General features: G+C 44.7%; 10 protein-coding genes across 14 annotated transcripts in view; 6 read left to right on the forward strand and 4 right to left on the reverse strand.

Moving 5' to 3' along the window:
- The window catches only part of LOC149466090 (uncharacterized), a 124,545-nt gene extending 105,413 nt beyond the window's left edge, over positions 1-19,132 (forward strand). Inside the window, exons 6-9 of the mRNA XM_089672750.1 lie at positions 680-755; positions 7,074-7,171; positions 7,505-7,601; positions 16,489-19,132. Of these exons, the coding sequence (XP_089528876.1) occupies positions 680-755; positions 7,074-7,171; positions 7,505-7,601; positions 16,489-17,090 (873 nt within the window). The 3' untranslated portion in view covers positions 17,091-19,132. The remainder of the gene's footprint in view (positions 1-679; positions 756-7,073; positions 7,172-7,504; positions 7,602-16,488) is intronic.
- A 22,939-nt stretch (positions 19,133-42,071) lies between these two features.
- On the forward strand, positions 42,072-52,150 carry LOC149466093 (oocyte zinc finger protein XlCOF7.1-like). Its single transcript, XM_089672835.1, has 5 exons — positions 42,072-42,207; positions 46,576-46,676; positions 46,950-47,138; positions 47,225-47,348; positions 50,971-52,150. The coding sequence occupies exons 2-5, from the start codon at positions 46,599-46,601 to the stop codon at positions 52,035-52,037; spliced, it is 1,458 nt and encodes a 485-aa protein (XP_089528961.1). The 5' UTR covers positions 42,072-42,207; positions 46,576-46,598; the 3' UTR covers positions 52,038-52,150.
- A 4,583-nt stretch (positions 52,151-56,733) lies between these two features.
- Positions 56,734-60,997, forward strand: LOC149466094 (uncharacterized). Of its 3 annotated transcripts, none has more exons than XM_089672791.1 (2): positions 56,734-56,880; positions 58,817-60,997. In XM_089672791.1, the coding sequence occupies exon 2, from the start codon at positions 58,981-58,983 to the stop codon at positions 60,748-60,750; it is 1,770 nt and encodes a 589-aa protein (XP_089528917.1). In that variant the 5' UTR covers positions 56,734-56,880; positions 58,817-58,980; the 3' UTR covers positions 60,751-60,997. The 3 variants fall into 3 exon arrangements, with proteins under 3 accessions (XP_089528917.1, XP_089528916.1, XP_089528915.1); XM_089672790.1 differs by lacking the exon at positions 56,734-56,880 and adding an exon at positions 56,899-56,984; XM_089672789.1 differs by lacking the exon at positions 56,734-56,880 and adding an exon at positions 56,911-57,052.
- An 18,188-nt stretch (positions 60,998-79,185) lies between these two features.
- Positions 79,186-209,000, forward strand: LOC149466095 (uncharacterized). The gene is made up of 23 exons (XM_089672696.1): positions 79,186-79,263; positions 79,877-80,003; positions 80,867-81,052; positions 81,139-81,259; positions 81,366-81,463; positions 81,662-81,761; positions 82,813-83,593; positions 85,226-85,391; positions 112,854-114,380; positions 114,657-114,682; positions 123,859-123,994; positions 124,136-124,303; positions 124,390-124,513; positions 126,452-127,161; positions 127,299-127,386; positions 129,020-130,078; positions 133,149-133,200; positions 186,605-186,746; positions 187,894-188,034; positions 188,166-188,247; positions 188,365-188,462; positions 188,551-188,644; positions 207,093-209,000. Exons 2-23 carry the CDS (start codon positions 79,917-79,919, stop codon positions 207,923-207,925), a joined length of 6,819 nt encoding a protein of 2,272 aa, XP_089528822.1. The 5' UTR covers positions 79,186-79,263; positions 79,877-79,916; the 3' UTR covers positions 207,926-209,000.
- Positions 147,434-161,489, reverse strand: LOC149466096 (uncharacterized). The gene is made up of 10 exons (XM_089672784.1): positions 161,407-161,489; positions 158,843-158,907; positions 158,621-158,718; positions 158,385-158,487; positions 156,271-156,368; positions 156,000-156,111; positions 154,772-154,869; positions 152,084-152,195; positions 150,913-151,028; positions 147,434-149,381 (listed from the first exon to the last, which is right to left on the reverse strand). The coding sequence occupies exons 2-10, from the start codon at positions 158,874-158,876 to the stop codon at positions 148,350-148,352; spliced, it is 1,803 nt and encodes a 600-aa protein (XP_089528910.1). The 5' UTR covers positions 158,877-158,907; positions 161,407-161,489; the 3' UTR covers positions 147,434-148,349.
- Positions 161,759-169,620, forward strand: LOC149466097 (uncharacterized). Its single transcript, XM_089672751.1, has 2 exons — positions 161,759-161,843; positions 163,942-169,620. Exon 2 carries the CDS (start codon positions 164,028-164,030, stop codon positions 166,395-166,397), a length of 2,370 nt encoding a protein of 789 aa, XP_089528877.1. The 5' UTR covers positions 161,759-161,843; positions 163,942-164,027; the 3' UTR covers positions 166,398-169,620.
- Positions 178,732-185,908, reverse strand: LOC149466098 (uncharacterized). Of its 2 annotated transcripts, none has more exons than XM_089672785.1 (8): positions 185,785-185,908; positions 185,539-185,629; positions 183,603-183,767; positions 181,157-181,288; positions 180,947-181,070; positions 180,631-180,830; positions 180,428-180,545; positions 178,732-179,932 (listed from the first exon to the last, which is right to left on the reverse strand). In XM_089672785.1, the coding sequence occupies exons 3-8, from the start codon at positions 183,675-183,677 to the stop codon at positions 178,782-178,784; spliced, it is 1,800 nt and encodes a 599-aa protein (XP_089528911.1). In that variant the 5' UTR covers positions 183,678-183,767; positions 185,539-185,629; positions 185,785-185,908; the 3' UTR covers positions 178,732-178,781. The 2 variants fall into 2 exon arrangements, with proteins under 2 accessions (XP_089528911.1, XP_089528912.1); XM_089672786.1 differs by having other exon boundaries at positions 185,714-185,799.
- Positions 209,001-213,351: 4,351 nt separating the features above from the next.
- LOC149466099 (gastrula zinc finger protein XlCGF66.1-like) lies at positions 213,352-221,479 on the reverse strand. Its single transcript, XM_089672838.1, has 4 exons — positions 221,032-221,479; positions 219,892-220,068; positions 219,682-219,805; positions 213,352-219,044 (listed from the first exon to the last, which is right to left on the reverse strand). The coding sequence occupies exons 1-4, from the start codon at positions 221,107-221,109 to the stop codon at positions 217,978-217,980; spliced, it is 1,446 nt and encodes a 481-aa protein (XP_089528964.1). The 5' UTR covers positions 221,110-221,479; the 3' UTR covers positions 213,352-217,977.
- A 10,430-nt stretch (positions 221,480-231,909) lies between these two features.
- LOC149466100 (uncharacterized) lies at positions 231,910-241,958 on the forward strand. Of its 2 annotated transcripts, none has more exons than XM_089672787.1 (7): positions 231,910-231,997; positions 234,140-234,257; positions 234,967-235,158; positions 235,245-235,365; positions 235,475-235,572; positions 235,677-235,779; positions 240,509-241,958. In XM_089672787.1, the coding sequence occupies exons 1-7, from the start codon at positions 231,969-231,971 to the stop codon at positions 241,624-241,626; spliced, it is 1,779 nt and encodes a 592-aa protein (XP_089528913.1). In that variant the 5' UTR covers positions 231,910-231,968; the 3' UTR covers positions 241,627-241,958. The 2 variants fall into 2 exon arrangements, with proteins under 2 accessions (XP_089528913.1, XP_089528914.1); XM_089672788.1 differs by lacking the exon at positions 231,910-231,997 and adding an exon at positions 232,048-232,327.
- A 6,137-nt stretch (positions 241,959-248,095) lies between these two features.
- LOC149466101 (uncharacterized) overlaps positions 248,096-252,500 on the reverse strand; it is a 57,422-nt gene continuing 53,017 nt past the window's right edge. Inside the window, exon 13 of the mRNA XM_089672697.1 lies at positions 248,096-249,656. Within this exon, the coding sequence (XP_089528823.1) occupies positions 248,167-249,656 (1,490 nt within the window). The 3' untranslated portion in view covers positions 248,096-248,166. The remainder of the gene's footprint in view (positions 249,657-252,500) is intronic.

The raw sequence follows: 252,500 nt of genomic DNA on the forward strand, positions 1-252,500 counted from the left end.
TGAAAGAAGGAGCAGCCGCGCTTCCTGGACCGGATCGTCGTGGGACCGAGACCGGAGCCAGGTAAGGTACAGCAGCCCCTCTGCCCACCCCTGTACTTGGTGTCCGTTGGAGGAGGAGGGGGGGGCGGCGCCGCCCCTCAAAAAAGTGCCGCCCTGACACCGGCTCGCCGTATACCGGCGTATAAGACGACCCCCGACTTTTCAAAAGATTTTCACGGGTTGAAAAGTCGTCTTATACGCCGACAAATACGGTATATTTCAAATATATTTTTCTTCCATGTGGGGAGGTAAAGCCATATTGGCTGTAATCTATAACAGGGAGAGGGAGGGACAGCACTGCCAGACAATCAGCTTTTGTCGGTCCAATTTCGCACGATTTCAAAGTTGGTTGGAATTCCGAGTTGGGTTGCGACTTGCAAGACACAGAGGCCTGTGCAAGTCGCACCCGAAGTAGTGCATGTGACTGCTTTAGAAATCGATGCGGCTCCGACCAAGTGGGAATCGCACTGATAGGATCGCTTGATAGGTCACATGACATTGAGCAGCAGACAGGTGGCAGTTGGGGGGGAGGGGGGTTAGTGGCAGATTAAGCTTCTTTGCATTGATATGGTGTTCCCAGAGTTCCACGTTAATTTTTTTTTTTTCTTTCTTTCTCTCTGACCTTTGTATTGTATGCCAGAAAAGCCTGAATGTAGTCATGGTGGAGTCACACTTCAAGGAGGAAGAGGAGGAAGTTCCCATAGATACCCGTGAAGGTGCGCATAGAGGGGCTACATATTCCACATCTGTCTGTCCATCTCTGTCATATCTGTCCACTACAGCCATCTGTCTATATCTACCATTGGGTTTGGGTCTGGCCACAGATTCTCCATTGGGTTTGGGTCTGGCCACAGATTCTCCATTGGGTTTGGGTCTGGCCACAGATTCTCCATTGGGTTTGGGTCTGGCCACAGATTCTCCATTGGGTTTGGGTCTGGCCACAGATTCTCCATTGGGTTTGGGTCTGGCCACAGATTCTCCATTGGGTTTGGGTCTGGCCACAGATTCTCCATTGGGTTTCGGTCGGGCCACAGATTCTCCATTGGCTTTGGGTCTGGCCACAGATTCTCCATTGGGTTTCTGTCTGGCCACAGATTTTCCATTGGGTTTCTGTCTGGCCACAGATTCTCCATTGGGTTTCGGTCTGGCCACAGATTCTCCATTGGGTTTCTGTCTGGCCACAGATTCTCCATTGGGTTTCTGTCTGGCCACAGATTCTCCATTGGGTTTCTGTCTGGCCACAGATTCTCCATTGGGTTTCTGTCTGGCCACAGATTCTCCATTGGGTTTCTGTCTGGCCACAGATTCTCCATTGGGTTTCTGTCTGGCCACAGATTCTCCATTGGGTTTCGGTCTGGCACAGATTCTCCATTGGGTTTCTGTCTGGCCACAGATTCTCCATTGGGTTTCTGTCTGGCCACAGATTCTCCATTGGGTTTCTGTCTGGCCACAGATTCTCCATTGGGTTTCTGTCTGGCCACAGATTCTCCATTGGGTTTCTGTCTGGCCACAGATTCTCCATTGGGTTTCTGTCTGGCCACAGATTCTCCATTGGGTTTCTGTCTGGCCACAGATTCTCCATTGGGTTTCTGTCTGGCCACAGATTCTCCATTGGGTTTCTGTCTGGCCACAGATTCTCCATTGGGTTTCTGTCTGGCCACAGATTCTCCATTGGGTTTCTGTCTGGCCACAGATTCTCCATTGGGTTTCTGTCTGGCCACAGATTCTCCATTGGGTTTCTGTCTGGCCACAGATTCTCCATTGGGTTTCTGTCTGGCCACAGATTCTCCATTGGGTTTCTGTCTGGCCACAGATTCTCCATTGGGTTTCGGTCTGGCACAGATTCTCCATTGGGTTTCTGTATGGCCACAGATTCTCCATTGGGTTTCTGTCTGGCCACAGATTCTCCATTGGGTTTCGGTCTGGCACAGATTCTCCATTGGGTTTCTGTATGGCCACAGATTCTCCATTGGGTTTCGGTTTGGCCACAGATTCTCCATTGGGTTTCGGCCTGGCCACAGATTCTCTATTGGGTTTCGGCCTGGCCACAGATTCTCCATTGGGTTTGGGTCTGGCCACAGATTCTCCATTGGGTTTGGGTCTGGCCACAGATTCTCCATTGGGTTTGGGTCTGGCCACAGATTCTCCATTGGGTTTGGGTCTGGCCACAGATTCTCCATTGGGTTTGGGTCTGGCCACAGATTCTCCATTGGGTTTGGGTCTGGCCACAGATTCTCTATTGGGTTTGGGTCTGGCCACAGATTCTCCATTGGGTTTGGGTCTGGCCACAGATTCTTCATTGGGTTTGGGTCTGGCCACAGATTCTCCATTGGGTTTGGGTCTGGCCACAGATTCTCCATTGGGTTTGGGTCTGGCCACAGATTCTCCATTGGGTTTGGGTCTGGCCACAGATTCTCCATTGGGTTTGGGTCTGGCCACAGATTCTCCATTGGGTTTGGGTCTGGCCACAGATTCTCCATTGGGTTTGGGTCTGGCCACAGATTCTCCATTGGGTTTGGGTCTGGCCACAGATTCTCCATTGGGTTTCGGTCTGGCCACAGATTCTCCATTGGGTTTCGGTCTGGCCACAGATTCTCCATTGGGTTTCGGTCTGGCCACAGATTCTCCATTGGGTTTCGGTCTGGCCACAGATTCTCCATTGGGTTTCGGTCTGGCCACAGATTCTCCATTGGGTTTCGGTCTGGCCACAGATTCTCCATTGGGTTTCGGTCTGGCCACAGATTCTCCATTGGGTTTCTGTATGGCCACAGATTCTCCATTGGGTTTCGGTCTGGCCACAGATTCTCCATTGGGTTTGGGTCTGGCCACAGATTCTCCATTGGGTTTGGGTCTGGCCACAGATTCTCCATTGGGTTTGGGTCTGGCCACAGATTCTCCATTGGGTTTGGGTCTGGCCACAGATTCTCCATTGGGTTTGGGTCTGGCCACAGATTCTCCATTGGGTTTGGGTCTGGCCACAGATTCTCCATTGGGTTTGGGTCTGGCCACAGATTCTCCATTGGGTTTGGGTCTGGCCACAGATTCTCCATTGGGTTTGGGTCTGGCCACAGATTCTCCATTGGGTTTGGGTCTGGCCACAGATTCTCCATTGGGTTTCTGTCTGGCCACAGATTCTCCATTGGGTTTCTGTCTGGCCACAGATTCTCCATTGGGTTTCTGTCTGGCCACAGATTCTCCATTGGGTTTCTGTCTGGCCACAGATTCTCCATTGGGTTTCGGTCTGGCACAGATTCTCCATTGGGTTTCTGTATGGCCACAGATTCTCCATTGGGTTTCGGTTTGGCCACAGATTCTCCATTGGGTTTCGGCCTGGCCACAGATTCTCCATTGGGTTTGGGTCTGGCCACAGATTCTCCATTGGGTTTGGGTCTGGCCACAGATTCTCCATTGGGTTTGGGTCTGGCCACAGATTCTCCATTGGGTTTCTGTCTGGCCACAGATTCTCCATTGGGTTTCTGTCTGGCCACAGATTCTCCATTGGGTTTCTGTCTGGCCACAGATTCTCCATTGGGTTTCTGTCTGGCCACAGATTCTCCATTGGGTTTCGGTCTGGCACAGATTCTCCATTGGGTTTCTGTATGGCCACAGATTCTCCATTGGGTTTCGGTTTGGCCACAGATTCTCCATTGGGTTTCGGCCTGGCCACAGATTCTCTATTGGGTTTCGGCCTGGCCACAGATTCTCCATTGGGTTTGGGTCTGGCCACAGATTCTCCATTGGGTTTGGGTCTGGCCACAGATTCTCCATTGGGTTTGGGTCTGGCCACAGATTCTCCATTGGGTTTGGGTCTGGCCACAGATTCTTCATTGGGTTTGGGTCTGGCCACAGATTCTCCATTGGGTTTGGGTCTGGCCACAGATTCTCCATTGGGTTTGGGTCTGGCCACAGATTCTCCATTGGGTTTGGGTCTGGCCACAGATTCTCTATTGGGTTTGGGTCTGGCCACAGATTCTCCATTGGGTTTGGGTCTGGCCACAGATTCTTCATTGGGTTTGGGTCTGGCCACAGATTCTCCATTGGGTTTGGGTCTGGCCACAGATTCTCCATTGGGTTTGGGTCTGGCCACAGATTCTCCATTGGGTTTGGGTCTGGCCACAGATTCTCCATTGGGTTTGGGTCTGGCCACAGATTCTCCATTGGGTTTGGGTCTGGCCACAGATTCTCCATTGGGTTTCTGTCTGGCCACAGATTCTCCATTGGGTTTCTGTCTGGCCACAGATTCTCCATTGGGTTTCGGTCTGGCACAGATTCTCCATTGGGTTTCTGTATGGCCACAGATTCTCCATTGGGTTTCGGCCTGGCCACAGATTCTCTATTGGGTTTCGGCCTGGCCACAGATTCTCCATTGGGTTTGGGTCTGGCCACAGATTCTCCATTGGGTTTGGGTCTGGCCACAGATTCTCCATTGGGTTTGGGTCTGGCCACAGATTCTCCATTGGGTTTGGGTCTGGCCACAGATTCTTCATTGGGTTTGGGTCTGGCCACAGATTCTCCATTGGGTTTGGGTCTGGCCACAGATTCTCCATTGGGTTTGGGTCTGGCCACAGATTCTCCATTGGGTTTGGGTCTGGCCACAGATTCTCTATTGGGTTTGGGTCTGGCCACAGATTCTCCATTGGGTTTGGGTCTGGCCACAGATTCTTCATTGGGTTTGGGTCTGGCCACAGATTCTCCATTGGGTTTGGGTCTGGCCACAGATTCTCCATTGGGTTTGGGTCTGGCCACAGATTCTCCATTGGGTTTGGGTCTGGCCACAGATTCTCCATTGGGTTTGGGTCTGGCCACAGATTCTCCATTGGGTTTGGGTCTGGCCACAGATTCTCCATTGGGTTTGGGTCTGGCCACAGATTCTCCATTGGGTTTGGGTCTGGCCACAGATTCTCCATTGGGTTTGGGTCTGGCCACAGATTCTCCATTGGGTTTGGGTCTGGCCACAGATTCTCCATTGGGTTTGGGTCTGGCCACAGATTCTCCATTGGGTTTCGGTCTGGCCACAGATTCTCCATTGGGTTTCGGTCTGGCCACAGATTCTCCATTGGGTTTCTGTCTGGCCACAGATTCTCCATTGGGTTTCTGTCTGGCCACAGATTCTCCATTGGGTTTCGGTCTGGCCACAGATTCTCCATTGGGTTTCGGTCTGGCACAGATTCTCCATTGGGTTTCTGTATGGCCACAGATTCTCCATTGGGTTTCGGTCTGGCACAGATTCTCCATTGGGTTTCTGTATGGCCACAGATTCTCCATTGGGTTTGGGTCTGGCCACAGATTCTCCATTGGGTTTGGGTCTGGCCACAGATTCTCCATTGGGTTTGGGTCTGGCCACAGATTCTCCATTGGGTTTGGGTCTGGCCACAGATTCTCCATTGGGTTTGGGTCTGGCCACAGATTCTCCATTGGGTTTGGGTCTGGCCACAGATTCTCCATTGGGTTTGGGTCTGGCCACAGATTCTCCATTGGGTTTGGGTCTGGCCACAGATTCTCCATTGGGTTTGGGTCTGGCCACAGATTCTCCATTGGGTTTGGGTCTGGCCACAGATTCTCCATTGGGTTTGGGTCTGGCCACAGATTCTCCATTGGGTTTTGGTCTGACCACAGATTCTCCATTGGGTTTCTGTCTGGCCACAGATTCTCCATTGGGTTTTGGTCTGGACTGTGACTGGGCCATTCTAACACACAAAGATGCTTTGATCGGAACCATTCCATTGTAGCTCTGGCTGGATTTTTCGGGTCGTTGTCCTGCTGGAAAGGGAACCTCCACCCCGGTCTCAAGTCTTTTGCAGACTCTAACAGGTTTTCTTCTAAGATTGCACTGTATTTGGATCCATCCATCTTTCACATCAACTCTGACCAGCTTCCCTATCCCTGCTAAAGAAAAGCATCCCCACCACATGATGCTGCCAACACCATGTTTCACGGTTGGTGTGTTCAGGGTGATAGGCAGTGTTAGTTTTCCCCCACACATAGCGCTTTGCTTTTAGGCCAAAAAGTTCAATTTTGGTCTCATCTGACCAGAGCCCCTTCTTCCAGATATTTGCTGTGTCCCCCACATGGCTTCCCAAAACTGCACACAGGACTTCTTATGGCTTTCCTCCAACAATGGCTTTCTTCTTGTCACTCCTCCATAAAGGCCAGATTTGTGGAGTGCACGACTAATAGTTGTCCTGTGGACAGATTCTCCCCCCCCTGAGCTGTGGATCTCTGCAGCTCCTCCAGAGTTCCCATGGGCCTCTTGGCTGCTTCTCTGATGAATGCTCTCCTTGCCCGGCCTGTCAGTTTAGGTGGACGGCAATGTCTCGGTAGGTTGGCAGTTGTGCCGTACTCCTTCCATTTCTGGATAATGGATTGAGCAGTGCTCCGTGAGATGGTCAAAGCTTGGGATATTCTTTTATACCCTAACCCCGCTTTATACTTCTCCACAACTTTATCACTGATCTGTCTGGTGTGTTCCTTGGCCTTCATGATGCTGTTTGTTCACTAATGTTCTCTAACAAACCTCTGAGGGCTTCACAGAAAAGCTGGATTTATACTGAGATCACATGACACACAGGGGGACTCTATCTACTAATCAAGTGACTTCTGAAGGCAATTGGTTCCACTAGATTTTAGTTAGGAGAATGAGTAAAGGCGGCTGAATACAAATGCCGCCACACTTTTCAGATATTTACTTGTCAAAAATGTTGAAAACCATTTCTCATTTTCCTTCCACTTCACAATTATGGGTCACTTTATGTCGGTCCATCACATCCAATCCCAATAAATACATTGACGTCACATGACAACACGGGGAACATGTTAAAGGATATGAATACTTTTTCAAGGCACTCTATCTATCTATCTATCTATCTATCTATCTATCTATCTATCTATCTATCTATCTATCCATCTGTTCATTATCTATCTATCTCATATCTATCATATCTTCCCACTATAACTATCTATATCTATCTATTGATCGATCGATCTGTCTATATCCAACTCTCCATTTTTTTTTTTTTTTTTTTTTTTTTTTTTAGATGAACTTGATGGAAATGCTTTGCGGAAATATCCCAAACCTTGGCACTCCATGGAGGTCTGTACGGAGGAGGAGGGGACAGGAACGGAGGATGATGAGGTAGATATCAGAGGAGCTGTCAGTCATGTCCTACTCTGCTCTGTACTCCACCCCTGTTGTTCTATATGACTGCATAGTATGAGCAGGGTGGCCCTAGTAGTCCTTCAGATTCCCTGGCACTGCCCGGCCTCCTGCCTGCTCTGGGAGGAGGAGGGAAGGTCACAGAGCTGGTGATGCCAATCCTGTTATTCCTTCCGCTCATCCCTTTATGGAGAAACCCCTCCCACTGCGAGGCTCATTTCATCTTCCAGATGTTGTGTCTGGTAAGCCAACGGTGGGTTTGTTTTTTGGTTGATCCATCCCTGGAAATACTGACCGGTTTCTGTTGTCTAGGGTGGCATCCTCGGGGGTCTTAATGTCATCATCAAATCAGAGGAGGAGGAAGAGGTGGTGATCAAAGACGAAGAGGAAGCTACGGACATTGTCCCAGGTGAACGAGGGTGGAGCTGGGCATACACAATCATGTTCTGATTGGTCAGATGGATAATAATAATGTGCGAGGACCCACCTGTGAGGACCACCAGTACAACATTTCTGATTCAGTCTTAGAGGAGCAACTACACATAGGAGGGAGGAGCAAACTGCACATAGGAGGGAGGAGCAAACTGCACATAGGAGGGAGGAGCAAACTACATGTAGGAGGGAGGAGCAAACTGCACATAGGAGGAAGGAGAAAACTACACATAGGAGGGAGGAGCAAACTACACATAGGAGGGAGGAGCAAACTACACATAGGAGGGAGGAGCAAACTACACATAGGAGGGAGGAGCAAACTACACATAGGAGGGAGGAGCAAACTACACATAGGAGGGAGGAGCAAACTACACATAGGAGGGAGGAGCAAACTGCACATAGGAGGGAGGAGCAAACTGCACATAGGAGGAAGGAGCAAACTGCACATAGGAGGGAGGAGCAAACTGCACATAGGAGGGAGGAACAAACTGCACATAGGGAGGAGCAAACTGCACATAGGAGGGAGGAGCAAACTACACACGGGGGGAGGAGAAAACTGCACATAGGAGGAAGGAGAAAACTGCACATAGGAGGTAGGAGCAAGCTGCACATAGGAAGGAGGAGCAAGCTGCACATATGAGGGAGGATCAAACTGCACATAGGAGGAAAGAGCAAACTGCACATAGGAGGAAGGAGCAAACTACACATAGGAGGGAGGAGCAAACTACACATAGGAGGGAGGAGCAAACTGCATATAGGAGGGAGGAGCAAACTGCACATAGGAGGGAGGAGCAAACTGCACATAGGAGGGAGGAGCAAACTGCACATAGGAGGGAGGAGCAAACTGCACATAGGAGGGAGGAGCAAACTGCACATAGGAGGAATGATATTTCCTTCAATACTCCTTTTTTTTTAATTAAAAATGAAGATCCCAGTAGTGATCAAATACCACCAAACAAAAAGCTCTGTTTGAGGGGAAAAAAAAGATATAAATTTCTTTTGGGTACAGCGTTGCATGACTGCGCAACTACCAGTTAAAGTAGCGCAGTGTCAAATAACAAAAAGTATCAGTATTCACTTACTGGGATTTAATTTTTTACCAAAGACCGTATATATTTTGGCCTAAATATATAAAGAAATGTGTTTTGGTTTTTTTTGGAGTTTTTTTTTTAATTGGATATATTTTGTAACAAAAAGTAAAAAATATTGTTTCTCTCACAATTTTATGTCTTTTATATATATATATATATATAATTTATTTTTATTTTTTTAATTGAAAATTAAAATCCCAGTAGTGATCAAATACCACCAAACAAAAAGCTCTGTTTGAGAGGGAAAAAAACAAAAAAAGTACAGCGTTGCATGACTGCGCAATTACCAGTTAAAGTAGCGCAGTGCCAAATAACAAAAAGTATCAGTATTCACTTACTGGGATTTAATTTTTTACCAAAGACAGTATACATTTTGGCCTAAATATATAAAGAAATTTGTTTTTTGTTTTTTTTTTAATTGGATATGTTTTGTAACAGAAAGTAAAAAATATTATATATATGCATATATATATATTTCTAATTAAAAAACATTTTTTTTTATTAGAAATTAAAATCCCAGTAGTGATCAAAAAGCTCTGTTTGAGGGGGAAAAAAATGATATAAATTTCTTTTGGGTACAGCGTTGCATGACTACTCAATTACCAGTTAAAGTAGCGCAGTGCTAAACAACAAAAAGTATCAGTATTCACTTACTGGGATTTTATTTTTACCAAAAACAGAATACATTTTGGCTTAAATATATGAAGAAATTTGTTTTTTGTTGTTTTTCTTTTAATTGGATATATTTTGTAACAGAAAGTAAAAAATACTGTTTTTCTCACAATTTTATGTCTTTATATATATATATATATATATATATATATATATATACACAGTTGCAAGAAAAAGTATGTGAACCCCTTGGGATTATGTGGAGTTTTACATGAATTGAGCATAAAATGTGCTCTGAACGTCATCTACGTCACAACAATAGAAGAACACAGTCTGCTGAACATAATACTACACAAACATTAGATGTTGCCATGGTTTAATTGCACATAACATGTAAACATTCACAGTGCAGGGAGGAAAAAGTATGTGAACCTTTGGACTTAATAACTGGTTGACCCTCCTTTGGCAGCAATAACCTCAACCAAACGTTTCCTGTAGTTGCAGATCAGACCTGCACAACGATCTGGAGTAATTTTGAACCACTCCTCTTCACAAAACTGTTTCAGTGTAGCAATATTCTTGGGATGTCTGGTGTGAATCGCTCTCTTAAGGTCATGCCACAGCATTTCAATCGGGTTGAGGTCAGGACTCTGACTGGGCCACTCCAGAAGGCGTATTCTGTGCTGTTGCAGCCATTGTTTTGTTGAATTACTTGTATGCTTTGGGTCATTGTCCTGTTGCATCACCCATCCTCTGCGGAGCTTCAGTTGGCGGACAGATGGTCGTACGTTTTCCTGCAAAATGTCTTGATGTCTGGAATTCATTTTCCCATCAATGACAACAATCCGTCCAGGCCCTGAGGCAGCAAAGCAGCCCCAAACCATGATGCTCCCTCCACCATGTTTTACAGTGGGGATGAGGTTTTGATGTTGGTGTGCTGTGCCTTTTTTTCTCCACACATAGTGTTGTGTGTTCTTCTCAAACAACTCAATCTTGGTTTCATCTGTCCACAGTATATTTTGCCAGTAGTGCTGTGGAACATCCAGGTTCTCTTTTGCAAACTTCAAACGTGCTGCAATATTCTTTTTGGGCAGCAATGGCTTCCTCCGTGGTGTCCTCCCATGTACTCCATTCTTGTTTAATGTTTTCCTTATTGTAGATGTGTCAACAAAAATGTTAGCATGTGCCAGAGATTTCTGTAGGTCTTTAGCTGACACTCTGGGATTCTTCTTTACCTCATGCAGCATTCTGCGCTGTGCTCTTGCAGTCATTTTTACAGGATGACCACGCCTAGGGAGAGTAGCAACAGTGCTAAACTTTCTCTATTTGTAGACAGTCTGTCTTACCGTGGACACATGAACATCAAGGCTTTTGAAGATACTTTTGTAACCCTTTCCAGCTTCATGCGAGTCAACAATTCTTGATCGTAGGACTTGTGAGAGCTCTTTTCTGCAAGGCATGGTTCACATCAGACAGTGCTTCTTGAAACCAGTAAACCCAAAACATGTGTGTGTTTTTTAAGGGCAGGACAGCTGTCGGCAACACATCCAATATCATCACACTGATTGGAGTCAAGGTTGGCTCACTCCTGGCTCCAATTAGCTCTGGGAGAAGTCATTAAGCTAGGGCCTCACATACTTTTTCCTCCCTGCACTGTGAATGTTTACATGTTATGTGCAATTAAACCATGGCAACATCTAATGTTTGTGTAGTATTATGTTCAGCAGACTGTGTTCTTCTATTGTTGTGACTTAGATGACGTTCAGAGCACATTTTATGCCCAATTCATGCAAAACTCCACGTAATCCCAAGGGGTTCACATACTTTTTCTTGCAACTATATATATATATTGTGGGAACTCGCTTCAAAGTGGTAGAGCTTTTAAACGCACACAGCTACTCGCTTTCTTTAAGGGCCTTTTTAGCCCACTTTTATTTAAATGAAACAGTTCAATAACATAAGAGGTTCCCACGCAGGGGTATCCACCATCACACAAAACAAAACTCAGCCTCCTGGCTTATACTCCGCTTGATGTCTGCCTCCTGCAGACTTCTTCAAGACACAGCTCTTGCACACCGCTGGCCACTAGCACACAGCTAGTCTCTATCAGCCCCTTGCTGCTTTTGGCTTCCACCTCCCCTAGGTGAAGCCCACCTGACTCCTAGCTGCCGGGGTGGAGCCCTGCTGACTCCTAGCTGCCGGGGTGGAGCCCTGCTGACTCCTAGCTGCTGGGGTGGAGCCCAGAACCCTGGTCCTGACTCTCTCTAAAGGCCTGCACACACCTGTGCAATCAGTCTCCTGGCCTATCCCAAAACCTGGTCCCAGGATTGGAGATTTCATCCCTCCCAGATCTCTTTGAAATCTCCAGGCTCCAGATCCCAAAACAGACCTTACAAACACAGGAGGAAAGTGAAAAGCCACTTTCCTCCATATCAAACACTTACCCTGGAGCCCCTCAACCTGCCTTGTTGAGAATCCAGGGTTACAGATCGCCACACTGTCACATATCCCCCCCCTTTGTTTTGATCCCGTAGGGGGCAGTACACACAACTTATATCTTCTGGCACCTCTGTGCCAGCTCTCACTTACAGGGGTCCAATCTGGTCTGACCTTACCTTTCCTAAAGGGGAACTCTACCCAATGACTCCTTTGGTGTCTCTCCCCAAGCCTCATTGTCACTCTGCTATGGGCTCTACTCAGACCTTCCCTATTCTTTTTCCGGGTGCATTTCCATAAACACTTTCTCTCCTGAGATCTTAACAGGGTCCCCCTGGCCTTTCTATCGACCTTTCTGCCCCTTTGCTTCAGGTGATCAGGTTTCCTAATACCTTTCTCAGTATTCCTGTCCCAAGGCTGTAGGGGAACTATTTCTACTGTATTTGTACCAGGACCACCCCCCTGATTTCTTGTACCTTTAGCTATCAAACCTGCATGACTCATTACCACAGTATTCAGTTTACCATGAACAGTTATATTCCAGTCAATATTACACCTTTCAATACATTTTCCAGCATTAGTTAGGACAGTGTCTGTAGATGGCACACACACCATAGGGCAGCCATCACCCACGTGAACCTCACAAAATGCCACTTCACCTGGCGTCATGCAATCTGCAGGCGGCTGTCCAACCATTTTAACTTTTTCTACACCACTTGTATCTGTATACAAATCCTGTACAGATGAGCTCTCTTCTGATCCATTTTGCCAGTTTTCAGATACCATTTGTCCCTGTATGTCAGATGTCTCATCAGACCTGCTACCTAAACCTCTTTTTGGCCCAATGACCCTGATTTCTTTATGCATATCCGTTTGAGCCCTGGTCAGGATCTCTGCTGTTCTCTGGTCCATGCTCGGCCCTTCCATCTCATGTGGTTTGTCCACTGGTGCAGTCAACACACCCTTCACTGACAACTGACCAGCACCATCCTGGACCATAGCAGCAGAAATGCTTCCCACCTGGCTGTTAGGAGGTAAAACCTTTTTTGACTCTTTTTCCATTTCTCCAAAACATTTCTCATATATCACATTTACAGGTAATCCAGTGGCGTACCCTGATACAACTTTTAACACCATCAACAAATTCCGAAACAAACAACTTTCTTGTTCCCATTTGATCTGTACAGCCAGCCATTTGGTGCTCCACCTAGTGGTACTCCGCAGTACCAGACCATCTGACTGTGGAGGAGACACCCCAGTATACATTGGTTGTACATTCCAAAGTTCAAGCATCTCCTTTAATACTTTGGATACAACCCAACCACTTGACTCTAAACCTAAGACCTTCCTGACCATATTTAGGGCACTGGGAACGCTGAGAGACTCACCTGCTGAGACTTGAGAAGTTGAAATTTTTAAAGGGACCTTCTCCAAGCTGGAGACAACCACAGCCTGGTGCTCCACCAGAGCGCTGCCATGTGCTGGGCTCACTCTCAACATTTCAGACTCAGTATCCACAAGCTGCCCCTGATCATTCCCAGTGACAACATCATTTTGACACTCCATGCCAACATCACTTTTGTGGGTCACAGACAAATTCTCTGCTGTATACACGCCCTTATCCATAGGCTGTTCTATAGATCCTCCTGCTGGCACAGCAGAAACAGTGTCCACCTTATTTTTTTGCATAAAAGCCTCATCTATCAACGAGATTAGCCTTTTACCCCAACTATCCCAATCCATTGTATATGTGCTCAATTCACCAGTGCTCCTCAGCACCGATCCATCCGCCCAAGGAGACACACAAGAATAGACGGGCTTAGTTGCAGATCCATTGCACAAATCACTCTGGATCACGTCTGACTTGGGTAACACCTGTTTTCCCACTGCAGGTTGCAATACCTCACATCCACCACTTTGCTCTGGGGATACTTCCTGAATTACACACACACTTGCATTTTTCCCAGGCTGCATTAACCCGCTGTTCACCTGAACACTTTCAGTATTGTTAGACTGCACCAACACACTCCTATTACAAGGTGCAGTTCCACTCTGCTCCACCAGAGTGACATCGCAGTTGTCCAGGGCAACCTCCGGCTCCAATACACGGAGACCCCTGGAGATGTCTAAGGACACCTGTGCTGTCTTACCACCAGTTGCTATGGGAAACGACCCATCTTTATAGCTTTTGCACTGCAAGAGCTCAGGGTTTTCCCAACAGCAGAACATTTCACATCAACATCAGCATTTTTAGCTCTTGTGGGCTGTTCTATCCCACTACCAACCTGTGACTGGCACACATTAGTGACATCACTTGCTTTTTGAGAACCAGGCACAGGTTTAACTTTAACCCCTAACTCCCCACTGTACAAGGCACTGCACAGGGAAAAGTCACTCTCAAAAGCACATTCAGTGGCCCAACTAACTGGGGTCACTCCTACATCAGAATGGACAGTCTCATAACCAGTCCTTCTCAACATGACAGTCCCAGCCATGGTTTTATCACACACAGTCTTACCCACCACAGTAGTAGGTATCACCATCTTCATTTGAGTGCGTTGTCTCATAAACGCATCCTCAACTGCACTTTCCTTGGCAACTTTTCCCTTGCCCCAAGTTGAAGTAACAGATGCCTCCATAGGCTCCATGGACTCTCTGGCACCCCCTGCAGGCCCAACAGGAACTTCCTCCCTGTTGCCAGAGGTGGCTGCTGACATTTTAAAACAAGACTCTGGGCTTGAAGTTGTAGATATTTGCCCAATATCAGCGGTATTCCAGAGTCTGGGACAGGAAAAGATCCCATGCCCCCACTGACCACATTCCAGGCATGGTACATTTCCACTCTTATCTTTGTTGGGACACTGAGCCACATCTTCAATGCAGCTCCTCCTTCCAGGCACTACTTTTTCTCCGGTCACCATGGGAGATTGCACTCTCCAAGCAGAACTTTGCTGGCTCTTTCCAACACGCTGTATTGGCTCCTCTTGATGCCACTTGCCATGATCCTTATATGACATAGCCCCCCGTACACAGACAGCCCGACTGGCCTCCTCTGTGTTGCTATGGGCCTTCACTCTTGATCCTGGCCTCTGGTCAGCCCCTCTCCTTGCACATAGCATAGGCTTCTCTCTGCTGGACCAACTCTCAAGCCGTGACACATTCACATTTTTCACAACAGCTACTGGTTTAACTGCAGCAGCGTTGCCAGGGGCAACAACACCCCTCTCCCAGGTACAGACATCCTGCAGCTCTCTCCTTGCACTGAAGGTTGGCTTGCTTTCCTCTTTAGGTTGGTTCAATGCTGCCAGGTGCTGCTTGCACCAGTCCACAGCAGACTCACCCACATCTAAATTTCCGGGCTTGGCTGGGGCATGCGGTATATAACCCCCTAGCCACAGGGCTCTATCTCTCGCTTCAGCAAACATTGCCTCCTTTTTCTGGTTTGACCGCCCCATCTTTGCAGTCATGCACACAGCAGTGTGTTACACAGTTCAGCAACACCATGGAACACTGTCTCTTTAAGGCAAAGTCCTTTTCACTAGCAGGTTCTCCTCACCTGCACACACAGATAGTGCTGTCCATTGCACAGAAACTCAGTTCATATAACTGATGAACTTACTTTTGCAGGGATCTCCAATTCTGCCCGCATCCTCCACCATATGTGGGAACTCGCTTCAAAGTGGTAGAGCTTTTAAACGCACACAGCTACTCGCTTTCTTTAAGGGCCTTTTTAGCACACTTTTATTTAAATGAAACAGTTCAATAACATAAGAGGTTCCCACGCAGGGGTATCCACCATCACACAAAACAAAACTCAGCCTCCTGGCTTATACTCCGCTTGATGTCTGCCTCCTGCAGACTTCTTCAAGACACAGCTCTTGCACACCGCTGGCCACTAGCACACAGCTAGTCTCTAGCAGCCCCTTGCTGCTTTTGGCTTCCACCTCCCCTAGGTGAAGCCCACCTGACTCCTAGCTGCCGGGGTGGAGCCCTGCTGACTCCTAGCTGCCGGGGTGGAGCCCTGCTGACTCCTAGCTGCCGGGGTGGAGCCCAGAACCCTGGTCCTGACTCTCTCTAAAGGCCTGCACACACCTGTGCAATCAGTCTCCTGGCCTATCCCAAAACCTGGTCCCAGGATTGGAGATTTCATCCCTCCCAGATCTCTTTGAAATCTCCAGGCTCCAGATCCCAAAACAGACCTTACAAACACAGGAGGAAAGTGAAAAGCCACTTTCCTCCATATCAAACACTTACCCTGGAGCCCCTCAACCTGCCTTGTTGAGAATCCAGGGTTACAGATCGCCACACTGTCACAATATATATATATATATATATATATATATATATATATATATATATATATATATATAAAATTTTATTTATTTTTATAAAAAATTAAAATCCCAGTAGTGATCAAATACCACCAAACATAAGCTCTGTTTGAGTGAAAAAAAATATGATATAAATTTCTTTTGGGTACAGCATTGCATGACTGCGCAATTACCAGTTCAAATAGCGCAGTGCTAAATAGCAAAAAGCGGCCTGGTCATGAAGGGGGCTGAAGTTGTTATAGATAATTGTCCATTGTCTAAAAAATCTCCTTAAAACTGAAAATGGTGTAAAACAATTGGGAAAGTTTTTTTTTTTTTTCATTGGGACTTCCTGGACTCTTATCTTGTGTATTAAAGCTTTACATGTGAATTTATCTGAGCTTCTGTATTCCAGTTGACCTTCAGAAGAAGACTTCTCAAGACTACAGGACAGCAAATGACAACAAATCCAAAGACTACCTGTCTATGTGGAAATCAGATGATGTCTCGGAGTGGGGTGCCAAATCTATGGCAGGTCCAAATATCCTGACCATCAACCACCGAACTATGACGGGTGAGAAGCCATTTTCATGCTCTGAGTGTGGTGGGTTCTTCAAACACAAGTCCAGCCTTGTCCTCCACCGGCGTATCCATTCGGGGGAGAAGCCGTATTCTTGCTCCGAGTGCGGCAAACAGTTTATCCAGAAGGCAAACTATCTGCGACACCAGCGGCTCCACACGGGCGAGAAGCCATACAAATGCACCGAGTGCGGCAAAGAGTACGCTCAGAAGCAGAGCCTGGTGATGCACCAGAAGTTCCACGCGGAAAATGAGCCTTTTTCTTGCCCTGAATGCGGCGCCAATTTTATCAGACAGTCGCACCTTGTTAACCACAGGAAGACTCACAAAGGCTTGCGGCGCTACACGTGCCCGGATTGTGGGGACTTTTTTATGCTGCGGTCCAGTCTGGTCATCCATCAAAGGGTCCATAGTGCTGAGAAGCCTTTTTCTAGCTGAGCAGAACCAGACTGGAACAGCTGGAATAGACTTGGATGGTCTTGACCCTATTCAGCCTCCATAATGCTGAAAGAGGACGGGAAGGGTTGACAAGGGTTGTTTAGAGGATCTATAAAAGTTAAGTCTCACCCATCTTGTATACTTGTCACTATGGAAGCAGTGGGTGATAACTCTGAGATACTAGTGTTCTGATGAACCCATGGAGAAAGATGGCACTTCTGGGAGAAATCATGCCCTACTCTAAGAGAAAAGTTGGCACTGGTGTTCTGAGGAACCCATGAGAGGAGATAACTTATGGTAGAAAGTCAGAGGAAACCTCAAGAAAGGGAATGTGGACACTGCATTTTTTAAATGATGCCCCACCCTATAACCTGTATGCCATGGCAGCGCTAGGAAAGGAAAAGTTGCCATTGGTGTGCCGAAGAAGCCATGGGTAGATATGGAGCTCCTGAGAGGGACTTAGGATGAAAAAAGTCACAGAAAACCTTGAGAAAGAGAAGGGTTGGCACTCCTTTTTATTGATGCCAAACCCCTGACCTGTATGCTTGTTCTTGTGGCCGAAGTAAAAGAAGAGAAGTTGGCACTGGTGTTCTGAGGAATGTAAGGGACAAGATGGAGCTTGGGAAGGGTTGATACATCTAGCTAGGTGACACTAGGGTTCTGTTGAACCCATGGGGAAAGATGGCGCTCCTTGGGGGAATGATGCCCTACTCTTTATGATTATTATATTAAAATTAGGAGAAAAGTTGGCATTGGTGTTCTGAGGAACCCATTGGAAGAGATTAAACTCTTCGGAGAAAGACCCAGGAGACCATGAGAGAGGGAATGGTAGGCACTGCTTTTTTTTAAATGATGCTCCACCCCATAACCAGTATATTAGGTACTGTGACAGCGCTAGGAAAGGAAAAGTTGCCATTGGTGTTCCAAGGAACCCATGGGTAGATATGGAGCTCCTGAGAGGGACGTAGAAGTAAAAAGGTCACACAGGAGACCTTGAGAAAGAGAAGGGTGGGCACTCCCCTTTTTAATAATGTCAAACCCCAAACATGTATGCTTGATACTATGGCAGAACTAAGAGAAGAGAGGTTGGCACTGGTGTTCTGAAGAACCCATGGGAAGAGATGGAGCTCCTCAGAGAAAGTCACAGGAGACAGTGGGAAAGGGAAGAGTTTGCACTGATAGCTAGCTGACACTAACGTTCTGGGGAACCCATGGGGAAAGATGGAACTTCTGGAAGAAATTATGCTCTACTCTTAACCTTTGTGCTATATACTATATTAAAATTAAGAGAAAAGTTGGCTTTGGTGTTCTGAGAAACCCATGGGTAGATATGGAGCTCCTGGGAGAAAGTCACAGGAGCCCATGGGAAAGAGAATGGTGGGCTCTGTTTTTTTAAATGATTCCCCACCCCGTAACCTGTATACTAGTTACTGTGGCAGTGCTAGGAAAGGAAAATTTGCCATTGGTGTGCCGAGGAACCCATGGTTAGATATGGAGCTCCTGAGCAAGACTTAAGATGGAGCTCCTTAGAGGGAGCTGGAGGGAAATAGTCACAGGGAACCATCAGAAAGGGAAGGGTGGGCTCTCCTTGTTTAAATAAGCCCCATCCCTGACCTGTGTGCTTATTACTGTGGCACATCTAGTGGACAAAGAGATGTCACTGGTGCTCTGAGGAATCTCTGGGAGATGATGGAGCTCCTAGGAGAAAATCACAGAAGACCATAGGAACCAGAAGGGTTGACATTGGCACTTATTTGGAATTATGCCCCACCCTGAATATTGTATGTGTATTGCCATGTCAGAGCCAGGAAGGAGAAGTTGGAATTGGTGTTCTGAGGAGCCCATGGGAAGAGATGGAGCTCCTTAAAGGCAAGTGAGAAAGTCACATGGGACCACTGAGATTTTGTTCCTGTGCAGACCCATCTTCTTACCCATCAGCTCCTCAGGAAACTAGTACAATTAAACCCATTTTTACCCACACACATCACAATGTGCTCTAATGAGCTAATGTCTTTTCTTTTATAAAGCTGATTGTTCAACGATGTACAGTGTCTTTGGTGGTATTTTGGTCACATAACGTGAACATTTTATCCATGTGTATGAGGCAGCGGCTGGACCATCTCAAAATCAGTGGGAAATACCTTCACGGCTATAGAGGACTTGTTTAGAAGATCTAACACCAAGGGAGAATAGGTAGGATAAAGGTAGGGTTTTGGTAAATGATATCCAACGGTGGTATGTTTGTTTTTGTGGAACTAAGAGCTACATTGATGTTGGTGTTCTGAGGAACTCATGGGCAAAGATGGAGCTGCTGATAGGAAGCTGGAGGAAGATTTTGATGATTGGTAGCTTCCTCCCTCTTCTATCCAGCTTCTCGGGACTACATAGCAGATGACGCCTTAGAGTTCCTACACATGGTAAAAATTCATCTTGTGATTTGAGTGTATGTAAATTGTCTCGTGACTTAATGCTCTGGGACAGACCCTGTGTTTGCTTCTCTTTTAAAGACCCACCTCTATTGTGTATCCTTGTCATCATAAGATTACATAAATCAGGATTTCTAAACCTTTTCAAGAGAGGAACCCTAGAAATAACTTTCCGGTCTCAGGGAACCCTACCTAAGAATGACTATGTCTACAACTCATGATACACTAGTGCGATGGTCAGTGGGATGAATTCTCCTTACATGTGTAGTCATTGGGGACAATTACCCCCTTGTAGATAGCTAAAAAGATCAATGGTGTCAGTGGGAACTTATCTGATAAGTAGAATTTTCTCATTGCTCAAGAAACACCTTGCAACCTCTGGAGGAACCCTGGTTGAGAAACCCTGACCTATCATGGTAATTTTGAGGCTTGGGCGTGAAGAACCAGACAGGACAGTAGAGAGGAAACCGGATGAACATAGTCACATAGACCTTTTTCTTTTCTTGATGTGTTTCTCTCTTGCCATCTGCTTCCCAGTCAGTAGAGCCCATACATTAAAAGTCTGTTTCAAAGATGGGGCCATGTGCTTGGCCTCCCCGATGAGCCACTGATGAGTTAAAACCAATTAGCTCCAATGAAAGCCTATTGGTATCATTTACTGTGAGAAACAGTAAAGCACAATCACTGCACAACACTGCTAACAAAGTAACAGTCTGCATTTGTATAATATACTGTGCCTAAAAAGTCTTCCTCCCCCTTGAAAATTTCCCCATGTTGTCATGTTACAACCACAAACGTAAATGTATTCTATCGGGATTGGATGTGATACACCAACACAAAGTGGCACATAATTGTGAAGTGGAAGGAAAATGAGAAATGGCTTTCAAAAGTTTTGACAAATACCTGAAAAGTGTGGCAACATTTGTATTCATGCCCCCCGGAGTCAGTACTTTGTAGGACCCCCTTGTGCTGCAATTCCAGCTGCAAGTCTTTTTGGGGATGTCTCTTTGCAGAGGGACATTTCTGCCCATTCTTCTTTGCAGAATCGCTCAAGCTCTGTCAGATTGGATGGAGAGCGTCTGGGAACAGCAATTTTCAGGTCTGGCCACAGATTCTCCATTGGATTTGGGTCTGGACTGTGACTGGGCCATTCTAACACATGAAGATGCTTTGATCTGAACCGTTTCATTGTAGCTCTGGCTGGATGTTTCAGGTCGTTGTCCTGCTGGAAGATGAACCTCTGCCCCGGTCCCAAGTCTTCTGCAGACTCTAACAGGTTTTCTTCTAAGATTGCCCTGTATTTGGCTCCATCCATCTTCACATCAACTCTGACCAGCTTCCCTGCTGAAGAAAAGCATCCCCACCACATGATGCTGCCACCACCATGCTTCACGGTGGGGATGGTGTGTTCAGGGTGATGTACAGTGTTAGTTTTCCGCCACACGTAGAATTTTGATTTTAGGCCAAAAAGTTCAATTTTGATCTTATCTGGCCAAATCAAAACCGCCCCCCTTACATTACTGGTCAGTTGAGAAATGCCCCATTACCTTGGTAGTCGGTGGAGAAGAGTTCCCTTACTTCATGGTCAGTGTAGAAGTGCTCCCCTACATTGGTGGTCAATGAGAAATCGCCCCCTACACTGGTTAGTGGAAAAGGATCCCTCCAGCAGAGAACTGCTCCCTTACATTGGTGGTCAGTCAGAAGCTGCCCCTTAACATTGGTGGTCAGTGTAGACTAACCCCCCCCCCCCAAGTTGATGGTCAATGGAGAAATTGCTTCCTTAGATTGGTGGTCAGTGTAGAAGGACCCCCTTCAATCGGTGATCAGTGGAGGAGTGCTTCCTTACATTGGTGGTTAATAAGAATTTGCCTCTTACATTGGTTGTCAGTGGAGAAATGGAGAAGAACCCCTCCAGTGGAGAAGTGCACACTTACATTGGTGGTCAGTGTAGAAGGACCCCCTTCAATCAATGGTCAGTGAAGTGCTCCCTTACATTAGTGGTCAATGAGAATTTGCCTTTTACATTAGTTGTCCGTGAAGAAATGGAGAAGACCCCCTCCAGTGGAGAAGTGCACACTTACATTGGTGGTCAGTGGAAAATTGCTTCCTACATTGGTGGTCAGTGTAGAAGGACCCCCTTCAATCCATGGTAAATAGAGAAGTGCTCCCTTACATTGGTGGTCAATAAGAATTTGCCTCTTACATTGGTTGGCAGTGGAGAAATGGAGAAGAACCCCTTCAGTGGAGAAGTGCACACTTACATTGGTGGTCAGTGGGAAATTGCCTCTTACATTGGTGGTCAGTGTAGAAGGACCCCCTTTAATCAATGGTCAATGGAGAAGTGCTCCCTTACATAGGTGGTCAATAAGAATTTGCCTCTTACATTGGTTGTCAGTGGAGAAATGGAGAAGAACCCCTCCAGTAGAGAAGCACTCTCTTACATTGGTGGTCATCTTAGAAGGACCCTTTTAAATTGGTGGTGAGTAGTAAAGTGGTCTTTTACAATGGTGATTATTTGAGAAATGCCTACTTAAATCTCGGTAAATGAGAATTTGCCTCCTTACATTGGTGGTCAGTGTAGAAAACCGCCTTCAATCAGTGGTCAATGGAGAAGTGCTCCCTTACATTAGTGGTCAGTGTGGAAGGACCCCCTTAAATTGGTGGTCCGTGCAGAAGTAAACCCTTACAATTGTGGTCAGTGGTGAAGAGCCCCCATTACACACGTTGTGCCCCCCTAATATTGCTCAAGGAAGCCCCAACAACCTCTGAAGGAACTCTGTGATCCCTCTCTTAGCCTATACCAGCGCAACCAGGTTATCAAATATCGAACCTGCATCGCTGTTGGACGGTGTGTTGACCCGGGGAGGGGCCAACAATGGGGATGTGTGATGGCAGGTTAGAGCTGTCAGTCATTGGGAGTTGGTCTGTATGTGCCTAATAAAGCAGCACAAATGTTGTTGTAAGGCAGTAAGTAAGGTAAGGAGGTAATGTAAGGCAGTAGGTAAGGTAGGGAGGCAAGGTAAGGTAAAGCAGAAGGTAAGGAGGTAATTAGTGCAGGAGGTAAAGTAAGAAGATAAGGTAAGGAGGCAAGGTAAGGCAAGGAGGTGAAATAAGGCAGGAGGTGAGGCAGAAGGTAAGATAGGGAGGCAAGGTAAGGCAGGAGGTAAGGAAGGAGGTGAGGTAAAGCAGGAGGTAAGTCGGGAGGTGAGGTAAGGCAGGTAAGAGCAGAATATGGTCAGAAAGGATCTAAAATGTCTATCTAGAAAAATAATTTTGGTGACAGACTGCCGGCGGGGCCCCTTGATTGCTGCTTTGAGAATGCTGCAGCTTTGACCTGCTGAGCATTCGGTCTTTGGTTTGATATTCCAGGGTGGGTGGCCGGTTGTCTCTTTACCTGCAGCTTCCCCTACACACCCACCATCTCTTGGACCACAGGATGTCCCCTTTCCTTGACTGTGTTGCTTCTGGAAAGGTTCTCCTCACTGCAGGCCATCGGGGCCCCGGGATATCAGAAACCAGAAAGGGGTTCTTATCCTCCCCCACCCCATCCAACACTAGAGGATTATGAATCGACTTACAATATAAGTACCCATGGGTGATATTTAACCTTGGCTTAGTCTGAAGAGCAATGGCTGGGGAGAGCTCAGGCTCTCTCAGTGGTGGGCTGAACACAGGATTCGGCACCTTCTCTCTGTGCCCATTATGAGGGGTTCCCACCATCCCTGTGCTGAGTTCCTGGGTCTGTACGCCCACTGTGCCCATTATAAGGGGTTCCCACCATCCCTGTGCTGAGTTCTCAGGTCTGTACTCCTGCTGTGCCCGTTATTAGAGGTTCCCACCATCCCTGCACTGAGGTCCCAGGTCTATACACCCACTGCGCCCATTATAAGGGGTTCCCACCATCCCTGTGCTGAGTTCCCGGGTCTGTACTCCTGCTGTGCCCGTTTATTAGAGGTTCCCACCATCCCTGCGCTGAGGTCCTGGGTCTATACACCTGCTGTGCCCAATATGAGGTAGATTTTTGGAATGCCAAAGCGCACCGTACGCTGTTCCCTCGGTGAGGGCGGGGACTCCTTAGCCATCCTAATAAAACGCTGTTAAGTCGTTGTAATTAATGGAATTAAAGTCATTTGTCACCTGAATTTATCCCAAGTAACTCAAGCCGTCCCAACCAGATTCAGCAGGAGTTTAACAGTGCTTCTGGGCAGAGCTGCAGCCAATCCAGGCAACACAACAGTCTTTATACTCACTGGATCGGAACCATGGCCATTCCAAGAACTCGGATGTCGCCATAGTGACAAGAGAGAAATATAATTATATATTGTATCCAGTATCTATCTATGGATCGTAAATACTGAAATCTTCAACATATACATTGAATGATGCCAGATATTTTATATATAAATAGAGCAAAATATATACATATCTGATCTCATTAGTATAACTATTATTTTATTTTTTGTATATAACATTTTTTTATTGAATTATTACACAGGTCTGCGACTAAAAAGCTGTTTGATTATTTTCATCTAATTTCCATGTATTTTGGTGTGCTGAAAACAAATAAAATATTGAAAAGACTCCTAGACGTCATGATTTGCCACAAAATGCTAAATTGTCTTCAAATTTATCAAGTTTTTTTAATTTGTGGTATTTTTTTTATATTATGGGTTTTTAACCAAATTTAAAGTCCAAATTAGTATTAATTAATTCATTCACATAAGTGCATTTAAGATATAAAATGCCAAAAAAACCTTAAAAGGTTGTCTGAGTTATGTAAAAAAAAAATATAGCACTGTAAATCTGATGGTCAGCAATATATACATAAGCTAAGCAAGTTTTAGGGGAAAAAAATTCTATTTCCTCATTTCCCTAGTTCTCTTCTGGTCCTTTGTTGTTATTTGCAGGTAAACAATCTATGCCCCTCCCCCCCTGCAAAGGGGGTGAATACAAGTGCTGCTTTGAGTGACATGTCTGACTACTGGGATACTCAGCAGCATGATGTATGTGTAAGCCTCAGTCCTGAGTCTGTGCTTCTAATGGTAGAAGGGGGTTAATCTTTCCTGAAGAATCCAGTGGGAGGGAGACACAGGGCAGATAGCAGCAGCTCCGGTCAGTGAAGGGGGGCGTGGCCAGCACTATGACGTCTTCTGTACAGACACAGAGCTGCTCTCTCCTGCAGTCCACACTTGTGCACGATTCATCATCAGGTTCTTGGTTCTAGGCTGTTCACACTTTTTCATCGCAATTCGTGTTAGCTCCTCATTCTTCAACCGTTATGTTATGGCTCCGCGCTGGTGTATTAATTCGCCAGTTTCTGTTTCATCTGTGGTGAATATACAGTGTTGAAGCAACAGCAGAATATTAAAGACTTTGTGAAGAAAGTATACTTTGCATACTTTGGACTAAAAATTGGAGATCAAGATAAAGTTTGGGCGCCTCGTAAAGTGTGCAAACGGTGTGTTGAGGACCTCCGAAACTGGTTCAAGGGTAAGAAAAAATCTTTCCGTTATGGGATTCCTATGGTATGGCGAGAGCAAAAGAACCATAGTGACGACTGTTACTTTTGTTCATGCGATGTGAAAGGGTTTAATTCCAAATGGAAGCATTCTATTTCATACCCCAATCTTCACTCAGCAAGTCGTCCCATCCCCCATGGCACAGATATACCAGTACCCAAGCCCCCTGCTACCTTGGAAGAGATACCTAGCTCCGATGAAGGTGAAGTCATACCTGAACCAGATGACGAATCAAGTTCTGACTTTGAAGATGATACAAGACCAAAATTGTTTTCTCAGGAGGAAATGAATGATTTGGTAAGAGACTTGAATCTTCCCAAAGATGCCGCTAAGTTACTCGGATCAAGGCTGAAAAGCAGGAATTTATTGTTGCCAGGAGTGTCATCTTCATGGTACAGACATCGTGAAAAGGAGTTCGTTCCTTACTTCGCCCAGGAAGACAAGTTGGTTTATTGCATCGACGTCGAAGGTCTGATGGGTCAATTTAAAATCCAATATGATTCAGTGCAATGGCGTCTTTTTATAGATTCTTCAAAAAGAAGTCTCAAAGCAGTTTTACTCCACAACGGTGGTTTTTACGCTTCTATACCTTGAGGTCATTCCGTACACTTGAAGGAAACCTACAAGAACTTGGAATTGGTTCTTCGTAAACTTAAATATGAAGATCATGGTTGGCAAGTGTGTGGGGACTTGAAGGTCTTGTGCATGCTGCTCGGGCAACAAGCTGGGTATACCAAATACCCTTGTTTTGTGTGTCTATGGGACAGTTGAGACCGACAAAATCACTGGACCAAGAAGAGTTGGCAGCCGAAGGTGCTAACAGTCGGTGAAAAAAATGTCCTCCGAGAAACTTTGGTACCTTCCCATAAAGTTCTTCTACCACCTATCCACATAAAATTGGGATTGATGAAGCAATTTGTAAAATCACTTCCAAGAGATGGAGAATGCTTCAAATACTTGGTCACCAAGTTTCCAGGTCTGTCGGAGGCAAAATTGAAGGAAGGTGTGTTCGTCGGACCAGATATTAGAAGGCTTATACTTAATCAAGAATTTGTCAATCCCATGACGGATCCTCAAAAAGAAGGGTGGATTACATTTAAAGAAGTCGTACAGAAATTTTTAGGCAATAATAAAGATCCTCACTATAAAAAGATCGTCGGATGACTGCTGAAAGCATTTCAAGCTTTAGGTTGCCTGATGAGTTTGAAAGTGCATTTCCTCCAGTCCCACCTTGACTACTTTCCTGAAAATTTGGGAGCTGTGAGTGAGGAACAAGGTGAATGATTCCACCAAGACATAAAAGAGATGGAAAGGAGATACCAGGGAAAATGGAGCATTACAATGATGGCAGACTACTGTTGGATGCTTCAGGGAGACATTCCAGATGCTACTCACAAGCGTAAATGCACCAAGAGGAGCCTCACAGGGAAGAAGAATCGAGTTTAGTGTGTGTAGGTCAGCTCATTTCAGTTCAAAAAAGGATTTTCATGAAAAAATTGTAATAAAACTTTAATTTTATAAGTCTATTTCCATTTATTTTGAGGTACTGCCTTATTTAACATAGTTACCTAAATTGTCAGGAAACGTGATGTCCTATGACAAAATGGAGGTCATTTTCGGATTCAGCGCACCAAAAAACATAAAGATTACGTGGAATAACCAAAACAGCTCTTGAAAAAAAATTTTTCGCAGACCTGTGTAATTATTATTATTATATAAATAATAATAATAATATTTCATTACATTACGCATGATCGTCTTTGTGCTTGTACGAAGCTCATACACATTTATCATCATTGTTTTTTCATATTATTATTTTTTTTATTATGTGACTTATGATTCAGTATGTATGCTTCAGGTTTGGTTTATTTATCCATATATCTGATCTCATTAAAATTATTTTTTTTTTGTCTATACATTTTTTTCTTTGTTGAATAAATATTTTATTATTAATAATAATACTAATAATATTAATAATAATAATATTTCATTACATTACACATGATCGTCATTCTGGTTGTGACGGAGCTCATATACATTTATCATCATTGTTTTTTCATATTATTATTTTTTTTATTATTATGTGACTTGTGATTCAGTATGTACTGCATGCTTCAGGTTTGGTGTATTTATCCATATATCTGATCTCATTAAAATTCTTTTTTTTTTTTTTTTTTGTATATTTATTTTTTTCTTTGTTGAATAAATATTTTATTATTATTAATAATAATAATAATAATAATAATAATAATAATAATAATATTTCATTACATTACGCATGATCGTCTTTCTGGTTGTGACAGAGCTCATACACATTTATCATCATTTGTTTTTTCATATTACTTTTTTTTTATTATTATGTGACTTATGATTCAGTATGTATGCTTCAGGTTTGGTGTATTTATCTATATATCTGATCTCATTAAAATTTCATTTTTTTTTTGTATATACAATTTTTTCTTTGTTGAATAAATATTTTATTATTAATAATAATAATATTAATAATAAATAATAATATTTCATTACATTATGCATGGTCGTCTTTCTGGTTGTATGGAGCTCATACACATTTATCATCATTGTTTTTTCATATTATTATTTTTTTTATTATTATGTGACTTATTATTATTATTGAACTATTATTATTATGTGACTTATGATTCAGTATGTATGCTTCAGGTTTGGTGTATTTATCCATATATCTGATCTCATTGAAATTATATACATTTTTTTTTTTTTTTGTATATGCATTTTTTTTTTGTTGAATAAATATTTTATTATTAATAATAATAATAATAATAATAATAATAATATTTAATTACATTATGCATGATCGTCTTTCTGGTTGTATGGAGCTCATACACATACGGAGCTCATACACATTTATCCATATTATTTTTTTTATTATTATGTGACTTATGATTCAGTATGTATGCTTCAGGTTTGGTGTATTTATCCATATATCTGATCTCATTAAAATTTCATATTTTTTTTTGTATATACAATTTTTTTCTTTGTTGAATAAATATTTTATTATTAATAATACTACTACTAATAATAATAAATAATAATAATAATATGTCATTACATTACGCATGATCGTCTTTCTGGTTGTATGGAGCTCATACACATTTATCATCATTGTTTTTTCATATTATTATTTTTTTTACTATTATGTGACTTATTATTATTATTGAATTATTATTATTATTATGTGACTTATGATTCAGTATGTAAGCTTCAGGTTTGGTGTATTTATCCATATATCTGATCTCATTAAAATTATATACCTATTTTTTTTTTTTAATATACATTTTTTTGTTAAATAAATATTTTATTAATAATAATAATAATAATAATAATATTTAATTACATTATGCATGATCGTCTTTCTGGTTGTACGGAGCTCATACACATACGGAGCTCATACACATTTATCATCGTTTTTTCATATTATTTTTTTATTATTATTATTATGTGACTTATGATTCAGTATGTATGCTTCAGGTTTGGTTTATTTATCCATATATCTGATCTCATTAAAATTCCTATTTTTTTTAATTTTTTGAATATACATTTTTTTCTTTGTTTAATAAAATTTTTTATTATTAATAATAATACTAATAATATTAATAATAATAATATTTCATTACATTACGCATGATCGTCTTTCTGGTTGTACGGAGCTCATACACATTTATCATCATTCTTTTTTCATATTATTTTTTTTTTTTATTATTATGCGACCTATGATTCAGTATGTATACTTCAGATTTGGTGTATTTATCCATATATCTGATCTCATTAAAATTCTTATTTTTTTTTTCTTTTTTGTATATACATTTTTTTCTTTGTTGAATAAATATTTTATTATTATTATTATTAATAATAATAATAATAATAATAATAATAATAATATTTCATTACATTATGCATGATCGTCTTTCTGGTTGTACGGAGCTCATACACATTTATCATCATTGTTTTTTCATATTATTATTTTTTTTATTATTATGTGACTTATGATTCAGTATCTATGCTTCAGGTTTGGTCTATTTATTCATATATCTGATCTCTTTAAAATGCTTATTTTTTTTTATTTTTGGTATATACAATTTTTTTTCTTTGCTGAATAAATATTTTATTATTATTATTAATAATAATAATAATAATAATTATTATAATAAAAATAAAATTATTTCATTACATTATGCATGATCGTCTTTCTGGTTGTATCGGAGCTCATACACATTGATCATCGTTGTTGAGTGATGGTGGTATATGATGATGGGTGATGGTGGTATATGATGATGATGGGTGATGGTGATATATGATGATGATGATGGGTGATGGTGGTTTATGATGATGGGTGATGGTGGTATATGATGATGATGATGGGTGATAGTGGTATATGATGATGATGGGTAATAGTGGTATATGATGATGATGGGTGATGGTGGTATATGATGATAATGATGGGTGATGGTGGTATATGATGATGGGTGATGGTGGTATATGATGTTGATAGGTGATGGTGGTATATGGTGATGATGATGGGTGATGGTGGTATATGGTGATGATGATGGGTGATGGTGGTATATGATGATGATGATGGGTGATGGTGGTATATAATGATGATGGGTGATGGTGGTATATGATGATGATGGGTGATGGTGGTATATGATGATGATGGGTGATGGTGGCATATGATGATGATAATGGGTGATGGTGGCATATGATGATAATGGGTGATGGTGGTATATGTTGATGATGGGTGATGGTGGCATATGATGATGGATGATGGTGGCATATGATGATGGATGATGGTGGTATATGATGATGGGTGATGGTGGTATATGATGATGATGATGGTTGATAGTATTATATGATGATGGGTGATGGTGGTATATAATGATGATGATAATGGGTGATGGTGGTATATAATGATGATGATGATGGTGGTATATGATGATGATGGGTGATGGTGGTATATGATGATGGGTGATGGTGGTATATGATGATGATGATGGATGATGGTGGTATATGATGATGGGTGCTGGTGGTATATGATGGTGGTAAATGATGATGATGATGGGTGATGGTGGTAAATGATGATGGTGATGGGTGATGGTGGTATATGATGATGATGATGGGTGATGGTGCCATATGATGATGATGGTGGTATATGATGATGATGGGTGATGGTGGTATATGATGATGATGGATGATGGTGGTATATGATGATGGGTGATGGTGGTATATAAGGATGATGAGTGATGGTGGTATATGATGATGATGATGGATGATGGTGGTGTATGATGATGGGTGCTGGTGGTATATGATGATGATGATGGGTGATGGTGGTATATGATGATGGGTGATGGTGGTATATGAGGATGATGATGATGAAGGGTGATTGTGGTATATGATGATGATGGGTGATGGTGGTATATGATAATAGGTGATGGTGGTATATGATGATGGATGATGGTGGTTTATGATGATGGTGGTATATGATGGTGATGGTGGTATATGATGATGGGTGATGGTGGTATATGATGATGATGATGAGTGATGGTGGTAGATGATGATGATGATGGGTGATGGTTGTATATGATAATGATGATGATGGGTGATGGTGGTATATGATGATGATGGGTGATGGTGGTATATGATGATGATGATGATGTTGGTTGATGGAGGTATATGATAATGGGTGATGGTGGCATATGATGATGATGATGGGTGATGGTATTATATGATGATGATGGTGGTATATGATGATGTTGATGATGGGTGATGGTGGTATATGATGATGGGTGATGGTGGTATATTATGATGATGATGGGTAATGGTGGTATATTATGATGATGGGTGATGGTAGTATATGATGTTGATGGTGGTATATGATGATGATGGGTGATGGTGGTATATAATGATGATGATGGGTGATGGTGGTATATTATGATGGTGATGGTGGTATATGATAATGATGATGTGTTATGGTGGTATGTGATGATGGGTGATGGTGGTATATGATGATGATGGATGATGGTGGTATATAATGATCAGTGATGGTGGTATATGATGATGGGTGTATATGATGATGATGATGGGTGATGGTGGTATATGATGATGGGTGATGGTGGTATATGATGATGATGAGTGATGGTGTAATATGATGATGATGGGTGATGGTGGTATATGATGATGGGTGATGGTGGTATATGATGATGATGGGTGATGGTGGTATGTAATGATGATGATGGGTGATGGTGGTATATGATGATGATGATGATGGGTGATGGTGGTATATGATGGTGATGGTGGTATATGATGATGTTGGGTGATGGTGGTATATGATGATGATGGGTGATGGTGGTATATGATGATGATGGTGCTATATGATGATGATGATGGGTGATGGTGGTATATGATGATGGGTGATGGTGGTATATGATGATGATGATGGGTAATGGTGGTATATTATGATGATGATGGATGATGGTAGTATATGATGATGATGGGTGATGGTGGTATATGATGATGGGTGATGCTGGTATATGATGATGGGTAATGGTGGTATATTATGATGATGATGGGTGATGGATGATAGTGGTATATGATGATGATGGGTGATGGGGGTATATGATGATGATGGATGATGGTGGTATATGATGATGGGTGCTGGTGGTATATGATGATGGATGATGGTGGTAAATGATGATGATGGGTGATGGTGGTATATGATGATGGGTGATGGTGCCATATGATGATAGATGCTGGTGGTATATGATGATGATGATGATGGTATATGATGATGGGTGATATAGGATGATGGATGATGGTGGTATATGATGATGGGTGATGGTGGTATATAAGGATGATGGGTGATGGTGGTATATGATGATGATGATGGGGGTATATGATGATGATGGATGATGGTGGTATATGATGATGGGTGCTGGTGGTAATTGATGATGATGATGGGTGATGCTGGTATATGATGATGGGTAATGGTGGTATATTATGATGATGATGGGTGATGCTGGTATATGATGATGGGTAATGGTGGTATATTATGATGATGATGGGTGATGGTGGTATATGATGATGATGGATGATAGTGGTATATGATGATGATGGGTGCTGGTGGTATATGATGATGGATGATGGTGGTAAATGATGATGGGTGATGGTGGTATATGATGATGGATGATGGTGGTATATGATGATGGGTGATGGTGCCATATGATGATGATAGATGCTGGTGGTATATGATGATGATGATGGTATATGATGATGGGTGATATATGATGATGGTGGTATATGATGATGGGTGATGCTGGTATATAAGGATGATGGGTGATGGTGGTATATGATGATGATGGATGATGGTGGTATATGATGATGGGTGCTGGTGGTAATTGATGATGATGATGGGTGATGGTGGTATATGATGATGATGGGTGATGGTGGTATATGATGATGGGTGATGGTGGTATATGATGATGGGTGATGGTGGTATATGAGGATGATGATGGGTGATGGTGGTATATGAGGATGATGATGATGAAGGGTGATGGTGGTATATGATAATGGGTGATGGTGGTATATGATGATGATGATGGGGTGATGGTGCTATATGATGATGATGGATGAGGGTGGAATATGATAATGATGGATGATGGTGGTATATGATTATGATGGTGATGATGATAATGATGTGTTATGGTGGTATGTGATGATGATGGATGATGGTGGTATATGATGATGATGGGTGATGGTGGTATATGATGATGGGTGATGGTGCCATATGATGATGGTGGTGTATGATGATGATGGGTGATTGTGGTATATAATGATGATGATGGGTGATGGTGGTATATTATGATGATGATGGGTGATGGTGGTATATGATGATGGGTGATGGTGGTGTATGATTATGATGATGATGTGTTATGGTGGTATGTGATAATGATGATGGGTGATGGTGGTATATGATGATGATGATGATGGGTGATGGTGGTATATGATGGATGATGGTGGTATATAATGATGGGTGATGGTGGTATATGATGATGGGTGATGGGTATATATGATGATGGGTGATGGTGGTATTTGATGATGGGTGATGGTGGTATATGATAATGATGAGTGATGGTGTTGTATGATGATGATGGGTGATGGTGGTATATGATGATGGGTGATGGTGGTATATGATGATGATGGGTGATGGTGGTATATGATGATGATGATGGGTGATGGTGGTATATGATGGTGATGGTGGTATATGATGATGATGTTGGGTGATGGTGGTATATGATAATGATGATGATGGGTGATGGTGGTATATGATGATGATAATGGGTGATGGTGGTATATGATGATGATGATAATGGGTGATGGAGGCATATGATGATGGATGATGGTGGTATATGATGATGATGATGGGTGATAGTGGTATATGATGATGGGTGATGGTGGTATATGATGATGATGATGGGTAATGGTGGTATATTATGATGATGATTGATGATGGTAGTATATGATGATGTATATGATGATAGTATATGATGATGATGGGTGATGGTGGTATATGATGATGATGATGGATGATAGTGGTATATGATGATGGGTGATGGTGGTATATGAAGATGATGGGTGATGATGGTGTACGATGATGGCATATGATGATGGATGATGGTGGCATATGATGATGATGATGATGTTGATGATGATGGATGGTGGTGGTATATGATGATGGATTATGGTGATATATGGTGATGGTGGTATATGATGATGTTGATGATGGTGGCTTATGATGATGATGAAGGGTGATGGTGGTATATGATGATGGGTGATGGTGGTATATGATAATGGGTGATGGTGGTATATGATGATGGTTGATTGTGGTTTATGATGATGGTGGTATATGATGATCATGGGTGATGGTGGTATATGATAATGATGATGATGAGTGATGGTGGTAGATGATGATGATGATGGTGGTATATGATGATGATGGGTGATGGTGGTATATGATGATGATGGGTGATGATGGTATATGATAATGATGATGATGGGTGATGGTAGTATATGATGATGATGATGGGTGATGGTGGTATATGATGATGATAGGTGATATATCATGATGGGTGATGGTGGTATATGATGATGATGATGGGTGATGGTGGTATGTGATGATGATGATGGGTGATGGTGGTATGTGATGATGATGATGGGTGATGATGGTATATGATGATGATGATGTGTGATGGTGGTATATGATGGGTGCTGGTGGTATATGATGATGATAATGGGTGATGGTGGTATATGATGATGTTGGTTGATGGAGATATATGATGATGATGATGGGTGATGGTGGCATATGATGATGATGGGTGATGGTAGTATATGATGATGATGGTGGTATATGATGATGTTGATGGGTGATGGTAGTATATGATGATGATGATGGGGTGATGGTGCTATATGATGATGATGGATGAGGGTGGAATATGATAATGATGGATGATGGTGGTATAGGATTATGATGGATGACATAAAAATGGGGTGTGCAGCGCTATACAAATAAAACACACTGTCATAAGTATGACAAAATATGACAAAAAAGTCCTATAAACTGGATAATATACAGTCCAAGGTAATGTGATATCAGTCCAAAAAGGTATATTCCAGTGGTGGAGTGTAAATGACTTCAATCCAAATGGGTATATTCCAACATCATGACATGAAGGTGTAGAAAAATTGCCCACTCACCGGAAGTGCAATTTAATGTGCACATAGAAATTCCATGAAGCCGGAAGTCCCGTGAAGGTACAGCCTGATGGTGAAGGTGCCCTCTGGTGGTAAATGGGGTAACGGCTGCCAGAGATGATGACCTGGACCTATATCCCAACTTCTCCTGCCTGGGTGGACTCCTGGAATGCTGGGCTGAGATGTGAGGGCTCAGTGCCAGGTAATAGAGATGGAAATACTCATGGTGTAGTATTATGAAGTATATTTATTAAGTAAAGATCATCATGATAAAATAAAATAGAACACGTACAGGGTTAAAGTACCTATATAGATATAATGTGAAATGAGCTCTTTGAATACACTGACCAGTGGGTAAAAAGTGATGGCCACCGGACCTCCTGATCCGGTGGCGTAACGTCAAGGCGTGCAGAGGATGGATGATGGTGTTATATGATGATGATGGGTGATGGTGGTATATGATGACGGGTGATGGTGGTATATGAAGATGATGGGTGATGGTGGCATATGATGATGATGATGATGATGGGTGATGGTAGTATACGATGATGATGGATGATTGTGGTATATGATGATGATGGGTGATGGTGGTATATGATGATGATGAAGATGATGGGTGATGGTGGTATATGATGATGATGATGGGTGATGGTGGTATATGATGGTGATGGTGGTATATGATGATGATGGGTGATGGATGATGGTGGTATATGATGATGGGTGATGGTGGTATATGATGATTATGATGATAATGGGTGATGGTAGTATATGATGATGATGGTGGTATATGATGATAATGATGGGTGATGGTGGTATATGATGATGATGGGTGATGGTGGTATATGATGATGATGGGTGATGGTGGTATATGATGATGTGTGATGGTGGTATATGATGATGATGGGAGATGGTAGTATATGATGATGGTGGTATATGATGATGATTGATGATGGGTGATGGTGGTATATGATGATGATGATGGGTGATGGGAGTATATAATGGTGATGGGTAATGGTGGTATATGATGATGATGGGTGATGGTGGTATATGATGATGATGGGTGATGGATAATGGTGGTATATGATGATTAGAGATGAGCGAATTTCTCAAAAATTCGATTCGGCTGATTCGGCGAATTCCAGTGTGAAATTCGATTCGATGCGAATTTCTTCGCTACGAAGATGACTTATAAAAAGGGCTTCTAGGCTTCAGAGAGCCTTTAAATTAGTGCAGAACACTGTACCTTTAATTTAAATGCCCTTGGAGATGAGGAAAGAGAAGGAGAAGGAGAAGGAGAAGGATGAGAAGAAGGAGAAGGATGAGAAGAAGGAGAAGGAGAAGGATGAGAAGAAGGAGAAGGAGAAGGATGAGAAGAAGGAGAAGGAGAAGGATGAGAAGAAGGAGAAGGATGAGGAGAAGAAGGATGAGAAGAAGGAGAAGGAGAAGGATGAGAAGAAGGAGAAGGATGAGAAGAAAGAGAAGGATGAGAAGGAGAAGGATGAGAAGAAGGAGAAGGAGAAGGATGAGAAGAAGGAGAAGGATGAGAAGAAGGATGAGAAGAAGGAGAAGGATGAGAAGAAGGATGAGAAGAAGGAGAAGGAGAAGGATGAGAAGAAGGAGAAGGATGAGAAGAAAGAGAAGGATGAGAAGAAGGAGAAGGAGAAGGATGAGAAGAAGGAGAAGGATGAGAAGAAGGATGAGAAGAAGGAGAAGGATGAGAAGAAGGATGAGAAGAAGGAGAAGGATGAGAAGAAGGAGAAGGAGAAGGATGAGAAGAAGGAGAAGGATGAGAAGAAGGAGAAGGATGAGAAGAAGGAGAAGGATGAGAAGAAGGAGAAGGAGAAGGATGAGAAGAAGGAGAAGGATGAGAAGAAGGAGAAGGATGAGAAGAAGGATGAGAAGAAGGAGAAGGATGAGAAGAAGGAGAAGGAGAAGGATGAGAAGAAGGAGAAGGATGAGAAGAAGGAGAAGGAGAAGGATGAGAAGATGGATAAGGAGAAGGATGAGAAGAAGGAGAAGGAGAAGGATGAGAAGAAGGAGAAGGAGAAGGATGAGAAGAAGGAGAAGGATGAGGAGAAGGAGAAGGATGAGAAGAAGGAGAAGGATGAGAAGAAGGAGAAGGATGAGAAGAAGGAGAAGGATGAGAAGAAGGAGAAGGATGAGAAGAAGGAGAAGGAGAAGCAGAAGGAGAAGGATGAGAAGAAGGAAAAGGAGAAGGATGAGAAGAAGGAAAAGGAGAAGGATGAGAAGATGGAGAAGGAGAAGGATGAGAAGAAGGAGAAGGAGAAGGATGAGAAGAAGGAGAAGGATGAGAAGATGGAGAAGGAGAAGGATGAGAAGAAGGAGAAGGAGAAGGATGAGAAGAAGGAGAAGGAGAAGGATGAGAAGAAGGAGAAGGATGAGAAGAAGGAGAAGGAGAAGGATGAGAAGAAGGAGAAGGATGAGAAGAAGGAGAAGGATGAGAAGAAGGAGAAGGATGAGAAGAAGGATGAGAAGAAGGATGAGAAGAAGGAGAAGGATGAGAAGAAGGACAGTTCTGTGACAGTTTCTGTCTATTTCTGACAGTTCTGGGACATTCACTCCATACAGCTGTTTCAACCGCTGTATGGAGGGAATGTCATGGAACTGTCAGAAATAGACTATTAATGACAGTTCTGGGACTGTCCTTCCATGCAGCGGTTGAAACATTGTATGTATTTGTTTCCATAAATGGATCCATTTATGGAAACAAATACATACAATGTTTCAACCGCTGTATGGAAGGACAGTCCCAGAACTGTCATTAATAGTCTATTTCTGACAGTTCTATGACATTCCCTCCATACAGCGGTTGAAACAGCTGTATGGAGTGAATGTCCCAGAACTGTCAGAAATAGACTATTTATGACAGTTCTGGGACTGTCCTTCCATACAGCGGTTGAAACATTGTATGTATTTGTTTCCATAAATGGATCCATTTATGGAAACAAATACATACAATGTTTCAACCGCTGTATGGAAGGACAGTCCCAGAACTGTCATTAATAGTCTATTTCTGACAGTTCCATGACATTCCCTCCATACAGCGGTTGAAACAGCTGTATGGAGTGATTGTCCCAGAACTGTCAGAAATAGTCTATTTCTGACAGTTCTGGGACATTCACTCCATACAGCTGTTTCAACCGCTGTATGGAGGGAATGTCATGGAACTGTCAGAGTCCCAGAACTGTCATTAATAGTCTATTTCTGACAGTTCCATGACATTCCCTCCATACAGCGGTTGAAACAGCTGTATGGAGTGAATGTCCCAGAACTGTCAGAAATAGACTATTTATGACAGTTCTGGGACATTCACTCCATACAGCGGTTGAAACATTGTATCTATTTTTTTCCATAAATGACATTCTGCAGATACACTTAGAGGAGCGCTGCAGATACACTTTTTGCCGGCTTGGAATTATTCTTATTTTCATCCTACTTCTTCTTTTTCTTCTTATGAGGATGAGGATGAAGAAGAAGAAGTAGGATGAAAATAAGATTAATTCCAAGCCGGCAAAAAGTGTATCTGCAGCGCTCCTCTAAGTGTATTTGCAGAATGTCATTTATGGAAAAAAATAGATACAATGTTTCAACCGCTGTATGGAGTGAATGTCCCAGAACTGCCATAAATAGTCTATTTCTGACAGTTCTGGGACATTCACTCCATACAGCTGTTTCAACCGCTGTATGGAGGGAATGTCATAGAACTGTCAGAAATAGACTATTAATGACAGTTCTGGGACTGTCCTTCCATACAGCGGTTGAAACATTGTATCTATTTGTTTCCATAAATGGATCCATTTATGGAAACAAATAGATACAATGTTTCAACCGCTGTATGGAAGGACAGTCCCAGAACTGTCATTAATAGTCTATTTCTGACAGTTCTATGACATTCCCTCCATACAGCGGTTGAAACAGCTGTATGGAGTGAATGTCCCAGAACTGTCAGAAATAGACTATTTATGACAGTTCTGGGACAATCACTCCATACAGCTGTTTCAACCGCTGTATGGAGGGAATGTCATGGAACTGTCAGAAATAGACTATTAATGACAGTTCTGGGACTGTCCTTCCATACAGCGGTTGAAACATTGTATGTATTTGTTTCCATAAATGGATCCATTTATGGAAACAAATACATACAATGTTTCAACCGCTGTATGGAAGGACAGTCCCAGAACTGTCATTAATAGTCTATTTCTGACAGTTCTATGACATTCCCTCCATACAGCGGTTGAAACAGCTGTATGGAGTGAATGTCCCAGAACTGTCAGAAATAGACTATTTCTGACAGTTCTGGGACTGTCCTTCCATACAGCGGTTGAAACATTGTATGTATTTGTTTCCATAAATGGATCCATTTATGGAAACAAATACATACAATGTTTCAACCGCTGTATGGAAGGACAGTCCCAGAACTGTCATTAATAGTCTATTTCTGACAGTTCCATGACATTCCCTCCATACAGCGGTTGAAACAGCTGTATGGAGTGATTGTCCCAGAACTGTCATAAATAGTCTATTTCTGACAGTTCTGGGACATTCACTCCATACAGCTGTTTCAACCGCTGTATGGAGGGAATGTCATGGAACTGTCAGAAATAGACTATTAATGACAGTTCTGGGACTGTCCTTCCATACAGCGGTTGAAACATTGTATGTATTTGTTTCCATAAATGGATCCATTTATGGAAACAAATAGATACAATGTTTCAACCGCTGTATGGAAGGACAGTCCCAGAACTGTCATTAATAGTCTATTTCTGACAGTTCTATGACATTCCCTCCATACAGCGGTTGAAACAGCTGTATGGAGTGAATGTCCCAGAACTGTCAGAAATAGACTATTTATGACAGTTCTGGGACATTCCCTCCATACAGCGGTTTCCGGCAAAAAGTGTATGTGCAGAGTTCCTCTATTCTGCAGATACACTTAGAGGAGCTCTGCAGATACACTTAGAGGAGCTCTGCACATACACTTTTTGCCGGCTTGGAATTATTCTTATTTTCATCCTACTTCTTCTTCTTCTTCATCCTCATCCTCTTCTTCTTCTTCTGAGGATGAGGATGAAGAAGAAGAAGAAGAAGAAGAAGAAGTAGGATGAAAATAAGATTAATTCCAAGCCGGCAAAAAGTGTATGTGCAGAGCTCCTCTAAGTGTATCTGCAGAGCTCCTCTAAGTGTATCTGCAGAATAGAGGAACTCTGCACATACACTTTTTGCCGGCTTGCAATTATTCTTATTTTCATCCTACTTCTTCTTCTTCTTCTTCTTCTTCTTCATCCTCTTCTTCTTCTTCTGAGGATGAGGATAAAGAAGAAGAAGAAGAAGAAGAAGAAGTAGGATGAAAATAAGATTAATTCCAAACAGGCAAAAAGTGTATGTGCAGAGCTCCTCTAAGTGTATCTGCAGAATAGAGGAACTCTGCACATACACTTTTTGCCGGCTTGGAATTATTCTTATTTTCATCCTACTGCTTCTTCTTCTTCTTCATCCTCATCCTCAGAAGAAGAGGATGAGGATGAAGAAGAAGAAGAAGAAGAAGAAGAAGTAGGATGAAAAGAAGAATAATTCCAAGCCGGCAAAAAGTGTATGTGCAGAGTTCCTCTATTTCTGACAGTTCTCTCACAGCTTCTTCACATGTACAGCGGTTGAAACATCTGTATCCTAAATGGAAACTAATAGATACAAATTGTATCTATTAGTTTCCATTTAGGATACAGATGTTTCAACCGCTGTACATGTGAAGAAGCTGTGAGAGAACTGTCAGAAATAGAGGAACTCTGCACATACACTTTTTGCCGGCTTGGAATTATTCTTCTTTTCATCCTACTTCTTCTTCTTCTTCTTCTTCATCATCCTCATCCTCTTCTTCTGAGGATGAAGATGAAGAAGAAGAAGAAGTAGGATGAAAAGAAGAATAATTCCAAGCCGGCAAAAAGTGTATGTGCAGAGTTCCTCTATTTCTGACAGTTCTCTCACAGCTTCTTCACATGAACAGTGGTTGAAACATCTGTATCCTAAATGTAAACTAATAGATACAATGTTTCAACCGCTAAACATGTGTTCCTTCTGTCAGAGAACTGTCAGAAATAGCGGAGCTCACTGCAGGGACACTTTTGCCGGCTGATCGGGAAATGTTCGATTCGCGCACCCGAAGTAGGCAAAATTTCGGTTTCGCCGCGAATCGAATATTTCCTGAAATTCGACTCGAATTCCGGTTCGCCTGGTTCGATTCGCTCATCTCTAATGATGATGATAGGTGATGGTGGTATATGATGGTGATGATAATGGGTGATGGTAGTATATGATGATGATGGTGGTATATGATGATGATAATGATGGGTGATGGTGGTATATGATGATGATGGGTGATGGTGGTATATGATGATGTGTGATGGTGGTATATGATGATGGGTGATGGTAGTATATGATGGATGATGGTGGTATATGATGATGATTGATGATGGGTGATGGTGGTATATGATGCTGATGATGGGTGATGGTGGTATATGATGATGATGGGTGATGGTGGTATTTGATGTGTGATGGTGGTATATGATGGTGATGGGTTATGGTGGCATATGATGGTGATATAGGATGATGATGATGGGTGATGGTGGCATATGATGATGGATGATGGTAGTATATGATGATGGATGATGGTGGCATACGATGATGATGATAGATAATGGGTGATGGTGGTATATGATGATGATGGCATATGATGATGATGGATGATGGTGGCATATGATGATGATGATGATTGATGATGGTGGCATATGATGATGGATGATGGTGGTATATGATGATGATTAAGGATGGTGGTATATGATGATGATGTGTGATGGTGGTATATGGTGATGATAGGTGACGGTGGCTTATGATAATGGGCGATGTTGGTATATTATGATGATGATTATGGGTGATGGTGGTATATGATGATGATGCGGCGTGATGGTGGTATATTATGATTATGGGAAGGGGGGGTTGATAGTATAATGATGATGAGGGGTGGTAGTATAATGAAGATTGGGGGGATGTTAGTATAATAGTGATGGGGGGGTGGTATAATGGTGACGTTACAGGAAGTCAGACCCCCTCCATCTCCTCTCCTGTCTGGCTACGCGCTTGGCGGCCATATTGTCGGTGACAATCTCAGGTCGGGCATGCCAGCGGCTCCGATATCATGGTTCCTGCACCGTGGACACGTCTGGAAAATAGCAGCTGCGCTCCACCGTTTGCAGGGGCAGCCCGGTGACATAATAAAGAGCCGACATGTTCTTGGGAGTTTACATTTTAGTGATTGCAAACTGGAGGCAGATGTGTCTCCTATAGTGCGGCCAATCCGGCTGTGACCTGGCCAGACAGGTGAGCCATCAGCCTTCCAGCGGACAGGAGGGGGGCGGGGCGGCATGGAGGGGGGAGGAGCCACCCAGCACCTGTACCCAGAGCAGCCCAGGAGTGGACAGACAGGGCAGCCAGGCAATGTGCAGAGCAGGGAGACATCAGATAGAAACCTGAGCCCAGGACCTCACACCCATCCACACACACACACCGTGCTCCATACACACTGACAGCAGCACTGATGTTATGTCACAATAAACTATATATACAGTCCATGTCACATCTATTATATACAATACATTCCCTACATCATTCATATATATTCTGCACCACAGGAGCTGACACTCCAACTTCTACCAACAGTCATTAATACATGAAAGCTCATCATATTCATATCTGTTTATCTAGCTCTGACGTATACTGCAGCGCTGTACAGAGAACACTGAGCCAATCACATCAGTCTCTGTACCAGAGGAACTTACACTCTAATGTCCCCTCCCCCACAGTCACATCGGTCTCTGTACCAGAGGAACTTACACTCTAATGTGTCCTCCCCTACAGTCACATCTGTCTCTGTACAGAGGAGCTTACACTCTAATGTCCCCTCCCCCACAGTCACATTCTCTGTACCAGTAGAGCTGACACTCTAATGTCCCCTCCCCCACAGTCCCATCATTATCTGAGCCAGAGGAGCTAACACTCTAATGTCCCCTCCCCACAGTCACATCAGTCTCTGTACAGAGGAGCTTACACTCTAATGTCCCCTCCCCCACAGTCCCATCAGTCTCTATACCAGAGGAGATTACACTCTACTGTCCCCTCCCCCACAGTCACATCATTCTCTGCGCCAGAGGAGCTTACACTCTGATGTCCCCTCCCCCCACAGTCACATCATTCTCTGTACCAGAGGAGCTTACACTCTAATGCCCTCTCCCCCACAGTCACATCAGTCTCTGTACCAGAGGAGCTTACACTCTAATGTCCCCTCCCCCACAGTCACATCAGTCTCTGTACCCTAGGAGCTTACACTCTAATATCCCCTCCCCCACAGTCACGCACTATTATTATGCATTTTTGCAGCTCTGACATACACCATAGCGCTGTCCAAAGAATTCATTGGCTACAGAGTGGGGGCTGAATTAGCATTACCGAACATTCGTTGGGTATGAAGAATATACCGGAAGTCCTGAACACCCTCTATATTTTTTGTTTTTCCATCCTTGCCTCAGCTCCCCCCACCGGTGAGATAAGTTAGATCGGTAATTTTACGGAACTACCCTCCAGCTGTAGCTGCAACGTTACATTCGGGTGGACTTTCCCGTTAGGTTTTCCTCGCATCCCATTGGCTGATTCTAGTTGAAATAGACAAAGCATATGGGGGGGGGGGGAGGGAGGAGGAGGATGTAAAATATTTCTTAGCCCACCACAATGCCGGGGTCTTCTCCCTAGCCAAAGCACATGCGTGGGGTCAGCTGCACCTGGTAGAACCCTGTGGGGCCCACAATTACAGGATCGAGGAGCCAGCACCAGTACCTGGGACAGAGCACACTATCAAAGGGTCTTCTCTAGCCAAAGCACATTTGTGGGGTCACCGCCACCTGAAAGAACCCTATGGGGCCCACTATTACAGGATCGAGGAGCCAGCACCAGTACCTGGGACAGGGCACACTATCAAAGGGTCTTCTCTAGCTAAAGCACATTTGTGGGGTCACCAGCACCTGGTAGGACCCTATATGAGCCCACAATTACAGGATCAAGGAGCTAGCGTCAGTACCTTGGACAAGGCACACCATCCGGGTCTTCTCTCAAGCTGAAACACATTTGTGGGGTCACCAGCACTTGGGAGAACCCTATGAGGCCCACAATTACAGGATCGAGGAGCCAGCACCAGTACCTGGGACAGGGTACACTATCAAAGTGTCTTCTCTAGCCAAAGCACATTTGTGGGGGTCACCTGAAAGAACCCTATGGGGCCCACAATTACAGGATTGAGGAGCTAGCGTCAGTACCTTGGACAAGGCACACCTTCTGGGGTCTTCTCTCAAGCTGAAGCACATTTGTGGGGTCACCAGCACTTGGGAGGACCCTATAGGGTCCCGCCATTACAGGATCAAGGAACCAGCATCAGTACTCAGGACAGGACACACCATCCACGGTCTTCTCTCTAGCCAAAGCCCATGTTTGGGGTCATCTGCACCTGGTAGAACCCTATGGGGCCCACAATTACAGGACTGAGGAGCCAGCATCAGTACCTTGGACAGGGTACACCAGCCAGGGTCTTCTCTCAAGTCGAAGCACATTTGTGGGGTCACCAGCACTTGGTAGGACTCTATAGGGTCCCACCATTACAGGATCAAGGAGGCAGCATCAGTATTTGGGACAGGACACACCATCCACGGCTTCTCTCTAGCCAAAGCCCATGTTTGGGGTCACCGCCACCTAGTAGAACCCTATAGGGGTCCACTATTACAGGATTGAGGAGCCAGCATCTGTTCCTGACACAGGGTACAGGGTCTTCTTTCAAGCTGAAGCACACACCATCCGGGGTCTTCTCTCAAGCTGAAGCACATTTGTGGGGTCACCAGCACTTGGGAGGACCCTATAGGGTCCCACCATTACAGGATCGAGGAACCAGCATCAGTACTTGGGACAGGACACACCATCTACGGTCTTCTCTCTAGCCAAAGCCCATGTTTGTGGTCACCAGCACCTGGTAGAACCCTATAGGGGTCCACTATTACAGGATCGAGGAGCCAGCATCTGTTCCTGACACAGGGTACACCATCTGGGGACTTCTTTCAAGCTTAAGCACATTTGTGGGGTCACCAGCACTTGGGAGGACCATATAGGGTCCCATCATTACAGGATCTAGGAGTCGGCATCAGTACTTGGGACAGGACACACCATCCACGGTCTTTTCTCTAGCCAAAGCACATTTGTGGGGTCAGCGGCACCTGAAAGAACCCCATAGGGGCCCACAATTACAGGATCAAGGAACTAGCATCAGTACCTGGGACAGGGCACACCATCCGGTGTCTTCTCTTTAGCAAAAGTACATGTGTAGGGTCACCTGCACCTGGTAGAACCCTATAGGGGCCCACTATTACAGGACTGAGTAGCCAGCATCAGTACCAGGGACAGGGCACACCATCCAGGGTCCTCTCTCTAGCCAGAGCCCATGTTTGGGGTCACCAGCACTTGATAGGACCTGATAGGGTTTCACTATTATAGCATTGAGGAACCAGCATCAGACCCGGAACAGGGCACACCATCCGTGGTCTTCTCTTTACCCAAAGCACATGTGTGGGGGTCATTGGCACTTAGTAGAACCCTATGGGGCCTACTATTACAGGATCAAGAAGCCAGCATCAGTACTGGGGACAGGGTACACCAGCCGGGGTCTACTCTCTAGCCAAAGCCCATGTGTAGTGTCACTGACACCTGGTAGAACCTTATAGGGGTCCACCATTACAGGATCGAGGAGCCAGCATAAATACCTGCGACAGGACACTCCAGCTGGGGTCCTCTCTAGCCAAAGCCTATGTGTGGGTTCACCTGCACCTGGTAGAACCCTATTGGGCCCACTATTAGATGATGAGGAGCTAGCATCAGTACCTGGGACAGGGCACTCTAGCCAGGGTCTTCTCTTTATCCAAAGCACATGTGTAGGGTCACCGACACATGCTAGAACCCTCTAGGGTCCACTATTACAGGATAGAGGAACCAGCATCAGTACCTGAAACAGGGTACGTCATAGCACTTTGAAAGTTCTGTTTCGTAAAGCTTAAAAAAAGTGGAGGATGCCTAAATATTGGCGTTCTGATAGCTGTATTGGTAGTTCTGGGTCTGCTGGTGGTTGAGACTGCTCTATGCCTGTAGTGCTCCATGGGTCATTCTTTGGCATTACCAGTAGTTCCAAGTTGCCGGCTTTAGTGGAGGTCGCTGGGGATGAGCTTTGGGTCCAAACCTAGAAGCCAGCTGTTATTCCTGGGCTGAGGAACTTCGATAGGGGAATTCTCCATCCTGCAGATGGTCCTTTGCAAAGGGGTGGGGATGCTCATGCCATCATTGACCTGAAATGGCCACATGGCCATGTGTTGTCAATGCTTATGGGTTCATTGGCCTCGGAATGACAGCTGGCTCCCTGGTTCAGACCCAAACCCATTTTGGAACAAGCACAAGCTCATTCCTAGTGCCCACCTCCTGTGTCTAATGGTCACTTTGCTCAGCTCCAGTGTCTCACTTAGCTCTGTCCAGGAGCGTGACTATCAGAAGGAGTACGACAATGCTGGAGCAAACGGCAAATAAGTGATTACTGTGCCCTATGAGTGACCTGACACCACCTAACCCAACGCAAACTCCATAGGAACTATTTTTGTTATATTGTTTCAGAACGGTTATATGACTCCGTGAAGATGGAGAAAGACAGGAACCAGATGACTGACAGGATACTGAATATCACCTTGGAGATCATCTACCTGCTGACCGGAGAGGTGAGGAGGATTCTGGGAGGTCACATGACATCACTCATCTCTATTAATAAAACACAGACCTGACCGGAGAGGTGAGGAAGATTCTGGGAGGTCACATGACATCACTCTTATCTCTATTAATAAAACAGACCTGACCAGAGAGGTGAGGAGGATTCTGGGAGGTCACATGACGTCACTCTCATCTCTATTAATAAAACACAGACCTGACCGGAGAGGTGAGGGGCATGCTGGGAGGTTGCATGACACTACTCCTCTCCCTTTGTTGTTACCTAGGATTATGTACCTTCAAAGAAGACTGCTGATGATGCGATGCCCAGCAGTAGTCCCCCTCCTGTCTCTGAGGGTTCAAGCAGGAGCCAGAGCCCCATCACAGAGCCTTCAGCTCCCTTTCTGACACCTGAGAGAGATGACAAGAAGATTCTACAACTGACCAACAAGATCATTGAGCTGCTGACAGAAGAGGTGAGCGGTCCCGGGGATTATAGGACATTATATAGTAACAGACAAGGGATGGGCCTGGGTAGTGACACTCTCATTGTGTATATCAGGTTCCCGTAAGGTGTGAGGATGTCGCTGTCTACTTATCCATGGAGGAGTGGGCGTATTTCGAAGGAAACAAGGATTTCTACACTGAAGCCATGATGAAGGGTCGCCAACCTCGGGGTTCACAGGGTGAGATAATATGAAAAGACTGGCATTTGTAGGTCTTAGAAAATAAACTGGGCGCAAGTTCCTAATATTGTGTCCTATCCTTTAATTCTTGAGAATAACCTGATCAATATTCATTACGTTTCTTGCCTATCTTTTGACCTGTACAGTCTCCACTGCTGCAGATATCTTTAGTTGCCTTGTAATGGATCTCCACTTAGTCTTCTCCATCTCATCCTGTAGATCAGATTGAGCATTACAATCTGTTTGTGGCACTGTTAATATAAAGTGTTATGTTCTTCAGATGATTCCAAGGAAATTTTAGGTTGGTCATAGACCCAAGATGGTCTTGAAGAATAAATATCCGATTATTGTTTAATAGGTAGCCAGACATAGATACTCCATTTGTCAAGATGGTCCTGAAGATTAACGATCCAACTATTGCTCAATAGGTAGCCATTTATCAATACTCCTTCTGTAAACCTAAGATGGTCTTGAAGATTAATTATCCAGCTATTGCTCGATAGGTAGCCATTTATCAATACTCCTTCTGTAGACCCAAGATGGTCTTGAAGATTAACCACTTCCAGACCGGACACTTTTACCCCCTTCCTGACCAGGGCAATTTTGAATGACAATTGCGCAGTCATGCAACACTGTACCCAAATGAATTTTTTACCATTTTTTTTAGATAGATAAAGCTTTATTTTGGTGGTATTTATTCACCACTGGGATTTGTATTTTTTTTGCTATGTAAATGAAATGTCCAAAAATTTTTTAAAAAAGTGTTTTTTTTTTTAAAAATTTTGCAAATAAATAATATTTCATCATAAATCTTAGCCAAAATTTATTCCGTTATCTTTTTAGTAACAAAAAAAAAATCCAAATTAGTTTATAAGCAAAAATTATAATTTTTAAACATTTTTTTTTACATTTTTATTTTATTTTTTTATATTATTATTTTTTATTTTTATTTTTTTTTTTTTTACATACTGTCACCCTAGCAGTACAGTGTCACCATGGTCACACTGTACTACTTGTGAGGGGTGATAAAGATTTTTTTTTTTTTTTTTACACTGATTGCTTTTACACCGATATAGGATGTAAAAGCAATCATTTCTCTTTCTCTCTGTGTGCATTCCTGCACTCATTGAAAAATACAGAGTGAGCTGTGATTGGTCACAGCTTGTCACATGGTACAAGGCTTTTGTGAATAGCCTTGTACCATGTGACCTCTGTGATCATTCACAGATTTCACACATAGTAAGCAATGATGTCAGAAGTGACATCTTGCTTACTACTTTGCATGTGATCACTGATTGGCCAATCAGTGAACACATGATCGGGACCTCGTACAGAGGTCCCGTCCGACAATCGGTGTTTCACTGTGTCCGGAGGACACAGCGGGCACCGGATCGCGGTGCTGCGCGCTCCCAGGGAGCGCACACAAGCAGGGTGCGGGGAGGCCGTTTATAGACGGCCACCCGACCCTGCACTGCCACCGTCCGGCCGTTTATATACAACGGCCGGTCGGGAAGTGGTTAATTATCCAACTATTTTTCGATAGGCAGCCAGGCATAGATACTGCTTTTGTAGACCAAAGAGGGTCTTGAAAATTAACTATTTAACTAGTGTTTGATAGACAACCAACATAGATGGTCATTTTGTAGACACAAGATGGTCTTGAAGAATAACAATCCAACTATTGCTCAATAGGCAACCAGACATAGATACTCATTTTGTAGACCCAACATAGTCTTGAAAAATGATGATCCAACTATTGCTTGATAGATAGCCAGACATATACCCAAGATGGTCTTAAAGATTAACGATCCAACTATTGCTCGATAGGCAACCAACATAGATGGTCATTTTGTAGACATAAGATGGTCTTGAAGATCAATGATCCAGCTATTGCTCGATAGGTAGCCATTTATCAATACTCCTTCTGTAGACCCAAGATGGTCTTGAAGATTAATAATCCAACTATTGTTCGATAGGCAGCCAGGCATAGATACTGCTTTTGTAGACCCAAGATGGTCTTGAAAATTAACAGTCCAACTATTGCCTGATTAGTAGCCAGACATAGATATTCCTTTTCCATAGGCAGCCAGACATAAATACTCCTTTTGTAAATCTAAGATGGTCTTGAAGAATAACGATCCAACTATTGCTCAATAGGCAACCAGGCAAGCAGACATAGATACTCATTTTGTAGACCCAACATAGTCTTGAAGAATGATGATGCAACTGTTGCTTGATAGATAGCCAGACATAGACCCACGATGATCTTGAAGATTAACGATCCAACTAGTGTTCGATAGGCAACCAACATAGATGGTCATTTTGTAGACACAAGATGGTCTTGAAGATTAATGATCCAACTATTGTTCAATAGGCAGCCAGACATAGATTCTCCTTTTGTAGACCCAAAATGGTCATGAAGAATAATTATCCAACTATTTTTTGATAGGCAGCCAGACATAGATACTCCTTTTGTAGACCCAAGATGTTCATGAAGTATAGTGATCCAACTATTGCTCGATAGGTAACCAGACCTAGATACTCCTTTTGTAGACCCAATATGGTCTTGAAGATTACCTGTCCAACTATTTTTCAATAGGCAGCCAGACATAGATACTCCTTTTGTAGACCCAAGATGTTCTTGAAGAATAACTATCAAACTATTGTTTGATAGGCAGCCAGACATAGATTCTCCTTTTGTAGACCCAAGATGGTCATGAAGAATAACGATCAAACTATTGTTTGATAGGCAGCCAGACATAGATTCTCCTTTTGTAGACCCAAGATGGTCATGAAGAATAATGATCCAACTATTGTTCGATAGGCAGTCAGACATAGATACTCCTTTTGTAGACCCAAGATGTTCATGAAGTATAATGATCCAACTATTGCTCGATAGGTAACCAGACCTAGATACTCCTTTTGTAGACCCAATATGGTCTTGAAGATTACCTTTCCAACTATTTTTCAATAGGCAGCCAGAGGTAGATACTCCTTTTGTAGACCCAAGATGGTCTTGAACTTTTGATTGATAGGTAGCCAGACATAGATACTTCTTTAGTTGTCAAAAGACAGGACATTAATTTTGAAGCGGAACTAAACCCACTTATCCTTTACAGTCAAGGAAGCTGCCATCTTGGTCTCTGTTTGATCTGCAGTTGCCATGGTGCTGCACATGTGATCAGTTATGACACCAGCCAGTTGATGGCATGTTGGGTTGAGAGCAGAATGAGCTATGACAGTTATCATTCACAGCATGCCTTAAATATACCGTTTTGAGACTCCGTTAAATTGATGGGTTTAGTTCCACTTTAAAGCAGAACTAAATCCATCAATTCAACAGTTTCAAAAACCAGTCACATTCCCGGCACGTGTCAGGAATCTAACTCATGTTTGCTTGTGCTCTCCACCAAACTGTCAAAACATCAAATATCTGGTGTCATAACGGATCACATGTGCAGCATCATGGCAGTTGTAGGCCAAACAGAGGCCAAGATGGCAGCTTCCATGTCTGAAAATGATAGGAGGGCAGTTCCACTTGAACATAGAGGCTTTAGATGAATTACAATGTTGTAAGCTCTTTGGACAATTTTCTAATCCTAAATAAATCTTCTGTTAACAGATGACTTAAAGCCTAAAAGTTCTGCAGTTTTTCATCCTACATTTCAGTCCGCCAAGGGCATAAGAGGAATTATTCCTAGGCCCATCCCACGGACAGAATACCTGACAATATATAACCCGAGTGAGAAGCCAGGCAGATCTGTGAGCACTGAGTCAGATGATTCCTCCTCGAGTGATGATGACGATGATGAAGATCTCCACAATGCTGAGCTCTACATACAGGCTCAGTACACGTCTTCTAATGCCCAAGTTCCAGAGTCTGACTCAAGTGATGAGGATGTCATCTACATATCCACCCAACACACTCAAACCAAACGTCCGATGTTCTATAGAAGAGAAGAACCAGTCTCTCGCCAAGAAATGAACCTTCAACACCTCTACATCCCTCGCGCCCTTGCCTACAGGCCAAGCCCAGTCCGCCAACCTCCCAAAGCCAACAACACTCCAAAAATGAGTGCCATGCTAATGAGGCACAACGAGCTCAACCGGGCCATTCACATGAAGCCAGCTCCAACTCCAACACTCCAGGCCATGCCGATGCCACGAAGGCTCTACAACTGTTCTGAATGTTCCAAGCTCTTCCCTACCAATGCAGACCTGATGAGACACCAGAGGCTTCATAAGAAGAAAAAGCTGACGTGCAACCAGTGTGGCAAAATCTTCCCGTACAAGTCGCACCTGATTCGCCACCAGAGCGTCCACACTGGGGAGCGGGCCTTTGTCTGCTCGGAGTGCGGTGAGAACTTCCTATGTAAGTCGCACCTGGTCACCCACCTGAGGATCCACACACGGGAAAAGCCGCTCGTCTGCCAAGACTGCGGCAAGCACTTCTCCTGCAATTCAGCACTCATAACCCATCGCAGAATCCACACTGGCGAGAAGCCATTCGTCTGCCCCATATGCGGAAAGGCCTTTGCCCAGAGCTCCAACCTTCTTTCCCACCAGAGAGGCCACACCGGCGTCAAGAAATTCATCTGCAGAGAGTGCGGCAAGAGCTTCGCACAGAAAAACGACTTGAATAGACATTTGAAAATTCATAGAGGACAAATCGCATTTCCACAGATGTAGACGGAGTAGCTTTTCTTTTTTTTTTTTTTTTTTGTTTATGTTTTCTTTCAAAAATAAAAGCTTGTTAACCTTTCCAAGTGCCTCTTGCTATTAAACCCAGAGTTTAAAGCGTGCATCTGTACACTGTCATTGATGGATATATTCATGTGAGGGTCCTGCTCAAATTGTGGTCTCAATTTTGAAAACCCGTTAAGAGGTTTGGCCATCTGAAATTAGTATTTTTCTTTTGGCTAAGTGCCACTGGATTGAAACACCGGTCTGGCATCCAAATGGCACAGTTTGGTGTGCTGCCCTGTCTAGACCAGTTGTAGGCAACCTTCGAGAGGAGGAGATCTTCCGAAACAACATGATAGCGATCAAAGGTCACCAGGGTTTGGGCACCTTTTTGGGTTTTTTTAAGAAATTAATTAGCAAGGCCTAATTACATAGTAAGGGAAATATCATAGTAAGGAACCTTCTTTTTTCATTGTTGTTTTGTAGTAAGTCTGCCACGGATTGTGGGTTGCCTCTCTTCGTATCCTGTCATGGTGCCCGCACAGGAAATGAGTGGACACACATGGCAATAAAACCCAACAGATAACGCTTTATCACTTTGTCCAAAACTGAGACAAAAGGATTTGGCTGTAGTTGGGTTAACCTCCACAGGACCAAGCTATCAGTAGCGATACTCGAACCTCTTCCATCGCTTGCAAGAACTGGGATTTATATGACCCCATGAGTATTAGTATCTAATGGTGTCCTCCTGAGAGTACTAGCCCTAGCAGTGTAATACAAAAATGTGAGGTGGCTATGCAGTCATGAAGAATCATTATGCTCCTCACCTGTGGATTATTGTCTCATGGCCTGGTTGCCAAAGACTTGGCAGATAATTCCGTGGATGTGCAGCACAACTGTATGGGCTCTCCACAATATTGGTATCCAGTGCTCTTCCCGAAAGACCCTCTCTGTCAAGTTTGGCCAGTAACCCGTTTGAAAAGCATTGGGCTTTGCAGTCTACACGGACAAGGCTAATTTAGCCATTAGATATTGAGCCAGATTGGCAGATGTCATCTTCAGGGATTCAGGTTACCAGCCAAAACATTGAAGAAGCCATATGTAGACCTTCATCTCTGTTGGCCTGTGCTGGCCGTGTGATGTACATATCTTCATGTAATAGTTAAACCAAAATGTGAGCTTTAGATGAAATTTTCGATACCTAAAGATTAAAAAAAATCCACAGTAAAGGAACTTATAACAGTTTCAACTGAGGTTGTATCTCCTCCTGTATCCCATGTATTCACATACTTTGGATAAAGAGAGATAGACATTCAGATAGATTAATAGCAATTAAACTTGATAAAAAAAAATGTTTGAACAAAATAAAATGTAAAAAAAATGTTTTGAATGCACCCACGCGGTGCCACGTGCATATGTAAACGCCGATCACACCACACATGTGAGGTATCGTCGCAAACGTCACAGAAAGAGCGATAATCCCAGTACCAGACCTCCTGTGTAACTGGTAACCCGCCAAGGCGTTTAAACCATCGCCTATGGAGACTTTTAGGTACCGTAGTTCGGCGTCATTCCACAGGCGTAGGCAAGGGCAACATGTTTGGTATCTATTTACTCGGCGTAACATCATCTTTTATATTTTACCAAACAGCTGGGTATTATTTTGTGTTTTAAAATGTATTTTTGTAAAAAAGTTTACGTGTGAAAAATGACTGCACAAATATCACGTGACATAAAAATATGCAACGCCCACCATTTTATTCTCTTGGGCCTCTGCTTAACTGCTTCCTGTCTGCCCTATTGCAGTAATACTGATACAGGGCGGCAGGGGGGGGCACAAAATCACATATATATGAGCGACTTTGCATTTCCCGGTAGGGGGCGCACGGGAGCCTCATGTGCGCCCTACCTGCGCCGCTATTCGTGGCCTCAGCTGTCAATCACCGGGTCCCGGCCGGTGATTTAGGAGCATTATCGATGGAGGGAGAGAACTGTAAATAAACAATACAGATCTCTCCCATCAGCTCCTGCACACTGCTACACATGGCAGAGCCATGCATAGCAGCATGCTCACAGTGAAACACACACAGCACACAGTTAACCCTTTGATCGTCCCACATGTTAACCCCTTCCTGCCCAGTGCCATTAGTACAGTGTCAGTGCTTTTTAGCACTGATCACTGTATTGGTGTCACTGGGGATGTCAGTGACACCAAATCAGAATGCCCGCCGCAGTCCCACTAAACGCTATAACTTTCACGTAAACCAATTAATTTAGAACAAAAAATGGTGAAGCGCTATGCAAATGCAACAAATCAGTGTATATACACACAAATATAGGTGAATAAATATACATTAATAAGCAATAATTAAACCGTGAGACTCCAATCTTTTAAATAATATAGAGTGACGTGCTTAAAACAGCAACACACTGTGCAAAAACAAGTGCCTGGTCTGCCAATAAAAATATAAACGCACCAGGTTAAATGAAATATATATCCAAAATAGATATATACACATAAATAATATTAACATGAGACTCCAATCCTTGAAATAATACAAAGTGACCCGTGCTTAAAAACAGCAACGCACTGTAAAAAATGCCTGGTCTGCTAAACAGGACCCTGAGGAAGCCACATGTCCTATCATGGTGTAACGCGTAGAGAGCATGTGCAGTGACACATATCTAATTTTTGGTATATATTTCACTCTACCTGGTGTGTATACATATTGTTTAGCAGACCAGGCATTTTTTACACAGTTTGTTGCTGTTTTTAAGCACGGGTCACTTTGTATTATTTCAAGGATTAGAGTCTCACGTTAATATTATTTATGTGTATATATCTATTTTGGGTATATATTTCATTTAACCTGGTGTGTTTATATTTTTATTGGCAGACCAGGCACTTGTTTTTGCACAGTGTTGCTGTTTTAAGCACATGTCACTCTATATTATTTAAAAGCTTGGAGTCTCACGTTTTAATTATTGCTTATTAATGTATATTTATTCACCTATATTTGTGTGTATATACACTGATTTGTTGCATTTGCATAGCACTTCACCATTTTTTTTTTATAATTTACACATCCTGAGGTATAGGGAATAGGTGATAGCAGCTGGCTATTTATTAGGTAATTTCATAGTTGAGTGCAGGAGGATATTTTAATTAATTTACACGTATTGGGATTTTTTTTTAGCAAAGACATGGAGCAGAATACATTTCGGCCTAAATTTATTACGAAATTTGATTTTTAAAATTTTTTTGCTGGACGTGTTTAACCACTTGCCAACAGCAGATAGCCAAATGATGGCTTCACTGCGGCCGGCCAGTTCTGGGAGGGCATCATATGACGTCCTCCCAGAACGCGCCCTCCCGCGCGCACCCAGTGTTCACAGCTGATCACGTGATGTGGTAAAAGGCCAATCGCAGCGGCCTTTTACCACGTGATCAGCCGTGTCCAATGACACAGCAGATCACCGGTAAATCGGTAAATGCAGTTGCCAGTTATCAGCTGCACTTTCCTCACGCTGTGACAGTGCCCTGATGATCAGTGCTACCCATCTGTGCCCATCAGTGCTGCCCCCCACCTGTGCCCATCAATGCCACCCACCTGTGCCCAGCAGTGCCACCCATCAGTGCTTCTAGTCAGTGCCCAGCAATGCCGCCAGTGCCGCCTATCAGTGCCCATCATTGTTGCATGTCAATGCCAGCTCATCAGTGCAGCCTATCAGTGCCCATCATTGTTGCATGTCAGTGCCAGCTCATCAGTGCCGCCTATCAGTGCCCATGATTGTTGCATATCAGTGCCAGCTCATCAGTGCTGCCTATCAGTGCCCATCATTGTTGCATATCAGTGCCACCTATCAGTGCCCATCATTGCTGCATATCAGTTCCAGCTCATCAGTGCCACCTATCAGTGCCTATCATTGTTGCATGTCAGTGCCCATCAGTGCAGCCTCATTAACGCACATCAGTGAAGGAGAAAAATTACCTGTTTGCAAAATTTTATAATAGAAACAAAGAAAAACTTTTTTTTTTTGCTCTTTTTTTGTTTATAACGCAAAAAATACAACCCCCAGCGGCGAGTACATACCACCAAAAGAAAGCACTATTTATGTGAAAAATTATAAAAATTTCATATGGGTACAGTGTTGCATGACCGCGCAATTGTCAAAGTGCAGCAACACTGAAAGCTGAAAATTGGCCTTGACAGGAAGGGGGTAGAAGGACCCGGTAGGCGAGGGGTTAATAGCAAAAAGTCAAAAATATTGTTTTTTCTCAAAATTGTAGTTTTTTATTTTATAGTGCAAAAAATAAAAACCACACAGGAGATCAAATACCACCAAAAGAAAGCTGTATTGGTGGGAAAAAAGGACAGAAATTTCATTTGGGTGCAGCGTTGCATGATGGCGCAATTGTCAAAGTAACGCAGCGCTGTAATGCAAAAAATGGCCTGGTCATGAAGGGGGGGGGGAATCCTTAGGAGGGCGAGGGAGGGGGAATCCTCTGGAGGGCGAGGGGTTAAAAATACACAATGTTTGGGGGTTCTAAGAAGTTGTCTAGGAAAAAAAAAATGACATCTAGGAAAGGTCAGAATTGGCCGGACTGGCAGCCTGCAGTTTTGGGGGTGACCTCTAGATGGCGGTGTACAGAACATTCGCTCCTGTTTCCGAACTGACTCCTCCACGGCACCGTAGGTCCATCCCACAGCCCCGCTCCCGCCGCTGCTCTCTTCCTCTCCGTGGATGAACACGGCGCGGGGTTCGTCGTCTTTGCGGAGACCGAGTGGTGCTCTGCAGCCACCGGGCGGACCCACAGTGCTCCCAGACTCGAACAGACGTGCCTGCGGTGAGCTGCCCTCACCAAACATGGCCGGGATCGGCCTCCTGACGGTTTTCTAGGCCATGCGGAAGGACGCAGTGCGCACGCACGCACGCACAGAAGTTTATCAGGTTACGCATGCGCAATGCTGTTTAAAGTTAGTCCTTTAGCCTGGCTGTCATGGAGGGCAGAGCCTGGGGTGAGTGCATGATGGGGGTTCATATATATATATATATATATATATATATATATATATATACAAATATCTGGAGTGGGGTCACTGACCTCTGCTCTGTTGGTCCCTAGCGGTTTCCTGTAACATGTCCCCGGTCTCCTCCCACTCCATAACATTTCCCAGGTCTCCTCCCACTTTGTAACATGTCCCCCAGACTCCTCCCACTCTGTAACATGTCGCCGGATTCCTCCCACTCCATACCTCATCCTCGGTCTTCTTTCACTCTATGTCCTCAGACTCACCCCACTTCATAACATTTCCCCTGTCTCCTCCCACTCCATCCCTTGTCCCCGATCTCCTCCCACTTTGTAACATGTCCTCAGACTCCTCCCACTCCATACCTTTTCCCCAGTCTCCTCCCACTCCATAATATGTCCCAAGACTCCTCCCACTCCATACCTTATCCTGGTCTCCTCTCACTCTGTAAAATGTCCCAAGACTCCTCCCACTCCATACCTTATCCTCGGTCTTCTTCCACTCTGTCCCCAGACTCCCCCCACTTCATAACATTTCCCCAGTCTCCTCCCACTCCATACCTTGTCCCTGATCTCCTCCCACTTTGTAACATGTCCCCAGTCTCCTCCCACTCCATAATATGTCCCAAGACTCTTCCCACTCTTACATTATCCCCGGTCTCCTCACTCTGTAACATGTCCCCAGACTCCTCCCACTCCATACCTTGTCCCCAATCTCCTCCCACGCAGTAATATGTCCCAAGACTCCTCCCACTTCATATCTTATCCCCGGTCTCCTCCCACTCTGTAACATGTGGCAGGACTCTTCCCACTCCATAATATGTCCCAAGACTCCTCCCACTCCATACCTTATCCCCGGTCTCCTCCCGCTCTGTAACATGTCCCCAGTCTCCTCCCACTCCATAATATGTTCCAAGACTCCTCCCACTCCATACCTTATCCCCGGTCTCCACTCCATAACCTGCCCCCAGTCTCCTCCCACTCTGTAACATATCCCACAGACTCCTCCCAGTCTATACCTTGTCCCTGGTCTCCACCCACTCTTTAACATGCCCTCAGTCACCTCCTACTCTGTAACATGTCCCCCAGGCTCCTCCCAGTTCATACCTTGTCCCTGGTCTCCACCCACTCTGTAACATGCCCCCAGTCTCCTCCCACTCTGTAACATGTCCCCCAGACTCCTCCCAGTCCATACCTTGTCCCTACTCTCCACCCACTCTGTAACATGTCCCCAGTCTCCTTCCACTTCAGTAACAAATCCCTAGTCTCCTCCCACTCCTGCAACATTTCCCTAATCTCCCACTGTAATGTCTCCAGGCTCTTCCAACTATGTAACCTGTCTCCAGTCTTCTCCCACCATGTAATATGTTCCCAGTCTCCTCCCACTCTAACATGTTCCCAGACTCCTCCCACTCTAACCTGTCCCCAGACTCCTCCCATTCTGTAACCTGTCCCCAGACTCCTCCCACTCTGTAACCTGTCCCCAGACTCCTCCCACTGTAACCTGTCTTTAGTCTCCTCCCACTCTGTAACCTGTCCCCAGTCTCCTCCCATTCTGTAACCTGTTCCCAGTCGCCTCCCATTCTGTAACCTGTCCTTAGTTTCCTCCCACTCTGTAACATGTTTCCAGTCTCCTCCCACTCTGTAACATGTCTCCAGTCTCCTCCCACTTTGTAACATGTTCCCATGTCAATAGTGGGAGTATTAACTTGTCCTGGGGGTGATCTATATCTAATAATTTCCCTTCCAATAGGTTCACCACCAGGATCGGGGTGCAGAGAAACCATCCAGTTTGATGGGAAGATCCCAGTAGTTGGCTCCATACAAAATGTGCCATTGAAGAGCTAGCCATCTCCCAGAATCCCTTGTGGTAGGCCTTATAAAGAGTTGAAGGGGCGTATACCAGTAGCTCCGGCCATGGAGGACAGCGATAGGGCAGAGTCTGAATGCATCTCTACTGGTGGTGAGGAGGACTCCTTCTCTGAGACGGACTTTGAAGAAGATGGAAAGACAACAAGCCAACGGAAGGCCAAGTTTTCCTGCCCTGAATGTGGGAGGAGCTTCCTTTCCAACTCTCTGCTCACCATCCACCAGAGGACCCATACAGGAGAGCGACCTTATGAGTGTTCAGAGTGCGGCAAACGCTTCACTCAAAAACAGCACCTGCAGGTCCATCAGCGCACCCACACCGGGGTGAAGCCGTACCGGTGCGACGAGTGCGGGAAAAGATTCGCTACAACAACAAGCCTTTCGATGCACGAGAAGGGCCACACGGGAGAAAGGCCGTTCCAGTGCTCTGAATGCGGCAAAGGTTTCACCATGAAGCACTTGCTCCATCGGCACGAGATGAACCACACAGGCGCCAAGCCGTTTCCTTGTTCCGAATGTGGCAAAAGCTTCCCGACCATGCCTCGCCTACGAAGCCACCAGCTGACCCACACTGGAGAAAAGCCCTACGAATGTCCAGAGTGCGGGAGACATTTCTCTACCAACTCGCACCTCTACAGCCACAAAGCCACCCACACCGGAGAAAAGCCCTTCAAATGCTCTGAGTGCGGAAGAGGGTTTGCCCGCAGGAGCCACCTACGTGGCCACCAAACTGTCCACACCGGAGAGAGGCCGTTCGCATGCAGTGAATGCGACAAGAGGTTCGCTGTAAAAAATGGACTCCTTAAGCACGAAAAAATGCACACGGGTGAAGCCAAGAGCAAGCGCTCCAAGAATGACGAGGAGAACGGCATCCTCGAGAAAGTTCTTGATGGCAAGAGAGCCTTTGAGTGCTCCGAATGCGACAAGCACTTCTTTCGGAAGAGTCACCTGAAACAGCACAAGAAGATACACACCGGTGAGAAGGCCTTCCAGTGCCAAGAATGTGGGAAGCAGTTCACGCAGAAGGTGGCCATGGTCAACCACGTGCTGAGGATGCACGGCAAAGAGAAGACATTCCATTGCTCAGAATGCAGCAAGTCCTTCTTCCTGAAGGAAGAGCTTAGAAAGCACGAAAAGACTCACACCGGAGAGAAACCATTCACCTGCTCCGAGTGCGGGAAAGGATTCCGAGACAAAGCCCGCTTGGTGGTCCACCAACGGGGCCACACCGGTGAAAAGCCATTCACTTGCCCTGATTGCGGGAAAGGCTTCAGCGACAACGGAAACCTCGCCCGACATCGGAAAACCCACGCTGGTCATAAACCATTCTCATGTTCTGAGTGTGGGAAATCTTTCCTTCGCAACGCTCAACTTCTCTCCCACCGGAGGTCCCACACAGGCGAGAAACCCTACGCGTGCTCAGAATGCGGCGAAGGCTACAAAGATAGGGGCAGCCTTGCCAAGCACCAGAAAAACCACACTGGGAACAAACCGTTTGCCTGCTCCGAATGCGGGAAATGCTTCTCTATCAACTCCGAGCTGACGAGACATAAAATGACCCACAGCGACGAGAGGCCGTTTTCTTGCTCAGAGTGCGGAAAATGTTTTAGAGACAAGAAGAGCCTAGTCTTGCACCATCGGAGCCACACCGGGGAAAAGCCTTACGAGTGCCGGGAATGCGGGAAATGTTTCAGCTGCAACGGGAACCTTAGGGCCCACGAGCGGATACACACGGGTGAGAAGCCCTACGCTTGTCAGGACTGCGAGCTGTCCTTTACCTCTGGCTCTGGGTTGGTTGCTCATCGGAAAGTCCACTAGTCAAGTGTGGAAGATGAATTGTAGAGGGAGATGCCAATAACTCAGTCCCTGATTGGAGGTTATAATTTATATCATGCCCAAAAGTCTCTTCCAACACAGCTCCCCTCTTCCCACCCAAAAATCGATAATGTTGAGTCCTACGTCAAAGTACAACTTGATTTGCTCTTCTTGGGACTCATGTGTAGATGAAAGTAGACATCACCTTTAAGCTTTTGATACATGATTAAAAGTTATATTTCCACATAAATCCAGAGTTGTTTTGTCTCTAGATTTGGGTGAGCTGAGATGGGCTTTAGACTTCGGGTACCTGCTTGCTCTCTGTCCTGAAATCTTGCAGTCCCAGCACTCCACCATCTACACAGATGACCACATTTGTTGGCCTCATAGAAGTCTAGGGGGATCCCTTTGGTGGAGGAAGGAGTAGAGGTTTGGGATCTGAACTTTTTACCTGCAGATGTGTTGGTGGGCTTAGAGGTATAAGGGTCCCTGTCTTGGTATGTTGCCATCATGCGGTTCCTCGTTGACTTGTACAGTTTAAACAATTAAAATTGCCCACCAGCTATATGTAGATTTAAAGGCTGATGGCCAGACAGGGGCTTCTCATAGCTCCTCAGATGTTCTCTTGGGTTCCAGACACACTCAGTTGATGGCAGACTTCAAAGAGTAGATCGTGGAAATGGACTTTAAATGGGTGCACCCAAGGACATCTAGCTGGATAACAAAGATCTGGAACCCTTAATCATCTAGTCCAGTGGTTTCCAAACTGTAGTCCGGGGGCCAGATGCGGCCCTTTGCTTGTCTGTATCTGGCCTTTGGGGCACTATTCCTCCCACTGACAACAACAATGGGGAACTATTGCTCCACCTCACACCAGTAATGGAGCACCATTCCTCCAACTCACACCAGTAACGGAGCACCATTCCTCCAACTCACACCAATAATGGAACACCATTCCTCCCACTGACACCAATAATGGAGCACCATTCCTCCCACTGACACCAATAATGGAGCACCATTCCTCCCACTATTACCATCAATGGGACACTATTCCTCCCACTGACACCAGTGATTGGGCACTATTTCTTCTTCTGATACCAATAATGGGGCACCATTCCTCCCACTGACAATGTTGGGACACTATTCCTTCCACTGATACTATCAATTTGGCACTATTCCCTCCAATTACACCAATAATGGGGCACCATTCCTCCGACTGACACCAACGTTAGGACACTATTCCTTCCATTGGTACCAATGGTGGAGCACTATTCCTCCTACTGACACCAATAATGGGGCACTATTCCTCCCACTGATACCATCAATGGAGCAATATGCCTTTCAATTACACCAATGATGGGGCACTATTCCTTCCACTGACATCGATGATGGGGCACTATTCCTTCCACTGACACCGATGATGGGGCACTATTCCTTCCACTGACACCAATGATGGGGCACTATTCCTTCCACTGACACCAATGATGGGGCACTATTCCTTCCACTGACACCAGTGATCGGGCACTATTTCTTCCACTGACACCAACGATTGGGCACTATTTCTTCCTCTGACACCAATAATGGGGCACTATTCCTCCCACTGACCAATGATGGGGCACAATTCCTCCCACTGACAACAATGTTGTGACACTATTTCTTCCACCGATACCATTAATGGGGCACTGTTCCACCCGCTGACACCAATAATGGGGCACCATTCCTTCCACTGACACCAATGTTGGGACACTATTCCTCCCACTGATACCAATGATGGGGCTTTTTTCCTTCCACTGATATCAATGATGGGGAACTATTCCTCCCACTGACACTAAGGATGGGGCACTATTCCTCCCTCTGACACCAAGGATGGGGCACTATTCCTCCCACTGACACTAAGGATGGGGCACTATTCCTCCCACTGACACCAAGGATGGGGCACTATTCCTCCCACTGACACCAAGGATGGGTGTCAGGAATGGACTCGCCAATGGTGGTGGGACTCACCTGCCTTGTGGGCTGCAGTCCCAAGGCTGGCCAGCGGGTGCTCTCAGCAGCCAGAATCTCACTCCTGCAATCAGGCCATCACCTGAGGGTTATTGCAGGAGGTGTATTTAAGCAGGACCAGGCCTGTGATCAGTGCCTTGGTGTATGTTTCCCATGAGCCCCTGTACCTGCATCCTGTCTGCTTCCTGCCTTATCCTGCTCTGAACCTGACTCTGAACGAACTCTGCCTGTCCTGACTTCGGCTATTCCACTCCTCCGCTCGCTCCTGGTACCCTGTTTGCCCGTTAGCTACCGACCCGGCCCGCCTGACTACTTTGTGCTCTATATACATATATATATATATCAGTTTAGGTTTGGGTTTGTTTCACCTTGTTGTATGTATTTGTGTTAGTTTTGGGTTTGGTTTGTTCCACTGCGTTTGTGTTGTCCTTAATAAATTGTCTTGTTTACACGCTATACCTGAAGTCTGTGTTTCCCTGTGTCGGTCCACACACCTCTGGTCATTCCCGGAGCCCTGACATTACCCCAAGGCCAGTCCTTACCAGAAGTGGCTGCACAGGGAAGCCATCTTGGTATATTGTTGTGAAGGATGCACCCTGAGGATGTTGTGTATTTGTCTCTGCTGTCTTAGATGACAGAGATTATGCCTATCAGACTCTGCAGGAGTATACCAGGGATCAGCTGCTAGAATGCATACGGATCGCTCATTTCCTAGTAGATCAGGGCATGGAGTTCTGAGGTGCAACCATTGATTCAGGTTTGTGCAGAGTTGGCTTCATCTGGTACCCCTGAAAGCAGGGATGACTTTTTGCCGCTATTTAGTACAGACCAAGTAGAGTCACTGGTATGATTATTGGAGGATGATCCGGATTGCTTCTTGGAGCATTATTCAGCATGTTCACAACAGGTGCTAATGGATTGTATAAACGCAGTGCAGTCTTTGGTCAGACAGGCTATGTGTAAGCTGAGCTTTGTTCAACCAATAGTACAGTCCTGGTCAGACTTGTTACACCTAGCCTCAGGCAGCTTGCAACAAACCCGTCCTGCTTCTAATCATTCCTCTGCTCAAAGCTCTACTCCTGCATTCCCGACAGCACCCCGAGTGACAGCCCAATATACCCTGTTATCTACCATATGTCAGTACCCTGTTCCCACTTGCTGCACCTATCCTGCCTTTAACCCTGTAAAAAAAGCCGCTGTAGCAACTATTCCCTCCTCTGTTCCATCCTCCAGCTCTTCTCTTTCTCCAGCTACTGCCTCCATTTACAGACCTGCATTTACTTGCAGTACCCCAGTAACTAAACCCAAGAAGAAGTGAAAATTCTTTCCAACCAGTACCATCCTACCAGTATCCAAACCGGTTAGCCTGCCGTCTGTGAACCCAGCTTCTGTTGTTCAGCCTGATGACCCAGTGTACGCTACCCAGCCTGATGATCCTATCCAGCTTCATGATCTGGTGCCTGCTACCCAGCCTGATGGCCCGATCCGGCCAGATGACTCGGTGCCCGCTGTTCTGTCAGATGACTCGGTGCCCGCTGTTCTGTCAGATGACTCGGTGCCCGCTGTCGAGCTTGGTGACTCGGTGCCCACTGTCGTGCCAGATGACTCGGTACCCGCTGTCGTGCCAGCTGACTCGGTGCCCGCTGTCAAGCTTGGTGACTTGGTGCCCGCTGTTCTGCCAGATGACTCTGTGCCCGCTGTCGTGCCAGATATCTCGGTGCCCGTTGTCGTGCCAGATGTCTCGTGCCCGCTGTCGTGCCAGATGACTCGGTGCCCGCTGTTGAGCTTGGTGACTCGGTGCTTGCTGTCGAGCTTGGTGACTCGGTGCCCACTGTCGTGCCAGATGACTCGGTGCCCGCTGTCGAGCCAGGTGACTCGGTGCCCGCTGTCGAGCTTGATGGCCCGCTGCCTCGTCTGATGGCCCGGTGCCCGCTGCCCAGCCTGATGTGCCTCTATCCGCTGCCCAGCCTGATGTGCCTCTGTCCGCTGCCCAGCCTGATGTGCCTCTGTCCGCTGCCCAGCCTGATGTGCCTCTGTCCGCTGCCCAGCCTGATGTGCCTCTGTCCGCTGCCCAGCCTGATGTGCTTCTGCCCGCTGCCCAGCCTGATGTGCCAGCTCCTGATATCCAGCCAGTTACCTGACCCAGGCGGTGGAATATTTTGCCCACTAAGGACTGTTTGGATCATCCTGAAACCGCTCCTTGAGGGGGGGGTACTGTCAGGAATGGACTCGCCCGTGGTGGTGGGACTCACCTGCCTTGTGGGCTGCAGTCCCAAGGCTGGCCAGCGGGTGCTCTCAGCAGCCAGAATCTCACTCCTGCAATCAGGCCATCACCTGAGGCTGATTGCAGGAGGTGTATTTAAGCAGGACCAGGCCTGTGATCAATGCCTTGGTGTATGTTTCCCATGAGCCCCTGTACCTGCATCCTGTCTGCTTCCTGCCTGATCCTGCTTTGATCCTGACTCTGAACGAACCCCGCCTGTCCTGACTTCGGCTATTCCTGACCACTCTTCCGCTCGCTCCAGGTATCCTGTTTGCCCATTAGCTACTGACCCAGCCCACCTGACTACGTTGTGCTCTATATATATATATATATATATATATATATATATATATATATATATATATATATATCAGTTTAGGTTTGGGTTTGTTTCACCTTGTTGTATGTATTTGTGTTAGTTTTGGGTTTGGTTTGTTGCACTGCGTTTGTGTTGTCCTTGATAAATTATCTTTTTTACACGCTATACCTGAAGTCTGTGTTTCCCTGTGTCGGTCCACACACCTCTGGTCATGTCCAGAGCCCTAACATTGGGGCACTATTCCTCCCACTGACACAATTGATGGAGCACTATTCTTCCCACTGACACCATCAATTGGGAACTATTCTTCCCATCAAACCAATGATGGGGCATTGATGCTGGGACATTCTACTCCCACTGACCACAGCCCGGCCCCCTTAAAGCCTGAAGGACAGTAAGTAGCCCTTTGTTTGGAAAGTTTGGAGACCCCTGATCTTCTCTATCGGCTCCTATAGTGTTCATAGGGGCTACCGTGTTTAGAATCTTGAACTAGTAAAAATCTAACTTACCTAAATTATGGAGCAGGGGTGTCAAACTCAATTTCATGGCGGGTCGCATCAGCAGTACGGTTGCCCTCAAATGGCCAGTTGTATCTGTAACACTAGGTGTCCAGAGCACCCCCACCCTCTCTTACATCCCAGTGCCACCCTCCTTACCTTGTGCCGCTGCCAGGAAGAAGCTGGAGGCAGAAAGTGCAGGGTCTGGAGGAGGACCAAAGGAGGGCTGAAGTTTGCAGGGGAGGTGGAGACAAGAGGGTGCTGTAGCTGCACAGAGACATACAGGATCTGGAGGAGGAGTTCTGTCCTCTCTGCTGCCAATTGCTGAGACCAAGGGTGGGGGGTTGCAGAAATGAGCCTCTCTGTGGCTGCATGGAGAACAGCAGGATCTGGCAGAGGAGATCTGTCCTCTTCTCTTCTGGTAGAGACGAGGGAGTGCCACAGGTCTGAGGGCCATATGAAATGGCCCAGAGGGCTGGATTTGGCCCTCGGGCCTTGTGTTAAAAATCCTTTAAAAGGTTGTGATCAAGCAAGGCCATGAAATCGGTAATAAAAAAAGGCTTTATCTGCTACCTTGGTTCACTTGTATGACCACTTAACCAGCCATACTTGAAGAGTAGGAAGGGGGTATGTGTGCTCCTTGCCTCGGGCAAGTCCATACAATGTTCCAACAAGTCAACAAGCCACAACAGTCCATACAATGTTCCAACAAGTCACAACAGTCCATACAATGTTCCAACAAGTCAACAATCCACAACAGTCCATACAATGTTCCAACAAGCCACAACAGTCCATACAATGTGTCAACAAGCCACAACAGTCCATACAATGTGTCAACAAGCCACAACAGTCCATACAATGTTCCAACAAGCCACAACAGTCCATACACTGTTCCAACAAGCCAACTGATCCACCCACAGCAAGAAAAAACAACTTCATCCTTTGAAGAAGACCTTATCTGAGAAGATCTGTAGGCCAACATCTGTGAGTCTTCTTCTACCAGAAATGGCAGCTTCCATATTTGTCCCAGGACAGGTTTCCTTTACGATCTTGGATTCTTTAGGATGCTGTACTTGCAGATGGAAGTTAGGTAGAAAATACCGCTTAACGAAAAAAAATGTGTATAGCAATCGGTCAATCGGTGGCCCCGTTGCCTATTAACCACTTCCAGTCCGGACACTTTCACCCCCTTCCAGCCCAGGCCAATTTTTCAGCTTTTAGCGCTATCACACGTTTTGAATGACAATTGCACGGTCATGCAACCCTGTACCCATATGAATTTGTTTGCATTTTTTTGAGACACATAAAACTTTAGTTTGGTGGTATTTATTCACCACTGGGATTTTTATTTGTTTGCTATATAAATGCTATATAAATGAAGAAAAAAAAAAATGATATGGGTCCAGAAGAAGGACAGTTGGGGATGAAAAAGGGATGCTGGGATTTTGGTCCAGAAAAAGGACAGTTGTGGATGAAGAAGGGATGCTGGGACTTGGGTCCAGAAGGACAGTTGTGGATGAAAAAGGGATTCTGGGACTTGGGTCCAGAAGAAGGACAGTTGTGGATGAAAAAGGGATGCTGGAATTTGGGTCCAAAAGAAGGACAGTTGTGGATGAAGAAGGGATGCTGGGATTTGGGTCCAGAAGGACAGCTGTGGATGAAGAAGGGATGCTGGGACTTGGGTCCAGAAGAAGGACAGTTGTGGATGAAGAAGGGATGCTGGGATTTGGGTCCAGAAGAAGGACAGTTGTGGATGAAAAAGGGATTCTGGGATTTGGGTCCAGAAGAAGGACAGTTGTGGATGAAGAAGGGATGCTGGGACTTGGGTCCAGAATGACAGTTGTGGATGAAAAAGGGATGCTGGGATTTGGGTCCAAAAGAAGGACAGTTGTGGATGAAGAAGGGATGCTGGGATTTGGGTCCAGAAGTAGGACAGTTGTGGATGAAAAAGGGATGCTGGGTCCAGAAGAAGGACAGTTGTGGATGAAAAAGGGATGCTAGGATTTGGGTCCAAAAGAAGGACAGTTGTGGATGAAGGAGGGATGCTGGGATTTGGGTCCAGAAGAAGGACAGCTGTGGATGAAGAAGGGATGCTGGGACTTGAGTCCAGAAGAAGGACAGTTGTGGATGAAAAAGGGATGCTGGGATTGGGGTCCAGAAGGACAGTTGTGGATGAAGAAGGGATGCTGGGACTTGGGTCCAGAAGGACAGTTGTGGATGAAAAAGGGATGCTGGGACTTGGGTCCAGAAGAAAGACAGTTGTGGATGAAAAATGGATGCTGGGTCCAGAAGAAGGACAGTTGTGAAAGAAACGAACGGTTCACGTCCAAGAGTTAAAAGGAAAGGTGGTGAGATTTGAGGGCAGTAGAAGGACAGTTGTAGATGAAAAAGGGATGCTGGGATTTGGGTCCAGAAGTAGGACAGTTTTTTATTAAAAAGGGATGCTGGGGTTTGTGTCCAGAAGAAGGACAGTTGTGCATGAAAAAGGGATGCTGGGACTTGGGTCCAGAAGAAGGACAGTTGTGGAAGAAAGGAAGGGTTCATGTCCAAGAGTTAAAAGGAAAGGTGGTGAGATTTGAGGGCAGTAGAAGGACAGCTGTGGATGAAAAAGGGATGCTGGGATTTGGGTCCAAAAGAAGGACAGTTGTGGATGAAGAAGGGATGCTGGGATTTGGGTCCAGAAGTAAGACAGTTGTTCATGAAAAAGGGATGCTGGGATTTGGGTCCAGAAAAAGGACAGTTGTGGATAAAAAAGGGATGCTGGGACTTGGGTCCAGAAGAAGGACAGTTGTGGATGAAAAAGGGATGCTGGGATTTGGGTCTAGAAGAAGGACAGTTGTGGAAGAAACAAAGGGTTCATGTCCAAGAGTTAAAAGGAAAGGTGGTGAGATTTGAGGGCAGTAGAAGGACAGTTGTGGATGAAAAAGGGATTCTGGGATTTGGGTCCAGAAGAAGGACAGTTTTTTATGAAAAAGGGATGCTGGGGTTTGTGTCCAGAAGAAGGACAGTTGTGCATGAAAAAGGGATGCTGGGACTTGGGTCCAGAAGAAGGACAGTTGTGGATGAAAAAGGGAAATATTAAGGGAAAAAAGCTGCCCCCCCGCTAAACCATATTCGAACTGTGACTAAAAACATTTTTTGGAAAGCTGAGCTAAATTTCACTTGCCGCACCCAGTCCTGATTACTGCCAGACCTGTTGAATCAAGAAATTGCTTAAATAGAAGCTGTCTGACAAAGTGAAGCACGCTAAAAGATCTCAAAAAGCAACGCATCATGCCGCGATCTAAAGAAATTCAATTGCAGAAACAAAGTGATTGATAGGTATCAGTCTGGAAAGGGTTGCAAAGCCGTTTCTAAAGCTTTGGGACTCCAGCGAACCACGATGAGAGACATTGTCCACAATGTGGCAGACAAGTGGCTAAATGGTTAGCACTTCCGTCTGGCAGTACTAAGTTCGTTGGTTCAAATCCCAACCACGGCACCACCTGCCTGGAGTTTGCATGTTCTCCCTGTGCATGCGTGGGTTTCCTCCAGGTACTCCGGTTTCCTCCCACACTCCAAAGACATGCTGGTAGGTTAATTGGATCCTATCTAAATTGGCCCTATTATGTGTATGTATGAATGTGATTTAGGGACCTTAGATTGTCCACCCCTTGAGGGCTAGGGACTGATGTGAATATACAATATATATGTGAAGAGCTGCATAAATTGACAGTGCTATATAAGTAGCTGAAATAAATAAATAAAATGGAGAAAACTTGGAACAGTGGTGAACCTTCCCAGGAGTGACCGGCTGACCACAATTACTCCATATGCACAATGACGACTCATCAAGGAGGTCATAAAAGAACCCAGAAAAACATCTAAAGAAATGCAGGCCTCACTTGTCCCAGGTAAGGCTAATGTTCATAACTCAACAATAAAAAGAAAGAGACCCAGCAAAGATGGCTTCTGTGGGAGAGTTCCAAGATGAAAGCCATTGCTGACCAAAATGAACACAAAGGTTCCTCTTACATTTGCCAAAAAAAATCTTGATTATCCCCAAGACTTTTGGGGATAATATTCTGTGGACTGATGGAACACAAATTTAAGTTTTTAGAATGTGTGCATCTCGTTACATCTGGCATAAAACTGATACAGCATTTCATAAAAAGAACATCATACCAACAGTTAAACATAGTGGTGGTAGAGTGATGGTTTGGGGCTGCTTTAAGACCTAGAGGACTTGCCATAATTGATGGAACCATAAATTCTGTGCTCTACCAGAAAACCCTGAAGGAAAGTGTCCAGCCATCAGTTCCTGACCTCAAGCTCAAGCACACTTGGGTTATGCAGCAGGACAATGATCCGAAACACACCAGCAAGTCCACCACTGAATAGCTCAAAAAAAAAAACCAAAATGAAGGTTTTGGAGTGGCCTAGTCAAAGTCTTAAAGACTTAGTCAGGTCCATAAATATTGGGACATCGACACAATTCTAACATTTTTGGCTCTATACACCACCACAATGGATTTGAAATGAAACGAAAAAGATGTGCTTTAACTGCAGACTGTCAGATTTAATTTGAGGGTATTTACATCCAAATCAGGTGAACGGTGTAGGAATTACAACAGTTTGCATATGTGCCTCCCACTTGTTAAGGGACCAAAAGTAATGGGACATTTGGCTTCTCAGCTGTTCCATGGCCAGGTGTGTGTTATTCCCTCATTATCCCAATTACAATGAGCAGATAAAAGGTCCAGAGTTCATTTCAAGTGTGCTATTTGCATTTGGAATCTGCTGCTGTCAACTCTCAAGATGAGATCCAAAGAGCTGTCACTATCAGTGAAGCAAGCCATCATTAGGCTGAAAAAAACAAAACAAACCCATCAGAGAGATAGCAAAAACATTAGCGTGGCCAAAACTGTTTGGAACATTGTTAAAAAGAAGGATTGCACCGGTGAGCTCAGCAACACCAAAAGACCCGGAAGACCACGGAAAACAACTGTGGTGGATGACCAAAGAATTCTTTCCCTGGTGAAGAAAACACCCTTCACAACAGTTGGCCAGATCAAGAACACTCTCCAGGAGGTAGGTGTATGTGTGTCAAAGTCAACAATCAAGAGAAGACTTCACCAGAGTGAATACAGAGTGTTCACCACACGATGTAAACCATTGGTGAGCCTCAAAAACAGAAAGGCCAGATTAGAGTTTGCCAAACAACATCTAAAAAAGCCTTCACATTTCTGGAACAACATCCTATGGACAGATGAGACCAAGATCAACTTGTACCAGAGTGATGGGAAGAGAGAGTATGGAGAAGGAAAGGAACTGCTCATGATCCTAAGCATACCACCTCATCAGTGAAGCATGGTGGTGGTAGTGTCATGGCGTGGGCATGTATGGCTGCCAATGGAACTGGTTCTCTTGTATTTATTGATGATGTGACTGCTGACAAAAGCAGCCGGATGAATTCTGAAGTGTTTCGGGCAATATTATCTGCTCATATTCAGCCAAATGCTTCAGAACTCATTGGACGCTGCTTCACAGTGCAGGTGGACAATGACCCAAAGCATACTGCAAAAGCAACCAAAGAGTTTTTTAAGGGAAAGAAGTGGAATGTTATGCAATGGCCAAGTCAATCACCTGACCTGAATCCGATTGAGCATGCATTTCACTTGCTGAAGACAAAACTGAAGGGAAAGTGCCCCAAGAACAAGCAGGAACTGAAGACAGTTGCAGTAGAGGCCTTGCAGAGCATCACCAGGGATGAATCCCAGCGTCTGGTGATGTCTATGCGTTCCAGACTTCAGGCTGTAATTGACTGCAAAGGATTTGCAACCAAGTATTAAAAAGTGAAAGTTTGATTTATGATTATTATTCTGTCCCATTACTTTTGGTCCCTTAACAAGTGGGAGGTACATATGCAAACTGTTGTAATTCCTACACCGTTCACCTGATTTGGATGTAAATACCCTCAAATGAAAGCTGACAGTCTGCAGTTAAAGCACATCTTGTTCATTTCATTTCAAATCCATTGTGGTGGTGTATAGAGTCAAAAATGTTAGAATTGTGTTGATGTCCCAATATTTAATGACCTGACTGTAAATCCAACTGAGATGCTGAGCCGTGACCTTCAACGGGTCCTTCAACAGGTCCTTCATGCTGGAAAACCCTCCAATGTGGCTAAGTTACAGAAGAGCGGGCCGAAATTCCTCCACAGCAATGTGGAAGACTTATTGCCAGTTATCGCAAATGCTTTATTGCAGTTGTTGCCGCCAAAGGGTGGTACCACCAGTTATTAGGTTTAGGGGGCAATTACTTTTTCACATAGGATCAGGCAGGCTTGGAAAGCTTTTTTTTCCCCTTAATAAATTAAAACATCATTTTAAAACTGTATTTTGTATTTACTCGGTTTATCTTTGCGTAATAATGTTTGATGATCTGAATCATTTACAAGTGTGACAAATAAGGGGAAAAATAAAAAATCAGGAAGGGGAGAAAATACATTTTGACAGCACTGTATATACATGAATGTGAGTAGACTGTCAGCTACTTGAGGGCAGGGACTGATGGAAATGTGCAATAAACACTGGCCTCTTTATTGGGTACACCTGTTCCATTGCTTGGTAACACAAATTGCTAATCAGCCAATCACAGGGCTGCAACTCAATGTATTTAGGCATCTAGACGTAGTGAAGAAGATTTGCTGAAGTTCAAACCGAGCATCAGAATGAGGAAGAAAGGGGATTTAAGTGACTTTAAACGTTGCATGGTTGTTGGTGGCAGATGGGCTGGTCTGACTGTTTCAAAAACTGCTGATCTCCTGGGATTTTCACGCACAACAATCTCTAGGATTTACAGAGAATGGTCCAAAAAAGAGAAAATATCCAGTGGGCAGTGCAGGAAAATGCCTTGTTGATGTCATATGTCAGAAAAGAATGGGCAGACTGGTTCGAGACGATAGATAGGCAACAGTAACTCATGTCAATATGGACCAAAATCTCTGAGGAATGTTTCCAACACCTCGTTGAATCTATGGCATGAAGAATGTAGGCAGTTCTGAAAGCAAAAGGAGGTCCAACCCAGGACTAGCAAGGTGGACCTAATAAAGTGGCCACTCGATGCAACACAAATAATTCTCTGGCGGCATCATTCTGCTTTCAATAGTTTCGGAAGCGATTGTTTTGTAAAACATGTGATTGGCTCAGAAGTGACAGGAATTTGTTCTGCTGTACGATTGCTTTCATCTTGAAACCTATGACATTGGTCAAAATGATGAAATTTGGAGCAAAACAAAGTATATACTGATCAAAGATTTCTAAATTTGATCAAACTATCAAGATGGTTGTCCCATCAAACAGATGGACTGATGTGCATGTCCATGTTTGGCCACAAAGCACAGGGTCTTTCTCTCCTTGTCTACTGCAACTGAAGTTTTGTTTATCAAAGGATAAATATGGTTTCCATCTGCCAGCCCAGTTCCCAAAATCCTACAAAGATGGACATGAATGTGGCATGGTTGTCGGTGCCAGACGGGCTGGTCTGAGTATTTAAAAAACTGCTGATCTACTGGGATTTTCATGCATGACCATCTCTAGGTTTTACAGAGAATGGTCCGAAAAAGAGAAAATATCCAGTGAGCGGCAGTTGTGTGTAGGAAAATGCCTTGTTGATGTCAGAGGAGAATGGGCAGACTGGTTCAAGATGATAGAAAGGCAACAATAACTCATGTGAGTATGGACCAAAATCTCTGAGGAATGTTTCCAACACCTTGAATCTATGCCAAGAAAAATGAAGGCAGTTCTGAAGGCAAAAGGGGGTCCAACCCGGGACTAGCAAGGTGGACCTAATAAAGTGGCCGGTGAGTGTACAACCACTTGATGCAACACTCCTAAAAAAGAGAAAATATCCAGTGAGCAGCAGTTGTGTGGAGGAAAATGCCTTGTTGAGGTCAGAGGAGAATGGGCAGACTGGTTGGAAATGATAGAGAGCCAACAGTAACTCAAATAACCACTCACCACACCCAAGGTATGCAGAATACTATCTCTGAACACACAACACATCCAACCATGTAGCAGATGGGCTACAGCAGCAGAAGACCACACCGGGTGCCACTCCTGTCCGCTAAGAACAGGAAATGGAGGCTACAATTTGCACAGGCTCACCAAAATTGGACAACGGAAGATTGGAAAAACGTTGCCTAGTCTGATGAGTCTCCATTTCAGCTGCAACATTCAGATGGTAGGGTCAGATTTTGAGGTACACAACATGAAAGCATGGATCCATCCTGCCTTGTATCAACGGTTCGGGCTGGTGGTGGTGGTGGTGTCATGGTGTGGTGGATCCATCCTGCCTTGTATCAACGATTCAGGCTGGTGGTGGTGGTGTCATGGTGTGGGGGATCCATCCTGCCTTGTATCAACGGTTCAGGCTGGTGGTGGTGGAGTCATGGTGTGGTGGATCCATCCTGCCTTGTATCAATGGTTCAGGCTGGTGGTGTCATGGTGTGGGGGATCCATCCTGCCTTGTATCAACGGTTCAGGCTGGTGGTGGTGTCATGGTGTGGTGGATCCATCCTGACTTGTATCAATGGTTCAGGCTGGTGGTGTCATGGTGTGGGGGATCCATCCTGCCTTGTATCAACGGTTCAGACTGGTGGTGGTGGTGTCATGGTGTGGGGGATCCATCCTGTCTTGTATCAACGGTTCATGGATGTGCCGCCGACAAATCTGCAGGAACTGCGTGATGCTATCATGTCAATATTGGCCAAAATCTCTGAGGAATGTTTCCAACACCTTGTTGGATCTACGCCACGAAGAATGAAGGCAGTTTTGAAGGCAAAAGGAGGTCCAACCCGGGACTAACAAGGTGAACCTAATAAAGTGGCTGGTGGGTGTGTGTAAAGCATTGCATCAATCGTTAGCACTATATAAGTACCTGTAATAAATTATAACAAAATATTTGTAGAGTCTAAAGCTGGGTAGCAGTGAAAATATGTATGTTCTGAGCAGATCTTTATTTCGTCCTGGATGAGGGTCCTAAAGACCATCTTTGCCTGTCCAACAACATCTAAATTCTATGACACCTGAACCTCTGCCACATTTACCTTCTCCAACTGCCATAGTTGCCAATAATGGCCCCCTCACAATTCCTGCCCATTAATGATTAAACCTCTCCTTGCCTATTGTCCACAATTACATCCAGGATGCACCTGTATCCCATTTTTTTTTACGCTGCTATATGTAGCAGAACATCTCAGCTTCTGTAGACAACTGGGTGGATGGGCCCATGGGCTAGTATACAGATGCATACAAAACTATATGCTGTATTTAGACTGTATTACATTTGTGTGAATGAGATCTCAGAATACTGTGCCCAGTTCTGGAGACTCCACCATTCATGAGTCCAGAAATGGGCAACGAACATGATGGCAGCTCCAAGGGATAAACCCTATCAGGAGAGACTGTTCTTCAGCCTTTTTTAAAAAATAAAAGCTACCAATACTGTAGCTGCTGACTTTTAATAAAAGGACACCTACCTGTCCAGAGGTCCAACACCAAGCTCACCCGTACCGAATCTTCACTGGTGTTTGGGTCCCCGGCACTGGCATGGGGCTTCACAGCCGGGTGCCCACTGCACGTGTGTGTGCTTTGTAAATGGTCCCATAGCCTTCTGAGACCTGTGACGTGTCCCAGGAGGTTGAGGGAGAACCTCCATCCAGAAGTGGGAAGAGGTATCTGTCAAAACCAAGCACCCACCAAAAAAGTGCCAAAAACAGAAGAAGGGGGGGAAGGAGGAGGGCATAAAGAAGACCTTCCCCCCCGTAGGAAGACGCTCAATGTGAACAGAAGCAAAAAGGAGAGACGTGGCCAGAACCTTTAAATACGTATAGGCTTGTTGGGACGGGTGGCAGCTCCTGACGCCCTTCTGAAATGCGATCTGCTATGGGTCACTTTTCAGAGGATGGTTGACAGGCAGCTGGGAGGTGATATGTCAATTCCTTGAAGCCTTTTTTAACCCTGAAAAGGACAAACCACCGTGCCGCAACCACACACATTGAAGGCATTTGCAAGACAGTCCCGGTGTGGCCACATTCACTTGAACGGGTCACATTCAGTGGCGGTACTGCCCACAGCATGCATACTATTCTGAGCATGTTGTTCTTGAGGTGGGCAGTAAAACCACAACTCAACTACCTGTTTTTATTGCCCGTGCCACCCGTGTAAATGAGGGCAAAGGGTGTGAATAGGGCTCAGGAGAGCAGTGTTTTCAATCTGAAGTTCAAGGACACGGGGACATGACCTAGCAGGAGGAAAGTTCAACCCTAACCTTAGAAAGTATTATTTACCAAAGGAGTAGTTGATGCTTGGAACAGACTTCCAGCCGAGGTAGTGAGTTCCTTCAACAGTAAGGCCCCTTCAAGCTTGGGACAAACATAGACAAAAGGTTACAAATAGGACAAAAAAAAAATGGACCAAATATGTCCGGTCGCTCTTCTGTTTCTAAAGTATTCAAAGTAAGAAACTGAGGAAGCCCTTAGGGTGGCTGAAGCAGTTCGTGAGCTAATGTGTGCCAAAAATTCCAGGAGTCGGGAGCACCCTGGGCATGAAGGAGTTAAGGCTTCCTGGGATAGACTGTCCTGTAGGCAGTTCCTCCCCCCTCTTCCGGCTCAGGGTCAGTGTGGTTGTCCTGCTGGTGTACATCCATTCATTGTCACTTCCAGGCTGAGCACTTGGAGCTATACTGAGGTAAGCTTCATGATCTCTTAGGGCATACACATTGGAAGGTGGTTTAATGAGGTCTTGGGGTGGTCCTCTGGTCCGTCACGGTCCATTCATCAGGTTAGAGAACCCCATTGATTGTTCTTCCATTGATGAGTCATCAGGACCCCTCTCCAAGTAGAAAGCTTGGTCAGTCATTACCATCAACCACCGTGTAGGGTTCACAGCCAGCTTAGGAAGATCTTCATAAGGGCTTCCAACATTCTTCCACCACCTTTGACACTTCTATGGAGGGATGTCACCATGAGGCACATCAGGACCTAGTGAAGGTCCAATAGAGATTCTCCATGTGACGATAGTTTTTGATCATGCTGGTTCACCTTGCCGCACTGGTTTCCATAAGATGAGTTCAAGTTTGTCGGAGTTTTGGGGTGAGGGGTTCAATGTAATGGCAGCAATTTTTGGGGCGATTCCAATTGGCTTTTGATTGTCAATTATTGTGCGGCTGGAGGTGACCGACCATCGACAGTTGGGATTATGGATTCATGTTTAGCATCAGGTTAGGAAAGTTCTGGGTTCATCTTTGGGGTTGGGGGTCAGTTCCATTCCCGTCTTCCAATCAAAAAAGTCAGTATGATTGACATGTCTGACGGCTTCTTCCGAAACCGTGAGACGATCAGCCACCAGTGAAGTCAGAAGTCAACCTACAGCTTCATGGTCAGTGAGTTGGAAGGTATGAAAGGCATTGAATCAGCATGACATCGGGAAAAGTAGCACAGAAGAAGAAGTCAGCAACTTAGAGCCAATATCATCTACATCTGTGATAGGGTCCCCATACACCCTACAACTTGACCGTACAATCTTTGTACAATCAACTTTATATTTTACCAAAATGATGAAATATGAGGACCTACCTAAACTATCCAATCAGGCAACAATCAAAATGTCAAAACCAAGTGAGAAGGGCTCACCTAGCCCCAAGCAATGGCATGACAGAGAAGGTGTAAGCAGAGCCAGACCTTTCATTAGCATCCCCCCTCCCCCATCACTGCTTTCACCTCTCCCCCTGACAGTGTCACCTATTGCTGTATGAGGGGGAAGGGGGTCTGCAAGAACATTCTCAAGGTGCCCACACACCTTTCAAGTCGATCAAAGCCACGAAAAATCTTTGCTGACCAACTAACTATTTTTAATTGTAAATTTTGGAAAATATTGCAACAGTCCGAAATGTTTCACTTTTGTTGTGCGAAGAACTATCTGATTGGATATCAATTGAATGGATGGTTTAAGAAGGCCCTCGAATTATATAGTGCTTGGTAAAGCTATGGAGATTGTACAATCAGATGTAACGTATATGACTGGCACTTAGTGGCCAGCTGACTTTCAGAACGCTCTGTCCGAGATTCATTGAACTTGGCATCACTGATGGCAAATACATTGGGTGGGATGATTTTCCAGCGTGTTGACAATTTTTTTTTTTTTTTCAAATAAATCAGTCCCAACCTTTAGTGCATACAGGACAATCACAGTCCAAAGCTTGCTTTATATATATATATATATATATATATATATATATATATATATATATATATATATATAATTAATTATTATTATTAATAATATATATAATATTATAAAATTAGGATAACATTATAATAATACATATATAAATGTATAATTATTAATAATAGTAATAATAATAAATATATATCTATATGTGTGTGTGTGTGTGTGTATGTATGTATATATATATATATATATATATATATATATTTTGTATTATAAAATCATAATAATACATATAAAAATGTATAATTAATCATAATAAAAAATAAATAAATATATATATATATTTAATATTATACAATTATAATAATAATAATAATACATATAAAAATGTATAATTAATAATAGTAATAATAAATATATATATTTATATATGTGTGTGTATGTGTATATATATATATATTTAATATTATAAAATTATGATAACATTATAATAATACATATATAAATGTATAATTATTATTAATAATAATAATAATAATAATAATAATAGTTATACATTTTGTATTCATATTATTATTATTATAATTTTATCATTTTATAATAGTAAATATAAATGTGTATATGTATATATATATATATATACATACATATACATTTATAAAAAAATATACATATATATTTATAATAATTATTATCAAATATATATATATATATTTATGTTATAATATATATATTTAATATTATTATAACATTACAATATATAATAATAATACATATGAAGTATGCAGGCCCAGGAGCTACATAGTTATGCATAAATCTAAAGGAGATTTGTATAGCAACTGTCCAATCAGATTGCGCCAGCCGACTAAACAGTTTTAGGCAATTTGATAATTGTTCAAATTGCCTAAAATGTTTAAAAATACACGTTCTTATCAAGCGTTCACATTGGATTGCTTCAATAAATACTATTTAGTGAATTTTCCCATATTATTGACCCCCCCAATAAGTAAACCAATGTCAGCAAGCGAAACCCAGTTTGAGCTTGGGGCTCCAGAAAAATGGCTCCTGCAGATGGGACAGGAAGTCATCTCTGGTGTTTGAAGGTCACGTGTGCCTGATGGTCAGCTGACCCAGCCAGCATGTTTGTGAGGCTTGGCAGGAGGTGCGGTTGAGCAGCAAGGGATCAGCAGAGTTTGCAGTGTGCTTTATAGGACGTTAGAGGTCTGATGGCTTTTTTGTGACGATTTTGTTTCTTATTTCCTCTTTGGGGGGGCAGATTTGGTTTCCTCTGCTGTTTTATTATTGATGGGAATCCAATAAGGGGTTTCTGGCATCTTTGGGACACCGTCATGCCAGTGGTGATACATTTTTGCATGCGCCGAGCTCTGCTTGGAAAGGATTGAACAGACTTGACTTGGATGGACAAGGCATCGAAAGTAGGGAGGAGCGGCTTTTTTTGTGTGTCAGTGTCACCGGATCCCATGGGTCTTTAAATGTAGAACCACCTGGTGACCGGGGATGGGGCCTTGACTTTTATGGGTACTGGTAACTTAATTGTCAATGGTCCTGATCTCCGAGGCAGGAACAATTTGTCCCTAGTGACTTATTTGACAAAAGTCATGGTGGGTCACTGGTGTCTTGAGTTGTATAAAGTATAATCCCGATTTTTCAGCTATTTAAAGTACAGATGGGCAGGTAACTGGTTGGGAACCGGCATTGTATGGTGGAAGCTTCCACCTTGCACCAAACTGGACCCTGTACACCCAACGCTATGTTGGCTTGGAGCTGGAACCCTTCAGTCTACTCCAACCTTCTATCTCTCTTTATCTTTCAGGGTACAACTTGAAGTTGAAGAACATTTCCAAGGTGACCCCATGAAGATGGACAAAGTCACCGAAATTCCCGTAACTGACAGGGTACTGGACCTCACCCTGGAGATCATCTACCTACTGACCGGAGAGGTGAGGAGGATTCTGGGAGGTCACATGACATCACTCTTATCTCTATTAATAAAACACAGACCTGACTGGAGAGGTGAGGAGGATTCTGGGAGGTCACATGACATCACTCGCATCTCTATTTATAAAACCCAGACCTGACCAGAGAGGTGAGAAGGATTCTGGGAGGTCACATGAGATCACTCTCATCCCTATTAATAAAACAAAGACATGACTGGAGAGGTGAGGAGGATTCTGGGAGGTCACATGACGTCACTCCTATCTCTATTAATAAAATACAGACCTGATTGGAGAGGTGAAGGGGATTCTGGGAGGTCACATGACATCACTCGCATCTCTATTTATAAAACCCAGACCTGACCGGAGAGGTGAGGAGGATTCTGGGAGGTTACATGACGTCACTCTTATTTCTTTTAATAAAACAGACCTGACTGGAGAGGTGAGGTGGGTTCTGGGAGGTCACATGACATCACTCATCTCTATTAATAAAACACAGACCTGACTGGAGAGGTGAGGGGGATTCTGGGAGGTCACATGACATCACTGATCTCTATTAATAAAACACAGACCTGACCGGAGAGGTGGGAGGATTCTGGGAGGTCACATGGCGTCACTCTTATCTCTATTAATAAAACACGGACCTGACCGGAGAGGTGAGGGGGATTCTGGGAGGTCACATGACATCACTCTGATCTCTATTAATAAAACACAGACCTGACCGGAGAGGTGAGGAGGATTCTGGGAGGTCACATGACATCACTCTGATCTCTATTAATAAAATGCAGAACTGGATTCACAGTCTCATTTAAAAATGAAAGAGAACCCAGTATCATAATATTCCACATTCATTTTCCTTTGGTACACAGGAATATACAGTCGTGAAAAAGACCTCTAGCTATCAGAAGAACTCCTGCAGGTGCCCTCATGGGCCCCAAGGATGGAACGGGAACCGGACCTCTTCCAGGAAGCCTCCACCTCGCACCCCAGTACTTGAGAGAAACAAGATGATCCTAGACATCACCAATGAGATCATTGAGCTGCTGACGGGAGAGGTGAGCGGTGCCAGGAATTCTGGGACATTCTCCAGTAACAGACAAGGGATGTGTCTGGATGGTGACTGTATCATTGTGTGTGTCAGGTTCCTATAAGGTGTCAGGATGTCACTGTCTATTTCTCCAAGGAGGAGTGGAAGTATTTAGAAGGCCATTGGGACATCTACAAGAACATCATGGAGAACCGGGCACCCCTCACATCACCGGGTAAGAGGAGACTTTAATTTCTTGTATTGAGGCTCCACCTAGATCCCCCATCATCTGATAAACACATAGAAACAATGTATCCAGTCAGTGTGTGTGTCTTCTACAGATGGATCCAGTGATGAGGACCCACCAGAGAGCTCTACCAAACCTGTGATTTCCCAGAATTCCACACAGGAACTTCCCACGATCCCAAAAAACTATCCTGTAAGTGAAGTCCATGAGCGTTCTAAAATTATTCCTAAACAGAATCTATCCTACTATACACTTTTAGACGTTTGACACCTGACCATCACACCTTGACTTTGACCTGTATGACCTGGACTTTGCTAGCCAATACTTTTCTATCTACTTGAAGGGTACACGCCACACACTACTTAAAAATTACTATTGTGTGTTACTCAGGATGAAAGCTTGATTGTTGTTAAAGTAGAAGTTGAAGAGGAAGCAGAAGAACCCTATATTCAATGTAAGGAAGAGGAAATTCCTGCTGAGATCAGCCCAGGTGAGGAACAAACACTAAATCCAGAGAAGAGTCCCAGATCCTCCTTGTTCAGTCACTACAACCATCTCTTCTTCTCCCCCCTCCTCTGTCAGTAGACAGTAATGGGGGGACAGTATGTGCCCAGTGGGGGAGTTAGGAGCCATCAGCCTCTATTTGACTCCGGCTATGGGCCATGTAAGGAGGAGGAGATCCCTCCAGAGATCAGCCCAGGTGAGGAATAAACACTAAATCCAGAGAACGGTCCCGGATCCTCCTTGTTCAGTCACTACAACCATCACCAGTGAGGGGGGTCAGGAGCCATCAGACTCTATTGTGTGTGCAGTGATCACCGACTTATAGTGTGAATGTGATAGTGTGGTGGGCAATCTGGCAATGACAGTGGCGCCGCTAGCGACACTAATACAGTGATCGGTCACGCTGTAGTATTGGGACAGGGGTGATCAGGAGGGCAAAAAAAGGGGTTAGCTGTGTGCCTAAAAAAGTGTAAGTGTGCTACTTTGGCTCACTGATTTGGCTGGGTTTATCTCCTCGCTTTCATTTCTTAACAACGGGGAGATTTCCAACCAGCACCTGTGTTTAAAAACACACAGATCTGTGCTGTGATTGGCCACAGCCTATCCGCAGGTATACAGCCAAAATGATTGGTTGTAACCTGCTAACAAATTCGTGCTGTGACCAAGTATAGCCTAAGTCAGCAGGGGGCCCCTCTGAAAGGACTTCTGTTGAAGGGATGATGTTTGACCAGTGGCAGCCTTTGATCAGTGTGCCGGTTGGGGTGGTGGGGAATGCACCATCTATAACAGGGGTGTCAAAAAGGCGGCCCTCCAGCTGTTGCAAAACTACAAGTCCCATAATGCCTCTGCCTTTGGGAGTCATACTTGTAACTGTCAATCTTGCAGTGCCTCATGGGACTTGTAGTTTGGCAACAGCTCGAAGGTCGCCATTTTGACACCCGTGATCTATAACATTTATGGTTAGCTTAACTCCTCCCCAAGAAGAAAAAAAAGAAGTTGTGCTGTATCTGATTAATGTTGGTTTTCTCATCCAACAGGTGAGGTATCTGCCAACAGAACCTTCAAGAAAGAAGAAGATCTCCTAGAATCCCAGAATATGGAGGACGATAGTCTGATGAAGCCAAGCGAAGAAACGGTTGGAACAAAGTCTGAGTACAGCTCCGGAAGCGGTGAGGAGGACTTTGAGTCGGATATGGAAGAAGACACAAAGCCAGTGCAAGATGGAGAGGGCAGGTTCTCTTGCGGGGACTGCGGCAAACACTTCCAGTACAAAGCTCATCTAACTGTCCACCGAAGAATTCACACGGGAGAGCGCCCTTACGAATGTCCTGAGTGCGGAAAATGTTTTGCCACCAGCTCCCAGCTCACCAGCCACAAGACCTCCCACAGCGAGGAGAAACGTTACGAGTGCTCCGAGTGCGGCAAGCGCTTCCGGTGGAAAAGTCTTCTAGTCGTTCACGAGAGGCGCCATAGAGGAGAGAAGCCCTTCGAGTGTCGTCAGTGCGGGAAAGCCTTTGCCGGGAAGTCTAATCTTCTCACTCATGAGAGGAGCCACATTGGAGAGAGACCGTTCACCTGCTCCGAGTGTGGGAAATGCTTTGTAGCCAAGCACACCCTGTCCCGCCATATGGTCATCCACACGGGCGAGAAGCCTTTCACCTGTCCGGAATGTGGCAGGCAGTTCAAGCTTAAGCAAACCCTGTGTAGCCATCTACGCACTCACACACGAACCCAGCCCTCTGGAGGAACAGACTTTAAAAGTCCGAGGGTCAGTCCTGATTGGGGAACGTCCCTTGAAGAACCTCAGGTCTGGCCCAAGTAGCCATAAAAGAAAAAAGAAAAAAATTGAGTGTTTGCAATGCACAAATCATTGGCCAATCTGAATCACCTTGGGTGGCTCTTGATAACACAGTGGTGGAAAACTATTGGAGCACACAGAGAGTGGGAAGTAATTTAACCAAGTAAGGACAAATTATTTCACATCAGCTGAAAAAGAGAAGGCAGCGTCCTCTGAACATGGCAAATGCTTCGTTTCAAAGCTCCACCATAATATACAGTTATAGAAGACCCTTCATCAGAACAAGTCTCCCATCATGTCTACTGCTATAGAAGACCCTTCAGAACAAGACTCCCATCATGTCTCCCGCTATAGAAGACCCTTCAGAACAAGACTCCCATCATGTCTCCCACTATAGAAGATCCTTCAGAACAAGGCTCATATCATGTCTACAGCTATAGAAGACCCTTCAGAACAAGACTCCCATCATGTCTCCCGCTATAGAAGATCCTTCAGAACAAGGCTCCCATCATGTCTACCACTATAGAAGATTCTTCAGAACAAGGCTCCCATCATGTCTACGGCTATAGAAGACCCTTCAGAACAAGACTCCCATCATGTCTCCCGCTATAGAAGATCCTTCAGAACAAGGCTCCCATCATGTCTACGCTATAGAAGATCCTTCAGAACAAGACTCTACCATGTCTACCGCTGTAGAAGACCCTTCAGAACAAGACTCTACCATGTCTACTGCTATAGAAGACCCTTCAGAACAAGGCTCCACCACTTGTACCACTATAGAATTCCTTTCAGTACAAGACTCTACCATGTCTACTGCTATAGAAGACCCTTCAGAACAAGACTCTGCTATGTCTACTGCTATAGAAGACCCTTCAGAACAAGACTCTACCATGTGTACCACTATAGAAGACCCTTCCGAACAAGACTCCACCACATGTACCGCTATAGAAGACCCTTCAGAGCAAGACTCCACCACATGTACCGCTATAGAAGACCCTTCAGATCAAGACTCCATCATGTTCTGAAGGGTCTTCTATAGCTGTACACCTAATGGAATCTTTTTCTGAAGGGTGTTCTATAGTGGTACACATGGTGAGGTCTTGTTCTGATGGGTGTTCTATAGCAGTACACACAGTGGAGTCTGGTTCTGAAGGGTCTTTTATAGTGGTACACATGATGGATTCCTGCAGGTTCTTCTATGGCGATACACAAGACTTCATCATGTGTACCGCTATAGAAGAACTTTCAGAACAAGACTACACCACATGTACTGCTATAGAAGACCCTTCAGAACAATACTCCATCATATGAACCGCTATAGAAGACCCTTCAGAACAAGATTCCACCACATGTACCGCTATAGAAGACCCTTCAGAACAAGACTTCAGCACATGTACCGCAATAGAAGACCCTTCAGAACAAGACTCCACCACATGTACCGCTATAAAAGACCCTTCAAAACAAGACTCCACCACATGTACCGCTATAAAAGACCCTTCAAAACAAGACTCCACCACATGTACCGCTATAAAAGACCCTTCAGAACAAGACTCCACCACATGTACCGCTATAAAAGACCCTTCAGAACAAGACTCCATCATGTTCTGAAGGGTCTTCTATAGCAGTACACATAATGGATTCTTTTTCTGAAGGGTGTTCTATAGCATGGTGAAGTCTTGTTCTGAACGGTGTTCTATAGTGGTACGCACGGTGGAGGCTGGTTCTGAAGGGTCTTTTATAGTGGTACACATGGTGGATTCTTGTTCTGAAGGCTCTTCTCTAGTGATACAGTCTTTTTCTGAAGGGTCTTCTATGGCGGTACACAAGACTCCATCATGTGTATCGCTATACGAGACCCTTCAGAATAAGACTCTACATGTTAAGTGCATACAAGTTTTTAGGATACAATCTTCATGGTGCAGAAACAGAACTTGCAAAGTGTAGTCAAGCCACATACTTTCCTTGGGGTCAGCAAACCTTTGGCCTAGGCCTGTTATCTTTTAAAACTCAAGAGAACCACACGTAAAGAGAACGCTTTGTGAGATCTCCAAAAGACATGCTCCAGACATGGCAAATGTTTTGCTCGGAAATCTGATCTCAGGAGAGAAGAATGAAACTCTTATTTGTCCAGAGAATGAGAAAAGTTAGGGAAAAACTTTTTGCATTAGTCCACCAGAGAACCCCAAAAAGCCATCTTCTACCCCTGAATGCAGCCATGTTTTTTGTTGCATATCACACTCTTCCTGAAAGCCTTACCGGTGTCCAAGGGGAAAACTTTAACTGAAGCCTTTGAACTCACCAGAGAAGAAGTACATGCCATAGATTTGCATTTTTTTTTGTAGAGCGTTGCAGGGCTTTTGTGTGTCCTTCATGATAGACCACTCATCATAAGGACAGAGGCCAAGAGCCATGGTGACCAGACAATGTAATTGGTTCTTTTGCAAGAATAAAAGATTTTGTATTTTTTTGCGCAGATGTATGAGATTTGGGGTATATGCTAGTCCTGCTATTGTGCTTCCATCTTGCATTCATGGTAAGACTAGGGGGTTAGGTTGCAGATATGACACAGGAGTTAGTTACCCTGCGAAGGGGAGACGGATATAGTGAATGCGGGGTTCGGGAAGAGCGGATATGGTGAATGCAGGGTCCGAGGAGAGCGGATATAGTGAATGCAGGGTCCGGGGAGAGCGGATATAGTAAATGCGGGGTCCGGGGAGAGCGGAAATAGTGAATGCGGGGTCCGGGGAGAGCGGAAATAGTGAATGCGGGGTCCGGGGAGAGCGGATATAGTGAATGTATGGTCTGGAGAGAGTGGATATAGTGAATGTATGGTCTGTGGAGAGCGGATATAGTGAATGTGGGGTCCGGGGAGAGCGGATATAGTGAATGCGGGGTCCGAGGAGAGCGGATATGGTGAATGCGGGGTCCGGGGAGAGTGGATATAGTGAATGTATGGTCTGGGGAGAGCGGGTATAGTGAATGCGGGGTCCGGGGAGAGCGGGTATAGTGAATGCAGGGTCCGAGGAGAGCGGGTATAGTGAATGCTGGGTCCGGGGAGAGCGGGTATAGTGAATGCGGGGTCCGGGGAGAGCGGATATAGTGAATGCGGGGTCCGGGGAGAGCGGATATAGTGAATGCGGGGTCCGGGGAGAGCGGATATAGTGAATGCGGGGTCCAGGGAGATCGAATATAGTGAATGCGGGGTCCAAGGAGAGTGGATATAGTGATGGCGGGGTCCGGGGAGACCGGATATAGTGAATGCAGAGTCCGGGGAGACCGGATATAGTGAATGCAGAGTCCGGGGAGAGCGGATATAGTGAATGCGGGGTCTGGGGAGAGCGGATATAGTGAATGCGGGGTCCGGGGGAGAGCGGATATAGTGAATGCGGAGTCCGGGGAGAGCGGATATAGTCAATGCGGGGTCCGGGGAGAGCGGATATAGTGAATGCGGGGTCCGGGGAGAGTGGATATAGTGAATGCAGGGTCCAGGGAGAGCGGCTATAGTGAATGCGGGGTCCGGGGGAGAGCGGATATAGTGAATGCGGGGTCCGGGGAGAGCGGCTATAGTGATTGCGGGGTTCGGGGAGAGCGGCTATAGTGAATGCGGGGTCCGGGGGAGAGCGGATATAGTGAATGCGGGGTCTGGGGAAAGCGGATATAGTGAATGCGGGGTTTGGGGAGAGTGGATATAGTGAATGCGGGGTCCGGGGAGAGCAGATATAGTGAATGCAGGGTTTGGGGAGAGCGGATATAGTGAATGCGGGGTCCTGGGTTTAGTAACACTTTAAGAAGGTTGAATGGCTGATTTTCTAAAAATGATCAAAAATATGAGATTATAAAATTACAATTCTTACAATACTGACATGTATGAAATATACGAGTTTTGTGATTGGAGCCTGTACTGGGCAGCTACCTTTTACATCCTTTAGAACTCTCATACTAGCAGTGGACATGCTTACGCTTTGATGAAGGAGGTCAAGGACTCGTCCCCGAATCACTGGCCCGTGACCACAAAGGAATGTGTTATGATCCGCCAGGGGGTGCCTCAGGCTGCCAACTGACAGACCTACTCAGAGCGTGGGGTCTAAGCCCGGGCTGTGCTTTCACCAGAGCCCCTGATGGTGGGGATGGACTTGAAACAGTCCCGGGCCAGGTCACGACCTCCGAGCAGGCCCGCCAGTGGCTGAGGAGACCTTTGGGGACAGGTACCGGGAGAGCCAGATATGAAGAGGATGGCGGCCCCAGCAGGGTAGTAACGGATTGTGGGCCCGTGAGGGTAAGCGGGGTACAGAATCGGTAGGCGAGAGTAGTCGGGTCACACGCAGGGTCAGCAGGGAAGTCAATCCGTAGAATGGTCAGGGCAATCCGGGTCAAACGCAGGAGCAGGCAGAATAGTCAGGACAATCCGGGTCAAACGCAGGAGCAGGCAGAATAGTCAGGACAATCCGGGTCAAACGCAGGAGCAGGCAGAATAGTCAGGGTCACAAGATAGGTGCAGGAACTCAGGATCACAGGAAGACCTTGCGGCAATCTGTGACAGTGCAGGGCATCTTTAAATAGTGCGCCCTGCACTGTCATTGGCCGGCTAGGACGCGCCCCCGGCTGTCATTGGACGCCTGAGGCGCGCCCGCGGCTCCTACTGCGCATGCGCGGCGTCCTGTCAGCCGCGGCTCGCCGGGACCTAGTGCCTGTGTCCCGGCGTGATCTGCCGCCAATGCTCATGCGCGAGGGACGGAGCCGCGATCGCGGACCATGGAGCCGCGATCCCTGACATTGCCCCCCCCCAATGGGCACCCTCCGGGAGCCCCACAGATCTCTCCACCGCGGGTGAGCACGAAAAAACTCCTGGATGAGCCTGGGCGCGTGGACGTTCTGGGCGGGTTCCCATGAGTTCTCCTCAGGGCCATACCCCTTCCATTTTATCAGGAACTGTGTCTGGCCCCCCCTCCTTCGGCAACTGAGGATAGTCTCCACTTCATATTCCTCCTGGTCACCTATAGTGACTGCCTCGGGAGGTCTGGATTCACGGTCCGGGAAGGGATCCGGTCTGGATGGCTTCAGGAGAGATACAGTTGTGTCCAAAATTATTCAACCCCCACTGAAATTGAGTGTTTTGGCCAGTTTGACATTGCTTTTGATCATTCAGTCATCTTGCTTACATTTACATTAAAGAGGCACTTGTAGGTCAGACAAATATAACATAACAGTTATAATGAAATAACCACAAATGTCTTTTCTGTGCTCACAGCATTATCAGTTTTATTCAACCCCCAAGTGACATTCAATCTTAGTACTTAGTACAGCATCCTTTTACAGTTATAACAGCTTTTAAACGTGAAGCATAGCTTGACACAAGTGTCTTGCAGCGATCTACGGGTATCTTCGCCCATTCTTCATGGGCAAAGGCCTCCAGTTCAGTCACATTCTTAGGCTTGCGCACTGCAACTGCTTTCTTTAAGTCCCACCAGAGGTTCTCAATCGGATTTAAGTCTGGTGACTGCGATGGCCACTCCAAAATGTTCCAGCCTTTCCTCTGCAACCATGCTCTAGTGGACTTGGAGGTATGCTTGGGATCATTGTCCTGTTGAAAGGTCCAACGTCTCCCAAGCCTCAGGTGTGTGACGGACTGCATCACGTTTCCATCCAATATCTCCTGGTACTGAAGAGAATTCATGGTACCTTGCACACGCTGAAGCTTCCCTGTACCTGCAGAAGCAAAACAGCCCCAAAGCATGATTGACCCTCCACCATGCTTCACAGTAGGCAAGGTGTTCTTTTCATCATAGGCCTTGTTCTTCCTCCTCCAAACATAGCGTTGATCCATGGGCCCAAACAGTTCTAATTTTGTTTCATCAGTCCACAGAACACTATCCCACAACTTTTGTGGTTTGTCCACATGGCTTTTGGCATACTGCAGTCGACTCTTCTTATTCTTTGGAGACAGCAAGGGGGTACGCCTGGGAGTTCTGGCACGGAGGCCTTCATTACGCAGTGTGCGTCTTATTGTCTGGGCTGAAACTTCTGTACCCACATCTGACAAATCTTTTCTCAGTTCCTCAGCAGTCACACGGGGACTTCTCTCCACTCTACGCTTCAGGTAGCGCACAGCAGTCGAAGTCAGCATCTTCTTTCTGCCACGACCAGGTAGCGTTTCAACAGTGCCCTTTGCCTTGAATTTGCGAATGATGCTTCCTAAGGTGTCTCTTGGTATGTTTAACATCTTTGCAATCTTCTTATAGCCATTGCCCTTCCTGTGAAGAGAAATCACCTCTTCTCTTGTCTTCCTGGACCATTCTCTTGCCTTCACCATGTTTGTAACCACACCAGTAAATGTCTAGAAGGAGCTGAGTATCACAGTCATTTTAAAGCTGCCTAATTGGTGCTTATTATGCTTGATTGCTGCTCGGTGACATCCACAGGTGTTTTCAATACCTGATGGAAAGCACCTGTATGAACCTCTGTTCTTCAGAGTGGTAGTCTTTAAGGGGTTGAATAATTGTGGCAATGAAGAAACCACATAAGAACCATTTACTACTGTATTACATAAACAATTGATGTCATTTTAGTTGCATTTGGGTAGTTACAACGTCCTTGTAGGATTTGATTCTGAATACAATTCCAAATGTACACTATAGTCCCTAAACCCCTTTACAGCATTGGGGGTTGAATAATTTTGGACACAACTGTACATGGAAGACAGGATGTATCTTGAAGGTCTGCGGAAGCTCGAGTTCGTAGGCCACCTCGTTAACTACTCGCTTTACCGGAAAGGGGCCGATGTACTTGGGTCCCAGCTTCCTTGAAGGACATAGCATTTTCAAGTTGGTTGTTGCTAGCCAAACCTGATCCCCTGGATGAAGCAGTAATTCTCCTCTTCTCTTTCGGTCGAATGCCCTTTTACCGTCCTCTTGCGCTTTAGCGATGGCTTCCTGAATCGTCATGTTATTGACAGAAAAGAAGTTCAAGATGTCTTGAGATGCTGGTACCGGATTCTCAGGCATCAGATCAGGGAGGAATGTGGGATGATACCCATAATTGGAAAAGAACGGGGATTGACCCGTGGCTGAGTGACTCGAGTTGTACGCGAATTCTGCGGAAGGCAGCAACGACAGCCAGTCGTCCTGAAGGTAGGATGTGTAGCACCGTAAGTACTGTTCCAGCGTCTGGTTTGTCCTCTCAGTTTGGCCGTTGGTCTGTGGATGGTAGGCGGATGAAAGCGACAGCTTGATTCCCAGCGATTTACATAAGGCGTTCCAGAACCTGGAGGTGAATTGGACCCCCCGATCTGATACTATATCTTCGGGAACACCATGAAGCCTAACCACTTCCTTGATGAAGATCCGTGCCATTTCCGGTGCTGATGGGGTCTTCTCCAGGGGCACGAAATGTGCCATCTTTGAGAAGCGGTCGACGATCACCATTATTGCAGTGTAGCCCTGGGATGGTGGAAGTTCGACCACGAAATCCATGGCTATCATTTGCCAGGCCCGCTTGGGTATGGGTAATGGACGTAACAATCCCCATGCCCTGCTCCTGGAGGGCTTGTTCCTTTGACAGGTGGAACACGTTCGGACGTACTGCTCACAATCCTTGATCATGTCTGGCCACCAGAACGAGCGCCGTAGCAGATCCAGAGTCTTCGTTACCCCGAAGTGGCCCGCCATAGGATGGTCGTGGCAGTGCCCTAGGACCAAGGTTCGCACTTCTTCTGGGACCATGATCCGGTCTTCCTTCCAAAATAGCCCACCGTGGCTCTGGAGGGGTGATTCAGACGGAACTGGTAGTCCTACAGAAGCATCGAGAAGCCGGGAGCGAAGTTCCGTTTGTAGAGCGAGGAAACTCCCAGAAGGTAAGATGGTGTCAGGTACCACAGCGTCGTCGGGGTCCTCAAACATGCGGGACAGAGCGTCTGGTTTAGTGTTCTTAGTACCGGGTCGGTACGTTATATGGAATGAGAATCGAGAGAAGAAAAGCACCCATCTCGGTTGGCGAGATCTCAGTCGTTTTGCCGTTCTCAAATATTCAAGGTTTTTGTGATCTGTGAATATTAGGATTGGGTGTGTGGCTCCTTCCAGTAAATACCTCCATTCTTCAAGAGCAGTTTTAATGGCCAGGAGCTCCCGATCTCCAATGTCGTAGTTACGTTCCGCTGGAGTCAACTTCCTGGAGAAGAACGCCACAGGGTGCAGAAGTTCCTTGGTACCATTCCTTTGGGACAAAACCGCCCCTACCGCATTTTCGGAGGCGTCCACTTCCAACACATATGGGAGAGAAGCATCTGGATGGCAGAGAATGGGAGCAGAGGTGAACAATTCTTTGAGCTTTTCGAAGGCTGTCTGCGCTTCGGGAGTCCACTTAAAGCGGACCCCTTGTTTCGTCAGTTGCGTGATCGGGGAGACCAGACCGGAGAAGTTCCTAATAAACTTCCTGTAAAAGTTGGAAAAACCGATGAAACGCTGTACCCCCTTTTTGTCGGCGGGTATTGGCCAATCTAAGATCGCCGTGACTTTCTGGGGATCCATCGCGACCCCCGCGGAAGAGAGAACCAGTCCCAAGAATGTGGTTTCGTGCTGTTCGAAACAGCACTTTTCTGCCTTTGCGTATAGCCCGTGTTGACGCAACCGTTCTAATACCCGTATCACGTGACCCCGATGTACCTCCAGTGAAGGGGAAAAAATTAAGATGTCATCCAAATAAACCACCACAAAAATATCAAGAAGGTCACGAAAAACATCGTTGATAAAGTGCTGAAAGGTCGCCGGTGCATTACAGAGCCCGAACGGCATCACCAAGTACTCGTAGTGACCGAATCTCGTACGGAACGCCGTCTTCCACTCATCCCCCTCCCTGATACGGACAAGGTTATAGGCCCCCCGCAGGTCTAATTTAGTGAATATCGTTGCCGATCTCAATCTCTGGAGGAGCTCGGGGACTAGGGGTAAAGGATAACGATTCTTTACCGTTATTTTGTTCAGGTCACGGTAGTCTATGCAGGGCCGTAACGATTTGTCCTTCTTCTCTACGAAGAATAACCCGGCCCCGGCTGGGGATGTGGATGGACGAATAAATCCCTTCCGAAGGTTCTCATCAATGTATTCCCTCAGTACTCCTGATTCTGCTTCGGACAAGGGAAAGATACGGCCGAATGAGATTTCAGATCCGGGTAGGAGGTCTATGGGGCAGTCGTAGGAACGGTGCGGAGGGAGAACGTCAGCTCCTCGCTTACTAAAGACGTCTAAGAAGTCATGGTAGGCCGGGGGAATAACCTGGGATAGATCGGTGTCGCCATCCAAGCACAGGAGGAACCGGGGAACCACGGATCCTGTGACGTGGCAGTGACTCAAACAATAGGGTGAGCAAAATTGAACTGTTCCCTTTTCCCAGTCAATCTGGGGGTTATGGGCCCTCAGCCAAGGGAGGCCCAGAATGACTGGAAAAAGGGGGGATGCGATGGCATCCAAACGGAGGAACTCCTGGTGATGGTCTGCCATTGTGGTGAAAATGGGTGGTGTCTCTTGGTCCACCACCCCTGATTTTATACGGGACCCATCTGCCAAGAAGATGTTGAACCCCCTTTCTTTGGTCTGGAGAGGGATTTTTTGCCGGTGGGCAAAAGTCAGATCGATGAAGCAACTACAGGCTCCTGAGTCAACGATTGCGGTCACCGACAATGTTCCTCCGGGGAGCTGTAAAGACACAGGAATGGCCAGGTAACTCGACTGATCATCCCTTCCTGCGGGTAGAGTAAAAGAAACGGGTGTGGACTTACTCATTTTAGCAGGACAGGAGCGCACCTGATGACCAGCTTCCCCGCAGTACAGACATAGGTTCTGTGATAGTCTCCTTTGACGTTCCTCGACCGATAAGTGGGAACGGGCCAATCCCAGCTGCATGGGTTCCGGGTTGTCCCCTGTTTCCGTGCTTCGCGGATGGTTCCCTGGGGTTGGAGCTGTATCTCTGGAAGGAATCCATGCCACCCTTTGACCCTGACTGCTCCTTTCCAGCCGACGTTCCCTTAGTCTACGGTCAATTTGAATGGCCAACTCAATCAGTTTTTCCAGGGAGTCAGGTAGGCCTACTCGCGCTAGTTCGTCCTTGAGAGACTCAGACAGCCCGATGCGGAACTGGTGACATAAGGCCGCATCGTTCCATCTGGTGTCTCCCATGCAACGCCTAAAATCGGACGCGTATTCTTCGGCTGTCCGGCGGCCCTGCCGCAGGGAGTATAGAGTCGCTTCTGCGGAAGCAGCTCGCTGAGGGTCGTCATACAAGACGGCCATGGCCCGAAAGAACTCGGTCACGGAGTCAAGATGGGGGTCGTGCTTCTCCATCAGACGGTGAGCCCAATCCTAGGGCTCATCCTGAAGGAGGGAGACTATAAACCCCACCTTGACGGTCTCAGTGGTGAACGTGCGGGGTTGTAAGTCAAAGTATAGGGTGCAGGCGTTCCGGAAGGCTCGGAAGCGGCTCCGGTCACCACGGAATCGTTCCGGCAGAGGAACGCGGGGTTCAGGAGCTAGGGATGTGGCAACCGCTCCGGATACCGGGTTAGCGGGAGGTCCTGCAGGTGGAGGACTCTGAGCAGGGGGAGTCAGGGGGGCTAATGACTCCATGCGGTCCTCCAGTCGGGCGCAGCGACTGTGGAAGTTCTGAAAAGCCTGGGTCAAGGTGGCCAGGTGCTGACAAATATCCTCTAGGGACGCCGGTCCACTTCCTGGCTCTGTCATGGCCGCAAGGTACTGTTATGATCCGCCAGGGGGTTCCTCAGGCTGCCAACTGACAGACCTACTCAGAGCGTGGGGTCTAAGCCCGGGCTGTGCTTTCACCAGAGCCCCTGATGGTGGGGATGGACTTGAAACAGTCCCGGCCAGGTCACGACCTCCGAGCAGGCCCGCCAGTGGCTGAGGAGACCTTTGGGGACAGGTACCGGGAGAGCCAGATATGAAGAGGATGGCGGCCCCAGCAGGGTAGTAACGGATCGTGGGCCCGTAGGGTAAGCGGGGTACAGAATCGGTAGGCGAGAGTAGTCGGGTCACACGCAGGGTCAGCAGGGAAGTCAATCCGTAGAATGGTCAGGGCAATCCGGGTCAAACGCAGGAGCAGGCAGAATAGTCAGGACAATCCGGGTCAAACGCAGGAGCAGGCAGAATAGTCAGGACAATCCGGGTCAAACGCAGGAGCAGGCAGAATAGTCAGGGTCAATCAGGGTCACAAGATAGGTGCAGGAACTCAGGATCACAGGAAGACCTTGCGGCAATCTGTGACAGTGCAGGGCATCTTTAAATAGTGCGCCCTGCACTGTCATTGGCCGGCTAGGACGCGCCCCCGGCTGTCATTGGACGCCTGAGGCGCGCCCGCGGCTCCTACTGCGCATGCGCGGCGTCCTGTCAGCCGCGGCTCGCCGGGACCTAGTGCCTGTGTCCCGGCGCGATCTGCCGCCAATGCGCATGCGCGAGGGACGGATGGACAGCTCTAAAGGGATGGGAAGATTTAGGTCCAGAAGTAGGACAACTGTAGAAGAACAGAGAGATTTGGCTCAAATAGATGGACAGTTTGGAATAAAGAGAGCGAAAGGAATTTGGTTACATTTTGAAGATGATAGAGTTGTGCAGGGATGAAGGGATTCAGGTACAGAAGAGGGACAGTTGTGGAAGGAAGGAAAGATTTGGCTCCAGTAGAGGGACACTTGTGGAGGCAAGAGGGACAAAGGTGTTTAGGTCCAGATGTAGGACAGTTGTGGAGGGACATTTGTCTCCAATAGAAAGGACAGTTTGGAGGAAAGAGAGATATAAAGGGAATTGGGAACTGAAGATGGACAGTTATGGAGGGATTCCAGGGTCCAGAAGAGGGACAGTTGTGGAAGAAAGGAGAGATTTGGCTCCAGTAGAGGGACACTTGTGGAGGCAAGAGGGACAAAGGTGCTTAGGTCCAGATGTAGGACAGTTGTGGAGAGACATTTGTCTCCAATAGAAAGCACAGTTTGGAGGAAAGAGAGATATAAAGGGAGTTGGGAACTGAAGATGGACAATTATGGAGGGATTCCGGGGGCCAGATGAGGGGCAGTTTTGGAAAGAAGGAAAGATTTGGCTCCAGTAGAGGGACACTTGTGGAGGCAAGAGGGACAAAGGTGTTTAGGTCCAGATGTAGGACTGTTGTGGAGGGACATTTGGCTACAATAGAAAGGACAGTTTGGAGGAAAGAGAGATATAAAGGGAGTTGGGAACTGAAGATGATAGAGTTGTGTAGGGTTGAAGGGATTCAGGTCCAGAAGAGGGACAGTTCTGGAAGGAAGGAGAGATTTGGCTCCAGTAGAGGGACACTTGTGGAGGCAAGAGGGACAAAGGTGTTTAGGTCCAGATGTAGGACAGTTGTGGAGGGACATTTGGCTCCAATAGAAAGGACAGTTTGGAGGAAAGAGAGATATAAAGGGAATTGGGAACTGAAGATGGACAGTTATGGAGGGATTCCAGGGTCCAGAAGAGGGACAGTTGTGGAAGAAAGGAGAGATTTGGCTCCAGTAGAGGGACACTTGTGGAGGCAAGAGGGACAAAGGTGCTTAGGTCCAGATGTAGGACAGTTGTGGAGAGACATTTGTCTCCAATAGAAAGCACAGTTTGGAGGAAAGAGAGATATAAAGGGAGTTGGGAACTGAAGATGGACAATTATGGAGGGATTCCGGGGGCCAGATGAGGGGCAGTTTTGGAAAGAAGGAAAGATTTGGCTCCAGTAGAGGGACACTTGTGGAGGCAAGAGGGACAAAGGTGTTTAGGTCCAGATGTAGGACTGTTGTGGAGGGACATTTGGCTACAATAGAAAGGACAGTTTGGAGGAAAGAGAGATATAAAGGGAGTTGGGAACTGAAGATGATAGAGTTGTGTAGGGTTGAAGGGATTCAGGTCCAGAAGAGGGACAGTTCTGGAAGGAAGGAGAGATTTGGCTCCAGTAGAGGGACACTTGTGGAGGCAAGAGGGACAAAGGTGTTTAGGTCCAGATGTAGGACAGTTGTGGAGGGACATTTGGCTCCAATAGAAAGGACAGTTTGGAGGAAAGAGATATAAAGGGAGTTGGGAACTGAAGATGGACAGTTATGGAGGGATTCCAGGGTCCAGAAGAGGGACAGTTGTGGAAGAAAGAGGGATGAAGGAATTTAGGTACAGAAGTGGGACAGTTGTGAAGAGATTTGGCTCGAGTAGATGGACAGGGATGGAGGGATTTAGATCCAGAAGGACGACAATTGTGGAGGAAAGAGGGACAAAAGGTATTTGCATCCAGAAGAGGGTTGTGGAGAGATGGAGGGATTCAGGTCAAGAAGAGTGGCCGTTCGGAAGGGAAGAGTGAAGAATTCTGGTCAAGTAAAGTGACAGTTGTGAAGGAAAAAGGAACAAAGAGATTTGGGTCCAGAAGAGGGACAGTTATGCAGGAGAGGAATGAAGGAATGTGGGTATTTAAAAGGGACATTTCCCTCTTTCCTCCACAACTGTCCCTCTTCTAGACCCAAATCCCTCTGTCCTCCACAACTGGAAGGTCTATATAGATTACATTTTGCATCTCAAAATTGAGACTCATCAGACCAAGCAACGTTTTCCCAATCTTCTGTTGTCCAATTTTGGTGATCCTGTGAGAATTGTAGCCTCTGTTTCCTGTTCTTAGCTGACAGGAGTGGCACCCGGTGTGGTCTTCTGCTGTAGCCCATCTGCTTCAAGGTTGGACGTGTTGTGCGTTCAGAGATGGTATACCTTGGTTGTAACACGTGCTTGAGTTACTGTTGCCTTTCTATCATCTCAAACCAGTCTGCCCATTCTACTCTGACATCAACCAGGCATTTTCGTCCACACAACTGCCGCTCACTGGATTTTTTCGACCATTCTCTGTAAACCCCAGAGAGATGGTTCCCAGTAGATCAGCAGTTTTTAAAATACTCAGACTGGCCCGTCTGGTACCAACAACCATGCCACGTTTAAAGTCAATAAAATCCCCTTTCTTCCCCATTCTGGTGCTCAGTTTGAACTTCAGCAAGTTGTCTTCACCACGTCTAGATGGCGTTGCTGCCATGCGGTTGCCTGATTTCTGTTACCAAGCAATTGAACAGGTGGACCTGATAAAGCGTATTTTAGCGATTGGTTGGCCTCTGACTTCTCATACGTATATCTTGGAAACTCCTCGAACAACTGCTTTCCAAAATTTTCCTATGCAAATAGTACCCAAGTATGCAGGTTCATCGAGCAGATGTCTTTTGGCACGAGGCCCTGCATGGTGGAAAGGAGCTTCCATAACCCTCAGGCATCATTTTAAAGCCCGTTGCATCCTTAAAAGCCACCAACCACCTTAATTTCAGTTTCCCCATTGAACCCAAAAGGGTCAAAACATTGGCCAACCTCCATTTTTTTTGCTGGAAATTTTGGTGAAATGAAAACGGTTAATTTTTCTCATCAGTGAAGTTAAAGAAATATGTTTAACGGGGCTTAGAAAATCGGGGGGGGGGGGGGCATTTAATTCCTGAGGAAGAAAAATGATAGGAAGGTGTAGAAGAGTGTTTTTCGTGCCTATGGACGTGTCCGAAGAGGTCAACTGAAAAGTGCCCAAATCTTCCTGTTGTCATTTAGTGATCTGTGAGACTTCTTTGTTTGTCCAGAGAGGGGGAAGGGAAGGTGTTTTGCAGGGCCCTGGGGAGGGGGGTTAATGAAGCTGATATCTGCAGTATGGATACATGAACTAGCCATAAGGATCACATAATACTCAAGATGTACACGGCTCAAAAAAATGAAAGGAAGACTTTGAAAACCCATCAGACCTCAAAGGGGAGGAATCTCCTGCTGGATCTCTACTGATCTGGACGGGTTAATGTGTGAGGAACATAAGGATGCCCCATCGTTTGATGGAAATGAAAATGATCGACCTACAGAGGACTGAATTCAAAGTCACCCCGAAAATCAAAGTGAAGAAATGATGCAGCAGGCGAGTCCATTTTGGTGCAATGTCATTGCAGCAACTCAGAATGGTCCTCAGTAGTTTGTATGGCCCCCACGTGCTTGTATGCATGCCTGACAATGTCAGGAGAGGGTCCTAATGAGACCACGGGTGGTGTCCTGGGGGATTTCCTTCCAGATCTGGACCAGGGCATCACTGAGCTCCTGGACAGTCTGAGGTGCAACCAGGCGGCATCGGATGGACCAAAACATGACATCCCAGAGGTGTTCTATTGGATTTAGGTCAGGCGAGCGTGGGGGCCATTCAATGGTATCAATTCCTTCATGCTCCAGGAACTGCCTGCATACTCTCCCCACATGAGGCCGGGCATCATCGTGCACCAGGAGGAACCCAGGACCCACTGCACCAGGAGGAACCCAGGGCCCAACGCACCAGGAGGAACCCAGGTTCCACTGCACCAGGAGGAACCCAGGATCCACTGCACCAGGAAGAACCCAGGACCCACTGCACCAGGAGGAACCCAGTACCCACTGCACCAGGAGGAACCCAGGACCCACTGCACCAGTGTAGGGTCTGACAATGGGTCCAAGGATTTCTTCCCCATACCTAATGGCAGTCAGGGTGCCATTGTCTAGCCTGTAGAGGTCTGTGCGTCCCTCCATGATTATGCCTCCCCAGACCATCACTGACCCACCACCAAAATGGTGATGCTGAACCATGTTACAGGCAGCAGAATGTTCTCCATGGCTTCTCCAGACCCTTTCACGTCTGTCACATGTGCTCAGGGTGAACCTGCTCTCATCTGTGAAAAGCACAGGGCGCCAGTGGTGGACCTGCCAATTTTGGTGTTCAATGGCAAATGCCAATCCAGCTCTATGGTGCCGGGTAGTGAGCACAGGGCCCACTAGAGGACATCGGGCCCTCAGGCCACCCGTATGAAGTCTGTTTCTGATTGATCAGAGACATTCACACCAGTGGCCTGCTGGAGGTCATTTTGTAGGGCTCTGGCAGTGTTCATCCTATTTCTCCTTGCACAAAGGAGCAGATACCGGTCCTGCTGATGGGTTAAGGACCTTCTACGGCCTTGTCCAGCTCTCCTAGAGTAACTGCCTGTCTCCTGGAATCTCCTCCATGCTCTTGAGACTGTGCTGGGAGATACAGCAAACCTGGCAATGGCATGTATTGATATGCCATCCTGGAGGAGTTGGACTGCCTATGCAACCTCTGTATGGTACAGGTATGGTTTCATGCTACCAGTAGTGACACTGACCCTAGCCAAATGCAAACCTAGTGAAAAACAGTCAGAAAAGATGAGTAGGGAATAAAATGTCAGTGGCCTCCACCTGTAAAACCATTCTTGTTTTGGGGGTTGTTTCATTGTTGCCCATCTAGTGCACCTGTTGTTAATTTCATGAATACCAAAGCAGCTGAAACTGATTACCATCCCCCTCTGCTACTTACCTGACCAGATCAATATCCCAGAAGTTTCATGGACTTGATGCTAGACTCTGATTAAGAAGTGTTAATGTCATTTTTTGAGCCATGTATTATAAAAAAAAAAGAAAGATACGTAAGTACAGTACATACACCAATCAGCCATAATGTTGACTACGCGACTAAAATAGGGTTGGTCCCCCTTTTGCCACCAAAACAGCCCTGACCCACCAAGACATGGACTCCACTAGACCTCTGAAGGTATGTTGTGGTATCCTGCACCAAGCTCTCAGCAGCAGATTCTTCAAGTCTTGTATGTTGGGAGGTGGAACCTCCATGGATTGGACTTGTTTTTACAGAACATCCCACAGATGCTGGATTGGATTGAGATCTGGAGAATCCGGAGGCCACGCCAACACCTCAAACTTGTGTTCCTCAAACCATTCTTGAACCATTTTTGCAATGTAGCAGGGAACGTTATCCTGCTGAAAGAGGCCACTGCCATCGGGGAATACCATTTCCATGAAGGAGTGTACTAGACAATGTTTTGGTAGGTGGAACGTGTCAAAGGAACATCTACACAAATGGCAGGACCCAAGGTCTCCCAGCAGATCATGGCCCATTGCATGACACTGCGTCCACCGGCTTGCCTTCTTCCCATACTGCATCCTGGTGCCTTCTCTTCTTCAGGTAAGTGAAGCACATGCACCTGACCATCCACATGATGCAAAAGAAACCTAGGCCACCTTCTTCCATGTCTCCGTGGTCCAGTTCTGAGGCTCACGTGCCCGTTGTAGGCCCTTTTGGCTGTGGACACAGGTCAGCATGGGCACCTTAACCAGTCTCCGGCTACGCAGCCCCATAACAATGAACCTCGATGCCCATATTTTCTGTTTCAAATATCGGTGTGTGCATTGGCATACCTCCTTAGACCCAGTCTGTCCGGAAAGTATGGTCACCTGTTGACTTGACACCATCCACAGGCAGCTCAAGGCTAAGTTCACACTGGCATTGAAAGTAGGCAGTTGAGGGGCATTTTTAATGCTCTTGAAACACGTATGCAAATGATACCATGGACAGCAAGAAAAACCTCAAAAATACTACGGGACTTCACTGGTAGAGTATAGGACAGACCAGGGGTGGACTGACCATTCGGGAACTTGGGCACTGCCCAAGGGCCTGGGGTCAGTAGGGGGCCCCATGAGATGCCCCTGGTACCTTTCATAGGCTTTTTTGGGTGTGGTTTGAGTGTGGGTGAGGACACAGGAGCCCCATGACCCCTATTGCCCGGGGGCCCCATGAGTTGTCAGTCCGCCCCTGGGACAGACTCATATTTATCAAAAATACACATTTTATTGGGTAATACATAAAAATATTTTTTAAAACCAATACATGGCTAAACAGCCCTAATAGGACATCAATGTTCTCTATAGTGGGGGTCTCCAAACTTTCTAAGGGCTGGTTTAGTTCTTCAGACTTTAGGAGGGCCGGAGTGGTCATTGGGAGTAGAAAAAAAAATTACTTAGTGCTTGTAATCAGTGGAAGGAGGAACAGTGCCCCATCATTGGTGTCAGCCGGAGGAACAGTGCCCCATCATTGGTGTCAGCTGGAGGAGCAGTGCCCCATCATTGGTGCCAGTTGGAGGAAACGTGCCCCATCCTTGGTGTTAGCCTTAGAAATAGGCCCCATAAGTAGTGTCAGTGCGATGAATAGTGCTTCTTCATTGGTGTCATTGTGATGAATAGTGCTCCATCATTGGTGTCAGTGGTATGAATAGTGCCCCATCATTGGTATCAGTGGGAGGAATAGTGTCCCATCATTGGTATTAGTAGGAGGAATAGTGCCCCATCATTGGTATTAGTGGGAATAATAGTGCTCCATCATTGGTGTCAGTGGGATGAATAGTGCCCCATCATTGGTGTCAGTGGGATGAAAAATGCCCCATCATTGGTGTCAGTGAAATGAACAGTGCCCCATCATTGGTGCCAGTTGGAGGAAACGTGCCCCATCCTTGGTGTCAGCCTTAGAAAAAGGCCCCATAAGTAGTGTCATTGCGATGAATAGTGCTTCTTTATTGGTGTCAGTGGGAGGAATAGTGTCCCATCATTGGTGTCAGAGGAAGGAATAGTGCCCCATCATTGGTATCAGTGGGATGAATAGTGCCCCATCATTGGTGTCAGATAAAGGAATAGTGTCCCATCATTGATATCAGTGGGAGGAATAGTGCTCCATCATTGGTATCAGTGGGAGGAATGGTGCCCCATCATTGGTGTCAGTGGAAGGAATAGTGCCCCATCATTGGTGTCAGTGGGAGGAATCGTGCCCCATCATTGATGTCAGTGGGAGGAATAGTGACCCATCATTGGTGTCAGTGGGAGGAATAGTGTCACATCATTGGTGTCAATGGGAGGAATAGTACCCCATCATTGGTGTCAGTGGGAGGAATAGTACCCCATCATTGGTGTCAGTGGAAGGAATAGTGCCCCATCATTGGTGTCAGTGGAAGGAATAGTGCCCCATCATTGGTGTCAGTGGAAGGAATAGTGCCCCATCATTGGTGTCAGTGGAAGGAATAGTGCCCCATCATTGGTGTCAGTGGGATGAATAGTGCCCCATCATTGGTGTCAGTGGGAGGAATAGTGCCCCATCATTGGTGTCAGTGGAAGGAATAGTGCCCCATCATTTGTGTCAGTGGGAGAAATAGTGCCCCATCATTGGTGTCAGTGGGAGGAATAGTGCCCCATCATTGGTGTCAGTGGGAGGAATAGTGCCCCATCATTTATGTCAGTGGGAGGAATAGTGCCCCATCATTGGTGTCAGTGGGAGGAATAGTGCCCCATCATTGGTGTCAGTGGGAGGAATAGTGCCCCATCATTGGTGTCAGTGGGAGGAATAGTGCCCCATCATTGGTGTCAGTGGGAGGAATAGTGCCCCATCATTTGTATCAGTGGGAGAAATAGTGCCCCATCATTGGTATCAGTGGGATGAATAGTGCCCCATCATTGGTATCAGTGGGATGAATAGTGCCCCATCATTGGTGTCAGAGAAAGGAATAGTGTCCCATCATTGATATCAGTGGGAGGAATAGTGCTCCATCATTGGTATCAGTGGTCGGAATGGTGCCCCATCATTGGTGTCAGTGGAAGGAATAGTGCCCCATCATTGGTGTCAGTGGGAGGAATCGTGCCCCATCATTGATGTCAGTGGGAGGAATAGTGACCCATCATTGGTGTCAGTGGGAGGAATAGTGTCACATCATTGGTGTCAGTGGGAGGAATAGTACCCCATCATTGGTGTCAGTGGGAGGAATAGTACCCCATCATTGGTGTCAGTGGAAGGAATAGTGCCCCATCATTGGTGTCAGTGGAAGGAATAGTGCCCCATCATTGGTGTCAGTGGAAGGAATAGTGCCCCATCATTGGTGTCAGTGGAAGGAATAGTGCCCCATCATTGGTGTCAGTGGGATGAATAGTGCCCCATCATTGGTGTCAGTGGGAGGAATAGTGCCCCATCATTGGTGTCAGTGGAAGGAATAGTGCCCCATCATTTGTGTCAGTGGGAGAAATAGTGCCCCATCATTGGTGTCAGTGGGAGGAATAGTGCCCCATCATTGGTGTCAGTGGGAGGAATAGTGCCCCATCATTTATGTCAGTGGGAGGAATAGTGCCCCATCATTGGTGTCAGTGGGAGGAATAGTGCCCCATCATTGGTGTCAGTGGGAGGAATAGTGCCCCATCATTGGTGTCAGTGGGAGGAATAGTGCCCCATCATTTGTATCAGTGGGAGAAATAGTGCCCCATCATTGGTGTCAGTGGGAGGAATAGTGACCCATCATTGGTGTCAGTGTGAGGAATAGTGTCCCATCATTGGTGTCAGTGTGAGGAATAGTGCCCCATCATTGGTGTCAGTGTGAGGAATAGATAGTGCCCCATCATTGGTGTCAGTGGGAGGAATAGTGCCCCATCATTGATGTCAGTGGGAGGAATAGTGCCCCATCATTGGTATCAGTGGAAGGAATCGTGTCCCATCATTGGTATCAGTGGAAGGAATAGTGCCCCATCATTGGTGTCAGTGGGAGGAATAGTGCCCCATCATTGGTATCAGTGGAAGGAATAGTGTCCCATCATTGGTATCAGTGGGAGGAATAGTGTCCCATCATTGGTATCAGTGGGAGGAATAGTGCCCCATCATTGGTGTCAGTGGGTGGAATAGTGCCCCATCATTGGTATCAGTGGGAGGAATAGTGCCCCATCATTGGTGTCAGTGGGATGAATAGTGCCCCATCATTGGTGTCAGTGGGAGGAATAGTGTCCCATTGTTGGTATCAGTGGGAGGAATAGTGTCCCATCATTGGTATCAGTGGGAGGAATAGTACCCCATCATTGGTGTCAGTGGGAGGAATAGTGCCCCATCATTGGTATCAGTGGAAGGAATAGTGTCCCATCATTGGTATCAGTGGGAGGAATAGTGCCCCATCATTGGTGTCAGTGGGAGGAATAGTGCCCCATCATTGGTGTCAGTGGGAGGAATAGTGCCCCATCATTGGTGTCAGTGGGAGGAATAGTGCCCCATAATTGGTGTCAGTGGGAGGAATAGTGCCCCATCATTGGTGTCAGTGGGAGGAATAGTGCCCCATCATTGGTATCAGTGGGAGGAATAGTGCCCCATCATTGGTGTCAGTGGGAGGAATAGTGCCCCATCATTGGTGTCAGTGGGAGGAATAGTGCCCCATCATTGGTGTCAGCGGGAGGAATAGTGCCCCATCATTGGTGTCATTGGGAGGAATAGTGCCCCATCATTGGTATCAGCGGGAGGAATAGTGTCCCATCATTGGTGTCAGCGGGAGGAATAGTGCCCCATCATTGGTGTCAGCGGGAGGAATAGTGCCCCATCATTGGTGTCAGCGGGAGGAATAGTGCCCCATCATTGGTGTCAGTGGGAGGAATAGTGCCCCATCATTGATATCAGCGGGAGGAATAGTGCCCCATCATTGGTGTCAGTGGGAGGAATCGTGACCCATCATTGGTGTCAGTGGGAGGAATAGTGTCACATCATTGGTGTCAGTGGGAGGAATAGTACCCCATCATTGGTGTCAGTGGGAGGAATAGTACCCCATCATTGGTGTCAGTGGAAGGAATAGTGCCCCATCATTGGTGTCAGTGGAAGGAATAGTGCCCCATCATTGGTGTCAGTGGAAGGAATAGTGCCCCATCATTGGTGTCAGTGGGAGGAATAGTGCCCCATCATTGGTGTCAGTGGAAGGAATAGTGCCCCATCATTTGTGTCAGTGGGAGAAATAGTGCCCCATCATTGGTGTCAGTGGGAGGAATAGTGCCCCATCATTGGTGTCAGTGGGAGGAATAGTGCCCCATCATTTGTGTCAGTGGGAGGAATAGTGCCCCATCATTGGTGTCAGTGGGAGGAATAGTGCCCCATCATTGGTGTCAGTGGGAGGAATAGTGCCCCATCATTGGTGTCAGTGGGAGGAATAGTGCCCCATCATTTGTATCAGTGGGAGAAATAGTGCCCCATCATTGGTGTCAGTGGGAGGAATAGTGACCCATCATTGGTGTCAGTGTGAGGAATAGTGTCCCATCATTGGTGTCAGTGTGAGGAATAGTGCCCCATCATTGGTGTCAGTGTGAGGAATAGATAGTGCCCCATCATTGGTGTCAGTGGGAGGAATAGTGCCCCATCATTGATGTCAGTGGGAGGAATAGTGCCCCATCATTGGTATCAGTGGAAGGAATAGTGTCCCATCATTGGTATCAGTGGAAGGAATAGTGCCCCATCATTGGTGTCAATGGGAGGAATAGTGCCCCATCATTGGTGTCAATGGGAGGAATAGTGCCCCATCATTGGTATCAGTGGGAGGAATAGTGCCCCATCATTGATATCAGTGGAAGGAATAGTGCCCCATCATTGGTATCAGTGGGAGGAATAGTGTCCCATCATTGGTATCAGTGGGAGGAATAGTGCCCCATCATTGGTGTCAGTGGGTGGAATAGTGCCCCATCATTGGTATCAGTGGGAGGAATAGTGCCCCATCATTGGTGTCAGTGGGATGAATAGTGCCCCATCATTGGTGTCAGTGGGAGGAATAGTGTCCCATCATTGGTATCAGTGGGAGGAATAGTACCCCATCATTGGTGTCAGTGGGAGGAATAGTGACCCATCATTGGTATCAGTGGAAGGAATAGTGTCCCATCATTGGTATCAGTGGGAGGAATAGTGCCCCATCATTGGTGTCAGTGGGAGGAATAGTGCCCCATCATTGGTGTCCGTGGGAGGAATAGTGCCTCATCATTGGTGTCAGTGGGAAGAATAGTGCCCCATCATTGGTGTCAGTGGGAGGAATAGTGCCCCATCATTGGTGTCAGTGGGAGGAATAGTGCCCCATCATTGGTGTCAGTGGGAAGAATAGTGCCCCATAATTGGTGTCAGTGGGAGGAATAGTGCCCCATCATTGGTGTCAGTGGGAGGAATAGTGCCCCATCATTGGTGTCAGTGGGAGGAATAGTGCCCCATCATTGGTGTCAGTGGGAGGAATAGTGCCCCATCATTGGTGTCAGCGGGAGGAATAGTGCCCCATCATTGGTGTCAGCGGGAGGAATAGTGCCCCATCATTGGTGTCATTGGGAGGAATAGTGCCCCATCATTGGTATCAGCGGGAGGAATAGTGTCCCATCATTGGTGTCAGCGGGAGGAATAGTGCCCCATCATTGGTGTCAGCGGGAGGAATAGTGCCCCATCATTGGTGTCAGCGGGAGGAATAGTGCCCCATCATTGGTGTCAGTGGGAGGAATAGTGCCCCATCATTGATATCAGCGGGAGGAATAGTGCCCCATCATTGGTGTCAGCGGGAGGAATAGTTCCCCATCATTGACATCAGTGGGATGAATAGCGCCCCATCATTGGTGTCAGTGGGGGGAATAGTGTCCCATCATTGGTATCTGTGGAAGGAATAGTGTCCCATCATTGGTATCAGTGGAAGGGAATAGTGCCCCATCATTGGTGTCAGTGGGAGGAATAGTGCCCCATCATTGGTGTCAGTGGGAGGAATAGTGCCCCATCATTGGTATCAGTGGGAGGAATAGTGCCCCATCATTGGTGTCAGTGGGAGGAATAGTGCCCCATCATTGGTGTCAGTGTGAGGAATAGTGTCCCATCATTGATATCAGTGGGAGGAATAGTGTCCCATCATTGGTGTCAGTGGGAGGAATAGTGCCTCATCATTGGTGTCAGCTGAAGGAATAGTGCCCCATCATTGGTGTCAGCGGGAGGAATGGTGCCCCATCATTGGTATCAGTGGGAGGAATAGTGCCCCATCATTGGTGTCAGTGGGTGGAATAGTGCCCCATCATTGGTATCAGTGGGAGGAATAGTGCCCCATCATTGGTGTCAGTGGGATGAATAGTGCCCCATCATTGGTGTCAGTGGGAGGAATAGTGTCCCATCATTGGTATCAGTGGGAGGAATAGTACCCCATCATTGGTGTCAGTGGGAGGAATAGTGCCCCATCATTGGTATCAGTGGAAGGAATAGTGTCCCATCATTGGTATCAGTGGGAGGAATAGTGCCCCATCATTGGTGTCAGTGGGAGGAATAGTGCCCCATCATTGGTGTCCGTGGGAGGAATAGTGCCTCATCATTGGTGTCAGTGGGAAGAATAGTGCCCCATCATTGGTGTCAGTGGGAGGAATAGTGCCCCATCATTGGTGTCAGTGGGAGGAATAGTGCCCCATCATTGGTGTCAGTGGGAAGAATAGTGCCCCATAATTGGTGTCAGTGGGAGGAATAGTGCCCCATCATTGGTGTCAGTGGGAGGAATAGTGCCCCATCATTGGTGTCAGTGGGAGGAATAGTGCCCCATCATTGGTGTCAGTGGGAGGAATAGTGCCCCATCATTGGTGTCAGTGGGAGGAATAGTGCCCCATCATTGGTGTCAGCGGGAGGAATAGTGCCCCATCATTGGTGTCATTGGGAGGAATAGTGCCCCATCATTGGTATCAGCGGGAGGAATAGTGTCCCATCATTGGTGTCAGCGGGAGGAATAGTGCCCCATCATTGGTGTCAGCGGGAGGAATAGTGCCCCATCATTGGTGTCAGCGGGAGGAATAGTGCCCCATCATTGGTGTCAGTGGGAGGAATAGTGCCCCATCATTGATATCAGCGGGAGGAATAGTGCCCCATCATTGGTGTCAGCGGGAGGAATAGTTCCCCATCATTGACATCAGTGGGATGAATAGCGCCCCATCATTGGTGTCAGTGGGGGGAATAGTGTCCCATCATTGGTATCTGTGGAAGGAATAGTGTCCCATCATTGGTATCAGTGGAAGGGAATAGTGCCCCATCATTGGTGTCAGTGGGAGGAATAGTGCCCCATCATTGGTGTCAGTGGGAGGAATAGTGCCCCATCATTGGTATCAGTGGGAGGAATAGTGCCCCATCATTGGTGTCAGTGGGAGGAATAGTGCCCCATCATTGGTGTCAGTGTGAGGAATAGTGTCCCATCATTGATATCAGTGGGAGGAATAGTGTCCCATCATTGGTGTCAGTGGGAGGAATAGTGCCTCATCATTGGTGTCAGCTGAAGGAATAGTGCCCCATCATTGGTGTCAGCGGGAGGAATGGTGCCCCATCATTGGTGTCAGTGGGAGGAATAGTGCCCCATCATTGGTGTCAGATGAAGGAATAGTGCCCCATCATTGGTTCAGTGGGAGGAATAGTGCCCCATCATTGGTGTCAGTGGGAGGAATAGTGCCCCATCATTGGTATCAGTGGGAGGAATAGTGCCCCATCATTGGTATCAGTGAGAGGAATAGAGCCCCATCATTGGTGTCAGTGGGAGGAATAGTGCCCCATCATTGGTGTCAGTGGGTGGAATAGTTCCCCATCATTGGTATCAGTGGGAGGAATAGTGCCCCATCATTGGTGTCAGTGGGATGAATAGTGCCCCATCGTTGGTGTCAGTGGGAGGAATAGTGTCCCATCGTTGGTGTCAGTGGGAGGAATAGTGCCCCATCGTTGGTTTCAGTGGGAGGAATAGTGTCCCATCATTGGTATCAGTGGGAGGAATAGTGTCCCATCATTGGTATCAGTGGGAGGAATAGTGCCCCATCATTGGTGTCAGTGGGAGGAATAGTGTCCCATCATTGGTATCAGTGGGAGGAATAGTGCCCCATCATTGGTGTCAGTGGGAGGAATAGTGCCCCATCATTGCTATTAGTGGGAGGAATAGTGCCTCATCATTGGTGTCAGAGAAAGTAATAGTACCCCATCATTGGTGTCAGAGGAAGGAATAGTGCCCCATCATTGGTGTCAGCGGGAGGAATAGTGTCCCATCATTGGTGTCAGATGAAGGAATAGTGCCCCATCATTGGTATCAGTGGGAGGAATAGTGCCCCATCATTGGTGTCAGATGAAGGAATAGTGCCCCATCATTGGTGTCAGATGAAGGAATAGTGCCCCATCATTGGTGTCAGATGAAGGAATAGTGCCCCATCATTGGTGTCAGATGAAGGAATAGTGCCCCATCATTGGTGTCAGATGAAGGAATAGTGCCCCGTCCTTGGTATTAGTTGGAGGAATAGTACCTAATTATTTATATCAGTTGCAGGAATTGTGCCCCATCATTGGTGTTAGTGGAAGGAAAAATGCCCCATAGTTGGTGCCTAGTAGTGCCTCTAGTGGAAGAATTGGTGCCTCCTTGTTGGTATGAGTGGGAGGAGTAGTATCCCAGATAGAGGCAAGCAAAGGGCCACAGTTTGGAGACCACCGCTCTATAGCATTACGTCCTCCAAAAGGGCAACGGGTTTTGCTTTTTCAGCTTCTTCAGGACGATGGCGATATAGAAGTTTGCAGAGGACAGTTCTCAGTATTGACGGTATGATTTTGGAGATTGTTTGCAATATTGATGCTTTTTATCTGTCTGTCTGTCTGTCTGTCTGTCTGTCTGTCTGTCTGTCTGTCTGTCTGTCTGTCTGTCTGTCTGTCTGTCATCTATTATTACCACAGCGATGAGAGAATTGGATGGAACAAGATGGAAAAGATGCCTTTATGGTTCAGTGTCATTTATCGGCTCCAAAATCAAAGGATTAAACTTTTTTTTAGCCTTCGGTTCCATTGCTTACAAACTAGAAAAGGGTTAGAGCCCATTCACACTTGTGCGACTTGTCATGCGACTTTGGGGTCCAACGTCGCATGACAGGTCACACCACATGTTTTCCCAATGAGCCGCCATTCATTTCTGTGCAACTTCAGGCCACGGCGATGTGAAAGTAGTTTGACTTTCATGCGACTGGAGGGCCATAGACTTCAATGAAAACCCTCCAAAACTCGTGTCTGAACAATATACGTGCGACTTTGTAAATCAAAAACAATCATCCTTGGTCAAAGCCAAAGTCGCACTCGTTCCAAAGTCGCATCGAAGTCGCGCTGTAAAGTCGCAATGAAAGTCACACTCGTCCAAAGTCAATGAGAGGTGTTTTTGCATTGAAGTCAATGGGAGGAATTTTTGCATTGAAGTCAATGGGAGGCGTTTTTGCATTGAGGTCAATGGGAGGCGGTTTTGTATTTATGGTGCCTGGGATTTTCGAGCCCTGCTATATTTGATCTATATCAAAGTGACCTCCCAGAATCCTCCTCACCTCCCCGGTCAGCAGGTAGACGATCTCCAGGGTGAGCCGTAATATCCTCTCACTTCCAGGAATCCCCGGAGGCCTGACAGACATTTCTTTATTCTGTTTTCTAGACATAAAAAGACATAAAAGACAATAAATATAAATTCCCCGATCTGATCCACTGGAAGTGGAACTAAACCCATCGATTTACCAATTTCAAAAATCGTTCAAGGCATATCGGGATAGCTAACTGTCACAGGTGCTTGTGCTCTCAACCAAATTGTCAGACCATCGGTCAGCTGGTGTCATAATGGATCACATGTGAAGATCAGGCACAGGCCAAGATGGTGGCCTCCATGGCTGAAGACGGTGGCAGGATTGAGTTTCACATGTCAGCTGTACTACAGAGAGAACACATATATAGGAGTTGTATCTGCATTGAAGTCAGTGGGAGGCATTTTTGTATTGAAGTCAATGGGAGGCATTGGGAGGTGTTTTTGCATTACAGTCAATGAGAGTCTTTTTGCATTGAAGTCAATGAGAGGTGTTTTTGCATTGAAGTCAATGGGAGGCATTTTTGCACTGAAGGCAATGGGAGTCTTTTTGCATTGAAGTCAATGGGAGTCTTTTTGCATTGAAGTCAATGGGAGTCTTTTTGCATTGAAGTCAATGGGAGTCTTTTTGCATTGACGTCAATGAGAGATGTTTTTGCATTGAAGTTAATAGGAGGCATTTTTGCACTGAAGTCAATGGGAGACTTTTTGCATTGAAGTCAATGAGAGTCGTTTTGCATTGAAGTCAATGAGAGTCTTTATGCATTGAAGTCAATGAGAGGTGTTTTTGCATTGAAGTCAATGGGAGTCTTTCTGCATTGAAGTCAATAAAATAAAAGATTTGTATTTCTGTCTATCCAGTCCTGAGATTCACACATCTCTGCCACGCAGCACATTCCTGTCTGGCAGGAAATCTGATTTTTTTTCCTTTGATGCAATTCATCAACACTTACAGGTCTTGTCCACCCCCCCCCCCCCCCCCCCCGACTGGACAACAAACGTGGCAGCAGCGGACCAATGAGCTCATCTCTCTCTCTCACGCTGTTCTTTCCACCTATCAGCATTTCCCTTGTTAGCACAGCAACGCAGCTGATTGGCTCCTTTAGCTGCTCCCCCCTCCCCCAGTTTGAGCTCTGATGTACAGGGGCCCAAGTTACGTCCCGGAGCATCCACTGCTTCCATATGAAGAACCGCACAGAAAGGGGGTGACGTGGTGGCCAGGGTCAGACGTCATGTCAGCCCTCGCAGTTCCGGTGCATTGCAGGGAAAAAAAGTAGAACAGATGGCATTTTTTGTCCTGTGGATGGGGTGATCGTTCAGAAATGACATTCATTTTAAAGTCGAAGGTTCAAAGCAAAAGGCAATTTTCGGACGACATTCATCCATTCATCAAACGTTCAAAGAATTTTCTTACGACTTTTCTTACGAATATTCTTGTTCGAAAATCTACCCGTGTGTGGCCAGCCTTAGGGGGGGTCAAATCGATGTTCATTTTTGATGGGGGTGACGGGAAAATTCGAAAGGGGGAGGAAGGAAAACGTTTCTCCAGCAAACGTATTTTCATCCAGTGGATGGGGTGATTGTCCTTTAAAGTTGAAGGGAAGTTGAAGCTAGAGACAATTTTGAATGACATTTGTCCATCGAATGTTCAAAGAATTTTCCTACGACTTTTCTTACAACTATTCTCGTCCAAAAATCTACCCATGTGTGGCCAACCTTAGGGGGGGTCAAATCGATATTCATTTTTGACGGCAGTGACGGGAAAATTTGAGGAAGGAAAACTTTTCTCCATCAAACGAATTTTTGTCCCGTGGATGGGGTGATCGTTCAGAAATGACATTCCCTTTAAAGTTGAAGGTCCAAAGCAAAAAGCAATTTTTGGCCGACATTCGTCCATTCATCAAATGTATATAATCATCCAAAAGTGTACCCATGTACATGCATTCATTGAACCCCCCCTCCCCCTTTATACAGCCGTGACCCCACCCCTTCCTAATGTCGTCCTCTGATCTCCCACCCGTACCTGCTGCAATCTCTCCCCAGCATGCTGCCTGGACCATGTGACTGGCCAATAGGCGGAGGCGCCCTGTCCTGGCAGCCATGTTTCCGGAGCCCAGCGTAGGGCGGACAGGAGAGGAGCGGACACCCCCATGCCGGGTGTGGAGGAGGGGGGATGGAAGAGAGATCCATGATGTCAATGGAGGCAGAAAGTAACATCATAATAATTCAAAAGGATGGACTAGGAGAGGACATGGGGACTGAAAACGCAGGACCCCACATGGAGGGAGGGGAGGCATACTATACCAGCAGTCCCGGTGTCTGCGGCCAATATGGCACTACAAGTCCAAGCGATCCCGCTGTCTGCGGCCAATTTGGCACTACAAGTCCCAGCGATCCCGGTGTCTGCGGCCAATATGGCACTACAAGTCCCAGCAATCCCGGTGTCTGCGGCCAATTTGGCACTACAAGTCCCAGCGATCCCGGTGTCTGCGGCCAATATGGCACTACAAGTCCCAGCGATCCCGGTGTCTTCAGCCAATATGGAACTACAAGTCCCAGCAGTCCCGGTGTCTGCAGCCAATATGGCACTTCAAGTCCCAGCGGCCCTGGGTGTCTGCAGCCAATATGGCACTACAAGTCCCAGCGGTCCCTGTGTCTGCAGCCAATATGACACTACAAGTCCCAGAGGTCCCAGTGTCTGCAGCCAATATGGTACTACAAGTCCCAGCGGTCCCGGTGTCTACAGCCAATATGGCACTACAAGTCCCAGCGATCCCTGTGTCTGCAGCCAAAAAGGCACTACAAATCCCAGCGTTCCCTGTGTCTGCAGCCAATATGGCACTACAAGTCCCAGCGGTCCCGGTGTCTGCAGCCAATATGGCACTACAAGTCACAGCGATCCCGGTGTCTGCAGCCAATATAGCACTACAAGTCCCAGCGGTCCCGGTGTCTACAGCCAATATGGCACTACAACTCACAGCAGTCCCGGTGTCTGCAGCCAATATGGCACTACAAATCCCAGCGTTCCCTGTGTCTGCAGCCAATATGGCACTACAAGTCCCAGCAATCCCGGTGTCTGCCGCCAATATGGCACTACAAGTCCCAGAGGTCCCGGTGTCTGCGGCCAAAATGGCACAACAAATCCCAGCGGTCCCGTGTCTGCAGCCAATAATGCACTACAAGTCCCAGCGATCCCAGTGTCTGCAGCCAAAAAGGCACTACAAATCCCAGCAGTCCCGGTGTCTGCAGCCAATATGGCACTACAAGTCCAAGCAATCCCGCTGTCTGCGGCCAATTTGGCACTACAAGTCCCAGCGATCCCGGTGTCTGCAGCCAATATGGCACTACAAGTCCCAGCGATCCCGGTGTCTGCGGCCAATATGGCACTACAAAACCCAGCGGTCCCGGTGTCTGCGGCCAATATGGCACTACAAGTCCCAGCAATCCCGGTGTCTGCCGCCAATATGGCACTACAAGTCCAAGCGATCCCGGTGTCTGCAGTCAATATGGCACTACAAGTCCCAGCGATCCCGGTGTCTGCCACCAATATGGCACTACAAGTCCCAGCGGTCCCGGTGTCTGCGGCCAATATGGCACTACAAGTCGCAGCGGTCCCGGTGTCTGCGGCCAATATGGCACTACAAGTCCCAGCGGTCCCGGTGTCTGCAGCCAATATGGCACTACATGTCCCAGCGGCCCCAGTTTCTGCAGCCAATATGACACTACAAGACCCAGCGGTCCCGGTGTCTGCGGCCAATATTGAACAACAAGTCCCAGCAGTCCTAATAGCAGCATAAAGCACTTTAAAAGTTTAAATGATAATTTGTGCTACAAGAAAATGGCCGCCCCCATGCGCAGAGACAATCTTGTACAGGAGTTTCAGCCTCTAGTGGTTGCTCTGGGAAGCTGGTTTCTGCTTTCCCCCTGCTTTGCTAGTGGAAGGCTTCTATGTACATGCTGAGTGAGTGTGGAACTATGGACTTGTAATGGTGGCCCCAGTGGCAGGGCAGTACAGGAGCCACACCTGTGCCCACTTACCGAGGTAGCTGGAAGCCGGCTGTGCATTGGAGAGGTAATGATTGGCTGTTGTTATTACATGCTGAATGATTCTTCATAATTTATTTTACATTTAAATAGCTCTGATGTATACCAGAGTGCAGTACAGAGGACACTAAGGAGGCAGTCACATCATTCTCTGCACCAGAGGAGCTTACACTCTAATGTCCCCTCCCCCCACAGTCACATCAGTCTCTGTACCAGAGGAGCTGACGCTCTAATGTCCCCTCCCCCCCAGTCACATCATTCTCTGCGCCAGAGGAGCTTACGCTTTAATGTCCCCTCCCCCGCAGTCCCGTCAGTCTCTGCGCCAGAGGAGCTTACGCTCTAATGCCCCCTCCCCCGCAGTCCCATAAGTCTCTGCGCCAGAGGAGCTTACGCTCTAATGCCCCCTCCCCCGCAGTCCCATCAGTCTCTGCGCCAGGGGAGCTTACGCTCTAATGCCCCCTCCCCCGCAGTCCCATCAGTCTCTGCGCCGGAGGAGCTTACGCTCTAATGCCCCCTCCCCCACAGTCACAGTCTCTGCGCCAGAGGAGCTTACACTCTAATGTCCTCTCCCCCACAGTCCCATGATTCTCTGCACCAGAGGAGCTTACACTCTGCACCAGAGAGGTTGTGCTGCAGTTGCTCTCCCTCTCCAGGCACTAGGGGGCCAGGCCTGCTCGCCTGGCCCCAGAAACATGGCCTCTTCTGGGCTAGGCTCAGACCATGCTCCCCCTGAGGGACCCAGCTTGCCTTCCCATACTTTACCAGCACCTGAAGACCTTGGCTGTGGCCCTAAAAGTGGGGAATCCCTCCCTGTCTTTAGAGAGCGGGTTGCTGATTATCTGGTGAGAATCGCAAAGGAGGAGGAAAAGTTGGTGAGTCTGAAAACTGACTACAAGAAGAAGAAAGTTCTCCATGACAAGGCATGGAGCAGCAAGAGGCAGAGCATGAAGCCGGAGATGAAGGGTTTGGAGGTCGCCATTAAGAAGCAGCAGAATCTGGTAAAGACGCTGAAGGAGAAGAGCGGAGCTTTCAGAGAAAAGTTCCGGAATGAGGAAAGGTTCAGGAAGATGAAGGGAGACTCCGGTAAGGATCCAGCATCGGCGGTGGCAGTACGGGTGGAGAGTGAGGAGGGGGTCCTGGATGCTGCCCCTGCTATCCCATCCACCTCAGGATCTGCTTCCCTGGAGGAAATGTCAGCCTCTGCTTCCCTCCCTCCACAGCAAGCTGGAGGATCAGCACAGGAGGTAGAGGAATATGGCGGAGGGCTGCTAAAGTACATTGAGGAATTGGAGTCTTCCCTAATTGGAAGAACTTTCCGCTTTTCTGAGGACTCTGAGGATGAAGATGACGGTGAGGACTCTGTACCTGGTCCTGTAAAGGAGAAAAAAACAGAAAAGCCACGCTTTATTAAAAGTGCCAGTTTGGACTCCAGTGTGGACAGCCATGTGCACTGCAGTGTTTTGGAGGGAAATCCTCCTGTGTGTGCACAGAGCTCTGCGGGGAAGATGGCTGCTGTGCCTGCAGGACTGCACTCTGCTGGGACTGAGGACTCTGATACCAGGAACCCTGTGACTGTGGACTCTGCTGGGGGGAAGGTAAAGGGGGGATCTGACACACTTGCTGGACAATCCCTGCTGATGGCTGCAAATGCAGCAGAAAATGGTGGGAGGGAAATTGTCAGCAGCACTCTGAAAGGTGTTGCTGAAACCCAGGGGAGAGTGACCAGGAGTGGAAGGCTTTTGCCTAAGAGGAGTATGTTGGGGGAGGGGGAGACAGGAGCATCTGGTGTGAGTGAGTCTGCTGGGAGCAGTAGTGCCACGAGTGAAAGGAAACATATGGATGATAAGAGTGCTTGCAATGCTGGAAAGGGGAATGCCTGTGTGTTGGTGGATGGAGTGACTGCTGCTGCCTCTGATGGTGGTTTGCAGAGCGGGGGCTCTGAGGTTCCTGGTGCAGCTTTAAGGTCCACTACATCTAATGCTGCAAATAAGACCTATGCTGGGGCTCTGGCTGGGAGGAGGGGGTCACATCATGTCAGCTCTGGGGGGAGGTCTGCTGCAGGTCTGCCATCTGCACCCCTGTCCTTCAGGAGGAGGAATTTGGTGCAGCTCAGATGGGAGGGTGGGGGTGCTCCCCCGGTCAGGATGTCGGTGGTGGACAGGATTTTGGAGATGGGGTTTAGGGCGGATGACATCTTCGCCTTGATCAGCCCTGTAGGATCCTATGACTATGATCTGTCCTTTGTGCGCCCCGAGTCTCTGGATATATTCTGGGAGAAGTATGAACACATGTATAAGGGTCTGCCGGAGTGGAGGGGACTTGTCTCACGCCAACCTCTAGTGAAGACGGTCACCATTCTAGTACGGAATGAGTCCATTCCTTCGGCTGACTTGGCTGTCTGGCTGAGGAGATTTGGGGAGCTACTTGCACCCCTGAAGAAGATTGTGGATGAGAGAGGGATATGGACTGGTGGGTGGTCGGTGCAGATGAGGTTGTATGTGTGTGGGAATGTGGTCCAGCATCTGCCCTCCTCAGCCTTCATTGGGAAGGACAGGATTGTGGTGTTCTACCCTGGACAGCCCAAGCTCTGCAATAAGTGCGGTTCTCGGGGTCACTTCGCCTCCTCATGCCCAGAGATGAAGTGCTCCCTATGTCAGGATCTGGGGCACCTGGCTAAGGATTGTAATATCATCAGGTGCAATCTGTGTGATAAGGTTGGCCATTCGTACAACCGGTGCCCTGAGGCCATGCACAACCAGTCAGCTTTGGTGGAAGAGTTTTTTCGTCTGGACATGGAGGAGGCAGAGGAGAGGGAGGCTGTGCCAGGGGTCCCCAATGTCTCTGTCCCTGTGGTCCCAGTGTCTGATGGTCCCTCTAATGTCATCTCCGTGTGTTGTGCCCCCTGAGTCAGTGTCCGTGGATGTTGTGTCTGATCCTCCTGTGTCAGTTTCCCCAGAGGTAGTGGGGGCTGTGGAGGGAACTGGACCAATGTGTATGGTTGCACCGACCCCCCCTCCCCGGCGTCGGAGGGTCAGAGCGCGTGAGGCGCTGGGGGGTGGAGTGAATGATGGTGGGGGTGTTGTGGTGAAGGTTGGGGGGACTGCTGTGGTCAGTGGAGAGAGTGGGGTGGATGATGTTGTTGGTGATGGTGGAAGGGAAGGGGAGGGGGCTTTGCAGGCCGGTTTATCAAATGATGATATGGAGTGGTTGGAGGCAAAAAGGAAGTCTGGGAAGAAGAAGCGGAAGAAGGATGTGCCTGTACCTGACCCTGGGAGGGTGGAGGTGTCAAACACATTTGAAGTGTTATCTGAGGTGGAGGATGAGGGATCTTCAGGGGATGAGTCTCTGGTTTCCATGGAGGAGGAATCACAGAGGACTATGAAGCGTGTAGGGTCTCCAAGTAGGGAGGGGGGTAAGCAGGCTAAGAAACGGGTACCTCGATCATCCTGATGGCGGTTCCCACTCCTTTGAAGGTGGCGACCATTAATGTCGCCAGCATAAAATCAGTAAGCGCTCGTAACATGGCCTTATTTTTGCTCAGCAGGTTTGATGCTGACATTTTCTTTTTGCAGGAGACCAGGTTGTCCAGTTTGGGGGATGTTCATATGGCGAAGAAGGAGTGGAGGCGCGGCCCCTCCTTCTGGTCTCTTGCGGCCGAGCCTTACACTGGAGTTGCGGTACTTTTTTCCGGCATGGTAACCTGTCGGCGGATTATTGAGGTAGAAATGGGGAGATGCATGGTCTTAGACGTCTCCATGGGGGGGCAGGACCTGCGCCTGATTAACATCTATGGGCCCCAGACAAAATGGGACAGGAAATGCCTCTTCATGAAGATCAAGCCTTTCCTTTTTACAGCCCAGCAAGTTGTCTTCGGTGGTGACTTTAACACCGTCACTAGGACTAAGGACAGGAGAGGGACCGGAGCCAGGCTGGACTGTGACGGGTTTTTTTTAAACAAAATAGCTAGAGAGGCAGGTCTGGTTGATGTGCACATTCATTGCTGCCCAGACGACACGGGATTCACTTTTCAGAGAGGTTCTAGTCAGAGTAGAATAGATAGGTTTTTTTTAAAGGGGAACTCCGCCTTCTCGGCACCAGTGTGTCAGGCGGTGGAGTTTTCCGATCACTGTATTCTGTCTGTGACTCTGAGTGGCCCCGATACACCACCTAAGGGGAGGGGTACCTGGAAGCTGAATTCGGCACTCCTGGACGATGAGAAGGTGAGTCAATCCTTTGAGGATTTTTTTCAGGCACAGGTATCAATCATGGACTTTTGCAGCAGTAAGTCCGAGTGGTGGGAGCTTACAAAACGAAGGATCGTTGGGTTTTTCAAGGCCATAGGAAGGAATAAACAGCTTGATAAGTATGTCACCTACCAGCGTCTGCGGAGGAAGCTCGATCGGCTTGTCTCGAATAATGGAGATCCAGAAGCGATCTCTGAGGTTAAACTCTTGCTCAGGCAGTGTCAATATGACAGGCATGCCTCTTTGGTTCTGGAAAGGGATTATGGGAAATATCACTCGCCCGACCCTTACCAGAACTGCAAACAAGGTAGAGCAGTTAAGTCAGTTGTAGGCCTGGTTGACAGTACGGGTTCCCTGACAAAGTCCAAGTCAGGGATCCTGGAAACCTCCAGGTCATATTATGCTGACCTCCTGGGTAGGAGGGACCTCGATCGGGCGAGCATGTTGGGTTTTCTGGACTCTACTCCAGGACTGGGAAATGGCAGTTCTCTTGTGAGTTTGACAGAGGACATCACGGCAGATGAGGTGGTGAAAGCTATTGATCAGCTTGCCATTAAGAAGTCGCCTGGGCCAGACGGATTGACAGCCGAGTTTTATAAGCACTTTAAGGTGACTCTGGCCCCATATTTGGTGGAGGTGTTTAATGGCTGTCTGAGAGAGGGTTCGCTCTCTCCCTCCATGCGACAATCTGCAGTGATTCTTCTGTCAAAGGGTAAGGATTCCTCGAGAATTGAGAATTGGCGGCCCATTAGCCTTCTCAATGTTGATAGGAAGATATTGGCAAAAATTATTTTCTGGCGTTTATCGTCTGTTGCGGGCAATTTACTTTCTCGCCATCAGCACTGTTCGGTTCAGGGAAGAAGCACTTTTTCAGCGGTGTTAGCTGTCCGGGAGGCCCTGGAGCGGTGCAGGGCTGCAGGCTGGGGAAAGTTCCTGCTGGCATTGGATCAGGCCAAAGCTTTTGATCGAGTCAATCATGAGTACCTATGGCTGCTTCTTGGCAAGTATGGCCTGGAGGGGGGCTTTATCGATTGGCTAAAGACCTTATATAGAGGGGCTGAAAGCTTCATGCTTGTGAATGGTTGGATTGGACGACCCTTTGAGGTTGGCTCAGGTGTGCGTCAGGGGTGTCCTTTGAGTCCTCTGCTATATGCGTTTGTAATCGATCCCTTCATTCGGAGGTTAGAGAGCGGACCGTTGTGTGGAGTTCCTTTGGGCATTCCTGGGGAGCCCCCTCTGAGGGTCGTGGCCTATGCTGATGACGTGTCTGTTTTCATCTCCGGGACGCAGGAGGCGGAGGAGGTGGTCTCGGTGATGGAACAGTATGCTCAGGCATCTGGCTCAAAGATCAATCAGGATAAGAGTGAGGTTTTCTGGATGGGAGAGGAAGGCGAAGGCTTTACCCTTCCGGACGCCTTCCCAGAGCCCCAGCAGGAAATTAAAGTATTAGGCATCAGATTTGGTCCCGGTGATTACGGCCTTGCAAATTGGGTAAGCAGGCTACAAGATGCCGATGCCAAGGTGGCCAGCTGGAAGGATTGGAAACTCTCTTACAGGGAAAGGATTGACCTGATTAAAACTTACCTGATCCCGGTATTTCTGTATGTCAGCTTTGTCTGTGTTTTGCCAGTGTCTCTCTATGCGAGGATCTACAGTTGTTTCTTCCAGCTGTTATGGGGGCACAAACTGAACCTCATTAAGAGGTCTGTAACCTACCTTCCTAGGCGGATGGGTGGCCTAGGTATGGTCAACCCGGTGGTTTTCTTTTCTCTGATGTTTTTGAAACATAATTTTGGTAGCATGCTGGCAGAGGAACCGCCTGGGTGGGTTGGTATTTTTCAGTCCTGGTTTAGGCCTTTTCTACGGAGCTGGGAGAATGGTGGGCCGGTGAAAAGCCTGAGGGTCCAACATGGTAAGCTCCCGGCTTATGTTGCCCCGTGTCTGAAAATGCTTCGGCAATGGCGAGTGACGGCGGAGGAAATTAAATCTCTTCCTAGGAAGGCCCTGGAGAGGAGGGTTGTTGAATCTGCCTTTAGCGAGCCATTGGCCTTGAGGGATTGCCCAGGCCCGGTTATGAGGGAGGGTCTGCGTTTGATGAATCTGGAGAGAATCCCTTTAAAGTTTCGGGATTTGGCCTGGCTCTCGTTCCATGGCAGACTCTATGTGAAGGGCAACCTGAAGCATCGCTCTGCGGAGAACCGTGGTTGTCCAAGAGTGGAGTGCGGTGGGGTGGAGGAGACGATGGACCATTTCTTGCTTCAGTGCCCCTTCAATATAGAAGTCTACAAGCGGGTGGGTGGGGCTCTGGGGATCCCTTTCCTTTCCCGCTTGAGTTACGCGGAGTGGTCTTACGGAGCCTTTCAGACTCACCGGGATTTTGATTTTGAGACACTTTTTCTAGTTAGCTTAGTAGTCCGTTACCACACGTGGAATGCACGGTGTCAGGTTTCCATTCGCAAAAAAGTCCTTCCTGTCGAGGTGGTGGTGAACAACATTCTGGGTGAGGTTGGGAAGATTCGGGGTCTTGAGAAGGACAGGTGGCGGCCGGGAGCCTGGACAAAGGCATGGAGGAATGTCAGGTCCCCGTAGCTGCTGTCTGTCAGTCTCTGGGGGCGTGGCTTCTCTTTCTGTCCTTTCACGTCCCCTAGATTTTGTAACATCAGATTTTTGAAGAAAGGCTGCATGCATGGGATCGATGTATGGGATGAATGTGTGGGATCAATGTATGGGATGAATGTGTGGGGTGAATGTTTAATCGTTTCTTAGCCTGAGGGGGTGTTTAGGTGACGGTTAGGATTTGTTATTTTGCTGAAGTAAGCTGGTTTTGTTTAATTATACATATTTTATTCTGTATATATGTAAATATGATTTTTATGATGTTTTTTGTTTGCAAGATTTTAATAAACAAAAAATTTACACTCTACTGTCGCTGGAAATCTAAGATGGTAGTTGGCGATAGAGACTTTTAATATAAAACCAGATCAGGTTGCTATTTTGTGCATTTTTCATGCGATAACATGCATCATGCCTTGGGTTGCCCATTCACATGAATGGGCTGCTCAACACGAGACAAACGTCCTAAAGTAGCTCAAGAACTTTTTCGATCACAGAGCATCATGCGCTTTTTCAGTGGGTGTTTGTAGCACATTGTTGTGCCGCGAGACATGCATCTGCCATCCCCGCTTAGGGTGCCATTAGCAATTAATGGCACTGCTAGCGTGACCTGCAGCCTGTTTGCAGCGTGTTTATGAAACACACGGGTTTGATTGCAGCCTCAAATTGTTACTAAACCCAGGACCCCGCATTCATTATATCCGGTCTCCCCGGACCCTGCATTCACTAGATCCGGTCTCCCCGGACCCGGCATTCACTAGATCCGGTCTCCCCAGATCCTGCATTCACTATATCCGGTCTCCCGGACCCTGCATTCACTAGATCCGGTCTCCCCGGACCCTGCATTCACTAGATCTGGTCTCCCCGGACCCTGCATTCACTATATCTGGTCTCCCCGGACCCTGCATTCACTATATCTGATCTCCCCGGACCCTGCATTCACTATATCCGGTCTCCCCGGTCCCTGCATTCACTATATCCGGTCTCCCCGGTCCCTGCATTCACTATATCTTTCTCCCAGGACCCTGCATTCACTATATCTGGTCTCCCAGGACCCTGCATTCACTATATCTGGTCTCCCAGGATCCTGCATTCACTATATCTGGTCTCCCCGGTCCCTGCATTCACTATATCTGGCCTCCCCGGACCCTGCATTCACTATATCTGATCTCCCCGGACCCTGCATTCACTATATCTGATCTCCCCGGACCCTGCATTCACTATATCTGATCTCCCCGGACCCTGCATTCACTATATCCGCTCTCCCTGGACCCCGCATTCACTATATCTGGTCTCCCTGGAGCCCGCATTCACTACAGTATTGTACACATAGACAAACACAATACCTGCACATTGTGACTCATCAGGGTCGAGAAGTAATTTGGTCATCACTGTGTTTTAGATACAGCATAAAAATTTTTGAAACAGTATACAATTCAGTATGTTGCCATGAGAGCTAATTCACACAGGTGCAGCAAGCTCTACCATCCCTCTGAAAAGCGATCCGCAGTGGATTGCTTTTTCAGAGGAGGTTCAGAGTCGTATTGTAGATATTCAAAAGGTGATACTGCCCGTTTTTCAATTCCCAATTGGAATTTAAAATGAAATGGCCACACCGCAACTACTACCGATCAGCGACTGCTGCCCCTCTCTGCCAATCCCTTCACTGGCTTCCACTAACCCAACGTATAAAATTCAAAATACTAACCACAGCTTACAAAGCCATCCACAACACTGCCCCTAGCTACATCACCAACCTCATCCATAGATACCGCCCAAATCAGCCACTCCACTCCTCCCATGATATCCTCCTCTATAGCTCCCTCATCACCTCCTCCCACGCTCGCCTCCAGGACTTCTCCAGAGCCTCTCCCGTCCTCTGGAACTCCCTACCACAGCATGTCCAGTCAGCCCCCACCCTGTCTGCCTTTTGGCGATCTTTGAAAACTCACTTCAGGGAAGCCTACCCCACCTCCACCTAAGAACTGTACTTGAATCACCTCCACCAGATCATCTCCCGCAGCGATCATCTTTTGTATCACCTCCCCCTTCCTTTTAGATTGTAAGCTCCATGACCAGGACCCTCCTATTCCTTCTGTACTGAAATGTATTGTAATTGTACTGTCTCCCTTATATTGTAAAGCGCTGCGCAAACTGTTGGCGCTATATAAATCCTGTATAATAATAATAATAATAATACTGTCCTTATGACCTCATGCAGTCACTGTCAATCATTGCCAATTGACAGATAGATGATGGAACATCCATTTTTATTTGTCCTCCTCCATCCTGGCTTTACATTCTGCTTTATCGGGATTTTATCTGGTCCTATTATTTATCATTGCAGAGGTCTCATCATGGTTAGCCCCTCCCACGAGGAGCCATTCATGGTCTCATCACTGAGAATGGAAAAGAACTGGAGTCACATGACTGAACGGATCTTAAACTTCGCCCTGGAGATCATCTACCTGCTGACCGGAGAGGTGAGGAGGATTCTGGGAGGTCTCATGACATCACTCTTATCTCTATTAATAAAACACAGACCTGACCGGAGAGGTGAGGAGGATTCTGGGAGTTCACGTGTAGCTGTAGAATACATTTATTTTTTCCTTCTCACTTTACAGGATTATGGACCGGTGAGGAATCCTGGCGATCACATGGTACCGAGGGGATGGCATAGGAGCCAGAACCCCACCATGGAGCCTCCCCCTCAGTCTTGGACATCTGAAAGGAGCAACGACAACAAGATCCTAGAAGTCACCCGTAAGATCATCGATCTGCTGACAGGAGAGGTGAGCGGTGCCGGGAATTCTGGGACATTCTCCAGTAACAGACAAGGGATGTGTCTGGATGGTGACTGTATCATTGTGTGTGTCAGGTTCCTATAAGGTGTCAGGATGTCACTGTCTATTTCTCCATGGAGGAGTGGGAGTATATAGAAGGACACAAGGACCTCTACAAGGACGTCATGACGGAGGATCAGCCACCCCTCACATCACCGGGTAAGAGGAGACTTTCATTTCTTGTAAAGGAGAGAAGAGTATAGAGCAGGGGTCTCCAAACTGCAGCCCAGAAGCCAGGTGTGGCCCTTTGCTTGCTTTTATCTGTCCTTTGGGGTATTATGCCCCCCACTATTGGCAACAGTGGCAACTGACCTCCAATGGGGCACTAACCCTTTGTACTGACACCAATGATGGGGCACTATTCCTCCCACTGAACCAATGATGAGGCACTATTCCTCCCACTGATACCAATGATGGGACACTATTCCTCCCACTGATACCAATCATGGGGCACTATTCCTCCCACTGATACCAACCATGGGGCACTATTCCTCCCACTGACACCAATGATGGGGCGCTATTCCTCCCACTGACACCAATGATGGGGCGCTATTCATCCCACTGATACCAATGATGGGGCGCTATTCCTCCCACTGACAACAATGATGGGGCGCTATTTTTCCCACTGATACCAATGATGGGGCGCTATTCCTTCCACTGACACCAATGATGGGGCGCTATTCCTTCCACTGACACCAATGATGGGGCGCTATTCCTTCCACTGACACCAATGATGGGGCACTATTCCTCCCACTGACACCAATGATGGGGCACTATTCCTCCCACTGACACCAATGATGGGACACAATTCATTCCACTGACACCAATGATGGGGCACTATTCCTCCCACTGACACCAATGATGGGACACTATTCATCCCACTGACACCAATGATGGGGCACTATTCCTCCCACTGACACCAATTATGGGGCTCTATTCCTCCCACTGACACCAATGATGGGGCACTATTCCTCCCACTGACACCAAGGATGGGGCACTATTCCTTCCACTGACACCAATGATGGGGCACTATTCCTCCCACTGGCACCAATGATGGGGCACTATTCCTCCCACTTATACCAATGATGGGGCACTATTTCTGCCACTGATACCAGTGATGGGACACTATTCCTCCCACTGACACCATTGATGGGGCACTATTCCTCTCACTGATACCATTGATGGGGCACTATTCCTCCCACTGACATCAATGGCTGGGCTCTATTTCTCCCACTGACACCAATGATGGGGCACTATTCCTTCCACTGATACCAATGATGGGGCACTAGTCCTCACACTGATACCAGTAATGGGACACTATTCCTGCCACTGACACCAATGATGGGGCGCTATTTTTTCCACTGACACCAATGATGGGGCGCTATTCCTTCCACTGACACCAATGATGGGGCGCTATTCCTTCCACTGACACCAATGATGGGGCACTATTCCTCCCACTGATATCAATGATGGGGCACTATTCCTTCCAATGACACCAATGATGGGGCGCTATTCCTTCCACTGACACCAATGATGGGGTGCTATTCCTTCCACTGACACCAATGATGGGACACTATTCCTCCCACTGATATCAATGATGGGGCACTATTCCTTCCACTGATACCAATGATGGGGCACTATTCCTTCCACTGACACCAATGATGGGGCACTATTCCTTCCACTGACACCAATGATGGGGCACTATTCCTTCCACTGACACCAATGACGGGGCACTATTCCTTCCACTGACACCAATGATGGGGCACTATTCCTTCCACTGACACCAATGATGGGGCACTATTCCTTCCACTGACACCAATGATGGGGCACTATTCCTTCCACTGACACCAATAATGGGGCACTTTTCCTCCCATTGATATAAATGATGGAGCACTATTACTCTCCCTAATACCATAGATGGGGCATCTTCTACTCCTACTGGCTACATTCCGGCCCCTCTAAAGTTTGAATGACAGTAAACTGGCCCTTGGTTTATAAAGTTTGTTGATATAGATGATATAGGTGATATAGATCCCCCATCGTCTGGTATAAAGACATGAAAACAATGGATTCAGTCAGTGTGTGTGTTTCCTACAGATGGATCCAGTCATGGGGACCCACCAGAGAGATGTCCCTGTCCTCAGTATTCCCGGGACTCCACACAGGAACATCTCACCATCTCTCACCACCATCAGGTAGATGGACCCAGTAATGGGAACCCACCAGAGAGATGTCCCCGTCCTCTGTATTCCCGGGACTCCACACAGGAAGGTCACACCATCCCTCACCACCATCAGGTAGATGGATCCAGTCATGGGAACCCTCCAGAGAGATGTCCCCGTCCTCTGTATTCCCGGGACTCCACACAGGAAGGTCACACCATCCCTCACCACCATCAGGTAGATGGATCCAGTCATGGGGACCCACCAGAGAGATGTCCCTGTCCTCAGTATTCCCGGGACTCCACACAGGAACATCTCACCATCTCTCACCACCATCAGGTAGATGGACCCAGTAATGGGAACCCACCAGAGAGATGTCCCTGTCCTCTGTATTCCCGGGACTCCACACAGGAAGGTCACACCATCCCTCACCACCATCAGGTAGATGGATCCAGTCATGGGAACCCTCCAGAGAGATGTCCCCGTCCTCTGTATTCCCGGGACTCCACACAGGAAGGTCACACCATCCCTCTCCACCATCAGGTAGATGGATCCAGTAATGGGAACCCACCAGAGAGATGTCCCCGTCCTCTGTATTCCCGGGACTCCACACAGGAACATCTCACCATCTCAGAAGACCATCCGGTAAATGACTTCGTGCTAAATTATGTCTACAGCTAGTGAATGAGATACACAATTGTCTCGTGTAGACACCTCAGATAAAAGTGTACCTGTTGTGCTTCAACTCAAAGGACCGATCCAAAATGTCCTTTGTCTTACAGGCCGAGGAACTGGTCATTATTAAAGTTGAAGAAGAAGAAGATCCGCCCATGAGGGGTGAGGAGCCGTGTACGGAGGACAATCCTCCAGGTGAAAAAAAATGTGTTCTGCTAACATCTCTCTGCAGAAGTCATTCTAGCAAGTGAGCCTGATCTATACAGAACCTAACATTAGCAAATAAGCACTTAATAATGTCATTAACCCCTTCCCGCCTACGGGGAAAACAAATGTTAATGCCTAAGCACAATTTTGCAACTTTGATATGTGATAGTAAAACCGTACATATCATCACAACTACTTTTTGCATTCAGGTGGATCATACCATGTTTTTTTTCAGGTAAAATTGGGTTTTTGTTTGGTGGTCCTGATTTTTTTATTATCAAAGCCAAAATAGTAAAAAAAAAAATATATAATATAATATATATAATATTTTTTAATTTAGCTGTATATTTCTTGTTACTACCATAACCTACTACCAAGAACAACCCAAAATAAATTTTCCTGCTCCTAACGATCGCGGCAATACCATATGTTGGGTTGTACTCATAAACAATAGTGCGCATCTTGCTTTTTTTCTCTTTTTATTTTTTTTTTTGTCCTGCCTAAAATACACTGACACTAACTGATACTAATTTAAAAATGATAAAAAAAAACCCTGACCAAAAAAAGAAAAACCCACCACTGCCCCTGACCTTGACCTGAACACTAACCCTAGCACTCGCCTAGGTCAAACCTGCATCTAGGTTTTTGTTTTTTTAATTTTTTTATTATTTTTTTTTTTTTTCTCTCAGAGAAAGATACAATTTCCTCACTGATGATTGAATAACTTTTTATTGATTTTTTTTTTTTATACATTTTTTATTCTTTAGTAATTTTTAGTAATTTCGTCACTGATGACCGAATAACTTTTTATTGATTTTTTTTTTTTTTTACTAATTTTTATACATTTTTTAGTAATTTCGCACTGAAGATTGAATAACTTTTTATTTATTTTCTATAAATTTTTGCGCTGCGGTATTATTGTTTATTTTATGTATTGATGTTCTTCGTCTATGAACGGCGGCGCTAATGAATCGTTTGGTTGGGTTTAGGCGCGGGTTTATTTCTACACTTTTTTTTATCGCACCCTGTAGGCGTCGCTGAAGCGTATGGCGTCATTTACAGAACGACTTGGATTTTTCTCAATGAAGGCAAGGAGTTCTCTGACTGAAGTGGTGATGGCGACATCCTTGCCCCGCCTTTTCCACCTCATCCAATCAGAGAACGCTCTGCATTCATTACGTAAAAAAAAAAAAAGGTGTTCCGTAAATGGTGACTGTGCTGAGTGAGCGACCCCCCTCTGTGGTTTCTATGCAGAAGGCATCTGCCTGGAATGGGACCTGGAAGACGGCGGCTACTACAGCATTTCTCCGCTTCCACAATGGTTCCCGCAGCTATAGCGTTGCATAGGCATCGGTCCAAGCTGGACGACCATTGCAACTATTCGATAAAATCCGTACCGATCGTTCAGCAGTCTGGAAAATGAATCGTCATCCGGTGAAACGCGTAAGGCCTGAAGAGCATATTACTAGGGCCATAGTTTGGGGTTTCTCCACCACCATCTTCTTCTGTTGGGCAAGCCTCTCTCGTAATTTCCTCTGCCACCGATTTCTCATTCTGTAGAACTCGGGGATGAATCGATTTAATCGTTTAATCGATTTTCTTCTCGTTTTTTTTGCCCCAGATGGACACAATGATTGGAAAAACATGGCATGCCACCATATCTCCACAGATGGTGAAGAGGACATCAAAGCCTCTCCAAAAGAAAACCGTGCCGGCCCTAATCTTCATCCAGGACTTCAAAGGCCAGATCCGTCTACATATAGGGGGTGTTTTCCCGATCGCTCCCACCCTGCCTCCCAAGAAGAGGCCGATCGAGAGGGTGCAAGCTCTCCGTGCCCTCGGTGTGGGGGCTGTCAGAGGACTCGTGTGGACGAACCTTCACATCCCTGTCCATCTTGCGGCAAGTCTTTTTCCCAGAAGTTGCATCTCGTTGACCATCGCAAGGCTTGCACTGGCAAGAAGTGCTATTCTTGTTCAGAGTGCGGGAAACGGTTTGCCAAAAAGTCGACCTTGCTGAGGCATCAGGTCATGCACCTGGAGGAGAAGCCCCACTCGTGCCCAGAGTGCGGGAAATGTTTTGCCAAAAAGTCCAACCTTGTTCGGCACCGGCGGATGCACACGGGGGAAAAACCGTATTCTTGTCCCGAGTGCGAAAAGTCGTTCACGTGGAAGCCGTCTCTGGAGCACCATTTGAGGAAGCACCGTGGCGGGGTGCCTTTTTTCTGCTCCGAGTGTGGGAAGTGCTTTGCCCAGAAGTCCTACTTCCTGCAGCACCAGAGGACTCACGTCGGGAAGGAGCCGTACTCTTGCTCTGAGTGCGGAGAACGCTTTGCTACAAGGTCGACGCTGGTCGTGCACCGAAGGATTCACACCGACGAGAAGCCCTTCTCCTGCTCGGAGTGCGGGAAGTACTTCGTCCAAAAGTCCAGCCTGATGGAACATCTGAAGATGCACTCGGGGGAGAAGTCCTATTCGTGCGCCGAATGCGGAAAGACTTTCCAATGGCGATCGTCCTTGTTCTACCATGAGCGCAAGCACAAGGGACTGAAGCCCGTGTCGTGTCCGGAGTGCGGCAAAGGATTCGCCCAAAAGTCTCATCTCGCCCAACATCAGAAGAGGCACGCTGGGCAGAGGACCTCCAAGTTCTTGAGTCCTGACCTCGAAGACGATCTCCATCAATGACTCCTTGTAGACACTTGGTGTCCTCCACCCCTCTCTACTAATCCCTCCACTGACCTCCGCTCTGTGTCCTCCATCCCTCTCTGCCAATCCCTCCACTGCCCTCCACTCAGTGTCTTCCACCCCTCTCTGCCAATCCCTCTACTGACCTCCATTCAGTGTCCTTCACCCCTCTCTGCTAATCCCTCCACTGGCCTCCATTCAGTGTTTTCCAGCCCTCTCTGCCAATCCCTCCACTGGTCTCCACTCAGTGTCCTCCAGCCCTCTCTGCCAATCCCTCCACTGGCCTCCACTCAGTGTCCTCCATCCCTCTCTGCTAATCCCTCCACTGGCCTCCACTCAGTGTCCTCCATCCCTCTCTGCCAATCCCTCCACTGGCCTCCACTCAGTGTCCTCCACCCCTCTCTGCTAATCCCTCCACTGGCCTCCATTCAGTGTCCTCCACCCCTCTCTGCCAATCCCTCCACTGGCTTCCATTCAGTGTCCTCCAACCCTCTCAGCTAATCCCTCCAGTGGCCTCCACTCAGTGTTCTCCAACCCTCTCAGCCAATCCCTCCACTGGCCTCCACTCTGTGTCCTCCATCCCTCTCTGCCAATCCCTCCACTGGCCTCCACTCAGTGTCCTCCATCCCTCTCTGCCAATCCCTCCACTGGCCTCCACTCAGTGTCCTCCACCCTTCTCTGCCAATCCCTCCACTGGCCTCCACTCAGTGTCCTCCACCCCTCTCAGCCAATCCCTCCACTGGCCTCCACTCAGTGTTCTCCAACCCTCTCAGCCAATCCCTCCACTGGTCTCCACTCAGTGTCCTCCAACCCTCTCTGCTAATCTCTCTACTGGCTTCCACTCAGTGTCATCATCCCTCTCTCCTAATCCCTCCACTGGCCTCCACTCAGTGTCCTCCAACCCTCTCTGCCAATCCCTCCACTGGCCTCCACTCAGTGTCCCCCAACCCTCTCTGCCAATCCCTCCAGTGGCCTCCACTCAGTGTCCTCCATCCCTCTCTTCCAATCCCTCCACCGGCTTCCACTCAGTGTCCTCCATCCCTCTCAGCCAGTCCCTCCACTGGCCTCCATTCCATGTCCTCCATCCCTCTCTACCAATCCCTCCACTGGTCTCCACTCAGTGTCCTACACCCCTCTCTGCCAATCCCTCCACTGGCCTCCATTCAGTTTCCTCCATCCCTCTCTGCCAATGCCTCCACTGGCTTCCACTCAGTGTCCTCCACCCCTCTCTGCCAATGCCTCCACTGGCCTCCATTTCATGTCCTCCATCCCTCTCTACCAATCCCTCAACTGGCCTCCATTCAGTGTCCTCCACCCCTCTCTGCCAATCCCTCCACTGGTTTCCATTTAGTGTCCTCCAACCCTCTCAGCCAATCCCTCCACTGGCCTCCACTCAGTGTTCTCCAACCCTCTCAGCCAATCCCTCCACTGGCCTCCACTCAGTGTCCTCAAACCCTCTCTGCTAATCTCTCTACTGGCTTCCACTCAGTGTCATCATCCCTCTCTCCTAATCCCTCCACTGGCCTCCATTCAGTGTCCTCCATCCCTCTCTGCCAATGCCTCCACTGGCTTCCACTCAGTGTCCTCCACCCCTCTCTGCCAATCCCTCCACTGGCTTCCACTCAGTGTCCTTCACCCCTCTCTGCCAATCCCTCCACTGGCTTCCCATTGCCCAGCTAATAAAATTCAAAACATTAACAATCACATATAAAGCCATTTATAACTCTGCCCCAAATTACATCACCAATCTCGTCTCCAAATGTCACCCAAACCTTCCTCTCCGCTCCTCCCATGACCTCCTGCTCTGTAGCTCCCATGTCTCCTCCTCCCATGCTCGTCTCCAAGACTTCTCCAGAGCCTCCCCTATCCTCTGGAACTCTCTACCCCAATCTATCCAACTATCGCCTACTCTGCTCACTTCTGAAAACCTATCTCTTCAGGGAAGCCTATCCTGCTTTCAGCTAATAATGGAATCTTCTATTCCTCCTACCAGTCCATCCCCCACAGTTACTACCTTTTGTACCACTAGCCCCTCCCTCTTAGTTTGGAAGCTCCCAGGATCAGGGCCCTCCAATCCCTCTTATATTGAACTGTATTGTTGCTGTGATGTCTCCCATTATATTGTAAAGCACTGAGCAAACTGCTGGCGCTATATAATTCCTGTATAATAATAATAATTATTTCAGAAAACCTAGAGTCCATTTCTGTGGAAAATACTTCTAGTGTGGCCCCTCAGATTGCCTCTCAGGCATGCATGAATCTGACGTTTAGCAGGTGTCTGTCACTTCTCAGGTGGGCCAAGCTGGCTTCCATTCAGTGTCCTCCACCCCTCTCTGCCAATCCCTCCACTGACCTCCACTCAGTGTCCTCCAACCCTCTCTGCCAATCTCTCCTCTGGCTCCACAAGCTGGGAAGAAAAGAATGTTGTCAATTACCCATGATGCATAGCGGGACCCGGCATTACATCATGGGGTCCCGTTCTACTCGAAAGCTCCAGGGGGATTGGTGGAGGAGGAAGGAAGGCGTCAGTAGAAGGGGACAATTCCTTGAACTTGTGGCTTTGCCTTGCATGGACAAAGCATTGGTTTGTCACTCTGCATGGGCATGGATGACACATCCCACTATTTTTCTGAGCTCCGCCCCCTAGGAGCACAACTCATCATGAGCATTGGAAAGGCGCAGCCAGATTAACAAAGTTTTTTTTTTTTTTTTTTTTAACTTGTTCAGGTAGGCCAGGTCAAGGAGAAGTGGAACCAGAAGCCACCAACAATGACACAGTTATACAATGTTTTTGTCACTTTGCATGGACATGGATGACACATCCCACTATGTTTCTGTGCTCCACCCCCCAGGAGCACAACTCATGAGTATTGGAAAGGCACAGCTAGGTTAACCAATTTTTTTTTTTTTTTAACTGGTTCAGACTCGTTCAGGAAGGGCAGGTCAAGGAGAAGTGGAACCAGAAGCCGTAATTAAAATTTTTGACATATCGTCTTCCTCCTGGCCAGTCTGATCAAGTTTGGAGCAGATTGTCCACGCCTTCTGTCTGATTGTTGATGTCATTTCAGGGGTGAATGGAATGGGGTTGCGCATGACCACCGACGATGACAGTTATACGAGGTAACTGGAATCTGGTGTTCTGTAGGGAATACAGGTTTTTGTCGCTCTGCATGGGCATGAATGACACATCCCACTATGTTTCTGCGCTCCGCCCCCTAGGAGCACAACTCATCATGAGCATTGGAAAGGTGCAGCTAGGTTAACAAAGTTTTTTTTTTTTTTTTTTTCCCCCCACAGCCACCAACAATGGCACAGTTATACGATGTTTTTGTCACTCTGCATGGGCATGGATGGGACATCCCACTATGTTTCTGTGCTCCGCCTCCTAGGAGCACAACTCATCATGAGCATTGGAAAGGCACAACCAGATTAAAAAATTTTTAGTTTTTTTTTTTTAACTGGTTCAGACTCGTTCAGGTATGACGGGTCAAGGAAAAGTGGAACCAGAAGTCAAAATTAAAATTTTTAACATGTCATCGTCAAAAGAACCCAGCGATTTTTTTTTTTTTCTCTAGTCAGATTGAGACAGCCGTCAGTATATTCATATACCTAATGCCAATGCATGCACTTGACGAATGTCCCTGCGGGATCGGGCAATCATCATCACATCTGCGGGAAAAAAAAACGCCCCAGAAGCCGAGGTCAGGATTTTACGCAAAGGACAGAGGGAGATATATAATGGCAAAGTACCTGTGCCCCTGTGAGTACCAGGCTAAATGGGCGTGGCTTCATTTTCTGTTATAGGATGACATGTTTCTTAAAAAAAAAAAATAAAAGTCAGGCAGTTCATCTGGCAATAAATATTAAAGTTTTTTTTTGACAACTGACGTAAATTTCTGTAGGAAAATAAAATACGTTTCCTGTTTTTCTTTTTTATTTATTTATTTCAGGTCAATTTATCCTGCACTTTACATATATATATGTTGTACATTCACTTCAGTCCCTAACCCTCAAGGGGCTTCTTTTTGTTGTTGGAAATTCGCCGACAGGCCCACCCAAGCTTTATTTAGCTCCTCGTGGGCAGGCTCTACCCATTAGCCGATCACATGACACAGGAGAGAGGAGCACCAAGCCCAACCCCCCTGCTCCTGCAGACATGAGCTAAGCAGTGCCGTGATTCAGATTCTGCATGGGTACTGTTTTTTGAAGTCTGCAGGATTGGCAGGTGGGATAGGAACCTCTGTTTTGGCCCCTAGGCCAGGGCTGGGAAGAAGATGGTGCAAGCGGAACAAACAAACCTCCTGCCCGCAAGGTAGCTGCTCCGGCACTGTTGAACCTTATATCTTCAGCAACTTGACACGAGGCAAGATCTTGCAGCCCCCCTGCAGACTGGGGGAGTCCAAAAGTAACACCAACAAAAAAACAACACAGAGGGTGCACCAGCCTTGTACATTACATTTATTTATTTTATATATTCCAGGTACTTTTATAGAGCAGTCAATTTACGCAGTGCTTTACATATATAGTGTACATTCAGACCAGTACCCGCTGCCGAGGAGCGTATAATCTAAGGTAAAATAAATATATAAATTAAGTAAGCAATTAATTAAAATAAAATAAATAAGTAAAAATTACAGTATATACAGTGAAGGAAATGCGTATTTGATCCCCTGCTGATTTTGAATGTTTGCCCACTCACAAAGAAATGATCGGTCTAAAAATCGAACGTTCGGTGTATTGTAACACTGAGAGACAGAATAGCAACAACAAATTCAGCAGAAATGCATGTTTAACAAATGATGCACTGATCTGCATGTTCATGAGGGAAATAAGTATTTGATCCCCTATCATTCAGCAGGATTTCTGGCTACCAGGTGTCTTTCATACAGGTAACAAGCTGAGATTAGAAGCACTCTTAAGGAAGTGCTGCTAATCTCATTTTGTTACCTGTATAAAAGACACCTGTTCACAGGTGCAATCAAACAATCAGATTCCAAACTCTCCACCATGGCAAAGACCAAAGAGCTGTCCAAGGATGTCAGGGACAAGATTGTAGACCTACACAAGGCTGGACTGGGCTACCAAACTATCACCAAGCAGCTTGGTGAGAAGGTGACAACAGTTGGTGCAATCATTCACAAATGAAAGAAACACAAAACAACTGTCAGTCTCTCTAGGTCTGGTGCACCATGCAAGATCTCACCTCGTGGAGTGTCAATGATCATGAGAACAGTGAGGAATCATCCTAGAACTACACGTGAGGATCTTGTCAATGATCTCCAGGCAGCTGGGACCACAGTCACCAAGAAAACAATTGGTAACACACTACGCCGACAAGGATTAAAATCCTGCAGTGCCTGCAAGGTCCCTCTGCTTAAGAAAGCACATGTCCAGGCTCGTCTGAAGTTTGCCACTGAACATCTGAATGATGCAGAGGAGGACTGGTTGAAAGTGTTGTGGTCAGATGAGACCAAAATTGAGCTTTTTGGCATCAACTCAACTCGCCATGTATGGAGGAGGAGGAATGCTGCTTACCACGTTTGATAGTTGGGATGGTGTTCTTGGGGTCATAGGCAACATTCCTCCTCCTTCAAATACGGCGCGTTGAGTTGATGCCAAAGATCTGGATTTTTGTCTCATCTGACCACAACACTTTCATCCAGTCCTCCTCTGCATCATTCAGCTGTTCAGTGGCAAACTTCAGATGGGCCTGGACATGTGCTTTCTTGAGCAGAGGGACCTTGCAGGCACTGCAGGATTTTAATCCTTGTCGGCGTAGTGTGTTACCAATTGTTTTCTTGGTGACTGTGGTCCCAGCTGCCTGGAGATCATTGACAAGATCCTTACATGTAGTTCTAGGATGATTCCTCACTGTTCTCATGATCATTGACACTCCATGAGGTGAGATCTTGCATGGTGCACCAGACCTAAGGAGACTGACAGTTGTTTTGTGTTTCTTCCATGTGTGAATGATTGCACCAACTGTTGTCACCTTCTCACCAAGCTGCTTGGCAATAGTTTGGTAGCCCAGTCCAGCCTTGTGTAGGTCTACAATCTTGTCCCTGACTTCCTTGGACAGCTCTTTGGTCTTTGCCATGGTGGAGAATTTGGAATCTGATTGTTTGATTGCTCCTGTGGACAGATGACTTTTATACAGGCAACAAAATGAGATTAGCAGCACTCCCTTTAAGAGACTGCTTCTAATCTCAGCTTGTTACCTGTATGAAAGACACCTGGTAGCCAGAAATCCTGCTGAATGATAGGGGATCAAATACTTATTTCCCTCATGAACATGCAAATCAGTCATCATTTGTTAGACATGCATTTCTGCTGAATTTGTTGTTGCTAATCTGTCTCTCAGTGTTACAATACACCGAACATTCGATTTTCAGACCGATCATTTCTTTGTGAGTGGGCAAACATTCAATAGGTTATTATTCATATTAATGAAATATTTTAATCACAACCATGTAATAGCCTTCTCACAACTGACTAAAAAGAACAATAATTGAGGTATTTATGATATGATATTATAATCATGTAATATTTTCCTCTCTATGAATAAATTAACAATTGAATTATTATGAAATATTATTATTACTATGTGATATTTTACTACTTGTCCTTATAAAGTAATCATAACTAAGTTATTAGGATATATTATTATCTTGTAATAGTATCTTCCTTATCTTTGAATTATTTTAGTAATCATCATGATTGCATGATAATAGTTCTCATCATGCAATATTTCTCTCCTTTTCTTTAAATAATAAGAATTGTGTTAATATATATCATATTGTTATTGTGATATTCTCCTCCTTGTTTTTAAGCCACTTTAATAAATTGGTTATTTATATTAATTAAATAATATACCGTATTTTCCGGCGTATAAGGCAACTGGGTGTATAAGACAACCCCCTAATTTTCCAGTTAAAACATAGGTTTTGGGCTATACTCGCCGTAGAAGACTACCCCCCTTCTGAGATTAGATTTTTTTATTGAAATGGTTATGACTTACCGGTACTTAAAATCCTTCAAAATCCTCATGTTCATCCTCTGATATCATAAGTTCATGAATGACATCTTGTGATACATTTGTAAGACAGTCATCATATGGATCAAATTCCAAATCAGATGGTTACCGCTGGATCTGCGGTAATACGGTAGCTTCGTCTACATATAATATACAGTATATATACAGCCCGCTGGATGTGCAGTAATGTACATACAGTATACCGCGCTGAGCCAAGCTGGCTCAAAACAAATGTCCCGTTGACAGATTAATCTGTCAGCCCGCTGGATGTGTGGTATATACAGTATACTGAGTATATACCACTGTGGTATATACAGTATACTGAGCCAAGCTGTTTCGAAACGTACCGGTACGTCCCTACTGTAATCAGCCCGCTGGATGCGTGTATGTACGGTAGCTGCGGCTACATACAGTATACACTGGGCCAATCACGGCAAGCGATGTATTCTACTAATGAATACAAAGCCTGCTCGGATTGGCTGAGGTTGTGACATCATCAGCCCACCTCTCTAACTCAGCCAGGCCAAGCAGGCTTTGTATTCATTAGTAGAATACATCAATCGCCGTGATTGGCCCAGTGTATACTGTATGTAGCCGCAGCTACCGTACAGCCATGCATCCAGCGGGCTGATTACAGTAGGGACGTACCGGTATGTTTTGAAACCGCTTGGCTGAGCGCAGTATACTGTATATACTGCATATCCAGCGGGCTGACAGATTAATCTGTCATAGGGACATTTGTTTTGAACCAGCTTGGCTCAGCACGGTATACTGTATGTACAGTATTACCACACATCCAGCCAGCTTGACCCAAACAAACTTAAGGTTCACATTTTATACCCCGCGTATAAGACGACCCCCAATGTTTGGGGTATATTTTTAAGTATAAAAAGTAGTCTTATACGCCAGAAAATACTGTACTTATAACTATGTAATCCTCCTCATCACTGAACAGAAATAATAACTGAGTTATTATTTATGATTTATTTTTATAAGCATGTAATATCCTTCTTATCCTTGAATAAATATTATGAAATATTACTACTATGTGATAATTTACTACTTGTCCTTAAATATTAATAATAATCGAATTATTAGGATATATTACTATCATCTTGTAATATAATCCTCCTTATCTTTAAATTATTTTTATAATAATGCTAATAATATTATTATTATTATTATTATTATTATTATTATTATTATTATTAATAAATAATAATAATAATAATGTATTGGTGTCATCATGTAATATTTTTCTCCTTGTCTTTGAATAATAATAGTGTTATTATTTTTTATTAAGGTGCACTTGGAGTCAATAGATGACACAAGGACCAAAGGAGCATTTTGAGTAATTGGGTACACTGGGATGACTAGATGACTTGGGGACTGGAGGTGCACATACAATCACTTGATACACAGAAGTAACTAGATGACACAGGAACTGGAGCTGCAGTCCCTGGGTGCACTGAGGTAAGTAGATGACACAGGAACTGGAGACGCATTTGGAGTTACTGGGTGCACTAAGGTCACTAGATGACTTGGGGACTGGAGGAGTGCTTGGAGTCACTTGATGCACAGAAGTAACTAGATGATGTGGCGACTGGAGGATCATCTGGAGTCATGGGGTGCACTGAGGAGACTAGATGACTTGGGGACTGGAGGTGCACCTGGAGTCATGGGGTGCACTGAGGAGGCTAGATGACACAGGAACTGGAGACGCATTTGGAGTTACTGGGTGCACTAAGGTCACTAGATGGCTTGGGGACTGGAGGTGCACTTGGAGTCACTTGATGCACAGAAGTAACTAGATGATATGGGGACTGGAGGTGCACCTGGAGTCATAGGATGCACTGAGGAGACTAGATGACACAGGAACTGGAGGCACATTTGGAGTTACTGGGTGCACTAAGGTCACTAGATGGCTTGGGACTGGAGGAGAGCTTGGAGTCACTTGATGCACAGAAGTAACTAGATGATGTGGGGACTGGAGGAGCACCTGGAGTCATGGGGTGCACTGAGGAAACTAGATGACACGGGGACTGGAGGAGTGCTTGGAGTCACTTGACGCACAGGAGTAACTACATGATGTGGAGACTAGAGGTGCACTTGGAGTCATGGGGTGCACTGAGGTCACTAGATAACTCAGGGACTGGAGGTGCACTTGGAGTCATGGGGTGCACTGAGGTAACTAGATGATTTGGGGACTGGAGGAGCACTTGGGAGTCATGGGGTGCACTGTGGAGAATAGATGACTTGGGGCTGGAGCCACACTTGGAGTTACTGGGTACACTAAGGTCACTAGATGACACGGGAACTGGATCTGCAGTTCCTGGATGCACTGAGGTAAGTAGATGACACAGGAACTGGAGGCACATTTGGAGTTACTGTTGTGCACTAAGGTCACTAGATGACTTGGGGACTGGAGGTGCACTTGGAGTCACTTGATGCACAGAAGTAACTAGATGATGTGAGGACTGGAGGAGCACCTGAGTCATGGGGTGCACTGGGGAGACTAGATGACTCGGGGCCTGGAGGAGCACTTGGGGTCACTGACCACACTGGATGTACAGGACTCTCTAGATGATACAGGAACTGCAGCAGGTTCAGCTGAGGCATAGTGATGGGCTGCTCAAACACCGAATCGAGTGAGGTGACTAGATGACATCGGGACAGGAGGTGCACTTGGGAGTCATTGGGTGCGCTGAGCTCATTAGATGATACGGGAACTGGAGGCCTACTTGGAGTTGCTGAGTGCACCAAGGTCACTAGAAGACATGGGAACTGAAGGCGCACTTGGAGTTGCTGGGTGCACTAATGTTACTAGATGACATGGTGACTGGAGGAGCGCTTGGAGTCACTTGATGCACAGGAGTAACTAGATGATGTGGGGGCTGGAGGCACACCTGGAGTCATGGGATGCACTGAGGAGACTAGATGACTCAGGGCCTGGAGAAGCACTTGGAGTAATGGGGTGCACTGAGGAGACTAGATGACTCGAGGCCTGGAGGAGCACTTGGAGTCATGGGGTACACTAAGGAGACTAGATGACTCGGGGCCTGGAGGAGCGCTTGGAGTCACTGGGCATGCTGGATGTACAGGGTAATAATGCAGATGCTCCATATGACACCTGAAAGTGCTGGATCCCCCACAGAGATCCCCTCCATATTCCAACATCCCTAGCAGACAGAGGTGAGAAGAGTGGAGCCATGGTCAGCTAGCCATAGGCTCAGGATGCCATGACCTGGCTAGTTTTAAAACAAACATTCTGCTTGGGGTGGGATCTTCCCAGGACCACAGACCTGCCATTCAGAAAAAAGAGCCCAGTTTTGGACAGAGTGGGGAGGGCCACCTGTCTGTGCCCCTCTCTCGCCCTCCCTAGTTGTCATATTTACCATTATCATCGAAATAGGAACAGAGGAGAAATCTTCCCATGGGGACACTAGATCTAGTGACAACCAGGGATTCTGTCACTTTGGAGGAATTTCCTCTCACTTCCTGTTTTGGCTACGGGACAGGAAGTAAAAGTAAATCTCCCCAAATGGGACACAGACGGCAAAAAACAAAATAAAACACAGGTTATAATCCTTCCCTACCATATCTAGAATGAAAATAAAAATAACCTTTTACACTCTTCTTTTAACTTTATTGCTAACACATAGGAGACCCATAGATCCCTATGTGACAGCATATTTATAGTAACAGGTTCTCCTTATTAAGATATCGGGTCTATTAGACCCCTGATGTCTCTTCTGCAGCTAATGGAGCACAGAGACTAATAGACCCCTATGTGATAGAATATTTATAGCGGCAGGTTCTTTTTATTAAGATATCAAGGGTCTATTAGACCCCTGATGAAGCACAAAGACCAATAGGCCCCTATGTGATAGCATATTTATAGTGACAGGTTCTCTTTATTGAGACATAAGAGGTCTATTAGACCCCTGATGTCTCTGCTGCAGCTAATGGAGCACAGAGACCAACAGACCGCTATGTGATAGCATATGTATAGAAACAGGTTCTCTATATTGAGACATCAGGGGTCTATTAGACCCCTGATGTCTCTTCTGCAGCTAATGGAGCACAGAGACCAATAGACCCCTATGTGACAGCGTATTTATAGTGGCAGGTTCTTTTTATTAAGATATCAGGGGTCTATTAGATCCCTGATGGAGCACAGAGACCAATAGGCCCCTATGTGATAGCATATTTATAGTGACAGGTTCTCTTTATAGCGATATAAGGGGTCTATTAGACCCCTGATGTCTCCCCTGAAGCTAATGGAGCACAGAGACCAACAGACCCCTATGTAACAGCATATTTATAGTGACAGGTTCTCTTAAGATAGGTTCTCTTAAGATATCAGGGGTCTATTAGACCCCTGATGTCTCTTCTGCTGCTAATGAAGCACAGAGACCAATAGACCCCTATGTGATAGCATATTTATAGTGACAGGTTCTCTTTATTGAGATATAAGGGATCTATTAGACCCCTGATGTCTCCCCTGAAGCTAATGGAGCACAGAGACCAACAGACCCCTATGTAACAGCATATTTATAGTGACAGGTTCTCTTAAGATAGGTTCTCTTAAGATATCAGGGGTCTATTAGACCCCTGATGTCTCTTCTGCTGCTAATGAAGCACAGAGACCAATAGACCCCTATGTGACAGCATATTTATAGTAACAGGTTCTCCTTATTAAGATATTGGGTCTATTAGACCCCTGATGTCTCTTCTGCAGCTAATGGAGCACAGAGACTAATAGACCCCTATGTGATAGAATATTTATAGCGGCAGGTTCTTTTTATTAAGATATCAAGGGTCTATTAGTACCCTGATGAAGCACAAAGACCAATAGGCCCCTATGTGATAGCATATTTATAGTGACAGGTTCTCTTTATTGAGACATAAGAGGTCTATTAGACCCCTGATGTCTCTGCTGCAGCTAATGGAGCACAGAGACCAACAGACCGCTATGTGATAGCATATGTATAGAAACAGGTTCTCTATATTGAGACATCAGGGGTCTATTAGACCCCTGATGTCTCTTCTGCAGCTAATGGAGCACAGAGACCAATAGACCCCTATGTGACAGCGTATTTATAGTGGCAGGTTCTTTTTATTAAGATATCAGGGGTCTATTAGATCCCTGATGGAGCACAGAGACCAATAGGCCCCTATGTAACAGCATATTTATAGTGACAGGTTCTCTTTATTAAGATATCAGGGGTCTATTAGACCCCCGATCTCTCTTCTGCAGCTAATGGAGCACAGAGACCAATAGACCCCTATGTGATAGCATATTTATAGTAACAGGTTCTCTTTATTGAGATATAAGGGGTCTATTAGACCCCTGATGTCTCCCCTGAAGCTAATGGAGCACAGAGACCAACAGACCCCTATGTAACAGCATATTTATAGTGACAGGTTCTCTTAAGATAGGTTCTCTTAAGATACCAGGGGTCTATTAGACCCCTGATGTCTCTTCTGCTGCTAATGAAGCACAGAGACCAATAGACCCCTATGTGATAGCATATTTATAGTGGCAGGTTCTCTTTATTGAGATATAAGGGATCTATTAGACCCCTGATGTCTCCCCTGAAGCTAATGGAGCACAGAGCCCAACAGACCCCTATATAACAGCATATTTATAGTGACAGGATCTCTTTATTAAGATATCAGGGGTCTATTAGACCCCTGATGTCTCTTTTGCAGCTAAAGGAGCACAGAGACCAATAGACCCCTATGTGATAGCACATTAATAGTGGCAGGTTCTTTTTATTAAGACATCAGGGGTCTATTAGATCCCTGATGGAGCACAAAGACCAATAGGCCCCTATGTGATAGCATATTTATACTGACAGGTTCTCTTTATTGAGATATAAGGGGTCTATTAGACCCCTACTGTCTACCCTGAAGCTAATGGAGCACAGAGACCAACAGACCGCTATGCAACAGCATATTTAAAGTAACAGGTTCTCTTTATTTTATTTATTTCAGGTACTTATATAGCGCCGTCAATTTTTACGCAGCACTTTACACATATATTGTACATTCACATCAGTCCCTAACCCTTAAGGGGCGTACAATCTAAGATCCCTAACTCACATTCTTACATACACATACTAGGGCCAATTTAGATAGGAACCAATTCACATACCAGCATGTCTTTTGGAGTGTGGGAGGAAACCGGAGTACCCGTAGGAAACCCACGCAGGCACAGGGAGAACATGCACACTCCAGGCAGGTGGTGCCGTGGTGGGGATAGATGTCTCCCCTGAAGCTAATGGAGCACAGAGACCAACAAACAGACCCCTATGTAACAGCATTTTTATAGTGTCAGGTTCTCTTTATTAAGATATCAGGGGTCTATTAGACCCCCGATGTCTCATCTGCAGCTAATGGAGCACAGAGACCAATAGACCCCTATGTGAAAGCATATTTATAGTAACAGGTTCTCTTTATTGAGATATAAGGGGTCTATTAGACCCCTGATGTCTCCCCTGAAGCTAATGGAGAACCGAGACCAACAAACCCCTATGTAACAGCATATTTATAGTGACAGGTTCTCTTTATTAAGATATCAGGGGTCTATTAGACCCCCGATCTCTCTTCTGCAGCTAATGGAGCACAGAGACCAATAGACCCCTATGTGATAGCATATTTATAGTAACAGGTTCTCTTTATTGAGATATAAGGGGTCTATTAGACCCCTGATGTCTCCCCTGAAGCTAATGGAGAACCGAGACCAACAAACCCCTATGTAACAGCATATTTATAGTGACAGGTTCTCTTTATTAAGATATCGGGGGTCTATTAGACCCCCGATATCTCTTCTGCAGCTAATGGAGCACTGAGACCAATAGACCCCTATGTGATATCTTAATAAAAAGTGCCTGCCATTATAAATATGCTTTCACATAGGGATCTATTGGTCTCTGTGCTCCATCAGGGGTCTAATAGGTCTCTGATATCTTAATAAAAAGAATATGCCACTATAATTATGCTATCAGAAGTCTATTAGACCCCTGATGGAGCACAGAGACCAATAGATCCCTATGTGAAAGCATATTTATAGTGACAGGTTCTCTTTATTAAGATATCAGGGGTCTATTAGACCCTTGATGGAGCACAAAGGCCAATAGATCCCTATGTGAAAGCAGATTTATAGTGACAGGTTCTCTTTATTAAGATATTAGGGGTCTATTAGACCCCTGATGGAGCACAGAGACCAACACACCCCTGTGTGATAGCATATTTCTAGTAACAGGTTCTCTTTATTAAGACATAAGAGACCCCTGATGTCTCCCTTACAGCTAGTGGAGCACGGATTGTGTTCCATTAGTTTCTTCTCTGACCACAGCAGCTGGGGGGGAAGGTGAGAGCCGAAACTGGTCGACAGATGCCCACTGGTCTGCCTCTCTTCTACCCGGCAACGGTGGCCTTGCCAGTTCTTGGCACACAAGTGGGATAGCAGAGCTGGAGTGGCAGGGTCTGTGAAAGCTGTACAGCCCATGGATCACTTCCATCTGAAAGATAGATAGAGGAGCAGCGCTATCACCCTGGAACAGGAAGTACGATATGACTACAGAACACCTCCTGATCTTCTCATCTCCATAACCCGTTCGTAGTTCAGAGAGAAGGAAATGATCTTCTCACAAGAATTCTACAGGATCAACGGGTTTTTTTTGCATCTATTAAAATCCTAGCAACGTGGTAGAATACACAAACCATGGATGTCAACGCAAAGAACAGTAGATGAACCCAGTGTAGGATTGCAGATTTTTAATCGAGTCTAGTACATCATTCTTTATGGATAATATCACCTCTCATTCTAGTCATTGGGGAGATTTACTAAAACTGGTGAACTCAGAATCTGGTGGTAGCCAATTAGCTCGTTCGGTTAAGCTTTGGCAATAAAGCCTGGAAACTGATATGTTTCTATGCACAGCTGCTCCAGGATTTTTCACTCTCGAGGTTTGGTAAATCGACCCCATTGTTTCCTCAAAGCAGACGGATTACAGGTAAGTGTCTGGCTACAACAGTCCCTTATCTAATCCAGGCTAAAAAATGAAAGGGAAAAGCTGATTGATTGTTATGAGCAACGCAGACAGTCCCTACTTCAGACCCGAAACAACAAAACCAGCTTTGCATCACCAGTGAAGCTACCATGAGTCTATGTCAAACAGATGCTCCCATGGTTGGAAAACCAGATGGGACCTGGACCATGGTTCCTCCTCTTCATCAGATTCGGTGCACCAATCCTCTGCTCAAGGAGGCTCAAGATGAATCTTTGGCCTCTATATGCTAACTCTCAGCTCAGAGGAGTTGCATATGAATTCTCAGGTGCTTTTCGCTAATCCTCAGACCAAGGAGGCTATAGATCAGTGGTTCTCAACCTTTCTAATGCCGCGACCCCTTAATACAGTTCCTCATGTTGTGGTGACCCCCAACCATAAAATTATTTTCATTGCTACTTCATAACTGTAATTTTGCAGTGGGAGGAGTAGTGCCATATCGTTGGTGTCAGTGGGAGGAATAGTGCCCCATCGTTGGTGTCAGTGGGAGGAATAGTGCCCCATCGTTGGTGTCAGTGGGAGGAGTAGTGCCCCATCGTTGGTGTCAGTGGGAGGAGTAGTGCCCCATCGTTGGTGTCAGTGGGAGGAGTAGTGCCCCATCGTTGGTGTCAGTGGGAGGAGTAGTGCCCCATCGTTGGTGTCAGTGGGAGGAGTAGTGCCCCATCGTTGGTGTCAGTGGGAGGAGTAGTGCCCCATCGTTGGTGTCAGTGGGAGGAGTAGTGCCCCATCGTTGGTGTCAGTGGGAGGAGTAGTGCCCCATCGTTGGTGTCAGTGGGAGGAGTAGTGCCCCATCGTTGGTGTCAGTGGGAGGAGTAGTGCCCCATCGTTGGTGTCAGTGGGAGGAGTAGTGCCCCATCGTTGGTGTCAGTGGGAGGAGTAGTGCCCCATCGTTGGTGTCAGTGGGAGGAGTAGTGCCCCATCGTTGGTGTCAGTGGGAGGAGTAGTGCCCCATCGTTGGTGTCAGTGGGGGGAGTAGTGCTCCATCACTGGTGTCAGTGGGGGGAGTAGTGCCCCATCACTGGTGTCAGTGGGAGGAGTAGTGCTCCATCACTGGTGTCAGTGGGAGGAATAGTGCCACATCATTGGTGTCAGTGGGAGGAGTAGTGCCCCATCATTGGTGTCAGTGGCGGGAGTAGTGCCCCATCATTGGTGTCAGTGGGGGGAGTAGTGCCCCATCACTGGTGTCAGTGGGGGGGAGTAGTGCCCCATCACTGGTGTCAGTGGGAGTAGTGTCCCATCACTGGTGTCAGTGGGAGGAATAGTGCCACATCACTGGTGTCAGTGGGAGGAATAGTGCCCCATCATTGGTGTCAGTGGGAGGAATAGTGCCCCATCATTGATGTCAGTGTGGTGGAGGGGAGAATAGTGCCCCATCATTGGGGTCGGGGGGGGGGGGGGAAATAGTGTCCCATCGTTGGTGTCAGTGGGGGGAGGAATAGTGCCCCATCATTGGTGTCAGTGGGAGGAATAGTGCCCCATCGTTGATGTCAGTGTGGTGGAGGGGAGAATAGTGCCCCATCGTTGGTGTCAGTGGGGGGAGGAATAGTGCCCCATCGTTGGTGTCAGTGGGGGGAGGAATAGTGCCCCATCGTTGGTGTCAGTGGGGGGAGGAATAGTGCCCCATCGTTGGTGTCAGTGGGGGGAGGAATAGTGCCCCATCGTTGGTGTCAGTGGGGGGAGGAATAGTGCCCCATCGTTGGTGTCAGTGGGGGGAGGAATAGTGCCCCATCGTTGGTGTCAGTGGGGGGAGGAATAGTGCCCCATCGTTGGTTTCAGTGGGGGGAGGAATAGTGCCCCATCGTTGGTTTCAGTGGGGGGAGGAATAGTGCCCCATCGTTGGTGTCAGTGGGGGGAGGAATAGTGCCCCATCGTTGGTGTCAGTGGGGGGAGGAATAGTGCCCCATCGTTGGTGTCAGTGGGGGGAGGAATAGTGCCCCATCATTGGTGTCAGTGGGAGGAATAGTGCCCCATCATTGATGTCAGTGTGGTGGAGGGGAGAATAGTGCCCCATCATTGGGGTCAGGGGGGGGGGAAATAGTGCCCCATCGTTGGTGTCAGTGGGGGGAGGAATAGTGCCCCATCGTTGGTGTCAGTGGGGGGAGGAATAGTGCCCCATCGTTGGTGTCAGTGGGGGGAGGAATAGTGCCCCATCGTTGGTGTCAGTGGGGGGAGGAATAGTGCCCCATCGTTGGTGTCAGTGGGGGGAGGAATAGTGCCCCATCGTTGGTGTCAGTGGGGGGAGGAATAGTGCCCCATCGTTGGTGTCAGTGGGGGGAGGAATAGTGCCCCATCGTTGGTGTCAGTGGGGGGAGGAATAGTGCCCCATCGTTGGTGTCAGTGGGGGGAGGAATAGTGCCCCATCGTTGGTATTAGTGACACAAATGATGGGGCACTATTCCTCCCACTGACACCAATGATACTTACTTTGCTGACCCCTGTTCCAGCCTGGGCTCGCTCTCTCACTTACCTGTCAGCTGTCTTCCTTCTCTGGCCGCTCTCCTCTTCACTCGCTCCGGCAGCTCCCTCGGTCTTCTTTGATGTACGCGCGCTGCCGCTCGGCTCCTCCTCTCCAAGCTCCACCTCCTCGCCGGTGATTGGCCGCCTGTGTGCCTCTCCTGAGCTACAGTTCCGGTGGCCAATCAGCGGCGAGGAGGCGGAGCTGCTGAGCGATCCCGGAGGTGTGGCCAGGTGACAGGAACAGCGTATCATCCCGCCCACACATCGCCGGAGACAGCAGCGGTGTCTCGGTTCCTAAGACCATCGGAAATATGTGTTTTCCGATGGTCTTAGGCGACCCCTGGGAAATGGTCGTTCGACCCCCAGGTTGAGAACCGCTGCTATAGATGGATCCTTGGCTGCTGTAGGCAACTCATCAGCTCAAGAGGGCTTCAGCTGACCTCTACTTCTACCTGGAGCTTAGCTATGTAAAGGTATAAAGTTGGGGCACCGATTGATGATGTCATTGTAGTGGGAACAGCCAACCAGTCACTCGTTCCAGAAAGCAACCAGTCAAGACCTCAACCTACAGTAAAGTTGTGAATGATGGAGATGGTAAAAACGGCACCTTTGCTTTAGGTCAAGCTGTGCCTTCAGTGAAGGACTGTTCTCCAATGTTCTGCCTCTCACAAAGTTGCCTTCAGTGTTAAGAGCTTCTCGCGCTAAGGCGTCTCGGTTCGATGACTTTTCTGATGGCCAACCAGAGACGACTTCCAGTTAAAGCTCTTGTCGCAGTCTGAACATGAGAAGAGCTTCTTTCCCGTGTGAACTCTCTGATGCCGAACGAGGCCCGACTTCTGCGTGAAGGACTTGCCGCATTCTGAACACACGTGTGGCTTCTCCTTGGCATGCGTCTTCCGGTGTTTGACCATATTTGACTTGTATATAAAACCCTTCCCACAGTCCGGGCAGGAGAAGAGGTTGTTGGTGTGGATCCTCTGATGTGCGCTGAGAGAAGACTTCGTGGCAAACGTCTCCCCACACTCTGGACAAGAGTACGGCTTTTCCCCAGTGTGCCTCCTTTGATGGCTAATCAGGCGTGACTTCTGGGCAAACCGTCTACCGCATTCTGTACAGGAAAACGGCTTCTCTCCCGTGTGGATGGTCTGATGAATGAGCAGGTTGGTCTTTTGGGCGAAGCACTTTCCGCACTCTGAACACTTGTAAGGTTTCTGCTCCATGTGTGTCTTCTGATGGATGACCATGGTGGACTTCGTAGCAAAGCACTTCCCGCACTGGGGACAGGCGAATGGTTTCTCGCCTGTGTGGGTCTTCTGGTGGCCGAGAAGAGTTGACTTGGATGCAAAGCATTTCCCGCAGTCAGAGCAGGAGTATGGTTTCTCTTGCATGTACATTCGCTGGTGTTTGATGAGTGAGAACTTCTGCCGAAAAGACTTCCCGCAATCGGAGCATGAAAATGCTTTCACACCACGATGGGAGCTCTGATGGTGGACCAGGGAAGCTTTCTGGGTGAAGCATTTCCCACACTCTTGGCATGAGTATGGCTTTAACCCCGTGTGAATTCTTTGGTGAACAACAAGGTGGACCTTCTGCACGAAGCATTTGCCACACTCTAAACATGAATACGGCCTCTCCAGTTTGTGCGACCGCATATGCTTCAGCAGTGGAACTCTTCGGACAAAACGTTTTCCGCATACAGTACACGAAATAGATTTCACACCTTTGCGATTTCCCTGAAAAAATAAACAAAAAAGGTTTCAGGGTAAAGCACTTCCCTGTTTAAGTCCTACGCCGAAGCTTGTGGTAACCTGAACCAAAAGCAGGATCTGGACGGGAAATCATGCAAGGGTTCTGACAGCGAAGAAACACGAAAGGTGCCTCAAAGCTGAACTTCCAGGACTTCAGCCGCCTTGTAAAATGTGCAGGCATAGTATGAGTTAAGTCCAACGAGGTGCATGTCACTTTGTGGACTTATCTCTTTAATTTACATCTGACAGATTTATTGAGCTCTGGGAGCACAGCTATCCCTATGCTTCTGGCAACGCTGACTCTGCACATTATGGTCTCACCTCCTTCTGCTGTAGCATGCAGCTGCTGTGCCCACCCTCCCCTTCTCCTGCCCAATCACAGGGTGCTTTGTAGCATGTGTACTCATTTCCAAAATACAAAGGCTGCTGTGAATGAACAGCAGGAAGGGGGGTAGAGATGCTGTGTGTCATAAGACAGAATCTCTCCTCTCAGAGCCCTGGGAGTGTAGCAATAGCTGTACTCCTGGACCTCCAGAAAACGGTCAGATATAAATTAAATAGATAATTCCAGTAGGTAGCATGCACCTTGTTGGACTTAAACTTACAGAATCCTTGGGAGCACAGCTATCCCTATGCTTCTTGCAACTTATGAGTTAAGTCCAACGAGGTGCATGTCACCTCCTGGACTTATCGCTTTAATTTACATCTGACAGATTTATTGAGCTGCCAGAAAAAGGGTTTAAAAGCCGGGAGTTTAAAGTGGGATCGATCAGGAGCCTTCCTGTGCAAACGAGGACACTCCGAGGCTGGGACTCTTGCCAAGGCTATATGGGCTCATTGATTGGTCACGCTTACGGCTTCCCCGTGACCCCCTGTGCATTATGGTTCCGATAGGGTCTGTTCCTTCTCGTCTTCCCATAGCTTTGGTAATGTATTAGTTCTAAGCTGTGACGCTGTCAAAATATGTATCTATTTCATGCTGTAATGCTCATTATTATTGGTGTGTGTTATTATGCAGATTGTGATGACTATAATATATATCCTCCTGTGTGTCGTATGATAATAAAAAGTGGAGGTTTTGACAGTGCAAGAATATTGCGGTTGCAGTCTGTTAGATCTTGTAGTGCGGAGTGAATGATACATGATGTGCCGGGGCAGGTGTTCATTTGGTAGAGGGCCTTTCGCAGGCTTAGAATAATTAATGGTGTAAATGCTGGTTAAACGTACCTGTGTGTGTAATTGTGTGTATATGACTTGCTTTTAGTTATTGCATCCAGCATTGCATTCCACACCCACACGTGCCAATCATACTAGCAGCACAGGGACCGGACAGGAACTGCCCTGTGTATTGAAGGGAAAGTCCGCTGTAGCTGGGCTAGCAGGATGAAGCAAGTCCCTACTAACCAGAGGTGGGTAGGAGATCGGTCGCTCGCACATCCTGTTCCTGTTTATCGTGTAACTTTAGTTTTGAGCCCGAAGTTCAATAAACATAGAATTCTTCACTTCTATCACGTACCGGCTGCACATTAGGGGTGATTTCTCCCAGAGCAACCGCTGTGATGTCATCATCTTTCATATCACCATCAGAAGAGACAATTGAACATTCTGCCAGGTTACTTTTGGTGTGTTGGCCTTGTGGAAGAAACCATAAACAGGAATGGGGGAGGAAAAAAAAAGAAGAAGAGTAGAATCTGTTTGTTCAATCAAATCAGTAACAATGTAATAGCCTTACAGTAATTTTATAATCCACATTTTTTTTTGTCTTGGGTAAAAAATACATTTATGGGGGAGGGTGGGGTTGTGGCTGCAGATGGACTCGCTCAGGTGCTGATCTGGTAATCTCGTGTAATAATGGATGTATACCAGCTTGATCCTATAGCATGGGTGCATTGAGCCACACACAGGCTTCCTCTGCCACCAGAGAAGATGCGGCACTTTTGAGGCATCCTCTCAAATGTGGCCGACAACTGCAGCCATGATGGGGCCCACATGCCACGCAGGTGTGCCTGGCCTGTCCCGCGCATGGCATGTTTTCCCCACCAGCAGCAACAATGACTGGCGAACCCCCTCACCACCCAACATTCCTATTTTTACCCTATAAGAACTGTTGGCAACATCCATAAGCAGGTCAATAAGCCCAGTGGCCTCCCCCCGCAGCCAGACACACAAGCAGAAAAAGATAACAGATGCAAAGTGCCGTTCCCATTTGCTTCCGACTCCTTTCTCAGACCAACTTTCACTTCTTCAGAGGAATTAAGTTGGGGTGAGTGGCGGACTTCGGCAGTTTGGCCTCTTGACCAACCTGTAAGGAGAGCCGGAGTCTAATAGAGGATGATGGCTCCTGACCCCCCCACTGGGCACATCCTGTTTCCCTATTACTGTCTACTGACAGAGGAGGGGGGAGAAGAAGAGATGGTTGTAGTGACTGAACAAGGAGGATCTGGGACTCTTCTCTGGATTTAGTGTTTATTCCTGACCTGGGCTGATCTCTGGAAGGATCTCCTCCTCCTTACATGGCTCATAGCTAGAGTCTAATAGAGGCTGATGGCTCCTGACCCCCCCACTGGGCACATTCTGTTTCCCCATTACTGTCTACTGACAGAGGAGGGGGAAGAAGAAGAGATTGTTGTAGTGACTGAACAAGGAGGATCTGGGACTCCTCTCTGGATTTAGTGTTTATTCCTCACCTGGAATAATCTCTGGAGGAATCTCCTCCTCCTTACATGGCTTGTCTCCCTTTGCGGTCTCTTCACCTTCTTCATCTTTGACTTCAACTTTGACAGTAATCAGATTTTCATCCTGAATAAAGCAAAGCCATAGATATAAGTAGTGTTTGAACATCACCAATGATAGAAAAAAATAATATTGTGTTATCTAAAGTTACACAGGATATTTAACAAAAAAATAGCAGTATGACAAGTGCAATATGGCTCACACAGAGTGGTTATTAGAAAATCTAAGCGGAGTAATATAATTAGTAATTACAAAAAAGTTTTATTCGATCACATGGATCATACGGAGGTTAGACAGAGACATGGTAAACAAGTCATTATAAAATCACTAAATTAAAAACATTCGGCGTCTCCAGATCTAATAGTTATACGGCAATCAGGAAACCACATAAGGCAATGAAGTTCCTAACTACTTGATCAAAGAATTTTCATATTTTCCATACGGTATCTGCATAGGGAGAACATTCTTCAAAAAATTGTTTTGGTAACCACCACAGTAAATGGAATGACCTCCTGAAATGGAAAACCAGAAAAGAAAGAATCATAGTAGAGGGAACAAAAATAGGATATATGCACTAACCATATGCAATAACAGAACAACCCCATAACAGGTATATATGTTATTCTATTACCTTCTCATAAACTTGACCATCATGAAAGGATGGATATATGGCCTTCCTGGGTAACCACCCCAAATGGAAATGTATCCACAGTAGTAAATGATTCTAAAAGTGTATAAATATGAGACATAAATATCAAGCTACCAGCAAACCTGAATGGGACTAAAATAAGGGTAAAAATCTTTGAATATTAACATACAAAAGATCAAGGGGACTCCTCCTCACTTGAAGTAAGATCAGGTCTGGCTGAAAAAGTGAATATGGGGGTGGGAAGCCAGGTGGTTAATATATAGAGTCCAGACTGGTTGATACAGTCTAAGTATATTTAAATATATAGATCTAAATCTGGGTTTTCAAAAATTGCTCAATAATGAGAAAGTAGTGCGATTCCTTAAAAATATGAGACTGTTTTTGCATGCCACAACACATATAAAGCGTATTGTATACGTATTCCTCCAATAGGAGTTCAAAAAATTCCCCAAAAAAATGAGGTAAATAGGCACAGGATTTCCAAAATATGAGGGTATATTACCCGTATATATAAATAGCACTGAAGCCTAATTTAACTACTGTTCTGACGAAGTCTGCGGTGATGGGCGGACAAAACACGTCAACGTGATGACATCATTACGCTCGGCGACTCCATAGGGCGCGGTACCCACGAGGAAGGAAGAAGCGGTTTGCTTCAGCTCCACATTGGAAAGGCAGGAGACACTCAAATTATGATGAGGACATCATCTTAAGCAGCCCGCACATGGCAATTCTGAGTCACAGCCTACTTCCACCGGTGGCAAGTTTGTAGCCGTTCGGCTAAATTAGGCTTCAGTGCTATTTATATATACGGGTAATATACCTTCATATTTTGGAAATCCTGTGCCTATTTACCTCATTTTTTGGGGGAATTTTTTGAACTCCTATTGGAGGAATACGTATACAATACACTTTATATGTGTTGTGGCATGCAAAAACAGTCTCATATATATTTTTAAGGAATCGCACTACTTTCTCATTATTGAGCAATTTTTGGAAACCCAGATTTGGGTCTATATATTTAAATATACTTAGACTGTATCAACCAGTCTGGACTCTATATTAACCACCTGGCTTCCCACCCCCATATTCACTTTTTTATCCAGACCTGATCTTACTTCAAGTGAGGAGGAGTCCCCTTGATCTTTTGTATGTTAATATTCGAAGATTTTTACCCTTATTTTAGTCCCATTCAGGTTTGCTGGTAGCTTGATATTTATGTCTCATATTTATACACTTTTAGAATCATTTACTACTGTGGATACATTTCCATTTGATGTGGTTACCCAGGAAGGCCATATATCCATCCTTTCATGATGGTCAAGTTTATGAGAAGGTAATAGAATAACATATATACCTGTTATGGGGTTGTTCTGTTATTGCATATGGTTAGTGCATATATCCTATTTTTGTTCCCTCTACTATGATTCTTTCTTTTCTGGTTTTCCATTTCAGGAGGTCATTCCATTTACTGTGGTGGTTACCAAAACAATTTTTTGAAGAATGTTCTCCCTATGCAGATACCGTATGGAAAATATGAAAATTCTTTGATCAAGTAGTTAGGAACTTCATTGCCTTATGTGGTTTCCTGATTGCCGTATAACTATTAGATCTGGAGAGGCCGAATGTTTTTAATTTAGTGATTTTATAATGACTTGTTTACCATGTCTCTGTCTAACCTCCGCATGATCCATGTGATCGAATAAAACTTTTTTGTAATTACTAATTATATTACTCCGCTTGGATTTTCTAATAACCACTCTGTGTGAGCAGTATTGCACTTGTCATACTGCTATTTTTTTGTTAAGTATATCGGGTTTATAAATCCACACTAATTATTAGTGAGATGGAGATATTTATATGACACATATTTACGTGTCATGTTAGGTGGCTATTCCCCTTTTTTGTCCAATTACACAGGATATTGTCTTTGGACAGGCCTCATGTAATGAAGACTCCTTGTGTTATTTCACGACCCCTCAGATCCACCTACCTGATACTCATCTGAGGTGGTCTGATCTTCTAGCATGGAGTCCTGAGAAGAAATAGGACTGGGACATCTCTCTGGTGTGTTTCTGTTGTTGGATCCAGCTGTAGGAAACACAAAGAGCCACAAATGTATGATCATATAACTTCCAGGATGTCTGTATCCAGAACCATGAAAAACACAGAATAAGGAAATCAGTGGTCGGTTGCAAGTTATCAAAACTCTCTTTGGCCTTGGTGGCCATTGTCTTGTCTTCGGGACTAAAAGTGATGGCAATCATTACAATTGTCGCCAGCACAGTCAGTGAGGAGAAATAGGGACACCTGTTACTGTTGTAACTGATGTGATATGAGGAGGAGAGCCAGAGTATATTAGAGGCTGACTGACTACACCACTGGGCACATACTGTCTCCCCATGAAGCTGATGGCTCCACCAATGGGCACGTACTGTCTCCCCATGAAGCTGATGGCTCCACCACTGGGCACATACTGCCTCCCAATGAGGCTGATGGCTCCACCACTGGGCACATACTGCCTCCCCATGAGACTGATGGCTCCACCACTGGACACATACTGTCTCCCCATGAGGCTGATGGCTCCACCACTGGGCACATACTGCCTCCCCATGAGACTGATGGCTCCACCACTGGACACATACTGTCTCCCCATGAGGCTGATGGCTGCAACACTGGGCACACACTGTCTCCCTGTCAGGCTGATGGCTCCACTACTGGGCACATACTGTCTCCCCATGAGGCTGATGGCTCCACCATTGGGCACATAAACTGTCTCTCTGTGAGGCTGATGGCTCCCCAACTGGGCACACACTGCCTCCCCGTGAGACTGATGACTCCACCACTGGGCACACACTGTCTCCCCGTGAGGCTGATGGCTCCACCAATGGGCACGTACTCTCTCCCCATGAAGCTGATGGCTTCACCAATGGGCACATACTGTCTCCCCATGATGCTGATGGCTCCACCACTGGGCACATACTGCCTCCCAATGAGGCTGATGGCTCCACCACTGGGCACATACTGCCTCCCTGTGAGGCTGATGGCTCCACCACTGGACACATACTGTCTCCCCATGAGGCTGATGGCTCCACTACTGGGCACATCCTGTTTCCCCATTACGGTCTACTGAGAGAGGAGGGGGGAGAAGAAGAGATTGTTGTAGTGACTGAACAAGGAGAATCTGGGACTCCTCTCTGGATTTAGTGTTTATTCCTCACCTTGGCTAATCTCTGGAGGAATCTCCTCCTCCTTACATGGCTCGTCTCCCCTCGCAGTCTCTTCACCTTCTTCATCTTTGACTTCAACTTTGATAGTAATCAGATTGTCATCCTGAATAAAGCAAAGCCAGAGATATAGTGTTTGAACATCACCAATGATAGAAAAAAAATAATTTTGTGTTATCTAAAGTTACACAGGATATTGTCTTTGGAGAGGCCTCATGTAATGAAGACTCCTTATGTTTTTCCACGACCCCTCAGATCCACCTACTTGATGCTCATCTGAGGTGGTCTGATCTTCCAGCGTGGAGTCCCGAGACAAAATAGGACTGGGACATCTCTCTGGTGTGTTTCTGCTGTTGGATCCAGCTGTAGGAAACACAAAGAGCCACAAATGTATGATCATATAACCTCCAGGATGTCTGTATCCTGAACCAGGGTGGATAAAAATCAATGATTAAAAAAAAAAAAAAAGAATCTAATTTTTTTTTATTTATATCGGATTTTTTTAAATAAAATGCTTTTTGAGGAAAATATATTACCATCCAAAGGTTATTCCATCATGAAATAAAGATTAGTTTTTTAATTATGTAGAATAAGGCTGTATATGTTTAATTTTTTTGGTAAATAAATTCCATGAATCCATTCACAATGTCATGCTCTTCCAGAGGTTTTTGTAAGATTATTGGGCAGTTTCTCTGCCTACAAGATATTATCACAGATGCTTGGTGTACTTTGCAGTTCTCAAAACTGAATTTGACTCAGCGGAGATCACATGCCTCTTCTTCACAGCAAAAATGTTATAACATGAACAGAGTTAAGAAAAAGACCTTAATCCTAACTTCTACAAACCTATGAATACAGAATCAACCCCTTCAGTGCTAAATTTCAAGAAGTTCAGTGAATAGAATAGAAACAATATTTTTCTGATTGTTTGGAGTGGAATAGATCTGCACAAGAAGAAAGTGAAACTAAGTGTGAGGAGGAAGGGGCTGACAGTCTAAGTTTCTTAAAATATATATATTTTGTTTAGCCAAATTAGTTAACAAACATGGATGTTTGTTTAAGCAAATAACATATGCTGTAATGTTATTGTTTCAGATGAATAAATCTATTTAAATTGTTATTATTAGGTAATGATTATTTTTCTCCTTCCTAAGTTCAACAGAAAAGTTGTCCAAATATGAACGATTAACCTATTAAACTGGGGATAAAAAAACTAATATGAAAAGTTGTTATTCTAAAAATCTTCATCTACTTGCATATTAAAGTTATACCAGCAAGAATTAGTCTTTATGTAGAAAACTAGGATTTAAATCAAGCCTTACTGACTAGTGATTTAAATCGTGATTTAAATCAGTTTGATTTAAATCAAATCCACCCTGTCCTGAACCATGAAAAACAAAGAAGAAGGAATACAGTGGTTGGTTGCAAGTTATCAAAACTCTCTATTGGCCTTGGTGACCATTGTCTTGTCTTCGGGACTGAAAGTGATGGCAATCATTACAATTGTTGGCAGCACAGTCAGTGAGGAGAAATGGGAACACCTGTGATATGAGGAGGAGAGCCGGAGTATATTAGAGTCTGACTGACTACACCACTGGGCACATACTATCTCCCCATAAGGCTGACTGACTACACCACTTGGCACATACTGTCTCCCCATGAGGCTGATGGCTGCAACACTGGGCACATACCGTCTCCCCATGAGGCTGATGGCTCCACCACTGGGCACATACTGTCTCCTCATGAGGCTGATGGCTCCCTCAACGGAACATACTGTCCACCCATTAGGCTGATACATATCAGACGTACTCTGGAGTGAGAGCAATAATTCTAGCACCAGACCTCCTCCGTCTAAACTGATGACCTATAGGGGGCTTTTGAGGTGTCACCTTTAGAAAATTTAGGGTACCAAATTTTGTGTATCTACTTACTCGGTGCAACCTTGTCTTTTATATTTTACCAAAATGTGGGTAATTTACTGCATTTGTTGGCCCTTAAATTCCGTTTAGTGTGGTTTTTTTACTGCTCTGCAGCATTTCTTAGACCTTTGCGGTAATATTGCGTAACATAGAAAAATTGGAACTACCGCTCTTTTATTCTCCAGGGTGTCTGTGTTCAGAAAATATAAAATGATTTTTAAAATGTGTGCAAAAGAAATGCAAAAATGGCTCTGGCAGCGAAAGGGCTAAAAGCCTCACCAAAGCTTGCTGAATGCTCTGCAAATGCTTTGCCAAAGCTTGCTGTTCACACTGCTCTTATACAAACCAAAGCATGCGTGAAACTGGCCTTAATGACAGAGGAGGTGGGAGAAGAGATTGTTGTAGTGACTGAACAAGGAGGATCTGGGACTCTTCTTTGGATTTAGTGTTTATTCCTCACCTGGGCTGATCTCTGGAGGAATTTTCTTCTTCTTACATTGATCATTGCGCCTCAGATCCGTCTCCTCCTCTTTCACTTCAGCTTTAACAATCAGGCCCTCACTCTGTAGAAGACACAAAGCACACCATTTATTCCTCTTCAACCGCATCTGAATTGCAAGTCAAGATCGAAATGTACTCAAAACATGTCTGTAACACAGAATCAATTCTATTTTCAGAATCTGCAACTCAATGTACCTGATAGCTCCTTATGATCTCCTGACGATCCTGTGTGGAATCCCAGGAATACAGAGGACGGGGACATCTCTCTGGTGGGTTCCCATTACTGGATCCATCTGTAGGAAACACACACACTGACTGAGTACATTGTTTGTATGTCTTAAAATCAGAGGATGTGTGTATCTAGATGGATTCTCAATACTCTCCTCTCCTTTACAAGAAATTAAAGTCTCCTCTTACCCGGTGAAGGGAGGGATGGCCGGTTCTCCATCATGGTAAGTTCAGGCTTGGAAAACCATTGGGCTCTAATAATAATTAAAAAAAAAATCTAATTACAACGGATGCCTGCCATTTCTTGTGCCCTAGAGAACAGGACCAAGGAGGAAATCATCATCTATATTATCGGTTTTCCTATTCTGAAGAGGGGTCGGTAGACCAAAGTAGACTTCTCCAGGGCTTCAGTTCTTCCTGAGTGATACCAAGGTGCTCCTAGGCTTGAGAGAAGCTACATCCCCACCAGAATGTCCCGGTTTGCCATTGCGACTGCTCCTAGTTGGACGTACCGGGAACATTTCTGGCCCTATTACTCAAGCCACCTCAACTGGAACTTCCCAGATTAGAAAAAGACCATCAACTCTTCGGGAAGGCCTTTTTGGATCTCCCAACTTTTTAACCTGAACGAGCCCAGTAACCACACAGCAAAGGCTGATTTTAGCAGCTTGGTTTGTGTCCTTTTTGTTGTAGCCATCACTGAAAGTCCAATGCCATTTTTTGGAGATGCTGAACGCCTAAGTCTGATTTCAACCAAAATATTTAGTTTGGTTTTGGGTGGAGAGAAAAAGGTTAAGGTCTCTGCCAGGTTTCTACTGCCGTCTTTGTTACAATTGGTGAGATTCCCCTCACTGGGCAGGACTGCAAGGGATATACAATCTTTTCAATGTGGACAGGAAACACATCAAGGGGAATTTCTCAACACTGGAGCAGCTGTGTAAAGAGACCAATCAGCTTCTATCTTCAGCTTGTTCGGTTAGGCTCTGAAGATGAAAGCTAGAAGCTGATTGGTTAACACGCAAAACTGCTCCAGATTCTGGCTGCTGAAGTCTTAGCAAGTTCCCCTTGTCGTTAGTAGAAGGAGGAAGGGTTAGAACTTCTGACAAGGTTTCCATTGCTAACCATGCTTGGCGACAGCTGGGTCAGCGCTATGGTCTCACAAGAACAGGAAGTCAAGGGAAAAAAAAAAAAAAAGATTCCCACTGGGGCCACAGAAAGAAATAAAACCTGACCTCTTCCTAACCTAGCTGGAGTTATGCTTTGAAGCTGCAGTAAGCTTTTCATTACCATCAGCTAAATACATTCATGGTCCACCGAAACATAAGATGTTCAAAAGTCTTACAGTTGGGTTTTCTCTACAAAGCAGCCACAGCCCAAGGGGAGAAGCCTGTGCTCTGTCAGAGGCTGCAGAGAAGGACCCTTGCTCTCTGTGTGGAAACAGTGGTCTCTCTGCAGAAGTCTAACATGCTCCCCCCTTCTCAACAAAGCCCAACTTCCTGCCGACTGGGCAGCTCTAGCTCTGACTCAGCAGGGGGTGTGTTGGACCTCTCTAGAGGCCACTGCTTCCACACAAAGAGCAACGGTCCTTCTCTGCAGCTTCTGGCAGAGCACATGCTTTTCTACTCGGGCCCCCTGCTGAGTCAGCAAAACTTAAGCTGTCCACTGATTGGACAGTTCCAGCAATGACTCGGTGGAATGAGAGGTTGTTTGACCTCTTTAGAGAGGCCACTGCTTCCACACAGAAAGAACTGGTCCTTCTCCATAGCATGCTGGCAGGGCACAGGCCTTTTCATTCAAGTCCTCTACTGAGGCAACAAAACTCAATCTCCCCACTGATTGGACAGTTCTAGATTTGACTCAGCGGGGGATCTGACCTCTTTAGAGAGGCCACTGCTTCCACACAGAGAACAAGGGTCCTTCTCCACAGCATGCCGGAAGGGCACGGGCTTTTCTATTCAAGTCCCCTGCTGAGGCAGCAAAACTCAAGCTCCCTACTGATTGGACAGTTCTAGATTTGACTCAACGGGGGAGCTTGACCTCTTTAGAGAGGCCACTGCTTCCATACAGAGAACAAGCAAGGGTCCTTCTCCACAGCATGCTAGCAGGGCACAGGCTTTTCTATTCAAGTCCCCTGCTGGGGCAGCGAGACTCAAGCTCCCCACTGATTGGACAGTTCTAGATTTGATTCAAGGGGGGAACTTGACCTCTTTAGAGAGGCCACCGCTTCCACACAGAAAACAAGGGTCATTCTCCATAGCATGCTGGCAGGGCACTGGCTTTTTGGGCTGTGGCTGTTTTGAACACTTTTTATTTGATGCAGCTAAAAAGCATTAAGCTGGTGCTATGCTTCCATACTGATCTGTGTGCGGACCCCTTGCCCAATTGGGGGGTGGGACAGACTTTTAAATAGGGGTGGGGTTCTTCTTAAAAAGAGGGGTAGCCTAACAAGTACACTGCTCCAGTGCCACCAGGGACCAGACGAGGGACCTCCCCTGTGGACACTGTAGCGCCCCCCACAGGTCCTCATTACGGCAGGGCACCTTAACAACGCAATCCATCAGCTAGCTGATTGTACGTCCAACCGCCATCCCAAATGGTCACCTGCATAGCATGAATGAGGCTGGTAATGTAAACAGATAGGAAATGCAAAGCCATATATATATATATATATATATATATATATATATATATATATATATATATATATATATATATATATCACTAATGTCATAATCACAAGAAGATATTATTACCTTCTCTATACAGCCATCCTGTTACTGGAGCAGACAAAATATCCCCACCAGGAGGATTCTGGGATTTGCACAGCGGCACCTTCCTTCCTTTTTCTAAATGTGCTACAACAAAATGGCGTCCCCCTGAGCCAAAAGACACCTTCCCCTCTCAGGAAATTTTGTTCTATTCAACTGAACGCCAGCGGTGACACAGTTCCCCTCACCCCGAGTGCTATTCGTCTTTATGCGCTCTGTTAAAACAGACTACACTTTCTGAAAAAAAAGACAAGAAAAAGAACAGCTGCGGGTCTACAAGAAAATGGCCGCCGAGGTTCAGGCTTCCTGTCTCAGTATAGACAAACTGGGATCCTGGCGGCCATTTTGTTGTAGCTCAACGATGAGAGCTCTGGAGAGAGTGCTGTAGTGTATGTGGAGAGTGTGTTCCCAGAGAAGAGGAGGTAATAATGTCTTATTATTATTATTATCATCTTATTATGAGAAAAGGAGGGGTCACCTGGTTGTCTAGGAGGGTGTCGGCACTGCAGTGGGGGCACCGGTATCGGCGTGAGGAGTCGTCGATGGAGCTTCTAAAGAGTAAGGCCAAGAATAGTGGACGGAAAGAGGTCCAAACCGCTTTGGCCTCAGCACCCGGATTTCAGAAACAGCGACACTAGTGGCTCCTTGTGGGGAGCCGTAACTTACTGGTTTTTCAAGTGAGGACAGGTACTCTAAAGTGAGTTTGTGAGGTCCTCCGCCATGTGTCTGGGTTCCTTTCTCCAACTGGTATTGATATACTGCTGGGTCCTGTATCCTCTGCCACATGCCATGGTTCCTTCCTTCAAACTGAGCCCTGTGTTCTCCACCATGGCACAAGGCGGGGGGCACAGCACTCAGGTTGGAGGAAGGAAACATGGCACGAGGCGGGGAACACAGGACTCAGGTTGGAGGAAGGAACCATGGGACGAGGCGGGGAACACAGGACTCAGGTTGGAGGAAGGAACCATGGGACGAGGCGGGGAACACAGGACTCAGGTTGGAGGAAGGAACTATGGCACATGGTGGGGAATGCAGGACTCCGGTTGAAGGAAGGAACCATGGTATGTGGCAGAAGATACAGGACTCAGGTTGGAGGAAGGAAACATGACACGAGGTGGGGAACACAGGACACAGGTTGGAGGAAGGAACCATGGGACGAGGTGGGGAACACAGGACTTAGGTTGGAGGAAGAAACTAGGGCACATGGTGGGGAATGCAGGACTCCAGTTGTAGGAAGGAACCATGGTATGTGGCAGAAGATACAGGACTCAGGTTGGAGAAAGAAACTATGGCATGTGGCGGGGGGGGGGGAAGCAGGACTCAGCTGTGATGTAGGGGTTGGGGGAAGAGACCATGGCACGTGGTGCGGAACACAGGGCTTAGGTTGGTGGAAGGAACCATGGAACCTGGTGGGGACACAGGATTTCGTAGTGACATAAGGATTGGAGGAAGGAACCATGGCACATGGTGGGGAACACAGTGCTCAGCAGTGATATAGGGGTCAGAGGAAGGAACCATGTCACATGGTGGGGGACACATGGCTCTGCAGTAATAATAGGGGTCATAGGAAGGAACCATGGCATTTGGTGGGAACACAGGACTCAGTAGTGACGTAGGACGTGGTGGATAGGATTGTGGTGCATGGTGGGGGACACGGCTCGGCACTGAAATAGGGGTTGGAGAGAGGAGCCATAGCATGTGGCAGGAAACAGCAGTGAGATAGGAGTCGGAGGAAGGAATCATTAAAAATGGTAAGGGACACAGGACTTAGCAGTGAAGGAGGGGTTAGAGGAAGAAACCATGGCACATGGTGGAGGACACAGGACTCAGCAGTGACAAAGGGGTCAGAGAATGAAACCATAGCACATGGTGGAGGACAAAGGACTTAGCAGTGAAGTAGGGATCAGAGGGAGTAAAACACAAGAGGGGTACACTAAACTCAGCAGTGCCGTAAGGGTCTGAGGATGAAATCATTGGATGTGGTAGGGGCCACAAGGCTTAGCAGGACTCAGTAGTGTCATACCTCTTCTCCTGCAGGGAACGGGCCATGGGAATTTTTTAAAGTTTCTACACTTTACTTTAGAAGCACTTTTCCATCTGAAGGGTGGGTGGATTCCAAACACAGTTTCCTGCCAGGTGGGCATATGCCAGCATCTCGGAGGACATTGTAGATGCCACTGACTTCATTTTCCTACTGGTGAAATAGGAGTTGTAGTCATTTCTCCGTAGGGAGTCAGAATGGCGTACCCCGTTCCAGGAATGTTTAGCAACAAGTAAAAGCTGAAATTGGTGTGGAGGAGTTTACGAGAAAAATGTTCGAGTTTCTGGGCCCCCTTCTTTGTACAAAGACTACATGACCGAATGCTTTGTCACATGACTGGCTCTTGTGATTTGTGCTGCAGAGGTATTTCAGAACTGTATATGACCTTCAGGAAAGGTGGTTGGTCTGGGCAGTTGGGTGAAGTTCTTTTTTGGTGACAGGTCTACTTTACACCCATCAGCTTTCTATCTTCCCTTTAGGTGTGGCGGCACCCAGAATTTCATTGGATTCAGTCTGCTATATTCTTACTTGGAACATCAGACAAAGAAGGACCTCATTCTGAGAAATGCAGAGAACTCAAGTGGGAACTCCGACCAAAGAACTTGATCAGAAGAACAAATGTCTGACATCCCAGGAGACACTACATATAATGGGTACATCTGGCATTAAGGAGGAGCCATGCTCACCTGGAAGGCATCACCCCCACCCTGACCTCCTTACACTCACCAATCATGCACAGCTTCCATCTATGCATATTAAGGAGGAACCCTGCTCAGGTGAGGAACATCTCCCCCATTCTGACATCTCCACCTCCACCAATCATACACGGCTTCCACCATCGTATATTAAGAAGGAACTCCTCTTACATGAAGACTCCCTCCCCTGTGGTGACACTTGCCTTAGAACAGACAATTTGCAGTATATAACTGTTTGTGTTAAGGATGAATTTTCTGACAAAAATCTCCAGCACCTTGACTGTCCCCCCCCCGCACAGTCTATATCCACGTACATAAAGGAGGGACACTTTTCATGTGAAGACCATCTCCCCCATCCTGACTCCTTCACACATCATACACAACCTCTTCCCACCCCAATTAAGGAGGAACCCTTCTTATGTGAGGACCATCTCCCCCATCCTGACCTCTCCACACATCATACACAGCCTCTTCCCACCCCAATTAAGGAGGAACCCTTCCTATGTGAGGAACATCTCCCCCATCCTGACCTCTCCGCACATCATACACAACCTCTTCCCACCCCAGTTAAGGAGGAACCCTTCCTTTGTGAGGAACATCTCCCCCATCCTGACTTCTCCGCACATCATACACAGCCTCTTCCCACCCCAATTAAGGAGGAACCCTTCCTTTGTGAGGACCATCTCCCCCATCCTGACCTCTCTGCACATCATACACAACCTCTTCCCACCCCAATTAAGGAGGAACCCTTCCTTTGTGAGGATAATCTCTCCCATCCTGACCTCTCCACATATCATACACAACTTCTTCCTACCCTAATTAAAGAGGAACTCCTCTTGTGTGAGGACCATCTCCCCCATCCTGACCTTTCCACACATCATACACAACTTCTTCCGTCTCTTATTAAAGAGGAACCCCTCTCATGTGAGGGCCATCTCCCACACCCTGAGCCCTCTCCATATCACACACAGCCTCCATCTCCTCATATTAAGGAGGAACCCCCCTCAAATGAAAAAGAACACTCCCTTGCACATGCTGACACCTCCGTCAGAGCTGACAACCTGCAATATGTAACTGTTTGTGTTAAGGAAGAATCTGTTGAGCAGGAACTCTGTCACCCTGGCTGTCCACCCATCACACAAGCTATAACCACGTACGTTAAGGAGGAGCCCCTCTCATGTGTAGAACATCTGTCACACATTGACTTTGCTGCTAAAAAGGAGATGCAGAGTGTTCTGCCAGCTGAACGTCACCAACTGCCTTCTAAAAACATGGCAGGAGGTCCTGATGGGAAGTCACGTTTGGCTCTTGGTGGACAATCTCCCACTCTCGCTGAAGGGCCAAATGATCGTGCGACCACGAAGAAACAGTTGGAATGTACGGAATGTGGGAAATTTTTCCAGAGGAAGTACCAACTGGTGGAGCACCAGAGGCGGCACTCGGGGGAGCGACCTTACCAGTGCACCGAGTGTGGCAAAGGCTTTGTCAGGAGGAGCCACCTTCAGACGCACTTTAAGAACCATTCCGGGGAGAAACCTTTCCAGTGCCCTGAGTGCGGCAAACAATTTATCCAGAACTCTGAACTCTCCGCCCATTTACGAAGGCACCGGGGGGAGAGGCCGTTCCCTTGTCCAGAGTGCGGGAAGTGCTTCGCCGCCAACTCCCACCTCGTCACACACTTGCGGACCCACACGGGCGAGAAGCCGTTCGGGTGCTCAGAGTGTGGGGCCTGCTTCCGAACCAACGGGCACCTCAGCCAGCACAAGAGGATCCACGCCGGAGACAAACCCTTCAAGTGCTCTGAGTGCGGCAAAGGCTTCCTGTGGAAAGGGCAACTTGACCTCCATCAGAGGAGCCACACGGGGGACAGGCCCTATGAGTGCCCCGACTGTGGGAAACGCTTCGCCGCCAAGTACAAGCTGGACGCCCATCAACGATCGCACACCGACGAGGCACTGAGGTGCGTGCACTGTGGGAAGGCCTGTCGGGATAAGGACACCTTAATCGTCCACGAGAGAGTCCACACGGGGGAGAAGCCCTTCGGATGCCTGGAGTGCGAAAAGTGCTTTTCCAGCAATGCACTCCTGATGTTACACCAAAGAGTTCACACCGGAGAAAAACCATATCAGTGCCCCGAGTGTGGCAGGAACTTTGCCCAGAATTCCAGCCTACGCCGCCATCTTGCTGTACACAGAAGGAGAACGCAGGAACTGAATTCCATGCAGATTTTATCTTCCTGATGAAGGCGGTCCTCTGATCGCCGATAATTCATCTGGGCCAACATGGAGCTTACACAAGGACTAGTCCTAATGCTCCTGCAGGCAAAGGGGGGCCATGGAGAAGATGAAGAACCAGGGGTTGGGGGGCCCAATCAAGTGAACCTGTCACATTGCCTTAGGTGGGCCAAGAGACAGGTTAAGGCGGGATATAATGACCTTGTCATAGATCCATAAATGGCCCAACATAACATCCAGAGGAAAGCTATGCCCAAAAAAAAGACAGGGGGCCAGGGCTAATCACCAGAATTGCCTTCGGCCTCTTTCCCGACCGGTGTGGGTATAGGGGATTGGGTAAGCAAGCATGGGCCAACAGTCAGGGTACTTCATACTGACACAGACTGCTAATGAGGGGGGTTATTAATGCTCCCGCAAACATCAATGCTGTTATTGTAGAGATATTGTTGTATCCACTGACAACAATACTAGGGGTTATTTGTGTACTGACACCAATGCTGGCAGTTATTATTGCTTCCACTGACACCAATGCTGAGGGTATTATTCCTTCCACTGACACCAATGCTGGGGGTTATTATTACTTCCAATGACACCAATACGGGGGTTATTATTGCTTCAATGACACCAGTGGTAGGGGTTATTATTGCTTCCACTGACACCAGTGCAGGGGGTTATTATTTGCTTCCAATGACACCAATACTGGGGTTATTATTGTGTCCAATGACACCAGTGGCAGAGGTTATTATTGCTTCCACTGACACCAGTACTGGTGGGTATTAATACTTCCACTGACACCAATACTGGAGGTTATTATTGCTTCCAATGACAGCAGTTCCAGGTTTTATTATTCTGTGCTCTGACACCAATGCTGGGGTTGTTATTGTGTGGACTGACACCAATACTGGGGTTATTATTGTGTGCAATGATGGGTGCTATTATTGCTATCACTGACACCAGTGCTTAGGGTTGTTATTGCATCCACTGACACCAATGTTGATGGTTATTATTACTGACAGTATTTCGAGGGTTATTATTTTGTCCACTGACACCAGTGCAGGGGGTTGTTATTACTTCCACTGACACCAGTTCTGGTGGCTATTATTACTTCCACTGACACCAGTGCTGGTGGTTATTGCTTCCACTGACACCAATGCTGGGGATTATTATTGCTTCCAATGACAGCAGTTCTTGTGGTTATTATTACTTCCACTGACACCAATGCTGGAGATTATTATTTCTTCCAATGACACCAGTGCTGGGGGTTATTATTGCACCCACTGACACCAATACTGGGGGTTATTATTGCTTCCAATGACAGCAATTCCGGGTTTTATTATTCTGTGCACTGACACCAATGCTGGGGTTGTTATTGTGTGCAATTGCTATCACTGACACCAGTGCTTAGGGTTGTTTTGCATCCACTGACACCAATGTTGAGGGTTATTATTACTGACTGTAACTCGAGGGTTATTATTGTGTCCACTTACACCAGTGCTGGGGGTTATTATTGTTGACACCACAGCGAGTGGTTACTTTTGTGTCAGCTGACACCAATGCTGGAGGTTATTACTGACACAATGCTGATAATTTTACTCACACCTCTCTTCAGTGTAGTCCCAGGCCCTTCCATGTGTAGATCAGGGGTCTCCAAACTTTCTATGCAAAGGGCCACTTTACTCTCCTTCAGGCTTTAGGGGGGCCAGACTGTGACCAGTGGGAGACGAATTGCACCATGATTTTACTGAAGGAATAGTGCCCCATCATTGGTATCAGTGGGAGGAATAGTGCCCCATCATTGGCATTAGTGGGAGGAATAGTGCCCCATCATTCGTGTCAGTGGGAGGAATAGTATCCCATCATTGCTGTCACTGGAAGGAATAGTGCCCCATCATTGGTGTCATTGGAAGGAATAGTGTCCCATCATTGGTGTCAGTGGGAGGAATAGTGCCCCATCATTGGTGTCAGTGGGAGGAATAGTGCCCCATCATTGGTGTCAGTGGGAGGAATAGTGCCCCATCATTGGTGTCAGTGGGAGGAATAGTGCCCCATCATTGGTATCAGTGGAAAGAATAATGCCCCATCATTGGTGTCAGTGGGAGGAACAATTCCCATCATTGGTGTCAGTGGGAGGAATAGTTCCCCATTTGATGGTATCAAGTGAGAGGAATAGTGTCCCATCATTGGTGTCACTGGAAGGAATAGTACCCCATCATTGGTGTCATTGGAAGGCCCCATTGATGGTATCGGTGGGAGGAAAAGTATTCCACCATTGGCGTCAACGGGAGGCATAGTGTCCAATTATTAGTGTCAATGGGAGGAATAGTTTCCCATTGATGGTATCAAGGGAGAGGAATAGTGCCCCATCATTGGTGTCACTGAAAGGAATAGTTTGCCGTCAGTGGGAGGAATAGTGCCCATCATTGGTGTCAGTGGGAGGAATAGTGCCCATCATTGGTGTCAGTGGGAGGAATAATGCCCATCATTGGTGTCAGTGGGAGGAATAATGCCCATTATTGGTGTCAGTGGGAGGAATAATGCCCATCATTGGTGTCAGTGGAAGGAATAGTTCCCCATTGGATGGTATCAAGTGAGAGGAATAGTGCCCCATCATTGGTGTCAGTGGGAGGAAGAGTGCCCCATCCTTGGTGTCAGTGGGAGGCAAGGTGTTAAATTAAATAATCTCATGGTGGTGCCCCCCTCTTTTACAAAAGATGATTGTTAATACAGTTTTATTAAATATATTACAGGAGGCCGGCATACTTTCCATTTGTTGTGAAGTGTTGTTCTGTCAAATGGCCCCTAGGCTGCCCACACAGGTGCCTGACAGCCCAACTCCAGGATATTCACAAATTAAATGCTACTGGCAGCCAACTGGTTAAATGGGACATTATGTAATGTCATGGCGGATCACCCTTTCCTTTACAAGAGATGATTGTTAATAAAGTTTTAACCACTTCAGTACCGGACACTTTCACCCCCTCCCTGCCCAGGACAATTTTCAGATTTCAGCTCTGTCACCCAGGAGAGCAATTGGGAGGCAGTTGTCACCTTACAACAGGAAGTGACCGAATAAGGACCTTCCTGCTATGGCAGGATCACCAAGGATTATATTAATGAAGGCTTCAGAAATTAAAAGACTGAAAATAATTTTCGGCAAGATGCTAATATGTTAAAGTGTCTGAGTGAAAGTTAAAAAAAAATAATAAAAAGTAAACATACATCTCTGCAATACATGAACAGCTCCCTATGTTTTATCCCTACGAAGTACAGAAAAATGCCTGCTGATCTGCCTGAAATCCAGTGAGCTCCTTACTTGCTGTAGTGAGTTGACAACGCTGTCTCTGCTTCACTAAAAATCCAAGCAGTGTTGTCACCCAGCCTGGTTCTCTTTGTATTATGACCCCCGGGAGGAAGGAGGATCCCAGGTTCTCCTTGTATTATGACCCCCGGGAAGAAGGAGGATCCCAGGTGGTTCTTGTATTATGACCCCCGGGAGGAAGGAGGATCCCCAGGTTCTCCTTGTATTATGACCACCAGGAGGGAATAGGATCCCTATGTTCCCCGTGTAATATGACCTCCAGGAGGGGGGAGGATCCGCAGGTACTCCTTGTATTATGATTCCCAGGAGGGAGGAGGATCCCCAGGTACACCTTGTATTATGACCCCCAGGTTCTCTTTGTATTATGACCCCCAGGAGGGAGAAGGGTCCATATGTTCTGCTTGTATTGTGACCCCCAGGAGGAATGAGGATCCCTAGGGTCTCCTTGTATTATGACCCCCGGGAGAAAGGAGGATCCCCATGTTCTGCTTATATTATGGCCACCAGCAGGGGGAAGGATCTGAAGGTACTCCTTGTATTATGATTTCCAGGAGGGAGGAGGATTCCCAGGTACTCCTTGTATTATGACCCCCAAGAGGGAGAAGGATCCCCATGTTCTGCTTGTATTATGACCCCCAGGAAGAAAGAGGATCCCCAGGGTCTCCTTGTATTATGACCCCCAGGAGGGAAGAGGATCCCCGTTTTCCCCCGGGTATTATGACCTCCAGGAGGGAGGAGGATCCCCAGGTTCTCTTTGTATTATGATCCCCAGAAGGGAGGAGGATCTGCAGGTTCTCCTTATAGTATAACCCCCAGGAGAGAGATCCCCAGGTACTCCTATTATGACCCCCAGGAGGGCAGAGGATCCCCAGGTTCTCCTTGTATTGATGATTCCAAGGACTGACAACACTGCTTGGGATCTCAGTACAGCAGAGGCGGTATTGCCAGTTCATACAGGAAGTTAGAAGCTCGCTTGTCAGCTTAAGAGAGAAGTGCTGCTTGCTGGGAAGTCTTTGCCTTTCTTGGCCATACGATAACCAAATGAAACTAGTTTGACTCTATGGTGTGAAGCCTAACCCCTCTGCGCTGAGTATCAAACAGGTGCGTGGGCCTTGAGGCCTTATATTTGCCTACGCAAATGTAAATAAACTTTTGCCTATAGCCTGCTCCCTGCACCCTTTCGGCACAGTTACCGACACCTAACGGAAAGTTCCTGATCCCTACTTGCAGTACTTCAGTACTAATATCTACTGTTTTGTCCAATATACAATATTCTCCATCTTTAAGCCCTGATTAATGGGGCATTAACAAAACTCCCGAAACGTGTTGGCTTAAACCTTTATGCTCATTCACAATGGAGTAGATGTATTCATGGACAATTAATTCCTGGGGTCGCACGTTCATTTCATATCCATATCATATCCAGATTTTATAGCAGCTGGTGTCCCCACTAGGGAGATGTCTTACCACTTCCTGTTCCCCTGTCAATGTGATGGAAGGTGAGGCTGACTTTCACCATTGGGGACACAGCAATAAAATATTGATACACCATTTAACCTTCTCCACTCAAAACAAAAATGCTTTTTGCTGGAGTTGGGTTTTATGGCGATTCCACAGCAGCAAGTGAAGAAGTCTGCTGTGATCATGTGACCAGTCTTGGTGTTATGAGTAGAAAACCTGCTGGGAGCAGCAATGAGCCAATCACATGTGCCGAAAACGGGGCTTCAGAGAATGTACTGCAGACAGACAGACATAAAAATAATGTTTTTAATAAAGTAGTCACTGTATATGATGTAACAACATTTTAACATTTTCCTTCAATGAAGGATTCAAGAGCCTATTTATCCCAATCTTGGGTCCAGTAGGCACTTATGTGACCTTCTCTTCCCGTTGTAAACCAAAAAAGTTCCAAAAATGTAGGGGTCAGGTGTCCTTTGTATACACAGGCATTGACCCAGCTCTTGGGAACCGTCCAAGACAAGTCACGAAGTCATTCCTTTGAAAGGCAAGGCAGCTCTTGCAAATCATTTCTACAGGTGGCCCGTTTCACGTGCATCGATAAAGCCATCTTGCTTGAGAAGAACCTCATACACTTGGTAAAGGAGAATGTCTTATCTCTGGAGTGGACTCCCTGTTACCTCATGAGGTCTGATTTATTCAGAAACCGTTTGAGGCACTCTGAACAGAACAAGGGTTTCTCCTTGATCCTTGAGTAGGCAGCTTGGTGCCAGATAAGGTTGGACATCTAACTGAACCGCCGAACACCATCAGAGCAAGAATAGGGCCGCTCTCCGCTGTGGGTTTTCATGTGCCAAATCAGACCAGAGTTTCTGGTGAATGTCTTATCGCACTCACAGTAGGAATAAGGTTTCTCCGCTAAGTGGACCTGGTTGTGCTTCACCAGGTTGGACTTAGTGCTGGAAGACTTTCCGTACTTCTTTGTAGTAATATCTCAAATTTACTGGTGAAACACTTCCTGCACTCTAAGCAAGAGAAAGTCTTCCCATCTGAGTGGATTTGGAGATGCTTGTTAACGGCTTTGGTGCTGCTGTAAAGCTTCCCAAACTCTAGACAAGAGTTTGGCTTCTCTACTGATTGAGCCCGGTTGCTGTTGGTGGCCACCAACCTTTCTGTGTATGGTACATAATCTGTTGGAATTTCTACCAGTGTATCTTTATCATCACTGACCATAATGGTTTCCTCCTCCCAGGAATCGACCTTTATTGTCATATTATCGGCAGATGCAGAAATACCATGGTGTACAATGTGTCCTTCTCTTGAGAGGGGATCCTCCTTAATAAAGGATGTACTCTGCATATCCTTTCCTGGTTCAGAATCATCACCTTGGAGGTCTTCTTCCTCTTGTATTTTAACGGCTAGGTACTGAACACGGTTTATAGAGCTAGAAATATCAAAGGGGGTTGATGATCTTCTTCACACTTCTCTTTCAAAGAAGTAGATGTGTTTTGGGTAGGGCCTGTTGGACTGGAGACATCAAGGCATGGACAAAGTTCTATGCATGAAGTTGATGTCTCACCAATATTCTTGGTAAGGCAGGCCATGTGTGGTCCCTCTGCTAAGGTGGGTTTGACAGATGTGGAATTGATGGAAAAACTGTGTTCCTTCATATGATCCAGTGAGGGAGAAATAGCAGGCCTAGATCCACCAGGGAACAACTCTGCTGAGAAGATAACACAGTCATGAAAGGATGGAGGAAGGCAGATACAGTAAGTGTATATATTATTAGAGAAGGAAAGGTCAAAAGATTTCAGGTATGGTCTACCAACAGATAGCTGAAATTTTAGAAGGCCTTGTTGCGTTTCCAACCTTCATTACCGAGAAGGATCTCCTCTTGGAGTGCAGGAATATGTCAGCATGAACCTATAGATTAGCTAAGGTCAACTGAAAAACTAGATTACCAGAACATTAAATACAGATGATAAACCCAGCAAGGGCAATGAGATTTTTTTTTCATACCTTTTACTGTGATGGAATGAAGGTTCTTCATAGAGACTTCTCCTCTCTGATCCTTCTGGCCTCCTAGAGAGTTCAAATCCTGAAAGTGGTAATAGATACCGGCACTTTTTCAGAACCTAATACACTCACTGATACATCCCCTGTCTGTTACTGGATATCCCATAATTTCCATCTGTTCACCTCTCCTGTCAGTTCCATAATGATCTTCTGGGTGACTTCTAGTATCTGCTACTCGATGCTCCTCTGTCAGGTGTCAATGTGGGCGGTGGAGGCATTGTGATGGTACTCTGAGTCCTGTTAAGTTCACCTATTTTAGTTTTCTTCACCATCACGTATTCCTAAGAAACAAGAGAAACCATCATACATGTTTAGAATCCTCCTCACCTTCCTGGTCAGGTCTGTCTTTTACTTATAGAAAGAAGAATCATGTCATGTGACCTCCCAGAATCATCCTCACCTCTCTGGTCAGGTCTGTTTTATTAATAGAGATGAGAGCGACGTCATGTGAGGTCCAGTATCCTCTCAGTTTTTCTGTCTTCATCCATCATCAGGAACTTGGTCACATGATGATTGGAAGCCATTCTCTGCCATAACCATGTTTCACACGACTATGGGGCTTGATCTGGGACCAATGGACAAATGAAGATCTAGCTGGCAATTGAACAGTGCAGTGGCGGGCATGACCTAGGATGGAACAGAGATGGAAGATGATGGTGCACATCTAGATTTTCCTTCATAATATCAGTAGACTTAACTCAAGTTCCATCATCTCACCCATTTCACCCCAGTCCCAAAGCAATGACCGGGAGTAGATTGGGACAAAATATATAACCTTATCATAAATTTGTTAAAGCTGATATATATATATATATATATATACAGGTGAAACTAGAAAAAATAGAATATCGTGCAAAAGTTCATTTATTTCAGTAATGCAACTTAAAAGGTGAAACTAATATATGAGATAGACTCATTACATGCATATATACTAATATATGAGATAGACACATGAACATCAAGGCTTTTGGAGATACTTTTGTAACCCTTTCCAGCTTCATGCAAGTCAACAATTCTTGATCGTAGGTCTTCTGAGAGCTCTTTTCTACGAGGCATGGTTCACATCAGACAGTGCTTCTTGAAACCAATAAACCCAAAACAGGTGTGTTTTTTAAGGGCAGGACAGCTGTCAGCAACACATCCAATATCATCACACTGATTGGAGTCAAGGTTGGCTCACTCCTGGCTCCAATTAGCTCTGGGAGAAGTCATTAAGCTAGGGTCTCACATACTTTTTCCTCCCAGCACTGTGAATGTTTACATGTTATGTGCAATTAAACCATGGCAACATCTAATGTTTGTGTAGTATTATGTTCAGCAGACTGTGTTCTTCTATTGTTGTGACTTAGATGATGTTCAGAGCACATTTTATGCCCAATTCATGCAAAACTCCACGTAATCCCAAGGGGTACACATACTTTTTCTTGCAACTGTACATTCACCAGCCACTTTATTAGGTCCACCTGTTCAATTGCTTGGTAACACAAATTGCTAATTAGCCAATCACATGGCAGCAATTCGATGCATTTAGGCATCTAGACGTGGTGAAGATGACTTGCTGAAGTTCAAACCGAGCATCAGAATGGGGAAGAAAGGGGGTTTAAGTGACTTTGAACATGGTATGGTTGTTGGTGCCAGATGGACTGGCCTGAATATTTGAAAAACTGCTGATCTACTGGGATTTTCTCGCACAACCGTCTCTAGGGTTTACAGAGAATGTTCCAAAAAAAATAAAATACCCAGTGAGCGGCAGTTTTGTGGAAGAAAATGCCTTGTTGATGTCAGAACTCAGAGGAGAATGGGCAGACTGGTTCAAGATAATAGAAAGGCAACAGTAACTCAAATAACCACTTGTTACAACCAAGGTATGCAGAATACCATCTCTGAACGCACAACACGTCAACCTTGAAGCAGATGGGCTACAGCAGCAGAAGACCACACCAGGTGCCACTCCTGTCATCTAAGAACAGGAAATGGAGGCTACAATTTGCACATGCCCACCAAAATTGGACAATAGAAGATTGGAAAAAACGTTGCCTGGTCTGATGAGTCTGGATTTCAGCTGCAACCTTCTGATGGTAGGGTCAGAATTTGGTGTAAATAACATGAAATCATGGATCCATCCTGCCTTGTATCAACGGCTCAGGTTGGTGGTGTCATGGTGTGGTGGATCCATCCTGACTTGTATCAACGGCTCAGGCTGGTGGTGTCATGGTGTTAGGGACCCATCCTGCCTTGAATCAATGGTTCAGGCTGGTGGTGTCATGGTGTGGTGGATCCATCCTGCCATGTGTCAACGGTTCAGGCTGGTGGTGGTGGTGTCATGGTGTGGTGGACCCATCCTGCCTTGTATCAACGGCTCAGGCTGGTGTCATGGTGTGGTGGATCCATCCTGCCTTGTATCAACGGTTCAGGCTGATGGTGTACGGGAGATTTTCTTGGCACTAGCAAGGTGAACCTAATAAAGTGGCCGGTGAGTGTATGTCTTTTGGAGATCATGGAGAATCTACAACTCCGAAACAATTCAAAAACATTCCTACAACTGCTCCAATTTTATGCAAGGAAATGTATCCTCATAAAATGGCAACATCCACATCTCATCCCTTTCATATTGGATCTAAGTGGTTCTGCATGGACACCTGGATGAGAGAGCATAAAGGGATGATTTTAATGGATCCACCCACTGTTCTTAAATGAAGGATTATCTTATTTATGGGATATGGGACATGTGAACAGCATCTGTTCCAAGAAGGCTTTACTGTGCTTCGCACGGATTCCACTGAAGGACGTTGGGACTGTGTTAATCCATTCTTTTCATAACCTGTACGATTGTATGGTCTAGTTGGGAGCCAAGGCCTTTTCCATTGAAGCCATGGTTTCCATACGCTACATTGATGGTGCCCATAAAGCAATGATTTGCATAGTTCTTCAATCGCTTCTCTGCCTTTTGGCTAAGATCAAGTGTAATGCCTGTTTATCAGTGTCCAGTAAGAGGTGCTCCGCCATCATCCTAGACTTTGGGTTGGGATGGCTGGCTGTAAAGTATCCCTGCTAATATGATGGGCAGCCTGAGGGATCAGTCTTCCACGTGGGAAGCAATGCAAATCGAGTGCCCACCAAGTAAGGTAGGGGTAGGTAGAACTTTTCTAATGTGGGGGATTCCAAGGGATCTGGTGCCTCCTGGATTGAATTCTACCTCATCTGGCCAGGGGTTGGGGAGGCAGAGACCCTACGGTATTAAGTGTCCCCCTGGGAGAAGTGACCCCTGGGAGTGGTGCTCTTAGTAGGTTTGGGACCCCACTGTGAGGACAAGCAACTTCTTCAGGGGTGCCTTGAGGCTTCTTTAGGGGTGCCTTGGCAAAATGTCTAAAAACTGCCCAAAACTTGTATACAAGCCAGCGGGTGGGATAAGCCTTCCATTTAGTTACACAAAGCCACGGGTTTTCGTTGTGCACCATTACAACCTTCTAGCCGCCGGCGTCCTGACAACCAATGATCAGGAGCATGTCAGCTGCCTGCACAGCATCCTAATTTGACCCTCACCTGCCCCTTTCCGTCAGTGCTGGGTCACATTAGCTCTGTGATGGAGAAAAACTGAGGGAGAGGAGAAACACTAGAATACTAGTCAGTACCAGTGTGCAAAAGTGTATGTGCTTTGGAAGAATAAATCACCTCTAATATTGGGTGTCCTCTGTGTGTGGATGTTGCTGCGTTATATAAAACTATTGGAATAGTTTTTCACATTTTAGAACTGGGTGCCTCAAGACTGTCTGTAATTTTAAAGGGTGCCTCGGGACTGCCCATAATTTTGAGGTTGCCTCGGGACTGTCCGTAATTTTGGGACTGTCCATAATTTTTAAGGGTGCCTCGGGACTGTCCGTAATTTTAAAGGGTGCCTCGGGACTGTCCGTGATTTCTAAAGGGTGCCTCTGGACTGTCTGTAATTTTAAAGGGTGCCTTGGGACTGTCCGTAATTTTAAAGAGTGCCTCGGGACTGTCCGTAATTTTAAAGGGTGCCTCAAGACTGTCCGTATTTTCTAAAGGGTGCCTCGGGTCTGTCCGTAATTTTAAAGGGTGCCTTGGGACTGTCCCTAATTTTAAAGGGTGCCTCGGGACTGTCCCTAATTTTAAAGGGTGCCTCGGGACTGTCCATAATTTTAAAGGGTGCCTTGACTGAAAAAAGGTTGAGAAACACTGTGCTAAGGGGTGTATTAATGAAATAATTCACGCATCTATTCATCCATTATATGTAAATTCATCCTGTGTGAACAGGGCAAAATGGGGCTATATTATCTGCAGAGTGAAGGTTACTCATTAAAACGAAGTGTGAATGGGGAAAATACTGCATTATGGCCACTAAGTGGAGGTGAGGAACATACTTAACATGTAGTGGCCATAATGCAGATTTTCCCCATTCTTTCAACGAATAACATTCGACCTGCAAAGATTATAGGACATTCGATTTTGCCAAATTTATATGCTATGCATTTTTTTTTTCTTGAAATACACCCCAATATCATCAGTTCTGTTTCATTAACAGAAAACCTTGAGTTTAGCAAACTCCTCGGAATTCCTTTCTTTGATCCATTTATTATTTACAATTATTATACTGTTCTACTAATAGTGTGTGATTGTCCTGGGATATTAGAGTGTAAGCTCTTCTGGTACGGAGAGTGAAGTGACTGGCTGTTCCCTGTATAGCACTGTGGTATATGTTAGCACCATATAAATGTAAAATAATAATCGTGTGCGACTGTGGGGGGGGCATTAGAGTGTAAGCTCCTCTGGTACAGAAACTGATGTGACTGTGGGGGAGGGGACATTAGCGTGTAAGCTCCTCTGGTACAGAGACTGATGTGACTTTCTCAGTGTTCTCTGTACAGCACTGCGGTATATGTCAGAGCTATATAAATTTATAATAATAGTGTGTGACTGTGGGGGAGGGGACATTAGAGTGTCAGCTCCTCTGGTACAGAGACTGATGTGACTGTGGGGGAGGGGACATTAGAGTGTAAGCTCCTCTGGTACAGAGACTGATGTGACTGTGGGGGATGAGACATTAGAGTGTAAGCTCCTCTGGTGCAGAGACTGATGGGACTGTGGGGGAGGGGACATTAGAATGTCAGATCCTCTGTACAGAGACTGATGTGACTGGCTCAGTGTTCTCTGTACAGCACTGCGGTATATGTCAGAACTATATAAATGTATAATAATAATACCATGACAGTGGAGGGGACATTAGAGTGTAAGCGCTTCTGGTGCAAAGACTGATGTGACTGACTTGGTATTCTCTATACATGGCTTACAAAAGTCAGCTCCTCAGGGGAGGGGACTAATGCCACTTCCTTCTGGTGAAAACCCTCAACGTAATCTACCTTTCCACTAACTGCCAAGCAAAGACTAAGCAAAAAGAAAAAAGCTAAAATTACTCAACAGCCAATCAGAAACTGTAAAAAAGACAGCCTGCCAGATTGAAACAAACTGGAATCTAGATAGAAAAGTAGTTTATTGGACACCCCAAAGGCCCGAATCATAATTCATTCCTGCGGGTTGGTATGAGTCTTCTGATGCTTCATAAGAGTCCATTTCAATGTGAAGTTCCGCCCGCAATCTGTACACTGAAAGGGTTTCTCTCCAGTGTGAATCCGGCGGTGTTTGTCCAGGTTGGATTTGTGCGAGAAGCTTTTCCCGCACTCCGAGCAGCAGTATGGCTTCTCTCCAGTGTGAACACGTTCATGCTTCATCAGATTGGCCTTCTGGGTGAAACGTTTCCCGCAGTGTGAGCATGGGAAAGGCTTCTCCCCAGTGTGTGTTCGGATGTGCTTGACTAGCGTCATTTTGTCCTTGAAGCTTTTGCCACACTCGGTACATGGGAAGGGGCGCTCGCCGGTGTGACCTTTCCGGTGCTTAATGAGAAATGACATTCGCGTGAAGCTCTTCCCGCACTCTGGGCAGGCGAAGGGGCTCTGGCTGGCGTGCATTCTCTGGTGATCTGCCAGGTAGGATCGGCGAGCAAATGGTTTCCCACACTCGTGGCACAAAAATGGCTTCTCGGCCCCGTGCACCACCTGATGGTCAACAAGACTGGATCGGCGAGTGAATCGCTTGCCGCAGTCGGGGCAGGAAAATGGCTTCTCACCCGTGTGAGATCTTTGGTGTTCCGCTAGGATGGACTTGAGAGTAAAGCATTTGCCGCATTCGGAGCAGGAGTATGGACGCTCACCGGTGTGTATCCGCAGGTGCTCAACCAGAGATGACCTCAAAGTGAATGATTTCCCACACTCTGAACAGGAAAATGGCCTTTCTTGTCGGTGAAATTTCGCATGCTTTACCAGATTGGACCGCTGAGCAAAACACTTCCCGCACTCGGGGCACAAAAATGGTTTCTCCCCCGAATGAGTCCTCTGGTGTATGATGAGACTTGAGTTATAGGCAAAACATTTCCCACACTCTGAGCATGAGAGGGGCTTTGAGCCCGAGATGTTCCTCAACATACTGTTGACGTTTCGAGGAAGAGAATCCTTATTCTCTGAGCGAGGAAATATTTCTCCTCTGTGAGGTGGATCTTCATAATTAGAATTATCAGCTGGTCCTGGGGGAATATTTGGGTTAATGGGGCTTTCTCCTTCTGTGAGGTCATCACCTTCTAGCTCATCATCTGAATAGGTTTTTGCCATGTTGTAGACATCTGCAAATTATAGAAAATAAACATCTTAGTGGTGGACACCAGAGAGGTAATGATGAGAGAAAATGTAGGTGTAGTGTGAAGGACTTGGGAGACGATGTAGGACACGGGAGGTGGTGCGGTGTGGAGGACACGGGAGGTGGTGTGGTGTGGAGGATATGGGAGGTGGTGCGGTGTGCGGGACACGGGAGGCGGTGCGGTGTGGAGGACACGGGAGGCGGTGTGGAGGACACGGGAGGCGGTGCGGTGTGGAGGACACGGGAGGCGGTGCGGTGTGGAGGACACGGGAGGCGGTGCGGTGTGGAGGACACGGGAGGCGGTGCGGTGTGGAGGACACGGGAGGCGGTGCAGTGTGGTGGACACGGGAGGCGGTGCAGTGTGGAGGACACGGGAGGTGGTGCAGTATGATGGACAGGGAAGATGAAGCAACATAAAGGGAACAGCAAATGATGTAGAGTTTGGGTATTATGAAGGTTTTCTGCATTTATTATTACTCACCTGTACTGATCTCTACAAATGTTTCCTCCTCCTTACATGGTTCATCGTGCATTAAGTACATCTCTTCTTCTTCTTCTTCTTCTTTGACTTCAACTTTAAAGGAAATTACATCCTCTGCCTAAAAAGATATCAAATTTAGAGAAAACATAACACACATACTACAGAGCGGGAATAACGTTTATGGGACCCTTCATGCAACAAACCTGATCCTGGTGAGGGATGGTGGGATCTTCCTCGGTAGAATCCCAGGAATACAGAGGACGGGGACATCTCTCTGGTGGGTTCCCATTACTGGAGCCATCAACCCGATGGTGGTGAGGGATGGTGTGACCTTCCTGTGTGGAGTCCCGGGAATACAGAGGACGGGGACATCTCTCTGGTGGGTTCCCATGACTGGATACATCTGTAGGAAACACACACACTGACTGAATCCATTGTTTATATGCGTTTATCATATTATGGGGGATCTAGGTGGATCCTCCGTACTGCTCTCTCCTTTACAATAAAGTCTCCTCTTACCTTGAGATGTGAGGGGCGGCTGATCCTCCATCATGACATCCTTGTAGAGGTCCTTGTGTCCTTCTAGATACTCCCACTCCTCCATGGAGAAATAGACAGTGACATCCTGACACCTTATAGGAACCTGACACACACAATGATACAGTCACCATCCAGACACATCCCTTGTCTGTTACTGGAGAATGCCCCAGAATTCCCGGCACCGCTCACCTCTCCTGTCAGCAAATCAATGATCTTCTGGGTGACTTCTAGGATCTTCTTCTTGTTTCTTTTAGATGTCAGGGAGGGAGGGGGAGGGACTGCGATGGTTACCTGACGACAAGACTTTCCAGGAGGAAAACTCTGTATTGAAACAGGAAACGTTATGTAGCTTTACCTACTGAGCCCTCCTCACCTCTCCGGTCAGGTCTGTGTTTTATTAATAGCGATAAGAGTGATGTCGTGACCTCCCAGAATCCTCCTCACCTCTTCGGTCAGGTCTGTGTTTTATTAATAGCGATAAGAGTGATGTCATGTGACCTCCCAGAATCCTCCTCACCTCTCCGGTCAGGTCTGTGTTTTATTAATAGCGATAAGAGTGATGTCGTGACCTCCCAGAATCCTCCTCACCTCTTCGGTCAGGTCTGTGTTTTATTAATAGCGATAAGAGTGATGTCATGTGACCTCCCAGAATCCTCCTCACCTCTCCGGTCAGGTCTGTGTTTTATTAATAAGAGATGAGAGTGATGTCATGTGACCTCCCAGAATCCTCACCTCTCTGGTCAGGTCTGTGTTTTATTAATAAGAGATGAGAGTGATGTCATGTGACCTCCCAGAATCCTCCTCACTTCTCTGGTAAGGTCTGTGTTTTATTAACCTCCTTAGTGGTAATCCCGAGTGTAGCTTGGGGTAAAATTTCAGTACCAAGAGCGGTAACCCTGAGCTACACTCGGGCTTACCATGCGGCGTTGCTCAGGGGGTCCCTGCAGCACTTACCTTGTCCTTCGCTCCCGTGATGTGTCCCCTGCAGCATCCCCGGCCATCTCCTCCGGCCGATGCCGGTATCCGGCTTCCGTGTTCCGGTCCCTGTGACGTCGGGACGTACGGGCGCCAGAACCGGCGGGAAATTTGAAATTTTTAAAAAATTTCATTTTTGCTGTTATTGCTGTTTCAATGCATTTCACATATATTTTGTCCCTACTGCTTTGTCCTGTGCCCTGCCTGCATTCTTTCTGCCTGGAAACTTAGAAATGTCCATGGCGTCCAAAAAGCTTCCTTTTACGTCAAAAGCGGTTTTAGAACAGCGATAGTAAATCAGAACCACTTGCAGAATTGAGTGATAATGATTTGTGGGGAAATTCGTCATCAGACACTGAAAACGATCTTGCGACTTTGCTCAGCGATGTGCGAATTTGCCTCTGTATTTCAAATTTCAGTGTTTTTGGTTTGATTATATTATTGAATTAAATGTATTATTATATTATTTTTTATGATTATTTATTAAATTATAATTTATGATTTCGTGTTTCAAGTTTTATCATATCCGGAATGTTTACTAGACTCTTGTTCGTACAGATTTCAGTGAGTTATTCCTAAAAATTACAGCCTACAATAAAAAACTACATATTTCCATGCAAAAAAATGGTACTGCTTTCAGCACAAAAAAATCGGAAAGAATCATACCGCCGAGGAGGTTAATAGAGATGAGAGTGACGTCCTGTGACCTCCCACAATCCTCCTCACCTCTCCGGTCAGGTCTGTGTTTTATTAATAGAGATGAGTGATGTCATGTGACCTCCCAGAATCCTCCTCACCTCTCCAGTCAGGTCTGTGTTTTATTAATGGAGATGAGAGTGATGTCATGTGACCTCCCAGAATCCTCCTCACCTCTTCGGTCAGGTCTGTGTTTTATTAATAGAGATGAGTGATGTCATGTGACCTCCCAGAATCCTCCTCACCTCTCCGGTCAGGTCTGTGTTTTATTAATAAGAGATGAGAGTGATGTCATGTGACCTCCCAGAATCCTCCTCACCTCTCCGGTCAGGTCTGTGTTTTATTAATAGAGATGAGAGTGATGTCATGTGACCTCCCAGAATCCTCACCTCTTCGGTCAGGTCTGTGTTTTATTAATAGAGATGAGAGTGATGTCATGTGACCTCCCAGAATCCTCACCTCTCCGGTCAGGTCTGTGTTTTATTAATAGAGATGAGTGATGTCATGTGACCTCCCAGAATCCTCCTCACCTCTCCAGTCAGGTCTGTGTTTTATTAATGGAGATGAGAGTGATGTCATCTGACCTCCCAGAATCCTCCTCACCTCTTCGGTCAGGTCTGTGTTTTATTAATAGAGATGAGAGTGATGTCATGTGACCTCCCAGAATCCTCCTCACCTCTCCGGTCAGGTCTGTGTTTTATTAATAGAGATGAGTGATGTCATGTGACCTCCCAGAATCCTCCTCACCTCTCCGGTCAGATCTGTGTTTTATTAATAAGAGATGAGAGTGATGTCATGTGACCTCCCAGAATCCTCACCTCTCCGGTCAGGTCTGTGTTTTATTAATAGAGATGAGAGTGATGTCATGTGACCTCCCAGAATCCTCCTCACCTCTCCGGTCAGGTCTGTGTTTTATTAATAGAGATGAGAGTGATGTCATGTGACCTCCCAGAATCCTCCTCACCTCTCCGGTCAGCAGGGAGATGATCTCCAGGGTGAGGTCTAATATCTTTCCCGTTACATGACTCTGCACCTCCATCCTTAATACCGCCACAATCCACCACAGTCAAAATTCTGTTCGCCCCTTCACAACTGCCCTTGCATTACAGCTTAATCGACCTGGGAGATTCTACACAGGGAGCAAAAAAAAATAACATTTATTACAAAGAATGTCAAATTAGCTTTTTCAATGCGTAGGAAAGTTGAGTGTCTCCCCATAATCACCCTTCCCTCCCCTAGGGATCCAGGACTGAAAACTCCTTCTAACCCAACAATAATAGATCCATAGTGCTCCAGGAGATAGCAGCTGTGGAGTGCAGGGAAGGGGAGTGTCAAGGCTGGGAAGGCGGTCACATTCTCAAGTCCATTCCCAGTCTACGTGTCATCTAGTGACTCCAGTGTGCCCCTAGTCTACATATCATCTAGTGACTCCATGGCACCCAGTTACTCCAAATGCGTTCCCAGTCCACATATCCTCTAGTGTCTCCAGTGCACCCCCAGTCTACAAGTCATCTACTGACTCTATGGCGCCCAGTTACTCCAAAAGTGCTCCCAGCCAACATGTCATCTAGTGATTCCAGCGTGCCCCCAGTCTACGTGTCATCTATGAACTCCATGGCGCTCAGTTACTCCAAATGCATTCTCAGTCCACATACCATCTACTGTCTCCAGTGCATCCCCAGTCTACAAGTCATCTACTGACTCCAGTGCATCCCCAGTCCACATATCATCTACTGTCTCCAGTGCATCCCCAGTCTACAAGTCGCCATGGTGCCTAAGTTACTCCAAATGCGTTCCCAGTCCACGTGGCATCCAATTACTCCATGGCATCCAGTTACTCCAAGTATGCTCCCAGTCCACATGACATCTAGTGTCTCCAGTGTGCCCAGCTGCTCCAAGTGCATTCCCAGGACAATGTCCACATGACATCTAGTGCTTCCAGCTACTCCAAGTGCATTCCCAGGACAATGTCCACATGACATCTAGTGCTTCCAGCTGCTCCAAGTGCATTCCCAGGACAATGTCCACATGACATCTAGTGCTTCCAGCTGCTCCAAGTGCATTTCCAGGCCAATGTCCACATCACATCTAGTGTCTCCAGTGGCTCCAAGTGCATTTCCAGGCCACATGGCATCGAATTACTCCATGGCGTCCAGTTACTCCAAGTGTGCTCCCAGTCCACATGACATCTGGTGTCTCCAGTGTGCCCAGCTGCTCCAAATTAATTTCCAGGCCAATGTTCACATGACATCTAGTGTCTCCAGCTGCTCCAAGTGCATTCCCAGGCCATGTGGCATCCAATTACTCCATGGCATCCAGTTACTCCAAGTGTGCTCCCAGTCCACATGACATCTAGTGACTCCAAGTGCACCCCGTGTCATCCAGTGTCTTCAAATGCACCCTACGTGCCCCTTTTCCTCCTGCGCCCTCTTGTGCATCTTTATCTCCACGCAACCTTCAGCAAGCTTCTGGACTGTCTCTCTCTCCCCGAGGATACGGACCTCTCCATGACAACGGATCTTGCAGACGGACAATTTTTAGGCCGTGAAGACCCTGCCAGACAGGAACTCAACCCAAAACTTTTGCTCCCTCTTGCAGTTGCTGACTGCAACCATGTGACACCATCATTGAAGTCTTTATCTGCCGGGTGTACTTGGGAATAGAAACAGATGGACCTCTTCTGAAGGGTCCCCTGATCCCGGATCAGGCCCCAAAGTAGTCATCACCACCATTTCTCCGGGAGGGAGAATTCCGACACGACCGCCCGCCATATTTATTTTTTGATCCTTTAATTACATTCAGATAAGGAGAATCTTCTCTAAATAGATTATCAATGTGTGTCCCCCCTCCCCCAAACTAAACATCTTCAAGGGTCCCTTGGAGACCCCCAAACAACTCACCTGACTCAGCCGTAAACTGACACACAGCTCAGGAGCCCTTGGAAGTTCCTGGAAAGCTGCAGGTGGCTCGGTCTCCTGCAACCAACATTGGCTGAAAGGTCAGAAAAGGTGAAAGTCAATGTCTCTGCCCCTCCTACTTCCTGAATATTCATTAGACGTCATTAATATTCATTACCCCTCCATTCATTCCCGCCAATAGACGTCCACAGCCATAAATATAATATAAACAGAGGTAGCAACCCTCACCTACAGCTACTTCCCCTTCAGATGGGCGCAGGGCGGAAGTGACTGTCACCCTACGGCCGCTTCCGGTAACCTGGGACCGCTCTATCTCTGCTGTTGACGGCTCGGCTCCTCCCACTGCGCTCTGCTCTAGCACAAGGCCACGCCCCTCCGTTTCTATAGGATGGAGTCTCCGCAGCCTCGGGCTGTCAGTTGAAGGAAAGCGTGACGTCAGCAAGGCGGCTGCTCTAGTCAACATTAGAGGGAAACAGTGGTGTCCTCACTATAGAGGGAAGGGGGTAGCCATTTTTCTGAAGTCCCTTATATCCAACTACAGTTCCCAGAATGATTTGCTGGAATCCTTTCTTATTATTTCCTGCTGGAGGCCAGAAGAGGAGCAGCTTTGTGACTGGAATGAGAGACTCTTGCAGGATTGGTAATATTATCTATGAATCATAATTATTGATCATTGTTATTAATATGATTATTATTTATCAATACACCATCCCTCCATCCATTCACCACAGTACTGTCAGCGACCCATTTCTGTTTGTATTCATAGAAAATAATAATATTTTAATTATTTATATAGCTCTGACATATGCCGCAGCGCTGTATGAAGAACCAACCGCAATATGATGTCATTTAGGGATTTATATACATAAAAAGGGAAAAAATATTCTCCATTTTCTGGTGAAGTCAATCTCTTGGCTCCTCTGCTGCCAAGGACAACTTTAACAAAATCTTTTGCATCTCTACTCTTTATTTTTTATAGACGCTATTGTTTACTTTTAAAACCAATGTTGGTCAACCTGCGTTTACAGCGAGATCAAGTGTGCTAAAGCTTCTTCATGATCAGTAGACCCTCTCCAAGAGAACCTCTGACCACCATGACTGATTTGCTGAGGATGGACAGCGATGGAGGTCATAAGACTGAGAAGATATTCAACATTACTATGGAGATCATCACGCTGCTGACCGGGGAGGTGAGGAGGATTCTGGGAGGTCACATAACGTCACACTTATCTCTATTAATAAAACACAGACCTGACCGGAGAGGGGAGGAGGATTCTGGGAGGTCACATGATATCACTCTTATTTCTATTAATAAAACAGACCTGACCGGAGAGGTGAGTAGGATTCTGAGAGGTCACATGACATCGCTCTTATCTCTATTAATAAAACACCGACCTGACCGGAGAGGTGAGGAGGATTCTGGGAGGTCACATGACATCACTCTTATCTCTAGTAATAAAACACGGACCTGACCGGAGAGGTGTAGAGGATTCTGGGAGGTCACATGACATCACTCTTATCTCTATTAATAAAACACGGACCTGACCGGAGAGGTGAGGAGGATTCTGGGAGGTCACATGACATCACTCTTATCTCTAGTAATAAAACACAGACCTGACCGGAGAGGTGGGGAGGATTCTGGGAGGTCACATGACATCACTCTTATCTCTATTAATAAAACACGAACCGGAGAGGTGAGGAGGATTCTGGGAGGTCACATGACATCACTCTTATCTCTAGTAATAAAACACAGACCTGACCGGAGAGGTGGGGAGGATTCTGGGAGGTCACATGACATCACTCTTATCTCTATTAATAAAAAACAGACCTGACCGGAGAGGTGAGGAGGATTCTGGGAGGTCACATGACATCGCTCCTATCTCTATTAATAAAACACGGATCTGACCGGAGAGGTGAGGTGGATTCTGGGAGGTCACATGACGTCACTCCTATCTCTATGAATAAAACACGGACCTGACCGGAGAGGTGAGGAGGATTCTGGGAGGTCACAGGACGTCACTCCTATCTCTATGAATAAAACACGGACCTAACCGGAGAGGTAAGGAGGATTCTGGGAGGTCACATGACATCCCTCTTATCTCTATGAATAAAACACGGACCTGACAGGAGAGGTGAGGAGGATTCTGGAAGGTCACATGACATCCCTCTTATCTCTATGAATAAATCTATCTATCTATCTGTCTCTGACAAACCTGACCAGAGAGGCGGTTAGAGGACCAAGGTGTAAAGATCTTTTTAGATGATCTACATGTTCACTCTTTTTGAGGAGACAAAGTCTTCGCAAATAATTATTTTTTTGCATCTTTCATTTGGTAGGACTGTACAGTGGTGAAGAAGGCATCTGGAGAAAATGTGATGCCAAGCAGTTGCCCCCAAGTTTCAGGAGACAAATCCAAGAACCATAAAAAGAAGATCCTCGGGGTCACCAACAAGATCATTGAGCTCCTGACAGGAGAGGTGAGCGGTGCCGGGAATTCTGGGACATTCTCCAGTAACAAACAAGAGATGTGTCTGGATGGTGACTGTATCATTGTGTGTGTCAGGTTCCTATAAGGTGTCAGGATGTCTCGGTCTATTTCCCTATGTAGGAGACGGAGTACTCAGAAGAAGAAGAGGATTGGGAAGAGGATGAGGTAGAAGAAGAGAATCCACCATTTCCTAAATCACTGTGTAAGAAGAAACTTTAAAGAAAAAAAAATTTCAAATCTCACTTTGTAGATCCACCTAAATCCCCAATATCTAAGACATAGAAACAATGGATTCATTCAGTGTGTGTGTTTCCTACAGATGGATCCAGTGATGGGAACTCACCAGAGAGATGTCCCCATCCTCTGTATTCCTGGGATTCATCACAGCAACATGCCAACCTCCCTTACCATGTTCAGGTAGTTGAAACTGAGATCCTTCACAGCATATTCGGAAAGGAATTTTGCCAACAATGGTGACTTTACTGTCCTCTCACAAAACCTTTAGGCAGAAAACCCGAGAGACATGAATATTATTGTTAAGGAAGAAGAAGAAGAGGAGGAGATCACAGTTCCCCTTACGATGAAAGAAGAGGAAACAGGTGAACGATAGAAACTAGATTAAAAAGATCCACATAGTCTATCTCCACAACCATCACTTGTTATTAATCAGAAGCCATCAACCTCATTAGACTTTATTAGGTTTATAATCAGAAGCCATCAACTTTATTAGACTTTATTAGGTTTATAATCAGAAGCCATCAACTTTATTAGACTTTATTAGGTTTATAATCAGAAGCCATTAACTTTAATAAACTTTTTTGGGTTTATAATCAGAAACTATCAACTTTATTAGACTTTATTAGGTTTATAATCAGAAACCATCAACTTTATTAGACTTTATTAGGCTTATAATCAGAAGCCATCGACATTCTTAGGTTTATAATCAGAAGCCATCAATTTTATTAGACTTTATCAGGTTTATAATCAGAAACCATCAACTTTATTAGACTTTATTAGGCTTATAATCAGAAGCCATCGACATTATTAGGTTTATAATCAGAAGCCATCGACTTTATTAGACTTTATTAGGTTTGTAATCAGAAGCCATCAACCTCATTAGACTTTATCAGGTTTATAATCAGAAGCCATCAACTTTATTAGATTTTTATTAGGTTTACAATCAGAAGCCATCTACTTTATTAGATTTGTATTAGGTTTATAATCAGAAGCCATCGACTTTATTAGATTTTAATTAGGTTTATAATCAGAAGCCATCAACTTTATTAGATTTTTATTAGGTTTATAATCAGAAGCCATCAACTTTATTAGGTTTATAATCAAAAGCCAACAACTTTATTAAACTTTTTTAGGTTTATAATCACAAGTCATCAACTTTATTAGACTTTATTAGGTTTATAATCAGAAGTCATCAACTTTATTAGACTTTATTAGGTTTATAATCAGAAGTCATCAACTTTATTAGACTTTATTAGGTTTATAATCAGAAGCTATCAACCTCATTAGACTTTAATAGGTTTATAATCAGAAGCCATCAACTTTATTAGACTTTATCGGGTTTATAATCAGAAGCCATTAACTTTATTAGATTTTATTAGGTTTATAATCAGAAGCCATCAACTTTATTAGACTTTATTAAGTTTATAATCAGAAGTCATCAACTTTATTAGACTTTATTAGGTTTATAATCAGAAGTCATCAACTTTATTAGACTTTATTAGGTTTATAATCAGAAGCCATCAACCTCATTAGACTTTAATAGGTTTATAATCAGAAGCAATCAACTTTATTAGACATTATCAGGTTTATAATCAGAAGTCATCAACTTTATTAGATGTTATCGGGTTTATAATCAGAAGCCATCAACTTTAGTAGATTTTATTAGGCTTATAATCAGAAGCCATCGACATTATTAGGTTTATAATCAGAAGCCATCAATTTTATTAGACTTTATCAGGTTTATAATCAGAAGCCATCAACCTCATTAGACTTTATCAGGTTTATAATCAGAAGCCATCAACTTTATTCGATTTTTATTAGGTTTATAATCAGAAGCCATCGACTTTATTAGACTTTATTAAGTTTGTAATCAGAAGCCATCAACGTCATTAGACTTTATCAGGTTTATAATCAGAAGCCATCAACTTTATTAGATTTTTATTAGATTTATAATCAGAAGCCATCGACTTTATTAGATTTTTATTAGGTTTATAATAAGAAGCCATCGACTTTATTCGATTTTTATTAGGTTTATAATCAGAAGCCATCAACTTTATTAGATTTTTATTAGGTTTATAATCAGAAGCCATCGACTTTATCAGGTTTATAGTCAGAAGCCATCAACTTTATTAGATTTTTATTAGGTTTATAATCAGAAGCCATCAACCTCATTAGACTTTATTAAGTTTATAATCAGAAGCCAACAACCTCATTAGACTTTATTAGGTTTATAATCAGAAGTCATCAACTTTATTAGACGTTATCGGGTTTATAATCAGAAACCATCAACTTTATTAGATTTTATTAGGTTTATAATCAGAAGCCATCAACTTTATTAGACTTTATTAGGTTTATAGTCAGAAGTCATCAACTTTATTAGACTTTATTAGGCTTATAATCAGAAGCCATCAACCTCATTAGACTTTAATAGGTTTATAATCAGAAGCCATCAACTTTATTAGACGTTATCGGGTTTATAATCAGAAGCCAATCAACTTTATTAGATTTTATTAGGTTTATAATCAGAAGTCATCAACTTTATTAGACTTTAAAAGGTTTATAATCAGAAGCCATCAACTTTATTAGACTTTATTAGGTTTATAATCAGAAGCCATCAACTTTATTAGACTTTATTAGGTTTATAATCAGAAGCCATCAACTTTATTAGACTTTATCAGGTTTATAATAAAAACCCATCAACCTCATTATACTTTATTAGGTTTATAATCAGAAGCCATCGACTTTATTAGGTTTATAATCAGAAGCCATCAACTTTATTTGACTTTATTAGGCTTATAATCAGAAGCCATCGACTTTATTAGGTTTATAATCAGAAGCCATCAATTTTATTAGACTTTATCAGGTTTATAATCAGAAGCAATCAACCTCATTAGACTTTATCAGGATTATAATCAGAAGCCATCAACTTTATTAGATTTTTATTAGGTTTATAATCAGAAGCCATCGACTTTATTAGACTTTATTAGGTTTATAATCAGAAGCCATCAACCTCATTAGACTTTATCAGGTTTATAATCAGAAGCCATCAACTTTATTAGATTTTTATTAGGTTTATAATCAGAAGCTATCGACTTTATTAGATTTGTATTAGGTTTATAATCAGAAGCCATCGACTTTATTAGATTTTTATTAGGTTTATAATTAGAAGCCATCAACTTTATTAGATTTTTATTAGGTTTATAATCAGAAGCCATCGAATTTATCAGGTTTATAATCAGAAGCCATAAACTTTGTTAGATTTTTATTAGGTTTATAATCAGAAGCCATCGACTTTATTAGGTTTATAATCAGAAGCCATCTACCTCATTAGACTTTATTAAGTTTATAATCAGAAGCCAACAACTTTATTAAACTTTATTAGGTTTATAATCAGAAGTCATCAACTTTATTAGACTTTATTAGGTTTATAATCAGAAGTCATCAACTTTATTAGACTTTATTACGTTTATAATCAGAAGTCATCAACTTTATTAGACTTTATCGGGTTTATAATCAGAAGCCATCAACTTTATTAGATTTTATTAGGTTTATAATCAGAAGCCATCAACTTTATTAGACTTTATTAAGTTTATAATGAGAAGTCATCAACTTTATTAGACTTTATTAGGTTTATAATCAGAAGTCAATAACTTTATTAGACTTTATTAGGTTTATAATCATAAGCCATCAACTTTATTAGACTTTATTAGGTTTATAATCAGAAGCCATCAACTTTATTAGACTTTATTAGGTTTATAATCAGAAGCCATCAACTCTATTAGACTTTATGAGGTTTAAAATCAGAAGCCATCGACTTTATTAGATTTTTATTAGGTTTATAATCAGAAGCCGTCAACTTTATTAGGTTTATAATCAGAAGCCATCAACTTTATTAGACTTTATTACGTTTATAATCAGAAGCCATCAACTTTATTAGACTTTATCAGGTTTATAATCAAAAGCCATCAACCTCATTAGACTTTATTAGGTTTATAATCAGAAACCATCAACTTTATTAGACTTTATTAGGTTCATAATCAGAAGCCGTCAACTTTATTAGGTTTATAATCAGAAGCCATCAACTGTATTAGACTTTATTAGGTTTATAATCAGAAGCCGTCAACTTTATTAGGTTTATAATCAGAAGCCATCAACTTTATTAGACTTTATTAGGTTTATAATTAGAAGTCATAAACCTCATTAGACTTCATCAGGTTTATAATCAGAAGCCATCAACTTTATTAGATTTTAATTAGGTTTATAATCAGAAGCCATCAACTTTATTAGACTTTATTAGGTTTATAATCAGAAGCCATCGACTTTATTAGATTTTTATTAGGTTTATAATCAGAAGTCATCAAGTTTATTAGATTTTTATTAGGTTTATAATCAGAAGCCATCAACCTCATTAGACTGTATCAGGTTTACAATCAGAAGCCATCCACTTTATTAGACTTTAGTAGGTTTATAATCAGAAGCCATCAACTTTATTAGACTTTATCAGGTTTATAATCAAAAGGCATCACCTTTATTAGAGTTTATTAGGTTTATAATCAGAAGCCATCAACTTTATTAGACTTTATTAGGTTTATAATCAGAAGTCATCAACTTTATTAGACTTTATTAGATTTATAATCAGAAACCATCAACTTTATTAGAGTTTATTAGGTTTATAATCAGAAGCCATCAACTCTATTAGACTTTATTAGGTTTATAATCAGAAACCATCAACTTTATTAGACTTTATTAGGTTTATAATCAGAAGCCATCGACTTTATTAGATTTTTATTAGGTTTATAATCAGAAGTCATCAACTTTATTAGATTTTTATTAGGTTTATAACCAGAAGCCATCAACCTCATTAGACTTTATTAGGTTTATAACCAGAAGCCATCAACTTTATTAGACTTTATTAGGTTTATAATCAGAAACCATCAACTTTATTAGATTTTTATTAGATTTATAATCAGAAGCCATCGACTTTATTAGATTTTTATTAGGTTTATAATAAGAAGCCATCGACTTTATTCGATTTTTATTAGGTTTATAATCAGAAGCCATCAACTTTATTAGATTTTTATTAGGTTTATAATCAGAAGCCATCAACTCTATTAGACTTTATTAGGTTTATAATCAGAAACCATCAACTTTATTAGACTTTATTAGGTTTATAATCAGAAGCCATCGACTTTATTAGATTTTTATTAGGTTTATAATCAGAAGTCATCAACTTTATTAGATTTTTATTAGATTTATAATCAGAAGCCATCAACCTCATTAGACTTTATTAGGTTTATAACCAGAAGCCATCAACTTTATTAGACTTTATTAGGTTTATAATCAGAAGCCATCAACTTTATTAGAGTTTATTAGGTTTATAATCAGAAGCCATCAACTTTATTAGACTTTATTAGGTTTATAATCAGAAACCATCAACTTTATTAGACTTTATTAGGTTTATAATCAGAAGTCATCAACTTTATTATATTTTTATTAGGTTTATAATCAGAAGCCATCAACCTCATTAGACTTTATCAGGTTTATAATCAGAAGCCATCAACTTTATTAGACTTTATTAGGTTTATAATCAGAAGCCATCAACTTTATTAGATTTTTTAATAGGTTTATAATCAGAAACCATCAACTTTATTAGACTTTATTAGGTTTATAATCAGAAGTCATCAACTTTATTAGACTTTATTAGGTTTATAATCAGAAGCCATCAACCTCATTAGACTTTATTAGGTTTATAATCAGAAGCCATCAACCTCATTAGACTTTATTAGGTATATAATCAGAAACCATCTACTTTATTAGAGTTTATTAGGTTTATAATCAGAAGCCATCAACTTTATTAGACTTTATTAGGTTTATAATCAGAAACCATCAACTTTATTAGACTTTATTAGGTTTATAATCAGAAGCCATCAACTTTATTAGACTTTATCAGGTTTATAATCAAAAGCCATCACCTTTTTTATTATTATTATTATTATTATTATCATACAGTATTTATAAAGCGCCAATAGTTCGCTCAGTGCTGTACATTACAGAGGGGGACAGAACATGTGACAGAACAATACCAATACAATGCAGAACATGAGGGGCTTTATTAGAGTTTATTAGGTTTATAATCAGAAGCCATCAACTTTATTAAACTTTTTCAGGTTTATAATCAAAAGCCATCAACCTCATTAGACTTTATCAGGTTTATAATCAGAAGCCATCAACTTTATTAGATTTTATTAGGTTTATAATCAGAAGCCATCGACTTTATTAGATTTTTATTAGGTTTATAATCAGAAGCCATCGACTTTATTAGATTTTTATTAGGTTTATAATCAGAAGCCATCATCTTTATTAGATTTTTATTAGGTTTATATCCAGAAGCCATCGACTTTATCAAATTTATAATCAGAAGCCATCAACTTTATTAGATTTTTATTAGGTTTATAATCAGAAGCCATCGACTTTATTAGGTTTATAATCAGAAGCCATCAACCTCTTTAGACTTTATTAAGTTTATAATCAGAAGCCATAAACTTTATTAAACTTTATTAGGTTTATAATCAGAAGTCATCAACTTTATTAGACTTTATTAGGTTTATAATCAGAAACCATCAACTTTATTAGAGTTTATTAGGTTTATAATCAGATGCCATCAACTTTATTAGACTTTATCAGGTTTATAATCAAAAGCCATCACCTTTATTATTATTATTATTATTATTATACAGTATTTATAAAGCGCCAATAGTTCGCTCAGCACTGTATATTACAGAGGGGGACAGAACATGTGACAGAACAATATCAATACAATGCAGAACATGAGGGGCTTTATTAGAGTTTATTAGGTTTATAATCAGAAGCCATCAACTTTATTAGACTTTTTCAGGTTTATAATCAAAAGCCATCAACCTCATTAGACTTTATCAGGTTTATAATCAGAAGCCATCAACTTTATTAGATTTTTTTTAGGTTTATAATCAGAAGGCATCAACTTTATTAGACTTTATTAGGTTTATATTCAGAAGCCATCGACTTTATTAGATTTTTATTAGGTTTATAATCAGAAGCCATCGACTTTATTAGATTTTTATTAGGTTTATAATCAGAAGCCATCATCTTTATTAGATTTTTATTAGGTTTATAATCAGAAGCCATCGACTTTATCAGGTTTATAATCAGAAGCCATCAACTTTATTAGATTTTTATTAGGTTTATAATCAGAAGCCATCGACTTTATCAGGTTTATAATCAGAAGCCATCAACTTTATTAGATTTTTATTAGGTTTATAATCAGAAGTCATCGACTTTATTAGGTTTATAATCAGAAGCCATCAACCTCTTTAGACTTTATTAAGTTTATAATCAGAAGCCATCAACTTTATTAGACTTTATTAGGTTTATAATCAGAAGCCATCAACCTCATTAGACTTTATTAGGTTTATAATCAGAAGCCATCAACCTCGTTAGACTTTATTAGGTTTATAATCAGAAGTCATCAACTTTATTAGACTTTATTAGATTTATAATCAGAAGCCATTAACTTTATTATACTTTATCAGGTTTATAATCAGAAGCCATCAACGTCAATAGACTTTATTAGGTTTATAACCAGAAGCCATCAACTTTATTAGACTTTATTAGGTTTATAATCAGAAACTATCAACTTTATTAGAGTTTATTAGGTTTATAATCAGAAGCCATCAACTTTATTAGACTTTATTAGGTTTATAATCAGAAACCATCAACTTTTTAGACTTTATTAGGTTTATAATCAGAGGCCATCGACTTTATTAGATTTTTATTAGGTTTATAATCAGAAGTCATCAACTTTATTAGTTTTTTATTAGGTTTATAATCAGAAGCCATCAACCTCATTAGACTTTATTAGGTTTATAACCAGAAGCCATCAACTTTATTAGACTTTATTAGGTTTATAATCAGAAGCCATCAACTTTATTAGACTTTATTAGGTTTATAATCAGAAACCATCAACTTTATTAGACTTTATTCGGTTTATAATCAGAAGCCATCAACTTTACTAGATTTATATTAGGTTTATAATCAGAAACCATCAACTTTATTAGAGTTTATTAGGTTTATAATCAGAAGCCATCAACTTTATTAGACTTTATTAGGTTTATAATCAGAAGCCATCGACTTTATTAGATTTTTATTAGGTTTATAATCAGAAGTCATCAAATTTATTAGATTTTTATTAGGTTTATAATCAGAAGCCATCAACCTTATTAGACTTTATCAGGTTTATAATCAGAAGCCATCAACTTTATTAGACTTTAGTAGGTTTATAATCAGAAGCCATCAACTTTATTAGATTTTTTAATAGGTTTATAATCAGAAACCATCAACTTTATTAGACCTTATTAGGTTTATAATCAGAAGTCATCAACTTTATTAGACTTTATTAGGTTTATAATCAGAAGCCATCGACTTTATTAGGTTTATAATCAGAAGCCATCAACCTCATTAGACTTTATTAGGTTTATAATCAGAAGCCATCAACCTCATTAGACTTTATAGGTTTATAATCAGAAGTCATCAACTTTATTAGACTTTATTAGATTTATAATCAGAAGCCATTAACTTTATTATACTTTATCAGGTTTATAATCAGAAGCCATCAACCTCATTAGACTTTATTAGGTTTATAACCAGAAGCCATCAACTTTCTTAGACTTTATTAGGTTTAGAAACAGAAGTCATCAACTTAATTAGACTTTATTGGGTTTATAATCAGAAGCCATCAACCTCATTAGACTTTATTAGGTTTATAATCAGAAGCCATCAACCTCATTAGACTTTATTAGGTTTATAATCAGAAGCCATCAACCTCATTAGACTTTATTAGGTTTATAATCAGAAGCCATCAACCTCATTAGACTTTATAGGTTTATAATCAGAAGTCATCAACTTTATTAGACTTTATTAGATTTATAATCAGAAGCCATTAACTTTATTATACTTTATCAGGTTTATAATCAGAAGCCATCAACCTCATTAGACTTTATTAGGTTTATAACCAGAAGCCATCAACTTTATTAGACTTTATTAGGTTTAGAATCAGAAGTCATCAACTTTATTAGACTTTATTAGGTTTATAATCAGAAGCCATCAACCTCATTAGACTTTATTAGGTTTATAACCAGAAGCCATCAACTTTATTAGACTTTATTAGGTTTATAATCAGAAGCCATCAACTTTATTAGAGTTTATTAGGTTTATAATCAGAAGCCATCAACTTTATTAGACTTTATTAGGTTTATAATCAGAAACCATCAACTTTATTAGACTTTATTAGGTTTATAATCAGAAGTCATCAACTTTATTATATTTTTATTAGGTTTATAATCAGAAGCCATCAACCTCATTAGACTTTATCAGGTTTATAATCAGAAGCCATCAACTTTATTAGACTTTATTAGGTTTATAATCAGAAACCATCAACTTTATTAGACTTTATTAGGTTTATAATCAGAAACCATCAACTTTATTAGACTTTATTAGGTTTATAATCAGAAGCAATCAACTTTATTAGACTTTATCAGGTTTATAATCAAAAGCCATCACCTTTATTATTATTATTATTATACAGTATTTATAAAACGCCAATAGTTCGCTCAGCGCTGTACATTACAGAGGGGGACAGAACATGTGACAGAACAATACCAATACAATGCAGAACATGAGGGGCTTTATTAGAGTTTATTAGGTTTATAATCAGAAGCCATCAACTTTACTAGACTTTTTCAGGTTTATAATCAAAAGCCATCAACCTCATTAGACTTTATCAGGTTTATAATCAGAAGAGATCAACTTTATTAGATTTTTATTATGTTTATAATCAGAAGCCATCAACTTTATTAGACTTTATTAGGTTTATAGTCAGAAGCCATCGACTTTATTAGATTTTTATTAGGTTTATAAACAGAAGCCATCGATTAGATTTAGATTAGGTTTATAATCAGAAGCCATCATCTTTATTAGGTTTATAATCAGAAGCCATCGACTTTATCAGGTTTATAATCAGAAGCCATCAACTTTATTAGATTTTTATTAGGTTTATAATCAGAAGCCATCGACTTTATTAGGTTTATAATCAGAAGCCATCAACCTCTTTAGACTTTATTAAGTTTATAATCAGAAGCCATCAACTTTATTAAACTTTATTAGGTTTATAATCAGAAGTCATCAATTTTATTAGACTTTATTAGGTTTATAATCAGAAGCCATCAACCTCATTAGACTTTATTAGGTTTATAATCAGAAGCCATCAACCTCATTAGACTTTATTAGGTTTATAACCAGAAGCCATCAACTTTATTAGACTTTATTAGGTTTATAATCAGAAGCCATCAACCTCATTAGACTTTATCAGGTTTATAACCAGAAGCCATCAACTTTATCAGACTTTATTAGGTTTCTAATCAGAAACCATCAACTTTATTAGAGTTTATTAGGTTTATAATCAGAAGCCATCAACTTTATTAGACTTTATTAGGTTTATATTCAGAAGCCATCGACTTTATTAGATTTTTATTAGGTTTATAATCAGAAGTCATCAACTTTATTAGATTTTTATTAGGTTTATAATCAGAAGCCATCAACCTCATTAGACTTTATCAGGTTTATAATCAGAAGCCATCAACTTTATTAGACTTTAGTAGGTTTATAATCAGAAGCCATCAACTTTATTAGATTTTTTAATAGGTTTATAATCAGAAACCATCAACTTTATTAGACTTTATTAGGTTTATAATCAGAAGTCATCAACTTTATTAGACTTTATTAGGTTTATAATCAGAAGCCATTAACTTTATTATACTTTATCAGGTTTATAATCAGAAGCCATCAATCTCATTAGACTTTATTAGGTTTATAACCAGAAGCCATCAACTTTATTAGACTTTATTAGGTTTATAATCAGAAACCATCTACTTTATTAGAGTTTATTAGGTTTATAATCAGAAGCCATCAACTTTATTAGACTTTATTAGGTTTATAATCAGAAACCATCAACTTTATTAGACTTTATTAGGTTTATAATCAGAAGCCATCAACTTTATTAGACTTTATCAGGTTTATAATCAAAAGCCATCACCTTTTTTATTATTATTATTATTATTATACAGTATTTATAAAGCGCCAATAGTTCGCTCAGCACTGTACATTACAAAGGGGGACAGAACATGTGACAGAACAATACCAATACAATGCAGAACATGAGGGGCTTTATTAGAGTTTATTAGGTTTATAATCAGAAGCCATCAACTTTATTAGACTTTTTCAGGTTTATAATCAAAAGCCATCAACCTCATTAGACTTTATTAGGTTTATAATCAGAAACCATCAACTTTATTAGACTTTATTAGGTTTATAATCAGAAGCCATCAACTTTATTAGGTTTATAATCAGAAGCCATCAACTTTATTAGACTTTTTCAGGTTTATAATCAAAAGCCATCAACCTCATTAGACTTTATTAGGTTTATAATCAGAAACCATCAACCTCATTAGACTTTATCAGGTTTATAATCAGAAGCCATCAACTTTATTAGATTTTTATTAGGTTTATAATCAGAAGCCATCAACTTTATTAGACTTTGTTAGGTTTATAATCAGAAGCCATCAACTTTACTAGATTTTTATTAGGTTTATAATCAGAAGCCATCAACCTCATTAGACTTTATTAGGTTTATAACCAGAAGCCATCAACTTTATTAGACTTTATTAGGTTTATAATCAGAAACCATCAACTTTATTAGAATTTATTAGGTTTATAATCAGAAGCCATCGACTTTATTAGATATTTATTAGGTTTATAATCAGAAGTCATCAACTTTATTAGATTTTTATTAGGTTTATAATCAGAAGCCATCAACCTCATTAGACTTTATCAGGTTTATAATCAGAAGCCATCAACTTTATTAGACTTTAGTAGGTTTATAATCAGAAGCCATCAACTTTATTAGATTTTTTAATAGGTTTATATTTAGAAACCATCAACTTTATTAGATTTTATTAGGTTTATAATCAGAAGTCATCAACTTTATTAGGTTTATAATCAGAAGCCATCGACTTTATTAGGTTTATAATCAGAAGCCATCAACCTCATTAGACTTTATTAGGTTTATAATCAGAAGCCATCAACCTCATTAGACTTTATTAGGTTTATAATCAGAAGTCATCAACTTTATTAGACTTTATTAGATTTATAATCAGAAGCCATTAACTTTATTATACTTTATCAGGTTTATAATCAGAAGCCATCAATCTCATTAGACTTTATTAGTTTTATAACCAAAAGCCATCAACTTTATTAGACTTTATTAGGTTTAGAATCAGAAACCATCTATTTTATTAGAGTTTATTAGGTTTATAATCAGAAGCCATCAACTTTATTAGACTTTATTAGGTTTATAATCAGAAACCATCTACTTTATTAGACTTTATTAGGTTTATAATCAGAAGCCATCACCTTTTTTATTATTATTATTATTATTATACAGTATTTATAAAGCGCCAATAGTTCGCTCAGCGCTGTACATTACAAAGGGGGACAGAACATGTGACAGAACAATACCAATACAATGCAGAACATGAGGGTCTTTATTAGTGTTTATTAGGTTTATAATCAGAAGCCATCAACTTTATTAGACTTTTTCAGGTTTATAATCAAAACCCATTAATCTCATTAGACTTTATTAGGTTTATAATCAGAAACCATCAACTTTATTAGACTTTATTAGGTTTATAATCAGAAGCCGTCAACTTTATTAGGTTTAAAATCAGAAGCCATCAACTTTATTAGACTTTATTAGGTTTATAATCAGAAGCCATCGACTTTATTAGATTTTTATTAGGTTTATAATCAGAAGCCATCGACTTTATTAGATTTTTATTAGGTTTATAATCAGAAGCCATCATCTTTATGAGATTTTTATTAGGTTTATAATCAGAAGCCATCGACTTTATCAGGTTTATAATCAGAAGCCATCAACTTTATTAGATTTTTATTAGGTTTATAATCAGAAGCCATCGACTTTCTTAGGTTTATAATCAGAAGCCATCAACCTCATTAGACTTTATTAAGTTTATAATCAGAAGCCATCAACTTTATTAAACTTTATTAGGTTTATAATCAGAAGTCATCAACTTTATTAGACTTTATTAGGTTTATAATCAGAAGCCATCAACCTCATTAGACTTTATTAGGTTTATAATCAGAAACCATCAACTTTATTAGAGTTTATTAGGTTTATAATCAGAAGCCATCAACTTTATTAGAGTTTATTAGGTTTATAATCAGAAGCCATCAACTTTATTAGACTTTATTAGGTTTATAATCAGAAACCATCAACTTTATTAGACTTTGTTAGGTTTATAATCAGAAGCCATCAATTTTATTAGATTTTTATTAGGTTTGTAATCAGAAGCCATCAACCTCATTAGACTTTTTTAGGTTTATAACCAGAAGCCATCAACTTCATTAGACTTTATTAGGTTTATAATCAGAAACCATCAACTTTATTAGAGTTTATTAGGTTTATAATCAGAGGCCATCAACTTTATTAGACTTTATTAGGTTTATAATCAGAAGCCATCGACTTTATTAGATTTTTATTAGGTTTGTAATCAGAAGCCATCAACCTCATTAGACTTTTTTAGGTTTATAACCAGAAGCCATCAACTTTATTAGACTTTATTAGGTTTATAATCAGAAACCATCAACTTTATTAGAGTTTATTAGGTTTATAATCAGAGGCCATCAACTTTATTAGACTTTATTAGGTTTATAATCAGAAGCCATCGACTTTATTAGATTTTTATTAGGTTTATAATCAGACGTCATCAACTTTATTAGATTTTTATTAGGTTTATAATCAGAAGCCATCAACCTCATTAGACTTTATCAGGTTTATAATCAGAAGCCATCAACTTTATTAGACTTTAGTAGGTTTATAATCAGAAGCCATCAACTTTATTAGATTTTTTAATAGGTTTATAATCAGAAACCATCAACTTTATTAGACTTTATTAGGTTTATAATCAGAAGTCATCAACTTTATTAGACTTTATTAGGTTTATAATCAGAAGCCATCGACTTTATTAGGTTTATAATCAGAAGCCATCAACCTCATTAGACTTTATTAGGTTTATAATCAGAAGCCATCAACCTCATTAGACTTTATTAGGTTTATAATCAGAAGTCATCAACTTTATTAGACTTTATTAGATTTATAATCAGAAGCCATTAACTTTATTATACTTTATCAGGTTTATTATCAGAAGCCATCAACCTCATTAGACTTTATTAGGTTTATAATCAGAAGCCATCGACTTTATTAGACTTTATTAGGTTCATAATCAGAAACCATCTACTTTATTAGAGTTTATTAGGTTTATAATCAGAATCCATCAACTTTATTAGACTTTATTAGGTTTATAATCAGAAACCATCAACTTTATTAGACTTTATTTGGTTTATAATCAGAAGCCATCAACTTTATTAGACTTTATCAGGTTTATAATCAAAAGCCATCACCTTAATTATTATTATTATTATTATACAGTATTCATAAAGCGCCAATAGTTCGCTCAGCGCTGTACATTACAAAGGGGGACAGAACATGTGACAGAACAATACCAATACAATGCAGAACATGAGGGGCTTTATTAGAGTTTATTAGGTTTTCAATCAGAAGCCATCAACTTTATTAGTGTCAGGGCAGGGCTTTGGAACGGACAGGTAGGCCTAGTGGCAGGGTAACGCACTGGCTAACGACAACCACCACCAACAGACCGAAGTCCCTCAGGGCGCGGAGTCTAAGTCCCAGGCTGCCCTTCACCAGGGCCCCTGATGGTGGGGATGGACTTGACGCAGCCAGGAACCAGGTCGCGGCCCCCGAGACACCCCGGCTGCGGTAATGGCCGCCGCCAATGGCGTGTAGCTGGTGAGAATGACAATAGCGTAGTCAGGCAAGCTGGGTCAACAACAACGGGACAAAACAGTACAGAACAGTAGACAGAGAATCACAGGTCACGGGCCGGGTTCAGCAACGGAAGGTCAGATCGAAGGAAAACACAGAGAATGGTCTAGTCACAAGCCGAGTCAAATACCAGAAGAGTCACGAGCATATACACAGAGCTGTAGCAAGACAAAGACACAAGACACAAGTGCAAAGAGCATGTGCGGATCACAGGCTTATATGTACTCAGCCACACCCCTCTGGGGGATGGACCTCAGAGACCTGAAGGCATAAAAGCCTCCCACCATGCTCAGCATAAATCCAAGATGGATGCCAGCACATGGAGTAACATAACCTCTGGGAAAAGGTAGGACCTTGAGAATTAGACTTTTTCAGGTTTATAATCAAAAGCCATCAACCTCATTAGACTTTATTAGGTTTATAATCAGAAACCATCAACTTTATTAGACTTTATTAGGTTTATAATCAGAAGCCATCAACTTTATTAGGTTTATAATCAGAAGCCATCAACTTTATTAGACTTTATTAGGTTTATAATCAGAAGCCATCAACCTCATTAGACTTTATCAGGTTTATAATCAGAAGCCATCAACTTTATTAGATTTTTATTAGGTCTATAATCAGAAGCCATCAACTTTATTAGACTTTATTAGGTTTATAATCAGAAGCCATCGACTTTATTAGATTTTTATTAGGTTTATAATCAGAAGCCATCATCTTTATTAGATTTTTATTAGGTTTATAATCAGAAGCCATCATCTTTATTAGATTTTTATTAGGTTTATAATCAGAAGCCATCGACTTTATCAGGTTTATAATCAGAAGCCATCAACTTTATTAGATTTTTATTAGGTTTATAATCAGAAGCCATCGACTTTATTAGGTTTATAATCAGAAGCCATCAACCTCATTAGACTTTATTAAGTTTATAATCAGAAGCCATCAACTTTATTAAACTTTATTAGGTTTATAATCAGAAGTCATCAACTTTATTAGACTTTATCAGGTTTATAATCAGAAGCCATCAACTTTATTAGACTTTATTAGGCTTTTGCCAATGTGCCAGGTATGTAGATCAGAATGGGTTACCATACTGGAGTGCTGTGTGCCACTCAGTCAACAAAATCTTACTTGAGAAATGTTGATGGTCGAGACGATCAGCCAATGCAAGCACCATTATGAGATTTAGACGTTTGGTCTACAAATGTAACATTTAGACAGGACACATTTGAGTAGGCAAATTGGGATTGGTCATCCAAATGTCCTCAACCCCAAACCCAGCTATTAGCAAGACAAAAGATGGCCAGAGCAGACAAGTATCCATCTGTTGCCAAAGGAAATCTGACAAAGGTGTAGTTTTTTAAATCACTGACAACACATTTGTTCAGTTGAATAGCCTCACCTAATAGCCAGCCAACAAAGGCTTCATAAAGGCACACACTTCATAACTTAACTTCAGAAATAAATTCAGCACTAAACATATATCAGACATCACAGTGGCTAAATGGTTAGCACTTCCGCCTGGCAGTACTGGGGTCATTGGTTCAAATCCCAACCACGGCACCACCTGCCTGGAGTTTGCATGTTCTCCCTGTGCCTGCGTGGGTTTTCTCCGGGTACTCCGGTTTCCTCCCACACTCCAAAGACATGCTGGTAGGTTCATTGGATCCTGTCTAAATTGGCCCTAGTACAGTATGTGTATGTATGAATGTGAGTTAGGGATCTTAGGTTGTATGCCCCTTGAGTGATAGGGACTGATGTGAATGTACAATATATATGTAAAAGCGCTGCGTAAATTGAGGGTGCTATATAAGTACCTGAAATAAATAAATGAAATATGCAAAATAAACCATATATAAAATTAACATTAATTCCAATCAGTGAAATACAAATAGGATTCAGAATATGTCCATTCAAAATAGTCCCATTAAAAAGTGCAAGAAAAACCCCCCAAACTTAAAGGTAGAGAAAAGTCCCAAAATGATCACTGTACATGGAATATTCCATACGACACCAATAGTGAATGAGCCAAAATGCTTACCAGATGGTATAGACCCTCAAAGGATTTGAGTGGTTGAACAACGCCTTTGAAACAGTACTCACTAAGGCTTCCCACACTCATACATCACGGTCTCCCAAATGCATCGTCTTCAAATAATTACACTAAATGCGCTCCTCATTGAAGGCATAAAAACAATTCCTAGTGTAGTAATCCCAATTTAAATGTATTAAAAACAGAAAGTTTGCACTTACACAGGTATGAAATTGATATTCATATCTAAAAACATCACATCGGGACCACAATAGCAGGCCATGGCACTTCTGCGTGATGACGGCACACATGACATAAGCCCTGCCCTGCACGTTTCATCATAGAGTGACGTCGTCAGGGGCATTTTGAAGACCCACAAATGACTAAACCTATCACGTACCTGGTAGCAGAGCCTGATATGATGAGAAAGGCTTCTCTTATACCTCTGACTCAGGGCCTCTGGTAGAGTAAACAGAAGGCACACGAGTGCCTGTAAGTCTTGTTATCAGCAGAGCAGGTGTCGCGCTGGGCAGGTGAAGTCGTCAGGGGTCTTCAGTAAATCAGGCAGATTGGCAAGCAGCTGGGCACAGACGGAAGAAGACTGGTACTGGCGACAGCAGGCAGCTGAGATGGCAGGAACAGCAGAGTGGTAGGCAGGTACCAGTGGCAGCAGGCAAAGTAGCAGAGTCAGGCAGACCAGGTACAGGGCACAGGCGTAAGCGTGGTCTAGGTACAAGGCGGGTGTGGAAGCCGATCACTGAAGCAGAAACCAATAGAACAGACAGAATCAGAGGTCAGTGGACAAGCCGCGATCAGTGCAAGCAGAGTTCAGGGGGTAGTCAGGACAATCTGGGCCAGCAACTGGAATCAGGACAAAGGAACACAGGATACACAGGAGGCTGAAGACAAAGCAGAACTGATCCTGAGCACTAGCCCAGCTTAAATAGCCCATTTGGCGCAAACCAGGTACGAGCAACAATGTGTGCGCACATATGCACGTGCGCATGAGTATGTACCCAATTTCTGCAAGCAGGAGAGGGAACGTGTATTAGCCTGTGCACAAAAGTCCGTCCAGACGAGCCATCTTGTCTATTGGCATGCCTTTGCTGAAAAAACCTTAACAACACTGGAGACCAAATTTACAGACAAATGTCACTAAGATTGGACTAAGACTTGTGTGTGGGCCAAAATGTGTTCGAAATAGGTCAAATCGCAGAAGAGCTGGGGTGTCGAGGACCTTGGCACTATCAAAAAATTAGCAAATAACTTGCATAAACACAAACCAATGTTGTTAAGGTCTACCACCTTAGGCCATGCATCATTTCTCAAAAAGGCTAAATAAACAGCACTATAGGCTATATGTTGTACCCATCCTGCAATGGAGAGCAGTTCAGAAGGTGTGGCTTCACTCTGTTTAATCAAAGACAGCTTATCTTTCTAATCCCTGAAAACAGACTGTCTGAAGGTGTCCCATAACCATTAGATTAAGATCTGATCTTGCTAAATATGGCCAGATTGGAAGAATGTCATCAAATTGGGCACCTGTTTACACCAATCTACCTAGCCAGGAAAAACATTGATGTGGGGGTCAGAAAGAACATTGAGGTGGGGGAGTGCTCAAGGACAAAGGGATATCCCACCACAGTTTATTCTTGGAGAGTCATCCAGCCAACTGTAGCCAGCTTAACCAATGTCACAGATCCCTAGCTACATGACAGGTAGACATTTTATCTCCATGTGACTGTCTCTTTGGTTTCACCACTAGACTGTGACATGGAGGAGGACGACAATGAGCTTGTAGAAGACTCTCCAGAGGAACCCTCCAACCCTGAAGAATGGTTTTCCGACAGTGGTGATGCTACCACCCCTGACACAGCATACAGCGGTGACAGGTTATTTCCATGCTACCAGTGTAGTAAATGTTTCACCAGGAAGTCGAGCCTTATCCGGCATCAGAGAATTCACACGGGCGAAAAGCCATTTCCCTGCTCTGAGTGTCATAAACGTTTCACACGCAAAGCCACTCTTCTGGAGCACATGAGGGTTCACACAGGAGGGAAGCCATTTGTGTGTGCAGCGTGTGGGGAAGGCTATGCGCAGAATTCAGAACTCATCGCCCACAAGAAGACGCACGCAGAAGACAAGCCACTGACATGCATGGACTGTGGGAAATGTTTCCAGCAGAAGTCCGATCTTGCTGTCCATCGGAGGATCCACAGGGCCAAGACAACTTTTACATGTTCCGACTGTGGCAAAGGGTTCATCCAAAAGTCTGTGCTCGTCATTCACCAAAGAACTCACACAGGCGAGAGGCCTTATTCCTGCAACGAGTGCGGCAAAAGTTTCACACAGAAGTCAGACCTAGTTGTCCACCGGAGGACCCATACAGGAGAACGGCCCTTTATGTGTGTTGAGTGCGGGAAGAGCTTCACACAGAAGTCAACGTTAGTTATCCACCAGAGGATCCACCGGGGGGAAAAACCATTTACCTGTGGGGAGTGTGGAAGACGGTTTACTCAGAAGTCCACTCTGGTGACCCACCAAAAGCTTCATACACCATTGAAGTTGTTACATTGCTTTTCCAGAAATCCACAGTAGGTGGTGGGGACCTGTAAATGCACTTTTGACTCAACCGACCCAAGCAGCGTTAAGGAGGGTGCTCCCCTTTCCAAGAAAGCTTGGAGGACAACTGTTGGTCTTTGAAACTGAGCCAGATTAAGAAACTTGGACCTTTTATATGGGCACTTACTGGAGCTCTACCAGAAGCCATTCGATCGATAGGAGACCTAGACGAAGACCCAGATCACACCAGAAAGACTGAATCTATCAGTTGAAACACCTTGGAGTCAGCCATGAGGATTTTAAGCACACTTTGGAACCACCCACAAAGATCTCAAGCACATCTTTGGACCACTAATGAAGATCTTCAGTACCAAAACATCTGGTTCTCCTTGCAATCTTGCTGACACAAGAAGTTGACGCAAAATGAATAGATTTATACTTTTTGAAAAAATGGAGAGGAGTGAAAGTTGCTTTGTTGCCATGTCAAGCAGTCAGTTGCCCGTGATTTTAGAACAACGTCAGCTGGAATCTGATTGAGAACACACGTTTCATCACTATTTATAGATGAGACCCACATATAACATGTTTTTTAAATAAAATATATTCAAAGAACGTAATAGTGGTTTGAGTCCACTCCACAATTTATTTTTTGGGGGTTTTTTTGTGCGAAACTGATTGGACATGAGATTTATATCTGCAAGATATTACCTTATGAGTGCACAGCTGGCTCTGCCCCTCAACCAGTACAGAACCAAACAAGAGACTTGTCCTCATAATGCATTATCCTATGTACCATAAATTACAAAATCCAAGGGAAAAGAAAGAGTTGGTAATTAAGGCACAGAGACCTCACCACGAGTTCCTAGGAGTTGGAGGAACTAAGCAAGTGACACCCTTGTGCCAGTATCCACACAAACCTGATATATCACACTTGGGTGAGCCAAGTTGGCTAAAATGTTTTTACATCAGGCTGTACCACCACTTTACACTTTACTCTGTTGCATGTCTTGTATCTGTTGTAGCATGTAGTAAAAGATGCTTGCAAAAATATACAAAAAAAATCTAAACAAGAAGGAATCTTTAATTTAATAAAAATATTTTAAACCTAAAATCCTAAGCAATTTAGCATTTACAGGAACCAGTGGCTAACAAAGAAATGTCTTAAAGGAAGGCTCAAGTTTCTATCTGTTGTAGCATGTAGTAAAAGATGCTTGCAAAAATATACAAAAAAAATCTAAACAAGAAGGAATCTTTAATTTAATAAAAATATTTTAAACCTAAAATCCTAAGCAATTTAGCATTTACAGGAACCAGTGGCTAACAAAGAAATGTCTTAAAGGAAGGCTCAAGTTTCTAAATAAAAATTTCGATTGTTGATACAACTGTGCCCCCAGGTCACACTGTTTATAGGGGTTAACTTTAATTAGGAGTAACGATGCAGGATTGTGTATAGGTAGCAATGGCTACCCTGTAGCTTGGCCCATGGGGGAAGGTTGTGTGTAAGATACATTTTATCCCCTAAGCCAAATACATTTTATCCCCTCCTTCCATTCTTGAGTTCTTTGTGATCAAAAACAGTATAAAAGATTAAAAATAAAAACATTATCAAATTTTTATATATTTATATACATTTAAAATTGTGAAGAACATTGATAAAATTTAGCCTGTGGACTTACAAAATGATAGGTGATGCCCAAAGCAACTGCCTTCAGTTCCCACCGTCAGTCATCATAATTGGCCCACCATGAGGCCATTAGGAACATCTTGATATAGCTTCAAAAATGTTTTTGAAGGGCCACCTTCCCTGACAAGTGTCATCTGTTGATGTCCATAGGGTACTTAAGGGCATTTGTTAACAAATACTCTGTACTTGCTGGCCACAAAAGCCATACCAAGGTGCCAACCCCACAAGGTAGGGTCAGCACCTTGTGGATGAGGCTTGCTAGTGGTGTAGGAACTTGACCCCTTTAGTCAACCAAAATAACAAAATCACTTTGGTGTTTTATGATCAGAAATAAACAAAATTCTGTAGAGATGTTATGGTGTGGTATATCCTTGGCTGAGATCCAGGTGAAGTTTACCCTCCTGAATATATGTTTTCGACCTCTGTATCACATACGTCCCATCCCTAGCTTCTAACTCAGAACAAAATTCCTAACTGTAGCCTTTAACACACAACCTAAACCCCTTTCCTAGCCTCCAACTCATAACCCAACCATTGCCTGTTATTCACAAGCAAAGTCCTACCCTAGCCTCTAGTTCAAACTAACTTCAACTCCAGACTCCAACTCACAAGCCAACTATTACTCCTAGTCACAACGCAAGTCCTAACTTGAGCCTATAACTCACAAACTTACTTTTAAACCAGATCTCCAATTCACAGACTAACGCCTAACCCTAGTCTCCAACCTACAACCTAACTCCAAACCCTAGCTTCTAACTTACAACCTAACTCAAAACCCTGGTTTCTAACATACAACCTAACTCCCAGCCTTAGCCCCTAACCTAAATTCTAAACCTAGCCCTAAATTCAATCTAACTCCAAACCCTAGCCTTGTACTGCACCCAACTCCAAACCCTAGCCTTGTACTGAACCCAACTCCAAACCCTAGCCTAGTACTGAACCCAACTCCAAACCCTAGCCTTGTACTGAACCCAACTCCAAACCCTAGCCTGTAACTCACAAACTTACTTTTAAAGCTAATCTCCAATGAACAGACCTATTCTCTAACCTACAACCTAACTCCAAACCCTAGCTTCTAACTCATAACCTAACTCCTAACCTTAACTCAATCTGACTCCAAACCCTAACTTCCAAACTCTAACCTTGTATGCAACCTATCTCCAAACCCTAGCCTAAAGCCATAAACTTACTTCTAAATCTAGTCTCTACAGATTAACTCCTAACCCTTGTCTTCAACCCAAAGGCTAGCTCCAAACTCCTGGCTTCTAACTTAAAACCTAACTCCTAGCCTTAGCCCTTAACATAACCTAATTCCTAAACTTAACCTTGAATTTAATCAAACTCCAAACCCAACCCCTAACCCTAGCCTCTAACTCAAAAACCTACTTTTAAAACTAATTCCCAATTCATAAACTAACTCTCAACCCTAGTCTCTAACCTATGACCTAACTCCAAAATCTAGCTTCTAACTTACAGCCCAACTTCTAGTCTTAGGCCCTAACTCGGCTTCTAAATATAGCCCTGAACTCAGTCTAATTCCAAACCCTAACCTTGTATGAAGCCTAACTCCCAACCCTAGCCTCTAACTCATAAACCTACTTCTAAATCTAGTCTCTACAGACTAACTCCCAACCTTAGTCTCTAACCTATGACCTAACTCCAAAATCTAGCTTCTGACTTACAGCCCAACTCCTAGCCTTAGGCCCTAACTGAGCTTCTAAATCTAGCCCTGAACTCAGTCTAATTCCAAACCCTAACCTTGTACAAAGCCATATCCCAACCCTAGCCTCTAACTCATAAACCTACTTCTAAATCTAGTCTCTACAGACTAACTCCTAACCTTAGTCTCTAACCCAAAACCTAACTCCAAGTCCTAGTTTCTAACTTACAATCTAACTAGTAACCGTAGGTGTTAATTCAACCTAACTCCTAAACCTAGCCCTGACTCAACTTAACTCCTAAACTATTCTTTAACTCACATCCTGAATCCTAACCCCAGCCTCTAATTCACAACCTAACCAATACCCCTAGAGTATGCACTAAGCTAGATCTAGCCATTTCTTTCACACTGAAAATGTTCGGTAACAAAACTGTGTCAGAACTTTCAGACCTGAAGTACGACTTGTGGATTTGTAAATTGTCTGGATCAGACTAGGTTGAGGGGACCTTTTTGTCAGCAGGAATGATGGGTTCAAAATTTACCCCTCTTTTTTTCGTACCAACTATAAAAAGAAAAAGGAGTGCCCATGAAAGAAAAACATGACTAATAATACATTATACTGTATATATTCAATATAATTTTGGTCAGGTCACTCAAAATTATGCTTTCCCAATACAGGAATGGTTGGGCATTGAGGGGTTGAAGGAACCACTGGCTGGAGAGTCTGGTGATCAGAACTTTACTGTGATGTCTAAAGCCTCACCCAATGCTCACTGCCACCTGATTCTTCTTTTGATCAAATGAGGAAGATAAGCTTCTCTCTGATAAGGTGTCCATTGACTACCATGGCAGTTGCAGGCCAAGTCTTTCACAGGAGATATCCCATTGCTGGGACTCCTAGGAACTGTACCAAGCCGCTATGTGGTCCCAGCCACCAAAATTCCCCCAAATGTGGATCATCAGTTTTGAGTGGATGCCACCTTCAAGAAAATAATTCAACATGCAACTATCAAATATAAAATATAATGAAAGAGGTGCAATGCTAACAAACCATAACAATTTAATGTAGGATATAATGAACAGTCCCAGCCATAAACAAATGGTGCACTTCAGTTGGAAAAAGTGTGATAAAGTCCACCTGTAAAGCCTCAATAGGTTGCACTGTAGGTATGGATGTTTAAGGAGGAAGAGCCTTCACCAACCCAAATACACAGCCTCTTACCAGAACATATTGACCCCCTTGAAAAGGGACGGTCAAACTGTGCAGATAAAAACCAATATAAACATCAGTAAAGGACTCCCCACCGATCTTTCCTCCAGGACTGGGTTCTGAAATATTCCAGAGTGATGTAGCCTAATGAGCAGGAATGATCTCCGCAGATAATAGCTGACTACGTCACTGGTGAAGAAACACGTTGGGTGGAGCTACGGCGCATGACATCATTGCGCACCAGGATGTGGGGGCCATCTTGTGGGTTGGAAACATCTTACCTGGTTTGGTGATATGCTGTTTTTACATTTGCTAGATGTACGCGCAATAGAGGTTTCCTCTTTTTGGGCTATTATCTGTGGAGATCATTCCTGCTCATTAGGCTACATCACTCTGGAATATTTTGGAAGTGAGTCCTGGAGGAAAGATCGGTGGGGAGTCTACGCTGATATTTATATTGGTTTTTCTCTGCGCAGTTTGACCATTCCTTTTCAAGGGGGTCAATATAGAAATATTTTGGAAGCGAGTTCTGGAGGAAAGATTGAAGGAGAGTCCACTGATGTCCATATTGGTTTTGCCGTGTCCAGTATAATGACCTGGTACATCTATGCAATGTTCTAGATAGGTAGAGGAAGGCCAGGGAAATGAACCGGATGCTCACTTTGTAACATACGTTGCACTAATTACTTCCCGGAACAGCTTTAGGATACCTGGCTTTTACAGGGGTCCAGTCCCCAAAAGAAACATCATCTAATAATGGTAATCATTCTTTAAATCATTTCCCATATTTTGCTGAGAAAACCAAACTAACAGTCACATTAGGACAACTATTCAAAAGGGCACGTTGACCAGACACCAGAGTCAAATAATAAAACACTAACATTAAATAACAAACCATCGAGAAAGCATTACAAAACATTGAAACTTTATTATATACACACAATAAAAAAGAACAACATAAACATTTAAATTGGCGATTAACAAGCGTCGAACAAATACATTATGGCCAAAAGTTTGTGAACACTTGACCATGATATCAAGTTTGTTGGACGTCCTATTCCAAAACCATGGCCATTAATATGGAGTCCTGTACCACCCCTCTACCACCTTACACCTATAACATGCTACCATTGAGCCAAAATAGCATTTGTGAGGTCAGATACTGATTTGGGATGAGAAAACCTGGCCCACAATCAGTTTATCCCAAAGGTGTTGAATAGGGTTAGGGTTAGGGATTTATGTAAGTCAATCAAGTTCCTCCATACCAAAATGATCAAACCATGTCTTTAATGGGCTTGCTGGAACCTAAAAAAAAAAAAATTCCTAACCCGAACTGTTAGCACAAGGATGGAGGTGCACAAATCATATATGTAGCATTAACAGTACACTTTCCTGGAACTCTATAATTTTGAGGGGGGAATCCACATACCTTTGGGCATACAGTATCGCTACACTTCTATGATAAAGCTTGTTATCCAATCTTTCTCACAGGGCCTTGAAAGGATATTCAGGATCAGGATCACAGTCTATATACAAATACAGTAAATATGATATAGTCCACCCAAAAAAGACATGGTACAAAAAGTAGAACCCATCGAAAACCTCCAAGCCAACTTGGGGTGCACCTCCACTGCTGCCGTTTGCCTCGTCTGAGAAAATTAGATAAATGTAATTCAGTACATTTAAAAAAAAAAAAAAGAAAAGTACTACTATCCTGAAACAGGAGAGCATTTAAATGGCACTTTTGCAAAATATGTGTCTGGGCCCATCCCTTACGATCTGTCAAGTTTCCTGATGGCACACCTCACACAGTGAGTCCCAAATGCATCATGAGAGGTGACCTGTTCCTCTAGTACATTATGAAAGGTAGCCTGTTCCTCTGGTGTATTATGAGAGGCAACCTGTTCCTCTGATTTATCATAAGAGGTAACCCGTTCTTTGGGTACATCATGAGTGTTAACTTGTTCCTCTGGAACATCATGAGAGGCAACCTATTTCTCTGGTACATGATGAAAGGTGACCCTAGTGCATCATGAGAGGTGACCTGTTCCTATGGTACATCATGAGAGGTGACCTTTTCCACTGATGTAGCATGAGAGGTGACCTGTTCCTCTAGAACATCATGAAAGGTAACCCGTTCCTCTGGTAAAGGATAAAAGGTAACCTGTTCCTCTGGTACATCATGAGAGGTAACCAGTTCCTCTAGAACATCATGAGAGGTAACCTGTTCCTCTGGTAGAGGATAAAATGTAACCTGTTCCTCTGGTACATCATGAGAGGTAACCTGTTTCTCTGGAACATCATGAGAGGTGACCTTTTCCAGATACAGAATGAGAGGTGACCTGTTCCTCTAGAACATCATGAGAGGTAACCCGTTCCTCTGGTAGAGGATAAAAGGTAACCTGTTCCTCTGGTACATCATGAGAGGTAACCAGTTCCTCTACAACATCATGAGAGGTAACCCGTTCCTCTAGAACATCATGAGGTAACCTGTTCCTCTGGTGCATCATGAGACGTGACCTTTTTTACCTTGGTGAATCATGACAGGTAACCTGGTGACCTGTCCCTCTTGGGCATCATGAGAGGTTACCTGTTCCTCAGGAACATCATGAGAGGTGACCTGTTCCTCTAGTGCACCATGAGAAGTGACCTTTTACCTTGGTACATCATGGGAGGAGACCTGTTCCTCAGGTACATCATGGGAGGAGACCTGTTCCTCAGGTACATCATGGGAGGAGACCTGTTCCTCAGGTACATCATAAGAGGAGACCTGGTCTTCTTGTGCATCATAAAAGGTGTCCTGTTCCTCTGTTGCATCATGAGAGGTGTCCTCTCACTCTGATTCAGACATGCTAAGGAAAAGCAGCCAAAAAAGGCACCACAAAAAGTACTTTTGTGGCTGCAATTTTTACAACACACAATTTTGGTGTCCATTTTATTTACAATTACTGCCTATCACAGATCTCCTTTGTAATGCTCCTTCCATACATCTGGACAATTAGGTGTCTAATATAAACACAAGACACCTTTATGGTCATAAACTGCCTAACCATTGGCTCCAAGCCCTACTTTTTTAATTCCATGGCAAGCTCCTGCAGATCTAAGTTATGATTACACAATACCCAATCTTCTTCAGATTTTTTCTTTTTTTTGGAAAGAGAGGGGGGTGATTGGAGGTCTGGTGGGCTGAGTTTGCCCTTGACTTCTTTTATGTCTTGGATACTCCAACAGTGAGATATCTCTGCCATATATCCCAACTCCGACCATCACATTGGTCAAAGCAGGTCAACAGAACTGAAAACCAGGAAGCACAGAGATCTCACAAAACAGAAACCCTGGGAGGTAAAAGAAAGTCTAGAAATGAGCTTGGCCGTTCTTCAAACTCATCTTTAGCTGAACTCTGGAGTCTTGCTCGTTTTTTACTACCATGAGCTGCAGGCCAGGTTATTCCCTACCTGCAGGCCAACTCTTTATGTGATCTGTGGGGTGGGAATGACCGGGCCCACAGCTCAGTGGAAGTAAAAAATGAGTTTGGGTTCGGAGTTCGGCTAGAGGTAGCCTTGGTGGATGCCCAAACTCATCTCTATTTAAATCACCAGCATCTACGACATACTGAAAAATCACTATCTGACCCTTAAAGCTACCAATGCTCGCCTCCTGGAAGACAAGCCTAAAGCGGACCTTCCCCCATACCCATGAAAACTGTTTCCCATGTGCCCTTTACCTTCGATGCTTCCTGGAGAAGTCCAACAAACCCTAGTGTGGTTTTCACCCCTGGCACCTTTCCACTGTACCTCCTGTCCTGTGCTGTCTTCTTTATTTTCTTCTCCATCAGGAACTGGCTGTCTCTCCCTAGTTCTTGCAGGTGGGCCCCTAATGATGAGGTGCCAAGTCTCACGCACACACAGGAGATCTAATACCCTGTCTTTGACGGAAAATGGTGTCATAGCGTCGGGAGATCTCCACCTTCAGCCTCCTGGGACACGTTGAGCATCATAGAAGGCTGCAGGGCCATAAAAGCTGAAATCTTGTGAGATCCCCTGACACTATGGCAACGTATAAAGTGAAAGACACCTCGCCTGCACATGCACAAAATCTGGGACCACGTCTTTAAGTTGCCATTGTGTCAGGAGATCTTGCAAGAGTTTGGCACCTACAGTGCTGCAGCCTTCTGGGATGCCTGAATTGTATTCCAGCTGGGGGCAGAGATGAGCTGCATCCCCTTCACCGAGGCAGAAAACAAGGGAGCAAAATCATTGGGCATAAAAAATTAAGGTGAGCAATTATGTAAGATGAGGGTTTGGTGGACGGTCCATTTTAAAATTAATGAAGACTTTTAACAAGGGAGTAAAATAATTGGGCATAAAAAATTAAGGTAAGCAATTATGCAAGAGGGGGGTTTGGTGGAAGGTCCGTTTTAAAATTAATGAAGGGTTTTAACAAGGGAGTAAAATCATCGGCATGAAAAATTAAGGTAAGCAATTATGTAAGATGAGGGTTTGGTGGACGGTCCGTTTTAAAATTAATGAAGGACTTTAACAAGGGAGTAAAATCATTGGGCATAAAAAATTAAGGTAAGCAATTATGTAAGAGGAGGGTTTGGTGGAAGGTCCATTTTAAAATTAATGAAGGTTTTTAACAAGGGAGTAAAATCATCAGCATAAAAAATTAAGGTAAGCAATTATGTAAGATGAGGGTTTGGTGGACGGTCCGTTTTAAAATGAATGAAGGTTTTTAACAAGGGAGTAAAATCATTGGGCATAAAAAATTAAGGTAAGCAATTATGTAAGAGTACGGTTTTGTGGAAGGTCCGTTTTAAAATTAATGAAGGCTTTTAGCCTGATACTGAATTGAGTTAGTTCCTGAACCTGTTTACTTCTACCATTAAGCCCCGAAAAAGGCAAAAAGCATCTTTTACCCTTCTCGTTTACATTTATGCAACAGGGAGTCGGTGTGCAGAGGGCCGCCATTTTGTTGAAGCTCTTGAGAAAAGCATCTCCTACACTTGGCCCAACTCTTATCTGAGACACAGGCCATCTGCTTATTGTGAAATGGGGAGTGTTGACATGACCGACTCACTTTTCATCGGTCTACCAATTCTCCACTTTAAAATAAGTGGAAGTCTTCCTTTGGGCCAGCAGCAACTAAATTATAGTAAATAGAAGACGTTCAAGGTCTGCATAAAGCTGAATGATGGAAAAGATACTTGGGGAAAGACATGTCTGTATTAGCCAAGCCAACTACTATGGTAATCACAAACTGTGCCATGGCTTGGTCGGTTGGGATAGACCGTTGGTTCTGCTTATTTGTAGAAACCTAGCTCCATGTGGGGGGGAGGCAAGACCAAGATTTAACAAAATATATTTCTCAATCTATAAAGGTGTCATGGATGATGGTTCATATTCCAGAAATCTCTCCGACATTCGCCAAGCTTGGTGTTGGCATTCCCATATCCAAAGCAGCCATGCCTCTTGAACTTTCCTTCTTCCGTTAATCCTGGGACTCTGAAGGCTTCTCCACAGCTTCCCCATCCTTCACATCAAATAGATGGTTTCCCGCCTGTGGATCCGGCGGTGAGCAGTAAGGTGGGCACTGCAGCTAAAACACTTCCCGCACTCCTGGCACGTAAAGGGTTTCTCCCCCGTGTGGACGCGGCTGTGTATGGTCAGATGCGTCTTGCGCCTGAAACTCTTGCCGCACACAGCGCAGGAGAAGGGCTTTTCGCCCGTGTGAATCTTCTGGTGCCGGACGCGGTTTGAGTTGTTGGAGAAGACCTTGCCGCACTCGGTGCAGACATATGGCTTCCTCACCGTGTGGGCGTTCTCATGCTTGACACAGTCCTGCTCGGTGGCAAACCGCTTGCCGCATTCGCAACAGGCATAGAGCTTTATTTCAGCGTGCGTGGCCAGGTGCACCGTCAGATAGGTGTTGCTGCTGAAACACATGCCGCACTCGGGACAGGAGTAAATTTTCTTACCCTTGTGGGTCATCTGGTGCAAGACAAGCATGGAATCGTTGGAAAAGAATTCACCGCACTCCGAGCATATAACAGGTGGAGCCTCCTGAGCCACTGGGCCGCTTTTATGGCGTTCTGAGTTCCTGGGAGTATATTTATGCCAAGCTGGTCCATTCACCTCCTCATGAGGGGCCCCATATGGCGGTGGATCTTCCAAAATATAACCCTCCACACTATCGACGTTCCCTTCATCGCACGACATCGACTCCTCCTTAATATGAATAGATGAATACTGCAGGCTATCTGTCGCGCTGTACTCCTCTACGTCCGATAGGCTTTCCGACTCCACCTTAATCTGAATGGCTGCGTAATGGCTGTCATCCATGTCCAAATACAGGTCGGAGTGGGGGAGGAGTTCTTGGCATGGGAAGGGTTTCTGCCTGACAAAAGAAGGCATAATCTGTGATCGGCTAGCAGGGATGGTCATTGTGTCCAAATCTCTATCGTCCTCCACTAAAATTGGTTCCCCTTTATGAGGAGCCGTTGTATACGCTGTGTGATTTACAGGTGTCGAAATACTTGATCGAGAAGGAGTTACGGGTTCCCAAAAAAACAAGTCCTCTTTGTCTTCACAATCCGAGGTATCTGTGAAAGAAAGAATTGTAAATAAATGTTGGCGTACTTAAAGTGGCTGTGGACTCTTCCATATACCCAGCTCATCAATTGATGTGGAGGAGCAGAGGACCTTAGCTGCACAGGGACAGACTGGTATTTAAGGCGATTGTTGACAGAGGCAATCAGGTGTTTGTGGTAGAACCCTGCCCATCAAACCAGAGCTAATTTCCAGGAAGGTCTTGGACCTTTCATAGCGTTCAGTTCTCCTTTAGACGTTTAGGGACTGTAAATCCCTAAACAGCTTTTGTTGAGTGGGAAGAGTTGAAACCTGTCCTGAAGAACCTACTTCCTAAGGTCACACTCAAAGTGTCTATCAGAATGCAGTACCTTGATTTGGCATGGCCAAGACAGAGGAAGCCTAAGACAAAGGAGAATATTTTAAAGATAATAAATGTGTAAGAAACCATTATGAAATCATCCCATCTATGATATATTCTCCTCTTACTCGGTGATGTGAGGGGCGGTCGGTCCTCCATCATGACGTCCTTGTAGAGTTCCTTGTGTCCTTCTAGATACTCCCACTCCTCTATTGTTTCTATGTCTTTATATCAGAGGATGTGTGTATCTAGGTGCATCCTCAATACAAGAAGTGAAAGTCTCCTCTTACCCGGTGATGTGAGCGGCGGCTGGTCCTCCATCATGACATCCTTGTAGAGGTCCTTGTGTCCTTCTAGATACTCCCACTCCTCCATGGAGAAATAGACAGTGACATCCTGATACCTTATAGGAACCTGACACACATAATGATACAGTCACCATCTAGACACATCCCTTGTCTGTTACTGGAAAATGTCCCAGAATTCCTGGTACCGCTCACCTCTCCTGTCAGCAGCTCAATGATCTTCTGGGTGACTTCTAGAATCTTCTCTTCATGAATCCCTTCACATTTTTGCCTGCTGGCTGGAGAAATTTGGGTTTTCCGTGGTTTTCTGGATAACCGGGGACGGCTGCTAGCTAACAAACACTCACCAGAGTTTGTAACGACTGAGCAGTCCTGTTTATTAAGAGCAATATTAATTAATACACCTACAGAAGAAAGTCCAAGAATAGACTGAGATGGAGTACATGGAATTCTGAAAAGGACATTCACGTCATGGCTGTAGTTCAACCATCAAATGTTTCATTAAAAGAGACAATAATAATATTAGTAAATGTGACCTCCCAGAATCCTCCTCGCCTCTCCGGTCAGGTCTGTGTTTTATTAATAGATGAGTGATGACATGTGACCTCCCAGAATCCTCCTGACCTCTCCAGTCAGTCCCGTGTTTTATTAATAGAGATGAGTGATGTCATGTGACCTCCCAGAATCCTCACCTCTCCGGTCAGGTCTGTGTTTTATTAATAGATGAATGAAGTCATGTGACCTCCCAGAATCCTCCTGACCTCTCCGGTCAGTCCTGTGTTTTATTAATAGAGATGAGAGTGATGTCATGTGACCTCCCAGAATCCTCCTGACCTCTCCGGTCAGCTCTGTGTTTTATTAATAGAGATGAGAGTGATGTCATATGACCTTCCAGAATCCTCCTCACCTCTCCAGTCAGGTCTGTGTTTTATTAATAGAGATGAGTGATGTCATGTGACTTCCCAGAATCCTCCTCACCTCTCCGGTCAGGTCTGTGGTTTATTAATAGAGATAAGAGTGATGTCATGTGACCTCCCAGAATCCCCCTCACCTTTCTGGTCAGGTCTGTCTTTTATTAATAGAGATAAGAGTGACGTCATATGACCTTCCAGAATCCTCCTCACCTCTCTGGTCAGGTCTGTGTTTTATTAATAGAGATAGTAGTGACATCATGTGACCTCCCAGAATCCTCCTCACCTCTCCGGTCAGGTCTGTGTTTTATTAAGAAATGAGTGATGTCATGTGACCTCCCAGAATCCTCCTCACCTCTCCGGTCAGGTCTGTGTTTTATTAAGAAATGAGTGATGTCATGTGACCTCCCAGAATCCTCCTCACCTCTCCGGTTAGCAGGTAGATGATCTCCAGGGTGAGGTTTAATATCCTCTCGGTCATGTGACCGCGGTTCTTCTCCATCGTCTATGGTCTGGTCTGTTCTTATGGCAGGACTCCGCTTCTACTAGCTACGGTCTCTCAAGTCTGCCTCATCCTGCATTAAAAAACACTACAATAAGATGGCATAAATCTAGTTCCGACATCTTACATGCGTACCGTGGATAATCTATATCTAGCCGATGACAGAAGAGATCCATTGCACACAATACACCAGGAATAGTCCAATTTGTTGATGACAATTGAGTTCCTACTTGTGTTTATAGACTCTTAAAGGAACTATCCACCCTGCTTGGTACACACTGACACCTGGATGACACCACCAGCTCTCAAATTCTCCCTTCTCACCATAACTATCATGTACAGGGCGTCCAATATTACAGGAAAAAAAAACACACTTCCTGTCTGTACAGGCAGACTTCCGGGTTGTGCGTTCCACTTGGGTTCCTGGCTAGCTGCCGGGTTCTGCGTTCCATCTACTCTCCAAGCGCCGTCGGAAGTCACGCCTTCTGTATATGATCAACCCAGCGCGAGCCGATTGCAGCAAGAGGAAGAAAGTGGCCGAGCGGAACTATATGGGCGAGGCACCGGGGAAGGATATCCACAGCGACATCCGGACTTTGGAACGCACAGCTTTCAAATCAGTGGAACGCAAAGGGCAGGATCTTTTCCCTGCAGAGCTGATCAGCCAGAGTGATGGATGGGGGTCTATGGGGATGTCAGTGTGCAGTGATTTCAGTGCTGAGTGTCAGTGTGTAGTGATTTCAGTGCTGAGTGTCAGTGTGCAGTGATTTCAGTGCTGAGTGTCAGTGTGTAATGATTTCAGTGCTGAGTGTCAGTGATTTCTGTGCTGAGTGTCAGTGTGCGGTGATTTCAGTGTTGAGTGTCAGTGTGCGGTGATTTCAGTGCTGAGTGTCAGTGTGCAGTGATTTCAGTGCTGAGTGTCAGTGTGCGATGATTTCAGTGCTAAGTGTCAGTGTGCAGTGATTTCAGTGCTGAGTGTCAGTGTGCGATGATTTCAGTGCTGAGTGTCATTGTGCAGTGATTTCAGTGCTGAGTGTCAGTGTGCTGTGATTTCAGTGTTGAGTGTCAGTGATTTCAGTGCTGAGTGTCTCTCAACTTGGTCCAAATCCACAGGAAGCTGTCACCTAATCATGATCCTGCCGGCACAATGAGCGACAGTCGGGGATGTTTGTGACGTGAAATTCATTTTTTATATATTAGCCAGAGGGATGGATGGGGGTCTATGGGGATGTCAGTGTGCAGTGATTTCAGTGCTGAGTGTCAGTGTGCAGTGATTTCAGTGCTGAGTGTCAGTGTGTAGTGATTTCAGTGCTGAGTGTCAGTGTGCAGTGATTTCAGTGCTGAGTGTCAGTGTGCGATGATTTCAGTGCTAAGTGTCAGTGTGCAGTGATTTCAGTGCTGAGTGTCAGTGTGCGATGATTTCAGTGCTGAGTGTCATTGTGCAGTGATTTCAGTGCTGAGTGTCAGTGTGCTGTGATTTCAGTGTTGAGTGTCAGTGATTTCAGTGCTGAGTGTCTCTCAACTTGGTCCAAATCCACAGGAAGCTGTCACCTAATCATGATCCTGCCGGCACAATGAGCGACAGTCGGGGATGTTTGTGACATGTGAAATTCATTTTTTATATATTAGCCAGAGGGATGGATGGGGGTCTATGGGGATGTCAGTGTGCAGTGATTTCAGTGCTGAGTGTCAGTGTGCAGTGATTTCAGTGCTGAGTGTCAGTGTGTAGTGTTTTCAGTGCTGAGTGTCAGTGTGCAGTGATTTCAGTGCTGAGTGTCAGTGTGCGATGATTTCAGTGCTAAGTGTCAGTGTGCAGTGATTTCAGTGCTGAGTGTCAGTGTGCGATGATTTCAGTGCTGAGTGTCATTGTGCAGTGATTTCAGTGCTGAGTGTCAGTGTGCTGTGATTTCAGTGTTGAGTGTCAGTGATTTGAGTGCTGAGTGTCTCTCAACTTGGTCCAAATCCACAGGAAGCTGTCACCTAATCATGATCCTGCCGGCACAATGAGCGACAGTCGGGGATGTTTGTGACGTGAAATTCATTTTTTATATATTAGCCAGAGGGATGGATGGGGGTCTATGGGGATGTCAGTGTGCAGTGATTTCAGTGCTGAGTGTCAGTGTGCAGTGATTTCAGTGCTGAGTGTCAGTGTGTAGTGATTTCAGTGCTGAGTGTCAGTGTGCAGTGATTTCAGTGCTGAGTGTCAGTGTGCGATGATTTCAGTGCTAAGTGTCAGTGTGCAGTGATTTCAGTGCTGAGTGTCAGTGTGCGATGATTTCAGTGCTGAGTGTCATTGTGCAGTGATTTCAGTGCTGAGTGTCAGTGTGCTGTGATTTCAGTGTTGAGTGTCAGTGATTTCAGTGCTGAGTGTCTCTCAACTTGGTCCAAATCCACAGGAAGCTGTCACCTAATCATGATCCTGCCGGCACAATGAGCGACAGTCGGGGATGTTTGTGACATGTGAAATTCATTTTTTATATATTAGCCAGAGGGATGGATGGGGGTCTATGGGGATGTCAGTGTGCAGTGATTTCAGTGCTGAGTGTCAGTGTGCAGTGATTTCAGTGCTGAGTGTCAGTGTGTAGTGTTTTCAGTGCTGAGTGTCAGTGTGCAGTGATTTCAGTGCTGAGTGTCAGTGTGCGATGATTTCAGTGCTAAGTGTCAGTGTGCAGTGATTTCAGTGCTGAGTGTCAGTGTGCGATGATTTCAGTGCTGAGTGTCATTGTGCAGTGATTTCAGTGCTGAGTGTCAGTGTGCTGTGATTTCAGTGTTGAGTGTCAGTGATTTGAGTGCTGAGTGTCTCTCAACTTGGTCCAAATCCACAGGAAGCTGTCACCTAATCATGATCCTGCCGGCACAATGAGCGACAGTCGGGGATGTTTGTGACATGTGAAATTCATTTTTTATATATTAGCCAGAGGGATGGATGGGGGTCTATGGGGATGTCAGTGTGCAGTGATTTCAGTGCTGAGTGTCAGTGTGCAGTGATTTCAGTGCTGAGTGTCAGTGTGTATTGATTTCAGTGCTGAGTGTCAGTGTGTGGTGATTTCAGTGCTGAGTGTCCGTGTGCAGTGATTTCAGTGCTGAGTGTCAGTGATTTCTGTACTGAATGTCAGTGTGTGGGGATTTCAGTGTTGAGTGTCAGTGTGCGGTGATTTCAGTGCTGAGTGTCAGCGTGCAGTGATTTCAGTGCTGAGTGTCAGTGTGCGATGATTTCAGTGCTGAGTGTCAGTGTGCAGTGATTTCAGTGCTGAGTGTCAGTGATTTCTGTACTGAGTGTCAGTGTGTGTATATGTGTGTGTATATATATATATATACACACACACACACTGTATTTTGAAATGCATTTTTATATATTACAAAATATAATAAAACTTTTTTTAAATATTTTATTTTACATATATTCTTCAGATTTTTTGAACATATAAAGAAGTAATTTTAACATGTATTTTTATTTTTTTTAATATATATACAGTCATGGCCGAAATTGTTGGCACCCTTGATATTTCTCCAGGAAATCATGTATTTCTCACGAAACGTATTGCATTAACACATGTTTTGCTATACACATGTTTATTCCCTTTGTGTGTATTGGGACAAAACAAAAAAAGGGAGGAAAGAAAGCAAATTCGACATAATGTCACACAAACCTCCAAAAATGGGCTGGACAAAAGTATTGGCACCCTTTCACAACTGCGGATAAATAAGAATGTTACAAGCATGTGATGCTCCTGTAAACTCACCTGGGGCAAGTAACAGGTGTGGGCAATATAGAAATCACACCTGAAAGCAGATAAAAAGGAGAGACGTTCACTTAACCTTTGCATTGTGTGTCTGTCTGTGCCACACTAAGCATGGACAACAGAAAGAGGAGACGAGAACTGTCTGAGGACCTGAGAACCAAAATTGTGGCAAAATATCAACAATCTCAAGGTTACAAGTCCATCTCCAGAGAACTAGATTTGCCTTTGTCCACAGTGCGCAACATTATCAAGAAGTTTGCAACCCATGGCACTGTAGCTAATCTCCCTGGTCGTGGACGGATGAGGAAAATTGATGAAAGATTGCAACGCAGAATAGTCCGGATGGTGGATAAGCAGCCCCAAACATGTTCCAAAGACATTCAAGCTGTCCTGCAGGCTCAGGGAGCATCAGTGTCAGCGCGAACTATCCGTCGACATTTAAATGAAATGAAACGCTATGGCAGGAGACCCAGGAGGACCCCACTGCTGACACAGAGACATAAAAAAGCAAGACTACAGTTTGCCAAAATGTACTTGAGTAAGCCAAAAGCCTTCTGGGAAAACGTCTTGTGGACAGATGAGACCAAGATAGAGCTTTTCGGTAAAGCACATCATTCTACTGTTTACCGAAAACGGAATGAGGCCTACAAAGAACAAAACACAGTACCTACGGTAAAATATGGTGGAGGTTCAATGATGTTTTGGGGTTGTTTTGCTGCCTCTGGCACTGGGTGCCTTGACTGTGTGCAAGGCATCATGAAATCTGAGGATTACCAAAGGATTTTGGGTCGCACTGTAGGGCCCAGTGTCAGAAAGCTGGGTTTGCGTCCAAGATCCTGGGTCTTCCAGCAGGACAATGACCCCAAACATACGTCAAAAAGCACTCAGAAATGGATGGCAAAGAAGCGCTGGAGAGTTCTGAAGTGGCCAGCAATGAGCCCAGATCTAAATCCCATTGAACACCTGTGGAGAGATCTTAAAATTGCTGTTGGGAAAAGGTGTCCTTCCAATAAGAGAGACCTGGAGCTGTTTGCAAAGGAAGAGTGGTCCAAAATTCCGGGTGAGAGGTGTCAGAAGCTTATTGATGGTTATAGGAAGCGACTGATTTCAGTTATGTTTTCCAAAGGGTGTGCAACCAAATATTAAGTTAAGGGTGCCAATACTTTTGTCCAGCCCATTTTTGGGGTTTTGTGTGACATTATGTCATATTTGCTTTTCTGCCTCTGTTTTATATTTGTTCCAATACATACAAAGGGAATAAACATGTGTATAGCAAAACATGTGTTAATGCAATACCTTTTTTGTGTGAAATACTTGATTTTCAGGAAAAATATCAAGGGTGCCAACAATTTCGGCCATGACTGTATATATATAATATTTTTTTTTTTAAATATACTTTGAAATATATTGAATTCGGCCAAAATTGTAGTATTTCAAATATATGTCAATATATTTGGGAAGAATATTTTAAAAATATATTTAAAATATTTTTTTCTTCCATGTGGGCAGGGCTGACTGAGCCCACCAATCTCCAGCCTTGCCTAAATATCACTGGTGGGTGGAACGACCATTTCTTGTAAGCTGGTGCAGGAACCTTTTTGTTTCTCCCTCCCCAGTCGTAGGAGACATAGACTTTCTCATTTGAGTCTTGCTGGTGTCTTTTCTGCAGAGTAACGTTCGGTCATGGTGGGTAACGTTTCCTGAGATACGTGCCCAGCAAAAATAGGGGCAGGACAGGTACAGATGGGTAATCTGCTTTACCATAAACTGATCTGACGAAGCCCACACCGCCTAATCTGCAGGGATTGACAAATTTGGTTTGACAGATTCATCTAATGGTCGAAAAACTGAAAATCAATCTGCCAATCTCTGGGACTGAGAACTACACTGGACCTGGACCAACACCCTATGTGGAAACTGCACTCCACTCTTACAACAAAAGAGGAGGACCATCTGGATGTTGTCAAGATGAGTAAAGTTGCCATTGTTTCAAATTTTCAGCCAAGTCTTTTCCTTTGGACCCATGCCACCTAGGCAGTTTGATTCTCAACTATAAACTGCTCATGGGGGGGGTCATAAAATAATATTTCTACGGTAGAACACAACATGCGGGGTGACTTTAGATTTTATAATTCGCAACAAAAGTTTCCAACGTGCAACTTTGACCGGAACGATGATTTGTTGGAGACGTGTGGATGGTCAATTAAGTTTTTCATACCATGTGTCTTGCCCTAGAGGTAACAGACAGTGAAAGTACTGTACTGTCAGGGTATAGTGACGATGTTTAGTCTCATGCTCAACAACAGTTGGGGTGGTTGTTATCATTGAAAGTAAAAGAAAACCCCAAATTTTGGGTTGTCCACAAAGAGAAGAAATCCCCACAAATTAAGGGAATTCCTTGTGGACCCCCATGTCACCAGAACTAGTGCGCCCATTCATACCATGTGTCTTGCCCTAGAGGTAACAGTGAAAGTACTGTACTGTCAGGGTATATTGACGATGTTTAGTCCCAGGCTCAACAACAGTTGGGGTGATTGTTATCATTGAAAGTGAAAGAAAACCCCAAATTTTGGGTTGTCCACAAAGAGAAGAAATCCCCACAAATTAAGGGAATTCCTTGGGGACCCCCATGTCACCAGAACTAGTGCGCCCATTCATACCATGTGTCTTGCCCTAGAGGTAACAGACAGTGAAAGTACTGTACTGTCAGGGTATATTGACGATGTTTAGTCCCAGGCCCGACAACAGTTGGGGTGGTTGTTATCATTGAAAGTGAAAGGAAAAGAAAAACCCAAATTTTGGGTTGTCCACAAAGAGAAGAAATCCCCGCAAATTAAGGGAATTCCTTGGGGACCCCCATGTCACCAGAACTAGTGTGCCCATTGGAAGATTTCCCCCCTATTTGGTTCTGGTGACCTGGGGGGGTCCCCAAGAAATTCCATTAATTTGCTGAGATTTCTTTTCACTTCTTGTTTGGCTATGGGACAGGAAGTGAAGGGAAATCTCCACAATAGGACACAATTGGCGAAAACAAAATTTGACAAGGGTTGCTCCATTCAAACTGGAAAAAAAAAGTTGCCTATAGTTTTACTTTAAAGGTAGGGGAGAGATTTGGGGTATTTTGACACTGCCATGCAAATTTCTATTATCAGGGATGTTTACATAAATAAAAATAAAATAAATAAATGAATAAGAATGTAATGTACATGTAAGATTTATTGTAACGGACATGTAAGATTTATTGTAAGATTTGAGTGGAAATATGGAATCATAGCCATGACAGGTTGAGTAGATTAGATTATGTCAGGTCCTTTCATTACAAAGGTGTGTGCAGGAACAGTCTGGTAATTAAGGATGTACATTGAGCCCCCTGGGCAGTGGGGAAATTAGTAGAAGATACAGACAAATGGTCTGGGGTCAGATGTGTATGTATACACAATTCCTCAATAGGCCTTACAGACCCAATCATCATTTAGCATTAATTAGTCTACAGCCAGGTTCCTGGAGGTGACAACTTTTGTGTGTCAATCAGGTTATCACCTTCTGGGAAAGCCAGTGACAGCAGACAGACTGTCTGCCTTTTGTAGAAAGTTCTATAAGTAATATTCACATCAAAGAAGTATGTTTAATCTCTTATAAAAGCCAAAATATTAGTTGGAGAGAGATGGAAATGCTTCCTTTGTGCAGGCCATTTTGAATGCTACATTTACATATAAGAATCATATTTGTGGCTTGGGGAGGAAGCCAGGGAAATGCATGGAATGGTTAGATGACGCGGGGGTGCGACAGTCGGATGGTGTTTGGTACTGTTGCGATCGGGCTGACACGCTGGTGTCAGAAATCCAATCCCCGACTTGATGTTCAGGCCAGTCTCGGCCCAATTGAACTTGGGCAGGTCCATACACAGTACCTCTTGTGGGCAGGTCAGGACCACCTCCCCCAGAGTCAATTGGCCGAAGACTAATATCCCGCCCATGTCCAAATCGCCATAAATTGAGCGCACGGACATTTGGACAGGGTGATTCGTACGGAGCTGGTTCGATTGACTAGCGGATTGCCAAGTTTCTGGCTTGCTCCAGCCGCAGGGTAAAGTGTTATTCTGTCTTTTTATTCCCTTTTATTTTATAGTAATTAGTCATTTGTGTGTCTTCTTATATCTTTTGTATTTGCTGTAACCTTTTATCTTTTGTACATATTTTATGCACTGCCCACTTTGGGAAATTAAATCTTAAAATTAATTAGTGACTTCTGTGTATTTAAGCACGTGCTCATATCTTCGGAGAGACTAGATCAGAGAGATTAGATTGTATTGTATTTTAGTGCCTTTAAAACGCTCGGTTAAGCTCATTGCCAATCTGTATGCAACTGCACTGTGAGTGGGCAGATTGCACGCAGATTGCAAAGGTAACAGATCTGCCAGACGGAGATCTGTGTGTGTGTGTGGTGTCTCAACAGACCGTTCTGCGGATAAACTGTTGGGTGGTGGCAGGCTACCTTTGTGGTGCGTCTGGTGTGGGGGTGTGTGGACAGTGGAAGGGTTATCAACACCGGGGTTCAAGCTAGGATAGCTGAAGGGACCTTTAGAAGGGTGTGTGATTACTAAGCTGGTCCTCAACTCTAATCAGGGCACCAGGTTGTATGTAAGATCGTATCTGCCAGTGTGTGGTCGACCAGCTGGATTGGAGTGGAGTCTCCATCTGGTGGTGGCCAGAGGTAGTGCGGGCTGTGAAAAGGTATCACGGCTGATCTTATATACGGTTTGAGATATTCAAGTGTAAATCCCTTTATTCCCCCTCTTTACCACCCTGTCTCGGCCGCACGCGTGCGTCACGGTTAGCTAGTCGCTGTGGGCGTGGCGTGTGGCGGACACGTGACAGGGTGATCATTTTTAAGTGAATCCTTGACAAAGAAAAATAAACATTTTTTTTAAAGCATACCCATCCCACCGTGTTCACACACAGAAGTGAAATCATACGTAAAACGTGAACGCATAGGTAAACGGTGCTTGCACCACGGTGTTATCATTGAAAGTGAAAGTAAAAGAAAAACCCAAATTTTGGGTTGTCCAGAGACATAACAGGGGGGAAATCTTCCAATGGGCACACTAGTTCTGGTGGCAATCCCTAAGAATTGTTTTCCCGAAGGATGTTTTTTCTTTCTTTTTAACCACGTGTGACCACAAGGTTTTACACCCTCCTTGGCCGGGTCATTTTTTTTTGCTATACCGCACCGTGCTACTTGGTCATCATGTGAGGTATCACCGTGAACATTAGAGCAAGGGAAATTATTCTAGCACTAGACCTCCTCTGTAACTCTAAACTGGTAACTTGTAAAAATGTTAGAAATTCTGAGGATCCTCTGCACACTGGTATATACCCTTTCAAGCAGACTATGCAATAAATAGGGATATTTTGTTCACACATATTGCAATACATGCTTAAGCTGGCCAACTGCGTCAAAGTAATCCCTCTATGGCCAGTCCTACTCTGCTCTGCCTACGCAAATGCTGCTGTGGACACAATAGGGGAAAAGACACAATGGGGAGAGCTACAAGGTTCAAGCTACAAGGTTCAGGTCTGGCTACTGACCCAACAATACAACAAACAAGAGATCCCTGTGCTCAAATCCATACAGCTAGTGCATGCATTTATCCATCAGGTGCTAAAGGGGTGTAACCACATATTAACACTAGAAATTCTGAGGACCCTCTGCACACTGGTATATGTTGGGATTTGAGCACAGGGATCTCTTGTTTGCTGTAAAAATGTTAAACGCGTCGCCTTCGGAGATTTTTTAGTACTGTAGTCTGTCGCCATTCCACGAGCGTGCGCAATTTTAAAATGTAACATTATAGGTATCTATTTACTCGCCGTACCATCATATTTTACAAAACAAATTGGGATATATATTGTGTTGTTTTGTTTGTTTGTTTTTTAATTCACTAAAGCGTAATTTTTCACAAAAAATTGCACTTGAAAAACCACTGCGCAAATACCATGTGACATAAAAAAGTAAAATAAAATGAAAAAAATGATCATTTCATTTTCTAGGGTATTTGCATAAAAAAAAAAAAAAAAAAAATAATAATACTAATTAAATAAATTATATTTATTTCAGGTACTTATATAGCGCCGTCAATTTACGCAGCACTTTACATATATATATTGTACATTCACATCAGTCCCTAACCCTCAAGGAACATACAATCTAAGGTCCCTAACTCACATTCATACATACACATACTAGGGCCAATTTAGACAGGATCCAATTCACCTACCAGCATGTCTTTGGAGTACCCGGAGGAAACCCACACAGGCACAGGGAGAACATGCAAACTCCAGGCAGGTGGTGCCGTGGTTGGGATTCGAACCAATGACCCTAGTACTGCCAGGCGGAAGTGCTAACCATTTAGTCACTGTGCTGATATATATATATATATATATATATATTTTTTTTTTTTTTTTTTTTTTTGGGGGTTTTAAGTAATTTTAAAGCAAAAAATACAGATTTAAACTTGGAAACAAAAGATGCCCGCACTTTGCACTGAGCGAATACCATGTGACATAAAAAAGTAAAAAAAAAATTAAAAAAAATTACCATTTCATTTTCTAGGGTCTTTGCTTAAAAAAATAAATAATTAAAAAATAAATAATAACAATAATAATAAAAAAAGTTATATATATATATGTATCATGTATATGATATATATCATGTATATTATATATAATATATATATATATATATATATAAAATGTTTGGGGGTTATAAGTAATTTTATAGCAAAAAATACAGATTTAAACTTGGAAACAAAAGATCCTTGAAAATGCCGGGTCTTGAAGAGGACATTAAACGAGTGACTATGTACCAATAAATGTAAAAATAAATAAATAAAAAGAAAACATTAATTAATGTTCATTATCATGTCTAATAAAAAGAAATCTATCACATATGTATACAATGATTGACTGCTATGCGTATTTTGCAAGATAACAAGCAAAAAGAAAAAAATAAATAAATTCAGCAGCTGCCATTTTGTTGTAGCCAATTGAAGAGACAGGAAATGATGCACCCTGTAGACAGGAAGTTCCAGGCTAGAGGTCAAGAAACAGGAAGTGGATGGAAACCATTGCTCTAACTGGCAGCAGGTAATGACTTTTTTTTTTTTTTTTTTAAATTCAATTTATTATTATTATTTGTTTACTTGGAGCTCAGCGTCTTCCTGTGAGGTCCCCTTCCGTCATCCTGCTTCCTCCTCCATGTCCGCTGCATGGACCTTTGATCGGCAGATGGTCCATTTACCCAACACCAGTCTTCTCGGTTGCTCTTCTGTGCTTTTTAACCCTGTCGGTGCTGAACCGATGGAGGCATCGCTGCCCCTCGTCTGCCAGCGCCAACACCCCAATACAAACCAAGGCACCCGCCGCGATGCTCCCCGCCTAAAGACTAGGCAGATATGGATTTTTACATGACTTTAGGTGAAGTACATGGAGCTTATTTACCAAAGGTTGAAGATTGCTCATTGGTTGGGTTGGGGAGGATAGGAGTCGGTTCTCATTTTCACCGCATGGCGGTAAATCTGGTGAACCGAATGCACCAATCCCTAAGGATTTTTTTTTTCTTTTTTTTTTAAACACTTGTGACCACGAGGTTTTACCCACTTCGTGACCAGGTCATTTTTTTGCTATACCGCCCTGCGCTTCTTGGTCGTGCAACGCTGTACCCAAACATTTTATGTCTTTTTTTTTTTTTCTCCCGCACGAATACAACTTTCTTTTGGTGGTATTTGATTACCACTGTGCTTCCCTTTTTTTTTTTTGTGATATAAACAAAAAAAGACTGAAAATGTAGAAAAAAAAATATTCTTCCCTTTCTGTTATAAAATATATCCATTACAAAAAAAAACACATTTTCTAATTTTGGCCAAAATTGCATTCTGATATATGTCTGATAAAAAAAGTTATAGCGTCTACAAACTAACGTATACTGGAATTTTTATTATTTTTTTTTATACCGCTAATGGTGGCGATCAGCAACTTATATACCGCCCCGCGCTTCTTGTTCGTGCAATGCTGTACCCAAACAACATTTTTTATTCACACGAATACAACTTTCTTTTGGTGATATTTGATTACCACTGGGCTTTTTTTTTTTTTTTGGCAATATAAACAAAAAGTGACTGAAAATGAAAAAAAAATGTTTTTTTACCTTTCTGTTATAAAATATTTAAAAAAAACACATTTTCTAATAAATTTTGGACAAAAATGCATTCTGTTACATGTCTTTGATAGAAAAAAAATCCCAATAAGTGTATATTGATTGGTCCACATGAAAGTTATAGCGCCTACAAACTACAATACTGGAATTGTTTTTTGTTTTTTTATAGTGCTAATGGTGGCAATCAGCAACTTATAATGGGACTGTGATAGTGCAGCGGGCAATCTGACACTAACTGACGCTGGGGAGAACTGACTAATGGGACTGTGATAGTGCGGCGGACAATCTGACACTAACTGACGCTGGGGAGAACTTACTAACTGTTGCTGACCTCACCTGTGACACTAATACAGTGATCGGTGATAATACTATACACTGTCACTGTACCAATGCCACTGGCTGGGAAGGGGTTAACATCTAGGGGCAATCAAGGGGTTAAATGTGTGCCCAGCTGTGTAATGTGTGTAAATTTCTTTGATTACCACTGGGCTTTTTTTTTGTGATATAAACAAAAAAAGACTGAAAATGTAGAAAATTTTTTTTTTTTTACCTTTGTTATAACATATATCCATTAAAAAAACACACATTTTCTAATAAATTTTGGCCAAAAATGCATTCTGCTACATGTCTATGATAAAGAAAAAAATCCCAATAAGTGTATATTGATTGGTCCGCGTGAAAGTTATAGCGCCTAAAAACTATGATACTGGAATTTTTATTGTTATTTTTATACTGCTAATGGTGGCAATCAGCAACTTATAATGGGAATGTGATAGTGCGGCAGGTGATCTGACACTAACTGACGCTGGGGAGCATTGACTAATGGGACTGTGAGTGCGGAGGACAATCTGACACTAATTGACGCTGGGGAGAACTGACTAATGGGACTGTGAGTGCGGCAGGCAATCTGACACTAACTGACACTGGGGAGCACTGACTAATGGGACTATGAGTGCGGCTGACGATCTGTGTTCCGCTGTGTCCGGAGGACATACATGAGCACTATAGACCATTTGTTACCCAAGATCTTTCCGGCCATCCAACAGTTAACTCAATCACTGTACGATCTACAGGAGAATGTCTGCTGTACATGACACCATGTACATATCGATGGAGAAGGAGGAGAAGAGTCAGATGACAGAGAGGATATTAAACCTGACTCTGGAGATCGTCTACCTGCTGACCGGAGAGGTGAGGAGGATTCTGGGAGGTCACATGACACCACTCTGATCTCTATTAATAAAACACAGACCTGACTGGAGAGGTGAGGAGGATTCTGGGAGGTCACATGACATCACTCATCTCTATTAATAAAACACAGAGCTGACCGGAGAGGTGAGGAGGATTCTGGGAGGTCACATGACATCACTCTTATCTCTATTAATAAAACACAGACCTGACTGGAGAGGTGAGGAGGGTTCTGGGAGGTCACATGACATCACTCATCTCTATTAATAAAACACAGAGCTGACCGGAGAGGTGAGGAGGATTCTGGGAGGTCACATGACATCACTCTTATCTCTATTAATAAAACACAGACCTGACTGGAGAGGTGAGGAGGGTTCTGGGAGGTCACATGACATCACTCATCTCTATTAATAAAACACAGAGCTGACCGGAGAGGTGAGGAGGATTCTGGGAGGTCACATAACATCACTCTTATCTCTATTAATAAAACACAGACCTGACTGGAGAGGTGAGGAGGATTCTGGGAGGTCACATGACGTCACTCCTATCTCTATATATAAAACCCCGACCTGACCAGAGAGGTGAGGAGGATTCTGGGAGGTCACATGACGTCACTCATCTCTATTAATAAAACACAGACCTGACCGGAGAGGTGAGGAGGATTCTGGGAGGTCACATGACGTCACTCCTTGTATTCTGTTCTTCCCCTTAGAAATATGCTGCAGTGAAGATAACGTGTATTGAAGGTCTTTTACAAGGGATGTATCCAGCTATGTCGGAACGATGGGGCCGAAGCCAGAACTCCATTGCAGTGCCTCCACTTCATTCCCCAAGTCTTGAGAAAAAAAACATAGAGAAGGTTGAAGAAATCACCAACAAGCTCATTGAGCTGCTGACTGATGAGGTGAGCGGTGCTGGGAATTCTGGGACATTCTCCAGTAGCAGACAAGGGATGTGTCTGGATGGTGACTGTATCATTGTTTGTGTCAGGTTCCTATAAGGTGTCAGGATGTCCCAGAGAGTATCTCCAAGGAGAACAAATATCTAGAAGGACATAAGGATCTGTACAAGGATGTCATCATAGAGGACCAACCGCCCCCCACGTCGCCGAGTAAGAGGAGACTTTAATTTCTTGTATTGAGGATCCATCTAGATACCCACATCCTCTGATATAAAGACATAGAAACAATGTATCCAGTCAGTGTGTGTGTTTTCTACAGATGGATCCAGTAACAGAAATACCCCAGAGAGATGTCCCTGTCCTCTATATTCCAGGGATTCCACACAGGAAGATCAGGAGATCCTTCACCACGATCAGGTAGGTGGAACTGAGGACCTCACCAGATGGTTTGTAGAGAGGTTGGGTACATCTGTTTCTTCGGTTTTTCTCATGTACTGATTTGCTCTCTGGACTCTGTTTAGGGCATAGACCAGATTAAAATTGAAATTAAAGAGGAAGATGAAGAGACGTGTGTGATGGATGGTCAGCCGTACAAGGAGGAAGTTCACGAAGAGATTGACACAGGTGAGTGACAAAAAGTGAATACAGAGACGAATCTCTTAGTTGTTCTTCTTTTCCTTTCTGTTTTTTCACTCCTAAGATCCGTCACTTGTTTGTAGATTATGACCGTTCCACCAGCCAGTAATCCACAACCCTACCCTATATGTAAAAACCTTTGACCAACCGTTCGTTTTCAGAGGAGGCTTTTTTTTGTGTTGACAGTAACCTAGCTAAGTCCACACTGCTGACCACTCATTTGGTCTAGCCTTGTCTGCAGTTCCTTTTTCTCACATCCAAACCCGTTGAGTTTTGGGAACACTCTTTCAAAACTAGTTCCAGAACCATTTGCCTTACATGTGGTGGCATTTAAATTGATAGCAAAGATACACTCTATCACCACAGAGCAGACTTTCCCAACCTTTTCAACACGGAGGAACCCTTAAAATAACTTTCCGATCTCAAGGAACCACGGCTAAAATGACTATATCTGCAACGCATGATATATTAGTGTGATGGTCAGTGGGAAGAATTCTCCTCACACTTGTGGTCATTGGGAAGAATGCTCCTCACACTTGTGGTCATTGGGAAGAATGCTCCTCACACTTGTGGTCATTGGGAAGAATGCTCCTCACACTTGGGGTCATTGGGAAGAATGCTCCTCACACTTGGGGTCATTGGGAAGAATGCTCCTCACACTTGGGGTCATTGGGAAGAATGCTCCTCACACTTGGGGTCATTGGGAAGAATGCTCCTCACACATGGGGTCATTGGGAAGAATGCTTCTCACACTTGTGGTCATTAGGAAGAATGCTCCTCACACTTGTGGTCATTGGGAAGAATGCTCCTTGTACTTGTTGTCATTGGGAAGAATCCCCGTTTTCAGATACCTAAAAAGATAATTGGTGTCAGTGGGAACTTATCTGAGAGGAAAACATTGGTCATTGCTCAAGGAACCCCTAGCAACCTTTGGAGGAACTCTAGGGTTCCACAGAGCCCTGGTTGAGAAACCCTCATCAAAATATTGCATCCAGGTGTTTCCTGTTAAGGGCCTTTTATGTTCCAGCATGACTGTACCCCTGTGCCCAAAGCCATGCTCTTCCAACCCTCCAAGGCCCTTTTCTGTTCTACTATGGCTTTGCCCTGTGCACAAAGCCAGCTCCATAAAGACATGATTTGATGCCTTTGGAGTGGAAGGGCTAGAGTGGCCTGCACAGAGCTCTGACCTCAACCCTACTGAACACCTTCGGGATGAAACAAGACACCAGTTGTGAGCCAAGTCTTCCTATCAACATCAGTAGCTGACCTCACAAATGTTCTAATGTTGGCTAAATGGGGCGCAAATCCCCAAAGACACACCCCAAACTCTTGGAGAAAGCCTTCCCAGAAGAGTGTAGGCTGTTGAATGGGGGCGACTCCAAATTCATGCCCATGGTGTTGGAATGGGATGGCCAACAAGATTATATAGATGTGATGATCAGGTCTCCACAAGCAGATGGCCGTATGGATTATATTTTATTCAGGAGCGGTTTTATCTTTTTTAGTGTATAAGTCATGAGCCCGAATATGAACCACTTAATGCCAAATCACAAACATGTACATCATTCGACTCTAAGTGGTTATACCAGTGTGATGCCTCCAGCTTTAGGCATCATCCCAGTTTTGGTTTTTTTTCAGCCGGTGGCCAGCTCTTATGTAAAAGTTATCCTAGTGGCTAATTGGCTGCTGATTTGTTTTTACAGGCCGGCTTACTATAGGGCTTGCTGAGGACCAGATGGTCCCCGATGAGCTCTACAGTATAGGAAACCAGAAGAGAGGAGCATTTTTGTTACTTCCAGTTTTCCGGTTGTAATCAGTGCCATCTTTAAATGTAGAAAGTATCCGATCACACATATCAGATGCTTGTAGAGGGAGAGGAGACAGCCGGGGTCTAATAGACCCCAGATCTCTCCATAAAGAGTACCTACCTGTCACTGTCTATTGCTGTCACAAGGGATGTTTAAATCTGTGTTTGGTCCCCTGCTGATTTTGAATGTTTGCCCACTCACAAAGAAATGATCGGTCTAAAAAAATCGAATGGTAGGTGTATTGTAACACTGAGAGACAGAATAGCAACAAAAAATTCAGCAGAAATGCATGTCTAATAAATGATGACTGATCTGCATGTTCATTAGGGAAATAAGTATTTGATCCCCTTCACAAAACATGACTTAGTACTTGGTGGCAAATCCCTTGTTGGCAATCACAGAGGTCAGATGTTTCCTGTAGTTGGCCACAAGGTTTGCACACATCTCAGGAGGGATTTTGGCCCACTCCTCTTGGCAGATCCTCTCCAAGTCATTAAGGTTTGGTGGCTGATGTTTGGCAACTTGTACTTTCAGCTCCCTCCACAGATTTTCAATTGGATTAAGGGCTGGAGACTGGCTAGGCCACTCCAGGACCTTAATGTGCTTCTTCTTGAGCCACTCCTTTGTTGCCTTGGCCGCGAGTTTTGGGTCATTGTCATGCCGGAACACCCATCCACAACCCATTTTCAATGCCCTGGTTGAGGGAAGAAGGTTCTCACCCAAGATTTGATGGTATATTGCCCCGTCCATCGTCCCTTTGATGCGGTGCAGTTTTCCTGTCCCCTTAGCAGAAAAACACCCCCAAAGCAGAATGTTTCCACCACCATGTTTGACAGTTGGGATGGTGTTCTTGGGGTCATAGGCAGCATTCCTCCTCCTCCAAACACAGCCAGTTGAGTTGATGCCAAAGAGCTTGATTTTGGTCTCATCTGACCACAACACTTTCAACCAGTCCTCCTCTGCATCATTCAGATGTTCAGTGGCAAACTTCAGACGGGCCTGGACATGTGCTTTCTTGAGCAGAGGGACCTTGCAGGCACTGCAGGATTTCAATCCTTGTCGGCGTAGTGTGTTACCAATTGTTTTCTTGGTGACTGTGGTCCCAGCTGCTTGGAGATCATTGACAAGACCCTCACGTGTAGTTCTGGGATGATTCCTCACTGTTCTAATGATCATTGATGTCACGATCGCGGCGTCAGACCCCAGACCTTCTCACCAAACTCGTGACCGAAGGACTAGCCAATCTAAAACCGCGATGTGACATGCGCAACAATGCCACGCCCAGCTGTACCCTGCACAAAGATTTTCCAGCTAATGGATACAGATCGATGTACCGACAGCCTGAGCGATTGTTACTGGGTCGGGTTAATTACACAACTAACCCTCCACACTGCCACCACCTCCTTTTTGGACAGAGAAAGAGGAAACTTGCGTTATCAGTTATAACACTATAATGATTGAAATAATCGTCTTTATAAAACGGTCTGCAGGCTGGTTATACAGAGGTTTAAACAAACAGTAGCTTCTCTTCAAAGGCAGGGATTCGTAAATTGCAATTAAGAACTATAGAAACAGTTCAACACTTTCAGAAAGAGAGATTTATTACTAAAAGGGTCAAACAGGTGCAATAAAATGTTTACAGAGAAGATGTAACTAAGATGTTGCACGGTTCAGGAGTTCTATATTTCGGCTCCCCTGATGGTCTGAGATAGTTCGAATGACCCATCAAACTGTTTGCCTGCTCCTAGCCATTCTGACTCGATGTCTGGTTTTTAGGCAAGTCTCTCATATTCCAAGATATGAGACATAGTGGAAAAATGGAGTTTAACAGAGTTTATCTGATTCTGTCACCTCCACTGAGTTGGGCTCATCAGGTCAGCATTTCTTTCAACTTCTGGGAAGGCTCATTATCTGTTTTACGAGGTGTGAAACTACACAGGCAGGTTGGTCAGTGAGGCTCCAATTCTCTTGGGAACACTGGCCTTATCCTGGCCTAGGTGAGAGAGGCTACACTTTCGCAGACCGCTCGGCACCGACTAGGGATGCCTTGCCCTGCCAGTGACCCATACACAGTACACACACTCTGGCCACATGTCTCCTCTCAGTGAGAGGGAGGGGTGGAAAGATGAGGGGAGAAAATGGCAATGCCTAACAAAATGGTTGAACCGCGTCCATCTCTGATGCGCATGTTTGCAACAATTGACACTCCACGAAGTGAGATCTTGCATGGTGCACCAGACCTAGGGAGACTGACAGTTGTTTTGTGTTTCTTCCATTTGCGAATGATTGCACCAACTGTTGTCACCTTCTCACCGAGTTGCTTGGCGATAGTTTGGTAGCCCAGTCCAGCCTTGTGTAGGTCTACAATCTTGTCCCTGACATCCATGGACAGCTCTTTGGTCTTTGCCATGGTGGAGAGTTTGGAGTCTGATTGTTTGATTGCTCCTGTGGACAGGTGTCTTTTATACAGGTAACAAAATGAGATTAGCAGCACTCCCTTTAAGAGACTGCTTCTAATCTCAGCTTGTTACCTGTATGAAAGACACTTGGTAGCCAGAAATCCTGCTGAATGATAGGGGATCAAATACTTAGTTCCCTCATGAACATGCAAATCAGTCAGCATTTGTTAGACATGCATTTCTCCTGAATTTTTTGTTGCTATTCTGTCTCTCAGTGTTGCAATACACCGAACATTTGATTTTTAGACCAATCATTTCTTTGTGAGTGGGCAAACATTCAAAATCAGCAGGGGATCAAATACGCATTTCCTTCACTGAATATATATATATAATGTTTGGGGGTTAAGTAATTTTCTTGCAAAAAATACTGATCTTTATTTGTAAAGTAAAAGTGTCGATAGAAGGCCTGGTCTTCAAGTGGTTAAACATCTTGTGTTTTTTGCCCATCAGAGGAAGGCAACAACAAAAGATCTTCAATTGGATGTCCTGTTTTACCTCCAGCCTGGGACACAGATGAGGATGACTCAAGAGATTCCCTCAAAGTCCATACAGCCTTCCACGAAGTAGACAGATCGCCCAATCCTGAAGAATTTTCTCCTAATTATTCTCAATCTCCCACCCCAAATATCCATCAGGGACTTCATGGTGTCGCTGGATCACCGCCCTCTCACTCAGAGGAATTTTATACCAATAGATCACATGTTGTTACCTCAAATATCTATCCAGGACTTGACAGCGCAGATAGATCAAAAGATCCCTCTAATCCTGAGGGATCTTTGCTCGGTAAATCAGATACAATCTCAAATATCAATCCAGGTCTTCTCATTCCATATAGACCATCAGATCCCTCAAAACCTGAGGAAACATCTTCTGACAAATCTCAGACTGCCTCCCCAAATATAATTCCTAGTCTTCTCATGGGATATAGACCACCAGTGCCATCAAATCCTGAGGAATCTTCCTTCAGTGCAATGACACAACGGGCAGAGACGCATGAGGACACGTTATATCCGTGCTTTTCCAGCTTGGTGAAGATGGTTGAACACCAGAGAGCGCATGGTGGCGATCAGCTCAGCCAGAAACCGGCTTTTGGTGACCATCAGAAGAAGCATCTGGGCAAGAAGGTGTTCCCATGCGTGGAGTGCGAGAAGTTCTTTGCCCACAGCGCCGACCTGGATAAACATCAGCGGCGTCACGCCAGAGAAAAGCCGTTCTCGTGTGCTGAATGCGGCAAGTCCTACACCCAAAAGTCCCACCTTGTCAACCACCAGCGGCTTCACACCGGCGAGAACATACTGCCCTGTACGGAGTGCGGCAGGTGCTTTACGCTGAAGTCGCAGTTCATAAAACACATGAGGACTCACACTGGGGAAAAACCATACTGCTGCTCGGAGTGCGGGAGGTGCTTTGCTCAGAAGTCGACCCTGGACAACCACCAGACCATCCACACTGGTCAGAAGCCATTCTCTTGCTTGCAGTGCGGCAAGCACTTCGCACGGAAGTCCACCCTCCAGAAGCACCTGGAGCTTCATGCCAGTGGTGTCATTGCGGTGAAGCCCCGCCCCTGAGGAGAACGTTTCTCAGACGGATTGTATTGTCTTCTACAGCTGAAGACCACGTTGAAGAACCGTCCCCACACCTCCCGTATTCTGCTGCTATGCACGATCTGGGTCGTTTACGCCAGGCGTCGGCCTTTCTCCGCTGTGGAGAACTCATGAATGCCTCAAACGGTACCGTTAGCTGACGTGTTCCGGAGTATTCTGGCACGGCGATTCAGCGGCTGCAAGGAACAAGACTTGTAAAAATGGCTACCGGGCTGATGAAAATTATGCAAAAATGTGCACCAAAACCACTTGACAAGTTTTTTTTTTTTAATGAAAAACTTTATTGGGTTGTTTTATTTTTTTGTTTTATTTTTTTCTCTTATATAGTGAGTTTTTTTTACTCTGAAAAAGACTAAGCTGGCCATAGATGGATTGAATTTTAAACAAAAATGTTTAGGAAATTTGTACAAAAATTCTCATTTCTTTCGCTCATAACACTCGATTTTGGAATGGATGGACTTTACCACATTCGTTTGACAATAATTTCCATCTTAGAATTTTCTCGTCACTGCGGTCAAAAACAAGACAGCGATTTGACCCTGCTAACGATTAGAAGAACGAAGCTTCTTAGAACCTTCTTTTCCCAAGAATTTTCCTTCGAGATTATACCCATCTATGGCCAGCTTTGCCGATTTGTTTGTTGGTGTGGTCAAAAACCAAATAAAATCGTTTTGATTTAAAAAAACAACAAAAAAAACCCCATAAATGTGGTAGTTTGACACCCGTCTGGATGCCCCCTTGTCGGTACACAGTTGGGGACCTCTGTTGGGTGTCTCTGGAGGTGCTCCTGGTTCTGGTGAGCCTACTAAGCACTTTGTTGTTGCCCGGTAGCTGCTCCCTCTCCGGTCTCGGCTCACACTGGTGCAATCCCATTGTTGTGCGATTTCCAGGACGACTATGTAGTGTGAGGTGATTGCGACTTCAGAGTCTGTGGGTCCCAAGTCCCAATTGAAATTGCATCAAAGTAGTGCAGGAAGCTTTCTAAACGTTGAGTTGATTAGAATGGTCGCCATTGAAATCAATGTGTTTTCACTTGTCATGCGACTCTATTGGGTTGATTGACTAAAACTGGAGGGTGCAAAATCTGGTGCAACTGAGCATGGCAGCCAATCAGCTTTTAATGCAGGCCATACACGGTTCGAATTCCGAAAATCGAAAACGTCGTTCGCTCGGTAATCCGATGGCGCCATCATTGATTTCAAAAATCGACCGACCGAGTCATAAGGTTCACCCCATATAACAGGTGAAGCTTCTGTTCCTTCCAGGTTACGGCTCAGGCTATATTCTTTTCGGAAAAACAATCGTACGATTTGACCATCGAGTCGAAAATCGGTCGTTTTTCACAAATTTTCCAACATGCCCGATCGCTGAAAAGGGGAGGAACCACGAAAATCAGCCGGTGCCATTGACTCCACTAATGGCGAAAATCGGCCAATTATTCTTAGGTCCGATTTTCGGACAGAAAAATTTTTTAGATTTTCGACCCATGTATGGCCGGCCTAACATCAGCTTGTTCAATCAAGCTTTGACAATGAGCCCCGGTTCACACTGGATCCGACTTTGATATAGTGCATATAGTGAATGCAGGGTCCAGGGAGAGCGGATATAGTGAATGCGGGGTCCAGGAAGAGCGGATATAGTGAATGCGGGGTCCGGGGAGAGCGGATATAGTTGATGCGGAGTCCGGGGAGAGCGGATATAGTTGATGCGGGGTCCGGGGAGAGCGGATATAGTGAATGCGGGGTCCAGGGGGAGCGGATATAGTGAATGCGGGGTCCGGGGGGAGCGGATATAGTGAATGCGGGGTCCGGGGGGAGCGGATATAGTGAACGCGGGGTCCGGGGAGAGCGGATATAGTGAACGCCGGGTCCGGGAATAGCGGATATAGTGAACGCCGGGTCCGGGGAGAGCGGATATAGTGAACGAGGGGTCCGGGGAGACCGGATATAGTGAACGCGGGGTCCGGGGAGACTGGATATAGTGAATGCGGGGTCCGGGGAGAGCAGATATTGTGAATGTGGGGTCCGGGTTTAGAAACACACTAACCAGATTAGAAGTCAATAATTGTGAAGATTAAAACCAAAGTGGCAAGGTTTATAGCCAGGGCTCCCAGGCTAGGCCAGTCTACAGCTTGCAGAGAAAGGTGAGCCGCAAAGATTCTTGTGACTCCTCCAAGTAACTCATATACTACCTCCCCACTCATATATTCAGATGATATACTGTATCCCACTGCTACCATCAGGGCTAAGCACTCGTACACTGCTGTGCTTTTTTTTTTGGTTTCGATAAATATTATTACAATTTCTACATGGCTATTCATACATTGTAGTAAAGTTTGGGCAGCTGAACTCTGAAAAAATCCACTTTTTTGAGTAAAAAAATCAACAAAACACTGTAGCAAGATACTGGGGCATGAGAAAAAGTCAACATGTTTCATGCTATATCAGCACTTAATCAAGACTCATTTTCCAGTGTCTTGCTGCAGTGATTTGTTTTTTTTACTCAGTAAAGGTGGATTTTATTTTTGTAATGCAGCTGCCCGATTACTCCATATACTGAAGTCTGACAAAATGAGATGGCGCCCATGTGGAGGACCGTGTCAGCAGACCCACTTGGAGTAGCTTACCTAGTTGGAATCGTTGGCCATTCATACATTGTTACTTCTGCCAGGAAACAACTTCTAACACGTTTCACCCTCGATTAGGGATCCCTACTATCAAACCCTGTTTGGGGGGGGTGGGGATTAGTCAGTGGAGGAGTCACGTCCGTGTAAGAATGGCCATTTAGCGGTGTCAAAAAAAGTTCTACAGGTACTTTTTCAATGTATAACTTACATATAGATAACTATACTAGAACTGGAAGATGATTGGCAGACATCCTGCTAGCTTCTTAAGGTGGCCTTGTTGTCCACTCAACTTCTTACTGGTTCCTCCTCCTGACCTCAACGTCTCTACAGGACTGCTGTGTAGGACATGGGAAAACAAAACTCCCTGAAGTGGACTCCGGGAGACCATTTCTAATGAAGTTCAGCCGTGCAGGCAGCAGGTAGGTATTCCATCTCCTCTTTACAAGGAACAGCTTGATTCCGAGACCTTAACTTTCTTAAAGCCCAAATTCAGGCTAAAGTGTATTCCCGACCCCTCCCTCACACTTACCTCTAACCCACCTGGATTAAACCAGCGGGCAGAAACTGGCCCAGCAGGCTATTTTATGTGGCCCTCGCACCTCTCTTGCAGCTGCGGCACCCCCCTCGTCTCTGCCCCCACCTTCTTTGCTGGGAGGACCGAACCCCTCCTCCAGAGCCTGCACTTCTTCATGCAGTCATGGCTTGCCTATGCAGACACTCCCCTTCTCAGTAGTGAGCAGCAGAGAGGACAGAACTCCTTCTACAGATCCTGTGCCTCTCTCTGTGCAGCTGCAGCCCCAAACTTGTCTTAGCTGAGAGGAGGACAGAACTCCTTCTCCAGATCCTGCACTTCTCCATGCAGTTATGGCTTGCCTATGCAGACACTCCCCTTCTCAGCAGTGAGCAGCAGAGAGGAGAGAAATCCTCCTACAGGTCCTGTGTCTTTCTGTGTAGCTGCAGCACCCCCCTCGTCTCTGTCCCCAACTTGTTTTACCTGAGAGGAGGACAGAACTCCTCCTACAGATCCTGTGCCTCTCTCTGTGCAGCTGCAGCCCCCAACTTGTCTTAGCTGAGAAGAGGACAGAACTCCTTCTACAGAGCCTACACTTCTCCATGCAGTCATGGCTTGCCTATGCAGACACTCCCCTTCTGAGCAGTGAGCAGCAGAGAACAAAACTCCTCCTACAGATCCTGTGTCTCTCTCTGTAGCTGCAGCACGCCCCTCATCTCTGCCCCCAACTTGTGTTAGCTGAGAGGAGGACAGAACTCCTTCTCCAGATCCTGCACTTCTCTATGCAGTCATGGCTTGCCTATGCAGACATGCCCCTTCTCAGCAGTGAGCAGCAGAGAGGACAGAACTCCTCCTACAGGTCCTGTGCCTCTCTGTGTAGCTGCAGCACCACCCTCATCTCCACACCCAACTTATCTTAGCTGAGAGGAGGACAGAACTCCTTCTCCAGATCCTGCACTTCTCCATGCAGTCATGGCTTGCCTATGCAGACACTCCCCTTCTCAGCAGTGAGGACTAAACTCCTCCTACAGGTCCTGTGTCTCTCTCTGTGCAGCTGCAGCACCCCCCTCATCTCCACCCCCAACTTGTCTTAGCTGAGAGGACACAACTCCTTCTCCAGATCCTGCACTTCTCCCTGCAGCTGTGGAGAGACTTACCTCTGCCCACCACCGTCTCATCATTTGGCAGCACAGCAGAGAGGAAAGAACTCCTTCAGATCATGCGCCTCAGTGCAGTACCCCACCCAGATTCCTACAGCTGAGTCCAGCCCTCCTCTGGTCCTCCTCCAGACCCTGCGCTGCTTCCTAGCCTCTTCCCCTGATGTGATGTAAGGGAAGGTGGGGTGCTGTGGACATCTAGTCCTACAGATACAACCGGCACCTTAAGGGCAACCCTAATTCTGATGTGGCCTGCAATGGAAAGGAGTCTGACACCCTGCTCTAACCCATCCTAATAGGCTTTTGTCCCTCTTACCCTCTGAAGCCTCACCTAACTCTCCCTCCTGGTTCCTCACCATCACTGGTCCCAGTAGACTACAATTCCTGCACATCTTGAAGCACAAGTTTGACAATCCACCATAATGACATCAGTCCTCCTCTTCTGGATCCTGAAAGTAGCCACCACTGGACATCCAATAAGAAGTGTCCACATCATGAAGGTGCTGAAGGACCCAAGAGAAGACTCAGAGTTGGAGCACCATGTGGCTGAAGGCATTTAGATATTTTTTTTTTTTTGGATCCAGCCATCAGATGGGACTTTAAGGACCCCAGCAGCAAGATCTCCCAACCAACTTTTGAATCTGTTCCCATCTTCTTGGAAGTTCCGAGTGTTCCATCTCCTTCTCTAACGTTCTTCATAACAAAATACTTTGAGGGGAAATTTTATCTAATTTTTACTGTTTTATATCAGTGCTTTACTATGTATTTACAAAAAAAACATTTTATACATGCTCCCTTTGATTGAAAACTCGAGTCGTCAGCAAGATTTGTTATCGAAGTGTGCGTCTTGAGCTACTGAGCTCTGTAAGCAATATACCTTGAAAATCCGAGTGATCAGCAAGATTTGTTATCAAAGTGTGCGTCTTGAGCTACTGAGCTCTGTAAGCAATGTACCTTGAAAATCCGAGTGATCAGCAAGATGTGTTAAGGAAGTGTGCGTCTTGAGCTACTGAGCTCTGTAAGCAATATACCTTGAAAATTTGACTCGTCAGCAAGATTTGTTATCAAAGTGTGTCTTGAGCTACTGAGCTCCGTAAGCAATATACCTTGAAAATCTGAGTCGTCAGCAAGATTGATCAAAGTGTGTGTCTTGAGCTACTGAGCTCTGTAAGCAATATATCTTGAAAATCCGAGTGATCAGCAAGATTTGTTAAAGTGTGTCTTGAGCTACTGAGCTCTGTAAGCAATATACCTTCCCTCTAAGGCCGCATTCAAACTTGGCATTAATTGTACACGCGACAAAACACAAAGGAAATGTGCTTTTGCTGTGCTGCAAAGGTGCTAAAAACCAACCAAAGTAAGCGCTTAAAAGGCACAAGGCGCTCCATGCCCAAAAAGGTTCTGGAGCTTCTTCGGCGCGTGTTTGCCCCTTAAGGTGCAAAAGAACCCCCAAAAAAAACCCGCAAGTGGGAACTCGCAAAGTGTGAATGGGGTCTTAGGGTGGATCTGGACTCAGATTGAAGAACCACTGCCGTTGTTTCTGAGAAGACCATGAAACATCTCATCTTCTATCTGCGCTTTGACCACTGAGGGCAGTGGTTCTTCAATCTGGGTTCAGATCCACCCTAAGGCCCCATTCACACTTTGCGAATTCCCACTCGTGGGGTGTTTGGCCTCTGCCTGGTGCTTCACCAGGCAGAGGCCAACAACCATTGTTTCTGAGAAGACCATGAAACATCTCATCTTCTATCTGTGCTTTGACCACTGAGATCAGTGGTTCTTCAATCTGGGTCCAGATCCACCCTAAGGCCCCATTCACACTTTGCGAGTTCCCACTCATGGGGTTTTTGGTCTCTGCCTGGTTGTTGGCCTCTGCCTAGTGCTCACGGTCTTCTCAGAAGCAACCGTTGTTTCTGAGAAGACCATGAAACATCTCATCTTCTATCTGTGCTTTGACCACTGAGGGCAGTGGTTCTTCAATCTGCGTTCAGATCCACTCTAAGGCCCCATTCACACTTTGCGAGTGCCCACTCGTGGGGTTTTTGGCCTCTGCCTGGTCCTTCACTAGGCAGAGGCCAACAACCATTGTTTCTGAGAAGACCACCAGCTTTTATACATAGAGAAAAGTAAGAGGCCGAGTATGGGATAAAACTTTTATTACACATTTATTGCATTAATATAACAAACTCCAAAGTTAAGAAGGTCACATCTCAGCGAGTATGAGTTCTCTGGTGTTTATCCAGATGGGACTTCCGTCCGAAACACCTCCCGCACACCGTGCAGGCATACGGCTTTTCATCCGTATGAATGCGCTGGTGCGTCTGCAGCTGCGAGCGCTGGGTGAAGCACTTGCCACACTGCGGACACGGGAAGGGCTTCTCACCCCGGTGGACCCTCTCGTGAACAATGAGCTCGGCCCTGGTGATGAACCGCTTGCCGCACTCCGAGCAGGAGTAGGGCTTGTCGCCGGTGTGGTGTTTTTGGTGTCTCCGGAGCAGCGCCATCAGCGTGAAGCTCTTGCCGCAGTCAGAGCAGGAGAACGGTTTTTCCCCAGTATGAATGCGCTGGTGGGTTCGGAGCTGGAATGTCCACGTGAAGGACTTGCCACACTCCAAGCACTGGTAGGACTTGTCTCCAGTGTGGGTCCTCTGGTGGTGCACCAGTTCTGACCGGGAGGAGAATGGCTTGTCACACTCCGCGCAGGAATACGGTTTCTCCCCCGAGTGGATCTTCTGGTGTTCTACAAGCCGGGCCCGACATGGGTAAAGCTTACCACATATGGTGCACAGGAACGTTCCCTCTGCAGAGTGAACCCGCCTCAGGTGCGTGTTCAGCGCAAACTTCCAGACAAAACTTTTCCCACACTCTGTACAGGAGAAGGGCTTCTCTCCCGTGTGAACCTTCTGGTGCTTAAGAAGCTCCCACTTCCGTTTGTAACTCTTCCCGCACTCAGGACAGGAAAAGGGCCCCTCGCTAGTGTGAGAGTCTTGGTGCTGGAGGAGGGCAGAGTTTGTGGGGAAACATTTCCCGCACTCGGCGCATGGGAACGGCGTGTGGTTACTGTGGGTTTTACGGTGCTCATTGAGACACGACACCGTCCCGTAGCTCTTGCCACACTCAGGGCAGATGAACGGGTGCTCCCCGCTGTGGACACTCTTGTGGCGGTTGAGGTTGGCCTGTCCCGTGAAACATTTCCCGCACGCAGAGCAGGAATATGGCTTCTCCCGCTTGTGGGCTTTCAAATGTTCCATGAGATGAGATTTTTGGGATAAACATTTCCCACATTCTAGGCACTGAAATTTTGGACCACGAGACTTGAGAGAAATTCCCTCAGAACTGGAAGGGTCTGGTGATCCACCTAGGTGCAAATCTGGAGCAACGGTATGTGATCTACCTGGGAGATATTGCTCAGAACCAGAGGGACTGACCAACCCCTCTGCACCGTACGGTCCTGAACGGATGTCTGAACGAAAGCTATGCGACTGAGCATTAAAAGATCCCTCAGGATTAGAGGAACTGGCTCTTCTACCTTCGCTGTAAATTCCCCGGCGAACATCATGGACTCTAAAAGATTCCTCAAAATTAGAAGGATCGGAAAAACTAGGAGCATTGTACAGTCCTGTATGAGAACCTGGCATCACATTGTCGGCATTGGTGTGTGGGGACAAGTCTTCCGAGGATCTGTTCAATTCACGTCCATCTGCCAGGAAGAGAACAAAAAGACGGTTTTCGTGATTGGCTTTCAATTACCTATAGTGTGCGTGTGTGTGTGTGGGGAGGGGGGGGGGTGCAAGGTTTAAACTATATCATACCCACATGGAAGAAAAATATATTTTAAATAATTTAAAAATTTCCTGCCCAAATATATTGACATATATTTGAAATACTACAATTTTGACCGTATTCAATATATTTCTAGATAGATAGATAGATAGATATATATATATATATATATATATATATATATATATATATACATACACACAGACACTTTTTTTTTTTCCACTTATTTTGTAATATGTAAAAAAAAAACATGTCAATATGCAGTGTGTGTATTTATATGTGTGTATATATGTGTATAATATATATATATATATATATATATATATATATATAAATAAACACACACACACACTATACTGAAATGTGTTTGTTTACATATTACAAAATACATGAAAAATATTTTTAAAAATATGTTTTTTTAAAATATATTCTTCAGATTTTTTTTAACATATGGAAAAGTCATTTTAAAGATATATTTTTACATATATTTGTAAATGCATTCCAAAAATATAGATTAAGTGTATTTTTGAAGACATACAGTATATTTGAAAATGTAGTTTTAAAAATATTTTTCATATATTTTGCAATAAAAACGCATTTGAACATACAGTGTGTGTGTGTGTGTGTATATATATATACAGTTGTGACCAAAATTATTCAACCCCCACTGAAATTGAGTGTTTTGGCCAGTTTGACATTGCTTTTGATCATTCAGTCATCTTGCTTACATTTACATTAAAGAGGCACTTGTAGGTCAGACAAATATAACATAACAGTTATAATGAAATAACCACAAATGTCTTTTCTGTGCTCACAGCATTATCAGTTTTATTCAACCCCCAAGTGACATTCAATCTTAGTACTTAGTACAGCATCCTTTTACAGTTATAACAGCTTTTAAACGTGAAGCATAGCTTGACACAAGTGTCTTGCAGCGATCTACGGGTATCTTCGCCCATTCTTCATGGGCAAAGGCCTCCAGTTCAGTCACATTCTTAGGCTTGCGCACTGCAACTGCTTTCTTTAAGTCCCACCAGAGGTTCTCAATCGGATTTAAGTCTGGTGACTGCGATGGCCACTCCAAAATGTTCCAGCCTTTCCTCTGCAACCATGCTCTAGTGGACTTGGAGGTATGCTTGGGATCATTGTCCTGTTGAAAGGTCCAACGTCTCCCAAGCCTCAGGTGTGTGACGGACTGCATCACGTTTCCATCCAATATCTCCTGGTACTGAAGAGAATTCATGGTACCTTGCACACGCTGAAGCTTCCCTGTACCTGCAGAAGCAAAACAGCCCCAAAGCATGATTGACCCTCCACCATGCTTCACAGTAGGCAAGGTGTTCTTTTCATCATAGGCCTTGTTCTTCCTCCTCCAAACATAGCGTTGATCCATGGGCCCAAACAGTTCTAATTTTGTTTCATCAGTCCACAGAACACTATCCCACAACTTTTGTGGTTTGTCCACATGGCTTTTGGCATACTGCAGTCGACTCTTCTTATTCTTTGGAGACAGCAAGGGGGTACGCCTGGGAGTTCTGGCACGGAGGCCTTCATTACGCAGTGTGCGTCTTATTGTCTGGGCTGAAACTTCTGTACCCACATCTGACAAATCTTTTCTCAGTTCCTCAGCAGTCACACGGGGACTTCTCTCCACTCTACGCTTCAGGTAGCGCACAGCAGTCGAAGTCAGCATCTTCTTTCTGCCACGACCAGGTAGCGTTTCAACAGTGCCCTTTGCCTTGAATTTGCGAATGATGCTTCCTAAGGTGTCTCTTGGTATGTTTAACATCTTTGCAATCTTCTTATAGCCATTGCCCTTCCTGTGAAGAGAAATCACCTCTTCTCTTGTCTTCCTGGACCATTCTCTTGCCTTCACCATGTTTGTAACCACACCAGTAAATGTCTAGAAGGAGCTGAGTATCACAGTCATTTTAAAGCTGCCTAATTGGTGCTTATTATGCTTGATTGCTGCTCGGTGACATCCACAGGTGTTTTCAATACCTGATGGAAAGCACCTGTATGAACCTCTGTTCTTCAGAGTGGTAGTCTTTAAGGGGTTGAATAATTGTGGCAATGAAGAAACCACATAAGAACCATTTACTACTGTATTACATAAACAATTGATGTCATTTTAGTTGCATTTGGGTAGTTACAACGTCCTTGTAGGATTTGATTCTGAATACAATTCCAAATGTACACTATAGTCCCTAAACCCCTTTACAGCATTGGGGGTTGAATAATTTTGGTCACAACTGTATATATATATACAGTGGGGCAAAAAAGTATTTAGTCAGCCACCAATTGTGCAAGTTCTCCCACTTAAAAAGATGAGAGAGGCCTGTAATTGGCATCATAGGTAGACCTCAACTATGAGAGACAAAATGAGAAAAAAATCCAGACAATCACATTGGCTGATTTGGAAAGAATTTATTTGCAAATTATGGTGGAAAATAAGTATTTGGTCAATATCAAAAGTTCATCTCAATACTTTGTTATATATCCTTTGTTGGCAATGACAGAGGTCAAACGTTTCCTGTAAGTCTTCACAAGGTTGGCACACACTGTTGCTGGTATGTTGGCCCATTCCTCCATGCAGATCTCCTCTAGAGCAGTGATGTTTTGGGGCTGTCGCTGGGCAACACAGACTTTCAACTCCCTCCAAAGGTTTTCTATGGGGTTGAGATCTGGAGACTGGCTAGGCCACTCCAGGACCTTGAAATGCTTCTTACGAAGCCACTCCTTCATTGCCCGGGCGGTATGT

The sequence above is a fragment of the Staurois parvus genome, unplaced genomic scaffold (assembly GCF_062004578.1).
Source record: "Staurois parvus isolate SC_StPar_1 unplaced genomic scaffold, SC_StPar_1.0 ptg000132l, whole genome shotgun sequence".
NCBI lineage: Eukaryota > Metazoa > Chordata > Amphibia > Anura > Ranidae > Staurois > Staurois parvus.

What these genes read in the sequence shown, in the direction of transcription:
- LOC149466096 (XM_089672784.1), bottom strand. Translation starts at nt 158,876, where the DNA reads ATGATGGAGAACCGGCCATCCCTCCCTTCACCGG. An exon ending in CCACCTCAGATGAGCATCAA is followed by an intron (nt 156,112 to 156,270) that starts GTAGGTGGATCT and finishes TGCTTTATTCAG; the next exon opens with GATGACAATCTGATTACTAT. An exon ending in TCCTCCAGAGATTATTCCAG is followed by an intron (nt 151,029 to 152,083) that starts GTGAGGAATAAA and finishes TTCTTCCACAAG; the next exon opens with GCCAACACACCAAAAGTAAC.
- LOC149466095 (XM_089672696.1), top strand. Translation starts at nt 79,917, where the DNA reads ATGAAGATGGACAAAGTCACCGAAATTCCCGTAACTGACAGGGTACTG. An exon ending in TCCTGCTGAGATCAGCCCAG is followed by an intron (nt 81,762 to 82,812) that starts GTGAGGAACAAA and finishes CTCATCCAACAG; the next exon opens with GTGAGGTATCTGCCAACAGA. An exon ending in ACCTCCCTTACCATGTTCAG is followed by an intron (nt 188,463 to 188,550) that starts GTAGTTGAAACT and finishes CAAAACCTTTAG; the next exon opens with GCAGAAAACCCGAGAGACAT.
- LOC149466098 (XM_089672785.1), bottom strand. Translation starts at nt 183,677, where the DNA reads ATGGAGGTGCAGAGTCATGTAACGGGAAAGATATTAGACCTCACCCTG. An exon ending in TCTCCCTGCTGACCGGAGAG is followed by an intron (nt 181,289 to 183,602) that starts GTGAGGAGGATT and finishes GTTTCAATACAG; the next exon opens with AGTTTTCCTCCTGGAAAGTC. An exon ending in GCCGCCCCTCACATCTCAAG is followed by an intron (nt 180,831 to 180,946) that starts GTAAGAGGAGAC and finishes TGTTTCCTACAG; the next exon opens with ATGTATCCAGTCATGGGAAC.
- LOC149466094 (XM_089672791.1), top strand. Translation starts at nt 58,981, where the DNA reads ATGGAGGACAGCGATAGGGCAGAGTCTGAATGCATCTCTACTGGTGGT.
- LOC149466100 (XM_089672787.1), top strand. Translation starts at nt 231,969, where the DNA reads ATGGAAACCATTGCTCTAACTGGCAGCAG. An exon ending in TTGAGCTGCTGACTGATGAG is followed by an intron (nt 235,159 to 235,244) that starts GTGAGCGGTGCT and finishes TGTTTGTGTCAG; the next exon opens with GTTCCTATAAGGTGTCAGGA. An exon ending in AGATCCTTCACCACGATCAG is followed by an intron (nt 235,573 to 235,676) that starts GTAGGTGGAACT and finishes GACTCTGTTTAG; the next exon opens with GGCATAGACCAGATTAAAAT.
- LOC149466097 (XM_089672751.1), top strand. Translation starts at nt 164,028, where the DNA reads ATGCAGAGAACTCAAGTGGGAACTCCGACCAAAGAACTTGATCAGAAG.
- LOC149466093 (XM_089672835.1), top strand. Translation starts at nt 46,599, where the DNA reads ATGGAGAAAGACAGGAACCAGATGACTGACAGGATACTGAATATCACC. An exon ending in TCTACCTGCTGACCGGAGAG is followed by an intron (nt 46,677 to 46,949) that starts GTGAGGAGGATT and finishes GTTGTTACCTAG; the next exon opens with GATTATGTACCTTCAAAGAA. An exon ending in CCAACCTCGGGGTTCACAGG is followed by an intron (nt 47,349 to 50,970) that starts GTGAGATAATAT and finishes TTCTGTTAACAG; the next exon opens with ATGACTTAAAGCCTAAAAGT.
- LOC149466099 (XM_089672838.1), bottom strand. Translation starts at nt 221,109, where the DNA reads ATGGAGAAGAACCGCGGTCACATGACCGAGAGGATATTAAACCTCACC. An exon ending in TCTACCTGCTAACCGGAGAG is followed by an intron (nt 220,069 to 221,031) that starts GTGAGGAGGATT and finishes CTTAATAAACAG; the next exon opens with GACTGCTCAGTCGTTACAAA. An exon ending in TTGAGCTGCTGACAGGAGAG is followed by an intron (nt 219,806 to 219,891) that starts GTGAGCGGTACC and finishes TATGTGTGTCAG; the next exon opens with GTTCCTATAAGGTATCAGGA.